Source organism: Podarcis raffonei, chromosome 5, assembly GCF_027172205.1.
Source record: "Podarcis raffonei isolate rPodRaf1 chromosome 5, rPodRaf1.pri, whole genome shotgun sequence".
Classification (NCBI taxonomy): domain Eukaryota; kingdom Metazoa; phylum Chordata; class Lepidosauria; order Squamata; family Lacertidae; genus Podarcis; species Podarcis raffonei.
Window position 1 is genome coordinate 85514513 of NC_070606.1, and position 288358 is coordinate 85802870.

Below are 288358 nucleotides of genomic sequence, written 5' to 3' on the forward strand. Positions count from 1 at the left end.
CCCCTTCCTGTCTAAGAGAAACTATCAACCTTGTCTAGCTTCCTTACTGGTATGTCTTCCATGACACACAAGTTTCATCTGAAAGAATGGATCACTTCCAAGAAGACAAAATACTGCTTAGTGCCCTGGGGCTGATTCATGGGTTGAGGAAGTATGCTGATCCCACCTGCTGAAGCCTTAGGGTTACAAGAGCTCAGTGGGGTTATTTCCCCACCTGTGCCCATACTAGCAGAATCTCTGTTTGAGCAGGGTAGGGTCTTGCCAAGCTAGAAGACAGCTTGATTGGTCTTCATGCATGGACTGCTCTGCTAGAGAACAGGCTCTGGCTGGCTGGCTGAAGTTACACCCCAAAACAAAAGAGAATGTGCAGTTTTCCTGAGGCTGATGATATAAATTCCTCTTCCAAGTCTGTTTATCTGTTTATTGGGAGTCATTCTGGACTCACAGCTGTCCATGGAGGCGCAGGTCAATTCTGTGTCCAGGGCAGCTGTTTATCAGCTCCATCTGGTACGCAGGCTGAGATCCTACCTGCCCGCAGACTGTCTCGCCAGAGTGGTGCATGCTCTGGTTATCTCTCGCTTGGACTACTGCAATGCGCTCTATGTGGGGCTACCTTTGAAGGTGACCCGGAAACTACAACTAATCCAGAATGCGGCAGCTAGACTGGTGGCTGGGAGCAGCTGCCGAGACCATATAACACCGGTCTTGAAAGACCTACACTGGCTCCCAGTATGTTTCCGAACACAATTCAAAGTGTTGGTGCTGACCTTTAAAGCCCTAAACACCCTTGGTCCAGTATACCTGAAGGAGCGTCTCCACCTCCATCGTTCCGCCCGGACACTGAGGTCCAGGGCTGAGGGCCTTCTGGTGGTTCCCTCGCTGCAAGAAGCCAAGTTACAGGGAACCAGGCAGAGGGCCTTCTCGGTAGTGGCACCCGTCCTCTGGAACGCCCTCCCACCAGATGTCAAAGAGAAAAATAACTACCAAACTTTTAGAAGACATCTGAAGGCAGCCCTGTTTAGGGAAGCTTTTAATGTTTAATTGGTTTGCTTATTTGTTTAGTCGTGTCCGACTCTTCGTAACCCCATGGACCAGAGCACGCCAGGCACTCCTGTCTTCCACTGCCTCCCGCAGTTTGGTCAGACTCATGTTTGTGGCTTCAAGAACACTGTCCAACCATCTCGTCCTCTGTCGTCCCCTTCTCCTTGTGCCCTCCATCTTTCCCAACATCAGGGTCTTTTCCAGGGAGTCTTCTCTTCTCATGAGGTGGCCAAAGTATTGGAGCCTCAGCTTCACGATCTGTCCTTCGAGTGAGCACTCAGGGCTGATTTCCTTAAGAATGGATGCCTTAAGACCATATTTTGCGCTCTCCTCTTTCACCCTCATTAAAAGGTTCTTTAATTCCTCTTCACTTTCTGCCATCAAGGTTGTATCATCTGCATATCTGAGGTTGTTGATATTTCTTCTGGTGATCTTAATTCCGGTTTGGGATTCATCCAGCCCAGCCTTTCGCATGATGAATTCTGCATATAAGTTAAATAAGCAGGGAGACAATATACAGCCTTGCCGTACTCCTTTCCCAATTTTGAACCAATCAGTTGTTCCATATCCAGTTCTAACTGTAGCTTCTTGTCCCACATAAAGATTTCTGAGGAGACAGATGAGGTGATCAGGCACTCCCATTTCTTTAAGAACTTGCCATAGTTTGCTGTGGTCGACACAGTCAAAGGCTTTTGCATAGTCAATGAAGCAGAAGTAGATGTCTTCCTTTACTGTTTAATAGGTTATTGTGTTTTAGTGTTTTGTTGGAAGCTGCCCAGAATGGCTGGGGAAACCCAGCCAGATGGGTGGGGTATAAATAAACAACAACAACAACAACAACAACAATTATTATTATTATTATTATTATTATTATTATTATTATTATTATCATCATCTATCTAGGCAGGTTGAAATTATTTTTTCCCCTCCCCATTTCACAGCCAGAAACAGTAAATATGTGTACAGTACTACGGTTACACAATTCCAGTTGCAGAATTTAGCATTTCTGGACGCAGAATTCGGGAGGAATTTATTGACGGTGAAGCGACAGAAGCGCCGTATTGATTCTACGCAGCCAGTGGAAAGTTAGACACGACTTGATCGACTGCGAAGGGGAAGCAAATGAGCCTGACTCCCCCACGTGGGGCTGTAAATTCAGCATTAGATAGTCCATCCCCGTTGACGGATTCTTCTTCTTTTTCTATCCCAGCAGAGCGCGCCTCCCACCCGCGACCCAAATTGTGGGCGGGGCTAAGAACTTGGAAAGGCGTGATTGGCTCGGCGGAGGCTTTAAATGATTTGGAGGGCTGCAAGCTGCGGGGAGGTGGAGCTTTAGCGGAGCCTGTTGCTTGCGCGGGGCTGGCGAGCAGCGACGCAGAAAGCTGGAGGGAAATTGCCCTCATCGGTTGCTTCCCCCGTACGCCGCCGGTGCAGCAGCGCTTTCCGATTTTTAAAAAATAATTTTATTTTTTGTTAAACCTCCTTAATCCCTCTTAATCCGAACGCGCAGCGACCGTCCCCTCTGAAGTTCCCCGATGCCAACTTTCCCGCAGCTCGCTGCTCTTCTGCAGCAGCGCCAGCCCGGGACGGGCAGCTGAAGACCTGCAGCCGGCGGCTTTCGACCTCGGAGCCCCGCCGAGATGACCCCGAGCGGAGCGTGGCTCGTGTGCATCCTTGGCAGCCTGGTGGTCTCGCCCAGCGCGCCGCTGCAACTTCAGCAGGGCATGTGAGTGGAGCGGACGGGTCTTTATTTTTCCTTAGAAGGGGGTTGCTCAGAGTCCTTTTGCATCTTGTTCTGTGCGGGGCGGGAAACGGAGCGGGGGCGGGTCGCTTTGATCCCCGCACAAAGGGTGGAATGTCTTGGGATTCCCATTTTGCACACACCCCCGTCTCTAAAGCTGCTATCCTAACCCCATTCACCTGGGCGTATGCGCCTCTCAATTCAGCTGCGCTTATTCCTGAATTTAGGCATGGTTAGGATTGCAGCCTCAGAAGACTCTTTATTTAATCACGGAATTGTAGAGTTGCAAGGGTCATCTAGTCCAACCCCCTGCAATGCTGGAATTTCAACATGTGACCCTCCCCCCATCCAATTTGAAAGCACACCCGTCCCTGCCTAGCATTGCGAATGTATTAGCAGTTTTATTGGGAGAGCATCTGTTGTGCATGCAGAGGTTCCCAGGTTCAAGCCCCAGTGTCTCCCGGTAGGGCTGCCTGAACCTGAAACCCGTGAGAGCTGCTGTTCACCCGTGTAGACAATATTGAGCTAGATGGAGGTCCGTCTCAGTACAAGGCAGGAGGTTCCTGCGTTCCTGTGAATGAGGAAGGTTAATAAAAGGGTGCTGTTGTTAAAGTGAAACCGTCCCTATAGGAATCTGCTTCCTGCCAAGTTTGCCCATCCATTCTATTCCCGATATTGACACGTCTGATGGGCAATGGCTGTCCAAAGTCGCAGGCAGAGTTCTTGGGCAGAGCCGCCCCAGACATTCAAAGCACATCCAGCTACACATTTAAAGCACACACATTACAAACTGTAGTTTTTTAATGGTGCTGGGAATTGCAGTTCTTCCAGGGGAAGCTACAGTTCCCAGGATTCTTTGGGGGAAGTCATGTACTTCAAACGTGCATTGGATGCGCTTTAAGTTTACGGTGTGGCAGGTGTCGGGAACTGAACCAGGGACTTCCTGAATGCAAGACAGGGAGGTAAGCATTGAGGGGAGGTGATTTTTCAGGATTTAATAGACTAATCATGTGCGAGTTTATCTGCTGCATTCTGCTTTAGTAAATTAAGGCATCCTTGCTCTTTGGGAGCAAGGGAAGTTTTACTCCCTTTAGTCAATAAGCATTTTTCAGACAAAGGATCAGATTCAAGTAAGTTGTTGTGCTAGCAGAAACTAGTGCAATGGGACTTGAGCCCCTTTCCTCCCCCTGCATGATTTCACTGCCTCCCCCTGCTCTCCATTATCTCCAGATCTGCTTGGGAGGGTCAGTAGAAACCCTGGAATAGCAGGTTTGTGTAGAGGAGAGACAGCAGATTGTCCGGCAAGCAGGAATGCTTGCACTGATGGAGCAGTCGCCTTAGCGTGACACTGAATTCCTCCCAAAGTACTTAAGGCGGTATCTCACTCCAGTTCTAAATGGCCTCACTTTGTGGACTCTTGTTGGCTTCTGTGGAATTCACAGCTGCTCTGTGCATTGACAAAATGTCTACATGCATCTTGCGTCTGTGCTGACAAGAGTGTGGCCACTTATCCTTTGGTCATGGCTGAGAAAAGCATACTGTATAAGCATTTCCGTGTGGAGGTGTGGTGGAAAACCCTGCTAAGTTGTGGCTTCTAGCTCTTTGCATGTGTAACAGATTCACATTGTGCACTCCTTCCATGTGATTTGTTTTTGGCGTTTGCTGTGAGCGCGCACCAAAAACAAAGTGAATTCTTTTGTTAGACCCTTTGGGAACAGCCGTAGCTCAGTGGTAGAGCATCTCTGCTTTTCATGCAGAAGGTCCCAGGTTCAGTCGTTGGAATCTCCAGGTAAAGCTGGAAATGCCTCCTACCTGAAACCTTGGAGAGCCACTGCTCTCCTAAGCTACATGGACCAATACTCCCTCTTTCTAAAAGGCAGATTCCTGCATTGGGTTTCTTGAGTGATGGTGTATGTAGGAAGGAAGCCAGGGGAGAGAGGTGCTGAGCTTGCATCAAACGTGTTTACAGTTGCAACATTGCAAGCAATCTGCTTTTGCTTGTTTTTGCTTTCAAGTGATATGTAGCAAATTTATTTTTATTTCAGACAAGGAGCCTTCTAAATGCTACTTTGGGCAGGATGCATACATGGCATCCCATCATGGTTTAGTTATCCAACAGTATGCCTTTATTGCTATCCTTATAGTCACAGAGTCTAAGGTTCTGTGCAGACACGTCTATCCAGATCGCCAAACCACGGTTTAGGGTTGCAGGGGTTTGCATCCCTTCACTCCTCCCCTTTTCTGCACGAATTTCTTCCTCCCCATAGCTTACTTTAATTGCAGCTTCCCAGTGACATTAATCATTGTTTTGAGGCAAACCCTCTTCAAACCATGGTCAGTGCCGATACCAACAAAACTGCTTGAAGAAAACCATAGGAAGGGAAGAGGTAACTCATCATCAGTGTGCACAAACCCATAGCATGTCGCTGATCTTCTGGCTTTGGAGACAGGACACATTTCATCTTCTGTAATAAAATGATCGAATTGCTCTTAATGATAATTTCAGTATGTGCTTCATATATGCAGTGGTGATTTGAATTGGTCGTTGTGACAAGAGGTTAGAATCAGGAGGGCTGTAATTATGCTGCATTAATTAACTGGAGTCAAAGAGTGTGGCATTGTGCCTGCTGTGTGAAGTGCCTTGCCTGTTCTTGTGTGTTACCTAATGCTTGAGTGACACTGTCTGGTCTATACTGCAGCCTACAATCGGGGTCAGCCCCATGGCAAAAAGTTTAATTGGATTTCTTTTCTTGACAGCTGCTTTGTGCAATAGCTGCAGACTTCAGGTCTCCGGAGGTTATTGAACAGAGAAACGATTAGGGAGATGTGTAACTTTGCGGTGAGGGCGGGGGGGGGGGAGAAGGGAAGAGGGAGCAGGCTGCTGTCTGTACCTCTTGCAACCATCTTTAGGCAGAAATATTCTGGGGAGCAGAAAGGGCAGGTTCACAGTTTCACACTGCTTTTGTTGATATTAGAAGTCATAGATTGTCACTGCATCTTTAGCACCCCATGATAGTGCTCCTATTTTGGGACTGTGTCATTTTTTAATTTCCTTTTCCCCTGTGATCAATGTCTACAGCTTTCCATTGGGAGATGTATATTGGTTTTTGGTATTATTATTATTATTATTATTTACATGAGATAGCATAGTCCTCACCTGTGAACCTTATCCACCTTTGAAAATAAATTTGGGTAGAGGTCTTCTACTAATAAATCAGGACTCGTAATTAGGTCACAGATGAACCTAACATGGCTCTCACCAGGGCCATGTCCCATCTTTAATGGTTTTTTCCTGGTAACTTTCATTTTCTTAAGAGTAGTGAAAGGAGGGACAACAGCAGAAACTAGGGAGCACAAAGGGAGGGAAAGTGTACAATGGTACCTTGGTTCTCAAATGCCTTTGTACTCAAACAGCTTGGAACCCAAACACTGCAAACCTGGAGGTAAGTGTTCCGGTTTGTGAACCTTTTTCAGAAGCTGAACGTGCTGCATTTTGAGTGCCATGCTTCTGTTCTGAGCTTCCGTTTTGAGTGTTATTGCTGAGGTCTGTCTGTTTTTGCTATTTTGCATTTTTGTTTTTGCGGCTCTTTTTTGTTTTGTTTTTGTGACTGTGTGGAACCCAGTTCAGCTACTGACTGATTGACTGTGTGACTGCAGTACATTGTTTATTGCTTTCATTTTATGGATCAATGGTCTCGTTTGATAGTAAAATTCATGTTATATTGCTGTTTTAGGGGTTGTTTTTAAAAGTCTGGAACGGATTAATTTATTTTGCATTACTTTCTATGGGGAAGTGTGCCTCGGTTTTGGAACGCTTTGGTTTTGGAACAGACTTCTGGAACGGATTAAGTTTGAGAACCAAGGGGGAGAGGAGAAAAATGGGCATAGTAAACAGTAAACAACTTAAAGTGGTTCCTGTGCACGGTGCTGGGGTCAAAGATGGGTCACAGCGGTGGAAAAGATGGGGGGGTTGTTTTAGAGCAGGCTTCCTCAACCTCGGCCCTCCAGATGTTTTTGGCCTACAACTCCCATGATCCCTAGCTAGCAGCACCAGTGGTCAGGGATGCTGGGAATTGTAGTCTCAAAACATCTGGAGGGCCAAGGTCGAGGAAGCCTGTTTTTAGGGTATTTATGTGAGGCGCTTAACAAAGATTGATGACTCATGTGGTTACTGTTGCTACCAGTTTCGTATTCTGATTATTGGGTGATAATTGGTGTTAGCATGCGCCTAACACATTGAAGTTCACTTCAGGGTTGTTTTCTTCTGAGATAACTAAAACCTTTTTGGAGAGTCCCACTCCTGAGTGAGAACATATGAAATTAGTGTGGTAACATATATTTATTTAGTTTTCACCTTTCTCCTAATACTAAAGGCCAGGGCTATCACTTCCTAGTGTGAGGGCAGGGAAACCTCTGGCCTGGGGGGCAAATGCAGCCCTCAAGCCTCTCTCTGTGTTGCCCATGGGACTCTCCCCAGCCACAGCCCCTCAACATGCCTGCTTTGTACCAGCCTTGAGTGGTTTTGCCTGGCTGCAGTGGGTCCTTGAACTCAGATAGGGTCTCATTCTTTGCCTGGGGAAGGGCAGAGAGGTTGTATTTGGCCTGCGGAGACACCAGCCTTTTGTTTTAAGGTCAAAATCTCCATTTGTTGCTCTTCCCACTTTTGCCTCTGGACCCACTGGAATGTGGCCCCTGGGTGCTTGCCCCAAAGGGTGAGAGGCCCTCAGGCTGTAAAATAGTTTCCCGGCCCTCTCCTAGTCATGTCCTCTGGGAGGCAAACCTGGATGTGATGTTTTTCTACGATAAAGATGCTGAGAGGTGACGGCTTTGTATTTTAACGATTTTAAAGATTTTATGACACAATCTGAGGTAAATAGTGGCAGTTGCTTCCCGCGTTACTTGCTACATTAACCTTATTGCAACTATCTAAAGAGGTGGCGTGCTTTGGAGCAAAAGTGGCCTGGAATATTAAGACGGTCACGCATTTATCAGGGTTGCTATTATGAAGGGCTAGGGCTAGGGTGCTTTGTAAGTCTCAGTAAAAGAAAAAGGGTAAAGGGACCCCTGACCATTGGATCCAGTCGCGGACGACTCTGCGGTTGCGGCGCTCATCTCGCTTTATTGGCCGAGGGAGCTGGCGTACAGCTTCTGGATCATGTGGCCAGCATGACTAAGCCGCTTCTGGAGAACCAGAGCAGCACACGGAAACTCTGTTTACCTTCCCTCCAGAGTGGTACCTATTTATCTACTTGTACTTTCTGGCGTGCTTTCGAACTGCTAGGTTGGCAGAAGCAGGGACCAAGCAACGGGAGCTCACCCTGTCGTGGGGATTCGAACTGCCAACCTTCTGATCGGCAAGCCCTAGGTTCTGTGGTTTAGACCACAGCGCCACCCGCATCCTGTTGTTTATATGCACACAGCCAAAGTCTCAGTAAGAAGGTGCAAATGGGAGCTTCAGTTCACCAACTGGAAGGCTGCAGGATAGCCACACCTGGCTTAAATGCTCCCCACTTCCCATTGCTACATTAAGTTTAGAAAAAGTGCATGTTGATTGCATTCACACAATTAATGTCAGGATTAATTTATTGCCATGCAAACAGTAATAGGCAACAGCCTAACTTCTAAGACACATGGAGGGGGCAACAATGTGCTAAAAAAATTATCTGTATACAGTTGTCCCGAACACCTTGCAAGTCAAACATTTTGGCTCCCAAACGTTGCAAACCCGGTAGTGAGTGTTCTGGTTTGTGAATGTTTTTTGGAACCCGAATGTCCGACGTGGCTTCCAATTGGCTGCAGAAGCTTCCTGCAGCCAATTGGAAAATGTACCTTGGTTTCCGAACATTTTAGAAGTCGAATGGACTTCCGGAACAAATTCCATTTGACTTCCAAGGTACGACTATGTATATATATAGAGAGAGAGAGAGCGCTCCAGTAGAAGAAAATAATATTTCTACCAAGGAAAAGGAGTATGTTCCCAGCAGAGATGCTATTGATCAGTTTTTAAAAAACTTTCAACTTTGAGCGAACACTTTCACATGGCGTTATCTACTCAGGAAACCCCAACATGCTACAGAATATCAGGGAATGTTTTAGGTACATATCTGAGAGACTGCCTCCCTTCCCGTACACAATAATATTCCAGGTATTAAGATCGGCAGAGGGAGCCCTCTCCTAGTTCTACCGCCCTCAGAATGAGGGGTTGCCTCCTAGGCCTTGTTATGACTCCCATGAGATGACTGCAGCCAACTAGCTACCAGGCTAAATTTACGTTGCTAGTGTTGGTGTATGAAGCCTGATGCAGTTTGGGATGGGGTCACCTAAGAGATCATTTCACCCCCTTATATATCCCATTGATCACTACACTCTGCAGGAGAGGGGCTTGCACAGATGCCATCCCCCTCGGGGGTCCATTCCATGTGATGTAGGCCATCTACCCTTTGCCTTAGCACCTGTTTAGGGAAGTTTTTAATGTTTGATTCTATTTTTAATTCTGTTGGGAGCTGCCCAGAGTGGCTGGGGAAACCCAGCCAGATGGGCAGGGTATAAATAATAAATTGTTGTTATTATTATTATTATTAGTATTATTTATTGAAGACCTTTCTCTTCCAACAAGCCTTTTAAGTGGAGATTTTTGAAAAATCCCAACGTTTGTCTACTTTGGTTTAGAAATAGTATTCATATAGGTTTCATTGTGGATGTTTTTATTCTTGAATTGCTTCAGGCTGTTTCGTGGGAAGTGATTCATAATGAAACAAATAAATCTAGAACATACAGCTTGTACACTGAAAGGGAAGGCAGATGATGGTGGGCAAGATGTTGTTAAAGGAGGCTTGCCCTCTCCTTCTGATTTCCTCATTGAAGAATCCCTGATGAACTTTGGAGGAACTCCAGGGTTTCCTGGAACACATTAGATAGATGATCCCGTCAACTGACGTCAGTGAGTGCATTCATTTGAGTTAGTCCAAGGCTCTCACAAATGCTGCATGTAAGATACTGGTTTTTGTATTTTCAAATAAAGAGTGCATCAGCTCTGTTCAGTAGCCTAATCTTCTCTCTGTTTCCTATATAAGCTTTGCTTAAGTATGGTAACCTTAGAGTGATTTATTTATTTTTCTGGTAGACTCCACTGTTCTGAAATCTAATTGCATCCCCTGTTCATTGTTTATATGCACACAGCCAAATTTATCGTGCATTAACTGCATAGAGCCATTGAAGGTAGGTGGTGGCATATATAACATTGAACTATGTGCTGGTTAAATACATTGATTGATCAGTGTTCAAGTGAAGATGCCCTGGCGCCAGGAAGACGCCAACTTCTTCACCATTTCGAGGTGCATGACTGGGGATTCTTGGATCTCGACTGTTTTCACAGAATAGCACCACATCCTATAGATTTCTATCCATTATATTTTATCTGTACAATTGGAATGAATTTTCAGGAACCAAAAAGTTGTATCAAAATATGACTTTCGAGCCGTCTGGCCCCAAAATGGCAACTAGACATTCAGCTTTCATAACTGTAACCCTGGTTTAAGGAGCCATTTGGCACCTAGATTATATCTCTGAATTTCGAACGCTATTGATGTAGTTTAGGTAGTATAGTTTCATGGCCAGAGTATATTTTGAGTGGAATCGGATAGCTGCGAATACCTAAGAGCTGTCCTGAGTCAGACAAAAGCTTATGTAGTCCTGCATCGTGTTACCCGCAGTGACCAACCAAATGCCTAGTGGCAACCTACAGGCAGGGCATGAGTCCTATAGTCCTTGGCTCCTTTGGCAGTATATAAATTCAATTTAATTAAAAAATTCAGTTCAACAGGAACCCTTTCCTGCTCTTCCTCAATGATTGATACAGAGGTATGGTGCCTCCAATGCTGGAGGTACTAGATCGCCATTATGCTCACTCTATGTGGGGCTGCCCTAGAGACTCACCCAGAAACTCCAGCGAGTGCAGAATGCTGCGGCAAAACTCCTTACGGGGTCCTTGCTGCGGGATCACATTCACCCCGTGCTATACCAGCTGTCCTGGCTCCCAGTGGAGTACAGGATCAGGTTCAAGATGCTGGTTTTAACCTTTAAAGCCTTATACAGCCTAGGACCTACGGGACCGCCTCTCCTGGTATGTCCCACGGAGGACCTTATGGTCTTCAAACAAAAACACCTTGGAGGTCTCGGGCCATAGAGAGGTTAGGCTGGCCTCGAACAGAGCCAGGCTTTTTCGGCCGTGGTCCCGATCTGGTGGAACGCTCTGTCACAAGAGACTAGGGCCCTGTGGGACTTGACATCTGTTCCACCAGGCCTTTGGCCAAGGCACAGTCTGACCCCCTCCTTCGGTAATCCTCACAGAACTCTAGCCCAATGGTTGCCATTAATTTGATTTTGAATTGATTTTAGAATGCATTTCAATTAATTGATTTTATGTAAACTGTATTACTTTTATTGTTGTTAGACGCTCTGAGCCCGGCTTTGCCTGGGGAGGGCAGTATATAAATAAAATATTATTATTATTATGCCTAGCAGCCATTTGTCTTATGTCAGGTCTGTTTCTAGGGCTTTGTTACCATGTGTAAGGAAGTACAGCAGTCAGTAAACCAGAAAGGGGAGACCTTTGGTCCTCTCAGACGGAGGACCAGCTGATGGGCCAGCACTGATGAGAGTTGTAATTCAATAATCATAGAATTGTAGAATTGGGAGGGATCACAATGGTCATCTAGTCCATGCCTCTGCAATGCAGGAATCTTTTCCCAACATGGGGCTCAAACCCAAGACCCTGAGATTAAGTCTCATGCTCTGCCGACTGAGCTATTGAGAGTCACAGGGTTTCCCCTGCAGTAAATTCACATCTGTCTTCTGCTTCTCCAGAATTGGAGAAGCAATTGTGGTTTTACAGAAGTGACAATTATGCAGCAAGCTTTTAAATGCATGCTTCTAAAACGTTTTCACCAGCGAGGTCGAAATTAATCTCCTTGGTATGTATAGACAAACCTAAAGCCTGCTACATCTCCAGTTGTTTCTTTTACTGGAGATTATAGCATGTGTTAATATATATACATAGTCACTGTGAGGGGTTTTTGTGTTTTGCTTGCTCTTGCCAGAGATAAGTCTCCGCAATCAATTGCGGGAAAATTGTACAGATGAGAACAGATCGGCCTGAAAGAACAATTGAGATTCCAGAAGCTTTCTGATTCCTAGGGACAGTTTGAGATTTAAGAAGCTGGTGAAAATGATGCTTCGATCGGGGAAGAGAACCTTTGGGCACAGACGAATATGCTCCCCCAGGTGCATCCCAGCCTAGGTTAACTCACTGTGTCCTTCTGCCAAGCACCAAGGATGATTTTACTGCACTTTATTGTTGGCCTGTTGTAAAATGATCATATGTACCCATCCAAGAAAGAGGAAAAGATAGATGACAATATGATGTACAGTACAGAGCATATTAGCACATGCCGATGCACAGTGGCGGTCAAAATCTAAAATTCGGTTGCATCAGACTTCGCTTCCACTTGCACAAGGAGCTTTCTGCAGTCTCCTCCCCTCTGTGGCCCCTGATATTGGCTTGGGGTGCTTGTGTCAGGAGAACCCCACAGAATAGCACGCAAGGGGAAGAGAGGTGGGGTCATTTAATCTAGGAAGCTGAAATCCCTGTACAAATGGAACGACTGGAAGAACGCAACACTGAATTCAGAGTGCCCTGAATTATTGCAAAACATCAGAAATCTAGCTTGTAGGAATTGCAGGTTACAGTGGTACCTCGGGTTACATATGCTTCAGGTTACATATGCTTTAGGTTACAGACTCTGCTAACCCAGAAATAGTACCTTGGGTTAAGAACTTTGCTTCAGGATGAGAACAAAAATTGTGGTCTGGTTGCGCGGTGGCAGCAGGAGGCCCCATTAGCTAAAGTGGTGCTTCAGGTTAAGAACGGACCTCCGGAACGAATTAAGTACTTAACCCGAGGTACCACTGTATTAACCTTGATTTGTGAAATTGTGCTCCCAAATTTTAGATCCATTTGCACATGTGCTTATGTCACATGATGGCTTGTCAGTTAATGACTTGAAGCAGAATGTGTGAACATCATCCATGGAAATGGATTGTTACTGTTACTTAACCTTGTTGGGGAAGGGTCCATAGCTCAGGGGTAGAGCAGAGGCTTTGCATTCAGAAGGTCCCTGGTTCAACCCTCAGCTCCTCCATGTAAGCAGGGAGTGTCTCCTGTCTGAAATACTGGACAGCTGCTGCCAGTCAGCCAAGAGCTAAATGTACCAATAATAATAATAATAATAATAATAATAATAATAATAATAATAATGGCCCTTGGCGCTGGACCTCAGCATCCGGACAGAATGATGGGGGTGGAGACGCTCCTTCAAAAGATGCTCCATGTTATAGACTGGTTATCTGCCAGTATGATCCTCAAACAATGTACAGTAACAACCGAGGCATTGGGAAAGTGTTCTGCCAGTGACCTTCGGCTGTTTCACACATGCAAGTCATCACAAATTGAGAACCAAAACACAGCCATGCCTCGAAATTCACACTGATTTATTTATTATGATGCAGTTCTCCAACCAACCAGTATCTACAAAAATGCATATATTAGGGACAAGTGTGCATAAGTATGATTATATTAGTGAGTACAACGTACAAAACTGTATTGGGGAAATCTTTTGCAAAAATGTGTACATCGGTCAAAACCATATACAAAAAAAATGCGTTTGTTAGGAGAAATTCACTCTAAAATGCTGGTGAATTTTTGTGAGGATTTTGCAGTGTTCCTGTTTGCAGCTTGCTGCAGAAATGTGGAGAACTGAATTTAAGCTTTAAAAATGAGGCAATGAGAGAACTGAAACTGACACATCCTTCTAAGCTCCTGGCGCTGTTGTTGTTTTATATTACATTTATATCCTGCCCTTCCTCTCAAAGGAGCCTAATAGTTAAACAATTGGGAGTCAGAAACCCTTTCTGATCTACTGCAAATCACCCAGAGATCTGCCATTAGATCCTGCCCTACCATTTCCTCCCCTTCTCTGTCCTTGATGGCTGGGAATCTCTATTCCCCTGCTTTTGGCGGGGGCAGGGATGTCATGTTAGAGCTGGGGGGAGAAGCAGAGGAACCACTTCATTGTATGAACTGAAGGAGAAAGGGAGAGAGAGAGAGAGAGCTATTAGCTGGTTGTAAAAAAATAAATATATATTTTGGGTTGCAGGGACTCTGTGAACTTTGTACAATAATGATGCGTTTTCTGCCAGCTTTGAAGAATCCGCTTACTTCCACTCACACAGTGCTTGCTTATTTTGTAATAGATATATTACAAAGACATCTTAAATATTCAGACCTGTGCTTCCTCATCCAAGAAAATAAAACCCTATAGCATTGCCCCTGGAACGTCTCACTGCTTGGGGGGGTGGGGTTGCTGTAATGTGGGAAATCAAGTGTATCTTGACTTCACAGAGATCAATAGTGTTCAGACAGCAGACGCTTCAGTTGACCTGATACAAGCTGGGACACCTTCCGTTTAGTGGGGGCGTGAAAAGACTCTTCTGCTGAATTTAGATGCTTACTATAGTGTGTTTAGCACCTACTGAGCAGCTGCCCACTAAACAGTTTGATCATTTTTCAGTTAATGCAAATTCATAGCACAATCTAAACTTCTCATCCTATACTGGTTATATTTGAGCAGGCATGTCACCCGAGGGCATTCATCTTCCTGCTTTTTAAATCCACTCGATTCATGTTTCTGGATTCTGGTTGGGGGAAATGGTGACTAGATGGCATATTGATGATTAGCCTCCAGTTTCCAGACTCCCTTCCTTTTTAGGGAACATGTTTCTGGATAGCTGGCCTAGTGTAGTGGTTAAAGGACTCAGTTTCTGGTTGACTGCTTCTTTGCCATCCTTATTAGGAGGACTTAGACGAGCCCCACCACATCAGCCCTGTCCTGTCCCCACCTGCCACCTGCCACTTGCAATACAAGGATAATCAAGTTTGTAATTCAGGTTAGGAAGGGCTACAGTGCTGCTGTATGGGAAGTGCAAACTTCCTAAAGCACTATATATAAGTACCTAGTACTTAGCAAACAGACCCTTCTTCTGAGAAGCCCTTTCATGGCTGGCATTGCAGAGGATTAGGTTCATTGTTGCCTGCATTGGAGCCCAGAATACATCAAACCATACTCTGTGTTTGCACTTTGTAAGAAACCTTTGGACAAAACTGTATCTTAGAAATGATTTCTCTCTCTCAATAGCACAACACACTTCCTTCTGCACAGCAGCCAAATCAGGCTCATTTGCCAGGTGGGAAACAGTGGGATTATATAAACTCAGAAGCTTCTACGCTGATCAAAAACCCCTTACAGCTCCAGAAATAAATTTTAAGTTGGGAGATAAACCATGTGGTTGGCTAGAGATACACCAGATTATGCATTTTCTAAACCAGCCAAATATAAGGACTCAAGCATTATGCAGTTGAATTAGTTTTGAGCAACTACTCAACCAACCCACTAGGAAAGGGAAACATCCCCCAACTAGTTAAAATCCTCACACAATTGGATAAAATTAAGACTGAAATGGGGGAAAGGTTTTGGAGACTAGAGGAACAAGTGTAGGAAGAAATTTGGAATCAGCTAACATTTGGATCCCTCCAAGAAACTCAAGAAAATGTTTTAAAGATAGCACAACGCTGGTACATGTGCCCAGCCAGGATATATAGAATTAATCATAATTTGTTGCTGGGAACTCAGTTTACCTGGCTCTCTGTGTGGTGGTTTTGCCCAAAACTTACTCCCTTTTGGGAAAAAGTTTTGCAAGCAATTATTCAAGTGATGGGACTATTGCTACAACCAGACCCAAAATTAGCCCTATTGCCTCATTTTACTTAAGAACATCACCAATAAAGACCCCAACCTCCATTAACTTCAGCTAGGTTAATGACTGCAAGGCATGGGAAAACTTTAAACACAAATCTTTTTGAAGCCTGGATTTCACAAGTATGGGACATCGTGCTTATGGACAAATTAACCATTTCACAAAAGGAATATTGATTGGAGTGGGGGGAGACTCACACCTTTTATAGGACATGATGTCCTTTTATTGACTTCGTTAAGACAATCGAACATGGTTTTCACCCTCCATTGACTCATGGAACCTTATGGAGAGACGCTTTTGGAGAGATTGCCTTTCCTGGAACGTCTAAAACTACAACTGTCAGACGCTATTTTTCTTTTCTGTACAACTACTAAGCTATGTTTTCCTTGTGTGGACATGTTACATTACTTGAAATTAAAAATCAATGAAGGAAGAAAGAAATGATTTTTCTCCTATTGCTTGTCAGGCTTTCAAGGAATCATAGAACCGTACAGTTGGACACCAAGGGCAATCTAGTCCCCATGCAATCCAGATGCATTCAAGACAGGTGGTCATCCAAACTTTGCTTACCAGGTTTCTTCAGAATACAGCTTGGAAATTACTGCTCTGCAGTATATAGTCTAAAGCAGGGATGGGGAACCAGGAGTCCCCAAGATGATGCTGGAATCTCTCATCAACCCCAGTCAGCATGAGCAATGGCAGGAATGATGGAAACATTAATCCAACATCTGATTCCCCACCCCTCATCTAAGTTTGAAGCAGGCCCCATTGGAAGGGACGACAGTTGTCCCAGTGGGAGCCCTTAAGTTCTTATTGACTGTGTTTGGGAGCCCATGAGAACATACCTCTCACGTACAGTTTGTGCAGTGCAATGGGTTCTGTTCCTCATTTTGTTGACACACACGTTAATGGAGCCCATTGGGACCTTCGGCATCTCCAGAGTGGAGAGATGCAGAAGCTCTATTCTGGACACTATAGAAATATGTGGAAGAGCTGAGGCGTTTGAACTTCCAACTCCCCTTGGATTCAATTTGCAGTTGAAGCTGCAAGAATAACAGAGAACTCCAAATTGTTGATGGTGTGTGTGTGGGGGGGGGAGTGCCTTCTCTCCAGCGAGACCGTTCAGCTTTCCTCCCTACTACCACTGTGGAAGGGGCATAGCACAAGAACAGAGCACATACTTTGCATGCAGAGAATCCCAGGTTCAGTTCCTGGTACTTAGCCTTTTGTGTGTGTGTTATTTTATCTAAAAGTATTTTGAAACAGCTTGAAAATCTCTGTGGTAAGTGTTCAGAGTGGTTCATATGTATGGTCTGTTGTTGTTGTTGTTGTTTAGTCGTGTCTGACTCTTCGTGACCCCATGGACCAGTGCACACCAGGCACTTCTGTCTTCCACTGCCTCCCGCAGTTTGGTCAAACTCATGCTGGTAGCTTCGAGAACACTGTCCGACCATCTCGTCCTCTGTCGTCCCCTTCTTGTGCCCTCCATCTTTCCCAACATCAGGGTCTTTTCCAGGGAGTCTTCTCTTCTCATGAGTTGCCAGAGTATTGGAGCCTCAGCTTCAGGATCTGTCCTTCCAGTGAGCACTCAGGGCTGATTTTCTTCAGAATGGATAGGTTTGATCTTCTTGCAGTCCATGGGACTCTCAAGAGTCTCCTCCAGCACCATAATTCAAAAGCATCAATTCTTCGGTGATCAGCCTTCTTTATGTTCCAGCTCTCACTTCCATACATCACGACTGGGAAAACCATAGCTTTTACTATACGGACCTTTGTTGGCAAGGTGATGTCTACATCCCTGTAAAATAAGAACATTATTATTCCCCATACTGCAGATGGAGAAACTTAAGGCTGATAAAGGGTGGCTTGCCTAAGGCCCCCTAATGAGATCATCACTGGGGTGACATTTGAACAGAGAACTTCCAGTGATAAGGGACTTCCGAGAGATACGTTTGAGCAGGAGCCACTCTGCAGTGTGTTGGGGAAAGTGAACTCAATAGACAAGGGATGGGAACCTGTGGCTCTCCAGATTATTATTATTATATTACTTTTATATTACCCTTTATCCATAGACCTCGGGGGGCGGGTGTCACAAGATAAAATTACAATTAAAAAATCACAAAATACATAATAAAAATAAGAACAAAAACAAACCAATAATTCCCCTCCCACAACACATTTAAAAGATGTTGCTGGGCTATGGCTCCCATAATCCTTGAGCATTGTCAGTGCTGCTTGGGGATGCTGAGAATTGAGGTCCAACAGTATTTGGGGGACTATAGGTTTTCCATCTCAGGTCTGTACAACCATCTGCTAATTATTCATAGCTGAGCAATTAAGCAGTTGAAGATCAAGTTATGTGTGAATCAGCCGGTGAAGAGGCTTGGTCTAAAATTACGTGCTGTTTACAACATAAAGTAGATAGGAAGGTGTTGGTGACTCATATCTGGGTAATCAAATTAAGAATTGGGAGCGTTTGACAGAGTTATCTGGCGTTGTGTGTCCACAGTGCATGCTCTTGATTTATTTTCTTCTCCCAAAATTGCAGGCCAAATGTCTGTTCCGAGCAAGAGTTGGCCATGGTGGGGCATCGCCAGCCATGTGTTCAAGCCTTTACCCGTTTGGTGAAGATGTGGAAGCAGGACTGTGCAGGACAGAGATGGTGCATGGCCTATGAGAGAAGGTAACGCACGGTCCTGTGTTTTTAAAGCATGGTTTGATCAGTGAAGCAGTTTTCATCATTGTAAGCAAGCGGGGCATACCCAGGATCACCTACCACACATTAGTTAAGTGTTAAGAGATGCTGGGGGATGCGGGTGGTGCTGTGGGTAAAACCTCAGCGCCTAGGACTTGCCGATCGTCAGGTCGGCGGTTCGAATCCCCGCGGCGGGGTGGGCTCCCGTTGCTCGGTCCCAGCGCCTGCCAACCTAGCAGTTCGAAAGCACCCTCGGGTGCAAGTAGATAAATAGGGACCGCTTACTAGCGGGAAGGTAAACGGCGTTTCCGTGTGCTGCGCTGGCTTGCCAGATGCAGCTTGTCACGCTGGCCACGTGACCCGGAAGTGTCTGCGGACAGCGCTGGCTCCCGGCCTCTTGAGTGAGATGGGCGCACAACCCTAGAGTCTGGCAAGACTGGCCCGAACGGGCAGGGGTACCTTTACCTTTACCTTTACCTTTAAGAGATGCTGAGTGCACATCTTTGCTTTACTCTGTTAGGAAAACATTTTTTAAGAAACAGAGAAAAGTTCCTGGAAGCTTTAAAGAGGGTTCCAGAATTTTTCTTTAGTGTGTAAGAGTGGCACTCTAGGCTTGATTGGTGTCAGCTGGAGGTGCAAATAAAGGGAGGTTGTTGCAGGCTGCAGTTTCCGCATGAGGAAAGTACACACACACACACACACACACACACACACACTGTCAGCACGCACGCTGATAACAAGTTTGGAAGTAAGACAATGTGTGCTGCTGATATTGTGAGTTTTGCTGTGTCAGGATTAATTACTGGGCTGAGATTATGCCATGCTGGAGAGAGAAAGAAGGAATGTAAATAGCTTGTATATAATAGTAACAGAAATGCTTGTGCAACCAGTCAAGCCATAAAGAAGCTCTTGATTGTGAATTTGAGGATGACTTCTGTTCTTGTCCCCTGCCTCCGGGGAAAAGTCTGCTACAAACAGTAAGAAGTGGTTTTACCAAGGTGCCACTACACAAGCAGAAAAGCGCAGCAGAAGCGCGGTGGCGGTAACCTCTAATATACTCACTAAATATTTTTTTGCCCCTTCCTGTTTCTGCAATATGTGGGTCCCATGGCAGATGCGTGGAGGATAAATCAGGTGAGTTCAATGTCAACAGCATTCCCCAAAGAAAGGAAGTTTGAAAACCACTGCTATGCAATAACTGATAATGTGTCTCAAAATAGAGATGCTGTTTTCTTCCTTGCGTGCTGGATGCAGACCATAGCTGTTGCCTGAACAAAGTAGGGCAATGTTTTGTCTTAGCGCTATCTTACACTGTGCTTTTACTATGATTATTTTTTAAAGGACAAGCTATTATACCATTTATAAGCAAGTGTACAGCATGGAACATCACACTGTCTTTAAGTGCTGCCCTGGCTGGAGCCAGAAGAAAGATGATGAAACTGGGTGCCTTCACTGTAAGTTGTGATTGTAGAATACCATGAGTTGCTTAACTCATTATTCTTTAAAGATGCTTCTTGATTGATTTTCTTTTTTTAAAAAAAAGCAGGAACACAAGAAGCTCCTTTATACTTGATGGGGTTACACTTCCTCTGAAGAAGTGGCTATGCAGTTTGGAGCTCCTACTGGATCCTTGGCTCTTGCTTGAGACTCAAGTGGTCTTCGTAGCATTGAGTGCCTTCCATCAGCTTCAGCTGATGGCCCAGTTATGCCCCTATCTGAACAAGGATAACCTAACTTCTGTTGCCCATGCTCTGGTAACCTCTAGGTTCTGCAACACGTTATACATGGGGCTGCCTCTGAAGATGGTTTGGAAAGTTCAGCGGGTGCAAAATTTGGTGGCCAGGCTGCTCACTGGGGCCAAGACAGTTTGAGCATATAACGCCAATTCTGGCCTGGCTCTGCGCTGGCTGTCAGTTAATTTCCGGGCCCAATTCAAAGTGTTGGTTTTGACCTATAAAGCCTTAAATGGCTCAGGACCTCCATACCTCAAGGACCACCTCTCCCCATATGAATTGACCCGAACCCTGCAATTATCGTCTCAAGGCCCTTCTTTGTGTGCCTCTTCCAGGAGAGGTCCGGAGACGAGCCATTTCTTTAGTGGCTTCTTGCTTACGGAATGCTCTCCCCAGAGAGACTCACCTGGCGCCTTTGTTTACTATCTTTTGGCACCAGGCAAAAACATTCCTCTTCTTTCAGGCCTTTGGATAATTAGCCAATTTATGGCCTTTTAAACTTGGTACGTGTGGGGTTATTTTCCTTTGTTTTTTGTTTTAACTATGTTATGTGTTTTTGTGTTTTTATACTGTAAACTGCCCTGTGATTCTAGGATGAAGGGTGGCATAGAAATTTAATAAACAAAATAAGTGAATAAATACTGAGTCTGACCATTGATCCATCTCGTTTGCTCCATGTAGCTTGGTAGTGTCTCTGCTGCTTGGCAGCAGGATTCCAGGGTTTTAGAGGGGACATTCGCAGCTCTGAAGATTGGCACCTTTATGCAAAGCATAAAGCACTGAGCTTTTGCATTTAATTAAAACAACAGCAGCGTAGGACAGTCCCAAGCATGAAATCTGCAACTCTGTTTGGATGCAGGTGTATTGTGCACACACATGTTAGGAAAACGCAGCTGCCAGTTGCTGAACATGCATTTATATTCCCCCCCCCATAATATTTTTTATTGGTTTTCATTTGCACACTCCACGTACACATATTGTATTACATTTCACATTTACACCTGCTCCCCAGAGCTGACTTCCCTCCTTCCCTCTTCTGGCCTTTTATATCGCATCTAACTTTTTTGCATTGTCTTCATCCGTTTTGTATATTATTGTTCTTCTTTCATATTTGTCCATAGTGTCTATAGTCAAATAAATTCACTTGTATATACAATTCTTATTGTCTGTCTATATTCATTTACAACTACCATTGGTTACATTAATCATTTGTACATTTTACTTTTTGTTATTTTCTTTATCCAGAAATTTTCTTTGTATTTCACATTATGAGGCTTATTTCAGTTCTACTGGTTTCACTATTTCACCTTATCCTTCCTATGTATGACATAAACTTTTCCCATTCTTTTTGAAATGTTTCATCGCCCTGTTGTCTGAACATGCATTTATAGTTTGTTGCCTTGTTATGTGCGCAAAAGCCCTCAGGGTTATTTTATTAATAATGCTTCCCTTCCCTTCCTGGAGGGAGGACTTGGGCACATTCGCTTTCAAGCAACAGTTGTAGTATTCACTGTATGAGAAGCTCATGCATGCTGCATATAACTGTTGCTGCCTTGTCTCTCCCCTTTTCCTCCAGCATTGTGCTCTGTGGGCACTTGCTTCAATGGTGGGAAATGCTCTGGTGGGATATGCCAGTGTCCAGCAGGATTTCAGGGATCCCGCTGCCAGTATGGTGAGTCAGAAGTTTCATATTTTTCTGGGGAAGTTCTAGCCATGTGGTGATCTAAGCTTTGTTACATCCGGTTTCTTTAATGTGGCATGGCAATTAAAGCCCACTGCGGAAGGATACGACTGCACGGCCTTAACACATTTTGAGTAGCATCTTATAGCATTAAGCTGCAAGTTGGAAAGTCAGAGAATTCTGCCAGAAACAGAAGCAGATTGTGATTTTTGTCTCATGTCTGGAACGACCCAGCAAATACAACCAGAATTGCTCACCACATACCGTATTTTTCGCTCTATAGGACACACCAGACCACAAGACACACCTAGTTTTTGGAGGAGGAAAACAAGAAAAAATATATTCTGAATCTCAGAAGCCAGAACAGCAAGAGGGATCGCTGCGCAGTGAAAGCAGCAATCCCTCTTGCTGTTCTGGCTTCTGTGATAGCTGCGCAGCCTGCATTCGCTCCATACATTTCCCCTTACTTTTTAGAAGGGAAAAAGTGAGTCTTATAGAGCAAAAAATACGGTACTTGTTTTCTAAAGCCCACAACTGATACGTAATTATTATTATTTAAATCTTTTTACATTGTTTTGATATTTCCTTTCCATGGGAGTAGATGGTGCGCAGATAACTGCATTGTTAGTTATGTTAAATTTGTAACTTAGGCAAATAAGCACTTAATTTATGTTAAATAGTGGATAAAGAGAGAAATGTAGCATTTCATGAAAACTGAGGCCAGAATGGAAATCGCTTTCACCTTGCATTCCTGACTGCGAGCTGAGATTGCTTATGATAAGCAACCTGGAAGTTGCCTGATATTGGCAAAGCTCTCTGTATCTTTATAATGGGCGGATTCAAGCATTCAGATTGGTGGTTGTGTGCCTAGCTGCCTCTTGAAGGTAACAATTCACACAGTTGGTATTCCTTTTAAAAACAAATTATTTATAATTTTCATTGTATGAAAAGCAAAAAACTCTTAAAAATCAAATTATTTCATATATCATATATTGACTCCCCTCCCTCTCTTTCTGCGGTTCCTTATGTTTATATTATTTTTACTGCATTTCCAAATTAAACCATCCAGTTGGTAATCCCAGGCAATATCTGCTGCGGTGTGATGATGTGATTTTGCAAAAGCCGTTCAGTGTGTTTGTGTACCACACTTGGCTCTGTCTTATTGGATTATGGATTACGAATATTGGGAGAAAGAAGGGAAGGGATGTGTCTAGTACAGGGGGCTGGGAATCTCGTGTCCTCCAGATGTTGGACACCAACTCTCATCATCCTTACCCATTGGCCATGCTGGCTTGAGCTAATGGGGTTTGGAGCCCAACAAACTCTGGTGGGGAGATCATTGGCTGTCTGAACTCGTCTGAAGTCTTGAACAGGAATCAAAACTTGAATACAGGTGCTGTGATGAGAGTGGGTTGAGGTCATGCGTATGTTGCTGTGGGCACACAAAACATGAGTGCTCATTCCAAGTAACTTTTCCACTAGTGCAGCTTAATGACATTGATGCACTTCTGGCATTGGTATGACTTTCATGTGACCCAGAAGCTAAACCATATCAGGTATAACAAGGAATAACTCTACCACTGCAACCAGAGTCTTTATAGATGCAATGCTTTGCGCAATGGAGAATGCAGATCATTGTGTTGTGGGCCCACCAATGGAATTGTGTTTCCGTTGACATCTGCACAGTGTCCATTTCAGCAGAAGCTCCAGAACTCCCTTTAGCTCTGATGGGGGGAATGTTGGAAGAATCTGAGCTGATGTTTCGAATCTCTAGTTGTTAATGCAGCGATTACCTTAATGTCTAAAACATAAAGGCATTCCCTTGAGCACGCAAGGCATATGGCATTCTAAGGTGGGAGAAACTGTGGAGCTGCAGCGATAAGGTTGGATTCTGGAATCAAAACGAGGATTTTTGCAGTGGTTATTTCCCGGGGAGTTGACTAGAGTGCTGACACGAAACCATTAAAAACAGTGCTGCTTAGTCTGCCATTTCAGGTTCTTTACAGCTTGAAGTTTTATCTCTGTGGTCTGTGCACATTCAACTGATTCCTGAGGGTCTGATTGGAATTCTGGCAGTCATCACTTCTAGCATGGGCTATGAGCTATTGAGAGGCTGCCAGTTCTGGATCTGCAAATGACACTATAGGCAAAATTCACTTTGAAATATTTGTAAAAGCTATTCATGGGTCCTGGAAATGAAGGCGGAGGCTTCTGCTGGAAGTACATGGCTCAGACGTTGCTACTAAGGTTGCAGACCATGGCAAAAAGCATACATCTTTTTAAATTCCAAAAAAAGTGACATTTTGATTGGCCTGATCATGTGGATTTTGGAATTGTGCTTATGAGGCAACTGCCTTTGCTTTTTCATATCAGAAAATTTCAGGGATGGGATCCTGAAATATCCACAATGGGTGCAAGGCCCCTCTTGTCCTCCACTGAATATTAAACATCTGTAGCTATTGAAACTTTTCGTCTCTGACATTGTCTTACTTTTGAGGACACATAGAAAGAAGGAATTGGTTAAACCTGGTTCTTTACTCCAAAGTATGTTGGAATGTATAGTTCTAAAATTTCCTATAACCTGAGTTGTTTCCCCCTTGATTGTTGGGCATTCAAGCCGGCTAATGAGGGGAAAAGGTGATGAGTAGTTTTGTTTTTGGTTTTTTTAAGTGAAGCCATTATTAATGCATTACATCGAACAGGGGCATAGAAAGCTTTTAACAGTTCACTGACATGACCGAGGACAGCCCAGGGATATCATAACAATCTGTAATAGGGAGCGATTCCCTTGCAATTTGCAAGGTAGTCTAATGACTCCCTTAGAGATGTTACAGCTTATTTTGTGAGTCTGCAATATGAGGTTATCTTGATGTCGAGGCGAAGGTTTGCAGAACAGTAAGAAGAAATGCAATTCCTGTGCATCTTTGTATTCCATCAGTTTTTCTGCATAGCATAAGATATTTCAAAACAAAATATTAAAATACTAGACATTCATTAACAAATTGAGCTGTGTGAAGTTCACATTTTAAAAAAGGGTGTCCCCCCGCCCCGCCCCCAAGTATTTGCCAGTTGTCTTGAAATAGACTTTTATGTGCATTGGTCTTATTTATTTATTTTTAAATAACCACCCAGCTCAAACATGTAAGGAAGACATTCTCATAAAGATTATTCATGTTTTTAATCAGGCAGCACTGAGCAAGCTGTGTTCTTTGAGGGTCAGAACTCTTCTCTTGAGACGTCTTGTGTCAAGGCTGGGATTTGAAATTACTGTTTATCCATTTTGGCTGAGGTGGTAAAGTCGAGGGAAGGAGGATTAAGTAGAGCTTGCTTCCCCTCAGCCAATGTTTTATTTATTTACTATTACGTTTATAACCCATCTTTCCTCCAAGGAGTACATGGTCTCCCCCCTCCTCGTTTTTTATCCTCAAAGCAAACCATTTGAGGCAGGTTAGACTGAGAGACTGTGATTGGCCAAATGGTACTTGATGTACAGGCAACCTTCCCTCCTTAACGCACATTCAATATTTGTGCGGCTGCGCATACACACTGTACCAAACCAGGAAGCAACCCAAAAAGTCACAGAAAGGGGCAGAACGGGGTGGGGAGGTGAGGAGTGTTTGCAGGCTTTTTCAATGGTGTTTCAAATATATGCGGATTTCACTTAAACACTCGGTATCTCGGAACGTGACTGCCACGTAAATGGGTTGCCTGTACTTCCTGGCTGAGAATAAATTTGAACCTTGGCCTCCTAGGCCCTATTCCATAGTCACTACATCTCACTGGCCCAATACATTTTTTTTGTCCCACCAGCTCACACCTACAAGGGTCAGTACTGAGCCCAGGATTAATACTGCCCTCAGCTACTGAAGATGGCTACTAGTCTTGATGGCTTTATGTCACCTCAAGCCAGGGACAGTATGCTTCTAAATACCAGCTGTTACAGATCACAAGTGTTATTGTGGCTGTTGTGCTGATGCCCTGTTTGTGGGCTTCCCAAAAGCCTCTGGCTGGTCGCTATGGAAACAGAATGCTTTACAAGGTAGGCCTTTGGTCTGATGCGGCAAGGCGCTCTTTATATTCTTACAGGGATGTTCTCTAGTGACCACAATGTGCATTCACAACCTAGAAAGGGTGAAGGATGATGGGTTGCAAGTTTCTATAATCCAGTAGCACTCTTTGCCAACCGGGTGCCCTCCAGCTGTTTTGGACTACAACGCCCATAAGCCCAAGCTAGCATCAAGAATGGCTGATGAACATTGTCATCCTAAACATCTGGAAGTTGTCAGTTTAGCGAAGGGTGTCTTATAGTGCACCTCCCCCCCCCCCCGGTAGGCACAGTGGACATCCACTTTAGGAATGAGAGGATAAATGTTCCAGAGAATACACTTACCTCAAAATAGCTATGATACCAAGTGATAGTACAGAACTGCAGGTAAGATGTCCATAAAAGTTAATTAGTGTCTTATGGCATCTCTTGAAGGCCAACTTATTTATTGTGTGGTGAACTCTTGTAGTCCAGAGCCAATTTCATTGTCTGCTTCATGTATCTAATGCTAGCAAGCTCTTTTCTGAAAAAGCATAAGCTTATATAAGCATTTAAAGTGCAACAAAATCCTCCTTATTGCAAAAGACTTTCATAGCTACTGTTCTAGAAAATGCAAGCCTGTGTGAAGAATTCTGTATGCATCTGGAGACATAAAAATGTTAAGACTCGCTGCTTATTTGCTTAGGTCAGAGGTTTTCAACCTTTTTGAGTACACGGCTCCCTTGACCAACTACATTCTTTCTGCAGCACCCCTGTGGGGCTCAGGAGCCCAGTTAGGTCACCCCTTCCCTGCAGAGCTGGCAGCCTCTCACCCTTTTTCGAACACCCTCCCTTGTGGAGTGTGCCCTCAGCCTCATCTTCTCTCCCCTCTCTTTGGGAGTCCTCTGCAGCTGCTGCCCCTGGTCTCTGAGCTGCCTCCCCATGCCCCAAAGAGAGGTGCCTCCTCACACTGCCCCACAGGGGCCTGAGACTTGTCTGTCCACTCCCAACAGTAAGGGCTGGCAGACTGGTTGGCTGGCTGGGCTCCTTCACCTGTTTGCTTACTCCGAGGCCACCTCCACTCCTGGCAACCAGCACCCCCTGGCCAGCCCCACCTGTGGCGCTTGTAGCCAGGGCTGCTGCAACAAACAGCCACACAAGTCTTTGGGTGGTAGAAACATGAGAGGGCATCAGAGGAGGAAGGGAAAGAACACTGGACAGAGGCCAGTGTTGCCCGCGGCACCTCTGACTATCATTCAAGGCACCCCAGGGTGCCATGGCACACTGGTTGAAAACCACTGGCTTAGGTGCTTAAGCCTGTTGTTGCAGTAAACTCTTCCCCTTACCCCATGGCTTCTGCTTGCAGTATCAGGGGTCAGGTCCAAAAATGGGGCAGAGTGGGGTTGGTCAAGGATGTGCTGGCCTGTTTGCTGAAGAGGGGAATGCCCGCTTGCGGTACCAAGCAGGAGTGAACCTAGGAAAAACTGAAAAACCCCCCCACCCTAGAGTTCTTCCCTGATTAGCAGGGGCTGCTGGCACTTTGGATACGATGGTGGCTCTGCTCATATGAGCAAGTCTGGGCCCCACTAGTATTATTCTGCCGACTTCCGAATGACATTATGCATAGGAGGCTTCAGTTTTCTATCAAAGCACAAAAGCTACTGCTCAGGGTCTGAGTTCTTAAATGGCCTGTTCCTGAAATTCAGCTAATAAGCATTCGTGGCAACTGCAGCAATAATTGGCTCATAATCAAAATCCACAGCAGGAGGCTCGAATATCCCTCACTGTCTTTCCTTTTTGGTAAAATTTCAGCTCATCTAAATTCTCTTGCAATGGGTGTCTGTACATTTTTAAAAATGGACAAATGGAGTAGGAGCCATATTTTCATCTAACCCTAGTGAAAGCGGTTGCTATTCATTTGCACAACAAAGATCATACCGTCTTCATGTCCCCTCTTTTCCTCCTAGTAACCTCAATATAGGTTTCACTTATCACACAAGGCGTTGACCTCTTTTCTGTTCAAAAGAGGCCTCTTATGAAGCTGGTGATTACTGGGAAGCAGCAGTGACAAAACAACTATATCTCATGTTCAAGAAGGTTTAGAGTGGCGTCAGGAACTGGGCAAGAAGGTAAACATTGCTGAAGTGTGACCTGCTGCTCTGGTCCCTGTGCACTGACCCCCATCCCCTCACCATCGCCCCGTGAGTATATCCTACACCAAACTCTCCTTCCCTATCCCCAGCTTGCCCCAATGTGTCCCACTCCCAGCTACATCCCTTGCCGGGATTCTCTTCTCCTCTTCCTCCTCACTGTCATCCTGCCAGTTCATGACACCACGACACTTTCTCAAAATTCCAAATATGCCTACTGGCCCCCAAAAGTTGGTGAAACCACCCCCCTTCCAGCATTCAGCCTAGACTACTGAGAGATCATTATTGGAATTAAATGAGTTGTCTCCCTCCCTTGCTTTTTGCATTTGAGCTCTACCACCAAGGATTAAGCCCTTTGCTTGTCAGGCCCCTCAACTTACTTTCCCTCCTGGCCTTACCAAATGTATTGAGCAGCAGAAATCCAATTAACACATCATGCCAATTCCTGCACCTCCATTGCTGTAAGAAGTTGTACCTGTTGCATTTCTCCGTTTTGTGCAGAGCACTCCCACAGAAAATGGCTTAGTTAATAGCAGATCATTTTCTGTTGAGAGAGAACTGTTCTTCCTCAATGAGACACTGTTGCTTTTAGCAGCCCCATGACAAGCAGAAATTCGAAGGTGCCATGTTTCACAGCATGTAGATGCAAGAATGCGAATAGCTGCGTTGACTGAATTTCTGTGTTAAAGAGCCAGAGCTTCTAGTGGTGGTGGAAATTCTGTTTTAAGCTAAAGGTTTGGAAGCAAACAACTGTAGCTGTGAGTTTCCAGCTGTCAAGGTCAGGATGGGAAGACTAGGCAGAATTAGAGGCAGGGAAACTGCAAGAGGGATTGGATCAAGAAATATTGGGATAGACATGTACAACAAGGCAGGCAAGCTGATGAGACTGGGAAGGAATCCAAAGCAAGTGGTGAGTCCATGTTTGTACTCTAGCACAGCAGATTACCTATGTACTGTACTCTTACACATAACCCACATGCACACACTGAGTTTTCTTGGTCTAAAGCAACCTTCATTAACCGCATGCCCTCTGGATAGTTTGGATCACAACTTCCACCTGGAGGGCACCAGGTTGGGGAAGGCTGTTCTAGGAAAAAGATACTGCATTTAGATTTTGATTTATGTGGAAATGGTTTTCCATTTGGTTGTGTATTTTTTTGATGTGGTTTATTTATTGTTTGCCTGTTGTCTTTGTCCATGGAGTTTTCTTGGCAAGGATACTGGAGTGGCTTGCCGGTTCCTCCTCCAGGTGGATCACGTTTGGTCAAAACTCTCCACTATGACCTGTTCATCTTGTGTGCCCTGCTCGGCGTAGTTCATAGCTTCTCTGAGTTCTTCAAGCCCCTTCGCCACGGCAAGGCAGTGATCCATGAAGGGGACAGATCGTGAAGCTGAGGCTCCAGTACTTTGGCCACCTCATGAGAAGAGAAGACTCCCTGGAGAAGACACTGATGCTGGGAAAGATGGAGGGCACAAGGAGAAGGGGGCGACAGAGGATGAGATGGCTGGATAGTGTTCTCGAAGCCACAAACATGAGTCTGACCAAACTGCGGGAGGTAGTGGAGGACAGAGGTGCCTGGCGTGCTCTGGTCCATGGGGTCACGAAGAGTCGGACACGACTAAACGACTAAACAACAACAACAACAACATTTATTGTTTATGACTTTTGTAATTATGTAAATCTTGTTATGCTGTAAGCCTCCTTGAGCATTGTTTTTTAACTGTGGAAAGGCGGCATACAAATAAAAAATGATGATGATGATGTAAACCTCTCCAGTTACCGGCACTTGGTTCAGCAGACAATGCAGTAGATGCAAACAGTACCAAAACCCCACAAAAGTCTTGCCGTTCTGAACAAAAATCACCAACTATTCTACTACCACTTATTTTCCTACTTCATAGAACGCCAATGTGATGGAAACCAAGTCACAGCTAAATAAATGGCACTTAAGACTCTCTTCCAAGAAGTGTAGTGATTGCCAGTCCTACCTTTAGAGGAGCAGATTTAGCAGATCAATTTCAGAAGGGGGCTTCTGGTTAACATGTGAAAATTTCTGAGTGGGGTTACAGAAGTTAAAACAGCAAGATGAAACAGTAACATAAGCATACAGGTATTACTGAAAGATTTAAAGAGCTGTGTGGGACATCAACATTGCTGGACCTTGGTCCTCCAGCAAAGGTGCCATGACAATGTCTGTACAGTGGTACCTCGGGTTAAGAACTTAATTTGTTCTGGAGGTCCGCTCTTAACCTGAAGCACCACTTTAGCTAATGGGGCCTCCTGCTGCTGCTGCACCGCCACTGCGCAATTTCTGTTCTCATCCTGAAGCAAAGTTCTTAACCCAAGGTACTATTTCTGGGTTAGCGGAGTCTGTAACCTGAAGCATCTGTAACCTGAAGCGTCTGTAACCCGAGGTACCACTGTAGTGTGTTTCCCATTGCACGGGGGAGGGGGGGAAGAAGGCTGGTCTGAATGTTAGTTCACCCTTATTTTAAATGCTGCGTCGAATGAAAACGTTATTGCCAGGTGCCAAATGACAGCAGTGTTGGCACGAGGCAAACGTCTCTAGTGAGGGCACCCCATTATTGGAGTGCTAAAAAAACACACCATTTCTCTTGCTTAAAAACCTATTTTACCTCTTGAGCGGTGGTAGGGAAAGTAGGGCACTGCCAATTGATCTCATAACAGTTGTGCAGGTTGTTAAGGCAGGAAATGTTCCCTCAAGTGGCTCCCAAGCCTTTTGTTTTTCCTGACTTAGGATGTTAAAATTCCGGTGCGCAATATTTTGCTCTAGAGTATTGCTAGCTGTAGGCCTGCCAGGTGTATATTTTGAAGTCTCTGTGATTCCTTCTTCTTTGTTCCACAGCAATTTGGTTAGAAGAGTGAATGTGGATATTTGGAGATGTCATTGCTACATATTCTAGTGTTGCTTCTTTGCTGTTTTAAAACCGGGTGGGTTCTCTGGAAAAGTACCACGTTCTGTCTGATCGTATTTTAGTTCACTTGGTTAAAAGTCCCACTGCATTTTAGAAATATAAGGAGCTGCATGAGGCCATCTAGATCAATATTCTATATATTGACCGGCATCAGCTCTTCAGGGTTTTAGATAGAGATCCATCACATCCCTACCTTGGGATACTGGAGCTGGAACCTAGGGCATACCACATGCAAAACAGATGTTCAGGCAGTGAGCTATGCCCTCCCTCAGGGAGGGACTGCAGCTTTAATATCTTTCTCTCTCTTCCTCCTCCATCCTACTCTTGCTGTTATTCTATTTGACCTTGGTAGGAACTAGGGGATATATGTTATCCTTAAAAATACCACTTCCCCAGCCCCTGTAATCATCCTGGCTGAATAGGATTTGTATTCAGGTTCAAGTCTACCTACTGCCCATTTCACAACTTGAGGGTCTGATTTTGCAACCCTGGCCTGCAAATATACGATGAAACAATAGGATGTATGAGTTGCTGATAGTAGCAGCTGCATTAGCTGAACATTTTGACTCCAGCTTTATTAAATGCACACGAATGAAATTGTTCAGGGTTGCTATGAATGCCTTGTGTACGTGTGCGTTTAGGAATTATGGGCATAATATGTATGTTCTTATGGCCTGATGTAAAATTTGCAGCAGAAGGACAGTTAAGGGAGCTGTCCTCTTCCACACATGCAGTATATACCCTCTGTGGATTTTAAGTGCTCCCTCACATCCGCTAAAAGAGGAGAAAGAAAGAAAACTCTCGACATTTTCCAATGAGAACTGTAAAGTGCAGATTGAAAAATCATTGCCTCGTTCCTGCCCAGATGTGACAAGATATTAATCCACACATCTTGACAAACTGCCCTTGAGTACCTGAACTTTAGAGCTATTAGCAGTGAGCGACAGATAGATAGGCATGAAAACAGCAAAGCGCCGAATGGATGTGACAACAGCAAATGCACTCAAGAATAACCAGCTTGAGAACAAATGCATCCTTAATACCTGCAGTGAAAGAGGCTGTTTACTTTTCTGACTGGGAGAGAAGTGGGGGCTAAGCAGGAATAAATGTGTTCTTCCTCAGCTGCTGGTGCTCACAATGAGTTGGTAAATGTACCAGAAGAAGAGCAGAAAAATAAGATGAATTTTGTTGTTACAATAGGTCTGTTGTGGCCAGCATTAGGATTGGGGGGTTGGGTGTAAAGGAAGACCTGTGCATGTCCTCTGCAGTAACTCTATTACAGAGATGGGAAACTAGTTGTTGTGGGCTTCCAGCTGCCATCATCCCCTGGCCACATGGCCAATGGTCAGGTATCAATATCAGAATCAGCAAAGGCATATTGATGATGTATGATCACATTGAAATAACATTGCCAGAGGTATACAAAGTGGCCCTCCTAGTGTTGATATACATCAATGCCTATCATCCCTAATCACTGAATATCCTGGCTGGGGGTTACAGTTCCCTACCAGTGTCCTACAGTCTGCACTGCACCCATCTCACCATGACTAGGTTGGACACCATGGAGGGTATCCATAGACTCATTTCTCCCCTCCATTTCACCTCCTTCCACAAATCCCTCCTCTTGTTTATCTAACAAGCTAATAATGCTTGTGTTCATCCTTTCCCTTGTTCTGTTTGTCTGAGAAGCTCTAGTTTGGAGCATCTATGGATGTGACAGAGAAGCATGGGGAGATGTTTGTGCTTCCACCTACAGTCGGGGGTATGGGAATTCTGCTGTTGTATGAGCTGGAGAAAGGCAGAGACACTTAAGCTTCCTGTTCCTCCTCTGGTTGCATCTCATTTGAAGGGGAACTAGGAAAATATCTGGTAGCACAGGAGGAGTAGCCAACACAATGTCTCCCAAATGTTTTGGACTACAACTCTAAGAATTCCTGGCCATTGGCCATGCTGGATGGGCCTGGTGGGAGTTTTCATGTTCTCTCTTGTAGCAACTGCAGAAATCAGGAAGACTTAACACTTGCTCTTGAGTGGAAGATAGTAGAGAAGACTGCAGTGGAACTTAAGTAGGAATGTGATACTTGGCTCCCATATTGGAAGCCACCATGACCATGGTCAGGGATGATAGTCTCTGTAGTCCATCAACTTCTAAGGGTCCAAAGGATCCCCATCCAGAGCTGCAGCAAAGGGGTCTGCCTGTATGTACGCTTCCCTAAAACAGAAATTTGCACAGAAGTCCCATCCCTAGTCATTCCACCTGTATGCAGAACCAAGTGCTCAGTAGCAACAGCCATTCTTATAACTGGGTTTATCACTTGTGTGCACAAGGCAGGAGGAATTAACCAGAATCGGCACCCTTTCTCCTCCTCCCCCCCCACTACAAACTTACCAATCAGTTTCCCGAGGCTTTGTGATTAATCATTGTGATTCCTATGCATAAGTAATGTTTTCTAAGTCACTCAAACACCTTTGCGGCTCTGCCTTATAGTTCCTCTAAGAGGGGCAGGAAAGTTAATTACGCTGTCTGTCGGAAAGCCAGGAAAGAGACCCACTGTCAGGCACTCGGTCTTCCTGCTCCCATCAATGAGTGAGCTCGCAGTAGGGGCAGCTGGATCTAATTAGGAGCCAGCAACCCTGTGGTTTCAGCAACAGCTGCTGGAGAATGGATAATGTTGGTAGCCTCCAAAGCAGCTTGCATTAGAGATCCTTTTTTTCCCTTAGAAAAACTCCAACCTTGTCATTTGGGGAGATGGCTCACTGAACAAGTATTAACAGTAGCAAAAATTTCCTAGGAGATGTGGCACATATTAGACTTTTGTTTCTGCTGCTGCTACTATTGCTGTTACAATGACTTCCAGCCCAATCATGACAGAGGTGCTAAACCTTTTAGGTTGGTCATGGCCAACATAGAGTGCTCAAAATGTTTTAGACTACATCCTCCACAATTTCTGGCCGCTGCCTGTGCTGGTTGGAGCTCCCGGGAGGTTGTAGTCAACAAAATTTGGAGTGCATCATGTTGGTTACCCATGTAGGCCCATAGGCCTTGAAGAAAAGAAGCAATAACCATGCCAAATAAGGTTTTTAAATGATTGGGAAACACTGGTGGTGCTTCCTGCAGATTCACTAACATTGCGCCATTGAGTCTCGCATCTGCACTATATGTTAAAGTAGTATAAGCTCCCTTGGAAGAGGAATTCATTGTTAAACCATTCTGGAAACTGTAGTTCCTTGAGGGGAATAGGGGTCTCCTAGCAGCTGTCAACACCCTTAACAAGTAACCAAACAGTTAAGCCCCTGTGTTGCAAACAATTATCAGTAATATCCAAGGCAACACGATGACCAAGTACAACAATATGATGTCAATATAAACTCTTTATATAACCTATACAGAACATTGAACAGTATGAAATATATGAAATATGCACTCTCTGCGAAACCAAATAAACATAAATCTTACAAATCTCTGAAATTCACAAAATTTCACTCTTGATGGATTCTCTTGAAAACATAGAACCAAATAAACATAAGTCTTATGAGTCTCTGAAAGTCTTCGTGGACTATGCAAGTCTCTGAAAGAAGCAATGGGTCAGATTCTTATCTGGTGAAAACAAGCCATAAATCTTTGTTTTATGACATTCAACGCTGCCGAAATGGTCCGTAAACAGACGTAGTGAACAGTGATTCTGGATATACCCACTGTTTCGTGAAATTCTTCTTCAGCACAGCAGAAGGATACAGAAATGCTTCATAAACCCATCTATATGGCTATCCTTATGAATGGAATTGTATAACACAATTGCTATGGAGCAGTGGTCGTAAACTACTACTAACACCCTTAACAAGGCTACAGTTCCCTGGATTGTTTTGAGGATGTTTTGAGTGTTTTAACTTGGTGTGATGCTGCTTTAAATCTATAGTTCATATGCTGCAGGAAATTGAAAGTCTGCAAAGCAGATGTATAGTGGACACACAACAGGGTATTGCAGCTTACAAGGACTTCCTGGGATATATCTCAATGTACTGAGTGCAGGATTGGGCCTCCAAATGGTGTTGTACTGTAGCTCTAATAATCCCTAACCCTCGGGCATGCAGGGTAGGGCTGGTGGGATTTGGGGTCCTACAATGTCTGGAGGGCCACAGGTCGGTGATTTAAGGACTTGTATCTGTCATTTGCAGATACATGTGTTTTCCCAGTAGTGATGTATGGAAGTGAGAGCCAAAGAATTGATGTTTTTGAATTATGGTGCTGGAGGAGACTCTTGAGAGTCCCATGGACTACAAGAAGAACAAACCTATCCATTCTTAAGGAAATCAGCCCTGAGTGCTCACTGGAAGGACAGATCGTGAAGCTGAGGCTCCAATACTTTGGCCACCTCATGAGAAGAGAAGACTCCCTGGAAAAGACCCTGATGTTGGGAAAGATGGAGGGCACAAGGAGAAGGGGACGACAGAGGACGAGATGGTTGGATAGTGTTCTCGAAGCTACCAGCATGAGTTTGACCAAACTGCGGGAGGCAGTGGAAGACAGGAGTGCCTGACATGCTCTGGTCCATGGGGTCACAAAGAGTCGGACACGACTAAACAACAACATCTGCCATTTGCTCCGTGTTTTACTAAGAAATCCACAGTACAAATGGAAGCCTTGGAATTACCCCAGTGCAGCCCCGGCAAATGCAATAGCTTCCTAAAGTGCAGAGTGTCCCTCACAATCTTTAGCTCCCCTAAAATGCACCATGATAACTAAGCAGAGTTGAAGATGCCAAATTCTGCCCTCTCCTGCTCCACAGTCACCTTGGAGAAAAGTGGCTGCTCTTTTCTTTCCACAGTTCTGAACCATTTTGATAGTGTTTTTCGGTCTTGATGTACTGGAATAATGGGGATGGTATTGGTGTTCGCCTTTTATAGAGAACTTATTTCTAACAGTTTCCCTTTTTGTAAATCTAATTGCTTTAGGTTCACCAGGAATTCACAGGCAATTGCTTTCTTGCTGTTGCCAATATTGCAAGCACTTTATATTCAGGGTTGCTGACCTGAATCTGTTTTCTCACACAGTAATTTTGTAGCCTTGCGGAGCTTAGAAAAGCTGACAGAGATGGGAGAGGCAATATCCATCAGTTAGATTGCCGACATTTTGCTTTGCATCCTTCACATTCTGGGAGGGGGAGGGTCAGGAGGGGGAAGTCCTATTGATATAAAAGCTGAGGTTAAAATAATTCCATGTATTCTGGTGATGGAGGACCCTCAAAAGTTTATTCAGTGCAGTCCTACCATAAAATGGATGGACAGCCTCATAGGGATTCTGGGGGCCAATGCTGTCAGAGGTGTGCTTGGTCCTTTACAATAGGAGCAAAACGGCCTGCCCCAGTCTAATTTCAAATACAGAACCGTCTTAGTTTATTTATCAATTAATGCAGAGTGAAAAGGTGCGATTTTGTTGTAGTTGTTAATTAATGCAGAGGAAAAGTGTTTGTTCTTGTGTGTCTATTCCACACCTTTACATTGCTAACGTACATACGTGGGGAATACTTCAAAGACGTATTTCCAACATTACTGAGAGGCCAAATGTAAGTATGAGATGTGTGAGCTCTAAGAGTTTTATATGATACTAAGTTTTGGAACCCTTTAAACACTATAAAACGTTCCTGTTCAATTCGGATGACCCTCCCCATGGCATCACAGCGCACGCCACACAAATGTATTGATCTTATTGGGGCAAAGGCTAGTGTCGCGTGCCTCAATATCTGCCTTAACTATTGGCTTTGCCTAAACTCAGATCCCCCGTCTAATATCCCTAGTGCTGCAAGATTGTCACAAGAGCGCCTGGACTCAAATTGTCTATCAAAAACTTCACTTTTGTGGTTTATCATCACAACATCTACTCACTTTGGGTTTTAGTAAAGCAAACAGTCTAATTTGTCAGCACCTAAATGATATCGAGCGTCAGAACAACTTGGCCACAATAAGAAAATTTTACCCCTGCTATGACTATTTACCTTCCCATTTCGACTCTCTGGCACCCTATCTGCATAACCTAGCAATTCTAAAATATGTGGAGATGACAGTACTGAATTGGTGACGCATGCCCTTCTGTCTTGCACTCTTTATAAAGGCTTGAGGAATGAGATTATCGCCCCTCTTTTATTGTCCATTCCGTGTTGCCCAACCACTGCCATAGTGTCCTTTCACTTGGCAGATCAAGATGAGCAGATGACAGCAAAGGTTGCAAGGTTTTTAGCTGGGACAATCAGAATAAGATCCACTATTTGACTATTGGTTCCAAATCCTAAAATGTTTTTCTATAATTGACTTTTTATTTCTATTCTTTGTATATTGTATTGTTGTTTTATTGCTATAGCCAATGGCTGACACAAATAAAAGATTAATTCATTCATGTCTGCCTCCCCCTTTTAAATTGACAGCCCAGGGTGTCAAATAATGCAAAGAAGGTAGAAAAGTGGAACGGAGCAGTTGCACAGTGTGGGATTTGCAGTTTTCTCTACGAAATTTTGCAGCCAAGGGGGAAGGGTGTGTGGAATGGTGGTGGTTTGTCGGTCAATGGTTGAAAAAAGATGCTTAGATGGCCAGGATTGCTGGAACAGAGGGGAAACTGTTTAAGCATGTGGGAGGGTAAGTACAATGTGGGAGAGTTCAGTTCAGGTGTAATCAACATGGTTCCCTCCAGATATTGTTGAACTACAGTGCCTGTCATTTCCCGCTAACAAGGACAGTAATCAGGGATGATGAGAGCAATATATGGATTGTATCACATTAGCTACATCTGGCTTGGATCTCATCCACTTGATACATCTAAAGCACATGGATCTCCCCCATCCCAAAATCAGGGAGTGATGTACCCCAGCATTCCTCTTGGTCTTATTTCCATTTAAATGGGGCTCACATGGTAGGAGTGTTTGGTAGGCTATTGCTCACAATGGCAACAACTCTCCTCCCCCTTTCCCCCCATCCATTCCCAAGACAAAATCCAGGTGAGTCTCTCTTTTTTTTATCTATCTGTCAAAGTGCTCCACTTTTAATCAATGGACGTCTCCAACAATTTCTGTCCTGACACCCCGTTCCGAGGTTTGGGACGATGGAAACTTATATTCCTTTACTCTCTCTCCTGCAGGCTTAAACAGTCAGATTCCCCCCCCCCTTTTCTCCCGCTTCCAAGGGGGTTTTGTTGGTTATAGATGCAGGAAGTTTCAATCTTTAAAATAACTTTCCAGGCTATTAGGTTGCAGGGTTTTTGTTTCAGTCTGTTTACAAAAAGCGGAAGGCAGACTTCCTGTTTACACCTTTCCGCTTCGGTGCCAAATTAGCACTTTTTTTCCTTATTCCCCGATCTTTAAACTTGACCTACTCACGGGTAGTTGTTTGATAGCCGAATTGTCACAGGAAAAAGGTCAGGGCTCTCCAGCAACAGCTGTGCGGCTTCACTCCACGGAAGAAGCAATTGACTCTCAGCACCGCGCCAAACACCCCGTTTCGCTCCGGAGCTCGTTACCGGGCTCCTTTGCAGATTGGGGGGGCGCTGAAGGTGCCCGCCGAGTCCCACAGTCACAGGCTTTACCCGCCTGTGGTTTCAGAAGGGTCCCCGCTTCGCCGTAGCGGCAAGACCCGATTTCCGCGAAGCTAAATCCCTCAGAACTAGAGGGAATCCGCCATTGCCGGTGGCGCCGCCTCCGGAAGAAACAAATTAACTTCAACGCTGCTTTCTGCATTTCTGCATTTTAAAGAAACAAAGTATTTGAAAATCGAAAGTAATTTTCCTTTGTTGGATACGTTTTCTAAAGATGGATACAAATGGAAATTATGTCCCCTAGAGGGAGCCTGTCAGTTGGTTGTTGCAGTTTACTTGGAGACTTCACAGCTGCGAGATTGAGATCGTGGGACCAGTCGTTCGACCTTGAATAGAAATGTGTTGGGAGAAAGTTTCGGTGTCTGCCCTGGGCAAAACAAATGCTTTGCTGGAGCAGTTGCATGAGAAAATGAACTTGATGAATGAAAAGTTGGACTTGATGACTGCTGTAGCTAGTGAATATGAATTAACAGGAAACAAGGATAAAGAAATTATACAGGGAACTGGTTTGATAGGGCAAGTCCAAGGGCAGATGAAGATGGAAGAGGTTGCGACTGCATCCCAAGTAAGACAAATACAAATGGTGAGACCTAAAGTCCTGCAGGAGCAAAAGCTGCTGCATTGGAAGATTGAACTTGGAGTGTGTTTGGAAGTGGCTGGAGTCAAGGAAGCTCTCAATTCTGGTGGGACTATGAAACAGGTTGACAATTACTTTTTGGATAACTACTTTTTGGATTACAATGACGATGACGGGGAGTGGGACTCAGGGGAATGGGCTAGTTTGATGAAGGAAAACGGAGATTATCACTGGTTGGAATTCCCCAGAGACCCACTCCTCAAGGAGAAAGGAAAGAAACTACGAAAGAAACCAACAAAGGATAAAGAAGAGCGTAAACACAAACAAGAACAAGAAAATCTGCAGAAGGGGCATAGAAGAGACTTAAGGGCCTCGGACATAAGATCACCAGATTGATGGACTGGATGTAATGGTCAGAAAGGACTGGCATAACCCGAGACCAGGAAGAAGGGATGTTGGATAAAAACTAGAGAAGAGGAAAAGTTTATAAAAAGAAAAACTTCTTTCTATTTTGGGAATTAGTGTAACACTAATGAAATATTAGGGATCATGCTGGAAAGGAACTAATTGGCTTTAGTAGAAAGGATTTAAGGAATTATGTAGAAATATGGTTTAAATTTTGAATTTTAAGGTTTTTTTAAGGTAAGACAAGGTTAAAGAAATTAAAGGTAAATTGAATAATAGATTATGTAAAAGATGGAAAGGATATGTTGAGTTAATTAAATAAGATAGACTGTTAAGATAAATTTTTAAACAAAAATTGAGAAATATGGGAAGAATTTGCTGAAATAACGAATTAAGCTAGAATACAAAAAGGGAGGTGTGAGGAGGTCCAAGAAACAAGCAAACGAAAAGATGCAATATGGGATTAGTATTTTTCTTTTTTGCTTTTTCTTTTTCCTTTTATCTTTCGTTGTCTTTTTCTGTTCTTTTTCTATACTTATGTATTTTTGAAACTTTGAATGAATATCACTTTAAAAAACAAAAAACAAGATCCAGGTGAGTCAATTCACTGGTTTCTTAGTTGCAGGAGTTCATCAGTCATGAATCCTTCCAGTCGTCATCGTTCCCCCCCCCCCCATTTATCTGCTTGTCAGGAGATATGATAATGTCAAGAGGCTGCCAGGGGAATGATTGACTGCCATGGTGAATGGATTGCCACCCTAAAGTAGCCGAAATGTAATGAGGGGTGATAATGAGAATGAGATGCTGAGGCTCCACCTACCAGTTTTGGGTTGATCACACTCTGCAGCATTTTCCATTTTCTCACTGAAATACATTGATTGTTGGCAACAAATGTAAAGGAGGGTGGATTTGAAGGTTTGTTCATCACATGATTATTCACCCCTCCCCCTTTTTAACTTAGCCCTATTGCTCCTTGCTTGGGTATAAGGCCACCTGCTATTTTCTAATCCCACCTTAGCCTAAAAATTTAGGAGAGGGTGACTGAAAATAGCTCTCCCCAGCTCTGCAATCTCATTAACTCCATGCACACCATATATTTCCCCCTAGATATCACATGTCTGCTCACACTTGGGTTGCATCCATACCATATATTCCCCTTTGAGAGTCATGGCTTCCCGACAAAGAATCCTGGGAGCTGCAGTTTATTAAGGGAGCTGAAAGTTGTTAGGAGACCCTTAACAGTCCCCATAATTCTTTGGGGGATAGGAAGCTATGACTCTTAGAGCCAAGTAATAGTGCTGGGTGTGTGTATGGCCTGATCGGATGCAGCTTCTGAAATGTGGAATAAATTATCTGTCTTGTGTTCTCCTGTCATGTTCAAATATGTCACGAAATTGTTAACCAAGTGGGGAACCAGTGGCTCTCCAAATGTTGCTAGAGAACAGTGCCCAGCATCTCTGACCAAGATCTTGGCTGGCTGGCTGGCTGGGGCTAATGCCCCGAATCCAACATCCGAAGGGCAAACGGCAGAGATCCCACCCACTTTGAGTTTTATAGTCAGGGTGACCACTACTTTGAATTATACTCAAAGGACTATTGTATAGTAAAATAGTTACCAGAACTTTGACAAACAAGGAATTGTGGTTTCATCATGCTCAATAGTGCAGTAACTAACGTTGGAGGCAACCCAAAGGAACGTCAAAGGTGAATTGCAGCATGAAACTGCTGGTTTGCAACTTATAAAAAATATATTTCCGTCTGAATAGTGAAAATGGTTTCCTGGTATAATACAGGTGTTGATTTAATCAGCAATGCTAAGATGATTGCGTTATCACGAGTGAAAGGGCACTGTGCAAACCTTTGAGCTCAAACTGAAATGCCATGCATTGTATCTTTTCACAATCTATTGCTGTTTACCTCCAACCTTAACATTCCCCCCTCCCCTTTCAACCCATGTATGTATATATACCTATAACAGGTGAGGATTGCATTCCCTGCATCTGATGAAGTTGGCTCTGCTTCATGAAGCTTAGGCCATAGGATAATGTTAGGGTTTTTAAGGTGCCACAGTACCTGTGTGTGTTTGCTGTGACAGACAAACCCAACCAGTCCTCTGGAAATGGTTGCAAAAGCAGATCTTAGGTGCTTAAAAAAATAACTAGCAATAATGAAGCATTACTAACCATGTCATCTAACTAAAATGTGAAGGGCTTGTGCGATTTGCACAATTTCTGTTTTCATTATGAGCTTTTCAGGAATTATCACCTCAGGTTTTAGGATTTGGGTGTTTGACGCACAGAGGATAAAGTTTCTTGTTTCAAAGTTGCTGCTACACCATTCTTCAAATGGGAAAATGGATGAGTGCTCATGGAACTCTGCCATTTGGAAGTATCTGGTCTCTTTAGAGTTTTGCTTAGTTTGTGAGATGTGGAGTTTACGAGCCCTGAAGTAAGAGTGTGTACGTACTGAGAATCCAAAGGAGGCAAGAGAGAGAGAGAGAGAAGTTAACGGAAGTGCAAATTAATTGACATTTTAACACCATTTTCCTTTGTGTGTCGTTTGTTACCTGATTTTCAGCAGGCAAATATAAAGTTAAGTGGCTGGTTTATCATCATGCTTGGATGTGTGTGCATTTGTGTTAATCCAATAAAGTTCCGATTCTGCAATAATTCTTTTGTGTTGTCATTGTTAGTCTGTCACAGCAAACACACACAGGCACACAAAAAGCATCTTGTGAAACCCCGAGAACCAAACAGCTTTATAAGCTATCAAATGCTTATGCTACACATTTGGTGCTGGGTGGATCAGTCTATTTCGATCTGTGACACTTTCAAATGTGTTTCTCATAAATCCATTCTGTCTCATTTTCACATTAATCCCCTAATATAAAAAACCTGTGCAAAACCTGCGTTTAAATAGTATTTAAGGATGCTGTTTTGAACATGTTTTCTCTTAAAATATGCTTTTCTAAACCTATTTTGTGTCAGAAAGTGCTTTTTAAAAGAGATTTTGATGTATTGTTTGAGCTCTGAGCTGCATTCCAAACACTTGGAGAAGTGCAAAATCTGAGAGCTGTGTTTCATTCCTTGCATTAGTCTGGGATTTGTGGATCCAGGTCAGCTCATGTCGGAATTCACAAAGATCAAATTCTTCAAGCATCCTTAGCTAAAATAAACTGGTTTGCTTTAAAGGAACTACAATGCTCCTTTTTATGTTTGGGCAAAATGTTAACAATTAGCTTTGGCAGAGTTTCTGCTGAGCTCCTTCCCATTCTTCTTCTCAGGCTGAGAATGGAGGGTACATAAAGAGAGCACAGCATACTGAATGATAGAATGAACATTATCTTCTGGCATTCACCTTCTTAATGCTGTGTTTCATAGACCAGAGCACCAGCTTAAAAAACAAACCCTGATGTATAGCCCTCCCACCTTTTGTCATGTACTGGGTGGATGCAGAGGAATGGTGGTAAGCACCAGCTGGGGAACCCCAAAGGGAAGAAAATTCAGAACCAGGGGATTGGTGGTGGGATGGCGATGAGTGGCTGGAGGGAGAAGGGGGAGCAGACTGGGAGGAGGTGTCGGAAGTCAAAGAGGGAACAGGGTTTAGTGAGCAGGAAGAGGCTGTGGCAGAGAGCAGTCTAGAAGCAGAGGCAGAAGAGAAGAGAGGCCAAGAGACAGAAATGTGTCAGGCTGGTGAAGAAGCCAAGTAGAGGTGGTAAGAGGGAGGAGCAAAGGCAGGCACAGTCTGCTTGGGAAGAACCCGGTGGAGGAGGAGGAGGCAACTGTGGGGCCTTCAGTCCCCACAACTGCCTCGTAGGGGCAAGATCTACCAGGATTTGTTGCTGAATTCACTAGGCCTGGCCTCCTGAGTCAACCTTGTTTCCTGGAATGAAGAATGAGTTGGGGACTATTCCTTCATGTGATGACAGACTGGCAGATTGAGCAGATGAAACCAATAGTGTGTCCAGCAGTCAAGAAGGCGGTTTCTTGAGACAGATGGATGCCAACAACAGTTTCATTTGTATCCTGACCTCCCTTCACAAAGGAACCCAGGAACTTAAAAAACAACAACGCCACTATTATAGCAATGGTGTCGTTTCCGCACAGGTGATCCACACGTTGCATTTCAGAGGAAACATTCAGCCTTGCAACAATCTCTTGCAGCCCTCATGGCTGTAAAACAAAAGCACACCTGTGACTGTTTATAGCCGGATGTGACTGTGTCACTGAAAGCAGGCAGTGACTAAGAATGAAAACAGTTTAATCTTTGAGCATCTATCGTCTGCCTTTCTGGTGGCTGAGGCTAGTAGAAGTCAGAGGTGATGTTGTGTGAACATAGCTTGTTGCCTCCTTTGCAATTTCCCCTCCTATCCACCCCTGACCTTAGTGACGGGTGAGCAGCAAACGACTGCTTCCCTCCTTTTCTGCGACTGATCCACTCACACTCCTGATGGTTGCTTGTCATCACCTGCATTTTGCAAACTAGGAGTGCTTTGTACATGATCATGATGACAATAAGCAAATGTCTGCAAGGCCTTGAACATTGCTCACTGGCAACTGTTGAACTGAGTCGCGCCTGCAGGTTTTCCTTATTAGCTGATGCCCTGCTAGTCTGCACGCTCCCTTAGGATTAATTTGCAAAACCCTGGTCAGATGCTAATGCATCACTGTTGTCTCACTTTGCGCTCCCTTTAAACTGCCGTTATCGAAATATCAACAGGAAAATGTCTACATATGTAACACTCAGTTCCCACTTATCAGCAGAAGAAAATATTTTCTCTGACATAGCTGTCTTATTGGCACACGTCTGATCATCTGTCATAGAGCAAACTTGCACTGTCCAGTTATTCAGTGCAAACATTTCTAGCTAGCATATGTCTGGGCTACTGTGTTTTCTTTGATTATTTCACCAGACAAAAGTATGGCACAACAACTGACAAGATGTTGCACAGGATAAAGAAGCTTTTGTTTTTCCTCTCCCTCTTTCATTATAATATATGGAAAGTAGAGCCATCCAATTAAATTTTATTCAGTAGGTTTAGGATGGACAACATGCTTATTATTTGTACATCACATAATTTATGGAATGTATGGAATTAGGCTCTAAGACATGGATCATCTTAAGGCTGCATTTATTCCATTTTTCCAGTGTTTACTTACCTGATGATTCCCACGTTTTATGTGATGTAAAAGCCACTTCTGGAAAACCAGCAGAAGTTTGGCTCTCATTTCCATGTTATTTGCTGCCAGCAATAAACAGTTTGCAACACCGTTAACCCAGAAAATTGCAAGAGTTCTGCTACGTAATTTTAGGTGGCATTCCAATAGTACAGTCTCTCCCCCCCCCCCACTTTAAACTTTAGCACAATGTGGTGGTGTTTCAGACAAAGGCAACATTAAATGGCGTGTAAAAGGAACATTGAAATCTGCAATAGTTTCCCTGATTTTAATGCTAGTGCTTCTAATGCAATAATCCCCACATTTGAATGCACCCTTAGATCCCGGGGGGCTGCGACTGTCGGTGGATCTTAGCTGTGGTCGCAATATGAAACCACCTGCTGCATGCCAAAGGTGGACAGACTTTTTCAGGTTGAGGGCCGCACTCCCTTCTGGTTTCCCCTTCTGAGGGCCACTTGTCAGGGAGGGTGAAAACAGAGGCAGATTTTGCAGAACAATGAGCACAACTATTACCTTTGTAGATTAGTGTCTGCGTACACTCACACAATCTGTGTTGTCTGTAGACGCAAGATAATGACATACAAGAGTCATTATCAGAGTTCAAGGACACGTTCCAGCTGGGGAGAGAGGGAATACTCAAGAAATGTGGGAAGCAAAGCTGGAGGAGGATGTGGTTGGGGGAGACAGAGTGGGCAGTATCCCAGCTAGCTTGTTCCAAAAACAACTGCAGGGCATAATTGCCATTCCAGGACCACATTTCCAATGCAGTACTGTGGCGTTGCGCCTTGTGAAATGGAGTTTGGCTTATTTGAGACCCTGAGTGAAAACAAAGCAGAACGAGGACCTCACTACATTGCACAACTCTGCATCTCATTCTTTGGTCTGGCGCCAGCGACAGGGAAGATACTTGCTAAGGTTTTCTTGAGAGTGAGGGTTTTCTCTTTAATTGGCAGCGATGCCACTGACATGCTGCTGAAACGCGGATGACAAGTCATCCATCCAAAAGACTGTGAAATGGCATGCTAAGTTCTACCCATCTGTCATGAGGTACTATCCTTTGCCTGTGTCAGATAGCAGTCTGGATGGAACATAATGACTGCAGAAGTCTTGCAATGGCTGGGTGCTGCGTAACACACAGGGTCTTACTATTCCTAACAGTTCTGAAGTTCAAATGGTAATTAACGGCGTTGGAAGTTTCCATACATCACCCTCTCCTCTTCTTGATGGATGTCTCGTTTTGTCTTTAATTTCCAAAAGGCAAAGTGTGAACCTTTTAGATTGCTACGTTAAAAAGAAAGAAAGCCCAAGGCACACACACCCCCAATCCTGGTCGTCTGTGTGTGTGTACCTGCAGAGATCAGGTTACAGAATAGCTCCCTATACAATTTGTGGAGGATAAGTCTACCAATGACTGCTAGTCCCCATTTACCTCCAGCAGCAGATCCAGTGTTTCTCTGAATTCCAGTTCCTGGGGATCACAAGAAGGAGAGCGCTGTTGCACCTGGCCTGGGAGGGCGGGGCCCTGACTGACTCCAGCTACAAAAGCTGAGCCTGCCAAACAGACTCCAGCAATAGACCACCCTGTTTATTTTTTTATTGTAAATGGACTCCTGGGCTGGGGTGTTTTGTTTTTTTTAAAGATATTTATTAGAGTTTTACAAAATGAAAAAAGAAAAAATACAAATAAAAAACAATTCCATCTTTCCATCACATTCTTTCATTTGCTTGATTCCCGAACCTCCTCAAACCTCCCTTTTTGTATTCCAATTTAATTTGTTAGTTCAGCAAATCCTTCCCCTCTTTACTTATCCTAATCTTTAATCTTAAAATAATGTAACATTAAATTTTGTCTATTAATAATCCAATATTTTCATACACCTTATAGCATTGTAGCTAAAAACCATATAACTTTTCACCCAACATCCTTCTAACATTCATTAATTTTACAATATTTCCGTAAGTAGTCTTTAAATTTCTTCCAATCTTCTTCCACCGACTCTTCTCCCTGGTCTTGGATTCTGCCGGTCATTTCTGCCAATTCCATGTAGTCCATCACCTTCATCTGCCATTCTTCCAGAGTGGGTAGATCTTGAGTCTTCCAATACTTTGCAATAAGTATTCTTGCTGCTGTCGTAGCATACATAAAGAAAGTTCTGTCCTTCTTTGGCACCAATTGGCCGACAATACCCAGAAGAAAGGCCTCTGGTTTCTTCAGGAAGGTATACTTAAATACCTTTTTTATTTCATTATAGGTCATTTCCCAGAAAGCCTTAATTCTTGGGCACGCTGGGCTGGGGTGTTTTGTTGCTCTGTGTGTGTGTGTGTGTGTGTTGCTATTGCTATTGCTGCTGGTAGTTTTTGTATCTTTATTTTGTATCTTTAGATTTATTTTTTGATGTTTTATTTATTGTTTATGACCAAGTGTGTTATGTTGCAGTTATGTAATTTTTTTCATGTTGTAAGCTGCCTTGAGCATGTTTTGAAATGTGGATGTGTGCATGCATACATCCTTGTAGGCCTCTTGTTGGCCACTGTGGGATCAGAGTGCTAGACTAGTTAGGGTCTAATTCAACAGGGCTCCTCCTATTTTTTTAATGTCCTTGCAAGCCAAGCAGAATATCCTGCACAATTCCCCATCTAAATGCCATGGAGTCATTTATCTCAAGCAAAGGTTTGCCACCCTTTACTTAAAAACGATTCAGCCTCTCCCAGGCTCTGTACAAGCTCCTGCTTCAACTCAGAGTAGCCTACATCCCAGGTGCATGAAAACCACAGATTTGTAGAGTTGGAAGGGACCACAGGGATCATCTAGTCCAACTCCCTGCAATGCAGGAATCTGTGGGACTTGCACTCATGACCCTAAGAGTCTCATGTACCACCAAGTGAGCTATCATGCCTGGATTGCCTTGTATGTGATGTTGGACCATTGGGGATGATGGCAGTTGGACTCCAATGTTGTTGTTGTTGTTTAGTCGTTTAGTCGTGTCCGACTCTTCGTGACCCCATGGACCAGAGCACGCTAGACACTCCTGTCTTCCACTGCCTCCTGCAGTTTGGTCAGACTCATGTTTGTAGCTTCGAGAACACTATCCAACCATCTCGTCCTCTGTCGTCCCCTTCTCCTTGTGCCCTCCATCTTTCCCAACATCAGGGTCTTTTCCAGGGAGTCTTCTCTTCTCATGAGGTGGCCAAAGTATTGGAGCCTCAGCTCCAGGATCTGTCCTTCCAGTGAGCACTTGGGGCTGATTACCTTAAGAATGGATAGGTTTGATCTTCTTGCAGTCCATGGGACTCTCAAGAGTCTCCTCCAGCACCTTAATTCAAAAGCAGCAATTCTTCGGTGATCAGCCTTCTTTATGGTTGGACTCCAATAGCATATGAGAATCCAGCGTTAAAGAACACTGGTCTGGATAACACCAGAAACTATGGTTTGTTGTTCTAGCAAAGAAAAGGCATCAGTTTTGCTCTTTTGAAGCAGGGAAAGAGTATCACCAAGCAAGTTTGGTCTCTTAAGAACATTAGCAGAGCCTGTTGCATTAGGGCAATGGTCCATGTAGTCCAGCTTACTGTTCTCACAGCAGGCAATCAGATGCCTGTGGTAAGTCTGAAAGTTGGACTTAGGCACAACAGCGCTATCCTCACCTGTGATTTCCAGCAACTGGTAGTCAGAGACGCGCTGTGTCTGGGAACTGTGTGCAATGGGGCACTTCCCTTTAGTAATGCTACTATTTTGGATGCTTCTTCCTCACTGTGCAGGGCTTGCCTTTAAGTGGTCTGGATAACATCCAGTAGTGCATCCCAGTTGACTTTTTGAACCCTTTGAGGCTTTCCTACCTCCAATTTGATACAGATTTTAATATCTGATAAGAGCACAAATACTGCCAGCACTGCTCAGTAAATAAATAGTTCCCGGAGGGGGAAGCGAGTGCTGCTTTTCGTACAGAAATTTTGGTCCAGTGGGGATAAAAGTAGTAGTCTTCTTGGAACTGAGTTGAAAATGCACACATGGATTTCATCCATTGCTTGTTCCCCTCAAGGCCTCTCTGGATTATATCTGCTTTATTAAATTGTAACTATTAAACAAAACAGAAGGCTGCTCTCTAGAGTCTTGGATCTTTTCATTAGAAAAGCAGGGAAGTCTATTAATGAGAGGCAAGGGCTTGGCAAGAACTTTCCTTCTGTTAGATGGCTTAGATATTTGATCTTGTAAGTCGCTTCCTGTACTGATTTCAGGATTTTGAACTTTAAAGAGACGAAAACGAGATTTTTCAGAAGGGGATTCAGTTCTCAGTGCTCATACACTTTGCTAGTAACTTCGTTCTTTCAAAGGTAGATTGATTTATAAAGACATATATTTCAAGCTAGGTAACATTCACACCACAGTTGTTTTATTCATATTATCTCAAGGCTGTAGAAGTGGCTCTTCATGGTGATTCCCCAGAACTAAAGATGAGCAGATCACTCTATTTTCTGTTTGTGTCAGTTTCATATGTGTTCATTAATAAGTCTGTTCTATCTCTTTCTGCATCAATCAGCAATTTTTTTTAAAATCTGCACAAAAAAATCACATGTAAATATGTCATACATATTTTATCTCATTGTGCACATTTCTAAACACATTTTATCTTAAAATGCATGTTTTAATGCAGTTTGGTGCTTTTTTTTAGTTGAGGACTGTATCACAAAATTCAGAGATGTGTGAAATCCAATGGATAATTATGTTTCTATCTGTATATTAGTCTGAATTTGCACTAGAATTGCAAACAAAATAAATTCAGCACTCCCTCTATAGAGTTCCCTTCTCCTCCAAGTCTGGCTAAGTTCTGAGGTTACAGCAGGCATCCCCAAACTCGGCCCACAAGATGTTTTGGGACTACAGTTCCCATAATCCTGACCACTGGTCCTGTTAGCTAGGGGTGATGGGAGTTGTAGTCCCAAAACATCTGGAGGGCTGAGTTTAGGATGCCTGGGTTACAGAAACACTGTGATGGGTACTTCCTGTGCTACTACACCACTGCAGTGCGAGAAGGCCTGTAGCTCATTGGTAGCACCTCTGCTTTGCCTGCAAAAGGTCACAGTTTCAATTCCAGGCATCTCCAGGTGCCTGTCTAACTTGACAGTGGCCCCTGAAAAGCCACTGTAGATGAGTGTAGACCTTCCTTTCCTTCTAATACAGGAATGGAGGATCCATATGAAGGTGGGAGGATTGCATGAAAGGAACCTCTCTTGTAATAGGGCTGGATTGGAGAGAAGAAGGAAGAAGTGCTCTTCCAGTATGATCTTCCCCAGAGCACCTGCATTTCTGCATTACTGGAGCAGCATGTGGAATAGTCATGGAGAAGATCTACCACAGGCATCCCCAACCTTCAGCCCGCCAGATGTTTTGGACTACAATTCCCATCATCCCTGACAACTGATCCTGTTAGTTAGGTATCATGGGAGTTGTAGGCCAAAACAACTGGAGGGCCACAGGTTGGGGATGCCTGATCTACCATATTCCTTCAATAATGTTAGATATGGTGCTAAATTGTACAAGGTTGAGAACTTTCCCAGAAGTAATGAAAGATACGTGATTTATGGAGGTGTTTGGTGAATAAGGATAAGCAGCTGGCTATTTTAAAATAATTTTTTTTCCTGCAGTGTGTAGTCTTGTGGAAATGTTCTTGGGCAGGGGTCCAGAAGTGTTGTTTTTCAGCCAGAAGGTCATATTCCTGTCTGTGGAACTTGCCATGGACCACATACCACTGATGGGTGCAGCCCGAGGCAAGAGCCACAAATGTAAATTTTACCTTTGTACACACTCACACAAACCTTCTCTATCACATATCCAGGCAACCAAGAAGCATTGTAGGAGCTGAAGGACACATTCCAGCCAGGCCAGAGCACTAAAGGAGGATGTGGAGCAGGGTCAGTGAGGGGGGTGGCCTGCGGAGAGAGCCCTGGGGGCCAGAGTAAGGTTTGGAGTAAGTATTTGGCTCCCAGCTCTGAAGTTCCTCACCCCTGTTCTAGGTTTGCGGGAACATTTATCTGAAGCGAAATCCAACATGGCTACCTATGCCCTGTGTAAGCTACATGCCCCAAAATAGATTCTAGAAACTTCTGCAAACTAAAGGGGTTGGATAGCAGTCAAGTGAATATGTTTCCAGAAGAAAGAGAGAGAGACAGGCAGGCAGGCAGGCAGGCAGATTCCAAGTCTCTCTTAATCATAGAATTATAGAATTGGAAGGGACTCCCAGGATCATCCAGCCCAACTTTCAATGCAGAAATCTCAGCTAAAGCATCCATGACAGATAGCCACCCAACCTCTGCTGAAAAACCTCCAGTGAAGGTGCAGTTAGATGTGCAATTGGTTAAAAGGTAGCTAAACTAGAACCAATTTTTAATTGTTTGGTAAGCATTTAAATGACAGACGGTGTCGAGGGGAACATGTAAACAAATTATACAAGGGTAGTGTGCACTCAGTTTCCATATTTCAAACAAACTGTCCAAACTCTATGAAAACACCTTCTCTTGGGCTGGGTCTGACCTCCTCTTCTTTGGGCAGGTAACATTACCAAACTAAGGCACATTTCATAAAGGAATTATTGCTGTGTGGTAGATAAGAACTGCTGACTTCTGTGGATAAATCCCCACTGCTGCCGGGTGTAAGCAAGGAGCAGAGCACGTTTTGTGTTCATCTGGCCTTTTAAATAATTTTTTAGTGCGGGGTGTCTTGACAGGGAATTTGTGCGGTTGATTTTAAAAAACAACAACAAACCGGCGAAGCCTTTTGGTGTAAAGGTTACAGAGATGGAATGCATTTCAAACAGTATTCGGGCCCAGAGGAAATTGGTTGTTTTGGGCATGAAGCCACAAACATAGTGTGAATTTGATGTCTCTGGAAGATATTAAGAGTGGGAAGAGGTTACTGCAGTTAAAGTATCAGAAAACTGATATGGTCTCTTATTGAAGATGGCCGTTACTGATGGTGTTTACAGTCTCTTGTTTTTGCAACAGCCCCCAGGATTTCAGACAGGGGACATTCTTACTTGGAGATTTCAGGGTTTGAACCTGGGATCTTTTGCATACAAAGCTGTTCCAGTGAGCTGTTGTGGCCCTTCTTTGCAGAATCTTGAATTATAAAGGGCCAGTTTGGCTACATGCTTGAACAATCCTGGGAACTGTGATAATTTCAAGCAAAAATGTTAACAGATTATTTTTAGCATATTGTAGGCGGCGGGAAGGTAAACGGCGTTTCTGTACACTCTGGCTTCCGTCACGGTGTCCCATTGTGCCAGAAGCAGTTTAGTCATGCTGCCCTCTTGACCCGGAAAAACTGTCTTCAGACGAACCTCGGCTCTTTTGGCCTGAAAGCGGAGATGAGTGCCGCACCCCATAGTCGAATTCGACTGGACTTAACCATCCAGGGGTCCTTTACCTTTACCTTCCTCAGAGTATGTCCTAATTAGATTCAGTCCTGCACTATTTATGTATCTCCAATTCACAAAAAAGGGGTCAATTTCTTGGGTGGGGGGAATAAATAACACATTTTTATTTTGGGAGAAAAGTAGTTGTACTGAAGTCAGGCAATTGATCACCTGAGCAGAGATTAAGGTACATAGGTGTGATTGATGCTCCCATTCCACTGAGCAATATATTAAGTGGGTTGCAAGAGAGGGGGAGTGTTACAGGCTTGCACCTTTCTACAGAAAGCCAGTGAATGAGATGCAGTAAGCAGAGAGAAGATTTAGCTGTGAAAATGAAGCCTTCCATCTTAGAAATGTGAAGCAACACATTTAAAGAGGACTAGGACAGCTAACCTGGTGAATAATGCTGCTACTAGGACTGTCACCTGATTAAAGAATATGAATTTAAATGAATCAAATTTCAATAAATAAATGTATATGTATAAAACAATAGTCCTTAATATTAACACACAAAAACAGATTCCTTGTGTTTAGGTCAGGTTTGGGGAACATGTGGCCTTCTAGATTTTGTTGGACTACAACTCCCATCATTCCTGACCATTGGTCATGTTCACTGATGGGAGTTGGAGTCCAGCAATAGTTGGAGGGCCACAAGTTTCCCAGCCCTCTTTGGTTAATGTGTGCAAGTGTCATCTGAGAAGGGACATCCCCTCCTGCATGAAAGAGCTGAAAGAATCTCTCCTCAAGACTATGCCGATCACAGTGTTTGTATATGAATTAAAAATAATTAAAACAACAATATTTTCAGTTGATTAAGCAAACATAGATTGGAGGCAGGGGGTTCACCTAAACAATACAGTCCTAATTATTTATAAATCTCTCCATGCTTCCATTGAATTCATGGCTTCTGTTGAATAATGTTGACTTCTAAATATGTTCACACCTTTCCTTTCGACTAAAAATTAGTTGTAAGTTGCTTTGGGTTGGCCTGGGCACGATAAAGTGACCGGCAAATTTAATAAATATTAACAGTAACAGTAAAGATGGTAACTCTCTGCTTGATCACAAATCGCTGGGAGTTCCGAAGTGTAGGTGCTGCCACACTACATGTTCAATTCCTTACAAGTGTGGAATTTCTTACATAATAGCCGTTCCACATTTGTAAGAACTCAGTTGTTTAGTGTGGTAGCACCTGCCCTTTGGAACTCCCTGCCACTTGAGGTCAAGCAAGCGCCTCCACTGTACACTGTTAAAAGCATTCTTGTTTAGACAAGCCAGATGCTTAGAAAGCGGAGGTCATTCTAATCAGTTTCAGTATTTTAACTTTGGTATGTTTTAAAGTAGAGATTTGATTTTTAATTTTATTTTAATGCCTTATCTTTTTGTAAACTGCTTTGAGGTTTCAGTTACAGATAGGTAGCCGTGTTGGTCTGCCATAGTCAAAACAACAAATTTTTTCCCTTCCAGTAGCACCTTAAAGACCAACTAAGTTAGTTCTTGGTATGAGCTTTCGTGTGCATGCACACTTCTTCAGAAGAAGTGTGCATGCACACGAAAGCTCATACCAAGAACTAACTTAGTTGTGCTTTGAGGTTTGTTTGTTTGTTTGTTTTTCAAACAAGTGGTATATTAATTTTATGAAATAAATAAAATGAATACTCCCCCATTTATGTACCTGCTACTCAAATATAAAAGAGATGCAGATGTTACAAAGAGTAGAAGGTTTGTACCAAAAAAAGGATGTCTATGCAGGATCCAGTTTCATAATGCTCATCCCCTGATAGCAAGCCCGTTCTAGATGACAAAATCAATCAATATCAAAGCTTTCATAATACTTACGATTCCTATTAACATTAAACAAACACTGCTCTCAAGGTGAAGCTGAGGCTATATCTGTCTCTTGCTCTTTTTGGGTAGTGTCAGGCTAATCCCCAAAGGCTGGTCTTCTGTCATTGATCTAATGTAAACAACTGGTTTGAAAGTGAATTCTGACACATAGCACCTGGGACTTCTCTACACTGCTAACTTAATCTGCACTTATACTAGTTCGGTTGTCATGCTTTCCCTAAAGAAGGCTGGGTAGTAGATGCTAGGAATTCTCTGGTAGTGATAGCTAAGATCTGGACAGGGTAGAGTTTTGACATGTGAAATTACTGCCATAGGTTTCTGGGTTAACAAGGTCGCAAACTGAAAATTTTCTGGAAGCAAATAATCTGGAAATGAGGGCTAAACTTCCACTTGATTCTTCTGGCTTTCCAGAAGGGACTTTTATATCATGTGAAAGATCACATTGTTGGCATCTATCTAACTTGCAACTGCTGCCTCCCATGTTGTTCTTGCTGTGTTAGCAGCACTAAAGTGACTTCTCTGGGCAGAGGTGGAGCTAGCTGCTCTGGCACCCAGAGCGGCGCACATGTTGTGCACCCGAGGACGTGGTGAGCTGCCCAGGCTGGTGTGGTGGCGACTATCCAACAGGGGTGGCATGGTGTGCGTCCCAGGGCGGCTGCATGGCGAGCAAGGGAGCACCGCCGCCTGTGGCGAGCATCCTAGGGGGCGGGGATGACACCTGGGGCGAATCGCTCCCACCCCCCTTTCTCTGCCACTGTCTCTGGGGAGCAAGCCTGGACAGTGTGTATGGAGGTCCTGGGCTGCCCAGATGATAAGACCCAGCCCCCTTCTTGGCCTCACTGATGTGGTCCAAAGGAAAGCCAGAGCAATAAGTTTGGCACCTGCTGGGGTGTAGGAGTTACTAGAAAGAGGCATACAAAACTCTGTCCAACTGTTTTGGGACTCCACTCCAGATTTGTGTAGGGCAGGGTGGTCTAACTTTTCTTCTGCCAACATAGTTCAATAATAATAATAATAATAATAATAATAATAATAATAATAATAATAATAATTTATTATTTATACCCCGCCCATCTGGCTGGGCCTCCCCAGCCACTCTGGGCGGCTTCCATAAAAACCAAAAATACAGTAAAATATCACACGTTAAAAACTTCGCTGAACAGGGCTGCCTTAAGATGTCTTCTGAATGTCAGGTAGTTGTTTATCGCTTTGACATCTGCTGGAAGGGCGTTCCACAGGGCGGGCGCCACTACCGAGAAGGCCCTCTGCCTGGTTCCCTGTAGCTTTGCTTCTTGCAATGAGGGAACCGCCAGAAGGCCCTCGGCGCTGGACCTCAGCGTCCGGGCAGAATGATGGGGGTGGAGACGCTCCTTCAGGTATACTGGACCGAGGCATTCAAAAGCATGCCAGCACGTGTAGAGAAATAGGTAATGCTGCGACAGGAAGGTAAATGGTGTTTCCATGCGCTCTGGCACTCATCAGGGTGTTCTGTTGCATGAGAAGCGGTTTAGTCATGCTGGCCACATGACCCGGAAAGCTGTGTGCAGAGAAACGCCAGCTCCCTCGGCCTGAAAATGGAGATGAGCGCTGCAACCCCATAGTCGATTTCGATGGGACTTAACTGGCCAAGGGTCCTATACCTTTACCTTTTCCTTTACCAAGTGAACTGCAAGAGTACTTCGACATGCAATTCACAGGCTTCTGGGAGCCACAGGTCAGAGCTGAGTGCAGGGTGGGGACTACCCCAGAAGGAGCGCAATGTGTTCCCCACCCATAACACCCCATATGCATGAAGATCACATCAAATGTGGTTAGAAATGTGGAAATTATCAGGTAAGGAAAGGTCGTGAAAACAGAATGAAGTGCTGTCTGAATGCAGCCTGGGAATAGCCGAATGTGTACCCTCGACCAAGGCTCCACACTCTTCACAATGCACAAGCGATCTGTGAAAGATGAGCGGCATTCTGCAGCAAATGAATTGTTGCAGGAGGAGTTTCCTGAAAGTAGAAACTCTGCTGATGTAGAACAACCTTTTAGAAAGCAACAGAAGCTCATCTGGCGCCAGATGCAGCTAGCATTATTTTGCATCTTTTTCACTGGGATTAAAAAAACAACAACAACAAAAACCACAGCAACAACTCTGTTTGCTTATTGTCACCTTGCATACACAATAAATCTCCGCTTCCCTCTACTGCATATGAGTTGACACCGGGGGATAACAAAAGTAAAAGAAGGAGATTGAACGACAAGCTGTTTATCTGATGCTTTTGTTGGTATGACAATGATTGTGGTCCCTGGTGACAGCTTTATCTTCCAAATGAAAATCATTTGAATTTTTGGGACTTTGCGGTGACTCCATTGAGGCTTGTGGAAGTGATGGCCTGTTTGGTTCCATTAGTAAATGTAGTGAAAGAGATACAATACTGTATGGTAGAAATGTTAAATATACCTTTGTAAAAATAGTTGTGAAACTACCTCTCTTTCCCTCTCTTTCCTTGTGTTTAATTACACACCTGGCAATCCCTGTTGTCCCCTCCACCTCCTCTCTTTCTCTCTCCACTTGCTCATTTTACCTTATTTATTTGGTAATGCTTGCAAACGCAGGTGCTACAAGTACTCGCTGCGGCACATAATGATACGGCTTCCACAAATTAAAGCGAATTATATCTTCTCTCCAAAGATAAGTGAGGAATGTGTGCGGTGCTGATCTGTGTTTATCTGCAGCGCTGTCTCTCTTCCTTTTCACTGCCGCATAGATAAGTGGGAAAGAGAAGAGGCGGAAATCATAGTGGCAACTTAATTTTGAAATACATTAGGTACATTGAAGCTCATTCTATCCACAGGTGCAATTTGGCTGTCACTGATGCTCAGGTCAGCCCTGCTGACTTCAGTGGGACTGACTGGGCGCCATACTAGACGTTATGCTTACTTGCACGACTATTCCTGAAAACAGCTGTGTGGTCAGTTCTCTTCCCCTCCCTCTGTGGCATCTAGTGCACAAATAGGGAACCTGTGCCCCCCCTCAATGTTGTTGGATTCCAACTCTCACTTGCCCTAGCCAGTGTGCTGTGGTCAAGCATGATGGGAATTGTAGTTCAGTGACATCAGGAGGGCTACAATTTTCCCACACTCTAGTAGAGCTTAAGGGATGCGGGTGGCGCTGTGGGTTAAACCACAGAGCCTAGGACTTGCTGATCAGAAGGTCACAGTTCAAATCCCCGCAATGGGGTGAGCTCCCATTGTTCGGTCCCTGCTCCTGCCAACCTAGCAGTTCGAAAGCATGTCAAAGTGCAAGTAGATAAATAGGTACCGCTCCGGCGGGAAGGTAAACGGCATTTCCGTGTGCTGCTCTGGTTCGCCAGAAGTGGCTTAGTCATGCTGGCCACATGACCCGGAAGCTGTCTGTGGACAAACGCTGGCTCCCTCGGCCTATAGAGCGAGATGAGCGCGCAACCCCAGAGTCGGTCACAACTGGACCTAATGGTCAAGGATCCCTTTACCTTTTAGTAGAGCTTAACTGTACTCTCGTGTTGCCAGATTCTGCACCTCCCACTTCCTCAATGATCTTGTATACATTATTGGCTGCTGTTGGCTGGGAGCACAGCATGCAGTGAAATTAGGTCATGAGTGAATTCAGCTAAGCATGATGGGTAGAACACAGTGCTGTGTTCTTCCAGTCGCCCCACCTGTGCATTTCAGCTTGCACAAATGGAACAATCTCCCCCTGTTCTGGGGGTTCTCCTGACCCCTTCCTTGAGCCGATTTTAGGGGTTCATGGGTGGAAGGGGAGAAGCTTCTAGCTTCACACGGCTTCTAGCAACAGGGCTGGTTATGCGATCCCCACCCTACAGAGGGGAAGTTGGACATGAAACAGTTGTCTGTTTTGCACAATGCCTTAGTGCGCAAATAACAAGATGGCAGCACAGGTGGGTGATTTGGCAGCTGTTTTGAAGATGTAGAAGAGTGGTGTGACCGTTTTGATTATGGAAACAGAAATCATAGAATTGTAGAACTTTAGAGTTGGAAGGGATCCCAAGGGACATTTCCCAACCCCCTGCAATGACAGATGGCCACCAAACCTCTGCTTAAAAATCTCCAAGGAATGAGAGTCCACAACCTCCTGAGGTGTCCGTTCCACTGTCAAACAGCTTACTGTCAAAAAGTTCTTCCTGTTGCTTAGCTGAAATATTTCTTTTTTCCCCCCAGGCCTTCCATTAAACAATGGCTTTTTAAACTGGGAGGGGGGTTGTTGTTGTTTGTTACTAAGGTGTGTATTTTTGTGTTTTTATATTGTAAACTGTCCTGTGATCCTCTGTATAGAAATTTAATAATAATAATAGTAACAACAACAACAATAATAATAATTTCATCAATACAAGATTAGTTCCATACCTACTGTATTCTTTCCCAGTCCAGTTTTGGCACCATTGGCTTACCATAGAGTGACCAAAGGTAGTTAACCCTTGGTCTATAGGCTGCATGTGGTCTCCCAATACTCCCCCCCGCCCCAGATTTACAAATTAAAAATTTGTAATTTTCTTTTTTAAAAAAAGTTGTAGGCTTTTTATAAGTCCTATGAGGCCCCTGCTGTGATGCCATCTTATCAAAGGCTCAACCAAACGTCATTAAAAAAGATTATTATGATATAATTCTGTGATGTCAAAAGGTTTGTTTTTGGATGTGTATGTTTGTATGTGTCCTAAAAAAAAAAAGAGTATGCCCACTTTGACATGTGGCCCTAGGAGGGTTGGGCCACAAAGGGTCTATCATTCTATTCCTGCTATAGACCATAATAATGTTACAAAGGGAACAGAGCTTCTGATCATGGAAGGCTTTTCAGCCATGTTCATAGACTACCTGTAACCTCTTTTATAAAGTTCTGCTTATGGAAAAAGTTATCAACAGCAAAAAAAGCAACAACAAAAAAGGTCATGGTAGTTTTGATTGATTTCCAATATTTTGCATCACTATTTAGCATTATGAATGATAATCATGATTGATGTTCAGCGATTGGAAGAATGGCCGACCCACGAAATGGTTCTCTCCCAGCAGCTGAAGCATATCAGTTAGCGGAAAGGATTATTGAGAGCTCTGGCTTCCAAGGCTAGCTCTATCTCTTGTCAGCACCTCTTATGGAAGGTGAGCCTTGAATGAAACTCTTGCTGCTCACATCTGGCATTTGCTAAGACATCTGTGTGATATCAGTAATACAAAAGGCTTATTGTTTTAAATAAAAGACTTTGGAAGACTGTTGAACCTCAGGCCTTTCGGGTTTCAGCAGGCATTTTAAGAAAGTTTTATGTTTGTATGATTAGCTAGCTGCCTTGTACCTGGTGTTGCTCAGGAAAGCCTAAATAAAATCAGTGCAGTTTCGAAATCAGTGGGTGAAATCAGTGTTTGAAAGGTTCATCCGCCATCTTGATTCAAATAGGTGTTTGGTTGTATCCAGATATAGATGAAAGCTGGTTGCTTGAACTGAGGAACCATCATGCTAAATTGGGTTAAAATTGGTGCAGTTCTGGAAGGTTCAGTCCACTGTCATCATTCTAAACACCATCCATTTGTATCTGAACATAACATGAACCTGCTCCTTGATCTCAGGAACTGTCATACAAAATTTGGTTACAATATTGGTTTCCAAATGCAGAGTGAACAAACAAATTTCCAAAATACATGGTAGATTTTAGCCTATCTTTTCCATTGCATACAATCATAGTATCATAGAGTATCACAGAGTTGGAAGGGACCCTGATCTTCTAGTCCAGTGTTTCTCAACCTGTGGGTCTCCAGATGTTGTTGGACTACAACTCCCATCATTCCTAGCCAGCATGACCAGTGGTCAGGGATGATGGGAGTTGTGGTCCAACAACATCTGGGGACCCACAGGTTGAGAACCGCTGCTAGTCTAACCCCCCTGCAATGCAGGAATATGCAGCTATATCCTATACGGGGATCGAAACTGCAACCTTGGTGTTATCAACACCGCACTCTACCCAACAGATCTATGCTTTTTAAATTTTGTATACACCGCTTAGAAATGTCAGTAATTAAGCATATAAATAGATTAAATGAATGAACAAATAAATAAATAGGCATCTCAGAGGGGTAACCAGTTCATACTGCATGAGCAATTGGGAAAACCACATATCTACTTTTTAGATGTCCCAAATGTACAAGGAAGCCTAAATACCTGAGGATAGCCTTTATCAAACTGGAACCCAACCTGACTGTCTAGCTAGGGCTGATAGCTGTTGTAGCCCAAAACATCTGGAGAGTCCCAGCTGGGCAAAAGCTGCACTTAGGTATTTGGGCTTTCCTGCACATCTGGGCCTTCAGCAATGGCTTCTGAAAACCTAAGCTGACATGTTTTCCCCACCTTTAGCTGGGACAAGAAAAGAAAAGAAAATCACTTTGTAGATCATCTTAGTAAAACTTTGGAAGTCATTGCTGACTATGATGCTTAAAGATTTATTTGGTTAGAAGAAATTCCAACTCAGTGCTTGCCTCATTAAAAGTGTAAATTGAATTTCCATTCTAGGTCAGTTTTTTTGCTTGGTGCTGAGGCTAACTTGTTTAAGTTAATTGACACAGTTTGTCAGGGAAATAATCACAGCAAATAAATTAAGAGGAATTGTCAAGAGGCAGTTATGAGATTAATTACGAGTCTAAAATGTGCCACAGTGTATGAGAAATCTGAATGCTAATATGGAATTTATACAGTGTATGTTTTAACGTAACCCTCCATTTATTTAAAGTGGGTGTCACGGTGGGAGAGGAGAAGGCAGAAGTCCTGTTCGACTTGTTAATGCTTATGAAAAGGTGGCTGATAGCCTACAGAAAGTCAAGCCACAATAAATACTTTAGTCTTCAGAGTGTCATGGAACTCTCCATTCTTGGAGGCAGTGAACTAGGCCAGTTCAAAGGAAAGCTAAGATTTCTGCTTTGAAAATGAGACCCACCGTGAATATGTCTATTTCACACAGTTTTGGTACTTGCAATAACTTGTCCTAGGAGCGTGAAATTGATTCACACATTATGGCAAAAACTTCTTCTTTTTTGCTGAAATTAAAGGAGCCATTGAAAAATTCCAGGAGTCATTTGAAGTCAATCTGCTTTGTGACTTGTGCAATGACCCAGATGACAGTTGCCTAGGTCTCACTTCTAGTTGCATGTGAGGATTGTGCTTTACTAAATGGGAATCCATGCACAGTTACATCGCTTCCCTTTTCTGTCCTTGGAATAGTCTTTTATTTATTTTTTACGTTAAAATTGCATACTAATGAAGGGCCAGCTGCTCACGTTTATTTGAGGATAAATGGTGATTTGAAGTAGCAAAAACAACAAGAAGAATCTACCTTTTCGGAACCTGCATATCCACTTTTGCAGATGTATAAACACCGCTGTTCAGCAATAAATCCAAGCTCATAAATACCCGAGCTCATAAATGAGAAGACTTCACACATTCCTATAGGATTCTCCTCCTAGGAAAAGCAAATGAGCAAAACTAAAATAAAAAATTCCAAGGATATCTGTGTCTTGCAGTAAAAAATGTGAAGCCTAGACTCAGAAAGCCTGTTAAGAAAGCAAAATTATTCGCCTGGTACTTTATGAATAATGTGTTCACCTTTTGGGTTACTATTTCATCCCCCTCCCCTGCTCCAATAAATCTTATTAAACAACGGAGCAGATAAGGCTGTCGCTGCTTTAATGATTGACTTCCAAGAACGTGCTGCTGCTGCTCATCAGGTTTTGCACTTAATTACTGTTCCTTAAAGCTAGACTCCAGTGTGCCCTAAAACCGGTTACCACATCATTGTAAAGATTAATTGAAGTAATTTTCTTGCTGAGAGGGAAAAAAGTAGCCCAGTTCCTGGATATCCCTGATATGCACAACTCTTTGTCCAGCACTGCTTGACCTCGGTCACTGTCCTATATAGTAGAGAAGAGCAGTGGACTGGGGATGCGGTGGAACTCTGCTGTGGAATTTATCTATTTTTCAGAGCAAGGCACAATGATGTCGTCTGCTAGACCGCAAGGGTAATTGGTGGGCCCTCCTTGCCCTGGCAAGTGAATGAGTTGATAATGAGAGAAATGGTGAAGCAGAGGCTGGGTACTTCTTTCTTTTTCTTTGATGGGGTTCCTGTGACATGCTAGCATTTTAAATGGCAATACTTCTTTTTTAAAAAAAAAGATTGTGTGCAATAATCGAAAGCTATAGCTTGCATTTCGGAGGCTGGAGATATTTTGTCGGAGCTCATTGTGTTTTGCAAACTGAACCTATGCAGCCATCCCTGAAGAGTCAATGGATCTTACCGTTAGGAAACAGTGCAAAAGATTGTTGCCATGCTGTGTACTGCTGCGTTTTGGTGTGTGTGACAGAGAGAGAGAAGAGACTGTCTCTATATCTTTAATGGATCCACAGAGCCTCCTGCAGTTTGGACTCCTTTTGGGAGCATGGCTATAAGGACTGTCATGATGAGCTCCTGTACCTACGCCACTGGAAGATAACAAATGGAGGTGTAGCAGGTTGAAAGGGCAGGTTGAGGTATGTGCACCTGATGCACATCATACTCCTGCCATCCTGAAGGTGGTGGTCCATATTGCCAGGAGGTAAAAAAAAATGGAATCCATCTTATGTGCAAAGAGAGAGCTTGCACAGTTGCCTCTGCTGTGAAAGGTAGGTTCATCCATACTTTTGTTTCTCCCTACAGCTTATTGCAACTGTCTCCTGCCATTCCTCCAAGGAGCTCATGGTGTAGTGTAAGGGGTGTTGTCCCTGTTATCCCTGCAAAATCCTACCCATCTGTAAGAAGAACCAATCTGTAGATGCAAACATCTGACTATCTTGTCAATGTCAATGTCACACCTGCAGTGTGGTATTTGTTGTGGTGCATCTTTGGGGACTGACGAGACTGTTGTGTAGATCCTTTCAATATTCTCTTGCACATAATGAGAGCTTGATGGGGGCTAGTGACTGGCTTCAGATTTCTCAAAATTGCATCTGAGCTGAGTGTGGAATTTCCAATCTCCCTGATCCAAATCTAGTATAACACACAGAAAATCTATTTGGAAATATTGCTGAGATCCCTGCATCATAGGGGTTTGGACTAGATGACCCTCGGGGTCCCTAACAACTCCACAGTTCTATAATTTTGTCTCCCTTTGTCCTCCTTCCTGCTACCGCTAATGTTCTTTTTACTAAAATTTGTCAGAAACCATTGAAATCATACCTTAAAGAGGATGTAGGATTTTCTCTGGGGGTGGATGAGATGTGGGGTGAATTTTCCCTCTCGTTTTGAACACTGTGTGTGTGTGTGTGTGTGTGTGTGTGTGTGTGTGTGTGTAACACGACAGTGTGGGAAGCAAAACACCATTACTGGTATAATGAATAAATGGCTCAAGGGAATATAAGTTCTCTTAGAAATGCACTATAATTCTTCCCAAAATAGCAATCCGTCCTAAAGAGAGGTAGATGAAGAAGAAGTAGCAGGAGCTGTAATGTATATGCTCATTAGGTTTGTCTTTTGGGTGCCAAAAAAAGTGCTGTCGCATGTATCTCCCTGAAAGGAAGGTGAATTGGAGAATCTCCTGGCATAATTCCACGCTGGTATAGTCAGCAAGCTTCTATTAATCACTCTGCCCTGTTTATTCCTCGAAGCCAATATCTCTGTGACTTCTGAAGTCCGAAGTAATGCAATGGATTTTAGCAAGTGGAATTCAGAAGCATCTCTGTGTGGAAGGAAAAGAGAGTAGGTGGTGAAAAACTTGAATTGTATCCCGCCATGTAGAGAACTGAAAACAGTAAGAGAACGTCTTTTATAAACGAAAAGAGAGCTAGTGCGGTGTAATGGTCAGAGGTGCTGGACTACAGTCAGGGAGACCTCAGTTCAAATCCCCAGTGAAGTATGAAGCTCACTGGGTAACTCAGACCGCTCGCTGCCTCTTGGCCTAGCCTTCCTCATAGGGTTCTTGGGAGGATAGAATGTGGGATATTTCTTGGGAGAAAGAGGACGTGCTCTTGGCTGTGGGGCTGTGGTTCAGTGTGGTGTAGTGGTTAGGAGCAGTAGACTCGTAATCTGGGGAACCAGGTTCGCTTCCCCGCTCCTCCACATGCAGCTGCTGGGTGACCTTGGGCCAGTCATACTTCTCTGAAGTCTCTCAGCCTCACTCACCTCACAGAGTGTTTGTTGTGGGGGTGGAAGGGAAAGGAGAATGTTAGCCACTTTGAGACTCCTTAGGGTAGTGATAAGGCGGGATATCAAATCCAAACTCCTCCTCTTCTTCAGTGGTAGAGCATTTTGCTTTGCATGCAAAAGGTCACAAGATCAAACCCCGGCATCTCCAGATAGGATTGAGAATGTCCTCTGCCAGAAACAGAGACAAGCGAGAGCTGTTGCCAGTCAGTGCAGACAATTGCTGAGCTAGATGGACCAATGGTCTGACTAAGTATAAGGCAGCTTCTATACGATACGATAATCTTTATTGTCATTGTCCCATACAGAACAACAAAATTGAAAAATCTACATAAAACATTCAAAACCCAACAAGCCTGCTATCCCAGCTATCCCAACCTGGTTAGCCCCCTAAAAACTCTGATACCCCATTTTTAAATACAATATACTCCCATAGAGACTCCTGACACTGCGTTTAAAACCAAAATCGCATTTGGGTAGAAACTGTTTCTCAGACGGCTAGTCCTAGTCTTTATAACCCTGTACCTTCTTCCAGAAGGCAGAAGCTGAAAGAGATCATTTCCAGGGTGTGCACTTGTTGTTGTTGTTTAGTCATTTAGTCATGTCCAACTCTTCGTGACCCCATGGACCAGAGCATGCCAGGCACTCCTCTCTTCCACTGCCTCCCGCAGTTTGGTAAAACTCATGCTGGTAGCTTCAAGAACACTATCCAACCATCTCGTCCTCTGTCGTCCCCTTCTCCTTGTGCCCTCCATCTTTCCCAACATCAGGGTCTTTTCCAGGGAGTCTTCTCATGAGGTGGCCAAAGTATTGGAGCCTCAGCTTCACGATCTGTCCTTCCAGTGAGCACTCAGGGCTGATTTCCTTCAGAATGGATAGGTTTGATCTTCTTGCAGTCCATGGGACTCTCAAGAGTCTCCTCCAGCACCATAATTCAAAAACATCAATTCTTCGGCGATCTGCCTTCTTTATGGTCCAGCTCTCACTTCCATACATCACTACTGGGAAAACCATAGCTTTTACTATATGGACCTTTGTTGGCAAGGTGATGTCTCTACTTTTTAGGGTGCACACTATCCTGCACCATCTCTGCAGCCTTCTTATTGCACCTGGAAGCATAAATTTGATCCAAGGTGGGAAGAGTTCTATGTTTCTAAAGTCAAGACAGAAGTGTATAAAATGGACAGTCTGAAATGATTAGTCCTTCATCTCTATCCTTTGTCACCTCGACGCTGTATCTATATAGAGAAGAACCTGATGGGCCTGGCCAATGTGGTATAGCATCCTGTTCTCACAGTGGCCAACTGGGTGCCCATTGGAAGCACACAAGCAGTAGATGCTCCATGGAAATGAAGGGAAATGGCTTCTAACTTTAAAGCACTATGATACTTCTTTAAGTAGCCATGCCCCCCCAAAGAATTCTGGGAGCTGTAGTTTGTTCAGGTGGCTGAGAGCTATTAGGAGACCCCTTTTCCAATTAATCCCCTTTCCCAGGGAACTCTGCAAACTGTAGCTCTGGAACAGGGGTCTCTTAACAACGCTCAGTACCCTCAACAAACTACAGCTCCCAGAATTCTCTGGGGGAAGCCATGACTGTTAAAAATGGTATCACAGTGCTCTTAAACATACAGCACAAACGTGGCCTGAAGTTTGCTTAGAAGTGGTTATTTTTCCTGCCACACTTCATCATCAGAAAGTTTCAATCCCTTCGTGGTGGCACAGTAATTGGGGTCATACCCGATAGCCCTTGGTGAGGCTAACTTCTGTTTGGCTCTGCTTGCCTAGCTAGGGACTGCAGAGCTTGATCCAAGAATACGAGAGTCGTTTTCAGTAGCCATCTGTTTCCCTCTAATGCGGTAATGGCCAAATTATAGCTGCCGTGGTGCGGAGATGCTTAAGCTCCGGAAAAACAAGCAGCAGCAAGCCTCTCGTGCTTCATTTAGGGTTGCCAGGTGGAAGGTAATTTAAGAGTCTCAGACTGCAAATAATGAGCAGCGCAGAAGACCCTCAAGACAGATAAACTTTAGAAATGGCCTCTCCTCCTCATGCGGTCTGTAGTGTGTAATGGTATGTGATTGGCTTGAGTGAACTCTGCTGTCAGTGCTGTCAAATTGCCAGATAATCTCAGCGAAAGGTGGGCCCGACATGCTTGGGTAGAATCTGTCCAGTGTTGCTCGCTGTTCCTGTATTTGACTTTGGAAAGTGTTGTGAGGAAGCATCAGAATTGCGCCCGTGGAAGACATTGGTGCGATGGTAGTCCCTGGCTGAGAAACCTGCACTCTCAGACACCAAGAGGCTTTAAATAGGAACAAAGGAATCTGTTTTATACAGAGTCAGGCCATTAGCCCATCTAGTAATGACTGAATATTGTCAGTATCTTGTCAGTAATGACAAGAATATTTCCCAGCCCTACGTGGAGGTGCCAGTAGACTGAACCTGGGACATTCCTCCACCGAGTTGTGGCCCTTCTAATAATAATAATAATAATAATAATAATAATAATAATAATAATAATAATAATAATTTTATTATTTGTATCCTGTCCATCTGACTGAATTGCCCCAGCCATTCAGGGCGGCTTCACAACATATAATTTTTTTAAAAAATTAAACATAAAAACTTCCCTATACAGGGCTGCCTTCAGATGTATAGTTACTTACTTCCTTGACATCTGAAGGGAGGGCGTTCCACAGCGTGGGCGCCACTACCAAGAAGGCCCTCTGCCTAGTTTCCTGTAACTTCACTTCTCTCAGTGATGGAACTGACAGAAAGCCCTCGGAGCTGGACCCCAGTGTCCGGGCTGGACAATGAGGGTGGTGATGATTCTTCAGGTATACAGAACTGAGGCCCTTTAGGACTTTAAAGGTCAGCACAAACACTTTGAATTGTGCTTAAAAACGAAGTGGGAGCCAGTGTAGATCCTTTAGGACTGGTGTTATACGGTCCTGACAAACCTAGACAGAAGCAACTTTGAACAATTAGCAGTTGCCAAAAAACAACACTGATGAACTAATAAGCACTTATCCTTTAAATACTACATTGTATTGGCTATTGGCTATTTTGAAACAGGTGCTGAAATGTATTGAATGGCTATTTCCTGCCCTGGGCTATAAATGGGTTCTTGTAAGAACTTGAGGCAGCAGGATGCATGGAGAATGGAAGAGAGCAGTGGAGTTCAATAGGAAATAAAACCGGACTGGACAGCAAGACCTAACTATAAACAATATTTTTTAAAAAATAACCTAGAAACTACTGCTGTGTTGTGCAGACACATCTCTTGTATCACAGAGGCACATCGCGAGAGTTGTGCAGGTGCCGCTTCCAAAAAGTCGTTCCCTGCTAATGTTTTGGGACGGCAAGGTCTAGTTACTCTAGTATGATTTTGACAGGACTGTTGAGCCGGGAACCCAGGAGCCACAAGGTGAAACCATAGTTGGGACCAGCCAATTGGCAGGATTGAGAAAAGTCAGGACGAAAAGGTTGTAGGAACATGCCAAGGCCCAGGAAGCCTTTGTTGCTGAAACAAGGCTCAACTCAAACAGGAAGACCCTTACAGTCCTTCATGGCCTGAGGATACTAAGCTGCTTAGGCAGTGGATGCTGCCTGTAATTCAGGGCAGCTATCCACAGTTCCAGAGGTTCCCAGTTCAAGCCTAGGCAGCGCCTGACAGGTTTAACTGGCTTTTTAAAATTATTATTTAAATTCGTAGGATGCTTTTCCGTATAAATATGCTCAGAGTGGCTCACAGTGGAGCAACAGAAATGTGGATCAACACATCATTATAATTACATTCAATTGTGGGTAAAAAAAAATTGTGTTGGAAGTGGATTGGGGACAAATCCCTACTTGGCTATGAAGCTCTGTTGATGACCTTGCACCAATCACGGTGCTAAACTATCTTACTGTGTAGTTGAAAAAAGTAAAAAAGGTTGGTTATTGGGGGAATGACAGACCTTGTTTAAACCAACCTGAGCTCCTTGGACGAAGGGTAGGATTTGAGTGATGTGGGTGGCGCTGTGGGTTAAACCACAGAGTCTAGGACTTGCCGATCAGAAGGTCGGCGGTTCGAAGCCCCGCGACGGGGTGAGCTCCCGTTGCTCGGTCCCTGCTCCTGCCAACCTAGCATTTCGAAAGCACGTCAAAGTGCAAGTAGATAAATAGGTACCACTCCGGCAGGAAGATAAACGGCGTTTCTGTGCGCTGCTCTGGTTCGCCAGAAGCGGCTTAGTCCTGCTGGCCACATGACCCGGAAGCTGTATGCCGGCTCCCTCGGCCAATAAAGCGAGATGAGCGCCACAACCCCAGAGTCGGCCACGACTGGACCTAATGTTCAGGGGTCCCCCTTTACCTTACATGTTGCCTCCTATAAAAAAAAGCCTGCAAAACTTAAGCCCTCTGCCGCATACGTTCTGCATGTCATAACAATGAGTCTTTTGCTAATAAATGATGTGGGCTACTTCCCTGTCCCTTTCACATAGCACCATTTTGCCCTGGCCAGGATGGCATCAGGTGGAGTCACACGGAAGCGTGAAATGTGTTTTTACTGAACTAGTCTTTCCAAGAACCAGCCCTCTGAGAAGGGATATTGCTTTTAGCTAGTGAATTTCTGTAGCAAAGAATCAGGATTGGGCACCGGCGATGGAGAATTTTAATTCATTGCAGTTACTTTTTTGCCTAGCTTTGTTATTGAGTTTGTGGAAGGTTAAATTAGGTTTTAGAGGGAGAATTTTAGATATGGAATGTGTTAAACTGAAGCATCTTTTCAACAAATAAATGACTTGAATTTGAATGCAAATGAAGTAAGACTTGCAAATCACGAAATATGAATATCCTCTCTTTTCATTTGGCAGCAATATCTATCTGAGCATTAATCCTCTCTGATCCTGAGAGACAGAATTGCATGGATGTTTACACATGAGAGCTCAGTGGTAGTGTAACACCCAATTTTCTCATGCTCACATCTCTCTCTCTCATATATATATATATATATATTGCTAAAGCATATAAAGATTTGCTGAATTTAGTCAAGTGATTTAAAGTTCAAATCCTCATTAAAAATCCAGAATCTTCCTGGGTCTCATTTCTTCGTTCCCCCCTCCCACCCCTTTAAACCATGTTTTCTCTTTGCCGCCCCATGTTTGATCAGTGTTCCCAAGCTATTTTGTCTAGGAGCTTTAAACTAGGGGTGCAGAACCTGCAGATCTCTAGGAGTTGTTGAAATCCAATCACTATTTTATTTATTTATTTATTTAACAAAATTTGCATGCGTAACTTTAAACCTTTAAACCTAATGAAGAGCTTGTCATGCCAGAAAGTAGAAAAATACTGTCTTATGACAAGGAAATGAAAAAGGCACTGCTTTAGATGCTGAGATTAGATATATGCGGGGAGTAAATAATCATTCATCACATACCTTAGTTCTTAGGAGTCCCTAACTGCATAACAGCCTAGGGGAAGAGATATAGGGGAGCAGTATACCTGATTTTGGAGCAAGCAGAGCGCAAAGTTTGGGATTCGAGATCTGAACCATCTGCAAGAGTTAAGCTCTCCCCTTCAGAATCCTGTGCCAGGAAGGCTGACAGAGTCTCTCACCCATTCATATGGTCTGTGGCCCAATTAAGAGTAGGGTTAATCCTTGAGATTTGTTGAGCAAAGAGGAGGTTCTGTTGGCTACTAACCATGATGGCTATGCTGTACCTCCACAGTTGGAGGAAGTGATGCTTCCTAATGCCAGTTGCTGGAAACAACAGGAGGGGAGAGTGCTAATGTTCTGCTCCCTGGTTTCCCATAGGCATCTGATGTCCCATGTGAGAACAGGATGCTGGACTAGATGGGCAATTGGCCTGATCCAGCAGACTGCTCTTATGTTGGAGCTGTGAGCTAACTAACCACTAAAACCTGAAGCTCATAAGTTCTCTGGAGAAGGAAAGGGTCTTCCTCAGTGAATAACATGGAATCATAGATTTGTCGAGTTGGAAGGAACTCTGTGGGTCATCTTGTCCAACGCCCTGCAATAGAGGAATCTCAACTAAAGCATCCTTGACAGATGGCCACCCAAACCTGCAAGGAAGAAGAGTCCACAACTTCCCAAGTGAAACTGTTCTTCTGCCGAACAGCTCTTACTGTCAGAAAGTTCTTCCTGATGTTTAGACAAAATCTCCTTTCTGGTAAATTGAAGCCATTGGTTCAAGTCCTACCCTCCAGAGCAGGAGAAAACAAGCTTCCCCATCTTCCATTTGACAGCCCTTAAGATATCTGAAGAGAGCTATTGTATCTCCTCTCAGGCTCCTCTTTTCCAAGCTAAACATATCCGGCTCCTTCAACCATTACTCATAAGGCTTGGTTTCCAGACATGACACTAAGTCCTTTGAATGGTTGTTTGTTCCTTCTAGTATTCTGTTGTGTTTTGTTTTTTTTGTGAGATTAGCTTCCTTTTATGGAGATGCCTCGGATCAAAGGTGGGACATTCTGTAGGCAAGGCTGATTCTCTACCACTGTTCTCCGGACTTCCTATTCACACCAAAGACTGTATCAAAACATATTTGAGCCAGGAAGCTTGTCATTTGTTCAGACATACTCCCAGCTGAAACAGGAAGTCTTTTATAGCCCTTCCTGTTGAGGAGGACCCAGTGGCCAGCCTGGGTGGTAGCTGGGGACAACTGAGAGGGTGAGAAGATGGAACTTTCCAGGAAGATGCTCCAGACTTCAGGTATGGTGGCTCAGTGCACGGGGAAGCTGCACATAAAGCAGAGGGGTACCAGTTCTTAGCTGCAGCAGCCCCTGACATTGGACCTCTGGCACCCCCTTCCTTGTATATCAGGCTTTTGTCTTCTTCTGCCACAGTGCCCTGTTCTAGACTGTCCTCCTTATATCTATTTGGTCTGATACATTCTTCTCCTCCTCCTCATTGTAACTCATTCCATCATCTTCAACATGCATCGATCTCCTGTCATGCACACCCTCATCCCAATCTTTCCTAGTGATGTGCCTTCAGGTTTCAGTTTCTCATTATTTCTGCATTGGTCACTCTATCCTCAGAGCCACTGCCAAACCTTCCTCACAAGTGCATTTCAAAGTCACAGACTCTCCAGTGTTTTTATCAGCAAGGAATAATGATAATAAATGATCAATTTTACCCTTTTTTACCCTGTTTCTCGCCAAAAAGAACATGTGGCTCTTCTTTTCTTTTCCACAAAAGGAATCTTTCTAGTGTAAGAACCTGGAAGCCATGGATGTGATAGAAATACAATTTGGTCTGGGTGCGAAAGGAAAATGAATTTACTTCTGACCAATCCGATGAAAAAGCTCCGTGTAAACTAGAATTTAGAAACATAACACCAGAGTCATTTATCTGACCAAGCTTGAGAGGCAATGTTGTGAAATGGATAATAGAATCATAGAATTGTAGAGCTGGAAGGGATCGAATTATAGAATCATAGAATTGTGAAGTTGGAACGGATCCTGAGGGTTATCTAGTTCAGCCCACTGCAAGGCAGGAATCTCAGCTAAAACCATAACAGATAGCCACCAAGCCTCTGCTTAAAAACCTCCAAGGGAGTCTGTTCCACTGTTGAACAGCTCTTACTGCCAGAAAGTTCTTCCTAATGTTTAGTTGGAATCTCCTTTCTTGTAATTTGAAGCCATTGGTTCGGGTCTACTAAGACCCCTAGATCCTTTTCACATGTACTACTAGCAAGCTAGGTGTTTCCCATCTAATATTTCTGCATCTGGTTCTTCCTGCCTAAGTGCAGAAACTGACATTTGTCCCTACTGAAATTTGTTTGGTTAGTTTTGGCCCAGTCCTCCAATCTGTTAAGGCCGTCTTGAATCCCAATTCTTTCTTCTTTGGCATTAGCTACCCCTCCCAATTTGGTGTCATCTGCAAATCTTATGATCATCCCCCTAATACCTTCATCCAAGTCATTTATAAAGACTTTTATGAAACAAACAAAATAAAGCAGTTGGTGTGATGAGTATGGTGCAGTCTTCTATTGAGATCACCTTTCCAAATCTGCATTCTTAGCCCCCTTTTTCTTTTTTCTCTTTTTGCTTAACACATTGAACATTGATCAATTAGAATTATAACATATCCACTCTGCAAAACCTACCTGAGCAGTGCCAGAAATACCTATCGGATAGTCCTCAAGAAGATTTCTACAAGGTATTCAGTCACCTTGGGGTGAAATTCTGGGTGAAAGGTTCTCGTAATCAAAAGTCTTGCATCAGTAACCAAGTGAAGAGCTGAAGGAGGCTTTGAGGGCACAGTTAGAGACACCTAAAGAAATGGTTCTGTGACTTCCAGATGGTCAGAAGTAACTAGGAATCTGATACGTTACATCCGTTCCCTTCTGAGATACTGTCCTTCAGGGCATCTGCAAGTCAGAAAATACCTCTTGGAATCTTGCTGTGAAAAGTTTTATAAAGCAATACAATGAAAGACTAACAACCACTTACCACACTTGCATATCCCACCACTCTTCTCCCCGCCCCTCCTACAATCCATTCCAGAGGTTGGCAGAATCCCCACAATAGATTTGGGCAGAGGATGTTGGGAAAGGAGGGGGAAAGAAAGTCCCATTACACCAACTGGATGACTTCATTGGATACAACCCAAGATGGCTTACATAGAGTTCCCAGTTACTTTCTTGGGAATCTTTAAGCCAGGTATGGGGAAAACTAGATAATGACTGATCGATAAGTAAAGTTGAAATTAGGTTTCATGTTGTGTTCTGCACTTTCTATTATCCAAGAATTTTTAACATTCTGGTTTAAAGCCTGCTCCTTTCAGGGCAAGGTTGTATGGCGGGTGGTGGGTGTTTGTAAATCTTTCAAGAACTGGAGGATTATAACAATTTTCCAGGTTTCTTTCTTTCTCATTGATTCTTGATTGACAACACCATGGAGAGTTTGAAAATAAAATCTCACTATTTACTTTATAGTTGAGCAGGCCATGAAGGATTCACAGGACCTTGTTTTCAATCTTGGAAGATGTGTGTTGTCACCGCTGTGGTTATCTGAGATGCTGCTTCTAATTTAAGCACATCACTGCAAATGCTTCAACCTGATCGTTGCTGATGTCATGCTGAGTCATTGTAGTTGGGTTCGTGGAGGTGCATTCAAATGAGAACTTCCATCATGGAATACTGTCAGTGCACGGTGACCCAATTGCTTCCCCATGGATGGAAGAAAAGAAACCAGTGTTTGTGTGAATCATTTCTAAGAAGGAACAAAAAGGAAGAAACAGGCTAAATGGTCGAGGGGAAAGATTCCAGTTAATAGAATGTCCTTGAGCTGTGCTTATGTATCAGATGAAAGGAGACGCATGGAACCAATTTTTAACTAATGCTTTTATCTCTGTGGACACCATTGCTCTTTTATATCGTGATAAATAATTAAAATTCAGATGTTAAAAGCAGCTGAAGATTTAGATGCTTCCTTAAAAGTAGTCAGTAGCTGCTCGAAATCTTGCTGTATGTTTTGCTGCTAGGTGTGATACTTCATTGATTTGATTGCATTTACCGAACACTTTTCTACTTAAAAAGCAGCATACAATGGTAAAAGCTGCAACTGTCAAGGATTTTATGAAAACAGTACAGCGTCCTAATCAACTCTCTTCCTGCTTGCGAGTTCTTGCTCATAATGACGGAATTCAGGGAAAGATCCTATGGCATGATCTCTCAGGATGGGCAGCTTAGGATGCAGCAGATCTTTGGCTGAGCTGGCCGATTCCCGGCTAGCTGAGCCTACACTGATGTAAGTCCCCTCCAAAAAGGGACATTTCAGGGGCGTGGTGGAGGTGGGACCAGAGTGGGAGGAATTAAGCTGGCTCACGTGATCTGGCAAATGGCAAAGAACACTATTTTAAAGGTATGCTTTCCTTCAGCCAGCTTAGGCAGTGCACCAGCAGCAGCCCCACTGCTGGTGGGGCTTGGATTTGGTGCAATTTTACACCAGCTTAATTTATGCCCATTTGCTTCACACCAGTTTATTGTGCATTAGGACTGCTCCCTTAGTGCTGTGGTAGCCAGTGTGGTTAGGGATAATGTGAATGCTCAGGGATCGATGTAGCCTAGCGACATCTGCAGAGCATCAGAGTGGATTTCCCTTACTAATGGACACTTCACAATAACAACATTTTAAGTCAAGATGTTCAGTACCTGCATAATAGCCTACAGGCGATGGTGTGCGCACTTGGGACTACATGTAATGGCTAGAATGGGACTTGGAAGCCCCCAATTCAAATACCCACTCAGTCATGAAGCTTCCTGTGTGGCCTTAGGCCAGCGGGGATTTGACAGACTAACCTAGCTCACAAGGCTGTTGTATAGATAACATGGGATGAGAGAACACTGTATGCCCCATTGATCTCCTTTGAAGAAAGGTGGGATATAAATGAAATACCAATTGCTACACATGGGAGTCACATGGAACGGAGGCACACATGCTTGTTGGTCAAATATTTGCTTTTCTTCCACACTTATTTTACTGGAGGTTGGGAAGGAGGAATGTCTAAGCCAAGCAACTCATAGGTAAAGGGGCCCCTGACGGTTAGGTCCAGTTGCGGACGACTCTGGGGTTGCGGCGCTCATCTCGCTTTACTGGCCGAGGGAGCCAGCGTACAGCTTCCGGGTCATGTGGCCAGCAGGACTAAGCCGCTTCTGGCGAACCAGAGCAGCGCATGGAAACGCCGTTTACCTTCCCGCCAGAGCGGTACCTATTTATCTACTTGCACTTCGACGTGCTTTCAAACTGCTAGGTGGGCAGGAGCTGGGACCGAGCAACGGGAGCTCACCCTGTTGCGGGGATTTGAACCGCCGACCTTCTGATCGGCAAGTCCTAGGCTCTGTGGTTTAACCCACAGCGCCACCCACGTCCCACAAGCAACTCATACGTGCATGCAAAAACTAGTATGCCTGGAATTCATGCAATGGGTGCATTTGACTACGTGATAGGAATACAATTCCAAGACCCAAGTTGGCCAATATCTGAGATGTCCCTGAATGTTCTTGTTTATCGTTGCAGCTGGTATGGGATGTTGGCGATTAATTTTATTCTGGGTATCCCTGCTGAGGCGTTTGACTGATGTGTGTGGACAAAAGAACCATAGATTACTCTTGAGCTTTCCCCTCACTTCCTGCCCCTTTGGACCCTCCTTCATTATTACTACAGAAAGATAAATCACAGGAAATGAATGGGTGGAGAGAAGGCGCTCTGCTACTTTTTAGTTTTATGGCCTGTGCCCAAGCAGTTCCTGATTTACGCTGACAACTTAACTCTTCCCTTCCAAGCTGGGATTTTTGCACGGCGGTTCTTCAATTTAGTTAGAGCAAAACAATCTTTTCATGTTCTTTGATATGGAAACCAAAGGTATGATAGATGTTGCTTCTTTTTTTATGATCAAAATTCCCCTGTGCATTTCTCAGGGAAATAAATTGCAGGAAGATGAAGTCTCTTGCTATGTGTCTCGTATTTATGACTGATTAAATATTATCTGTACAGAAGCAGCTTGTAGAAATACTGCATTCAGAGAGAGAAGCAATTATTTGCCCCCAAATCTCAGTTTTCTCTGTTACAAAACCTGCTTACTTAAGTTGTAGAAATGTTTGATTTAAAGAGCGAGGGCTTCCTTCAAAGGCATTACATCCCAAGATCATCCTCCATAAACACCAGTGTGAATCATCAATTTCTATACTTACAGTAGCATTGCTGTTTGGTCACAGAGAACAATCACAAACAAATGGATAAGCAACTGATATATATTTTTAATGGTTAGGCACCAATGGGTGCGAATATTCATTGGCTTAGCGTGTGTGTTTTAGTAGCCTTTGTGAATGCAGAACTCTTGACTGCTTCTGGACAATCTCCCCATGGGTCTGATGTCATCAAGGTGTTTGTTACAAGAACAGAGTAAATGCACCAAGTGTCCAAGGGAGGGAGGGAGGGAATTCTCTGCATTTCTCCTAGAAAAGAACTGTGACTTGCACAGCTTAGACATGGAAAAGCATTGCACTTTTCCCAGTAGCATTGCACCTAAGCATTTGAAGACCTGCATCCACAATTCAGTTATGACCTCTGACTCATTTGCATCATCTTGGGCAAACCACACACTCTGCGCGTTAAACTGGGTGTGATGACTGAAATATCGGGGGGGGGGGGTGTCTCTCGTGTCACTGGAAATTTGTAAAACAACAACAAACCAGTTGTCCATGCAGGGCAGTGCTTCAAGATGGGACTGTGTGTGTTGGCAGGGGGAGGTATGAAATTCCCTCATGGAGTTGCTGTTTGTCCCAAAAATGAAAATGTGCAGCTACCTGTACATTTCCCCTATGAAGCAGATAACATATTTAGATGTGGGTTTTGGGGGCAGGGGCAAAAGAGGTTTTAATTCACCCGGCCCAAAGCTACGCCACATAGCTACGGCACTGCTGTGGGAGGAAGGGAAAGAGTTAGCTCACACATCATGTTGCCATGTTCTCAATCCAAATTGCTCCTTCCTCCATGTGAATGGTTCCTCACCAAAGTTGTCCATCTCCCAGATCTAATCAAGTTTGTGAATGGCTACATCCAGACATGGGGTTTGTTGCTTTAGTTTTACTGGTTATGCTAACATTATGGAACTCCAGCTTTTCTGTCAACACATTGGCATGTCGTGCTAGCTTTTAAATGGTGCGAACTGTATGCTGGGATATCATCCCGAATGTTGTCACATGAAACGGTGGTGCAAAATTCCTATGATTTTCTGAGTTGACGGGGTTGCAAACAGATTTTGCGGAAATGACATGGAAATGAGTGCTAGGTTCCACTTGATTTCCAGAAGTGGCTTTTACATCATGTGAAAGACCGCAGGAAACATGAAAATTAGCAAGTAAAGAAACCCCAGGACTATGGAATAAAGTGCTATCAGAATGCAGCCAGTGTCAGGGCCAAAGATAGAGAGAGAGGTGATATGAGTGATTCTAGTCACAGATTACCTATGGTTTTTGTTTTATGTTTTGTTGATGTGGTGCTCTGGGAAAAAGTGTTTACTTCAGTCTTCCCAAACTGGTGCCCTCCAGTAATTGATGGGTTCTGAGAGAGACCCAGGGGCAGAACATTCATTTGAGCACACCCTCTCTTTCTTGTGTCTCCTACACCATGTGTCAATGTCATTTCCCCCCTCATCTGGGGATGGGGGAACTAGGCACACAGTCCTTTTTTCTATAAATGGCATCAGAAACAGTATGTTGTGTTGTGTTGTGTTGTGTTATGATTTTGTCTTAAAATTCAAGAAAACTACTCACAATGGAGCCCAAGAACGAAACAAAAGTCCAGTATGGAGTCTCATGGAGTAACAGATGGTTTCACCTGAAGAGGCCCCTTGTAAGTCACGGCATAGCAGATGCTACACATTGTAATTCATGCTCTGACAGCACACACGTGCGTTTTCATTACATGTGAGCATGTTCACGCTTTGTTGCTTAGAGTCAGATTTCGTGCCTTATAGAAACCACCAGGGGACGCGGGTGGCGCTGTGGGTTAAACCACAAAGCCTAGGACTTGCCAATCGGAAGGTTGGCGGTTCGAATCCCCGCGACGGGGTGAGCGCCCATTGCTCAGTCCTTGCTCCTGCCAACCTAGCAGTTTGAAAGCACGTCAAAGTGCAAGTAGATAAATAGGTACCGCTCCGGTGGGAAGGTAAACGGCGTTTCCGTGCGCTGCTCTGATTCGCCAGAAGCGGCTTAGTCATGCTGGCCACATGACCCGGAAGCTATACGCTGGCTCCATCGGCCAATAAAGCGAGATGAGCGCCGCAACCCCAGAGTTGGTCACAACTGGACCTAACGGTCAGGGGTCCCTTTACCTTTTAGAAGCCACCAGATAGGAACAGAAAACGGGGGATTCAGAAGCCCTGATGCAGCTCAGCTCCCAACAGAACTTTACATAGATTAGTTTTGGTTTTTTAAACCCACTAAATGAGGGGTGATGGTAAACTAGATGCACAAGCACAGTACAGCAGTCCCGGTTAAGAATATAATATTCGATATGATCCGGCATCGCCACCCTTATCGCAACATTGACAACTTCAAGGAAAGGAACCCCCTGTTCCAGAATAGTTCCCTACATCTTGAAAACATCAGGGAACATTCCCAGCTGCGGAGAATGCTCTTTCCGCTTTGTGGTTGGGCTCTAGCAGCAGAGAGGAGAGGGAGAATATTTCAAATTGTTCTCTCTGTACGTTCTGCCGATAGTGTCCAGTTGGAACTTCCTGCTCTCTTCTCTTTTCTGAGTGTGCTGGCCAATCAGAATCCAGCAGCAAGGGGAGCAGAGAACATGGAGGGCACCCTGGCAGGGCTAACAAATGATTGGACTGGGCTGCTGCTCCCTGAGTGCTGCTTGCAGCTGCAGCCATTGGTTAAGCATGATGTGGTGACAGAAGGACACCACCACCCTATAAGGGAGTTTGTTTTGTTTTGTGTGTGTGTTCCCCCCTTTAGTTTACAGAGCACAAGTTCGTGGTGGTGTAGTTCACAGCAAAGCCAATGATGATATGGCCCCCTCCTTGTGTCAGACCTGGGGGCAATTGTCCCCATTGCCCCTGGGCTGGCTTCAGATCCTGTTGGTTTCAGCCAATGGGAGAAGGGGAGGAAGAAGCACCCTGAAAGTGGGGACAGCAATGAAACAAATATCTAGACAGCTTTCTGGGTCTGGATGCATTTCCAAGATGAAATGGACAGCCGAATGCATGTTCACTTAGCAGTAAATCCCACTGTATTCAATAGGGCTTACTCCCAAGTAAGAATTGCAGTCTTAATGTACATGGAGGCTATCTTTAATAGATAAAGCTCATCACACAAACAAGCTTGTTGTTTTATCTGGAAGTAGTATTTACAATGTCACCAAGCAAGAAATGGATACCACATTGAATCCTGTGGTATAGGATATTCTGGGATGTAAATAAGCTTTTGGCTTTACGGGCTCAGTCAGAGAGATTTTTATCTACCTTCTTTCCAGCAAAGTAATTGCTATTTGAAATATGGTTTTCCCTTTGAAGATCAAACTTATTTAAGGATGCCTTCATTATGACTTATAAATCTTTGCTTACATCTTGATGAAGCTTTCAAGCAGGGTGCATTGTTATAAGAAGCATTATGGAAGGTAGGTAATTTTTATAGATTGCCCTATTTTTTTGTTTTGGAAAAAAATGATTTCAGTGGAAGATATTAAATTGCCACTGGTGGTATTTATATATCCAGATAAGGAACTGCAGCAAGGAGATCTATGAAAGCTTATATTGAGATCGGCCCCCAAGTAAGCAGGTTTTTGGGGGATTGTTCTCCAAACTTGCACAAGAAGGCACTTAAACTGACAACTACGATACCTGTAAACTTCTGAAAATAGTAATCAGGAATGTATTTATGTTTCTGGAATGAAACTAGCATATTTAGTAGAACAGCCTCTTGTTATTCACCCTTGTCCCTAAATCTTTGAGGTGGACTTAGCTATAAATAAAATGATGAAATTAGAGTTTTCTAAATGGTAGGGTGGGTTGCTGACAGAATGCCCACAAGTAGCCCCTTGGCTGCTATTGCACAATGGGGGAAATGAATTAAATTTATGTGTATTGGGGTAATATATTAATTGACGGGTCAATTATGCAGTGGATGGGCTGCCGTGAAAAATTTGCAGCGTTACTGACGGTATGGATTACACTCATTATAAATGCCTTTATGCAAAGTAATTACTTTGCAATAGCTGTTCTTCAAGATGGCATTCATCTCCCCACCCCCACCCCTTTCCTTCCCTCTTCTCAAGACTAGCACAAGAGCACATGAGCGTTTTCTAAGCTATGTTCAGTGTCAAGGAAGGAACATCTGAAGCCACAAATATTTATACAGTCTCTCAGCGTGGAAATCATAATTAAAACAGTCTTAATCCGTGTCGCTAGATAAGTACGAGAAGATTAAAAAAGCTAATTTAGTCGTACAGTGGGATTGATCTCATCAAAGGCCTGGTCACGTGAACTGCTGAGGGGCGCTCGTTCCTGCAATTTACATGAGTAAAAATTTGAGGAGCTCAGTAGAAACATTTTTCTTTTACTGCATCATTACTGTACATGATGCTTCCTAGAGTTGAAGGAACAAGCAAGAGACTTCGCTGTCCGAAGAATTTACAGTTTCATTGCGGTGGGAGTGATGACATGAGGGTCATGTTCCAAGGGGAACAAAGACAAGAAGACAGGGATAATTTGCAGAGGAGAGGCAGGGCTTTATACTACAGATGCCCTGATGACCCAGTGCTTTTGTACGTTATTAAGCTTTAATTTTTCGAAATAGAGCATTTGGTGCCTGGATAGCTCAGTTGGTTAGAGCATAGTACTGATGATAACACCAAGGTTGCAGGTTCAATCCCCGTATGGGACAGCTGCGTACTCCTCCATTGCAGGGGGTTAGACCAGAAGTTCTTCAGGGTCTCCTCTAACTCTACAGTTCTATGCCTCTATGAATAGTGCTTTTTTGCCACTTGAAAGCTACCCTGCGGAAATCAGGTGGGAAAGACCTTTGTGATAATCCATACTTGGTTTCCATATTGCTACACAAACCATAGTCTCATGGGGTTGCACTGCTGGAAAGTGGCACCCATATAAGGGGGAAGCTGGATTAGCTGGCCTAGAACAACTGTGACAGAAAAAACACAAATTAACCATTTTAACTTTTCCCTGCCTATGAAAAGGAGATGGGAAGCTTCAGCTTCCAACTTTCTTTTTTTGAAGTTTTATTGAAGTTCAGGATTTTTACATACATTATATTATCTCCTTCCAATTTTAAATTTCCCGTACAATTTCTTCCTTTCCCTCCCTTCCTCCCCCCCATGTCCATTGGAAGGGTTCAAACTATTATCCTCAGCCACAGGCGTCTTTAGTTTCCACCGAATGTCTTTTGTTCCAGTAGTTTTTATCCATTGAAGATAGGGGTTCCATCTGTTCCTTATCGTGGTGGACTTGACTTTCCATGTTGATTCCTGTGACATGACTGTGACAATGTCCGACTGAATAAGTTTAAACAAATAACTATTCCATACCTCTACTGTCCATTTTTCTCTATCTTTCCAACCTAAAGCTATCGTTGCCTTTCCTGCTAATATCATAGCTTTGAAGGTAAACTGGTCACCTTTCTCTAGACCAGTGTTCCCAAGTATACCCATTGTCATGAATTCAAAGTTTATTGAACTGCTTCCAACTTTTAACTAACCACGTTTTCCCAATAATAATGATGATGATGATGATGTATTATTTATACCCCACCCATCTGGCTGCGTTTCCCCAGCCACTCTGGGTGGCGTCCAACAAAACACTAACCTACAATAACCTATTAAACATTAAAAGCTTCCCTAAACAGGGCTGCCTTCAGATGTCTTCTAAAAGTTTGGTAGTTATTTTTCTCTTTGACATCTGGTGGGAGGGCATTCCACAGGGCAGGTGCCACTACCGAGAAGGCCCTCTGCCTGGTTCTCTGTAACTTGGCTTCTCGCAGTGAGGGAACCGCTAGAAGGCCCTCGGCGCTGGACCTCAATCATGGGGCACTGTGGTTTGTTTGAACACCTGAGCACTCTTCAGAAGACACCTATAACTGTTAAGTAACCATATGAGGGAGCAGTGGGCAGAGGCATGCTAGCTGCACCATACATAGTTGCTGTTCTCACTGCCCTCCATCTCATAGCAGAGCAGACAGAGGATTGGAAAAATTCACTGGCTGCTAACCATAATGTCTATGCTCTGCCTTCACAGCCGAAGGCCAGAGGCAGTATGATCCCCAATACCAGTTGCTAGGAACCACAGAAAGAAAGAGTGTCGTTGTGCTCAGGCCACACTTGTGAATTTCCCATAGGCATCTATCTAGGTGGCCATTATGAGAACAGAATACTGGACTAGCTGGGGCATTGCCTTATTTAGCAGGCTCTTGTTAATGTTCATATGTTTAGGGCTTGCCCCTTCTCTTCATTGCACCATTCTTGTAGGGAAATTTGCCCCTGTTAAGATTCTTCAGGCTATGTACATTCTGAGAACTCTTTTTGGCTCAGGTGCTGCCAGACCTTATTAGAATTTCAGTCTTGTGCTTTTAGGGGTCACCTCTTTGGTTTATAGCACTACAAACTGAACACCCTGTAAAGATGAGGTCTCTTCAGCTTAGCCAGGGAGGGGGGAAAAAAGAAGACATAAGCTCAGAAACGTTGTACAGAAATGCTAACTCTTCTACCTTGGGACAAGATTAATGAGGCTAGTCTGCCTGGCAATCCTGCAGTTTACATGGTAATAGAAAATAGACTTCCTTGAAGGAAGAAAATATATTGCCGAACGAGTGGGGAATGTTTATCAGCCTCTGTAAATTGCAGGAGAGACAACACAAAATGATGTCAGTGGCAAATTGTGCAGGAAATTTATTTATCTTATGTTATTCAGTTGCTTTCTATCCTGCTGTGGCCATGTCAGAAGTTGCTAGGGTTGTGCGCCCATAATCAGCAAGAAAACTTTTTAAAAATAAAAGTAGGATAAAAAATGGAAGTTAAAATCCCGTGGAGTGCAGCAAAATGCATATATATATTTTAAAAACTTGTCCAGTAATAACTTAGATCAGGACTACAGGTTTTCCTCTCTTGAAAATGGTATCTCCATGATGGGTTCTTTGCCACTCAGTAAAGTGTTTGGTGTTCCATGAAACTTGCTCCTCATTGTGAAGCAGCTGTGTGATGATTCTTCATGTGTTGAGATTTACCTGCCGTAAATCTTTCTGTATGTTGCAGCCAGGTAGTATTTGTCCATGAAGATTCCATTGTTCTACCTATGGTGAAGATAATGTATGTTCTGGCTCTTGATCCTGGTCACCCAAATTCTGATAAAATAAGGATCTACTCTACAACACTTAGGAAGGTGCTTGGGCAACTGAAGGTGCTTTTGCAACTGAAAACCATCAATGGAGAAAGTCTTTCAAGGTGACATGCATCATACAGGTGTGGCCCATGAATGGTGCAGGCAAGACAGCATTGCGGGTTAGAACCAGTACAGTGGTACCTCGGGTTAAGTACTTAATTCGTTCCGGAGGTCCGTTCTTAACATGAAACTGTTCTTAACCTGAAGCACCACTTTAGCTAATGGGGCCTCCTGCTGCTGCCGCACCGCCGGAGCACAATTTCTGTTCTTATCTTGAAGCAAAGTTCTTAACCTGAAGCACTATTTCTGGCTTAGTGGAGTGTGTAACCTGAAGCATCTGTAACCTGAAGCGTATGTAACCCGAGGTAACACTGTATTTTAAAATGCTGTGCAAAGGATTTTGACAGGTGGGTGGAGCATTGTGGCTGTCAATCATCTGATGTCATAATGCCACCATGTGATTGACAGGTGAGTTGTCCCATCCAACTGTCAAAGTTGGCCTGTGGAGGTGGGGCCAGATATGGATCCGGCCCACAGAGTCAAAAAGGTCCTTTACCCCTGCGCTATTTCCAAATGGTTCCTTTGTTAGGATAGTAAATTGAATTTGGGTTGTTTTCACTGTTCCTCTCCCCATCACACTGTTGCACACAATTTTTCAGCTCTTGTCATCCCCTCGCTTGTTTGGAAACCTCTATGGCTCCAGAAATCAAGGTTGGGTGAGACCTCGTGAAAAAACTGGAAGGCGACCCATACTTGGTTTCAGAAGCTGTGAGGATTTACTCATCTCTGGATAGAACATGCTTCAAAACTTGCACTGCCTGATGTCTCAACTCTCTTTGTAAGAAATTCTGTGCTGCAATAGTTGAGCTGAACTTTTTCTGTTTTAGATTCTTCTCTTTCCCACCCGCCCACATTGCTGGGTACTCTTTATCAGTGCGCATGGTTTGTACAGAAGCCTCCATTGAATTAGGAATATTTTTAAGATTAGGGAAATGGTGTTAAATGTTAATTAGCTAATGCACAATTCCAGGAAGCATCTGCTAACATGCTCTTATCAAAAATTAATGAGTGTCACATGAGCAAGTCAAACTAAAAATTAGCTGTCATGGCTAAGCATTTTGATTTTCACACTTTCCTTGTTTGGTAGGAGCAACATGCTATATTTGTTTTGTGTTAACGTTATGAGTACAAATGTAAGAAGAGCCTTGCCGGATCAAATCAAAGGTCTATCTAGTCTAGCATCCTGTTTTTCCACCCTGGCTCACCAGATGCCACTGGAAAGCCTGCAAGTGAAGAATGAAGGCAGCAGCCCTCTCTCCAAGTCACTACTCCGAAAAACTACCTTGTAGATTCATGTGGCCATCATGACCAATGCTTATTGATGGAATACCCAACAATTGGATCTCTGAAGTTGTCCAGTCCCCCTTTAAAGCCATCTGAGTTGTTGTGACCACCAACACATCTTCTGGTGAAATTCAGAAAGTAAGTCATTGTATGAAGGAGGACCATAACTCTGTAGTAGAACATCTGCTTTGCCTACGATGGACTCCAGATTCAATACCCAGCAATCTCTAAATAGGTGCTAAGAATGCTGAATTAAGCCAGGTTTACATTTTGAAATTATATTCATTGGCATTAAGCCCCACTGAAGAAACTGGGGCTTCCAAGTAAGCACGACTAACGTTGTGCTATTAGAGTAGCAAAGAGGAAAAGGAGATTCCAGCATTTCATACAGTAAATTGTGTGTATACTTTTAGGACTTTTAAAAAAGGGGGGGAATGCAAATTGGGCAGATCTTGAACTTCAAATGCAGTATAATTTCCAGAAGCCCTCTCTAAATGACATTGATTCATTGCAGTATAGTTCACTTGCTGAGAGCCTCCTCTATTCATCTGTCATTCCAATTATCTCTTGACCTCCCCAAAGTCTTTGACAAATGGGAAATAATATTCACTTGCTGCAATAATGACTTTGGTAAAAGTTCTATTTTTCTATGTTTTATAATTGTATGTGAGAGGAGGAGGTATCTCCTTTTGTGTGAGCATCTACTTTGAAACTTAATCAAGAGTTTACAGGTAATAGATAGGACTCTGTGAGCCAGAAAAGATAATAACTGAATATATATAGAGAGAAGAAAAAGGCTGAAAAACATGTTTTTGTGTTGCTTTCTATATGAACTAACTCACTGCTTGAACACCATGTTTGAAAGGTGGGTTTAAGTATTTTAATGTATACATCCACCAATTTTTGTGTTTAGCTGTTCGCCTTGGTAAATAGATTGCATTTTGCAAGTGCATATATGTTCTGGGTTGCGATTACATATCCCCCAATCTGAGACTTCCTCAGGAATGTAAGGATGGTACATACCATCACATGTCCACATGTCACATTATACTATGGTTTAGAGCCATTTGCACATGCTAGAATGAGCTGCAGCAAGTTTCAGGCTTGGGCATTCCCCCTCCCCTTCTTTGTGGCTGAGAGAGGAGTTTGGAAGCTTTGACTTGTGCTGCTGTCTAGCCACAGTTTGTTGTGTTGTCTAGAGCAGTGTTCCCCAACCTTGGGCTTCCAACTGTTTTTGGACTACAATTCCCATCATCCTTGACCACTGGTCTTGCTAGCGAGGGATGATGGGAGTTGTAGTCCAAAAACAGCTGGAGGCCCAAGGTTGGGGAACACTGGTCTAGAGCAACCAACTGTGGTTAACGTTAACCATTATTGGTTTAAAAGAAGCTGCAATCAAACCACAGTTTCTGAAGCTGGCTTGCTTAAACTAACCACAGTTAAGATTAAGTTCAGTTCCAGATCTAGATAACACAGCAAGCTAATCAAAAGTAAGAATTTGTGAGTTCCTCCTCTGGGATATGTGGGGAAGAGAAGAAGGGAAGGCATGTGAACCCAAGGCTCATTACAGCTCATTCCTGGTTCTGCATATTGGGCTAAACCATGGTAGAGTGTGACATCCCATCTGCACATTGGCTTCCTAAGTCGAAGATGTCAATATGTCCTCTGTTCATCTTGCTCCAGTTTGGGTTATGTGTGTATCAAAAGTCTGCTTTCTTTTCTCTGGGAGATATACCTTAATGATGTTAATACTCCCATGAGTCAATGAACAAATCAGTTGATGTGGCCCATCTATGGATATGCGAGGGGTACCTGAATGTCAAAGCAGAGAGGCATGAAAACAGATAAAGAAGGAAAATACTTCACATGCTGCCTACACTGGTAACTTGAAGATGTGATATTTTAGAAGAGGCAGTGAGATTCCACTAGATGGTTCAAGCTGAACACTGAAGGTTGAAGACAGTGGCCCTCTTCAGGTGTCCTGATTCTGGATAAAGAACAAACCAAGGCGAGAGTGCTGTGAGTACAAGCATGCTGACTCTGCCTCCACCCACAGTGTGGTACCTGTCTGAAGTGGGGGTGAATCCTGTACTTGTGGAGACTGTACATTTTAGAACCCTGAAAATCAGGGTTCTAAAACAAGTTCTGAGGCTCACTGCTTCACAGATTTGCCCTCCAGCTTGTAGAAAATGCTGAAAACAGCAAGGAGGAGCAGAGCTAGCCCATTGCCCCAGTTGCCCCCCTCCCCTCCCCTCCCCTCCCCTCCACTTGTCTTTTCTTTTCTGGGGTATCTGAATGCCTGAGGGAGGGCTAGTTTATTCTCAGGAAGGTGACATTTACCCATTTTTGCTCCATTTATTCACATTTAAATTGCTTAACTTTGGCTAGATCGTACCCCTTTCATGGTAAAGTAGCATTTAAGCACGTGCTTAAATTTCACATAGAAATCAATGGTACTTGTTTAAGCCTCGCTGTGGCTGAATCAAACTATTTATGTATTCTTCTTCAAGCAGAGCCGTGTTAGCCACTACAGCTTAAAACCTATGTAGCTAGAAATTTCTTCATGCTTTTGTATTCATTTCACTGAGAATTCTGCCACTGGGTTTATCAAGTTATTTGTTGGGAATGCTGACCTGTGCTTCCCTGAGTACGAAGGTTTGTGGCTGTTTTTGTAACTTGTGTGGGGTATCCAGGGAGTTTGCTGACTACAACATTTGCAACACTGGTAGATTTGCAGATGACACTCTGTTTTTTAAAAAATATTTTTTTTAATTAACAATTTCAACATAACAAATTATCAAAACAAATCATCTTCATTATTTCCCTCCCTTTCCCCCTCCCACCTCCCCAATAAACCCTCCCTCCCTCCCCCCCAAGACTCCCCTCAGCTCCTCTCTCTGATTTCTCAACTCATGTTGTTCTCTGCATATTGTAAAATTGAATACATCCTTATATTATCTATCTACTATATTAACCCTCAATAAATTTGTGTATGTTTATTCAAAACCTGCTAAGGAGTCCAGTCCATTTTGTTGTCTTTTTAAATAATTTGTAAAAGGTTCCCATTCTTTTTTAAAGTCACAGTTGTCCTTATCTCGCAATTTGTATGTCAATTTAGCCAGTTCTGCATAGTTCATAAATTTCTCTTGTTCTTTTGTTGGGGTTTCCTCATTCTTCCATCCTTGTGCTATCAAGACTCTTGCCACTGTTGTAGCATACATAAATAAGTTCTTTATTTTCCTTGGCAGGTCTTGTCCTACAATCCTTAACAAAACTGCTTTTGGTTTTTTTACAACATTTTTTAAACATTTTCTTCATTGATGAGATCCAGAATGGATGATTGGTAGCTTTAACTCAGGTCTCATAAGTAATTTGTATAGGTTAGGAGGCTGGCAAGCACCCTTTGATTTCGTTCTGGAAGATTTAAACTGAAATATTACGGCTCCAACCCAGCTGGCTTTAAAAGGCCAAATCTGTGGGGTTGCTTATGATGCTACCTGCAGAATCCCAGCAGGGAATCTGGAACCTTCTGCTGGAAAAATATCTGAAATATTTCATTCTGCAATATGAAGGTGTTGTCATCAGGTGTTACATGGTCAGATATCATGCCCAACATCATTACTGGGACTTCACTGTTGCTTAAAATGAAGTTATAAAAAAACTCAGTTATATAAAAACACTTGCTGTGTTGTTGCATGTAGCAAACTTCTTTAATTATATTTTAGATCATAGTATATAATTATAACAGCTAACAGACAATTCTATATATACTTATTTAATATAGATATTAAACAAATAGATATATAGTTATTTATAATACACTATTTTGAATAAATGAGTTCCAAATTTTATTATACTTGTCCATTCAAAGTCTACGTCTATAAGCAATCTACTCATAGGTGGCAAATGGCACTGAAAGAGCTATAAATGTTTTATACTCTACCGGAAATCCATCCAATCCTGGTGTTTTACCATTTGCCATTTTAAAAACTATTTACTTAATCTCTACCTCAGATAGTGGAGCTAATAAAAGTTGTGGGTTTTTTGTATCTGCTAAATGTGGTAAGGTGTTATTTTTTAAAGAAAGGCATCTATATCCTCATCTGATACATTTCTAGTTTGCTATATAATTCTGAATAGAATTTTTTAAATTGACCATTAATATCCCTTGAAGTTTTGTAAATTTCACCTGTTTCACCTCTAATAATTGGAATCATTGCCCTCTCTTTCTTTTGCTTTAAGTGATTAGCCAAAATCTTACCCGGTCTTTCACTATTCTCCCAACATCTCTGTCATAAACATGTTAGTACTAATTCTGTCTGCTGAGATACTATAGCTTTTGGTTCATATTTCTTTATTTCCCCTGTACAAAATAGTAGATGGACATCTAATCATCAGTGCCCATAAGTGTTTCAATTCATCTTTCAAATTATTTCCCCTTTTGTTTGCATGTAGCAAACTTAGGTGACAGTCATTATCTTAAGACGGACAGGAAAGCATGCAATATTATTGTTCCACTGTGCTTATACAGATGCTATGTATTGGTGAGGCTCCTGTGTCTAAGGGCTAAAAATAAATATTCCACATGACTAAAGCTTTGCTGTTGTCATCGCAGGATGGAGCATCAAAGAGAAATGGCACTTTGCTTTGGCGGAAAATGCAAATGGAGAGATGCAAAATTCCGTTTGTCAACGGGGGTAAATGAATTTGCTATGGCTGTACATGAGCAGTAGCTGGCTGAGGCACAGTCGGCTCGTGGAGTCAAATCCACACCAGACTGAGAAAGCTTTGGTATTACTCTTGGCTTCTCTTGGCCCCAGTGCAAATCATTTTTATCAGCTGAGCCAGACTTGGAAATTAAGCAGTCTTTCATTTCTGCTTGTGATCACCTTTGACATCTGACAAGCATGAAGACATGAGATTGCATACTATTATCGATGTAACTTGAAAACTATTGAGCTGCTTTCCTACACTTGTTCAGAACCAGAACACATGCGGTATATGTTATAGTGCACTGAACAGTATTTGTTGTAATAAGAAAAAATTAGCCCAGTATCTATACTGCATCAGTGTGACTCTGTTTCACCTTTTGCTTTGATTGGATAGATGTTTCGATAGATCTTTATATTATTTTTATAGTGAGCAGATAGACTTTAAGATTGTACACCTATTTTGCATTGAGTAATATTTTCAGTTTCCAGAAATTATAAAAGGCTGCCCAAAACTGCATCAAGGAATATTCGCTTAAAAGAATACTAGTCTATCCGGAGCAGTACGGCACAACCTTTATTGGAAGTGAAAATGCTTTATTAGCAAAGACAAGGCTGAATCTTATTTCAACTCACACAGTGCAGTGCCTGTGTCTTTTTGCACATACATTGTTTGGGGCAGTGAACAGGTGATTCCCCCCACCCCGTGGTAAACTCATCCTGTTGAAGTCACAGGAGCTTTCCATGGGGGAAGGAGGTGCTTGACAACTCTACCTGAGTGAGCTCCCCAAACCTAGTCCTAGCCTTCCAGTTCTGTGGGTGCTGGAGGCTTGCAGGAGAAGCAGATATCGCCCAGTCACAAATCCAAGTCAAGCGGCAAACATACAGGACCTTGGATAGCTCCAGGTGCCCCCATAAGGCAGCTACCAGAGATGTTGTCTCTGCAGGGAGGTGGAGCCAACTGAAGCCTGGCTAGATTGGAGTCCGATAGGGTTTGCCTTCCTGGAGAAGCTAGCTGGTTGGCTGGCTAAAAGCCCCTCACCTTATATTGCAGCATTAATAATAATAATAATATAATTAATTTATACCCCACCCATCTGGCTGGGTTTCCCCACTGTGACCTTTGGCTGGGAGGGCCCTAAACGAGTTTTCTACCCAAGGAAGTGGCCCAAACATTGTATAAGTCCTTCACCACATTCTGCTATCTGACTTGTGGATTGCATACCGCTGCTCCATTTCATAGCTCTTTTTTTTTTTAAGGTTTAAAAATACAATATCAAAGGCTAGGAATGTACCCAGAAGTCATTGGGGTAAGAAAAATCCTCCTTTGTGGCTGGTTGCACAAAAATGCAGCTGGCAGGTTTTCTTCAAAAGGGAACTTATCCCTTTTGGATACCTTGAAAATGACAAATTACTTTTCTTCCCCCTCCCAAATTTGTACCATCTGTCCTTCATGTGTGCACCCAAACAGGAGCATTTTGCTAAAACGTGCTTGATTTCAGTCGTGCCCCTTTGGCCACAGATTGACGAGGAAGCTTCCCTAACCTAATTAGGCTATTGAAATATCAGGGAATAATAGCTTCCCCTCGAGTCTGTCTCTTAAGTTTTAAATAGGGAAGATAATTAGATCCTCATCTATGTGTTGTTTTGTCCTTGAAGGGAAAGAGCTACTGCTTAAAACACACACACACACACACACACACACACACACACACACACACACACACACACACTTTGGATAAAATACACTCCTAATAGCTATGACATTCTACCTCCGCTAGTTCTTCTGAAACGTCGCATTAAATAAACTAATTAGGGCACATAATTCATTTCCAAAATGGTTAGATGATTTGCCTACCCCCAAAATGCTGCATGATTTACAACTCCATCCTAAGGATTGCGTTGTGGCATATTTCCCTCGCTTTCTAGTATGAAGGTGAGCTGTGGTTGCACTGCTGTTTTCTGTTGCAGTACCTGATCAATATAAATAAATAGACAGTATGCTCATCCCTAACTAATGTCAAACCATGGAAGAGATTTGTAATGAAGTGTACCCCTTTTTTTACCCATATTAGTGAAAGTGAAGTGATGGAAATAAAGTGATGCTCATAAGGACTGCTTTGGAATCCTTAAACCCGCCTGATTTTAGGATGCCTGTTGAAGGGGGCTTTGTCTCAAAAATCCAGGTCTCAGCTGTTGTGCTTTGGTTCCCCTCCAAACCAAACATATTAGACTCTGTAGATTCAGGACATCCTCTAAGCATCAGCTCTCACTTGAATTCAGTCAGCTGACCCCACCACTTTGAACATTGTCATGTGACCAAGCGTAGAAACCCACCAGGCCTGATAAAACCCTCACATTCAAGTTGGCTTCTCAGTCTGAGCCACTGATCTCCTCCAAGAGCCACCCAGTCTTCCTTGGTTCACCTATTGTTCCTCATTTGAAATCTCTTCAACCACATCAACCGCCTCTAGCCCTGTGAGTCCTTGTTGCTCATGACAGAACCAGGGCCCTCAGCTAGGGTGGCCATGTGTCCTTACCTTGCAAGGGACACTCCTCTAATTTGAACAGCTATCAGGGAACAGATCCTATATCTGAAGAGCTGTCTGGTTTAAAGATAAGGAACCCTAAGAAGAGAGACGCGCAGGGGTCTTCAAGTTGGTCAGGAACAGTTAGCACCAAACAGCGCACTGAGCAGGCACTGAAGTCTCCAGTCACCGCTTGCCACAATATGGTGATGTATTTTCATATTTCCACCTAAATTGCAACAATCATTTCCAAATCTGCATATACAGTGGTACCTCGGGTTACATACGCTTCAGGTTACAGACTCCACTAACCCAGAAATAGTACCTCGGGTTAAGAACTTTGCTTCAGGATGAGAACAGAAATTGTGCTCTGGTGGCACGGCAGCAGCAGGAGGTCCTGTTAGCTAAAGTGATGCTTCAGGTTAAGAACAGTTTCAGGTTAACAACGGACCTCCGGAACGAATTAAGTATTTAACCTGAGGTACCACTGTATACATATAAATTCAGCACATATGATTTTTTTAATGCAAATCAGTGCCCTTTATATTTTGTCCTCATTTTTGATGATGCATAAGTGGCTCCCCTACCCCAGATGTGGCCTGCCCCAAAGCTCAGACGGGGTCTCCTACTGAAGCAGGGTGGCCCAGCCTTCATAGATTGGGAGGACAGATTGCTCTTGTCAGTGGTATGAACTGATAGTCGGCCAAGGACATGGTTCAGTTTGCCATTCCCTAAATGGGGCCTTTGTGTTTGGTCTTATATTTGAAATTGGCTTACAGATTCAGGGAAAAAAAGGTATGGATATTTCCTACATGTGGTGCAATCCTGAGCATGTCTGCTCAGAAGTAAGTTCCATTTGGTTTAATTGGACTTCATAAGTGTGCAGTATTCATTGTAATGATAGTAACGTTATTCCCTAGATTTAGTAAAGCAACTTGACCTTTAACAGGACAGAAAGTAGTGTTTTTTGTGTGTGTTTGTTTGTTTGTAAAATGATTATCGGGGCAGAAATGTTAAGGAGTCTTGCTGGGAGTGGTGGGGGAAGGTGGCAGATGGCCAAATCTTATAATCTAGCCCTAGCTGTTTCTCCTCCTCTTCTTGCCATCTGTCACTTAATCAGGAAATTCAAGCAGCAAGCTCCAGGCTTCCCTCTTACTTAAGATACACTATGCAATCTCTTTCTGTAGGGCTAAGGGTTCCATCAGGCTACAGCCAAAATACCAGTTTTCAGACAAATAACACTTGGTGGTTTTGTTGTTGTTGTTGTTGTTTTGGTAATTCAAGGTTTAAAATACTGGTTTTAAATTTGTATTGTAAATTGCTTTAACCCACCTGGGACCTTAGGATGGTGTTCCATTGGCATTTTGTTGGAGGCAAGGATTAGACCACCACCCCTTCTTTCCATTCTAAACAGAGGAGATGCACAAATAGCTTTTCTCTGTGATTTGCATGGCATTTTCCTGCTTTAATTGGAGTGGCATTAACGGTGACATTCTTGGACCATTTTGTGGTCCTGCTTCTTCCCCAGCTGTTTCAGATGTGGCAGCCATTTTGTGTTCTGCCATAATTCCACGGCAGCCATTTTGACTAGTCATTGCATCGCTTTCTCAAAATTCCAGACATGCCCATTTGACGGTAAATGTGAAGCAAAATGTACCCAGTGGCTCTCTCCAAGAACCTGTTTCCTTGGAACATTATACCATGTCATTTTTGTTAGAAATATTTCAGCTGTTTTATAATTTCATTAATAATATAAAAGAAGTATGCATCCAACTGAGAAGAGTAATTGCATGCTGAGAAAGTCCTACTTAATACAGAAAAGGCTCACACAATGATGGTACTCAGCTCTGATTTTCCGTACCCTTAGCAAAAAATGATTTTTGTAGATGAGGGTTTTAGAAAACAGGTTGTGTCCATGTATTCTGAAGTAGAGGCATATATTCTTAATGAACATTATTCTCATTTATCTTTTTCATTTAAAATGAATGATATCTGCAAAGCTATTGGATGAGTGCGGATCTGGTCTTGGACTCCTTTTCCATTTTCACTGAGATCCAATATTTTAAAGTATTTTTAATGCTTTATATTATATACTGCTGTAAGTCAACCAGAGATGGTCTGATGTCTGTATACAAATAAATAAATATGAACCAACAGAGTGTCATTCAACTGTAAGGGAGCAAAAAAAATTCAGAAATGAGTTTTCCAAAACCTGGAACTAGTATTATATTAAATAATGCCATGGCAATGGGCTGGGGGAAGAGGGAGAATCAGGATAGCAGAACCCAGCATGTAATACTCTGATGTTGGTGGCACTGCTATATTATTCTTTCTAAATGCATTTAGTGTGCTATGATGATGCAGAAAGATCAATGTGAACTTTGTCATTGATTTTGTGAGGACAAAGCCTGCACTATCAGTAGATGCTGTTTAATATGCTGATAGATATAATTTCCAATTAAGTTTGTTTTCTTTTTGTTTGATTTGACTAAATCAGACTAGAAGCAGAAGATTAGCTGTGCTGCAAATCACCTTGCTTATGTCAATGGGACTGCTGGGTGAAAAATGCTTATCGGAACCCTTATCGACTTGGCTTCAGACACAGTTTTGGAGCCGAAGCTGTCCTGATTCCCCTTAGTGAATGGCCAGAAAGCTAAGGCCCTGTGACTCTGGTGATTCTCTTGGACTCTGAGCAGCATTTGATGCTATTCACCATGGTATCCTTCTGGGCTACTTCACTCTGAAGCCGTGTTCGAAATTAGCCAGGAGCCAGGCATGTTTTGCTACTGGAGCAGGTCCAATTGCGACTACGTGGAGATTTTTGGGCACCAGGTTGGCGACCACAGTTTAAAAACCTCTGTTTTACTCCATAGTTAATATCATTTCCAATTCCCCTGTGTGTGTTTCTCCTTCTTGCATTGGGACAAGCGAATTGCTGTAAGAGCAAGGTACAGTCAAGTGCCTGAGATCATAAAATCATAGAATTGTAGCGTTGGAAGGGATCCCAAGGGTCATTTAGCCCAACCCCCTGGTGAATAAACCTTCTTTTGAGGTGACTGCAACCTAGAGTCAAGGTGTCGTTGGGTGCCTAGCTTGTATACCTGAGTTTCTGTCAATGGTCTGAAGTGTTGTAGCCTACAGCTCTGCCCTGTGGAACTTGTCTGGTGGGATTCCACAAGATTCTATTTTTGCCCTCATGCTTTTTAACATCTTCGCGAAACCTCTGTGTGTGATCCTTTGGAGGTTTGAGGTGAAGTATAAAAAATGTAGCACAACACGCAGATTTTTCTCCTTTTCAACAGTGGAAAGTGAAGGAGTGATGAGTTGTTCTCTGGGGGAAGTGAAGGATAGTGGAAGCCTTTACAATGGCAGAAATCGCTTGCTAGTGCTTTGGGTGCTGAAATAAATGCATGACTACTGCTATAAGGTGGCAGTGCAGAAAGGGAAGGGTCTAGTTACACAGAGCATGCATGTGGCTGTTAACATCAACAGGAACTATTAGCCAGGTAGCCATGCACTTCCACAGGGCTTACTGAGCCTCTTCCTGCCTCCTCCACAACCTTGCAACATTCAACAGTAAGGGCATTTTTTCTCCTCACCTCTTTCAGCACCATTGTTGATGTACTAGTTGGGATGATAAAAAACCCTGAAACTCAAGTGTAGAGAAGATGGAGATGGGTGGTGCTGATTAGTTGAACTTAAAAGCTTCTAAGTGTCAAACCGTCTAAGTGTGCCTATTTTCCAGGGACAACCCCAGATTTATAGAAGCTTATCCATTTGATCCTGGATTGTCATGCTTTCCCTTAAGACATCCTTATTTTCATCAGAGAAATGTTGAAGGATATGGAATGTGACACCATTTATAATAGGCTTTAAAATAAACTAAACTAAAATAAGATAAGATAAAAGACCGGGAAGAGTAAAAATGTCTATGCTTGGTGCCAAAAGGAAAATAAGGTTGGTACCAGCTGGGCCTCTCTGGGGAAGGAATTCCACTAAACGTGGCAGCACCAACTGAGAAATCTCGGCATATGCTAAGATCTATTTTAAAAATGCCTTATTCTAAAATTCTTCCTTGCCTGTGATAATATTAAGGTTGATAGTAGCAAGGCTTTTTCAGTAGTCCCACTGTCCCAGGGATGCGGGTGGCACTGTGGGTTAAACCACAGAGCCTAGGGCTTGCCAATCAGAAGGTCGGCGGTTCGAATCCCCGCAACGGGGTGAGCTCCCGTTGCTCGGTCCCTGCTCCTGCCAACCTAGCAGTTCGAAAGCACATCAAAGTGCAAGTAGATAAATAGGTACCGCTCCGGCGGGAAGGTAAACGGCGTTTCCGTGCGCTGCTCTGGTTCGCCAGAAGCGTCTTAGTCATGCCAGCCACATGACCCGGAAGCTGTACACCGGCTCCCTTGGCCAATAAAGCGAGATGAGCGCTGCAACCCCAGAGTTGGTCACGACTGGACCTAATGGTCAGGGGTCCCTTTACCTTTGCCTTAGTGTCCCAGTAGGCTGATTTGACCTCCAGCTTCTGAAGATTAGCAAAAATTTTATTTTTTTTAAAATCAGCAGGCACTCAGGAGGTTAAGCGTATGCTATTTTAATGATTTCCCCCCCCAGTCTTGTTTCAGCTCTTTTGTTGGGTTTTGAGGTTTTATTGCATTGCAGTCTCAATTATTAAGATCTTATTGATCCGTATGATTGGTTTTTGCTGTTATCTCATAAGCTGCCTCAAGAGTCTATTTGGGCTACCTTGCAGGGTGTAAATGTAAATGTGTGAAGGTTTGTGCTTACAATCCTTGAAATTTATTGGAGTTTGGCCTTGATTTCACTGGGAAGTGGATTGCACTCAGGATTTTTTTTAAGAAATAGAGTCTTTTTAAACATACCAACAAAATTACAACTACTTCCCCCCCTCTGCTTATAATAATAGCATGTTGGTGAAGTGTCTGTAGATTTATGGGGCAATAAAACTGTGGCGATAATTTGGAGAGAAAAATTTGCAGGCTCTGTGTCAAGCAATACATGGGCAGGATTTGACAGGTGATTTTCTTCTGTAAAACTACTCCAAAGGAACCTGAGCACTTACCAGCTGCAATGATGAGATGCAATTCGGAAACTTTACTGTATTTCATAAACCAACAAAAGACACATTTCAAATTTTTGTGCTTATGGCACAGGTGCAAATAAAAACATTTTTTTGAGCACAGACTGGGAGGAGGAGGTTTCAGAAGCTGAAGAGGTAACAGGGTTTAGTGAACAGAAAGAGGCTGGGACAGGAACAGAAAGAGGTTGAGAGCAGGCCAGAATCAGAGGCAAGAGAGCAGGAGGCCAGGAGACAGGCTGCTGAAGAAGCCAGGGAATCTTCCCCTTCTGCTGTGACCAGCTCCCTTTTCCCTGGTCTCCCAGAACACAGGAAAATGAAGAGGGAGGAGCAAAGAGAGACAAGATGATGAAGCCTTAGGTTTCTGGGGAAGAAACCGGTGGAAGAGCCTTAGAGAGCAGTGGGAAGACAGGGACCTTCAGTCCTCGCAACTGCCTCTTTGAGGCAAGACCTACTGGGTAGAGTTGATCACTAGGTCTGCACTGTTTGGGTTTCTTTGAATAAATTCACTGACATTTGTAGGGATCAGATGGGATTACCATGAGGAATTATAAAATATACATCAAGCCATTGTGTCCACGATGAAAGCATTGTGTTGACTGGGTTTGATATATTGACAATAATTTCTGATTAAATCCCATAAGATTCTACATTCATGCCCTTTTCATGCCCTTTTGCCCTTGCTGCCCATTTCTCCTTGCCTGACAAATCACGTACACACTTAGACAGGCAGGCTAATCTTAGGGCCAGGAAACAGATCTCACATGAAGGTGATAGTGATTGTTGTCCTCCTGGCCATCCTTCTTATCATATGTATTGCTTGTTTATTACCTCCGGGGTTGCCAGATCCTCTCCTTTGTAGTTCTCAACTTATTTACCCCAGAAATATTTGTGCTTAATTCGTTTTAGTGGTTTAACTTTCTCCCCACGTGGGTTTGTGGAATTGCTCAGAAGAAATCTGATTGGTTCTTACGAACACTCTGTAAAAAGCTCTTTTGTGAATAAAATGGCCTGAGCTAGGGGCTGCTGCAATCGGACAAGCATAGAGAGACACGATTATACGCACCCTTCCCAGAGTCTTGCTGGTTCAAGCCTCTGTGTGTATTCTTATTAATCAGAGTTCAATCCTTCCTTTACTTTGCAAACGCAACAGACATTGGTGTTGTTTTTATTGCTGCCCTAATCCTGATTCCAGCGCTTGACCTATTACTGGAATTATTCTCAGGCACTCATTTTTCCATTTTCCTTTCCCCCCTTCTCTCAGGAGCAGTCCAGCAGTTGTCCAAGACACAGAGGTTGAGGGACTAGCTCAGACCAGAGTTCCCAAGCCTAGGTCCATCATGGGACCAACACACTTGCCTCTAATGGCTTTGCACTTCACAGAACTGATGTGGTGTGCCAGGCATGAGCTCATGGAAAGACAGTGGACAGCTGGGCTTCATTGACTGCCCATTTGAGGCTCTGCACATCTCAGCAAAGTGGCTGGAGCCTGAGAGGAAGCATAAAAGGCTCAGTTGAGAAGAACCTCTCATCAAACCAAGTTGTCTGCTCACTGTCCTCTGTCCAGGGTCCTGAAAGACCAGCTGCCAACATCCTTTGTCTCCAAGCATTGAGACCTTGACAAAAACCCTGCCTGTTCCCTGTCTGTCTTCTCCTTCTCCACCGTTTGCTGGATTTGTACCTTCTTAAGTTGCCTGTGAACTCTGTTTTGTCAGGACATGACACCCCCTCTGCACACAGGAGCTCCCTATTTATTTATTTATTTATTTATTTATTTATAGTTTTCCGTAAACCGCAGCTTCAGTTTATGTCCTAACTTATGAAACTGTGGTTTGTTTTAACTGTGCTTGGTTAACAAACCAGTATCTGAAACCATATTTTAATTCTGGTTCATTCAGACTAACCTTAGTTAAACCATAGTTTCCCAAGTTCAGATACAGTGGTGTCTCAGGTTACATACGCTTCAGGTTACAGATGCTTCAGGTTACAGACTCCGCTAACCCAGAAATAGTACCTCGGGTTAAGAACTTTGCTTCAGGATGAGAACAGAAATCGTGCCATTAGCTAAAGTGGTGCTTCAGGTTAAGAACATTTTCAGGTTAAGAACAGACCTCCAGAACGAATTAAGTACTTAACCCGAGGTACCATTGTATAGCAGGAAACTGAGGGTTATTCAAAACCAAAAGTGGAAGCTTTCATTTTCCCTCCTCTCACACATAGGAGGAAAAGAGTTTCAACTCAGAGGCTCATCTGCATAACATGAAACCATGATTCAGCATTTCATCTGAACTGGGTTATAGTATCTATTTAATTTGAAATATATTGGTGCATACAGTATATACTTTCTTTTTTGCAAAAAGAGGTTTTTATTATTTTTATTTATGGCTTTTGTATTCTTCCTCATAACCTAAATTATTCTGGGTGGCTTTCAATATGTACACAGTGTAAAGTTTTGTATTATCAATAACAATTAATTTTCACCATACCTTCTCCTAGGTCATGTTCTCTTCTGTATATTGTGATGGGGAATTGTTAACCTTTGAAAATGCACAGTGTGCTTCAGAGTGACACCACTCCACGCATGCAGGAAATATATAAGCCAATTTAAGTGTCTCAAATTTAAGTGTCAGAACCAGCATGTCTCTATTTCTGTAGAAAAAAAGAAACACGAGGAAAACAATGTGCTATTTGGAGACCATTTCTCACATCACGGTGAGCAATGCCTGTTGTCAAGACACAAGCCAGTAATGTGAGAAGCATCGTTCAGGCAGGAAGAGTTGAGAAGCAACTCCAAAGGTCTAAATATTTGATCAAAATGGCCTGTGCTTCTCTTAAGGACTATTTAAAGAAATATTACAAAATTAATGACAGTTAGAATGATGTTGGACTAAAGTAAATGGTTACTATTAGTAATGGTTAAGACAAGGAGAATAAGGATGATTAGCTTAAATTTATAGCAAAATAAGGGAAGATTTGCTGAACAATTGATTAGAATTTGGAATACAGAAACGGGAGGCATGAGGAAGTCGAAGAAGAAAGGTTTAAGAAATTAGGATATGAAATGGTACTTGTTTCTTGTTTTGTTTTTTGTCTTCTGTTTGTTTATGTATGTTTTGTTTGTATGAATATAAAAATTGTTTAATAAAAATATTATTAAAAAAAACACAAAATGGCCTGTGCTTCTCAAGGCAGGTTTTTACATCTCTTTGGAATCAGAGTACACACATGTAAGAAGCAGCTTCCATGAGGGTTGCTTTGTCTTGTGGGGGATGTCTCAGTTGTCTCAGTTCAACAACATTTTTCTGCATCCGTCTTACATTCCACTGAGATCATTATCTGGGGCCTTCTGAGTGCTCTCGATGCATGAAGTTCAGTAAGTTGAGATGGAGCCATTTTAGCAGTGGCACCTTGCCCTTGGACTTTGGACTTTCCAGGGAAAGTATTTCCAGGGAAACCTGCCTGATGCCCTCATTACTACCATTTGGGTGGCAGGCAAAAGCTGCTCTGTTTCCCCAGGCTTTTAATAACTGCCAGTCTTAATGGTTTTAACTTGGAGCAGCTTTTGATCTCTTACCTGAACAGACTGTCATTGTTTCATTCCACTGTATTAATCTATCTTATTTTATGACGTTCCATTTTTTGTTGTACCTTTACCGTATCTTAACACTTCGTTAGCTGCCTTGATTACATTGATGTTGCAGGGTGTAAAAATATGCAAATAAATAAATCTTCAGGTCCTTATCCTAGTAAGCATTTGCCTGCTTTTGGAACTGTTGTCTACCCTTCCAAGGTTTGCAATTGTCCTCAGCTTCCACGAGTAACTCAGAATGTTTAATTATCATATGACTGGCTTATTTACTGAAGTAAATCATTCATAATAATTTTGGGCCCTAGCCTTGTGCCAGATTTGTCGCTGGTTATTGGAACACCAGTAGGGTAGTTGATAGCCACTACCTGAAATTATTGTGGGCTTTGTTTATGGGCTATGCCACTGAGAATGTGAACACTTTAGCAGAGCTTATTCCACCCCAATAGTTTATTACAGGTCCAGTGAGCTATGACATTCACCAAAGTCAGCTTATTATGGTTCACAGAACACGTTAGCCCCATGAGTGTGGTCGCTGAAACAGAGACCAACTTAACATCTAGCAAAATTAAAAAGAAATTTCAGGGTGGCAAGATTTTAAGTCTGTGATCATATGATAATTTCTGCAAGCTTTCTCCTTGCCCCCATTCCGTGTGTGTGTGTGTGTGTGTGTGTGCTCTAAATCACCTTTTATTCCAAAAGGGTCTAATAAAGCTCTGCTCTTATTTTAGGGAGGGGTGTGTGTGTGTTAGAATTGCACTAAATGTAATTCAGTTAGCCACTCTGAGCCCGACTTTGGCAGGGGAGGGCAGGATATAAATAAAATTTTATTATTATTATTAATATTATTATACTTCGCTAAATGAAAAAGGGTTGCAGCGTTTGTAACTTTTTAGTTTAAAGGAAAGGCAAGCAAGAAGCGACAGATAGACACTTGTAAAATTATACATGGCATGCAGAAAGTGGATAGAGGACAGTTTTTCTCCCTCTCCCTTAACACTAGAACTCGTGGACATCCAATGAAGATTAATTTTGAAAGATTTAGGACATATGAAAGAAAGCCACTTCTTCACGCCACGCAGTTAAACTGTGGAACTTTCTCCCATAGCAGGCAGGGATGGCCACTAATCTAGACGGCCTTAACAGAAGATTAGACCAATTCGTGGAGGAGAGAGCTGTCAATGTCTTCTAGGCTTGATGGCTACACTCTACCTCCACAGTTGGAAGCAGCAATGTTTCCGAATAGCAGTTGCCGGAAACCACAGGACGGGAGAGTGCTCTCAGAGCCGTCTTTCCCATTGGTCTTAGTGGTTCGTTGTGCCAGGGCGTCGGCCTCTCGGGGCACCCTAGCGAGTGGGGGAGCTGTGTGGCTTTGCCGGCAGCCTCCCCTTTCCCTGCACACCTGCCAGCTGCGCCCCACCAACTACCATATTTTCTGCTCTATAAGACTCACTTTTTCCCTCCTAAAGAGTAAGGGGAAGACGTGCCCGAGGATTAAGGCATTCTGGGAAATGATCTATAATGAACTTAAAAAGGTATTTAAATATACCTTCCCTAAGAAACCAGAGGCCTTTCTCTTGGGTATTGTCGGCCAAGGGGTGTTAAAGACGGATATAACTTTCTTTATGTATGCTACAACAGCAGCTAGAATACTCATTGCAAAGTACTGGAAGACACAGGATTTACCCACACTGGAAGAATGGCAGATGAAGGTGATTGACTACATGGGCTTGGCAGAAATGACGAGCAGAATCCGAAACCAGGGAAGAGAAGCAGCGGAAGAAGAATGGAAAAAGTTCAAGGACTATCTAAAGAAATATTACAAAATTAATGAAAGTTAGAATGATGTTGGACTGGAAAGTAAATGGTTACTATTAGCAATGGTTAAGACAAGGAGAATAAGGAAGATTAGCTTAAATTTAAAGTAAAATAAGGGAAGATTTGCTGAGTAATTGATTAGAATCTGGAATACAGAAAAGGGAGGCATGAGGAAGTCGGGGAAGAAAGGTATAAGAAATTAAGATATGAAATGGTACTTGTTTTTTGTTTTGTTTCTGTTTTTGTTTGTTTATGTATTTGTTGTTTTTATGTTATGTTTGTGTGGTTATAAAAACTGTTTAATAAAAAATATTTACAAAAAAAAAAAGAGTAAGGGGAAATGTGTGTGCGTCTTATGGAGCGAATGCAGGCTGCGCAGCTATCACAGAAGCCAGAACAGCAAGAGGGATCGCTGCTTTCACTGCGCAGCGATCCCTCTTGCTGTTCTGGCTTCTGAGATTCAGAGTATTTTTTTTCTTGTTTTCCTCCTCCAAAAACTAGGTGCGTCTTGTGGTCTTGTGCGTCTTATAGAGCGAAAAATACGGTATATGGCTGGCAGGTGTACAGCTTCCTTCCCAAGCCTCCACAACAGGAGAGCGGTCTCCACAAAGACTTAGGATGGAAGCAGCTTCCCTCCCAAGCCTCTGCGTCTGCTTAAGATGGCCCTGCTCCTGGTTGTTGTCCTCTTCCTGCTTCCTGGCAAAAAGGCGGTGTGCAGCCTTCCTGGGCTGCCTTCTCGGGTGCCCCAACACCGGAGAGCATGTCCGCCAGCATGTTTTCCTGCTTGATTGCCTCCACCACACCGGGGATCAGGGCGGTGGGGGAGGCAGAGGACATTTTCCACCACCCCTCCCTTGTTTTGGAGTTGCCAGGGGGGTGAACTGGAGGGATATTTGCACCACGACGCTGGATATGCTTACGCTCTGCTTCCTGGTTTCCCACAGGCATCTGGTTGGCCATTGTGAAGGCTCTTCTTATGCTCCTGTGTTATCACACTGGTTTGACATTCCAACTTGTGAGCCAGACCCCCTCATCCTGACTTAGGTGGAGATATGCCAGTGTATATCTCCCTTCCTGACTGAGCCAGGACCCAGTTGGCTGAACTGAGTCTGGCAGATCTTAAGGCAGCATAAGCCCTGAAAGAGGGGAGTGGTAGGGGCAGGATTGAGGTGGGGGGGGCATTAGCGGGATCCTAATGTTGTTCATGCTTGGTGATGTGATCTGGCAACCCATAAAACACAGCTGTGCAGGAAAAATGGAAAGGATATCCAAAAACAACAGCAGTCCTTTTTCTTCTGCTACTGCTTGCCTTAACTAGTGGGGAGGTATTGGTTTGTTTTTGTTTTATTATGTATTATTTTTTTGTTGTGAACTGCCCTGGGATCTTCGGATGAAGGGCATTATGCAAATTTAATAAATAATAGTAACAATGGTTTCCCGGCTTGGGCCAGCTCAGTAGCTCAACACTCTTTAAAAGGTAAAGGTACCCCTGCTCGTACGGGCCAGTCATGTCCGACTCTAGGGTTGCGTGCTCATCTCGCTCAAGAGGCCGGGAGCCAGTGCTGTCCAAAGACACTTCTGGGTCATGTGGCCAGCGTGACGAAGCTGCAGCTGGCGAGCCAGCACCAGCGCCGCACACGGAAACGCCGTTTACCTTCCCGCTATAAAGCGGTACCTATTTATCTACTTGCACTTAGGGGTGCTTTCAAACTGCTAGGTGGGCAGGAGCTGGGACCGAACGGCGGGAGCTCACCCCGCCGCGGGGATTCGAACCGCCAACCTTGCAATCAGGAAGTCCTAGGCACTGAGGTTTTACCCACAGCGCCACCCGCGTCCCTCAACACTCTTTACACCACCTTAATTTAAGACGGTATATTCTACGTTGGCTTCCCGTGCTTAGGATTGATCCATTAGTGATTTAAATCGTGATTTAAGCCATTGATTTAAACTACCTGTATTTAAATTAATCCACCCTGGGCTGCAGCCGGCTACTGAACTATAGTCTAGGTAAGACCCAGGGGTGCTTGATAATTGTGTAAGAAGGTCATTAGAGTCAGGTCCCGGATCAATTCCCGTTTGAAAGGCTGCAGCCGGTGAGCGTCTCTGTCAATATTGTTTCTTTATCTGTACAAAATATTGTAGACATTGGAATGAGAAATCGTTAAGTTAAACACTTTTGCTTTGGTTTTCAAAGCTGCAGGGTTCTGATCTTTACCATCGAGTAGTTTTGAAAACTTTCTGCCTGGAAAATTTATTTCTGGGCGTTGCTCTTAGACACACAAGTCAATCCGTTTATTTTCTGAAACGTCTGCGGTGTCAGTAGAAATGGCTTGAATGTCTGAGCAACATTGAATATTTGTTAAGATCCAGCTTGGTAAACTTGTTACATGTCAAGGCATTTTTCAAGAGGAGAGATTGGTTGCGACCTTGAGCGACAATGGATATGCAGAATGGATTCTGGTGAGAGGCTTTCAGCAGCTGTAAGTCAGAACCCTGGCCTTTAACTGCAGAACACAGCCACAAAACATTACACTGCAGCCTGCAAAGAGGGGCCAGGGGCACTTTTTCATCAGTCCAATCTGAACGTTGGGATGGCACAACCAGTCGACAGCTGCTCCTCTGTGTTAGAATATGATCCTGTACCTGGAGGCACAGGGACACGGGTGGCGCTGTGGGTTAAACCGCAGAAACTAGGACTTGCTGATCAGAAGGTCGGTGGTTCGAATCCCCGTGATGGGGTGAGCTCCCGTTTCTCGGTCCCTGCTCCTGCCAACCTAGCAGTTTGAAAGCACGTCAAAGTGTAAGTAGATAAATAGGTACCGCGCCGGCGGGAAGGTAAATGGCGTTTCCGTACGCTGCTCTGGTTCACCAGAAGTGGCTTAGTCATGCTGGCCACATGACTCGGAAGCTGTACGCCCGCTCCCTCGGCTAATAAAGCAAGATGAGCACCGCAACCCCGGAGTCGGTCACGACTGGACCTAATGGTCAGTGGTCCCTTTACCTTTACCTTACCTGGAGGCACAACAGTAAGAAAGGTCTGCATGACCCACCCACTCAGATGCACCCCACCAACTGTAAATGACGGCCTGGCAGGTACTTAACATGCCTACCCATTCATGATAACTCCATGCAGACACGCCAAAACAGGAAGGTGATTCAGCTGCTGGTGGTCACCCTGCTTAATTAGTGATTTATGATTTGTTTTGGTTGGTGACAAGTTGTGCGGGTCTGCATGAGATGGAGGAAGTGAGAGTCTGTGTGATTATGGAGGTTTAGAGTGCTGGGCTAGGGCAGGGCAGACCTGGGTTCAAATCCCAACTCAGCTCGCTGGGTTACCTTGAGTCAGTCAGCCTAACCTACCTCACAGGGTTGTTCTGAGGATAAAAGAAGAAGAAGAGTTTGGATTTGATATCCCACTTTATCACTAATCGAAGGAGTCTCAAAGCGGCTAACATTCTCCTTTCCCTTCCTCCCCCACAACAAACACTCTGTGAGGTGAGTGGGGCTGAGAGACTTCAGAGAAGTGTGACTAGCCCAAGGTCACCCAGCAGCTGCATGTGGAGGAGCGGAGACACGAACTCGGTTCCCCAGATTACAAATCTACTGCTCTTAACCACTACACCACACTGGCTCTCCAGTGAGGGAGACCTTCTTTGGATTTTCTAGCTGCTCTGATAACACTTCTGGTGCAAGGCAAAATAAACATAGCTAACCCTAACCGTAAATGTTGTACATGCTGTTTTCTGTGTTCACCTTCATAAAAATGCTTCTCACCACAGATGTCAATGAATGTGCCATTGCCAATGGAGGATGTCAGGGCCAATGTTGCAATATGATTGGCAGCTACTACTGCAAATGTCCAGCTGGCCAGAAACTGAGAGAAGACCGGACATCTTGTGAAGGTAACAATCCATTGACTGTCTCTTGTTTAATCAGCAGTTTACTGAAGTGGAAAAATAGTGTTAGTTGTCTGGAAATCAAATGAAAGATATTCGTGCAAACTGTTGTTTTGAGAATGCTTATGTCTTGATTATGAAGCTGCAGTTGTAAAGGATATCTATTCAAAAAGAAAAATCTGAGTATAATTTGAATGGGTTCTTCCATGTTCCATTTTGACTCTGGAAGCCTGCTGGCAGGGATTTGTCTTATACACGTTGAACAGTGCCTAGTCAATTGTAGACACTTCTCAAATAAAATATAATGACAATGATTATCGCATTCTGGAGTTTCTGTTATCAGTGCCTCTACAGTAGCTTGACTGAGAAAATCAAATCAATAGCATGAGGCGAGATATAACAGCACAGATTGCGTAAAGATTTCTCCAAGCAAAAATTAGGGTTTGTTGATCAGAACACACAGAACAGGGATGGGGAACATGTTGCCCTCCAGATGTTGCTGGACTACAACTCCCATTATCCATACCCAGCATGGCTGATGGTAAGAGATAATGGCAGTTGTAGTCCAACATCACTGGGCGGGCCACAGGTTCCTCTTCCCTACAGAGAACAGATCATCATCACCATAATCATAAATCTGACATTTTAGAAATAACATATAAACTGCATACTGCAGGTGAGGTGATACCATTGTATCAGGAGGTCTTCAGTGTTGTTGAATACCTTCCCATGAAATACACCATCTCTGCTACCTTTCTTGTGCCAATTTAAACCACAGTGGACTATAACCCTCAGCCACTCCTTTTTTAAAGTGCGTAAATCTCCTCTCCCAAATTTAAGAACTCCTGAAAGTCTCTGAAACTGCCTCCACTTTCTCAGGACTTGCTTGGCCCTGTGAAAGTTTTTCAATCCAGTTTTATCTACAACCCAGCTTCATTTCTCTTTCTTCTCCTTGATGATGATGATAAGATTTTCAGACGAGGCTGTTATGGGGAGGGTTGACCTGATTAGGTTTTGTGTGTGTTTTCAGAAGCTAGCAAATCTTTCTCAATCAAATAGCCTGCTATATCTGAAATGAACTGGTTCTCGTTTGCAATCTTTATTTTGCCTGCAGCTACTCTTTTATTCAGACACTGAATTTGGGCTGAATTAGAGTCTGCAATTGACATAGTAGAAGGTAAGAATCCTGAGGCATTACTGTTCTTAGCAGATGCTCTCTGAGTTAGCCTTTGGCAACTCATATATTTTCCAAATGTAGATATTCCTTTTAATGTCAACCATATAAAGGACCTTTGGTCTAACATGCCTGTGAATCACCCTAGCAATCTTTTATATCAATATAGTTTAGAGGTGTGAAATGTCTTGTTTCAGGGCATATATACATAGAGTGTTCGCAATTTTAACATCTCCAGATATGGTTGAGGCTGCTGTATTAGTGATCAAATTTTATAACGATACTACATCGAGTTCCGAGAGCGATCACCCTTGTGACTTGCATCTCACTTTCACCTGAGGTTCTGTTGGCCAAGAAATATCTGCTACCCACCCATATTTCTGGCTTCAAGAAAGAAAAGAGTGGATCTGGCCCTAGTATTTGCCAGTTGCTGGACAAAGCATGAGTGACCTGATCCAATATGGGAAGGAGATACGGTCATTCTGTAAATTTCTCTGATTTTGAATTTTGAAACTTGAGCAATAATTATTTTTTTTTCTAATTAATTAAATATTTATTAGCATTTTCAAATAACACACAACAAACAAAAACAAAAAGTAAACAAAACAAAAAACACAAAAATACATAACATTCAAAACTAAACAAAAAAAATAGAAAAAACACATAAAGTTTCTAATACTTATTATTCTTAACCTTATTTCTCAGACTTCCTCACACCTCCCCTTCTTGTATTCCAATTTAAATTGTCAGTTCCGCAAGTCCTTAACTTATTTCTTTACCTTAGCTTAAACATTTGTTCTAACATACTATTGCTTTACTTTACTTCTTTTTTCCATTTCTTCAATTTATTTTTAACAGCCTTATTTTCAATTAATTTAAAAAGAAAAGAAACCAATTTTACCTTATTAAAATTACACATCAATACTTATACCTCATTGATTATTCTTAAACCTTTTTCCTAAAGTCGACCAAAATTTCCCTTCCACGATTTACCCAATTTCCTTACCACTAACAAAAAATATAAAAAGCAAATTATCCTTATGTACCCTTTGGATTCCCAACCTCCACCCACCCTTTTCCCGGTTCCAGTCCCCAAACAATATCCATCAGTCTTTATATTATTTATTTAGCCTGGAGATCTCACATCCGAGGCCCTTATATCTCTCTCAGTTCCTTTCTGCCGGTCTCTTTGATAGTCCTTGATGTTAAACCCCAAGTCTCGGAGGGGCTCCGGCCCAACAGAATCCATGTCGCTTCCAGCCAGTCCTCCATACTTAAAGGCAAAGCCTATGGGGTGCTCCAACTCTTGTTTCAAATTTCTTTCAAATCCAAATGTCCCCAACGCTCCAGCTTTCACCAACAAATTTGTAATCCTCAGGTCTTCAGATCTCCTCCAAAAGGGATCTCTCCATTTTCCAGACTCCCATTCAGACCAGGCTTTCCACATCCACTTTTTATTATCCTTTTTTATCATCATGTCAGGCCTCATATTGCAACTCTCCTTTGACTCCTGCAAATCTCCTGCTCCTCCTTCATTTTCTTCAAAAACAACATATTGCTCCATCGTATCTACACTTTCAGTTTCATTTATTTGTTCAGTTGAATGGGCTTCCTGTTTCAAGTCCTTATCAGGCTCAAAACTGTTGTTTACTGTCCAGTGTAGTAGTGATACCTTTGTAGACAAAGCATTGTACTCATCTTGCAAGTTTCCCAAGAGAACGAGTGCTCTGTCCAATTCTGCTTGGATTTTACATACTCCAGCCATTTTTGTGATGTAATGTCCCTATTACCCCTCTAGGGGGATTTTAGTTCCTTGTTGTTCCTTTCAGCTCAAAACCAAAAGTCCAGTTATTTTGTATCAGCCCTCCTTATTTTCAACAAGTTATACCAAGTAAACCAGCAAAAACAGCAGAAACAATGTTCTCTTTTTCCAGCTGACAACTAGCTGACTAGCAGCTCACTTGACAGCTGTCAAAATCTTCAATGCAACAGGCTTTCTCATAGGACGTTCCCGGGTCTCGGGGGGGGGGTGAAATTTCAGCTCCCAAAATTCTTTTTATCCTCCAGTAAGTCTTCTTATAGTATCAAAACCGTGAAGTCAGGATCTTTCATTAAAAAACAAAAAACAGATTCTCTCGACCTTAGCTGCCCAGTCCTTTGCTTTAGATTGTTTACAAAGAGGGGGGGTGAACTTCCTTTTTAGCCCCTTCCCGCTCGTTCCAAATCCAAAATTAAAAATTTTAAAAGTTCCAATCTCCGTATTACTCACGGGTTTATATTTTAGAGTCCAATCAGTCTTGGAAGAAGTTGGCGCTCTCTGTCAATGGCTTGCGGCTTCACTCCGTAGGCGAGGGAGTACTCTCAGCACCACGCCTCACCCTGCCTCCGTTCCGAAGCCTTTAAAAAGGCTCCGTCGCGGATTGGGGGGGCGCAAATGGTGCCCGCCGAGTCTCTGTGTTCACAGGCATCCGCGCCTGTGATTTTAGGGGTCCCCGCTTCGCCGCAGCGGCCAGACCCAGACGCTACGGAGCCGATTCCCTCCGGAGCTCGGAGGGAATCCGCCATTAAACAATGGCGCCAACCCGGAAGTCCTGAAACTTGAGCAATAATTTAGCCCATAAAGGCTGTGCTCTTACGGCATGGATGGTGAACCTGGGGCCCTCCAGATGTTTTCCTTATTTATTTGTCCATGAATCCATCCAATTTATATCCCACCCTGTCGTGGATGCTTTAGCTGAGATTCCTGCATTGCAACTCTAAGATTCTATGATTCTATAATTCCTCCCAAAGGAGCCCATGGTGGCAAATCCACCACCACCATCACCATTCTAAAAACAGTTCAAAACATTATAGAAGCTGGGATAGTTCAATTGGTAGAGCACGAGACTCTTAAATGCAGGGTTGTGGGTTCAAACCCCACGTTGGGCAAAAGATTCCTGCGCTGCAGAGGGTTGGGCTAGATGACCCTCGTGGTCCCTTCCAACTCTATCACTCTATAATCTAGAAACAAGGTGGGTTGTACTCCCAGCTCCCATCAGCCTCTGCCAGCATGGCCCAGTGGTCAGGGATGATGGGAGCTAGAGACCAACAACATCTCGAGGTCCACAGATTCCACATCCCTCTCCTAAAAATGACTGGCCTGGTTTTTATCCAAGCATAGTTAGGATAAGTAAGCTTATACCCTGTTCCACAATATGCCATTTGGAACTCTGGCAGCATATGCTTGGTCAGGGAAGAATAAAATATCCTTTAATCCCACCGGTGTGGTTTCAGGCCGTTCATGGGGGCCTTACATACATGGTGTATGTATCTCAGTTTGCTTTGATCTGCATTGTCTCCTGCATAAGTTTGCTGGTTGGGTGATTTTAAACTGTTTGCTTGCTTGTCTGGCCTCCATTGCCAAGAGGTTTCTTTCTAGTTAGTGGAGTTGCTCGTCATAGAAATCTTAGCCAACATAGTGCCCTCCCAGTGTTGGACTGCAGCTCTCCTCTTCCTTGTCCCTTGGCTCATGCTGACTGGGACTGATGTGAGCTGGGTCCAGCAACTTCCGGAGGGTATCATGTGACTTGTCCCTGATGCATAGCTTCTGGTCTCCTGGATAACAGCACTCCTGTTTGCGAAACACATTTTTTAAAATGGTTATCATGGATGTTTTCCATACAACTATTTCCCTTTAGTTGCACAAAACATCAAGCTTCGTCTTGAGTTAGGATTTCACTCAAAAATCCTCTTTTGCCTCCCAGTATTTTAACACGTTGGGTGTACTCCACTATAAATATTTGTTGCAATTAAATGTACCCCACACTTCTCCATCCCACTCAGAAAAGCTGATGAGTTAACTTCCCCAGAAAGCTACCAGCTGCTCTTGCAAGCCTTCTTTTTAATTGAGGTTTTCCATTCAGTTCTCGTGTGGTTTTCTTTTGATTGGCTTAGATAATTCACACATCCAGAAATAGGGAAAGTCAGCTAGAAGTCTTGTTAACTTTACATGCTGTTAGTGCGGTCGATGTTGGCTTGATGCTGTTACAATGCATGAGTGCCACTGTGATTCCTATCCATCATTATACTAATAAACACTTAAGGCTTTCTAGCTCACTAAACTGAGTCAATCCATAAGTCTTCCAGAAACCCATTATTTCTCTGAATGCAAAGATTTATCTGTCATGGCACTACTTATTGTTACACCAAGGATATGTCGAGAAGACAGATCAGTGGCAGTTAGTATCAGCCTAGGATGGCAGTTCGCTGCTTTTGAGGGTTAAAGCAGAGGAGCAGGATTTGGATCATCTAGAGATGAGGGTCAGATTCCCGCAAAAAATGTACAATCCCATCATATTGAGCTCTAGTGAAGCATGAGTGCCAGAGGATTGTGAGAATCCTCACAATTAGTTAACAAAGGGGACCTTCAACAGTATGTTCCAATATTTGCCCATTCCCCAGACAAGACAGGACATAACTCAGTAGAACATTTGCTTTGCATGCAGGAGATCCCACCTTCAGTCTCTCGCATTTCCAGGTAGGGCTTGGAGAGTTCACTGCCTAAGATCCTGGAGAGCTGCAGCCAGTCAGTATATAAACAGTGCTAAACATGGACCACCTATAAAAGCCATCTCCAACTCCTCGAAAGATCCCATCAATGGTGTCTCTGAAAATTTTTACACATCACTTGGGAAGACAGGCGAACTAATGCCAGTGTACTGGAAGAAGCAAAGATCACCAGTGTCGAAGCAATGATTCTTCAACATCGACTACGTTGAACTAGTCATGTTGTGCGGATGCCTGATTATTGTCTTCCAAAGCAACTACTCTATTCCAAACTTAAAAATGGCAAGCATAATGCTGGTGGTCAACAAAACAGGTTCAAAGGCAAATCTTAAAAAAAAAAAGGAGTATAAACACCGACAATTGGGAAACACTGGCCTGTGAGCGCTCCAATTTGAGAACAGCCTTTACCAAAGATGTCGTGGGCTTTGAAGACGCTTGAACTCAGGACGAAAGGGAGAGATTTGCTAAGAGGAAGGCACGCTTGACAAACCCTCACCATGATTCAACTCCTGCCTGGAAACCTATGTTCCCCCTGTGGAAGGATTTGTAGATCCAGAATTGGCCTCCCCAGCCACTTACAGATTCACTGTTAAAATCGTGTTCATGGAAGACAATCTTACTCGGCTACGAGTGATTGCCAAAGAAGAAATAGTGCTAAGCCAGTACAGGAGTACAGAAGCTATCTTTTTTATCTAGGGGTGAGGAAACTGAGGCCAGGGGAGCACATGTGGCATTCTAGATCTCTTTCTCTCTCTCTCTGGCCCTCAGGCCTCTCTGTAGGCCACACTCCTCACAGGCCTTGCTCTGTGCCTTCCTTGAGTGATACTGCCTGTCTGGGATGTAGCCTTGACCTGTAGCAATGCCTCTTGCTTGCTTGAGTGTAGAATTGGGAGGCCGGGTGTCTAGAAAAACCTTATGCTGCAAATGCAACATGTGGTATAAAAGTTTTCCCTCTGGCCGTGATGATTTTTGCTTCTGGCCTCACCTACCACTGGCATGAGGTCCTCCGAAAGTTGTTCACAAAGAAATGTGGCCCTTGAGCTGATTCCCAACCCCTGTTCTAATCAGGGACATTACTATTTTTTATTTCCATTCCTCAGCCCTGTAACTTTATTTACAAGGGTTTTTCACACAGCTGCTCTCTGTCTAAATACTGGTGCTATCCTATCATCCTTAAAGCTGCTATATACTATCAATGTATAGGATTGTAAGTGCTTTTTGGCAGCTTCCCCGTGGTCCTTCGGTTTTTTAAACATCAGCCTTTACTCTTACATTTGTTGAGGTTTTGACACTTCCATCAACTTGGGGAAGCCTGCTATGACAGTTTGAGAACCTTTTCTGTAATCTAGTTTAATTATAGCAGACAACTTTTAGATTATCTCACTGCACTGGAATGGGCAGTCCTCACAGCTGGAAGTAAATTCCAGATGTGATGTAAATTCCTGTTTAGTGAAGTAGCGCGCAGCTAAATAAAAACGCCGGAGGGGAGTGGATTGATTAGCTTTTCAAAGTGTAATTCTGCATCTGCTGTGTTATGACAGTTTTATCTCCCATATCTCACTTCTTAGTCACACAGAATGTAAAAACATTTATATGACAAACTTTGTAAAATTGGATTCAGGTTTTCTACCAAACAACGGCTTTTGTTAATTAAAGTGAGCATAAAGCTTCACTTTATCTATTATCATAGGCTTTACTGGGCAGTTATTTAGTACTAATTGCTTAGATTTGGAGACTTCTCTTATTATAATAGGTCACTTTCAAAATGATATAGGTGTACAGATAGAGCAGGAACATTGTCCCCTTTAGATGTTGTTGCACTACAACTCCCATCAGCCATACCCAGCATGTTCAATACTTCTGTACAGGCAAAGGGAGGGAAATGATTATCTGTGCAACCCTTGGCTAGATTTCATTCATTGCAATGGGTTAATGAGAAGGCCCCTAAAGCAGCTGGGTTCAAAGAAGGGTACACAAATCAATGAAGGATAGATCTGTCCCTGTCTATTAGCAAACTGACCAAGGTGCAAGAGAAACATAATGTCTAGGTTCTCCATCAGCCATTGTGACTAACAGAAGTTGGGAACAATGGCATGGGATGGATCACCCTGCAAGTTCTTTGTGACTTCTTGTGTCTGCTAACAATAAAGAACTGTTCCATTTCAGAGATATGAGAATAAGATTTCACCAGAAATCATAAACAGCATAGCATTTCTGCTCCTGCCTTATTTAATGTTGTGGTAAATCCAGCCACATGGAGTCACCATGAGTTTGAATGGAAGCATTAGTAGTTTATCGGGAAGGATTTTTTGCTCATTTGCAGGGGAAGCAAGTCTTATTTATCACCCACATAGCTTTTTTATTTTTTAGTGAATACAGTAGTGTGTTTTGCAGTTCTTGGGTGGGATTCCACTAATGTCCCACTAGCAGAAGACCATGCAAGGACTTCCACTAGCACAACAGGGCTTTCCCCACTTCTTCTCCCTCTGCATGCTCCACCTCCAAAATTGGGTCAGGGGGTTGTGAGAAACCCCAGAACAGTTTGGGGAGGAGGAGATGGGCGGCAAAGCTTGCACTGATGGAACAACTGCCATAGTGCTTGGTTGAATTCCTCGCCTTGTCATTGGCCAAGGTTCACTTGGAGCAGGGGTCAGCAACCTTTTTCAGCAGGGGGCCGGTCCACTGTCCCTCAGACCATATGGTGGGCTGGACTATATTTTGAAAAAAAATATGAACAAATTCCTATGCCCCACAAATAACCCAGAGATGCATTTTAAATAAAAGCACACATTCTACTCATGTAAAAACACCAGGCAAGCCCCACAGATAACCCAGAGATACATTTCAAATGAAAGGACACATTCTACTCATGTAAAAACACGCTGGCGATTGGGCCGGATCTGGCCCCCGGGCCTTAGGTTGCCTACCCCTGACTTGGAGCTTAGTCTCAGGTTTCCATTTTCCAGGCTAAACTTTATGTCTGCTAGAGAACACCACTCTTGTCCCCTGTGAAATGAAAGCTTTTATCACATGGGGACACGAAGAGTCGGACACGACTAAACGACTAAACAACAACAAATCACATTTGTGTACCGAGAGTGAATATAAGAAGAGTGCTGCAGGATCAGGCCCAAAGCCCATCATAATCAAGCATCTTGTTATCACAGTAGCAAGTCAGATGCCTGTGGGAGACCCAGACACTCACTCTCATTTCTTTCTTTCTCGATCCACATGATGGGTTTTCTCTACCATGTCATGACTTCTTACAGTACCCTTGAGAGAGCTCTGCACCAGATAGAAGAGAAAGACATTTTTGTGTGTTGTGAAGCCGCACAGGTTCTGCAAGCTTGTTGTTTCCTTCCCTCCGCCCCCCGGATTTTTCAAAATCTGTCACAGGTGACAGTCTTCTTCTTTCACCATTCCGTTTTAATCAACTAGTTTTACATGCATGCATCTCCATTATGAAATGACTGCAAGTGGCACCTTGTGGCGAAAAATGTACAGATTATATTTATAGCCCAGTCCTATTTACAGCTTCTTCAAAACGGAAGCAAGCCTTAAATTGGTGTGTGTAGGGTTGTACCCGTAGGACAACTTTCTTCACGAAGCTAATTTACACCACGGGGGAGGACCCTGTCATTTTCTTTGCGGGGTGAAATTAATAAAATTTAAAGAGTTCAAGGTACCAGTTTATCCCACATTCTGGTTTCTTGAGTGAGCAACGCAGGCTGAAAATAGATATGTCTCTTCACATTGATAAGCTTCAGAAATTAGTTAAAGAGTTCGTGACCCCTGTGTTAACTCCCTTCAGTGGACTGTCATTTCTAATTTATATCACCAAGTTTTCTTCCATCAAATCTCCTGAAGTCAGAGACGAGTGACAACCTGTGATCACTTGTTGATGAAAGCAGTCTTTTGTTTTACTGATTAGTGTAATACTTGTATCCTTGTAATTTGATCTGCAGACATTCTTAAGATTTTTTTTTAATCATCAAAGCATTTGGCAAGTATCCAATTTCTAAAACATGTAACATTTGAGACTATTTCATTCTCCGTAAAACTAAGCACTAAATCTCAACGAGTACTGAAAAATGTAATGGCCATGTGTCAAATAATCACATCTTGATTATTATTTTTTTGTCTTTAAACTGATACTTGCCATTCCTTTCCAAATTTCCAAGATTTTCAGTGGACGATGATGAGCTGAGCTGCAGCTACTGACAATTTTTCATGAATATTTTGGCTATGCTGAAAAATACTGTTTTCAATTCTTGTGGTGAAAATGTTCAGTTATTCATTTAAATGTTGCTCATTCTCACTAGCCCACGCTGAACTCATCACATAGCTAAATCTGATTGGCTATGTAGGACAGTAACATGATTCCATTCCCTGTGTTCAATGATGGGATAGGATCCGCTTGCATTGCTGAACCAGCAATGAGAAGATGATACAACCAGGGGAAATAATAGTGCCAAACAAGATTGGAATTACGTTAACATTTTATACAGTCTGTTTTGTTCTTGGGGGGGGGGGAGAGAGAGAGAATTCCACCAAATCTGCTTGTTTCTACTTGCAAATCAAAACTGGAAAATATGACACAACTCTACTTAAATGATTGTGTTGACCATATGTGCTAAGTACTATGATTAGCATTTTAGTCATACATTATTTACTTCTTGAAATGAGCATATTATAGATTTTCCAATGAAGGGCATGAGAGCCAATGTGGTTTCACTTACTGTGTTGGGATTTGACCCTGGAATTGTGAGTTCAAAAGGTCAGCCATGCATCAAATCACTGATATAGCCACTCATCTTCATGATCACTTGGCTTCAGTTTCCTGTCTGCAAAACTGGAACATACATAAACCCATTTAAAAAACCATGTCTTAATTACCTTGAAGTCTTACTGGATTGTGTCTGCAGAGTTCTGGAAGTCTTCAAGTGTCAAATAATTTCCTGCGAGCTTTATTTGATGACTGATCATCTAGGGCAGGCTTCCTCAACCTCGGCCCTCCAGATGTTTTTGGCCTACAACTCCCATGATCCCTAGCTAGCAGGACCAGTGGTCAGGGATGATGGGAATTGTAGTCTCAAAACATCTGGAGGGCCAAGGCTGAGGAAGCTTGATCTAGGGCAGGCATGGCCAAACTTGGCCATCCATATGTTTTGGGACTACAATGCCCATCTTCCCTGACCACTGGTCCTGTTAGCTAGGGTGATGGGAGTTGTAGTCCCAACACATCTGGAGAGCCAAGTTTGGCCATGCCTGATCTAGAGAATGGGCACCTGATCCATGAATGTCAATTTTAAAGTACCCATGAGGACTTAAGAATTGCCCAGCTCAATCTTGCCAGTGTCCCATCTAGTCCAGCATCTTGTTCCCACAGTAGCCAACCAGATGCCCATGGGAAACTGGCAAGCAGGACCCGAACACAACAGCACTCTCCCAACCTGCGGTTTCCAGCAACTAGCATCCAGAAGTATACTGTCTCCAACAGTGGAGGTAGAATTGGAGCCTTGTTGCAACTTTTGCTTCCTCTGGATAGTAAAGTTTGATCCTCTTCTCAGAGCTGTGCATTTAAAGCTTAATATGTGCAGCAATTTGGATTGAAGGTAGCTCTGGGAACAAGTAGCTACAAATTGCCTATTAATCAATAGAGGTTGAAAATCAGAAAAGGAGCTTTAACAGTAAGGGGGTCAAATCCTGGAATAGTTTTCAGCAAAGAGATGTGGAATCAAAGTATGCCAGGGCTGCTTTGCATGTTATAAGAACGACAGTAAAACAGACATGTGAGTGACCCCCTGAAGCTGCTCTTTCCTGCTTATTCTCATATACAGTGGTACCTCGGGTTACATACGCTTCAGGTTACAGAATCCGCTAACCCAGAAATAGTGCTTCAGGTTAAGAACTTTGCTTCAGGATGAGAACAGAAATCGTGCTCTGGCGGCGCGGCAGCAGCAGGAGGCCCCATTAGCTAAAGTGGTGCTTCAGGTTAAGAACAGTTTCAGGTTAAGAACGGAGCTCCGGAACGAATTAAGTACTTAACCAGAGGTACCACTATATAATGCAGTCCTGACATTCTTTGCTCCCACAACTCTTCAGCAAAGACTGTTTGAAGGTTTCACCATCTTAGTGTTCAAGCCACTTATTTGGTTATCAACTTCAATTAACTCGACTAAGTTCAATGAAGAGTCAGATTGCATTTATGGAGCATGTCTTGACTTCTGTCGTAATGCCCCTGTTGCGGTGCCCATGGCAATTTGGAAGAGATTGTTCTCCTATATTATCGTAAGCTTTGCTCTAGCGAGAGAGAGGTGCATGCATGAGGAACTTTTCATCCACATTGCAATGCAAATGATAATGAGCATTTCCAACACTTGTCTTGGGTTCTGTACTTCCTGATACAGCTATAACTGTGTTGGAAGTGCTGGATTGTTATATCCATTAAGGAAGACTTAGCACTTATGATGGGATCCTGGGGTGTGTGGGCAGAGTTGTATTCAAAGTAATTTCATACCAAAGGTTTCACTTTCACTTGGGGCCAGGCATACCGCTATGGTTGCATTAGGGAAGAGAGTACCTGCATCTAGGTCATATGAGTTATTAACATTGTGGGATTTTTGTATAAACAGTGAATTTGTACAAGTAGCCACAACTCAATTCACGACCGTCTGAATTTATCCAAAGTACACTGTACCTTGGAATTTAGAATGGCAATGGCAAACTGTTAAATTAAGAAGGTACCTTTTCAGCCTGTGAATAGATGTAAATAAATGCCATTAATGACTCACAATTAAAAGGGTTGAAACACATATTGATTAGCCCTGAATAATTAAAAGACTAAGGCTAAGATGAATAGTGCATTGTGAGGCAAGCTTATCTTCTGTCAGTGCATGGATTTCAAAGAAAGCCTCCATTCTGTTATTTTATTTTGTAAAAAAAAACCTTCTACCTCGCCTTTCAACCGTGTTCTCAAGGTGGCTTTTACGTATGCGATGGTAAAACAGTTGAACATTAAAACCTACAATTTAAAAGCAGGAAGGTCGTTCAACCAGTTTTTGTCAGTTTCTCTCTCATGTGGAGCTATGTTGTCCACTTAATTTACTCTGTTAACATGCTGGAGAAACCTTTCCTGCCCTTTGTCAACTCTGCTAAATCATAGTACTCATGAAACTGAACTGAATAACAGTCATTTGATGTAGCAATGTGAGATTGTAGTTCTGCATCGATTGCCCTCAAATCATGGCAAACTAAGGTAAATGCACCACAAGTCGAATTCCTCACAGTGTAGTCTTTCGTTCAGGAATGTAATCATTAGTCTTGAATTTTATGTTATAATTGTTCACTTGTCATTGGATGAGCCTATGGATAAATAGTTAAGCTAATCTGCCGAGCCTCAAGGAGATTAGACTGGCCTCGACCAGGGCCGAGGCCTTTTTGGCCGTGGCCCCGACCTGGTGGAACGCTCTGTCACAAGAAACCAGGGACCTGTGGGATTTGACATGAACCACAAAAATCATACATCCACTGTTTCGTTCAGAATTTTTTTCTTCTTACAACCCTCTAGAGATAGCCCCCCCCCCCTCCACTGAATTGGCATATGAAACCTTGGTGCAGGGGTCAGCAAATTTTTCAGCAGGGGGCAAGTTCACTGTCCCTCAGTCCTTGTTGGAGGCCTGACTATATTTTGAAGGGAAAAAATAAACAAATTACTATGCCCCACAAATAATCCAGAGGTGCATTTTAAATAAAAGGACACATTCCACTCACGTAAAAACACTTTGATTCCCTGACCATCTGTGGGCCGGATTTAGAAGGCGATTGGGCTGGATCCGGCCCCCAGGCCTTAGTTTGCCTACCCATGCCTTCGTGGTTTACCGTCACAGTTTTTGCAACTGTGTCCAGCTGGGATTGTTTGTCCTTCAGACTGAGCAAAGTGTTTATATATTTTTTCTTAATTAAATGAACAGCACTTCCTGTACTGGAAAGCTCCGATAGATTTCCATAACAATTATACCAGCCATTTTGTACACGTATGAATTGTTTTTGAATGTGAGTTATGGAGAATGTCAACATTTCCACTTTCCTAAGTGGCAATAATTTGTTTGTTTGAAAAAAAAAGGAAAGGAGAGTTGTTACCATTGACAAATGGATGTAATCAGCTGGGCTATTATCTCTGCAATTATAGGAATACACTTTGCAGTTGTCAAGAATAAATGGATATTCATTTTGAAAGAGGGGAAATGTGCTGGGAAGGGTTTGCATGGCTGCTATTCTCTACTACTTGACTTTGAATTAATACCATTGTATTCCTACTCCAGCCACTCATACTTTGAGAATCTCAACCATTTGGGATGTTGTTTCTAAAAAGACAGCCCAGCAGCTAATGTGCAATTCTGAATGTATAAATTAGAGTTTATTTTTCTCTGCCAATGTATTAATAAAAATCAGCATATTCTAAACTACAGATGAATCATCTGTACAGGCATGCAAGTTCTTGGTAGAGGCATCACAAGACAATATTAAATTCTGCATTGTGGTTATCACACAGTGTAGGATATGAATGAGAATGTGATTCAAACAACACCAACACTTTAAAAAAAAACTGTTCTCAGTGTCCAACCAGATGCCCATCGGAAGCCCGGAAGCTGGGCAGTAAACAGGGCAATAAACAAACAAACAAACAAACAAACAAAAACTGGTATAACCATTTAGCAGACCTCTTCTCCAGATCCCTGTTTTTATAGCCAGAAGCACATGTTTGGGGAACTCCAAGAGATCATATAATTCAGCCCCCAACCCATAACAATGAAGGTTGTAGTTTAAAATCAGGGCAAGCTACATACCATGCCATATAGCAGGTTTGTGGGTTATTGTAGTTTCAGTTGTCTTACTTTTGTGGCCTTCACATTCTAAATTTGCATCCACACATGTGCAAATTTGTGCCTATTGGTTCATGCCCATTTTTGTTAAGTACTTAGCAATGTCTCTGCACCTAGCCAAGAGAGTCTCCAACGGTAATCTGAGTATGTGCAGAGAAGTTCACATTGGCGAGATGGTCCTCAATCTTGGGAGCACCATTGAGTAGGATACGAGTGTGGTCACTGCTTCTGTTGATGTTGAGCATTGAGAATAAAGGTTGCTATTACCTGCCGAACCTACCGTATTTACAGGGGGCTCTGTTGGGTTCTTTTACTTCACCATAAGAACTGGCTTTCATGTCATGCAACCTGCATGCCAGAACAAGTGTCTCTTCATTCACACAGCCATGAACCAGAAGCTGATGCACACGGTATCTCCCTGATCCCTGAACGTGTGTCAAAGAAAGTGCTCCATTGCCATGCACCTGTGCAATGCACACATTATGTTTTTCTTCGATGTAGATAGTAATCTGCAAAGCAGATCTGTGAAGTAGGGCACGTTAGCTTGCATTACGAAGGTATTTGCATGAGCCTCCCTCTGTTGTGTGGCCTGCCTACTGTGCCATTGCATGGTAGGAAGGAAAGCTGCTGAACTGAGGAAAGCCCCTCACTGAGCTTGGCAAAAACACATCTGTCTAGCTGCTGTGGAAATGCAGAGGTTTTCAAAAGATCAGACATTTTCCTCTGCTTCCCTCCTCCGCACCCCCAGCATAGTCCCCCCCCCAAAAAAAAACTGTCACGTCTTGCTGAGAGCAAGATATTGAAGTCCCAGTTCACAAATAACTGTGGCACTTTCTTGAGTTTGTGTGTTTGTTTACTGCAAAAATCAGAGTATCGGCCAAAATCAAACTACTTACTGCAACACTTCAAAGGAGAGCTTGCTGCATTTGATGACATACTTGCTGTGCTGGAAAACTGAAGAGCGGTGACTTAATTTGAGGTTGAGGGGAAGGGATTCATCAATAATTTGGAATTAAGAGGAGTGAGCACAACATGGCAGGGAAGCTGAAGTGGTACCTGCAGTGTGGGGCTGGATGAAATTCAGGTTGCGAGTTCTTTACCTCTTTTTTAGAAGGTTCAGTCAGGAGCATCAAATGGCTGGACCATACTTTACACAGCAAGCATATTTCTCATGGCTAGACCATTGTTTCAAGGAGCAAGCAGTGTAAAGCAAAGACTTGCATTTGTAAAAACTTGCAATTTGAACTGCCCTGAGATCTTTTGATATATATATATATAAATCTAATTAAAATAATTAAATAAAAGAATGGCATGGAGATGTAAGCTATCCAGGGCCCGCTCCCTGGTGGGTGCTCTTCATATATCCCCACATGTTTGTAAGACAGCACCCAAATAGATAAATGCACAAGATTTCCACACACCCCTTTAAAAAATGAAATAAAAGGTGCAGGCGTGCTCATTCAGGATTGGGACTGTGGCACGGGTTAATCCATTCCTCTGCATCAGGTCCTGATGAAAATCTCAGCTCCCTAAAGCTGTTATTCACCCAAGGGGCAGGGTGGGGGGCAGGCAAGCTGCTATTTAGCTCAACAATAGTGTCTCCAAGAGAGTGAAGAGCAGCAACTATTAAATTTATTCAGGAATTTTTATGCCGCTTAATATGTGTAGTCTCTAAGCAGTTCACGTGAGATGTCAAAACCAAACAAAACTGATCACAAAATAAAACATGCTTATACATATAATAATACAAACTGATTGGTGCTGTTTAATCTCCTCTACACCTGTGTACCATGGTCTCAAAGGAGAAACATGGAATGAAACCACGTATTTCTCATAGCATCTTGTTGGGCCCAAAGACATCATGCGATGGCCACAGGCCTAGGAAAATATCTAGAGAGCCTGCTGCTTGCCATGCTGTGAATTCTGGGAAGGCTATGTCCATTTTGGTTCTCTTAATTTCTCATTTTTCCAATCTTAAATTTAGTTCTCCACATTTCTGCTGCAATTTGATCTTCCTTTCTTTTTAACCAGTTTCTTCGGGAGGTTGTGGACTCTCCTTCCTTGGGGGTTTTTAAACAGGGACTGGATGACCATCTGTCATGGATGCTTTAGCTGAGATTCCTGCATTGCAGGGAGTTGGACCATTCCAACTCTAAGATTCTATGAAAATTCATAAGCATTCTGGTGTGAATTTATCACAATAAATGCATTTTGCCACGAATGTAATGCATTTTTATGTGTTTCCATGTAAGATGTTGATTTTTATGCATACTTTCCCCTAGTATACACACTTTTGTAAACATTGGTTGGTTGGATAACTGTATTGCAAAATCTGGATAAGTGGTGAATTTCAAAGGATGACTTTGTTTCAATTCTCCTATTGTTTCATAAAGTGTGAATTTGATAGATTTGGCTTTCAACGTGAATTGAATGGAATTTCTCCCCTACTCTTAGTTTTTGGGTCAGGGGGATAATTGGCCCTACTAAGTAAAAACAAAAAACTGAACACCCTAAAGCCAAATAGCTCTTATCGCATCAGTGCTACCAATTTCTTGAGAAGTAGTTTACATCTGCTGCCAGATCAAGTGCAGATGATTGCACTGTGGCTTTTATTCAGTTGGATTTTTATTTACAGCTCTGATGTGCTGGAAAAGATCACTTTTCCAGTTAATGACATGCCATTTTTGTTTCTTTATTATCTAGCATGCGGAAGAGAGGTGGTGTTTATGAACAGCCATGTGAGAACATCACCATCCTCCACACTTCATGAATCATCCTACCTTTCTTTTAAAAAAATTAAACTCTCAGTTTGCCCAATGATAAGATGTTGCCTGATTTGGGGATACTTTCGTTGTTGTTGCCAAAGTGCTCTGAAACTCTTTAACTAGGTATGCTGGGATTTGTATCACAGTCAGACTTGCTGATCATACAGATGCTTTGCTTTTTACCATTTATTTGACAGCACTTGGTTTTGACTCATGAAACTGTAGGCCAGTGATTTTTCAAATTTCTCAAGCTCAGAGCCATTTGTCTCCTGAGGAAACCTTCTATGTCAACCATGGCCTAAATGTTGCAGATTATTCTGGGCTGTCTTCTGTGGCCTGCTCTGATTTTCTACAGGTCACTGACTAGACCTAGCTAGTGCCCTGCAGAAACTGACTGTAGCATAGAATGTGCCCAGTGCTCCTTTGCATTTGAGCATCACAGGGGAGAGTTTAGAGTGAACAGCAAGCTTTCTTCTGAATAGCTTGTCTATCAATGCCAGTCTTTCATCATGAACTCCCAGGGTCCTAAGAACACCAGTTTGGAAACTCACTCTTTCAGATATTATTATACACTTCCCATTCGCCTGAGCAGGGAGAAATTTCAGGACCAGTGCTTCCCCAGGTTTGGGAAGTGAGTCTGGACAGAAAGATTACTGGAAGTGTACTGCATCTTTGTAACAGTTGATTTTATTTACCAATATTCAGCATAGGTGGAAGCAAACAGCTTAACACGCTTACTAAACAAGTCAGCTGCCCAGATCTCATCAAATCTCCAGAGGAGAAGCAGTTTCTTTGTGTTTTCCATCTTATAGTCTCACAACTTGCTTTGGTTCTTTTGTACACACACACCCTGAGCTTTCCCCACCCTCCAGCTGGAAGGAAGCAATGTGCGTATTCCCATAAACATGATGGATTTCATCTTCCTACAACAAATTTGTATCAGAAAACCAGCCTGATCAGTTAGGCAGTTATCTCCCTAAAATAGAGGTAGCTAATATGGTATACTCCAAATATTGTTGGACCACAACTCATTTCAGCCCCAGCCTGCATGGCCACAGGTCTGTTGGAGGAAAGCAAAGACATTTCCATCTCCTGAACTTCTGTTTAATGCATGTGTTAGTTTAAACCACAAGAGGTCACTGCTTGTGTAGCAATTTAGCCAGCAATGGTTTGTAAGCCTCTATGCTTAAGTTAAATCCACCCCCTAAAAAGCTAATGCATTTTTGTTTACTCTTCTATCCAGAAAAGATGCCTGCTATTTCTCTCATTCTATAGTTGTAAATAGTTCCTGCATGAATAAAGCCTTTGAACTCCATAAGCTGTAAGTGATTACCATATTTCAATCTAATTCATCCAAGCAGTAATGTCTGCTAACATAGTTTAGCAACATTTGGAGCGAACCACATTATTGTAACAAATGGATGCCCATAACACAATTATTAAAAACAGAGGTTGTGCAATATATTAGCTACTTATCAGTTCTGTTTCTATTGCTCAGTGTCAATACTTTAGACTACTTTCCTTGCATCCAGGTTTATTCTCTCATCCTTGTTTAGATTAGTTTAAATTAGAACCTGTAGTGTTTCCAAATCTAACATATGGTTTATAAGCAGGATCCAGAGAAGGCAGTCTCTGTTGGTTTGTTAAGGCAAGCCACTATCAAATTTCTAATAAAGTAAATTTAAACTACTGGGTTCCATCTGCAAAGAAAAATGCACATATCCACCATTCATTTTCATTTTCTAACCCCGTTTTAAAATTATTCTTATGGTTTCAGTTATTAGGATTGTCAACTCATGAGTGAACTAACAATGATGGCAGTGTTCATTTGATATACAGTGGTACCTCGGGTTAAGTACTTAATTCGTTCTGGAGGTCCGTACTTAACCTGAAACTGTATTAGGGTGCTGCTCTGGATTAAGACACATATTAAGAATTTCTAAAGTTGGTTGCTCATTGGGGCTTATCTAACACAGTTTCACAATGGGAACCTCCCACCACACATCACCAAAAAGAAAATAGCAGGAAAATGGGCCGCTCCCTATAACATACAATTTTGGGGAATTGTGGCATAAAATTATAGAATTTCTTCTTTTCCTATGCTTTTACTTTTTTTCAAAATAGAAAAATACAGTAAATATAAACATATGAAACATGAATGCATATAGCAAAAAGAAAAAGTAACATTACAATATTCAATATATAGAAGACGGCGACTTCTTCTTATGTTGTTGTTGTTCCCTTTAATTGCATTATTGATTCCTACACTTGATGGGAAATAAAACCCAAAACTTTAAAGGCATTTGGTTACATTTTTGTTGTGTATAATTCAGATTTGGAGATTCCAAGCTTTTTAGTCCTTCAGGAGCAGGAAGTTTGAGCTGTCAGATCATCCAAAAGCTTTGCCAGGATAGTTTTCATTCATTTCAGTGCAGCTGGTGCCAAACCATTATAGTAAATTTATGGATGAAACATTGGGGAATGTAAACCTGCTATACCGTCAGTTGTGAACTCCAGATGTTGTTTGAATCCAGCTTCCATCAGATCCAGCCAACATGGCCAGTGGTGCTGGGAGCTACAGCCCAGCAACTTCTGGAGGGACCCAGGCTCTCTTTCTCTGTGCACAACAGAACACAAAATCCCTTCGGAATTTCCTAATTTTGTATATGGTGGAAAGATGTGGGGGAAGTGGCATGATAGAATAATGCTAAAATTTAGATGTAGGAACTTCACCCGCCTTTGTGTAATGTATGAGGAGTATGGGAATATGTTCTGTTTATTATTTACATCTCAAAACAACATCTGCTAATGCAGAAATGCTTCCAGATGGCTAGCTTGCACAAAAAAGTGAAACTTCTCATGTATAGCGCCATGCAACAGCACGTTTGAGTACGACGCTGACATGGAAGCGATGCAGAAAGGCCAATCTTCCGGTTTTAAAAATAACAGAAGCAGTTTCCAGCATCGGCTTCAGATGGGCAAGTTTTGCATGCAAGGTATTAGCAGTTAACTTTGTCGAAACCTTTAATTGAGGCCAGAAAAAGCCAAGGCTCTCCTTTCTTCAAAGTCTTCTTTCAAGCTGTTCCCCTACATTTTTTCCCCTTTCATTTTTACAAGGTTGGTTTTAAGTGCGTATCAGTGTTAAAAGAGAGCGAGAGATAATGGAAGAGAAATAAAAAGCAGAGATTGTTTTGAAAGCAAATAGGATAAGCAGATGTTTTCATTTAAAAGTTGATATAATGCTACCCTCTCCAGTAACCCCTGTCCTTTCTGGAAAATTGTGTGTGTGGAGGGGGGCAGTCAGAGCAACCCATCCCCTTTCCCAAAAGGCTAAGGGATCACATGATGATCTGAGATGTCTGGGAAGGATTTGATTAGAATTTGGCAAGTGATTCCTAGCACTGCATCTGAGAGCTGATCAGGTAAAAGTTGGGATGTAGTTTGCTATAGGCTTCCTTTGTGACTATGCCAAAAGACGCATACAGGCAACTCCCCATTTTTGCATGCTCTATTCGTGTGCAACTGCACACATGTGCAGTGCTGGGAACCCAGAAGTGGATCCCAGAAATGGGGAGGACCCTGGAGAGTCCTCCTGGATTGCGAGGAGACCCTCCCCAGAGCTCAAAGAGAACTTCCTCTTTGGGTTCTGGGGAGGGTCTCCTTGTGAGCAGGAAGCAAAGCAGGGCTTTGCTGAGGCCTCCCGCCTAATATCTTCTCGACCCATCAGCTGTGTGGGCCGTGCTGTCCTTCTGGCTTGTGTGGCTTTGTTGACCAGCCCAGCTGACATATGGCATGAGCAGCAGGGCTTGGTTGAACTGCTCATTAAGCCTCTGGCTCTCGAGGAGACCCTCCCCAGAGCCTGGAGGGGCAGTGGGGCTTCCTCAGCTGGTGCTCCATTTCTGTCCATGCAGTGACGCAATGCTGTGCACTTCATGTTTCTCTTCTGTTGACCTGTGGTACCAATGACACATCACTTGGGGGGTGGGGGTCATGGCTCTGTGGCTAGAGCACATGCTTTGCACATATGAATTCCCAGAATCAATCTCCAGGGAGTGGTGGATGAAACTGAGACTGCGTCTGAAAACCTGGAGAGTCATTGTCAGTTAGTATAGATGATACTGAGCTAGATAAACTAGTGGTTTGATGCCATGTGAGGCAACTTTCTGTGTGGAAGTGAGACTTTCCAGTGTCCCAGAACCATGTCAGAGGAGGAGAGGGGCTTATATTAGCCCAAGGCCTGTTCACATAAAGCTAAGCCACAGTTCAGCATCACATCTGCATGAAGCCAACTGTTCTCTGGAAACCTGAGGTTCCTTGGAAGCTTATCAAGAGTCCTTCAGTGAGAAGGTCCGTAATAGAACAAGCTTGCCTGACGGACAGCTTGCTTGACCTTTCCTTGGCACCAGACTCCACAAGATGTAGAAGACCCTTGATAGTGCTGCTCTTTCTTTTTCTTTCTTTCTTTCTTTCTTTCTTTCTTTCTTTCTTTCTTTCTTTCTTTCTTCTTTCACAGTTTCTTTCTTTCACAGTTTCTGACAGGTTGCTCAGATTACAAAGCGGGAGATGAATAGGAACATACACAGCAGCCAGAAGCCTGTTGTTGGTCCCTAGCTCAGCAGCCCTTACTTTAAAAGCTGTGTGTGATCCATTCCCTCTCATGGTGGTGGAAGAGGCATCATTACATCCTTGATCCTTCTCTCATGGTGACCAGGGGTTCACATAGCAAAGCACTGGTTGAAAGCCCCTGCCCTGTAATCCTTCTGCTAATACCAAGTAGAGATAAGAAGAGAGCTTGGGTGGAATTGGGGGGTGATGGGAAGGCAGACAGGTGAAATAATTGTTTTTATTAGGTTTTTTTTCGGAGGGAGGGGAAGTAATCTCACACCCCCATCCAGTTAATACTATTACTCTACATTTTTTGAATTCACCTAATATTCCCCTTAGGGACACGGGTGGCGCTGTGGGTAAAACCTCAGCGCCTAGGACTTGCCGATCGCATGGTCGGCGGTTCGAATCCCCGCAGCGGGGTGGGCTCCCGTCGTTCGGTCCCAGCGCCTGCTAACCTAGCAGTTCGAAAGCACCCCTGGGTGCAAGTAGATAAATAGGGACCGCTTACCAGCGGGAAGGTAAACGGCGTTCCGTGTGCTGCGCTGGCTTGCCAGATGCAGCTTTGTCACACTGGCCACGTGACCCGGAAGTGTCTCCAGACAGCGCTGGCTCCCGGCCTATAGAGTGAGATGAGCACACAACCCTAGAGTCTGGCAAGACTGGCCCGTACGGGCAGGGGTACCTTTACCTTTACCTTTAATATTCCCCTTCTGCCTCTCGCCTTGTTCAAATAAAGACCATTACAATATTGTGAAATTGGTTTGGAGACATTGGCTCTTTTGACTTGAGCAGCACCTATTTCTGAATCCTAGCTGAGCGATAAAGAGAGAGAGCTTCAGATAAAACTTTATGAGGGTGGGAAGCATAAAGAGGGCCTTTCTTCATCCTCGGGAGTCTGCGTCTCGGAAGCCTGTTGAATTTCAGTGACTCCTGGCCTAGGCTTTTCCTGCTCCTTCAAGTCAGCAGCAAAGCAAATCTCTTTTCGCATTTGCGGGGGATAGAAGATCACAAAAAGGCAGGCAGGAAGGTCTTGCCCCAGTGGAATTAAAAGTCATGGTGTCTGTTGAGCAGTAAAGTACGTGCTCTAAACAGATGGAAAGTTCCTAGAGGTTCAGGAGAACAGAATGGGTTTACCAAAGGACACAGCAGGGCGCGGGCCAAGATACAGGGGAAATAGCTAATTCAAAGACAGGCCAAAATTGTGCCTGGGAAGAAGGGGAGCAGTTGCACTTTGCCTGCGGCACATCTTTTGGTTTCTAAACTAATTACGGGGGAACAGGAGTCCAATTCCACCGTGATAGGAAGGTGAGGCTGGTCTCTTCATTCCCCTAGGTATTCTGGAATGGAGATTCCCTTTCTGAATCCCACATAGCTAGGAGCTGATGTGGCTTTCGTTTCCTACAGGGATGGCAGGGATCACCCCCAACTTGGGGAAGAGATAACCATTCCTGCGTGCTGTCTTCACAGTGAAAATAGGACTCCCCTGTTCATGTCTGCTACGTATTTAAGGGCATGTCTAGTTTGGCTCTGTTTAGCATGGCAAAGAGGAGACCTAGAGGAGGCATGGTAGCCATCTTCAAACATCTAAAGGGCAGTCGCATGAAAGATGGAGCAAGCTTGTTTTCTCCCATTCTGGAGGATAGGATGCAAATCAATGGATCCAAATTACAGGAAAGGGGATTCCGACTAAACATCAGCAAGAGCTATTTGACAGTGGAACAGGCTCCCATGAGAGGTGGTAGACTCTCCTTGCTTGGAGGTTTTTCAGCAGAGGTTGGACGGCCATATGTCTTGTATGATCTAGCTGAGATGCCTTCATTGCAGAGGATTGGACTAGGGGGGTGCTTTGCAATTCTGCAATTCTGTGATTCGATGCACAGGTGCTGAGAAGGCAGGCCAGGAGACTGAGGGACTGGGGAAGTAGAGGGCAGGAGAAAGGAAAATCAAATGTACACATTAATAACCTACCAGATCTTTAGCCTCAGAGCAGTAATCTAAATACGTATACAGTCATACCTCAGGTTGAAGTTGCTTCAGGTTGAGCATTTTCAGGTTGCGCTCTGCGGTGACCCGGAAGGAACAGAGCGTGTTACTTCTGGGTTTCGCTGCTCGCGCATGTGCAGACGCTCAAAATGACGTCATGCGCAGAAGCAGCAGATCGTGGCACGCACAGAATCGGGTTGCGTTCGCTTCAGGATGCAAACAGGGCTCCGGAATGGATCCCGTTCGCCTCCCGAGTTATCACTGTATATACTTGCTACATTCACAATAAACAATGCCCCCCCCCATTATGGGAACAGTGGCAAGATACAGGCTTGTATACTCTCCCCTCTCCTCACAGCCACAGGGGTTGAAATCAGCTGCTTTTGCTCGCCTTTAACATTATGTCTGGATCTTAAACTTTGCTTCATCTGAACTATGGCTTACTAGAGCAAGATAACTTCATAATCCATTGTTTGAAGCTAGCTTGCTTCAAACAAGCCACAGTTAAGATTAAGCACGGCTTGTCATGTTTGGATGACATAACAACCTGTAGTTAATCAAAAATAGAAGCAAAAGCTTTGTAGTCCTCCTAGCTGCACCAGAGGAATGACATGAGCCCGAGGCAACCATCACTGCATATTTGGCACATCACCTTGTGGTGCCGTTGAAGCCTATAATACCTCAACCACCTATTTTTTCTTTTCTAGATATTGATGAATGTGCAGTAAGGAGTGGAGGCTGTCAGCAGAGCTGTGTGAACACTCTGGGTTCCTACCACTGTGAATGCCATGCAGGGCACAAACTTCATGCTGACGGCCGTACCTGCATAAGTGAGTAACACCCAGGCTGTAGTTTTTAAGTGATGGAGGAAAGGAGAGGAGCCTTTCATAATTTGGTCTTTAGGGGGATGCAAATCCAGAGCTGCGTGTGGTCTTGGGGTATTTTCCCCAGCCAAAATTATGTAATACCAAGTTGTCAAGCTGTCAAAAAGGTTGCCAGTGTTGTTCGGTTGCTCTTAAAGCTGCTTTGGTGCAGCTGGCTCTACTATTCACAGCACGGTGTTTGTGGGTTTTAGGGTTGAGAAAGATGCCAGATTAAAGTCGCCCTCATGTGAAGCTCTATTTGTGGGATGTTGACTGCTGGGTTTTTGTTTTGTTTTTACGGAATGTGCCATTTTCATTCTATACTTGTTTTTATTCTCATTGCAAAGTTTATTGCGGACTCCTTTGTTCTTCGCAATGAGAGTGAATTAAGCAGTTTGACAATCCGCATCAAATGGCTCTAAAAGGATGCAAATGGTAGTGCCCTATTAATGAACAGTGGTGTTTTTAAAGCCATCTATTATGTTTGTTTCATTTTAAAATTGATGGCTCACCTTTCAGCCCATTAGAGTCCTCAGGATGGTTCACAAGGCAGCTCCCAAGGCAATGGAATTGTATTAAAACCATAAATATTAAAAACCAGAACAACCCATTACATCACAATGAAACAGCCAGAACTGAGATTAAAATGTTTCAGAACACAGTGTATAATCAAAGTAGCTGTAGAGAGTGGGGAAAACATTCAACCAACTATCTCAAAGGCCTTGCAGAGCAAAAGTATCTTAACTGTGCTTCTAAAAACCCAAAGAAAACAAGGTTGGTAGACCTCCTTGGTAAACCAGTTTGAATAATGTGGAACTGTATACATAACTCTAATGTGCAGTATGGGAAGCACTATAATGCACTTCCGGACCTGATGAACTGCACCCAAAAAAGAGCTTTGTGACAGAGCTGTTGGACAGTCTTCCTTGGGAGGTGGTGAACTTGGGAGGTTGGGTGGTCATCTGTCATGGATGTTTTAGCTGAGATTCCTGCATTGCAGAAGGTTCACATTGATAACCCTCAGGGTTCTTTCCAACTCTACGATTCTGTGATTATTGCAGACTTGGTTTTCATGGGACGGGGAGTGATAGGCATCTAACTTGCTGGCTGGATCCTGTTCCCTACCACTGCTCTAGTGTTCTCTCTCTCTCTCTCTCTCTCTCTCTCTCACACACACACACACACACACACGCACACACACACACACCAGTGGTGCCTTGGTTCTCAAACACCTTTGTACTCAGACAACTTGGAACCCAAACACTGCAAACCTGGAAGTAAGTGTTCCAGTTTGCGAACTTTTTTCAGAAGCTGAACGTGCTCCGTTTTGAGTGTTACGCTTCAATTTGAATGCCACACATCCGTTTTGAGTACCACACTTCCGTTTTGAGTGTTACGCTGAGGTCTGTCCATTTTTGCCATTTATTTTGCATTTTTGTTTTTGCAACTTTTGTTGTTGTTTTTGTGACTGTGTGGAACCCAGTTCAGCTACTGATTGATTGACTGTGTGACTGTAGTACATTGTTTATTGCTTTCATTTTAGGGAGCACTGGTCTCGTTGGATAGTAAAATTCATGTTATATTGCTGTTTTAGGGGTTGTTTTTAAAAGCCTGGAACGAATTAATCCATTTTGCATTACTTTCTATGGGAAAGCACACCTTGGTTTTGGAACGCTTTGGTTTTGGAATGGACTTCTGGAACGGATTAAGTTTGAGAACCAAGGTACCACTGTACGGCCAAATAGCCAGGCATTCACCACTTCTTCTTTTTGTTCAAGAAGCATTTCTAAATACTCTGCATTCTAAGTAAGGATTGACACACTTTGTGCGTCATGGGGATGTTGCTGACACTGACACTCCCACATCAAGTTCTCACCTCTGACACCCATGCTGCATTCTCACCCTTGACACCCATCTCATGATGTGCTGTCATCATACTGTGAGTTCCCCCGCTCCGGTTCCACATCGTTTGCTAGCCGGGGGCAGAACAACTTGCAAAGTGATGACATTGCATTATGAAGTGTGTCTCTACTCTTCACAGATGAGAACTTGGAGGGTGTTTTTGGCAGCCCTGTGACATTTATAACTTATAGTTCAACCCACATTCAGAATTCAGAGCCTTTAGAAATGCTTTGTGAGGGATTGAGTTGATAGCCAGATATCTGTGTCATCCTAAAGATACCAGTTAGTCTAACAAGACTTTTGTTAGTTTTATACTAAAAATAGATGTTGGAGCTCACTTTTTCTGTTCATCAAGGAGAAGAAGTTTGTTTAAAAAAAATAGAGTGAGGAAAAAAGTAAGAAAAAAAGTGAGTGAGAATGAAAAGGAAAAAAAGGGGGGGAAATGGTTACATTACCATACATTAATATATAGATGTGTATATTATTATTATCCCAATAGACATATAATTGTTTTAATCTCCTGAATTGGGCAACCTTAAAGTTTACATATACCTTTGCTTGGGTGGACAGTATTAGGATCAAAATATTTGAAAATTTCAACAACTCTTGAAACAATTATGTCAGTTAGTCAGATATGGAATATATTTGCTAATAAAAATAAATCTGATCAAGGAAAAGTTTTAAATGAATGTGCTGGTGCACCTTCTCTGAATGAATGAAAATTGAAGTATTGAGTACAAAATAAAAAAGTTTCCCCATCCTCATCAGCATGATTGGTACTTTTGCATGGGCCAATTTTAAAGTTTTATGAAGACCAATTGACCTCAGATGTCTATTCTCAGAGATGCAAGTGGAAAGTTCTAAATGATGCAAGGTTATCTGGAACCATTTCAACTGCGGTTCAGGCCTAATTCTGGGACAGAAACAGCCTGGCCTATCCTGACAGAAAATCTTTGAACCGAGGCAAGAAAAGTATGTCACTGTCAGTCTCGTCAGCAGTTTTCAATACCTTCAACGATGGCACTATTCTGGACTGTCTGGCCAGGATGGGACTTGGGCTCCATTCTTCTTGAAGAAGAGATTTCAAAAGGTGGGAAGTGTCTCCTTGGCCACTGGGCCTGGGGTTCCACAAGGTTCCACAAGCCCCCCCCCCCCCACTTTTCAACATCTAGGTAAAGTCTTTGGAAGCAATAGTTTTTGGGGATTTAGAGTGTAGTGTCCTCAGTATGCAGATGACACCCAACTCTATCTCTTTGAAGATGATAGCCATCTTCTAATATCTCAAAGGATGTCGTATGGAAGATGGAACAAGCTTGTTTTCTCCTGCTCTGGGTAAATTAAGCATTTTAATGTATTCCTCAGGCATTTGGTTATCTTTAACACTGTTCTATATTTCTTTGATATTCGGATTTGTTCACGTTTGGAAATGGTTTTAATGTTGTGAACTGGTTTGACATTTTCTTAACAGTAAGTGGCGCAGAAATATATTTTAATTAAAAAAAAAACATATTCCTTTTTTCTCTGTTAACGGTTTAGAATATTTTGAACAGTGGTGACAAAGATATTTTAAATAACAAAAAGAAAAAAGAAGCCAGCACGTAACATGTTGTTAAAAAGAGAATTAGCAGGGCCTGATATTTTTTTTTAATGGTCTTCTTTTCACCCTATATTCACATAGATTTGTAGTTTTCTTACAGTTGGTGGTGAAATGATAGCAGAGAATTGTTTTAATTGAGATACCAGAGCAATAGGGCATAAAGCGTCAAAAGCTGTGGCCAAGTTCTGTAGAAAGGATTAAAATTCTCTGTAAATCTGCATATCAGCACAAGAGAGATTGTTATTCCATTTCCCATTGATTCCTGGTTGAAATGTGAAAAACAGCTCGGTTAGGTATGAATGACATTACATCTGTTGAATCCATTCTTTTGTATTTCTTTGTTTTTGAGCTGAGGGCTAGATGAGCTTGGGGATCGAACACATGTCTTGTTTGCAATTTCTTAGAGTTGCCAGTGCATTGGCTTAGTTACAAGATAGCATTAAGCCTGCCGTTCTAGCCAAGGTGGGAGAGAATCCTTTAAGAAAAGCTTGTCCTTTTCTGCTTCCTTGTTGGGTTATATGCAAATAACATTAAACATTCTAGCAGAATCGTGAAGCTGTCTTTATAGATCTTGGAGACTAGGGGATGGAAGCAGGAAGTCATGCATCAGAAAGCAAAGCAAGGATATGAATACGTGAGAAATGTGTAGCTATAATTTTGAATAGGAAATCTGATGTTGTCCCAATAGGGGCAACGTTCACCTTAACAGAACTACTTCTGTTGTGTTATTTTTAATTCAGGCCCAAGGTTAATGAAGAGACTTAAATCAATAAGCTAATGGGGACATTGGTCTCTCAGTGCCTAAATTTATTGCAGTAGACTTAATGCCCCATTTAAAAGAATGTCACGGAACAATACAAAACCTGAAGCTACAATTCGCCTTCTCCCCCTTGACAACCAGCTCTTACCATGCTGCACAGGGTTCAGGGCAACATACACGGACAACACCTTGAATAGGTCGCTCATCCCTCCATAGAGGAATCCAGCAGCCATCCATCACCTCAGGGCTATGTGTCTACACACATACACACATGTTGGGGAAGGGCAGTGAACCAGTATGAACAATAACTGGCTTTATTTCATGGTTTCTGTTAAGCAGCCTTTCTTCTGGCATCCATCTTGGAACCACTCCCCAGAACACAAACCCTCAAGCATGTTCAATTCCACCTGTTTCTCAAGAAACACTTTTGGGTTGTTGGCTAGATGGCTATACAGTGGTACCTCGGGTTACATATGCTTCAGGTTACATACGCTTCAGGTTACAGACTCCACTAATCCAGAAATAGTACCTTGGGTTAAGAAATTTGCTTCAGGATGAGAACAGAAATTGTGCTCCGGTGGCGCGGCAGCAGCAGGAGGCCCCATTAGCTAAAGTGGTCCTTCAGGTTAAGAACAGTTTCAGGTTAAGAACGGACCTCTGGAATGAATTAAGTACTTAACCTGAGGTACCACTGTATATATATTTGCATACCATAGCTCACTGGTAGAGCATCTGCCATGCACCCAGAAGGTCCCAGCTTCAAGCTTTGGCATTTCAAGGTAACAGGGTGTCCTCAATCTGAAGCCCCAGAGAGCTTCAGTGTGCACAATACTGCACTGGATGGACCAATGTTTCTTGTTTTCCTTTCTTCTTTCCCAAGTTCTGTCCTACTTATATCCTAATGTTTTCACTCTAGCTGCAGCAGTGGAAGTGTTTTTGCTAACATAGTTAAAAGACCATCCTTTAGAAGGTCCCAGGATCAGTCCTCAGCATCTCCAGATAGGGCAGGGAATGTCCTCTGTCCGAATCCTTGGAAAGCTACTGAGCTATATGGACCAGTGGTCTGACTGACTGCAACACAGCTCCCTCTGTATCAGAGTGTTAGCAAGGCTTTTCTTTTCCTGCTCTGCAAGGATCATTTTTGGAGCAGATGTGTGAAGTTTGTTGATGGATAAAGCTTTGGCATAAAGGAGGTAAGGTATCCAAGGCAAAAAGCAAGTCTTCAGCTTATCACTAAGCTTTGGGAAATGAGATGCCTTTACCAAAGGGATCATATGGTGTTTAGCACAGTACTAGTGGCTGGAGGATGTGAGCTCATCCAGGGTCCTGCTTAAAGCCATAAGGTCTAGTATTGCAGGTGATGGGTCAAAATACACACATTGGGAAGGCAACCTGCTCTTCAGGATATATTGCTGTGTGAAAGGTTGCTCCATTTTTTGCCCTCACTTCAGATATTTGGGTGGAGAACTGCATCACGACATTCTGGCTTTTTTGTGTTCTCATTGTATTAGGTGTGAGCTCTTGTGCCGTCAATAACGGAGGCTGTGAACATGAGTGTGTGCAGATGAGTGAAGACCACTACCGGTGCCAGTGCCACACACGCTACCAGCTTAAGAGAGATGGGAAGCACTGTGAAAGTAAGTGTGAGCCCAGGGTGCAGGTAACCTGTTGGAAACACAATACGAGCCCAAAGGCTGTAGTTTGGGCTAACCTTTGGCCCTTCAGATATTGTGGGACTCCCTGACCATTGGCCATTCTGGTTGGGTTGATGCACGTTGCAGTCCAACAACATCTGGAGGACCCCAGGTTCCCCGCTTCTGTCCTAGTAGAATGCATGTTTACTTGCATTGATTAATGCAGTTTTGTTGTTGTTTAGTCGTTTAGTCGTGTCCGACTCTTCGTGACCCCATGGACCAGAGCACGCCAGGCACTCCTGTCTTCCACTGCCTCCTGCAGTTTGGTCAAACTCATGCTGGTAGCTTTGAAAACACTATCCAACCATCTCGTCCTCTGTTGTCCCCTTCTCCTTGTGCCCTCCATCTTTCCCAACATCAGGGTCTTTTCCAGGGAGTCTTCTCTTCTCATGAGGTGGCCAAAGTATTGGAGCCTCAGCTTCAGGATTTGCCCTTCCGGTGAGCACTTAGGGCTGATTTCCTTCAGAATGGAGAGGTTTGATCTTCTTGCAGTCTATGGGACTCTCAAGAGTCTTCCAGCACCATAATTCAAAAGCATCAATGCAGTTTAGGTGTCAGAAATAGTCATGTGGCTGGGCCCTGCTGCCAGGCTCTCTGGTTCAAGCCTGTTACATTTCACCTACACAATGACCTTGTACTATTGCAATAGGCAGCGACGCGGACTTATAAAAAATATTGGGGGGGCCCGGGAAAGCTCATGAATAATAAATAAGCTCATGAATATGCAAATAAAGTGGCGCCGCCTCCTCGTGAGCGAATAGGGGAGAGCGTGCTGCGCCTATTAATCAGCTCCAAAGGAAATTGGGTGGAGCTTTTGCTCGGGAGGGAGGGCAGGAGGCATGCAGCCCGCCCCCCCTGTGCATTTTGGGCTGGGGGAGGGGCGGCGATGGCGCTCTGCTGGAGGGGCGCCGGAGATTATTGGGGGGGCGGAGCCCCCCCAAACGAATTTTTGAGGGGGCTCGGGCCCCCTCAAGCCCCATGGAGTCGGCGCCTATGGCAATAGGGGAATGGTAGGATTATATCTAAGACTGGACTTCTTTAATAGCATTTGCAACTTTTTGTAATCTGCCTACCCTGTGGAAGTATGAGGATCTCGATAGAGAATGTAAGCATTTGTCCTGTCCTGACCTCAAACAAAAGCTTATGGGGCATTATGGGAGTTGTTCAGAGAGCAAGAGAGCACTGGGTGAGCGCTGACAGAAGCTGGAGGTTGACTTATAACTCCCCCAGACTGGATTACCACTCCTAAACTCCAATCCAAGGCTTCTCAAAGGGACCCCAATCTCCTCAGCTGGAGGCAAGTGCATCTGTGTCTCTTCAGTGCCTTCTCACCTGACCTGCTCTCGGCCATATTTCCTGCAATTCTGTAAAGGGAGAAACAGCAAGACTTGACTATGAACTGAATATCATGGAGGCCCATGGAGTGGTTAGAGGAGACAGTAGGGTAGTCAACTCATCAAGTAACATAGGGGGGAGAGGAAATAATAAGAGGGAGGTGTACGAGGAGGGACAGTGGGGAGAGGAATAGAGATCAAAGCAGGTTATTGGATTCTCCCTTTCTTAAAAAGAATTAGGAAGGAAATATGACCTTGGGTTGTCCTTCCTCCTGCCAAGTTTTATTAGCTCCCATTATCTGTCGAAGCTGCTGATGGCCTGAGCTTTATGCTTGCGTTTCCATTGATCTACTGGAGACTTTGTTTGCCAAGTTTTGCAGCCGAGCTCAGCTAAATCTCCCATTGCAAACTCACTGCATGTATGGTGCCATGTGCAATATGCCCATACTTACCATAAAATATATGTGGGGTTTTTTAAGAGAAAAAAATCAAGGCTTTGGTCCTGTGTTTCTTATGTCTCTCAGTTCTGCTTGTAGCAGGAGCTTTGCCTGCGAGAGGTGTACAAAAGACAGGGAAAAGACTGCCTCACTGCAGTGCTTACAAAGGAATGCAATGATCACGAAAGGATAAAATCAGAGAAGCCAAAGGCACCATTATCAAAGTGGGCAAAGGATGTTAGAAGTGATAAGAAGGGTTCTGGATGTACATATGAAACTGCCATATACTATTCAGACCTTCTAACAGCTGCCTACTCCTTTCTGCAGTTTTCTTAAGGTCCCAAACATTATATTGCCTACGTGTGCTGCTGCTTTGCTCCTGAGCTTAGTAGACTAGAGACAAAACAGCTCACCTAAAGATACATGGAGCTGCATATATACTAAAGTCGCATCATCTAGATCAAGGGTAGCCAGCATGTGACCCTCCAAATGTTGCTGGACTCCAACTCCCATCAGCCTCAGTCAACATGGCCAAAGTTCAAGGATTGTGGGAGTCGTAGACCAACAATATCTGAAAGTAGCCACCACATTGGTTACCCCAACCTGGTATTTGGGAATTGACTTGGGGCACATTTTCCAAAATATTGAACCACCACTGGAATCTTTAGGCCTAATTTACCGTGGATTTTCGTTGTTGTTCTGTTTTGGGTGTTTTCAAGAATCTCCTGGTCTCTTTCTGATTTGATGTGCAATATATTTGGAGTAGGAGCTTGCGCTCCTTTTGGAAGTGCATTTCCAAACAATTGTATTGACTCTCCGGTAGAACCGCTGCTGTAATCCCTCGCAGCAAGATCTCTGGTTGTTAAGGGCTGGTCACGGTTTGCCAGGCATGCTTGAGCAATTATATTTGTCGGACGGCAAAGGAAGCTATAGAGGAAAGTGCCATCAATTTGAACTGCTGGCACAGAGAACCGTTGGCAGGCAGAGATGCGCGTGGAAGTATCTGTGTCAGATCTCTGCTGAATATTGGGAAAAGCAAGTCAGCACTGTATGAAACAGAGAATATCATTAAAGCAGATCGCTCTCACCCCCCGCTTCCTCTCTCTCACCCCCCCCTTATTTCTTTCTTTTCAGTTGTTGCAAAACAGGTTGTGCATCTTGGCCAGTTTTGTAACTATTGAAAATAAGTTCAAGCTTCTCTGCCAGATGAACTTGTCAAATGGTTTGTGATGAACAGTCAGAAGGAAATTGGGAGATAAATCTCACTGCAATGTGAAAAGACTTGCAGCCTGCGCCAGATAGATCTTGACCTGTGTTCTGTGTATTGGTGGATATGTTTGTTTGTGTGTGTGTGTGTGTGTTCTCAAAGCGTCTTAGTTTGCTGGTTTGTAATTCAGACACCTAACATTCCTAGCTAGCACCTTTGATCTGCATTGCTTGGATTTCTTGGTGTTTGGTTTCAGAGATCGACCCCTGCGCGAGTGGAAATGGAGGCTGCTTGCAGATCTGCCGAAATGAGAGCGGACTTGCAGAGTGTGAATGCTATTCTGGATATCGCCTTTCTGCAGATGGGAAGTCCTGTGCAGGTAAAAAAAGCAAAGTGTGGGTTGCGGGGATGGTAACTAAAATTGAAGAGTCTAGTTATTGACCTCTTTTCTAACCAGGTATGCTAAACACAGGGATGCAGGTGGCGCTGTGGGTTAAACCACAGAGCCTAGGACTTGCTGATCAGAAGGTCGGCGGTGTGAATCCCCACGACGGGGTGAGCTCCCATTGCTCGGTCCCTGCTCCTGCCAACCTAGCAGTTCAAAAGCACGTCAAAGTGCAAGTAGATAAATAGGTACTGCTCCGGCGGGAAGGGAAACGGCGTTTCTGTGCGCTGCTCTGGTTCGCCAGAAGCGGCTTAGTCATGCTGGCCACATGACCCGGAAGCTGTACGCCAGCTCCCTCGGCCAATAAAGCGAGATGAGCGCCGCACCCCAGAGTCAGTCACGACTGGACCTAATGGTCAGGGGTCCCTTTACCCTTTTTATGCTAAACACATGTAAGCAAGAACATAGTTGGAGCCATTCTGCTGTGAAGAAGAGTTACAGTCTTGGAGTCAGACTTCTTGATTCGGAAGCACAGGGGTGGGGAGAGCCCCTCTGGCCCCCATTGCCTACTGCTGCTGGCAGATGTGTTCAGTTGTCTCCCGTTAGGAGACCTTGGAAGGGAGCTTCAGACTGAGGCACCCCCTATTGTTCTCTTCTCTGCCATTGCTGGTTCAGCTATTCACTTCTTCCCACCATTAGAGGAGAAGAGAACCTAGTAGTCTAAGGAAAGCCCTCTTGGAAATCAGTGCCCAACAACACGATGCCTGTGCATGTACCACTTGGAAACCATTTTGGCAAATAAATGGCAAATAAATAAATATAAATATAACAATTTGTTTTTTTTCGTTTTTTTTATAATATTTTTATTGAACAGTTTTTTATATAACAGAAACAAAACATACATAAACAAACATCAAACAATAATAAAACATAAAACAAGTACCATTTCATAACCCAATTTCTAAACCTTACTTCCACGACCTCCTCTTACTTGCCGTTTCTGTATTCCAGATTCTTACAGTTATTCAGCGAAATCTTGCCTTATTTTGTTGTAAATTTATACTAATCACCCTTATTCTCTTTGTCATGACCATTACTAATAGTAACCATTTATTTTAGTCCAACATCATTCTAACTGTCATTAATTTTATAGTATTTCTTTAAATAGTCCTTAAACTTTTTCCATTCTTCTTCCGCCGCTTCTCTTCCCTGGTCTCGGATTCTGCTCGTCCAAGCTCCATCACCTTCATCTGCCATTCTTCCAGTGTGGGTAGATCCTGTGTCTTCCAGTACTTTGCAATGAGTATTCTAGCTGCTGTTGTGGCATACATAAAAAAGGTTGTATCTTTCTTTAGCACCCCCTGGCCGACAATACCCAAGAGAAAGGCCTCTGGTTTCTTGGTGAAAGTATATTTAAATACCTTTTTCAGTTCATTATAGATCATTTCCCAGAATGCCTTAATCTTCGGGCACGTCCACCAGAGGTGAAAAAATGTACCTTCCTTTTCTTTACATTTCCAACATTTATTATCAGGCAAATGGTAGATTTTTGCAAGCTTGACTGGGGTTATGTACCACCTATAAATCATTTTCATTATATTTTCTCTTAAGGCGTTACACGCCGTAAACTTCAACCCGGTGGTCCACGACTTTTCCCAGTCAGCAAACATAATGTTATGACCAATGTCCTGAGCCCATTTAATCATAGTTGATTTAACCGTTTCATCTTGTGTGTTCCATTTCAGCAGCAGATTATACATTTTTGACAAATTCTTAGTACTGGATTCTAACAGTTCAGTCTCTAATTTTGATTTTTCCACCTGGAAGCCTATTTTTCTGTCTAGTTTAAACACTTCATTTATTTGATGATAATGTAACCAATCTCTCACCTTCCCTTTTAATTTTTCAAAACTCTGCAATCTCAGTTTGTCCCCTTCCTTTTCCAAAATTTCCCAATATCTTGGCCATTTCGACTCCATATTTAGCTTTTTAACTGCCTTAGCTTCCATTGGTGATAGCCATCTTGGAGTCTTATTTTCCAGCAAGTCCTTATATCTAACCCAGACATTCAATAGTGCTTTTCTGACAATATGGTTTTTGAAACTTTTATGCGCTTTAACCTTGTCATACCACAAATATGCATGCCACCCAAAAATATTGTTAAATCCCTCCAAATCCAGAATGTCTGTGTTTTCAAGAAGCAGCCATTCTTTTAGCCAGCAGAAAGCTGCTGCTTCATAGTACAATTTAAAGTCTGGCAGGGCAAACCCCCCTCTTTCCTTTGAATCCGTTAATATCTTAAATTTTATTCTGGGCTTCTTGCCCTGCCAGACAAATTTAGATATATCTTTCTGCCACTTCTTGAAACAGTCCATTTTGTCCATTATTTGTAGTGCTTGAAACAAAAACAACATTCTTGGCAATACATTCATTTTTATAACTGCAATTCGACCTAACAAGGAAAGCTTCAGGTTTGACCAAATCTCTAGATCTTTTTTCACTTCTGTCCAAGTTTTTTCATAATTGTCTTTAAATAAATTCACATTCTTAGCTGTCATATTCACACCCAGATATTTCACTTTTTTAACCACAGTCAACCCCGTCTCATTCTGAAACCTTTCTTTTTCTATCTGTGTTAAATTTTTCTCCAATACCTTAGTTTTTAACTTATTCAATTTAAATCCTGCCAATTGACCAAACTCTTGGATTATTTCCAAAACTCTTTTCGTGCTAGCTTCTGGCTCCAAATATAACAATTTGTTTACTGCAGTTGTATTCCACCTTTTTCTCCAAAAAGCTCAAGGTGGCTTACATGAGTCTCCCACCCTCAATTAATCCGCACAACAACCCTGAGAGGCAGTGGCTGGCCTAAGATCACCCAGTGATCTTCTTGGCTGATTTGGAATTTGAACCCTTGTCTCTCAGTCCCTGGTCCAGCAACCTCATCACTACACCAATCTGCATCTGCAGGGTAGCACATTGGCTATTCTATAACCATGTCTTAGTGACTGAGCATATGTGTTTGCTTCAGTTCCCTCTTCTACCACCACCACCATTTCAACCCACCCCAGCAAAAAATAAAAACAAAAATCCCTGTTGTTCTGTAGAACTATGGAGTGCCTTCGAATATTTTCAGAAGGTCCAGTCATGACTAACAACTGCCTCTTATTCACCTCTGCTGGTCTTCCTCTGCATACACAGCTCAAATAAGCTTTGTCCTCAATTCAAATTTGTCAACAAACAGATGCAGAGAGGCTGGGCAAATAGGTTGAGCATGCCTGCGCATTGTGGAACATGCCCTAGAATCTTCTACATCACTCCCTCATTTCAAAAGGGTTTCCTGAAGGTCGCTGATCTCCATTAAGGCTGACCTTTCACTCAACACTGTTCAACCTCAACACCGTTTTTGTTCTACAGATGTTGATGAGTGTGCAGAAGGGACGGCCAAGTGCACCCATCACTGTGTGAACACTTTGGGCTCCTTTGCCTGCGTTTGTAATCCTGGGTTTGAGCTAGGAGCTGACGGAAGGCAATGCTACCGTAAGTGGGAGTTTTGCGGCAGTGCTGTAAAGGCAAGTGTATCTTTCCAAAAGGATAAAATGAGATGATATTTGGGTGGCCGTTTTTATCTGTGGAGGCGTGCTCCCGTTTCTGATTCTTGTGGTATTCTAATTTTTTAAGAACCAATGTGATTAGAATTCCCAGTAGATGTAGCTCAGTGCTTGAATGCTGGATTTTGCAGAGGCCTTCATGCTGAGCCATGGTTTCTGCAATCATGAGTGCAAATTCAGAATTCTGAACTCTGTCGCCTGCATTTCAAGAGGCAAACAGTGCTGTTGACCAGTCTTCAATATATAGTGAATTAAAATGAGTTCAAACATTCCCGTAGTCACCCAAAGTACGTGTTCACTTCAGACTCCATGTTTTAAGGCTGATTTCCCCCCCACGTCCATCTCTCCTGATTTTGCATGCCATACGGCAGTTTTAAACAAAAGCATAATTACTTCATATATGTTAGCCCTCATTTTTCCTAACTGATTCATGACTGAAATGTGATATAAAAACAGTGGCTTGGCCTACTCAGTCCAAAGCTCCATACTTGACCATAAAAATTATGAGATCACATGGATGAAAGGTGGAGACAGGTGCAGAAAATATGGAGAAATAACGCTTAATCTAACAAATTAAATTTATATTCTGAACTAAAAAATTATGACTATTCAAGGAATAACATTGATGAGCCTCATAAAATAGCAATATGGTGCATGCATTATATAAAAAGATTTCAAGGGCCTGAAAGTGTTTAAACTACAGAATGTCTTCTTCAGCAGGAAACTATAGTTACACTGAGCAATTTGTATTTTTTTCCCCAGACACTACAAATGTAACCAGGCTCTTTGACCTTGGGTTTTATAATAGCCAGCATGTCTAGCTTTGTTTTTTAATAATTATATAATTTTCCACTGAACAAGACGTAGTGAGTTTAAAACGTGTTTGAGCCTTTGATATGCACTGGTATGTTATCAGGTTCATCCGTGTCATTTATTGTATATTGATAGATATTTTGGTTCAATGTGTGCATATTATTCCTGCATATTTCCCTCTTAACCTCTTTGTTCTTTTGGTTTGGTTTGTGGCCCAAGGATAGGAAAAGTCTGTATATACATTAAAAGAACTGTAGTTTACTCCTCACAGTGCTATAATTCCCAGCATCCTTAATCTACAGTACCCAGGGTTCTTTGTGAAGAGGTGCTTTAAATGTATTGTGTGTATGGAGCCGAAGCAACAAGTGCTGAAACTCTTGTCTTCCACTTAAAGATGCAGGACATCCTAGAAGCTAATATAGTTTGCTAATACTAACCCTCTGAGTGATGCAGATATTTATGTAGCCAAAATGGCACCAGCTGCAAGCAAGAGAGAGGTAGGAGCAGCCTTAGAGCAACTGCAAGTTTTGCTAAAGAAAATATTTCTTGGGCTAAGGGAGAAACCCCAAAATATTGCAGTGGAGACTGAGCAAGTTCACTGGGCATGGAATTGCTGAGATTGTTGTGGGAGGCAAATGGAGAACCAGTGGGGGAGGAATGCAATGGAGTATCCCTGAAGGGGCTGGCAGGAACTGCATTGTTTTCTTCTAGAGCCCACGTGCAGCAAACTTACTACAATTCTCATTTTTCTTTATTGATTGGCAATGATTGATTCTTTTCTGGAAAGGCATTGAAATGGAAATTGTCAACAGCTGTGAAGATGATAACGGAGGTTGCCTTCATCACTGTGAGCACTCCACCAATGGTCCACTCTGCTCTTGTAACCAAGGTTACCGCTTGGATTTAGATGGGAAGACATGCACAGGTGATGTATAAGGAAGTGCAGACAGCTCTTCAAAGGAGTCTGTCCCCTTGTTAGACTACAAACCTGCATACAGTGGAACCTCGGTTTTTGAACGTAATCCATTCCGGAAGACCATTTGACTTCCAAAAAGTCCGAAAACTATGGAACAAAATCCATTGAAAAAATGGAGAAAAGTGCTTTGGAAGCTGTTCAACTTCCAAGGCGCGTTCAAAAATGGAAGCAATTACTTTCAGGGTTTTGGCGTTCAGGTTCCGAATCGTTCGGCTTCCGAGACACTAGAAAACCAAGGTTCCACTATACCACTTTAACAACTCTTTCCCCCCACAATACCTATTATTGTGTGTGGGGATTTTGGGACCTGGGTTTACAGAACAGGATTACGTGGTTAAGGAGGGCAATGCCATGCACTCCAAACCATAGAAGTTTTTATTTTTATTTTTATTATTTAATTTGGCACAAAAACTGTCAAAAGAACAGTATTTATTTAACAAGGAATGGGAAGAATTGATAGCACTAATGAGCGCAGATACACACAGAGTCACGGAGATGATCGCCAAAGGAGGAGGGCTTCAAGAGAGGGGAAAGTGCAGAGTATTCCACACCTACAGTTAACAAAGCAGCAGGCTTACTTTTGAAAGCTTTCTTTTACGCTATAAGCACTTTATTTTACACTATAAGAAATGAAGCAGCTGCAACAGACTGTGTTTATATAATATTTGGAATATAGAGTAGTTAAGGTGTTTTATGTGGTAACAATGGAGGCAAGTTTTTTCACTGGTAGCACCAGTGTTGTGGAAAGCCCTCCCGATGAAACATGAGAATCCCCATCAGTTTGGGCATTCCATTGGTTCCAACACTAAGCGGAAACATCTGTTTAGGGAAGCATTCCCCTGAACTGAACTTGTGATTTCATTGTTTTAACTTGTTTGAGGTTTTTTTAAAAAAATCTCTTTTAATTGCCACACATTTTAATTGATAGTTTTATTGTATATTTCAATTAGGGATGTGTTAATTTTAGAGTGTATTTTAAATATTGATTAATATTTAATATTAAATATCGATATTAAATATTGATTGACTTTATAGTTGCAGATCACGTGTTTTGGCATATAAATACTCAACATTTGTTAGGATTGTTTTCTGAATCCTCTGGCCATTCTGGGAGAGAAAAGATTATAGCAAATGTAGATATAATTGTTGTTAGTTTATATCAGGAATGTGGAACCTGCAACTTCTATCCTTCTGGACTATTGAACCTGCTGTCTGGAGCTGATGAGATTTGGGGTCCAATTTAGAGTGCCACAGGTTAGCCAATTCTAGGCTATACAGTGCCGTGAATGCACATTTGCCACTTTGCAGAGTATAGGCCACTCCTGGTTTAGACATATTTGAATGACATGCGATCGTGCACACACACAGCACCAAACCCGGAAGTAGCCCCAAAATGTCATAAAGACATCATGAGAAGGGGAGGAATGAGGTGGGATGTACCAGGGTTACGCTTGCTCTGCTGACACGTGGACACCACTGGAACTGAACCCCCATGCAAAACGAGGATTGCCTGTATAGGAGGACAGATCTCTGCCCAAAGGAGATTACAATCTCCACCATCACAGGCTGTTCAAACAAAAAACAAACCATTATGCAAAGGGGACAAGAAGCGTTTCCCACTAACTGATGGCAGGTTTCAATGCACAAGTGAGTATTAAGAGAACCAGAAGCATAGATATGATCTGAAACATTGTCTTCCAGCTTCTTTGTGACGTTTGAAGGAAAAAACAATGGTATTGGTCCAGAAACCTGCATTAATCGATTTCATGCTGGCCTCCGGCCTCCGTGGATTGATTGCATGTTTTCCCTATTTCCTTGTTTCAACTAGATCCCCCAAGAATGTTAGCACCCTTTCCAAGGTTAATTGTCCAAAGAATTCATGCGTATTCATAGCAAAGGGGATTTCTATTCAGCAGTGCCTGTTCCTAGTAATATAATGCTAATACTCGGCTTCTACATGACAGTTTAAGGGTATTAAAGCTGCTTCACATGTGCTACTTTGGTGTGTCTTAAAACTGTCTTAATAAGAGAGATTGGTAGAGCCAATATAGTATTGGGAATAGGATTCTAAACTTGAACCCAGAATACTTGGGTCCAAATTCTTGCTTAGCCCATGTAGCTCACTCAGTGATCTCAAGATAGTCTTTCTTCCTTCGTCCCTGTCTTCCTCATCTCCCGTGGAGGAATTGTTGTGAAGATACAATGGGGAAGGAGAGTTTGGAATCAAGCCCCAAAATTAGGGCTCAAGCCAATGGATTCAAATTACAAGAAAGGGGTTTTTATTATATGATTGATATGATATGATATGATGTTTATTTTTCTATGAGGCATCTGAAGCAATTTGCGACAAACATATTTATAAAACAAATAATATAAAACAATATAATATAAAACAATATATAATAATAAAATTGATTGCATATATGAAAACCTATATAAATATATATCTATGTCTATACATATCTAGTTGGTTAGTTTCAAACAACAACACATAACATAAAATAAGTTCAAATCTCATACAGTTACAAACTGAGGTACAAATCTCCATTTAGAAAGAGGAATGTGCTAAAAGACAGTAGAGAAGGAATCTGATAATTAGGAGGATGGTGTCAGCTGTCCAATGGTGGATGAGCAGGGCTTGGAAGGCGGTGGACTCTCCATTTGTGAGAGGCTTTTAAACAGAAGTTGGATGGTCAGCTACCACAAATGTTGTAGCAGCAGGGTTCCTGTAATGCCACTGGGCTCGACTAGAGGACCTTTGAAGGTCCCTTCACCATATGCATGCCCTGAGCTTCTTTTGAGGAAGGGAGGGGAAATCTAATACAGCGAGACCTTTTTGTTTCATCCCATTTTGTGGATAAGGAGTTCCTGTAGCATAACCAGGGTTGTGGCAGAGGTAAAATTTAGATTGGGGATTTTAAAATCAAGGGTTTGTGTTGTTAGCCCCTGCAGTGTTTATTTTATTTTATTTATTTTTATACATTTCAAGTTTATACATTTCACTAATTTTACAACCATTTTTTACATTTCATAACTTGACTTCCTTCCCCCTCTTTCTGCAGTTCCTTAAATTTATTTTTAATATCTTTTGCATATCCAAATTAACTTAATTTGCTCATTTATTCCTTTTCTTTAAATATATACTCTTCTGAAATTGCAGGTTATTACAATGATCCTGCCAATGTCTTTATTGGTTTGCAATTTATCTGTAAATGTTCAATAAACCATTTCCATTTTTTAATTAAAAAATTGCTATCTTGATTCCTTATTCTTCCGGTAAATTTTGCCATTTCTGCATATTCCATAAGTTTTTGTATCCATTCTTCCTTTGCTGGGACTTCTGCTTCTTTCCATTTTGGGGCAAGTAACATTCTTCCCGTTGTAGTAGCATACATGAGTAAGTTTCTGTACAGTTTAGGTAGTTCTGTCCCTATAATTCCCAAAAGAAAAGTGTCTGGGTTTCCTCACCCCCCAAAGGTTATTTTAAACATCCTTTTCATTTCATTATATATCATTTCCCAGTAAGCTTTAACCTTACTACAAGACCAATTAGCCTCTGCAGTGTTGGATGAATACTGCTGAAATTGTAAGTCAGAACGTACCATGCAGGTGTTCACTAAACCAGGGCTGGGGGACCAGCGGCCATTCAGATGTTGTTGGACTGCAACTCCCATCACCTCAAGGATCAGTGGTCAAGGATGATGGGAGTTGTTGTGTCCAGCTGTCAGCAGTCCTCTTGCGACGATTTCTTTCTTGTTTAAACTACTTCTTGATAGCACAAGGATGGAAGAATGAGGAAATCCCAACGACAGAACAGTGGCAAGAAAAATGGATGAGTTATGCAGAGTTGGCTAAACTGACATATAAATTGTGGGACAAGGACAACTGTGGCTTTAAGGAAGAATGGGAGCTTTTTACAAATGATCTAAAAAGACAACAAAATGAACTGGACTCCTTGGCAGATTTTGAATAAGCATACACAAATTTATTGGTTGATAACATGTTAGATAGATAATGTAAGGATATGTAAAATTTTATAACGTGCAGAGAATAATATGTGCTGAGAAATCAGAGAGAGGAGCTGAGGGAAGTCGGTGGGGGAGGGGAGGGGAGGGAGGGATGGAAGGGGGAAAGGGGGGAAATAATGTATGCAATTATATGGTTTGATAATTTGCTATGTTGAAATTGCTAAAAAAAATAATTTTAAAAAATAAATGAACTACTTCTACGGCATTGTGAAGAATTTGTTCATCCTTCCGGTAGACCTGGACGAATGTGTGACTGGAGATGCCTGCTGCTCACAATTCTGCATCAACTACATCGGAGGCTACGAATGCAGCTGCAAGGCAGGCTTTCGGCTTCATCCGGACGGCTGTGAATGTGATGGTAATTTAAATTCGCCAGGCACTCAGCAAGACACTCAGGAGGCCTTTTGCAGAAATGCCGAGCAAACATTCCAGGGGGATCTGCTTTGCTGTTCATTGTGTTTGTCACCTCAGGTCTCGCAAGCAGTGCTGATGTGCGCCTGCTCCTGAGCAGAACCAGGAAACCGCTCATGTGATTGTGGGGAACCTGTGGCCTGCTCATTGTTGTTGGTCTCCAATTCCCATCAACCCCAGCCTGCACAGTTGCTGGCCAGGGATCATGGGTGTTGTAGTGCAGTAGCAGCTTCCCTACCCCCTGTGCCAGTAGCAAGCAGGCTACAGGTGCTTTTTGGGCGGATATAAAAGGTAAAGGTAAAGGGACCCCGACCATTAGGTCCAGTCGTGGCCGACTCTGGGGTTGCAGCGCTCATCTTGCTTTATTGGCCGAGGGAGCCGGCGTACAGCTTCCGGGTCATGTGGCCAGCATGACTAAGCCGCTTCTGGCGAACCAGAGCAGCGCACGGAAACGCCATTTACCCTTCTGCCGGAGCGGTACCTATTTATCTACTTGCACTTTGACGTGCTTTCGAACTGCTAGGTTGGCAGGAGCTGGGACAGAGCAACGGGAGCTCACCCCGTCATGGGGATTCGAACTGCCGAGTCCTAGACTCTGTGGTTTAACCCACAGCGCCACCTTGGGCGGATATAACCCTGCCTAATTCCCCAATTGCAGTTAGGAGACTAGGAATGGCTCCTAGGCTTCTCTTCCCTTTACTCTGATATGCAGGTGTTAGAGGTATTTGTTGGTTGCTCAAGAGCAATCAGACAATATGCTTCAATAGTCTGTTTTAATGGTTTCTTATTGGTGATAAAAACAGTTAGAATGCAGAGCGCCTCTATTCCGTGTCTTGCTCATTCACTGGCAGAATCTGAGAGTGGGCAGTCCTTAAACCTTCCCCAGCAGAGTAGTTTCTTGACGCCCAGTCTGCACCTCCCCTCTCTGCACGGAAGCCTACTGCGCAAGAAAGGCGTGGGTAACGGGGGACCTCTCTCCTCCCCACTTTGCTCAGGCAAGGTGTCCTGGCACCGCCTCACCTCCTCTGAGCCCTCCATCTCCTCTCCACTAGAGGCGTGGCTTCCTTCCTCTGCTGAGGAAGTTCTGCTTCCCACGATCTTTGGGGGCTCTCTGTAATCCATCCGGCTTTCCCCCTCTCGCCCCTGAGCCGATGGCAGTTCCCTGACAGCAGGTTTTCCCTCCTTTCATTTCCAGAGCTAACCACGGTGCAGCATCATCGCTGACCATACATCATTCAAAATTTGAAATGCTGATATGATACCATGGTTAGCTGCAAAAACTACTACCCATAGGTTGTTCCAAAAAAATGAATGTGGTGGTGGTGGTGGGGAAATAATGTGAGTGGGAGGAGGGGCAAGGAAAGGAAACAGAAGCCTATTATGTGCTCCCAGGCAAGGAAGGGCAGCGAAGGACATTTGATACGCTTGGCTTTGCTTCTAAGTTGCATGGTTTTGTTTAATGTTTATTCAATTGGATTTTAAATGGAAGTTGTTTCAAGTTATGCTTGCAAACTGCCTGGGCATTTCAGAAGGTGGGAAATGCAGATTTTATCTAGGTAATATCAATGGGTTGTATCCAGTGTTAATCAAACTCATATTAGACTCATTGAAGCTAATAGACAACAATTAACTTATGTCCATTAATTCAAACGGCTTTACTCTAATGTTGGATACAACTGAATGTACTAATAATCAAGGTAATCAGAATAGATAACAGTAATAGCCATTCTGAAGTTCTGAACAGGAGTTCAGCACAGTTTTCTCCTTGATCCAAATTGGGTTTTTGCATCCAAGGTTTACTTTCCTCATTTAATTTCCTAGATGTGGACGAGTGCCTATCCGACACTGATGGCTGCGACCAATATTGTATTAATTCTTTGGGTTCCTATGAATGTACATGTGAGGAAGGATACAGGCTCAGCAGTGTCAATGGACAGTCTTGCATCTGTAAGTTATTCCGTATCGTTAGGAGCTCTATTCGAAGGAAAACTCCAATTACCAGCCATGGTTTTTGGAAGTGATAATGGCATTACTTATTCAGAGTGAGGCGTCTTAATAGCACATAATCTTTTAAAAATTAGGTTTGTTTGAATTGTCTCATTTTCAGCAAATTAGATATTACTCAAATCCTCGTTATATTGAGAAGCTAAGCGTAATTCTAAAATTCCCAAAGTGGTTGTGTTGAATCTGTAATATAAAGCCAAAACATTTATCTTCTGTTTCAATCAGACTTTTAAATATATGTTTCAGTGTTACAGTGTCATCTATAGCCTGATGGTGATGGTGATGATGATGGTGTGTGTAGCTTTTATATACGTTTATAATTTAATGATTGTTTATTCTAAAGCTAAATATGTAATCCCTAGACACTGTTTTGTGTTCAGTTCAAATTCCACATCTGAGATGATTTATAAATCTTGTAGCTTTGCTATGGCTGGGCTTAAGGGACAGAAACACATACAAGTCACCCTGAATCCAATGGAATTTAAGGCTGATGGATAACAATTTGCTTGGGTAGGCATCTTTAATTCAAAAGACAAAGAAATTAAGATTGCTCTCTACAAGTGAGAAGCAGCTTGTCTAATCAGCCACCTTAAAATGGGGTGAGCAATGAAGTGCAAAAAAATCTCACATTGTTCTAAGGATGAGCAATTTGGAGGGCACGTTTAGCACATGAAAAATTCAACTCAAACTAAACAAAAATAAACAAGCACAACACCATGAACTACTGACTCTTTAAGACAAAGATGGGCAATTTGTGGCCTTCCAGGTGTTGCTGGACGACACCTCCCATCATCCATGATTAGTCATGGCTGAGGCTGATGGGAGTTGGAGTCTTAGAACATTGGGAGGGCCACAGGCTCCCCACCCCTGCTCTAAGGCCTCCAGGAAGGGCAAAATAATTAACCAGTAACACCTATTGCCTTCCAGTTCCAAATACAGAGAGAGTACCTCCGTGCTAGCAAGAGTTTCAGTTCAAGTGTAATATATGTACATATAGCTGTTAAGCCATACATCTGCACCTTATATGTAGTGATTTCCCCCCCTTGACTCTTGGAGGATGATACAGGCAGCTAAACTACCCCAGTGTGAGAGAGTCATCATTGCAGGGTAGTTTTGTCATCTGAATAGTCTGAAGAGCTTTCATTGATTATAATGTTTCTGTTTCCTATTAATAATAGTAGCATCTCCTGTTTACTGATGTAAACAACAAATTGGATCAAGCTTGTGGGACTTAATAAGATGAAAATGTAAGTTTTTGTATCTCTGATATCAGCATTAGATGATGATGAGCTGGAAATGGAGGAAGAAGAAGAACTGGAGATTTCCCGGATTCCTGGCTTCCGCTTCAGAAGACCACCTCAGCTCCTTCACTTCAGTACCTCCCTAGATTCTTTCTATGATGAGGAGGAAGAGGAGATTCGTGGAGAGCTCACTGTTGCACACCAAGTTGGTGAGAGAATGTTTCTAAAATCTTAATTTTTCGCAGAGAGCAAGCATGGAAGTAACATGTTCCCAGGGAATGAAAAAAATCAGCCCAGAAAGAAAGGAGAATTATTAAAATTTGGAGCTATTAGAACATAGTCACAATCACTCTGTTCTGCCTATGCTGCTGGAGGCAGAATACCTCTAAACGAGAGTCCTGAGAACCGCAAGCAGGATGAGTGTTGTTGCATCCAGGTCCTGCTTTTCGGCATCTCATAGGCCTCTGGTTGGCCATTGGCCTGATCCTGCATGCTGTCCTTATGCTCTTAGGGTGAGAGGTGAGGTGACACACCTTGTGATCCCAAGTTAGCCATATTGTCTATTTCCAATGGACCTGGAAGGAATGTGAGTTTTAAAAAACAGCAGTCCATATCACCATTGCTAAAAACTGGAAAACATCTGGGGCATGTATGGAGGAAGAGTAGTGTGGGAGATTGCATCATACTGTTCTGATGGAAACACTGACAACCCAGCTAAGATGTCAGGAAAAGAGCAGTGCTTTCAGTGAAGACTGGTTTTGCTTTATTGCATAGACAAACAGGAGTGATCCTTTGCTATTACAGTGATACCTTGGGTTAAGTACTTAATTCGTTCTGGAGGTCCGTTCTTAACCTGAAACTGTTCTTAACCTGAAGCACCACTTTAGCTGATGGGGCCTTCTGCTGCCGCTGCGCCGCCGGAGCACGATTTCTGTTCTTATCCTGAAGCAAAGTTCTTAACCTGAAGTACTATTTCTGGGTTAGCGGAGTGTGTAACCTGAAGCGTATGTAACCTGAAGCGTATGTATCCCAAGGTACCACTGTACTGCTGAATTCAAGGAATTCCTGCATTGCAGAGGGTTTGAATAGAATATGAGCCTTGGGGTCCCTTCCATCTCTACAATTCTATGATTCTGTGAATTCACATTTAACATTATGGCAAGGACTTATAACCCGAAAAGAAGAGGCTATTAGAACAGAGCCAATGTTTCATAATGCCATTTGTTGTGCAGTTTTCGAGTGGGAGGTATTTGTTTGTTCTGGATTGGCATGCTTCAAAAATGAAAAATAAATGTAGGAAAGCAGGGGAAACTTTTGCAGTGACACTTTTCTGCAGCTCTCTGTGTCTGTTTCCATCTCTTGAATGATATAGCCCCTGGCTGCAAGTGGTTGCTGGCAGTAAACATGTACAGAATAAACTGAAATAGCCAAGCCTGGCATGCGAGTTGACACTTGTGCTTTTTAATTTCAGTTTGTCTGCATAACATGTTTGGCAGTGACTGCAGCTTGAGTTGCTCTAACTGTATGAACAGAGGGAAGTGCAACAGTGACAACAGTAGTTGTGACTGCCCGCCTGGGTGGACTGGCATTATATGTAATGAAAGTGAGTATACCTCTTACTATTTAAATGCACTTTGAACACTAACAAGGGTGAGCCCAGCTCAAACAAGATTTTGGTAACTAAGGTGCAGGATATAAATTAAATAAATAAAACATCTACTTTTGTCCAATCACTTTGCTTAGATTTGAAGATCAGAGTATACCACCTTTCAGATGGATGGGTTAAAAATAATAATCAAACAATCTGGCTGTTTTTCAGCTGGCATTGGCTTGATGGGTCACAGATTGCACAGCTCTGCACATGTGAGCTAAGCAAATGACTTGAATAAGAATTTGCTCAAACCATATAAATGTTGAACAAAGGCGGGGTCCTGAATTTTGTCTACACTTCTGTCGAGGGCATTAGACAATGTGTTTATCCTATTTTACCCCCATTAAGGCTGAGAGATAGTGACTTGTTCAAGGCCACCCACAATGAGCTCAATGACTAGGTGAGAAATTGAACCCATGTTCCTCTAGTCCAGTTTAAAGACATACCGTTTTTCGCACCATTGGGCGCACCTGCCCATAGGGCGCACCTAGTTTTTTGGGGGGGAAATAAAGGAAAAAAAATTTATTTCCCCCCAGGCGCGGGGCTGGGGCGGGGGAAGTCCGAGCTTCCCCAGCCCCCAGAACAGGCTGCTCTCCGCAAGCCATGGGAGCCCTCCCGTGGCTTGCGCAGAGCTACCCAAAGCCCGGACACGACTGCTCAGCGCGCCCGGGCTTCAGGATGCAGGCAGCTCTCCGCAAGCCGTGGGAGCCTGGCGGGAACTCCCGCGGGCTCCCAAGGCTTGCGGATAGCTTCCTGAAGCCTGGAGAGCGAGAGGGGTCAGTGCGCACCGACCCCTCTCACTCTCCAGGCTTCAGCGAAAGCCTGCATTTGCCCCATAGGACGCACACACATTTCCCCTTCATTTTTTGAGGGGGGAAAGTGCGTCCTATAGGGCGAAAAATACGGTAATTGCTACACTAGTGGGTTCTGTCTGCTTGTCATTGGGTCATACTTTCCACATTGATATGATAGCCAGGTATTCCCTGTGAATTGCAGAGGTGCATTTCAGTGGGCATTATCTATTGATGTGAGCTGTGGGTGAGACCTTTGGGGGTCATCACACTGCCTTTCACCATGCTGGGTCTGCACGCATACCTGTCACAGAAGAGCAAATTTATTTAAGGGTTCCTGTGTGTGCCTTCATTTGTTTTGGTGTCAAGCCCCATGCATTTCAATCCCCTTCCTCAGATTTAAGACTACTGAGTGTCAGTTTGCAGTGGCAATAAGACACAGGTGAGATACTTTCTGTGATGCAGAAAGAACTTTTTGATACATTACCTGGCTATTAAACTGCCCCTGCATCTGCCTTGACAGCAGGCTGATGTGATCAAATTCTAAGGAACCGCAAAAGACGATCCAGGGACATGGTCTCACACATATTGTCCCTTAATCTCCTGTAGACTTCCTCTCCAAGCGAGAGGCAACCTAAAAAGGCCCATTAAGTGGCAATAATAGTACACCTTTCCATCTAGATCTACTCTCATCCATTGTAAGTGATCCATTTAGTAGACTCAAATTTGCAAGTGATGTGCAATCTGCTTCCCCTCCACGAGCAAAAAAACCAACACCCAATCATATCGGTCAAATCTTCAAAGAAAAGGATCAACTATGAGCAGCACCAGTTTGAAAAGCAACTTTTTGTCTGTCTTCTGCTTTCGCCACTTTGACAAAAGGTCACTCATTGTATTCCACAGACATGTGTGGAGATGGGGTTTCCTTGCAGTTTACTTCTTAGGGCTAGCTCTGCAATGGACAATCACTGCAAGGCTAAAGTAGTTCAAGTAAACATTTATCCCTTTGAGTTGCTTGTTTGCTGCCCCTACCTATATCTGTGTTCAGCACTAAAAATACATTTTATTTTATTAGTCTGAATGCTGCAACTGGTATGGCATGTAGTGCTCATCAATCTGCCCTATGTACCTCTGTGCCCTTTAATAGTGCCGGTCAGATTAGAGGAGGATTCTAAGACACTCAGGGCTTGTCCATACTTTCTCTTGTCCTGGGCCTAGGAAGCATGGATCTGAGCAGTTTTCCTCTTTCTAGGCATGTGTCTGAATGGTTTTCCCATTGCACCATTCCTTTCCCAGGGAAAATCCTCTCCTTAGCTTTAAATAGGAACAAACAGCAATCCGCAGAAAACTCAATTGCTGTTTGTGCCGATTGAGCACTAAAGGGTGGTTTTTCACTTGGGGAAAACAACAGGAAGTGTGGATAAGCCCTTAGAAACACCCACTGCCCAGAGGTGCCTTAATTTGTACCCTCCCAAGCCATCTTCCTCCAAAAAGGCTGCTGTCTCTATCTTGGGGGAGAGAAGCAGCCCACAAGAAACAGGTGTCCATAAGGTCGGTCTGAGGCATAGCCCTTAGTTTTTAGTCAGAACTTGTGAAATTCTATGGGGAAATAGGAACAGCCAAACCCTCACAAGAGAGCAGGTCAGGCTCCTTCTCTTTGCATCCCATGGCTACATCAACGGCACATTTTCCAGTCTATTTCAGTAGCAAACACGAAGCAGATGAATATTATCACCGCAGAAACTGGCAGGGCATAATATCCGGACTGTTTGTTTTAAGATGCCCTCTAATAGCTTTGCCTTATTTCGACATGATAGCTGAAGCATAATTGCTCTTGGTCCTTAATTCGGTTAGAAGACTGTGTTGCTCGTTCGCCTTGCAGCCTGCTCCATGGGGACCTATGGGAAAGATTGCAGCAGCCTCTGCAAGTGTCAGAACGGAGGTTCCTGCGATCTGGTAACAGGGTGGTGTCGTTGCCCACCAGGAATTAATGGAAAGTTTTGTGAAGATGGTAAGAATTTTATTGCTTTCCTCTACATCATTTCCAGCTGGGTGTCTTTATGATTGCCTGTGGAGTTGGCACTATCTTTTTTAATTGGCACCGAAAGTGCAGCGTAAAGGCTCAAATATGGCAGGGTGCAGTAAGCAGAACTGTCCATTATTTGATGGGGCAAACTTTGGGGAAATGGGGACCAGGATTTTAGGAGTCTCCACCCTGCAGATCTGTTTTGCATTGGATTCTAGACCCTGGGCTGATGTGAAATGAATCCAGAGTTTCCTTGCCCTTTCTATGGCATTTACCAGAAGCTCTTCCTGCCATTCCTTTTCCACTTTTTACAATTTACAGGGGCAAAGTGGCATGGCACATAGGGCTCCAGATGAGTGTAATGGGGGGGGACATAATGCTACATCAATTGTGTGTAAGGGTTCAGATCCTACAGCCAGTCAAGAGCATTCTTGACATCCCTCCCTGCCACTTGACTGGAGCATCTAATACCGGGGTCAGCAAACTTTTTCAGCAGGGGGCCGGTCCACTGTCCCTCAGACCTTGTGGGGGGCTGGACTATATATTTGGGGGGGGGGAATGAACGAATTCCTATGCCCCACAAATAACCCAGAGATGCATTTTAAATAAAAGGACACATTTTACTCATGTAAAAATATGCTGATTCCTGGACTGTCCGTGGGCTGGATTTAGAAGGTGATTGGGCCGGATCCAGCTCCCAGGCCTTAGTTTGCCTACCCATGATCTAATAGCACTGCCTGAACACTGCCATGCTGCCATGCATCTTACTGCATGCTAGGAACCAAATGCATGCAGGGAGTGTAAAGCAAGATTGCAGTTTACACACTCTTACTATTTATAGAGAGGTTAATAATAATAATAATAATAATAATAATAATAATAATAATAATAAATTTATTTGTACCCTACCCATCTGGCTGGGCTTCCCCAGCCACTCTGGGCGGCTTCCAACAAAGATTAAAAAAAATTTAAAATGTCACACATTAAAAACTTCCCATCTAAAAACATTTAGCTATCTGCCAAGTAGTTGTTTATCTCTTTGACATCTGATGGGAGGGCATTCTACAGGGCAGGTGCCATTATCAAGAAGGCCCTCTGCCTGGTTCCCTGTAACTTGGCTTCTCGCAGTGAGGGAACCGCCAGAAGGCCCTTGGTCCTGGACCTCAGTGTCTGGGCAGAACGATGGGGGTGGAGACGCTCCTTCAGATATACTGGACCAAGGTCGTTTAGGGTTTTAAAGGTCAGCACCAACACTTTGAATTGTGCTCGGAAACGTACTGGTAGATAGATAAATAGATGGGTAGATAGACAGAAAAATTGCTTGCTTGCTTTTTTTGCACATTGACTCCTCTATTTGTATTTGTATTGTGTTGTTCTTCCTTTTTCGGAATATCTATCAGGTTGCCCCAAAGGACGCTTTGGGAAACACTGCAACAAGAAATGTAATTGTGCTAACAATGGATATTGCCACAGATTGTATGGAGCCTGTTTATGTGACCCTGGGCTATATGGCCGCTTCTGCCATCTAAGTAAGTCAAGCCATACAGAATGCTATATAAAATGTTTTTAAGTCCTCAGCAATACAATACAGCTCTTGCAAAATGCCCTTCAGTCAAACAAGGATGCATAGATTTTATTTATTGGTTTATTTAAATCTGACTACCTTATTCCACAGCTCAAGGCACCTTTCAACCTGATTTTTGAAAACAGTTATAAGAACCATGGGTTGCAACCAACTAAGTTCTACATAGAGAAATCTTTCTTTCACCTTGAAAGGTGCATGCACCTTGATTTTTGGTTTTTTTAAAAATTGTTTTATTTTCAACACAAGTAATGCCGGAGTAGTAGGACAAAAACTGTGATTTTCAACACAACACACTAATAAATAGTGCGTAGCACCTTAAAGGAGCTTCTCCTTTACACAAGAGGAAATATTGCAGCATCTGTGATCACAACTGCTTCTCCAAAACTACTGGTTTTGATCCCATGCAAATATATGCAGATTTTATTTACTGAAGTTGATAGAATGAAACAGCTACAATTTTTTAAACCAAATGGCCATTAGTAATCAGAAACATTTCTCTTCCTTCCATTCAGTCATGCTTTCTTAAGCAGCTATTCTGTTCTGCGTCGGAAATTTATTGCTCCATGTTAGGCATGCCAACCTAGCAACAGTGTTAACAGCTCACTTTAATCTGACTGCAGCCTGTCCCAAATGGGTCTTTGGAGCTGGCTGCTCAGAGGAGTGCCGCTGTTTGAAGGAGAACACCCTGGTTTGTGATCCCAGAAACGGTACCTGTACCTGCAGACCAGGCTACGAAGGGAGCAAGTGTCAAAGAGGTATGCATTTGGCTATCTGTCTCAATTCCTTCCTCCGCAATATTATTTATTCATCTTGCAGCACATATTCCTTCCATGTGTTAATTACTTGACTTTACTGTTGTGATTCTAAGCCTTTCTTTCTTTTTTTACTGAAAAAAAATAGTTAAATAAGGCAAAATTTCTCTCGTTTGCAGTTGCACACCAGCAGTCCTTAAAAAATAGAAAGAATCCTGTTAATTAGCAGTTTGGTTAGCAGGGGCAGGAGAATTATCAGGGATGGGACTGAATCCATTCGCTGAATGGCAGAATTTTAACTTTTTTAAAAGCTGTGTAGCCCTAGCAGTTGGATCATAAAACAGAACCACGTCTGTAACCTCTGTTTTCACAGTCCATTTCTGGTCCATGTCACTTTCACATACATACATACATACATACATACATACATACATACATTCATACATACTCATGAGTTTGACTCACCCATTTTCTGCAATAACCTGTGGTTTTTGTGTGTGTTTTTAAAATCCCATTATGCACAATGTCAGAGGTTTAGACCCCAGCATCTCAAGGAAGGGATGGGAATGTTCCCTGCCTGAAACCCCAGGGTCTCCCTGGCAAACAGAGCTAGATGAACCAATGGTCTAATTCAGTATAAGGCAGCTTCCTGTTTCATACACGGATGTAGGTCCATTAAAATCAATGGGCTTACATTAGTCCATTGTTTTCAATGGGTCTGCTCTGAATATGACTTAGATGGGATGTCACCCTATGAAAACATGGTATTTGATAACATTCTCCTTCTTAAAATGTGTGTTTCTCAATAAATGTTTGTTCAAAATACGCATTTTAAATGGATGTTGATATTTCTTCTGAGCTGAGGATGGTATCATAATTTTGGCAAGTGCAAGAGCCTGTGGATAATTAAGTTCTGATCCATGCATTCATCCAGATTCGCTTCATACAGGAATCTGCAAAGATCTAATACCTCAAGCCTCCCTAACACATGCAGTTCCTCATCCAACGACAGCAGTTGTTTTTATGGTGCTTCCTGTGGGGGATTAGAAATTACACAATGGGCCCCACGTGATTAGCTAATTCTGGGATTCTCCTGTAGGCCAATCAGGTTGCGAATTCACTTCCACCTGGAGCTGGATTGGGTCGCTCCTGCGGACCAATCAGACTGCTGCATTCTGGATTCTATTGTTCTAGGACCAATCAGACTGCTGCATTTTGGATCCTATTCAACTCAGTACATAACAGAAATGTTTTGGGATTTTTTTGGTTAAGGTAATGAAAGTCCTGCTTATGATCCATCCACACTTGCAAGGAGTTACTGAATGTTGCCGTCATGAAATGATGGTGAGGGCCGTTCAGTCTTGCATGCTTTTTCTTCCAGAGTGCTTACCTGGATTTTACGGAGCTTCCTGTCAACAGAGGTGCAGCTGTCCTGGTGCATCCTTGTGTGACCACGAAACTGGGGGATGCAGACACCCTTGCCCTGCGGGCTTCTATGGAGAAAATTGCCTAAACCGTATGTACTTGGAGGCATGTTTTTGAAGAGAGAGAGAGAGAGAACTGAGTGGGGAACTTTTGCTTCTGACTTTTCTTTTTAATCAGGTGTGGGGAAACCACAAGCTCACAGAGTCTTCATCTCAGGGTCACGGGTTCGAGCCCCACATTGGGCAAAAGATTCCTTCATTGCAGGGGTTTGGACTAGATGACCCTAGTGGTCCCTTCCAACGCTGCAGTTCTATTTTCCCCCAATTTTTTTATTGATTTTCCAAATTTATAACATAAAAAATAAACAAAAAAACATAAATCCAAACTATAATAGTTCCACTTTTGTTAACGTTGTTAGATGACTTCCTCGAATCCCCCTGGCTGAGTTTCTATGTCTATCATTGTAACAGTTTTCCAAAACTAATTTCTCATAAAATTTACTTAGTCAATTAACATCTTTCTTTCTTTTCATTTTAACTTCAGATATATTATTCCGTAACATCGCATATTTAAGTCCTAAGCCAATCTGGTACTTGCAAGTATTTCTATTTAAGTTATCTTAGCATATTTAGCTAAATAGTCTTTAAATTTCATCCATTCCTCCTGGTACTCCTCCTCCTTCTGGTCGCGGACTCTTCCGGTCAGGTCGGCTAGCTCCCAAAAGTCCATCGTCTTCATCTGCCATTCCTCCACTGTTGGCACTTCTTATGTTTTCCAATTTTTAGCCAGCAAAATCCAACGCTGCAGTTCTATGCAATCAAAGTAGCCTCAGCGAGTCCAAGATTCTTCGTGCTTTGATAGGCCATTCTCTTATATCTCACACACCCTGCTAGATGAGCGACTCATCTTTGTATTCAGTTCTGCGGTGAGTGAGAAACGCTTTCCCCCTTCAGCTGGACTCGCCCTTCTGCTGTCAAGTGGCAAAGTGGAAGACGGGCACAATTGCTACTGTGCAGTTGAGTGGTGTGTGTCTCTCCCGGAGACTGCATCTCAAGTGATTTGCAAAGTAGTGGGGAGAAATAGATTAAAGGAAAACATGGGATCAAAAGCAAACTGATATAAAAGTCTCATTGCAGAATGGAAGCAAAACAACTGAAGAACCCTTATTGTGGCCAAAGCCCTATCTGCTCCAGCACCCTGGTCACGCAACAAATGGCCAACCAGATGCTGAGAACTGGACGTGCAAGCAGGTCATGGATATGCCATAACCCTTGTGGTTCCAAGGAACTGGTATTCAGAGGCATATTGCCTCTGACACTGAAATACTAGTACATAGTTATTCTGGCTAGTACCAGTAATAGCCAATTATAGCTTTATCCTCCATGCATTTGTCTTAAACCCCATAGAGTCCACAGGATCAGCATGGCTGTTGGACAGATGATATGCTTGTCTTTGGTGCTAGCTATGCATCAAGGTAGGGACGCGGGTGGCGCTGTGGGTTAAACCACAGAGCCTAGGGCTTGCCGATCAGAAGGTTGGCGGTTTGAATCCCCGCGACGGGGTGAGCTCCCATTGCTCAGTCCCTGCTCCTGCCAACCTAGCAGTTCGAAATCACGTCAAAGTGCAAGTAGATAAATAGGTACCGCTCTGGCGGAAAGGTAAACGCCGTTTCCGTGCACTGCTCTGGTTTGCCAGAAGCGGCTTAGTCATGCTGGCCACGTGACCCGGAAGCTGTACACCGGCTAATGGTCAGGGGTCCCTTTACCTTTACCTATGCGTCAAGGGATGCCAAGCTCGAAACAGGGCCATATACAAGAGGAGAAAGAGACTGATGTCAGAAACAACAAGGCCCCACCCAGGAATGGAAGTGGTCACTGCTGCTGGCTCCTTGAAAGGGATGGGACGAAATTCAGATGCGGGGTGGAATAAGAGCAGAACTGGGCCAGGACACTCATGGTTCCTAGATACAGCCCTGGATGGGAACCAGAACCCTTAAGCAGAATCCCGCCCCGCCCCCCCCCCCCCGAAATAGTAAAAATAGTATAAAACTATGTTTTTAAGATGCTGGAATTACGTTTTTGCACAGGTTTATTTTTATATACCATACGCAGTCTTGTCATAAATGTTCATCTATCTGTGTCATAAGTCAATAGCACTTACATTGAAAGCTGCATGTTTTGCTTGTTTCAGTTGCGACTGTGGATGCTTTCTAATACCTCCAATGGCCTTGTTACTATAGCCACAGTCTTTGTCTCTTTGCTTGTTTTTAACACTTTTTAGCTCGGATGTTTAGAGTGAATTGCAAACTATCACGTAATCTAAAGACCAGATGTCCAGAGGCTAAAACTGCTCCACTAAACTCAGAGTTAAGAGGAATGTTTGTCCGTCTTCCAAAATTTAACCCCTAAAGAGATTTGAAATTCTATTCATCTACATGGATTTAGATTTGGGGTGTGGGTTCCCCTTGGAAACTTAAGGCTGCAATCGTAGATATTGCATACTCCGTGTGAACAGTATATCTGCTGAGATACAGCAGCCATCTTTCCAAATGCATTTTTGTTTCAGTAAGTTTTTCCAGCTGGGTGTATATGTTAAGTCTCTGCCATGGGTGTTTATTTGTATAGCTTTTAAAAGCTATTTTTAGTTGTTCTGTGTATCATTTCTTTTAAAAATCTATTTTTACTTCATTGCTTGTTTGTAAACCACCCCAAGACTTGTGTCAAAAGTGATTCATTAATATAATAAGACTAACGAGTAATCTAACTCCATGGGACTTTCTTCCCAATAAACGTGTGTGTATGTGTGCGTACACACACACACACACGCACACACACACAGAGAGAGAGAGAGAGAGAGAGAGAGAGAGAGAGAGAGTTAGTAAATCACCTCCATAGAAAAGGCAGGCAAAGTGAATGTTTAATTGGTTGCTTAAAAATTAAAAAATTTTGAAACTATGTTTTGTTTTAGCAGCATGCACCACCTTGATGTGTTATGTTATAGTGGTATAGAAATAAATTAAGGAACTGTAGAAATCACATCACTTGGAAAATGGGGACTTCTCTTATACATGCACCATTCATTTTGTTCTTAACACTGTTTCTTGTAAGACTCTGTATCAAAGATACTCTAGGCCTATCACAGTATTTTTAAAAAATCCTTACTGATTCCTTACACTTTGTCTTTTTAGATTGCCCTGAGGGTTCCTGGGGTGTGAACTGCCACTCTGTCTGCGAACCCTGTGAGAATGGAGGGCTGTGTCACCCAGTAACTGGGACGTGTGAATGCCCATCAGGATACACTGGGAAATACTGCAATGCTTGTAAGTCTGCGATCCTCTGTGCTTGGTGGAGGGACAGGGCAACGGAGCACAAACTTCTGTGTTTTTAAAATAAAATAAAACCAAGGCTGCCCATGGAAATTTGTCAGGCTTTGCAGTGGAGTGTGGGGCTAGATGTTCTGGTGCAATCCTTGTGGAATGCCCTCCCACCAGATGTCAAAGAGAAAAACAACTACCAGACTTTTAGAAGACATCTGAAGGCAGCCCTGTTTAGGGAAGCTTTTAATGTTTAATAGACTATTGTATTTTAATATTTTGTTGGAAGCCGCCCAGAGTGGCTGGGGGAACCCAGCCAGATGGGCGAGGTATAAATTATTATTATTATTATTATTATTATTATTATTGCACCCACGCTGGGCTGGCGCAGTAATTGGATCTGGACTGGGCCCAATGCCATCACCTTACTGCAGCAAGACCAGCTCAAGATCCAGCAGATCTACGGCCGGCTCAGTTCAGCCCAGCCCTGTTTTATTTTATTTATTAAATTTCTATGCTGCCTTTCATCAGAGGATCACAGGGCAGTTTACAATATAAAACACAGAGCTTAAGAGCTTAAGTTTGAAACGAATGCTCAAAAGTTTAGAAAGCCAACGCTGACTCGCAGCTGCCTGTTAGGGTACCTTTAGCTGCAGCGCAGCGTAAAGATGCGCAGCAATAGGCAGGTGATTCTGCCCTGAGCTAAATGACTTTTCAGGACCTCTCTGCCCAGTGATCTGTAATGAGTGGATCATGACCACAGTTGCTCTCTTTCACATGGAACAGATGCCTTTGTCTGAGCTGATAGATCTAAGTGACAAGTGCTGCACGCTTATCTCTTTTCAGCTTGCCCCGCTGGTTACCATGGGAAAGAATGCTTGCTGCAATGCAGCTGTCATACTGATGCTCAGTGTAACCCCATCACTGGGGAATGCACATGCCCCCCAGGTTGGATCGGCCGTGACTGCAAGCAGCGTAAGTCAAAGCCTCCATTATCAGCACCTGCTCCTTCCTGCTGCTGCCAACGTAATCAAAATCCTAAAGAACGAGCTCGGCAGCTTCTTAGGCAATTAAACTTCCCTGCTACATGTATATATCTAATATATTCCCAGCTAATCTTCCTGCCTCTGTAATTGTGTATTTATGGGTTCATGTAGCCTGGCTGGCTATAATCCTTAATCATGTAAGTCTAAAATGTAGAGGGCGATGGCTGGTGAAGCGGAGAGGTTTGATCGGAGAACTTTATTCCATCACTGTTCGCCAGTTCCTCCAAGCACAAGGCACAGCATTCAGACTGACAGCTGGTGCTGTGTCCCCACCCCAATTTTCAATGCAGCTTAGTTCAGAGCTAATTCCCAATGTGAGGATGTGGGGCAGGGGGGAAGACGCTTGTCACAACACGTTGAGTGAATCCCGTTTTCTTGCAATAGAAAGACGGTCCCTGGGTTTGTGAATTTAAATATCGAGTGAAATTTGTTGCCTCTGGATTGCAAATGAAAGGCAGCAGGATGTATGGAGGGGGAACATTATAGATGTCAAAACTTACCTGCATTGCTGCCTCATGCTGTGCTTCCCCTTTATTTCCATGTCATCTTGTGGTGCCTTTTCATGGCCTGTTCATTTATCACATTTATCTTAACAACCCTGAGATACAAGCTGGCTCAGGATACAGCGACTTGCCCAAGGCTGCTTAACCAGTGAGCTTCATGACTAAGTGCTCTTTCACACATTAAGGAGCAGCAAATCCGAGTGCTCACTCAACAGGGCGCCGTAGCCAATCGGAGCTCTCTGTTGAGCATATGCATCATGCTCTCAAGCACCCATTTGTCACTGTTGAACTTGAAGGACACATTTATAAGACTATTGCCTACAAACGAAAAGTGCCACCAGGCCGCCAGCAGCAAATGGGAACTACATCTCCTGGTCCAAGTCCAACTACTGCACACTTTTTCTGCTTTGGAAGGTCACCATTGAAATGCTCATTGGTCATAAGCATAAAAAGCCATCACAAGGGGATTAGACCAATTATATCAAGGGTTAAACCACAGAGCCTAGGACTTGCCGATCAGAAGGACGGCAGTTCGAATCCCCGCGACGGGGTGAGCTCCCGTTGCTCAGTCCCTGCTCCTGCCAACCTAACAGTTCGAAAGCACGTCAAAGTGCAAGTAGATAAATAGGTACCACTCCGGCGCGAAGGTAAATGGCGTTTCCATGTGCTGCTCTGGTTCGCCAGAAGCGGCTTAGTCATGCTGGCCACATGACCCGTAAGCTGTATGCCGGCTCCCTCGGCCAATAAAGCGAGATGAGCGCCGCAACCCCAGAGTCGGCCACGACGGGACCTAATGGTCAGGGGTCCCTTTACCCTTTATCAAGGGCCATGAGCTGTAATGGCTATACACCTGTTCCAGGTTCAAAGGCAGTGTGCCATTGGACATCAGTTACTGGGGAGTAAGAATGAGAGAAGGCCGCTGTGGGAAACAGACTGCTGGGGAGTAAATGTACCATTGACTTATTATTCCATTCTTATAATACCTTGGCGTACAGAAAACGGTTGCGAAAGAACAACTCAAGGCAAAAAGCCCTTTCACTGGCAGCTGCAGTGGACAGAAGGAAATGTGGCCATCACAGATATCCTTCTAGAGGCCAGTTCATGGAGGAAAACCCTCGTAGAATCATAAAATTGTAACATTGGATGGAACACCAAAGGTCATCTAATCTAGCCCCCTGCAATGCGGGAATCTCAGCTAAAGCCTCCAACCTTTTTATTTTAGTCACAGTGTTCTGTGTGTGATGCTCAGTGCTATTTTTCTAGAAAAAGGGGTGCCACAAACACCTCCCTCACTCTCTTAGAATGGCAGTGGTGCCACCTGAGAGGTGCTGGAACTGAGTTCTGGCTGAAAAAAAGCCCTGGTGTTGCAACACAACTACATGAGGGGGGAAAATAGAATGGATTTTAATAGTGGGTGCATTTGGAACTAAGCACAGTCTGAATATTTGCAGGGCCTACTGACTTACTCCCACACAATGGACCCTTTCTCCTCTCTTTCTCAGAGAGGGCCGCAACAGTGATTTTAACAGATGTTCTTCCTTTAATCACCTTATAACAAAGAATGCTGGCAACGCACCCAGTGCAGACTTGTGCATGTTCATTCACTCGTCACTTCTTCTGTGTTCTTTGGGGCTTGCTCCTTAGTGAGGCAATTTTGGATACATAGGAACCCGGCTACAACTGCCTTCTGCCTTGATGTTTCTGACATGGGTCTTAACTTCACAGCAACCTGCAGCTTGAGGGCCAATTGCAGAAGCCCCCTGAAAGGGATCTGACATCTGGCAGGAGAGATATGTCCCTTCTCCAGCAGCCTACTGGGGGTTTGGGTTGGAAGGAGCAGGGTGGTTGGGAGAGAGGGGGAGATGGCAGAGAGAGGGGGGGAGAGAGAAAGATGGCAGAAAGATAAGTGGGGTAGCAGAAAGTGAGGGAGCAAAAGGAGGGAGGGAGGGAGGGAGGGAGGGAGGGAGGGAAGGAAGGAAGGAAGGAAGGAAGGAAGGAAGCCACTAGCTTCACCAGTCCCAGCCATATAGCCCCTCACAAGGGAATGCTTCAGAGAGAAAGGTTCCCAATCGCTGCTTTATAGACTCCCAAACCCAGGAATCCTTTGCTGTTGTTGCAGGCAGCCATGTAACATTCTGTATTATTTTTCAGCTTGCGGTTCTGGCTCCTGGGGACAGCTCTGCGGAAACTCCTGTGACTGCAGAAACAGTGATGGGAGCTGCAACCCGGTTACTGGCGTCTGCTTCTGCGAAGCAGGATACACTGGGAAGCGTTGTGAGCAGAGTAAGATGTTAAGCATGCCGAAGAGGGGAATTCTCAGAATAAAGGAGTGGGAACTGTTTTCCCCGTTGTGTGCTTATAGGAAAGGGTCCAGCTGGTAATTTATTTATTTTTTAGGATGTGGAGAAGTCCACTTGGGAGGACTCAGATTTCAACCTCTGTATAAGCATTTGCTTAAAATGTGTACTCCAAGAAGGAGTCTGTTTTCATAGTTGTTTGGAAGGAATAGCTAGCCTGACCATTAGACTTCATGTCTGGATGATCAAAATGCTTTATTATTTGCATCCTCGGTTCCCCAGTGTATTCTTGGGCAGTTAATGCCTGCATTTATCCATTTCTGTTCTTTTTATTTCTAGGCTGTATTTCAGGATAGGAACTTGGCATAGCCCTCATTAACCTTCCCTATCTGGGTACTATTCAAAGGGTGTTGGACTCCATATCCCATCAGCCCCAGCCCACATGGCTAATGGTCAGCGATGGTGGAAGTTGTAGTCCAAAACATCTGGCGGGAACTAGGTTAGGGAAGGCTGGCCCCTTTATTGCCTAGTATGGGCATTAAGATCAGCAACTGGAACCTGGTTAGTTCCGCCACAGCCTGATGATTATTGGCTTCTGGTAACACAGAGGTGGGCTTTTTCACTGTTGACGGCAATGTTGTGGAAGGCCCTCCGTGCTGAAATGCAAGGGGCTCCATCAGTATTGGCATTCCACCGTCTCTTGAAGACACTCCTGTTTAGACAAGTATTCCCTTCTACTTGGAACCTCCTTATTTATTTTTATTTTTTGAAATTGATAGTGTTTATTATACAAACCATTAGAAGTAAATTTACACAGCTATTAATTATAGAAAGTGGCATCAAGTCTTGGCACTGCCATACTGTGTAACACAGTTTAAGTTAGTAGAGTAAGGCATGATTCCATTTTAAGGTGTGCAGGGAAGGGGTTTATTGCATTCCATATTTTTCCTTCAGCTCTTCCACTTTTTAAATATATGCTTCCATTGCATCTTCTTTGGACATTCCTTTCAAGGAATTCCAGGCATCCCACTTGGCCTTGCCTTTGAAATCAAGCATCCCAGGATGGTCTGTATTTACATCTCCAACTGTGGCCTGCTTGTAATGGCTGTAGATATCCAGCATTTCTTGATCTGTTGGTTGGGTCTTCAGCTTCTTGACTTCTTCTGCAGCTTTTTCAAACTCTGCCTGGGCCATGTTGCAGAAGCGTGCAGCAACCTCCTCCCGATGCAACAAAAGGGTGAACTGCACCCGTTCTTGGAATCTCCTTACTCAACTGTTTTAGTGTTTTGCAATTATGCATGAATATTTTATAGCTGATTTTATACTTGTAAATGGTTAAGATGCTACACTGACATGATGTGATATGTAAAGTAATAAACAATCTCTATCCTTACATTTAGGAATGGAAAAACCTTTCTGTCTTTCTTAGGGAAGCCTCTCAGGAGGCGGAGATACCCACCCAATAGTGCATCTTCTACCGTATTGGCCCGAATACAAGCCGTACCTGCAAATAAGCCGCACCTTTAAAATTCAAGAGGAGGGAGACAATACCTGAATATAAGCCGCTCCCTTAAATTGGGTTACAGGCTGCAGTTGGTAGAATTGTAACTCTGAGCCAATTTAAGCCTTTGATCTTGCAAGCCCACAAAAGTTACCGTACAATCACTAAAATCGCAAACCACTATTCAATTGCTACAATTCCGCAGGCACTCAAGCCTGCAAATTGGCAATAAAACATTTTTTTTTGTTCCCTTTTACCATATGTCTGTTTCAGCAGCAACATCGTAGAAGCCAATTTTTGTAAGGTTGAGAATATAAGCCGCACTTTAACTTTTCACGGTCGGAATTTGGGGGGAAAGTGCGGCTTATATTCAGGCCAATACGGTATTTTGCCTGGGCTCTCTCTGAATTGCAGTAGCCACAAAGATGCACAGTTATTCTCCATGCTTATTTGAAAATCAATTTCTGTAAAAGCAAATTATTATTCCCCCCCCCCCTCCTCCATGCACAGGTAGCCATTTAAACTGATCAAAGAAAAGCCAAGATTGATATCTGTGCCTGATTTTTGCCAGAATGCTTGTCTCTTGTTCTCTGTACACAGGATGCCCCAAGGGAACCTTTGGCCTAAGTTGTAAACATAGCTGCCAATGCAAAAATGGAGCGATCTGTGACCACATGAGCGGAGCCTGTACTTGTACAGCTGGCTGGATGGGAACCTTTTGTGAAAAAGGTATTTCTCGCTCCCTTCTCTGTCCTCCCCGCTGTCTCCTTTCTTCCTTCCTTCCTTCCTTCCTTCCTTTCTTTCTTTCTTTCTTTCTTTCTTTCTTTCTATCAATGCGTTTCTCAACAGCGACGTTTTCTGCAGATTTTCAGTCTGTTGTAAAGATGTTATTGATTAGCTCAGCAGCCTAGGATAATTTACCAGCTCAGTGATGTACTTGGTAAGACAAAACAGGCCCATTCTCTTAATGGTGGTTAAGAGGTCAGGATCACATCCCGGGATTGCGTGCAGAGCTCCTCCTTCCCTCCAGTTTTTACCATGGCAGCAAAACCTAAGTTAGCAGCACCTTTATCGCCCCTTTTACCAGGATTGTTTAACTAGCTTCACACCCTGGTTAAGTGGAGATTTACCAGCAGTTTATATTAGCGCTGTCCTCCACAGCAGATAAAATAGGAGTGGGCAGAGGAGATCCTGCAGAAAAGGAACAGACAATTCCATGGGCAACACAGTAAAGAGTCTAATTTAGCAACCCCATGCATCTATTTTATCGTAAGAAAGCCCCACTGAGTTCAAGGGCCTTTACCCCCAATTCATTGTACACAGGATTGCAGCTTGAGCCTCTTTGGCACTGTGGGTTAAACCACAGAGCCTAGGGCTTGCCAATCAGAAGGTCGGGGGTTCGAATCCCCGCGATGGGGTGAGCTCCCGTTGCTCGGTCCCTGCTCCTGCCCACCTAGCAGTTCAAAAGCACGTCAAAGTGCAAGTAGATAAATAGGTACCGCTCCGGCGGGAAGGTAAACGGCGTTTCCGTGCGCTGCTCTGGTTCACCAGAAGTGGCTTAGTCATGCTGGCCACATGACTCGGAAGCTATACGCCGGCTCCCTTGGCCAATAAAGCAAGATAAGCGCCGCAACCCCAGAGTTGGTCACGACCAGACCTAATGGTCAGGGGTCCCTTTAACTTTACCTAACCTTTACAGAGTTACCCTTTAACAGTAGCTTCCACACTCATTCCCAAGAAGCTCAGCAGCAGTCAATGAAAAGATTGGCAGTGGCAGGCAAGCTTCTCTGAAAGACAGCTTGCCACAATTACCTGTCTTCCCTTGCAATGCACAACAGGGTTGGGGGGGCTGTTTTCAGCCCAAGGGCTCCGTTGACAGCTGGGATAGCTCTGTCGGTGGAGCACGAGACTCTTAATCTCAGGGGCGTGGGTTCAAACACCACGTTGGGCAAAAGAGTCCTGCATAGCAGGGGGTTGGACTAGATGACCCCTGTGGTCCCTTCCAACTCTCTGATTCTTTGTTTTATATTCGCTTCTGGAGGCCATATGCCAGGGGTGAAAAGGGCCAGAGTCAAAAGAGGGCGGAACAGCAGTACAGTAGGCTAATTTCTACACAGAATTGCACACCCCTCTGCACCTTCCACCCAGGATTCATGATCAGAATTCAAGGACACATTCCAGCCAGGCAAAAACACCCCAGCTGGGTGGGAAGTGGTGCTGATGAGAGGCATGGCCCAGGAAGAGTGTGGGGAAGCCTCTCCTCTGAACAGAGGAGAGGAGTTGTGAGCAGGAGCCGGTTCCCGTGTCGGCACAGGGGAGTCTTCGGCCCCCTGTGTCAGCTTACCTAGCTGCCGCACCGCGCCCATGGGACAGCCAATAGGGCTGGCTTGGGGGCGGGGTTTAGCCTCATACAAGCGGCCGCGGCAGCTCTGTGCCCTCATTGTGCACCCAGAAGACGACGGATCACCCACCCTCCCTTTAGGTCATACCTGTGCTTCTGACCTAGGGACGCAGGTGGCACTGTGGGTTAAACCACAGAGCCTAGGGCTTGTCGATCAGAAGGTCGGCGGTTCGAATCCCACAACAGGGTGAGCTCCTATTGCTCGGTCCCTGCTCCTGCCAACCTAGCAGTTCGAAAGCACATCACAGTGCAAGTAGATAAATGGGTACTGCTCCAGCAGGAAGGTAAATGGTGTTTCTGTGCACTGCTCTAGTTCGCCAGAAGCAGCTTAGTCATGCTGGCCACATGACCCGGAAGCTGTACGGCGGCTCCTTCGGCCAGTAAAGCAAGATGAGCACCGCAACCCCAGAGTCGGTCACGACTGGACCTAATGGTCAGGGGTCCCTTTACCTTTACCTATGCTTCTGACCTTGCTATGGACTTTGGTTGGTTGCCCAGGGGGCCTGGTAGGAATTTTTACGCATTGGGCAAATTAGCACCAGTCTCATGGTTTTTCGCCTACCTCGTAGCAATTCGTCACAACTTTTGGGTGTTGGCGGTTAGGCATTGGAATATGTGTCGTGTGTTAGAGGGGGGGTTATGGCCATCACCTACCCTCTCCTCGTTTGGGTATTCCGTTAAAGGAATCTGGCGGTTTTGGATCCTGTCCGATGCCCTGCTGGTGGCTAGGGCCATGGCACGACCCCCGGTGACATCAGAGGAAGCTTTCAGTTGTATTTTCATCAACAAGCTCCTCCCACTGGTTGTTAACCTTTGGATGACTCCCTGCTGCGCGGGGTGGAGTCATGTATAGATTGTTTGATCCAGTGCCTAACCCAATACCACTCACATGCTGTAACCAATAAAGTTGTGGCCTTCTTTAGCCCATTAACCTTAAATACATGCGTCCTTGTGTCTTATTTATCTCAAGCGGGTGGCGGGTCCTCGACTCACAAAGAGTCAAAAGAACACGGTAATAGAGAGCTGGAGAGCCCTTAGGTTTTCCAGCCCAGATGTAAAGCCACATGGTTATGTCCTGCATCACAGTTCATACAGGGTTGTAGTGAGGTCTAGCAAATGGCGTTGGGAATGGACACATCTATTAATGGTCTGTTGTTGCTTTTTCTGCATGTTTCACCCGGCGTCTGATTTCTGCATTGATCCACAGTTGTTCTTGTTTTTAAAAAAACATTGCCTCAATGTACATATTTGAATACGTGTTTTTTTCCCCTCTTTAATATACTAAAGCTGCCAAGAACTGGTGCTACAGCATTTGGAGAAGGGCAAAATCTGCTGGAGAGCAAAGTTATGATCCTCAGTAGGGGTCTGAGTATTGTGCATCGTAGCAAAAAAAAAATATTTTTAAAAATGCAGAGATGAAATTATTTGGAGCTTCCCTACCTGGCATCTTATGTGAACAGACTGTGAACTCTTAGGACCCCTGGCAGAATGTTCTGCAACTCAGTGGGACTCCGCAGAATACGCATAATAGGTCCTCAGTGGGGACGCTTGGGGAAGTACTGTAATTCTTTGCAAATTCTGATACAAAATTGACCCTATCTGTAGTTCCGCAGACTAATATGCAGAACCAGGCGTTGATATAACATTGCAGTGCAATTCTTGGCTTTAAAAAGAAGTACCAAAATCATGTCAAAATGTGTATTTTAGGATATAACACACATGGAATTGCATGTGTCAGAGACTCGGGAGCAGAAGAGCAAGGGAGAGAGCAAATAGAGAGCGGAGGAGAGGAATCAGAGGGGAGCGTAGGGGAATATGACAGTGGCCCGAGAGATTCCATGAGCTTCTCCAGCGAATCAGAAGATTCCCAGGAGGGGGCGCCTATGGTAAGGGCGAGGGGAGTCCCAGGGGGGACGCTCCATAAACAAGGAACCAGAGGGGACTCCCAAGGGAGTAGCGGAGGATCAGGACCAGTTCCCCCACCAGAGCACAGTGGGGGGGAAGAGTCACATGAGTCAGGACCAGCTTCTCCTCCAGCGGGGAGAGAAGATGAGTCAGGGGTAACCACGCCCCCATCGGGGAGTGGGGAAACGGAGGGAAGGCCAGGTCCAGCTAGCCTCCCCGAAAGAGGGAGCAGTGACACAAGTGTAACGGTCAGAAGGAAAGTGGGAGGCTGCGCGCGCGCGCCAAGTTCAAATGTGGAGGAGCGCGGGACAGCAGAAAACCCGGATTGGGAGCCAGGTCCTAAAGCCCGAAGGAGGGGGGGAGAAGAGTCGGGGGACTCAGCGTCAGAAGAATCTAGGAGGGCTGAAACTCCGACTAGCAGGAGGACCCAGAGAAAGAAGGAACAGAGGAAGAGGTGGAGTAAGGCTAGAATCTTAAGCTGGTGTCAGGGGGGAGGAGATTCAGATGGGACTTCTACGGTCTGAGGCATAGACGTAGCGTTGCGCGCTGCGCGCCTGCAAATGAAACTGAACTTCAATAAAGACCTTTTTACTTGAGGAAGAAGCAGCGTTGGTCTTGTGTGAGCTGGGACCTTGGGCAGCGCTGACAGCATGCTTTGCAAGAAAACACACTCCATAAGTGCAGATTTAAACACGAATTCTTTGCAGATAGATGTGGAAGCAGGATAGAGTATGTGCAAAGCATTTTAGAGAGTTCTAACTCCCACACTAAATCTATTGTTCTTGTGATGTTACTTTGTAAGGCAAGTACATAAGGAGAAATCAAATGCCTGTGTTTTAGTATCTGAGCAAATTGTAATTTTTGTGTGTGTACCTGTGGTGCCCTCTAGTGGAAACGAGGCCAATTTGCACCTTTGACGAAAAATACTCAGGCAGCTCTTTGTTTCCCCTAGGATACAAAATAAATAAATCTTAACACCAGCAGTATCACAATAAACTTTATTCAGCTGAAGTAAAAAAAACGAAAAAGCAGTGAGCTAGCCTGCCTGTTCCTTATGGCCAGAGTTTTAAAAGACGGAGGAGAAAAATAAGTTGCTGGTAGGAATGAGGAAGAAATTTGTTTCATATCACATGCAAAGATGAGCTTACCTACTTTGGGATTTACAGATGCGGGGAGCAATTTCAGAAGGGATCGAACGGTTGGCACCCTCCTGTTTCAGCAGTCATATTCCTTTTTGGGGAACAAAATGAAGGAGAAGCCATAGGGTGCCACCGCCTGTTTGTGGTGTAATGCTTAGAGCAGCCTTTCTCAACCTGTGGGTCCCCAGATGTTGTTGGACTACAACTCCCATCACCCCTAGTTAGCAAGGCCAGAGCTCAGGGATGATGGGAGTTGTAGTCCAACAACATCTGGGACCCACAGGTCGAGAACCACTGGCTTAGAGTGTCAGACTAGGACTTGGAAGGCCTGGTTCAAATCCCCACTTAGCCATGTTGTTGTTGTTGTTTAGTTGTGTCTGACTCTTTGTGACCCCATGGACCAGAGCACGCCAGGCACTCCTGTCTTCCACTGCCTCCCGCAGTTTGGTCAGACTCATGTTAGTAGCTTCGAAGACACTGTCCAATCATCTCGTCCTCTGTCGTCCCCTTCTCCTTGTGCCCTCCATCTTTCCCAACATCAGGGTATTTTCCAGGGAGTCTTCTCTTCTCATGAGGTGGCCAAAGTATTGGAGCCTCAGCTTCACGATCTGTCCTTCCAGTGAGCACTCAGGGCTAATTTCCTTAAGAATTGATAGGTTTGATCTTCTTGCAGTCCATGGGACTCTCAAGTCTCCTCCAGCACCATAATTCAAAAGCATCAATTCTTCAGCGATCAGCCTTCTTTATGGTCCAGCTCTCACTTCCATTCATCACTAGTGCCAGAATAGGATAGGTAAACACTACTAGGGGTTGGGGAACATGCTCACTGGTCTTCCTGCTAACATTCCTGGAGGCACCATCTGCAAGCTCGCCATTCCCATTCCATTCCAAGTGTCTCAATTTTCCAGGAACATTCCCAGAATTACAAAAGCCATCCCGGCTCCTGATCTGATCCCAGAATGTCCCCATTTTTCCTGCCAGGGCTGCCGCCTGCCAAGCTCAAGAAGGAGGGTGAGCCGGCGTTTGTCCCAAATGGCAGCGGCAGTCAAGGAGCATCCCGTTGCCTCTCCATGGCCTTGGAGGGGAGAGGTGGCTATCCCTGAAGCCTTTGGAGCGCAGCAGGAACTCGCGCTGCACTCCGAAGGCTTCAGGTTCCTTTCGCTGAAGCCAGGAGAGCAAGACTCTCCTGGCTTCAGCAGAGAGGGAGAGTGCACAGCGCCCCTTCAGCCAAGCGGTAGGAGAAATGTAAGGGGCTCCATTTCTCCTGCCACTTCGCTGAAGGGGCGCTGAGCAGAGAGGGGGAGAATTTTTTTTTCTTGTTCTCCCCCTCTAAAACAAGGTGCGTCCTATGGTCAGGTGCGTCCTATGGAGCGAAAAATGCGGTATATCCTGCCTTTCTCCCAAGTACTTAACTGTGATCTCCCACAACACATGGGGTGAATAGAAAAAGAGAGCCTAACTCCCCCTCCCCCTCATGTTTGGAGCAAGTAAGAAGATTTACCATATGGGAGCCTGTTAAGGTTGCCATGATTTCAACCAGCCACCGCAGCTATGCCATAAACAGGAGCTTTGATGTGTCAATGTTTGCAGGTTCTCTCCATGCAATTAAAAAATCACCTGTTGATTTGTGGATATTAAGTTGCAGTTAAAGACACAGGAGCAGACCATGCTTACTTGTTTTCTTTATTATTTATTTAATATGGTTTTATTGATTTACAATATACAACAATTAAAGAAAAAGATACAAAAGCAAACATTCAACTCTCCCCACTCCAGGACGGATCAATTTAGTTAAGTCTGCCAAAGTCCAGTGTGTGATTTCAGTAGTTGCCATTCTTGAGGGCAATCAGTAAAGGATTTTATAAAAGGATGCCGTATTTCAACAAAATCATCTACACCATTTGTATTATTCAGTACATGTAATCTCTCGGTTAATTTTTCTGATACAGCAATAGACCATATATTCTGTTTCCAATGAGAGATACACAGATCATAGGATCACAGAACTGTAGAATTGGAAGGTACCCCCAAAGCATCCATGACAGATGGCCCATCTAAACCTCTGCTTAAAAACCTCCAAAGAAGGAGGCTCTGAGGAAGATATTCCAATACTTTTCAATTCTGTGCCATTCGTAGGTGTGCTGCTACTAAAAGAAAAGTAATTAGTTCTTCATAGCAAAGGTCAGATTTCCCTTCTTTAAAAATAGCTAACAATCCCAAACCTGGGGTACATTTCACATGTCATGGATTCTACTCAGTATTGATCCAGAGCAGATTCCAGCATATGATTCCCAAAAAATAGACCAGAGGCAGTTAATATTTCATCCAGCAGAGCTTTACTGTTACTGAAGGCAAATGAGCATAATGGTCACAAATCCAATACATTCAGGATTGGCACTGTCCATAAGAAATCCAGTTGCAGCAGACTTAACTTAAACCTACAATAACTTATAGTAAGTCTAAACCTTAACACTAAGCATACTATGTACAGACCATCACACCAGAAGGAAAAGAGATAAAGTGAAACCCAGGCTCCTTCTGGCCTTACTTTTATAGTCAGCATGACCTTGACAGAAGAGATAACAGAACCAGTTTAAGCCAGCTGTACTCAGCTTCTCTGAAGGTATAACCCAAACATCACGAACCTTCTGCTTGCTTCTTTCATACAGAGAAGCTTCCAGAACCCTCTTGAATTAATTAAATAGGAAAGATCTCTACACATCAGATCAATACTTTCTGTACTAAGAAATGCAAACTGACACATTTCACATGTATTATAGCTTATTTCTGTAAATACCCTCTCCCAGAAGAGCTTTATATGTTCACGCATCCACCACATGTGAAATGTTGTACCTATACTATTGTGCCCTCTGCTGGAGTTTTACTTGTTTTCTTTATGGATGATCTGTTGGAAACCCTAGAGCTTAACATGCTTAATTGATGAGTAATTCACTGGCATGGTCACAACACACTATCACCTGGACTTCCTTTGAAACATTGTGGATTGGGTTGGAGTGCTGATCTCATTTGTGACCCATCAAGTGAAATGTCTGACTAGTGTATTGTGTTCAGCATGGTGGGCCATGACTGAATCAGTATCTGACTAGACGTTCCGTGCTATTCTTTCAGCAGCATAATTTTCTGGCTAGCATCAAATATGTTATTTATACATTTTCATGCTGAGGGAGGCCAGTTTTACAGTCCAAGCACCGCTTTGCCTCCGGTGCAAGAGACAGACTCTTGGATCAGCTCTTAACTAAAACGTAAATGTGTGCATTCCCCTGTTACTTCCTAAAAGCTCTGTTTCGGGGAAGGCGAATATTGCTTGCCAGATAGATAGATGTATACACAAATGAGTATCACCCTCATCATTTTCCATCTTCAGCTTGTCCAGATGGCTTTTTTGGGCTGGACTGTCATCAGGTGTGCAACTGCAAGAATGGAGCTGTCTGCAATCACATCAATGGAACCTGCCAGTGCCTCCCTGGCTGGATCAGGCCCAGCTGTGAGCAAGGTTTGTATACTAATGAGAAAGTATCTCTCTAAATCTTACCAAACTCATCCGTGTGTGCATACCAGATCTGTGTGCAGATGCAGATCTGTGCGTGCAGCGTGATTTATGCAGAATGATTGTTTGCATGCAAGCACCATGATTATACATAATATTTTTCATGATTTTGGGGGGCATTCCCCTCCAAGAGCTCACCCGTGGAACCCCAAATCTTCATTTTTGTGCTCCTCTCAAGTTTAATAAGCAGGCTGCAAGCTGCTGGGAAGACTATGAGCAAGTTAATTTTGATGTGTATGTGCTATTGCTTATGCATGCATAAAACACTTGACAACAGCTGTAGAGTATATTTCTTCCTTTTTTACATAAATAAAAAATAGCAAGGGTTGATTCATAAGGTTATGATGATTCAATTATTGTATGATGGTCTAGCTATTTGAAATTATTACCACATGTTGGCTGCAACAGTTGTCTCCTACATTTTGCTAATCCCCACATCCACAGGTTATCCAAATCTACTTCTATGGCAATAGAGGGGGGAGGGGTCAATTGAACAGCAGATATTCCCTTGGCGCATTGGCTTTGAAATCACAGTATGCTGGGATCTGAATGGAAATGGGTTGTGGGAAGGAATCTTGGATACAAGAAACTCTTTAGCGGATAGATCAGTTTCATAATCCAGTTCCACATGGATCCAACAGTGTGATGATTGTGCAAATCAATCTCTTCCATGGAAGATCTTTGTCTGAATTTATCGTTTGATGTAGACAGAATGTAACAATAACACTTGTCTTCTGCAATAATTTGTTATGCTTATTCTGTTGATGCATTCTCTTGATGGACAAGTTTAGCTATGGCCTTTCCTATACAAAAAACAACAATTAAGCATTTGCCATACATAAACAATGGAGAACAGCTGGATCCTCCAGGGTAAACATTGCTTGCAACTGAGGCACAATGCCCACCGAATTGGTGTTGTGAATAGGCTTGGTGTGTTTGGTTGCTGCTGTGTGCAAAAACATCTCTGCCAGAACTTGCTTCTATCATTACAGAATATTCAACAAAGCCATTATGCCTCTGAGAAATAAGTACCGGTAGATCAAGGGAAAGATTAAGGCTATATCACTTACTGCCCCATCCTGTAGTAAGAGCATGAGTTCTTGCAGGCCCAAACCAATGCACCTGATATATTCATAATGGGTTTTGCAGCTAAAAGGCACCAGCACTGTGCCCTGCTAGCAAAAGCTCTGTACCCCTCCACAGCAACACCTACCGAGAAAAGGGTATAATAAACTGGTCGTGCTGTGCTCCATTGGTGCCAGGCAAAACAAGTTTACATCCATTTTTTTATAGAAGATAATTCACAGTAATAGATAGATTATATATAGACATGCAACCAAACGTGTCCCATATCAGTCTCTACAGCCACAGCAGGTGGCGTGACCTTCCGACAATCTGACTGCACCCCCAAAGGCACAATCTTCCACTTGTCTCCCGAGACAGACGGATGCCTGCAACAATACAGAGATAGACATATATGATTACAGGTCCGTGATAGAAGAGCACGTGTTTTGCATGCAGAAGGTCCTGAATGCAGCTTTGGCAGGATCTCTAGTGAAAAGGAACAGGTAGCAAGGGATGTGAAAGACCTCTGAGATCCAAGAGAGCCACTTCCAGTCAGAGTAGACAGTATTGAGCTAGATGGACAAATGTTATAAGACAGTTTCTGGCATTTCTGTTTGCATTGAGTTTGTAATTAGCATTCTGAGTCCAAAGGGAGGTATATGCACCAGGACTTTATTTTTATTTTTAATCCTCCTCCTAACTTATTCCTGAAGGTGGGGTAATGGACTGCTGGCAGAAGGAAACATCACTGCCTTCCCTCCCCTTGAACATCTATGTGTTGTTGTTTAGTCGTTCAGTCGTGTCTGACTCTTCGTCACCCCATGGACCAGAGCATGCCAGGCACTCCTGTCTTCCACTGCCTCCTATAGTTTGGTTAAACTCATGCTGGTAGCTTCGGGAACACTATCCAGCCATCTCGTCCTCTGTCATCCCCTTCTCCTTGTACCCTCCATCTTTCCCAACATCAGGGTCTTTTCCAGGGTCTTCTCTTCTTATGAGGTGGCCAAGGTCTTGGAGTCTCAGCTTCAGGATCTGTCCTTCCAGTGAGCACTCAGGGCTGATTTCCTTAAGAATGGATAGGTTTGATCTTCTTGCAGTCCATGGGACTCTCAAGAGTCTCCTCCAGCACCATAATTCAAAAGCATCAATTCTTCAGCGGAACATCTATGTAGCCCAACCTTTATAATGGGTAGAAAACTGGATCTGGCTGGTAGGCCAGATCCTTAACTCCACACACAGCCGTGGGCCAAGTATGATGCCACCTTTCAATCACTTGATGTCGCAAAGACATCAGGTGACACTTGGTCTATCTGCTTGTTTGGTTGCAAGTTGCTTTGGGTTGCTCTGGGCAATAGAAAGTGACTGAAAAGATTCAGTGAATGAATGAATGAATGAATGTTTGCCTGTATGTTTCTCAAGTTTAGTACTTTCCCAAGTGCTGACTATCAACTGATCAGTGGTGCCTGCAAAGCCCCTTCCATCCAAACCCTGCCTTTTCCTGACCCACATCTGACATCATATATGACATCAGGTCTTAGCATCATATAATTGGAGGGTTGGAAAGGGACCACAAGGGTCATCGAGTCCAACACCTTGCAATGCAGGAATCTTTTCAGTCATGTAGGGAAGTTGCCAGAGCCCAACTACTTGGAATCAGTGCCGCCATCTTGGTTCCTCCCTGGTGCAAGGCCCACTTAAGACATCATTGATGAGCATTAAGGCATTATTGATGCCACCCTGGGCTCCTTCAAGCAGAAGGATGGGAATATAAATTCAATAAATAAATAAATAAATATTGCCCCTGACTTCTCCAAGCTGTGCACAAATAAATGTGTTACATAAGCTGTAATATGATGGCTCAGGAGACCTGCTAGCTCTTTAAGTCAGTGAACCTCTTGCCCCAAATTGGCCATCTCTACACCACTTGCCCCAAGAAAGAGTAACAGCACCTTCCCTAGGCAAAGGTGTCCAAGGGCTCCCAAAAAACTGAAGCCAGCTTTGTAGAGCACATATTCTCTTTCTCTGTATTCTCCATGTAACAGAAGCCATTATGTGGCCTTGTTTCCGAGTCCCCAGCAGGTAACAACTTAAGAACGTTGTCAGGTTTGCTTCCTTGGTGGTGAGGGCCGGAACCTCGCTTTTAAAAACCGTTCGACTTGAAAGCTCACCACAGCACAGCACATTCTGCAGTTGCTCAGTGGACACTTTACTCTCATCATTTGTTAGCAGAGCTACTCAAGAGGAAGGTTCTTCACCTCTGTAGCTGCCCTCTAGGTTTCGTGAAATATGGGCCTATTGTGTTACCTCGTACAAGAGCCCAGGCTGTTACCAAATCAGAACGGTGATAACTTTTCTTCAGTCACAGACCATTTGCTGTGACTTTCCAAACATTTGTGAAGTTAGCAATCAATCAGCTTAGTCTTTGACTGATGTTTCTGGACGATTTATTTCATTTTCTTTTTTTTAAAAGGCCCTGCAAGCTTTGTTTCTACATATTAAGTTTAATTAAGAAACAAAACCCTTCATCTTAAGCCATGCCTGTCTCCTTCATCTTCCCACCAAAGTGTACTGTACTCATATCCAAAACCCACTATTTGTCCTTGTGTGATGGGACCATTAAAGCTTTCTGCACCACCTTTGATTTATTTTGTGCACTAGTTAAGGTGCCACAGTCTTTGCAACTTCGTTTGCCTCCGAGTTAAAGGGATAAGGTCAAACAACAATGCAAAGAAGGTAGCCCCCTTTGCCTCTTAGCTAAACAATGAATCATCGCTTTGATTTAAAGACTGGCCAGTAATGCCTTGTAATACACGGGTGACACTGCTGGTTTCTTCCAAAGGTTGCTATTAAAGCGGTCGGGTGATGGCTCGCTTCCAGGTCCTCTGGCAACGCACGACAACATCGTATTTATATGCAGGCCTCGCGGTGCCGGGTGATGGAGAGATCTTCTCCTAAGAGAGAGAAGTAAAAGGTTTGGAGGGGAGCGCAAGACTGGCGCATAATTGAGACAGAAATTGATTTGCTCTAAGACTTAATGCTATTAAAAGCCGCTGGCTTAGGGAGGCTGCGCGGCGTGAATGAAAAAGCTTTTCAAAATTATTGATAAGGGAGGATGCAACCCATCTGCTGAGAACTTGCCAACAAGCGGGAATAAAATAAACGAGCCCCTTTTGCTCGGTTAGCAGGCAGAGGGCACCAGCACCTGCAGGGCGAGTCTGAAGCACTGAGGCAAACGGCTGCAACATTGATGAGCTTCACTCGTAGCCAGGGCTTACTTGGACTGAAGAATTCAGAAGGGGCGAAAATGGCTGATTCAGCTTTCGGGACAATAGAAGCCACTAATGCTTGTATCTGAGGCCGGGTTAGATGTTTTAAGAACATATATCCTCCTCTCCTTTTCCCCGTAGCATTTCTTCAACACGTAGCATGATATGACCATGCTCTGGGGTTGTACTCTGTTCCCTGCAGTCTCATGTCCTTGGACAGCAGCTTGCTGAGGATGGGATGCTGTGATGTCACATTTTGCGTTACTAGGTGCTACCAGAGGAGGGGGAGCAGGATAGAGGCGGCTGCTGTATTCAACATCACCTGCATCACCCTTCTAACATTGGTTCTGCTCTGTCTTAAATATCCACACCTGGCCTTTGCTTCAACACTAATGTTATTGTTGTTTAGTTGTTTAGTCGTGTCCGACTCTTCGTGACCCCCTGGACCAGAGCACGCCAGGCACTCCTGTCTTCCACTGCCTCCCGCAGTTTGGTCAAACTCATGCTGGTAGCTTCGAGAATACTGTCCAACCATCTCGTCCTCTGTCGTCCCCTTCTCCTTGTGCCCTCCATCTTTCCCAACATCAGGGTCTTTTCCAGGGAGTCTTCTCTTCTCATGAGGTGGCCAAAGTATTGGAGCCTCAGCTTCAGGATCTGTCCTTCCAGTGAGCACTCAGGGCTGATTTCCTTCAGAATGGATAGATTTGATCTTCTTGCAGTCCATGGGACTCTCAAGAGTCTCCTCCAGCACCATAATTCAAAAGCATCAATTCTTCGGCGATCAGCCTTCTTTATGGTCCAGCTCTCACTTCCATACATTAGTACTGGGAAAGCCATGGCTTTAACTATACGGACCTTTGTTGGCAAGGTGATGTCTCTGCTTTTTAAGATGCTGTCTAGGTTTGTCATCGCTTTTCTCCCAAGAAGCAAGCGTCTTTTAATTTCGTGACTGCTGTCACCATCTGCAGTGATCATGGAGCCCAAGAAAGTAAAATCTCTCACTGCCTCCATTTCTTCCCTTTCTATTTGCCAGGCGGTGATGGGCCCAGTGGCCATGATCTTCATTTTTTTGATGTTGAGCTTCAGACCATATTTTGCGCTCTCCTCTTTCACCCTCATTAAAAGGTTCTTTAATTCCTCCTCACTTTCTGCTATCAAGGTTGTGTCATCTGCATATCTGAGGTTGTTGATATTTCTTCCAGCAATCTTAATTAAAACACCATAATTATTACATAAAACAAATAAATGAAATACTGCATAAATAGAAGTGTGTTGCATTCAATACAAAATGTTACCGAAATACCACTTGAATACAGCACAATGATGCTTTGAATGAAACGATGGAGGAAAAGCCCTTTGCAATGACATCATTTATTTCTAAACGGCCATTAACTGGAAAAGGGGCATATGTGTGTTTTAATCAGGTTTTTTTTTAAATTAGCACTAAAACACTTTCCCCGGAGTATGTGTGCACGTGTGAAATGTCTGTTGTAGTGTTTTGTGCCTACTAAGCATGCCCAATATTTATTGCGCTATTTTGGGTCTTGATTTTTAACAACTTTTTGTACTTCTGCAAACTTATGAGTTACATACCTCTTCCAGCTAGGTGCCCTTGGTTACTGTGCTGTTGGCACCCTGAGAGTGAATTCATCATTACTTAGAGTGACAATGATGTTCCGCAGTTGAGGACCAGCATTTCAATAGGTTCCAGAGCTGAACTCTGGCCAGCAGCCTTGGATCAAAGTGAGTCAGTGATGGCTCAGTGCAACACAATGAAGATAGGCTTCCTTGCACATCCCTTTGGCAGAACCAGCTGTTCTTGTCTAGTACTCTAGAGGGCACCCAAAGGCATTTGTTCAGCTGTCTAAAGTACCAGAAGTTCTGCATCTGTCATGGCAGGTCTTGCTGGGTTGGGACATGGCCAGCAGGAAGTTCACCTGCCAGCATGCCCAGAGGATGTGGAAGAGAAAGAACAGATGGCTCAAGCCAGCATCCTACATCCCATGCTGCAGAGCAGGGACATAAGCCAGAAAAATATAGAAAGGAAAACCTTAAATAGAAGTCAGGAACGCTCAGGATCTCTACCCCAGTCATAGATTTGTGACCTCAGACAATAGCCGTGTCTGTCTTTTTTTCTCTAATAGCCCCAAGCCATTGACCCAAGGAGAAAAATACGAGGTCAATGAAAGCAGGAGGAATCCTCCCCATTTTCTGACCCATTCACATGGGTGTCATCAGTTGTTTACATACAGTGATTGCTTATTGTCCTACCATGGGAGGGGATGCAGGTGGCTCTGTTGTCTAAACCTCTGAGCCTCTTGGGCTTGCCAACTGGAAGGTTGGCAGTTTGAATCGCTGCGACGGAGTGAGCTCCCGTTGCTCTGTCCCAGCTCCTACCAACTTAGCAGTTCGAAAGCACACCAGTGCAAGTAGATAAATAGATCCTGCTGTCGCAGGAAGGTAAACAGCATTTCCGTGCGCTCTGGTTTCCATCATGGTGTTCTGTTGAGCCAGAAGTGGTTGAGTCCTGCTAGTCACATGACCTGGAAAGCTGTCTGCGGACAAACACCAGCTCCCTCAGCCTGAAAGCGAGATGAGCACCGCAACCCTATGGTTGCCTTTGACTAGACTTAATCACTTAACCGTCCAGGGGTCCTTTTTACCTACTATGGGGTACATGCAACAACACAGTAGTTTAATACACATTGTGTATTGTGTAAGGCAGCTTTATATTTGCTCACAGTGCCCAATCACGTAGTGATGCAAATTTGTATCATGCTCCCATTATCTACATTTTTGAAATGGTTGCAGATGCGTGTATGGTACTATCAGGCTTACAGCAGAAATGGCTGCTACCTTTACCTTGTGGCAGCTGGCAACACATGTTAAGTTTAAACATGAGCACCAGGTGCTATATATCTGCATACGTAGAGCCACACAGAGTCATGTATGAGGGAGAAAATGTAGGATTGCAATGTTGTATCAGACCAAAGGTCCACTAAACCCAGCTCTCTTTCCATGCATTAGGCCACAGGTCTGACTCTGGATAAAACAGCTCTCTGCATTCTGCCAGACTTTTTCTTCCTGCTCTGAGCAGTGGTGATAAAAAAGAAGAGACAAAAGAATACTGAACTGCTAGTGGTACCTCCATGCCCACCTTTCAAACAAAGATGGCAAAATCTGCAATGGGAAATCAGAATAAAGCATGCAAATTATGCAGTTTCACACGAAATGTTCCTTTGGACACTTGGTGCAAACGTGTGCATGGTTTGTTTTTTGAGAGGAGTTGGTGCTGTATTTGCATATACCATACCAGAAAACTGATACCAGATATCTGATACCATATCAGCCTCATTTGGTATTACAGCGATTCTGCCAGCAGCAATAAAGAAAAAGCCGGGCTTTGCAGAAGAGTTTCCAAACAAACAGCCCGTCAGACTGGCTGTGGCAGTTTGTTTTATACCCAGACATTCTGTTGGAAGAAGACAGCTGATCTATCACGCAAATGATTCCAATTGTTACTTTCTAAGAAAAGAAAAGAAATCACCATTCAAATTGTGTTATGATGATACATATTTGCGGGTCTCTTTGTCAGTCGCAATGAATATACAAACACATGTGCGTGACTTGAAAGTATCGCCCATCCCAAATCAGTTTCCTCTCTTTATTTTCCTTGAATTGAGTTCCAAATGAATTTGATGTGTCCTTTGATGTCTCGTGATTGGACTTTATGGTTCATTTTCTCTCTTTCCCTCTCTCCAGCTTGTCACATTAACACTTACGGACAAAGCTGCCGTCAGCGTTGCAATTGTAAGAACGCAGCACTCTGTGACCACATCACTGGGGCGTGCATATGCACAGCTGGATGGAGAGGACCGGTCTGTCAGGAAGGTACATTGTGGGTTTAAATTTGGGCATAGTTTGGCCAAACAGTAGATCAAGGTGGCAATAAAACAAAGGTCTGGTCTTCATATGCAGTAGAATGAGATGGAAAGGTAAAAAAGGCAAAGGACCCCTCGACGGGTAAGTCCAGTCACAGGCGACTATGGGCTCCGGTGCTCATCTCGTTTTCAGGCCGAGGGAGCTGGCGTTTGTCCAAAGACAGCTTTCCGGGTCATGTGGCCAGCATGACTAAACCGCTTCTGGTGCAACGGAACATTGTGACAGAAGCCAGAGCGCACGGAAATGCTGTTTACCTTCCTGCCACAGCAGGATCTATTTATCTACTTGCACTGGTGTGCTTTTGAACTGCCAGGTTGGCAGGAACTGGGACAGAGCAACAGGAGCTCACCCCATTGTACGGATTCGAACCGCCCACCTTCCAATCAGCAAGCCCAAGAGGCTCCGTGGTTTAGACCACAGCACCACCCACGACCCCAATGAGATGGTAGAGACTTAAGGTAGTAATATAGCCTGTACCACTTGTGACAGCAGGAAGGGATGCCATTTTTTAATGCATAAAAACACCGCCTGCAGGTAGGAGATTCACATGTCAGTGAGCAGTCTGACTAGGACCCTTTTTCATTAGATCAGAAGTCACCAACCTTTCTGGGCTAGTGGGAACATCTGGAATTTTGAGAAAGTGTTACGAGCACAAATTGGCCATCATAGGGGTGTGGCATAATGCAAAATGTCTGCCACATCCAAAAGAGCAGGAAAAGAGGCTGGACAAAATGGTAGAGGCCTGCCCCTTGCCATCATTGTCCCTGTTAATGGGAGAAAAGACAGGAGCATCAGCCCAACGAAACTAAATTATATTAGTTTAACCCAAATATCTTTTGATATGGTCATGTTGCAACTTTTTACACTGAACATTTCCCCACCCCTCATATGCCCACATTTCATTGGATGCTAGGATTGCATCCCCACCTTCCCACCCCCACCTTCCCACCCCTCCATACATCATACCTACATCACAGAAGGGGTGTAACCCAAGACCACCCCCACAAACATCATACCTACATCACAGAAAAGGCGGTCTACAACAGAAATCTGAGTGTGTTGTTTATCTCCTGTCTGGCAGGTTACCTATTAATGATCACTTGACTGGATACCCTGGGGAGCCTGGCCAGTTTTTTGTAATGACAAATACTTGGTTCCTGAGCCAGGTCACAGGCTCACCCTATTCATACACAGACATACCCTTAAGACAGGATTTGTGAACGAAAAGACAATGGGGAGGCTTTTCCATTTTCCTTCGACCTTGCAGAGAAATATTTGAGGTCCATTTGGGAGGGACAAAATGGTTTCAGGACTTTTTCTGTGGGGTTTCAGACATGTGGTTTATATATGCAGTTATGAACATTTATCATATATATATATATATATATATATATATATATATGACCTTAAATTTTTTATTTCACTGCTTTTCATGCCTCCATAACAAGAAATTCCTGAGGAATAATAGTGAGCAAAGGCAGCTCCCTTCTCTGGTCTCCCTTAATGGCACTCTTGAACCCATGAGGTACGAAAAGCGTCCTTTGCAACAGTCGAATGCAGAACATGCCTCATCCTCATTTTTTAAAATGACTCCTATGCACACTTTTAGTGATGGTCCTTTCATGTTAAGCTAAAAATATATTCTTGTCCACAGCCTGCCCTCCGGGTCTGTATGGTAAGGACTGCCTGCAGCATTGCATCTGTCAAAACCAGGCTACTTGTGATCCCGCGACTGGAGAGTGCCTATGCCCCAAAGGATGGACCGGAATAGCCTGTGAACTGGGTAAATTTGAGAAAATATTGTCAATATTGCTTCCATATTCATTTCAGTTCATATACAGTGGTACCCCGCAAGATGAACGCCTCGGAAGACGAAAAACTCACTAGACGAAGGAGTTTTTCGTTTTCTTAGCCGCTTCGCAAGACGCATTTCCCTATGGGCTTGCTTCGCAAAACGAAGCTTGCCCCGCAAGCTCCGGGGATAGCGGGGAAGCGCAGCGCGTCTTCCCCGCTGTCCCCGGACCCCTTTTGAACCAAGGGGCGGCAACGGGGAGAAGCGATTCTCCCCGCTGCCCCTTCCCTTGCTTTAAAACAGGTCCGGGGACAGAGGGGAAGGCGCTCGCGCCTTCCCCTCTGTCCCCGGAGATTGTGGGGCAGGCAACGGGGAGAAGCAATCTTCTCCCCGCTGCCCCTTGCTTTAAACAGGTCCGGGGACAGAGGGGAAGGCGCGCGGCGCTTCCCCTCTGTCCCCGGACGGTCTCCATAGGAACGCATTGATTGATTTTCAATGCATTCCTATGGGAAACCGTGCTTCGCAAGACGAAAAACTCGCAAGAAGAAAAAACTTGCGGAACGAATTAATTTCGTCTTGCGAGGCACCACTGTAATGGCTCGTCCCCAAAGGGCTTGGGTACACTAGCAATAAACCTACATTGGCTAAACTCGATCTAAGCAGAGCTGAAGGTCAGCTGCCAAGACTGAGTTCTTTTCAGGCTGGACAGTTTCATTCATAAACTAGTGAAAGTCTGTTCTCTTTCACTGCAGAGTGTGAAGCAGGGAAGTATGGAGAAAGGTGTCAGCAGAGCTGCAGCTGTAGCAATGGTGGAATTTGTGATCATCGTTCTGGGAAATGCACTTGTCGTCCAGGCTGGATTGGGGACCATTGTGATACTCGTAAGGATCGCAGTTCTTTTAACTTTATAAAAGGCCCCTGTGATAATCAAAAATATTTGTGTTGCCATTTGTGATTATGTGCCATTTCTGCACTCACTACATCTTGCAGTTATGTGCCCTTTCCCACATAACTTTTGGTCCTGCATCAAGCCTTAAGATAGGAGCTCTAAAGCTGCAGTAATGATATCCGTTACACTGGAGCATTTGCACTGGTGTTTAATGGGACTTCGGTAAAAAGGCCTAAATCAGGCATAGGCAAACTCGACCCTCCAGATGTTTTGGGACTACAGCTCCCATCATCCCTGGCCAATGGTCCTGTTAGCTAGGGATGATGGGAGTTGTAGTCCCAAAACATCTGGAGGGCCAAGTTTGCCTATGCCTGGCCTAAATGAATGGTTTCAGGATTTCCGTCTTAGGGTGGAATCTATTGGAGCGCCCTCTGGTGGTGGGCAACAACAGTGGCTGGAGTGGAAGGTAAGGAGGACGACGACTTGGTCTGATGCCATTGCACGAAAGCAGAGAAACTGGCTCAGGATCCAGTGGTTCCTGGGCCAGCTCGGTTTTGCTCACGCTCTGCCTTGGAGTGCCCCATCTGGGGGCTTTCTGTGGGTTCTTGCCAGTGGAGATACTCCCAATGGACCTACAGCCCACCATAAGCCAGTTTTGGATTGCTCTGTTAGTGTATTATGTTGCTGACTGAATCAAATGCAAAAGCTCGATCTGCGTTCTCTGATTCTTTGCCGTCCTTTCAGGTATGGGGACTCCTGTCTTCCTTTTCCCCCTTTCAAGGTATGGCTTCTTTCTCCTCCTTCTAAACCTATCATCTCAATGGCTTCCTTTACATACACACCCGCTCTCTTTCCCTTCAGGTGAAAACTGAAGTCAAGGACCCCGTTGTCTGTTATGCTTGACGGTAGACAGTGGGACCCTTGACTTTGGTTTCTACCTCTGTCTTATATCTTGAATAGCTCACAAATAGGCCAAATGCTTTACAGAAACTAGGGGTGGATAGATCACTCAGTTTCTGGTCAGTGCCACTTTCACATTTCACTTTCACACTGAGGTCCAGCTCTGAGGGCCTTCTGGTGGTTCCCTCCCTGCAAGAAGTGAGGTTACAGGGAACCAGGCAGAGGGCCTTCTCGGTAGTGGCGCCCGCCCTGTGGAATGCCCTCCCATCAGATGTCAAGGAAATAAACAACTATCTGACTTTTAGAAGACATCTGAAGGCAGCCCTGTTTAGGGAAGTTTTTAATGTTTGATGTTTTATCACTTTATTAATATTATTATTAATATTAGTATTCTGTTGGATATCCACCCAGAGTGGCTGGGCAAACCCAACCAGATGGGCGGGCTATAAATAACTTCTTCTTCTTCTTATTATTATTATTATTATTATTATTCACATGTGTTCATCCAAAAGTCTGTTCCATCTCATTTATGTGTGATTTTATTTTATTTTTAAACTACACAAAATTTGTATATAAATGGTCACAGATGACACTGTGGAATTCTCCTAAGTCCAGCTTGTTTCGTATATTAGCAAACTGATGTGTCTACATTCATAAGGATGTAGCCCTACTGAGAGTAGACCCTTTGAAATTAAGCCAGGTCCATTAATTTCAGGGGGTCTACTCTGAATAGGACTCACATGAGAAACTTTTGAGACCCCTGAGTTATGAAAAATACCCAGAGAGGATGTGCAGCATGTGTAGGCCTCAACTGTGTGGTTGGACACTCATAATATAGATAAAACATTCTAGAATTTTGCTTTACAGGGTTTAACTCTGTGCCACACCTTTCAGATTACAAATCCTGACCTTCAGCGTGACACTCATAATTTTGAGATGTCCCTGTTGATAAATATTGACTATTTCCTGAGGTGGTGGTGGTTGCTCTCAAATGATTCAACCCCCTGCCCTCTGGGACAGAACGCATTCATTTTGTTTGTGTTTCACAATTTATCCTCAGCTTGTCCAAATGGTTCCTTTGGGGAGAGGTGTGAAGGGCTGTGTGACTGTGAGCACAGCTCCTCCTGCAACCCCCAGACTGGAGTGTGTCACTGTGAAAAAGGCTGGAGAGGAGAACAGTGTGACAAGCGTAAGTTCCCATTAAGCCCTCTTTTGCTCTGTGACATCTCAGATCCCACTGACCTGAAGTTGTCCATAAAGGTAAAGGGACCCCTGACCATTAGGTCCAGTCGTGGCCGACTCTGGGGTTGCGGTGCTCATCTCACTTTATTGGCCGAGGGAGCCGACGTACAGCTTCTGGGTCATGTGGCCTGCATGACTAAGCCGCTTCTGGCAAACCAGAGCAGCGCACGGAAACGCCGTTTACCTTCCCTCCGGAGCGGTACCTATTTATCTACTTGCACTTTGACGTGCTTTTGAACTGCTAGGTTGGCAGGAGCAGGGACCGAGCAACGGGAGGTCACCCCATCGCGGGGATTCGAACCGCCGACCTTCTGATCGGCAAGTCCTAGGCTCTGTGGTTTAACCCACAGGGCAACCCGCGTCCCTGAAGTTGTCCATAGTTTTCCAATAAATGAAGGCTGAGGAGCCTAGTCAAACCATGCTCATTTGGGCTATTGTTTCTCTCTCTCTCTCTCTCTCTCTCTCTCTCTGCCCACAGTGGTTTCTTGGCTTGTGCATGGCTCAGTCGACTTGTTTATCCTGAGCACAAGCTGCTGGATAACACTGCAGACAACAATAGGGGTTAAACAATGGCATGTGGAGGGGAGAATTCTAGGGAACAGCAAGAGGGCCATTTGGAGCCGTAGGGAGAGGGTGGGTCACAGTACTTAGAAGTATATTCAGACTTCTAGCAGAGATGGCTTTGCTTTTATTTTCTCCAGTTTGCCTGCCTGGCTACTATGGCAGCAATTGCACTGAGCGCTGCAAATGCCCTCCAGGTGTCCCTTGCAACCACGTGAGCGGGGAGTGCGGCTGCCCTCCAGGTTTTGTGGGCAGTGGCTGCGAAAGAAGTAAGTCCCCTAATGTGTGTGTGTGTGTATATGTGTGTGTGTTTTCATGAAAGAATAAGGTAATTCATTCAGTCATTCATTCATCACCGGAATCTGTATACTGCTTAAAGCTCTCTAGGCAGTTAACATAAAATAAAACTTACATTAAAACTCTGGAGAGAAGTCAGAGTTAAAAACAAGCTGACATGAGAAGAGGTTATAAATATGCATCAAGAAAGTGAAATGTTAAAAACACATATCAGTTTTACGTATCTGGGTAGGCTTGCCTAGACAAACAAGCTTTTAGCAGGCACTGAAAACAACACAGTAAAGGCACCTGCCTCGTGTCAATGGGCAGGGAGTTCCACAGTGAAAGAAGTGAAGAATGAACTGTATGTGGTTCATTTAATTAATTTAAAGCAAGGTGGTTCATTTAATTAATTTTAAAATCTATACCTCAGATGTATCCCTTATTTATAAATTTTGAGGAACTTCTGGCATAAAGCAGCCTACAATAAAAACCAATCCCTACCTGACAATAAGATATGCAAATACAAAATACAGCACAAGAAAACAATGAACAGGCATGGAAAGTGGAGCACAGAAATAGAGTATCTAGCATAATGATATAACTGTAGAGTTGGAAGGGACCACCAGAGCCATCTAGTCCCACCCCCTGCAATGCAGGAATCTTTTGCGCAATGTGGGGCTCGAACCCTGAGATGAAGAGTCTCATGTTCTACCAAGTGAGTTATTACAGCGCATAAAACAGTCGGAAGGCACACCAACAAGAACCTCAGAGTGGCTAATTTGAAAAGGCTTGGGAGAGAGCTGCAAAGGAGAAAGAGGGGTAGCCCATAAACCCAGGACACAGATCAGGAAACTATGGATTCCCATTACGTTCAAACTGGACCTTACTGAGGTTTTGACTCATTGAACCCAAAGGGTGCTTTGCATGTGCAGTTCTTGCTTTGAAGGTCTCTAGTGTTTGGTACACAATTTCCTCCAATGCCCTAGCAGGTGCAGAAATGGAGCATTGATTTCTCCCACCCCACTTGAGGCCGGTTCATACATGCCCATTCATCATTTGCCGACTGATCCTTGAAGTGATGGCTCTCATATGTGAATGGGCCATCACAGATAGCACTTTCACATCACTTCAAAAATGCTATGCAATTAGTTTCAATGTTAACTTTAACCAATTCATGTTAATGGATTGGTTTAACACCAATTGGTTTAACTGCCTGGGATAACTCAGCTGGTACGACATGAGAGTCTTAATCTCAGGGCTGCAGGTTCAAACCCCACATTGGGCAAAAAGATTCCTATATTGCAGGGGTTGGAGTAGATGACCGTCGTGGTCCCTTCCAACTCTACAATTCTATCGTTCTATGTGAGTTGTCATGTGACATGATCAAGTGTCCTTGCATGTGTGAACCAGCCCCTAAGTAACTTGGATGTTTTCCCATGACATGTCACTGGAAACACACAATTTAAACATACACTTGTATTTGTGGTGGAGAATAGCTCACGTAGCATAAACCGCAGACTTTTAGCATGAGCTCCCCGCCAGGGCAGAGAGAGAGAACCAGGAAAGAAACAGCACAAGCATTTGAAACTGACTTGAAGCTTTAAGGCATCTGTGGGCGAGAGAGTCACCACGCATATTTGGGAGACTCTCCTGAGTTTTATTATTTTAGTCGATTTTCCTTGACATCAACCTATGACTTTCTCTAAGTGACAAGAAAATTGCAACTGGCCCATGACAGTTGGGCACAAATTGACTGAGCAAAACAAAATCAAACCACAAAGTAATCCCCAAGCAAACGTAATAAACCCAAAGTCCCAGAGGGCAGCATTCTTCTGCAGGCAGCGGTCTTATTGAATAAATTCTACCCGGCTCTTTGTTTGAGCACTGTGTTTACCAAGACAAATGTAATTCATCGGTTTACATTTCCTCTTCCCTCAGCTTGTCTGCCAGGCACATATGGGGAGAACTGTAACCAAGTGTGTCAGTGCTCTGGAAAGAATGAAGAGTGCCATCATGTCACCGGCAAGTGTGGCTGCCTGCCAGGTTACTACGGAATCCGCTGTGACCTTCGTAAGTGTCACTCTCGCTTCATCAACATTCGCCTTTGCTTGATCGTTAGGATCAGATTTGAATAGGGACTTGGCCCTTGGTTCTCTTAACAATGGTGAGACTCTTCCTAGGTAATGCAGAGATATGTTTTTATACTTATATTCACGTGATTATATTTTAAAATATCTGTTCTAGTTTTTCTGGCATGCAAGTAATAATCATAATCATAATCATAATCATAATTTATTATTTATACCCCGCCCATCTGGCTGGGTTTCCCCAGCCACTCTGAGCGGCTTCCAACAGAACACTAAAATACAATAACCTATTAAACATTAAAAGCTTCCCTAAACAGGGCTGCCTTCAGATGTCTTCTAAAAGTCTGGTAGTTGTTTTCCTCTTTGACCTCTGGTGGGAGGGTGTTCCACAGGGTGGGTGCCACTACCGAGAAGGCCCTCTGCCTGGTTCCCTGTAACTTGGCTTCTTGCAGTGAGGGAACCGCCAGAAGGCCCTCGGCGCTGGACCTCAGTGTCCGGGCAGAACGATGGGGGTGGAGACGCTCCTTCAGGTATACTGGACCGAGGCCGTTTAGGGCTTAAGTAGGTGATGTGTTAGAAGTTAAACACCATTTTGAACCATTTGGGCCATTGTATTTGCAACCTCAAACCAGCATAAGCCAGTGGGGTTGTTGTTTTTATTTTGATTATATATTTTGTGGTTTTATATTCTGATTTTGTTCTGTGAATCGCCCTGAGACCTCTAGGTATAGGGCGGCATATGAATTCAATAGATGATGATGATGATGATGATGATGATGATGATGATATTATTATTGGGAAGGCTAGACTTGGACCTCGGAGCATTGGGTACTAATTGTTGGTCAGTCATGAACTCACACGGACCATGTTGCCCAGCCTCAGTTCTTCATCTGTAAAATGGGAATTACCAGGCCCAAATCTCACGCTTGTTTTGATGTGGCACAGCCATTGCAAAATGATTTCACTTAATTCCATGCGGTGAGTGGTTCTTGTTTGTGCGTGTGGGTTTACTCCTCTCCACGTTGACAGCTGATACCAATAAACTCAGATACTTTGCTCCAAAGTGTGCATTTCCAAGGCGCAGTGCAGAAGGAAATTTGTATCCACAACTGCTGTCTTGGTCTACATGTCTGGTGTCATGCATAACTGTATTTTGTACTTTGCTTTAAAACGGCTGTGGAAATGCTTTTTAAAAAATCTGTGCAACCAGGGTTGATAACATTTACAAATTGGTACTGCGTCTAAATTTACAAATCACACAGGGTTATAGATTTAAGAGATAGAGGCTGCAAGTTGGCAAACCCAGGTTTAGTATATATTTATGTGCATATTTATACTCTATCTGTCGTTTTTCACTTTAAAATGTTCTAAACCACATTAAGCGTATGGGACAGGGTGGGATATAAATTTAAATAAAAGGACTGATTTATAGGTGGGAAGAATTTATTGCAAAGCACATTCTGCTGGGTAAAGAACTCTTTCCCAATTATCCGTTAACAATTTTATTAGTGCTAAAAGCATTAATTGGTGGGTTGGTATGATGAATCAATCAGCATATTTATCACAGACTTTAAATGGCTGTAATTGATTATCTCTTCTGTAAAAGGGTGTTCAGTACAGTTGGCAGCGTAGAAAACAAGCTGGGTGCATCTTCTTGATTTAGGAAATATGCTTGGCATAATTTTCCTTATCAAGTGACATTGATATTAATTGATATTTATTTCTGATAGTGAATATGAGAGTTGCTACGGCAAAGCAAAATTAGATACTACATACACTTCAGAGATAATGTCCCTGGGAATTTTGGGGGAAGTCAAAATATTTTTAGTAAAATTAAAAGTTTGCAGGGATAAGTATTTCACACATCTCTAAAAGCTGTTTCACATATCTCCCATTGCCTCTGACTCGCACACACTACCCCCAAAAAGTTTCCCAAAAGCTCAAAGCATTCAACTGAGCGTGGATGGTGGTTATAAAAAAGACATGCTGCAAGCAACAATAAATCAAAAGCAATCTGTTAAAGTCAGCCTTTACACTGCACAACCTTCATAGGAACAATCAAATTAATACAAATTGCTGTCCTGAGTCAAGGAATGCAGAGCAACCTGAAGGACATACCACCAGTTGGCCAAGACTTTCTTCATAATAACTTTTTTTTAAAATCAGCAAAGCCATGTGTCTAAGAGTGACTTCAATGAAATGATTTGTGGAGTGGAACAAAGATGATGAATTATAAGAAACACGAACTGATCTGGCTAAAAAGGAGGATTCATTATCTTTTTATTTGCAGCTTTAAATTAGCATTTTCTTCTTGCTGTTCGCATCCTCTTCTAAGAATAAAACACCTTCCCTTTAGTTCATAGCCTGGGGTTGTTTTTTTGGCAGGCTGTGCACATAAGTTGGGAGTTATTCTGGTGTGCCCCATTCTTTCTGCACTGATCTTACAGGAAGACAGGGCATTTTAGCCCAGGGCTAAAGACATTAGGTGAGTTCACACATGCATGCACATTGCTTGCTTTGTGCCTTTGCAGCTACTGAATGTGTGAACAACCACCAGTGTAAAGCAGTGATCTGGTGTGGGATGATCTGAACGTTCTCCCTGTGGTGTTTGAGCTGCCATTGGCCATTCACACATGCAAGTCAACCCTTGATGCCCCACTCAGCAATTGATGGGCATGCAACTGTGAACTGGCTGAGCATACATCCAGGGCTGCCTCTGTTTTTCCACGGTAGACAGAAATTTGACTTTTCTTTTACAAAAGGGTGGAAGGCTTACCTGCACCCATTTGCAGCAAACAATGGAAACCATGGCTGGAGGAGTGGTGGTAAATGTGTCCTCCCTCACACTACTGCTACAGCAAGGATTGTTGGACTCCAACTCCCATCAGTCCTGGATGATGGAAGTTGTAGTCCAGCAATATCTGGAGGGCTACTGGTTCCCTACTCATGCCCTACAACATCCTGTGAAGTTGCACAGATATTTCCGGATCAAGTCCTGTGGATTAGTTCTATGAAGCTTTCAGTCCAATAAAAGGGCATACAGTGTGAAATACATTGTATAGTAATTGCAGATGGATTGCCTCCTGCACAGCATTACAAGTATTTACATTCTGTTTATTTCATTGGGACTTAACAGGCACATACATTTCTCCTTGTCAGTTGTTCATATTTACAAGAGCAGAAACTAATTTAATGATTTACTACTTTTCAGTAAATCATAATAATAATTAACTGTTGGAAGATGCTTCATTTGACCCTGGCTAGCTTTATTGCAAAGCCTTACTGCTTATGAAAAGGATATTTGCACTGTTCTTGGACACCATCTGTTTATCTTACTGATGCTCTTGTGGAAGGCTCACACCACTGGAATGACGGTTTCACAGCAACAGCAGCTTGGCAAATGGTGACGAGAGGGGTAGGAGAGGAGATAAGACATCTGCAAGGAAGCATAACTGGAAGATCCTCTGAGAACATGGTAGCCCCATGTGTCCCACATTGACATCTGTACCAAACACAGCCAAACTTGCTCCTTCCTACGGATGACTCAGTGCATTGGGCAAGCTAAATGAGAGAATGGAGGAAATGAAAGAAATAGGATTCTCCGCTCCCAAATCATATCTTTGCTCTGCATGAGCATACCTGAACCTGTGTATCTATGGACTCTACTACTGAAAACACATCTCAGTAGCAGAATACATCGTTTTCATCTTTAGTCTTGGATAGCCGGTCTAGGAAACACTCATGCCTGAGATCATGAAGAGCAAATTACTAGACAGGACCAAGCTAGATGCCTCTCAAGAATGGGCACTTCCAAACAGTCTGTTTACTGAGCATTCATCTTCATTTTTTTTGCAGTAAGGTTTTTGATGGCCTTGGCTATTTAATGAGCATTCATTCTGATTTGTCTATGTGGAGGTTAGATGATGTTATCAAATCAACTATTATTCCATGTTTTCCAGTCACTTATCACCCAAAGCTAGAAATTTGGGAGAAGTGGGTTTGTTGCAGGAGATCTCCCAGTTAACTGTAACTACACAACCTGAATTTGCTGGCATGCCATCGAACCTTACCTGAAATGAGCAACAATCTGTTCACATGCTTCTTTGTATAATATTTAGGTTGGCCCTCTCAGCTGAGGATATTAGGGTCGGTCAGAGATAGCCAAGGTGGTACCCGCTAGAAGTTGTTGAGATGCATTTCCCACCATCCCTGACCATCGGCCATGCTGGCAGGGACTGATGACAACGGTGGTCCAAAAACATCTGGAGGGGACCTTGGGTTAGATGTACCAACAGTCTGTTTTAGTGTAAGGCGGCTTCATGCACCACAGAACATTGGCGCTTGGTTGGAGATTAATGCTGAAAAGGGGACCCCTGTGGTCAAACCATCAGCCTGGTTTGGCCAAGGTTGTGGGTTCAATCCCCTGCATATTCCTGCATTCCTGCCAACAAAGGTCCGTATAGTTAAAGCTATGGTTTTTCCAGTAGTGATGTATGGAAGTGAGAGCTGGACCATAAAGAAGGCTGATCGCCGAAGAATTGATGCTTTTGAATTATGGTGCTGGAGGAGACTCTTGAGAGTCCCATGGACTGCAAGAAGATCAAATGTATCCATTCTTAAGGAAATCAGCCCTGAGTGCTCACTGGAAGGACAGATCCTGAAGCTGAGGCTCCAATACTTTGGCCACCTCGTGAGAAGAGAAGACTCCCTGATGTTGGGAAAGATGGAGGGCACAAGGAGAAGGGGACGGCAGAGGACAAGATGGTTGGACAGTGTTCTCGAAGCTACCAACATGAGTTTGACCAAACTGCAAGAGGCAGTGGAAGACAGAAGTGCCTGGCGTGCTCTGGTCCATGGGGTCACGAAGGGTCGGACACGACTAAACGACTAAACAACAACAAATTCCTGCATTGCAGGGGTTGAACTAGGGGTCCCTTCCAGTTCTACATTTCTATGATTCTACTATCTCCAGGGCAGGAACATTTAGTATGCTTTCAAAAAAAATAAAAAATTAGTTTGGGAGTGTACAAAGCCTCTCCCAAAGAACTTGAGCTGGACTGAGTCCAACCAGCATGTGGTTGGATATGGCTGGAAACCTTTCCTGGCAACAATTGCTATACTTATAGTACTATGAGAGGGAGAGAGAAAAAGCAGCACAAGAAATTATCCATAAAAGGTGTAGCTGGCTGGTAAGCAGAGGCTTTTAGCCGCCAAGAGCAACTGGGCTTTCATGTTCTCGAATTTTGGAGTGAAGAATTGAAATAGTGTCTTGGCAGGGACCAAAGGAAGCAGATAGCCTAGCAATAAGAATCGTTTTATTCACCCATAAATCAGTGCAAGGGCATATATGTCTGATGCACGATAGCAACACACCCCAACATCTAAATTTGCTCTAGTGAGCAGTAAATGTCATGGCATCACTCAGCTGTATCCAGATGAAAGGCACACCGAAACAAGGTGTTTGACTGGGAACAAGCATTGGTTAAGGGTGGAGCTACACATTAAAGAAACCAGGAACGGATGCTGAAAAAGCCAGACTCCCGTTCCCCCAAGCCCAGTGATGCCAGGACCTGGTTGGAAAAGGAGGCACCATAATGATACCAGGTCACTGATCAGTTGAACAAAGTGTTAGGATGGGGGGTAACTTGGCTGATTTCAGTGGTAGCTCCGTGATCTTCTTAATTCCTTCTTAAGGGGAATTAATGTCTAAAGAGCTGTCACAAGGAAGATGGAGCAAGCTTGTTTTCTCCCACTCTCTAGGCTAGGACCCAAACCAATGGATTCAAGTTACAAGAAAGGAGATTCTGACTAAACATCAAGAAGATCTTTCTGACAGTAAGAGCTGCGGAGGGGACTTCCACAACAGGTGGTGGACTCTCCTTCCTAGGTGGTTTTTAAGCAGAGATTTGTGACCATGGGTCCATGCGGCCTTCAGTCCTGTCCCCCAAATGAACACGTTGGGCAGGGTGCTAGGAGGGCCACAAAAAACTGTGATACTCAGATGCTGCTTCTGTATCTATCTATATTTACCACACCTACTTTGACAGGCCATTCCCAGAGGGTTGACTATGGGTGAGTGTGGCAATCAACCATTTCTGCTCCAGATGCACCAATGTGTGATTTTTTCCTTAAAGCAAATAGTAGTTTGAGATTCACCTTAGGACCACAGCAGAGGAGAAAAGGGTAAAATTGCCTATCAGTTCCATGAATAATCACCCTTCTCAGCTGATGCTGTTTGCTTTTTATTACTATTATTATCATTTTTAATCCAAGCATGTTGCAAATATGCATTTGCTGTCACATGTGCTAATTTGGCTCATCAGTTTTTCAGTAGATCTCAGGTGATCTTTCAGTTTTGACAGCCGAACTGCGCTATGGGTCTTCAGAACATCTGGCTTCCAGAAGGAAGCTGTTACTGGGAACATCAAACAGTGTGTGGAGGGTGGTGGGAGAAAAAGACAGAATTGGGAGTATGCTTATCCATGGGGGCGCAAGAGGGCACCACCACCCCAGATGAACCAAAAAAACCCCCAATTTCCAGCTTTAACTTTTCAAAAACACTAGGTCTCTAACATCTGTATAACCTGAGCAAAACGTGAAGCAGGCAATGTCCTATTCTTGACTGCAGCAATGGTGGTGTTTCAAATGTGTGTGTTTTGTGGGGGGTTGGTTGGGGTTGGTTTTGTTCTTGCAGTGTGTGTGTGTGTGTGTGTGTGTGTGTGTGTGTTGGTAAGGGAAGCCCCCACTACTTGCTACTGCTGTGAAAGGATTTAAGAACTGATGGTCATGGCAGGACTAATCCAGGCCAGAAGGAAGAAATCAGGAAATGACTTAGAGGGTTGGCTGCCATTCCTGCAGTTCCCAGAAAAAAAAACATAACACAGATACACAGGAAACTGTTAAATTAGAAAATGTCTTTATTAGATAACTGGCAGTTGGAAGCTGAAACCCTCTTTTTATGGGTGCTTAGCATACGAAAACGGCAGGGCTGTGTGTGAACTGGCCGCGCCGTCTTCAGACAGCCCATTTTGGGAAAGTGGGAACAGACAAGGGCGCTGTATTAAATGATAATTGAGTTAAATGTTGGCCACAGACGTGTGTGATCCATTGCTCGCAGTTGAACTGAAATAAATAGCAAGTTAGGAGGGTAAGTTTACTGGTAAGAGGAAGGATTATATGAATTGCCCTAACCATTTCCAGTCATGGAACAAAACGGTGTCAGTGTGAACTGGAAAACAATTCCATGAGCTTTGCCAAGTAAGAGTTGTGGGGACAAGGGAGTGGGGGGGGGGAGAGATTCAGACTCAGGTGTCTGATGCAGAGTAAATAGCAAACTATTTAAACAAAAGCCAACTAGTGACCAGAAGGGAAGTGTGGTGGGCGAAAGAGACATTCATCGCAAGACAAGCCAAATGAGGTCATTATATGAAGGGTGTGTTCTATCCGCTTGGTAGATATTAAAAAAGGATGCTGGAGTGATTCAGTTTTCTCTGCCAGGAACCAAGATTTCAAATATAGACACCAAAAGCAGCAGAATTCAAGTCTCTCTCTCCGTCTCCCTGTGTGTGTGTCTTTAAATTTCCGAAAGAGAGAGGAAAACTGATCTACTCAGATTGTTTGATCGGGTGTTGACTGTATATTTGCAGCAAAAGAGATTTCTCAGGCATTGCAGTGACTCAAGGTTACTTTTTGAATTCACGTCGCCTTGGTCTCCAACCAACTGGGAAACTAAACTCATTGCCGGGAGGGGGGGGGGAGAGAAACTTTTGTTTTCCAAGCATTCAAAAGGGAAAAAGCATGCTAATAAACATCCCTGCTTAAACTATGACACATTCAAGCTATAGGTGGTACCTATTGAAGGATGCAAGAGTAGCTATGCAGTGGTCCTTTCAGAGTGGTGAGCCTGGTAGGTTCAATATTGCCTGCTGCAATGATGATATGGATCCACACCATATCATTTTAAGCATTTCTCCCCCACCCCCCAAGAATCCCTGCACCCTCAACAAACCAGAGTTTCCAGGATTCTTTAGGAGAAACCGTGTGCTTTAGATGTGAGGTGTGGATTTGACCAGAGATGGAGGCTGCATGGCCCTGTTGGGCTAAAAAGCTGGTGCTGGTCTTTTAGGTAGGAGTGCCACCTTGGTTCTTGTGGTTGACTCAGTGTTGGGGTTCTCCTGGCTCAGAAGCCAAGAGGCTGGTGGCATAAAAATCCCATAAGAAGTTATGGAGGAAAACCATTTGGTCCGAACTTGGGTGATCCCCAGTCGTATATAAAGCTCTCACTGTAGTCTCTTCCCCTCAGCTGAAGCCTAGAAGTGAGCTTAGTTGAGGAGAAAGTATTGGGTGAGTGAAGGAATTGCAAGAAGATAAGCATGAGGAAAAGTAGTCTACTGTCACCCATTTGGCCCCTTTGTTCTAAAATCAGGACCCACCCAGTTTTTTTTTAATGTGATTGGAGTAAGCCAGGGCTGCAAAGATCACACCAAAGGCTGCATGCACTGCATACATTTAAACCACATGACTTCCCTGGGAACTGTAGCTTCTGCATTTCCCAGAATTCTTGTGAGGAGAGGCTACTTGCTTGAAATGCATTGTGTCTACACAGCCCAGGTTTCTGCACTGAACGGCTTTTCTCAGAGATGCTTTCTCCTGACTTCAACAGGATGCCCCAAAGGAACATACGGCCCACATTGCCGGAAAGCATGTCAGTGTCTGAACGGAGGGCACTGTGACACTGTGACAGGAGCCTGTGACTGCCTGCCTGGTTTCATCGGAGCGGACTGTGGGAAAAGTAAGTGCCTCTCTAGGCCAGCGTCTTGTTTCCCACAGTAGCCAATCAAATGTTTGCGGGCAGCCCATGCACTGGGCATGAGGAAGTGAGCTCCATATATCACAATGACTACAGTTGCTGGCACACATTTAAACATGGAGCAATCCCAGCCACTGGTGAGGAAGCAGTGGGGCTTATTTAACACAAAATGTCTAACGAAGCTAAATATTTTCTAGCAAACAGGCTGTGTACATGCCATGCTTTTAAAGCACATTCAAGGCACATTCTGCCCACCCAAAAGTATCCTTGGAACTGTAGCCTGCCCTCCCCAGAGCTACAATTCCCAGCACCCTTAACAAACTGCAGTTTCCGGGAAATGGGGGGGGGTGTTATTCTCTGAATGTGTTTTAAATCTGTGTTGGGCACACAGCCTTAGTAGAGTAAAAAGAGCAGCCTTCTCCTAAGAAAAGGAACTTGCAGATTTAACTTTTTGCAATGAGCTGGCAAACCAGGCTGCTTTTTTCTTCCTTTTAGCTTGTCCAGAGCATCACTATGGGAAGGACTGTGCCTTATTCTGCTCCTGTGGTAAAGGACGTTGTGACTCGGTGACGGGCAAGTGCTACTGTCCACCTGGCCGAATTGGACCCAGCTGCCTTCAATGTATGAGATGATCAGCTTTTAAACAGCCAGAACAAATGTGAAATACTAATAAATGTCTGTACTCCCTCAAGACTAGTCATGAGTTTCCAATCTTGGAGGCTAATGCATGCAAAAGTTTTAATACCACTGTCATGCTATTGCCGTCTACCTGTTTCTGTCTCTTGTCTGTTGTCTCACCCATCCCCAGCTCTTGCTCAATGGTGTTTCCGTAAAGAAATGGTTCTTTTAAAATGTATTTTGATCCATTTAATTTTTTTTTAGCAAAGTTCTTTCTCTGTCTTATAAAGATCATATGGAAAGAGCAAGGGTAAAATCATCCCTGTGAGAACGAATGGGCTTTAAAAATCCTTTCATTCATTCCTGCCTTAACATTCAGTTTCCTTTGAGGAAAAATATTCATAGGGAAGGGCTGTAGCTCACTGCTTTGCATGCAGAAGGTCTCTGGTTCCATCCTTGACATCTCAAGGCTGCAAATGATTCCTGCCTGAAACCCTAGAGCACTACCGCTAATCAGTACAAATACTGACATAGCTAGATGGTCCATCACTCAGATTTGTAGAAGACAGCTTCACATTCAGACTGCACTGGGGAATCTGACTATCACACCATCAACAATCCATGGTTTCATCCTTGATGGGGTTAATGGGAGTTGGGACTCTCAATGATACCTGAAAGACCAGAAGTCTCCTTCTCCTGTATAGTGGGAAGCTGTCCAGGGAATGGAGTTTGTCTCCCTTAGCTATGGCATTCATTTTTGTGTTGCACTAAATTATTGTTTCTTCTTTAAAAAAAAACACTTTGTTAATTTACTATAGTGTGTCCCCAGGGAAGATATGGCCCCCACTGTCACCTAAAATGTTTGTGTAAGAATGGTGGCATCTGTGATCCCGTGAATGGGACCTGCATTTGTGGACTTGGCTGGACGGGACGCTACTGTGAGAAAGGTAGTATTTCTTTTCTCCTTCGTTGCGCTGTTTACAGACGAGCATTTTACCTACATATTTGCATGGGATTTATGGTGCAATTCTCACCCAGACAACCTAATTATAAATGACCAAATTACACTATGCTTAGTTTATTGGTTTGTAGAGTAGTGGTCACTGGTGTGAACTCATGGATATAACTGCTGAGAACATTTCATGGGAAGATACAAAACTACCCCAAAACCTCACGATAAAAGAGATGTGGTTTGTTACTAATGCTTTTGAAACCCTCCAAATAGTTGAAACAGTTTTACTTGCAATGTTCTCAGCTATGTAAAATCATGTTTAATCTGGAAGAAGTAGCAGGGTTTGAGTTTGCAATATTTCTCAGATCTTCCTGTTGCCTTGTGATTGTTTAGCAGGGGAGCATTGTTTAGATTAGTAAGGTTTTCTGGACATTCCCCCCCCCCCCCCCGCAGAATGTGCTCTTGGAAAATATGGCTCTGACTGTCAGCTAGATTGCGCTTGTCAGAATAACGGAACCTGCAACCGGTTTACTGGCTGCTGTCAGTGCACAGAAGGTTATTACGGACATTCCTGCAACTACAGTAAGTAATCGGCCAAGGAAGCGAAGCCAAGAGGCTAGCTTGGCAATAACAATGCATGCCTATGCAAGAATAACCACAGACATAATTTTAATATCTTGTTGCATCTCCTTAAAACTAATTGTCAAAATGTTCTGCTGCTAAGTGAAGAAAATATTTAGTGATGTATGTAGGCATCTGTGAAGTAGTACATAGTTTAAATTATTGGAAGGGCCATATCTCGGCTTTGCATGCAGAAGGTGCAAGGTTCCATCCCCAGAATCTCAAAGTAGGGCTGCAAAGACACCCACCCCCCATTTGAAACCCTATGAAGCCACTGCCACTCAGTGTAGACAATACTGAGTTAGATGGACGAATGGGTTTGACTTTGTATAAGTCAGGTTCCTATGAAGGTCCACTTGGCTACCATACCAGCCTATTCTCTTATTGAAATGTTCAAATCTTCACACGGTGCATAGTTAAACTATAGATCATAAATTCGTGGAGGATAAGGCCATCAATGGCTGCTAGCCATGATAGCTGTATTCTGTCTCCACAGTTGGAGGCACTAACTAATGCTTCTGAATACAACAGGGGGTGCTGTTGTGCTCAAATCCTGCTTGTAGATTTACTACAGGCATGTTGTTCACCACTGAGAGAACAGGATGCTGGACTATGTGGGCCATTGCCCTGATCTGGCAGGCTCTTCATATTTTATGATGATGATGATGGTTATAAATAGTATTTTATTTTAATATTTATACCCTGCCCATCTGACTGGGTTGCCCCAGCCACTCTGGGTGGCTTCAAAAAAATATAAAAGCGTAATAAAGCATCAAACATTAAAAACATCCCTATACAGGGCTGCCTTCAGATGTCTTCTTCCAGCATTCCAACATTACTATTAGTGTGGGACAAAATCCTGTGAAAATGGTGCATCTTCTGAAATATCATTATCATTTCACTTCTCAGCCTGCCCATCTGGATTTTATGGTCTCAACTGCCGGTATCCCTGCAACTGTAAAAATGGAGCCACATGTCTCCCAGCGACTGGGCTGTGTGTGTGCGCCACAGGTTTCCAAGGGGTACACTGTGAAAAAGGTAAATTTCCTATTTAAGGCAGCCCAAGTGCTGGAGCATCTTGGGGCCTGTTTAACTATGCTAAAGATGCTTTAGATTCAAACACTGGCATGTTTGTCTTTCCTACAACGGCAATATATATATATTGCATATGCTAATGCTCTGCTTTTTCAGGTTGTCCAGCTGGAATGTTTGGAGACAAATGCAAACATCATTGTGAGTGTGCAGGATCAACTCGGTGTGACCCAGTTACTGGAAAGTGCTTTTGCCCACCTGGCACAACTGGGGACAGGTGTGATGTTGGTAAGATCCTGGAACAAAACTGATACATTTTCTTTTCCCTGTTGCTGGTATGAAGCAGAGCAACGTGATAATCCTGAAGTGGTAGAATAGACTGTACCACCTAAGGCTGCAGATTCGAGGAGGCTGCCATTTTTTACTGCTCCACACATTTAAATAAACAAATAAGGAACATGCTGAAATTAAATGATCTTATACAGCAGACACATGTAACAGTGTCCTGACTGAATTGCCCTTTCCCCTTCCTGATGGGGAGGTACTGCTTAACCCTTTTCACGCTGGCCATTTTTTAAATTCAAAATGGCACCCACAAGCTGCTTTTTGCAACCCTGTAACTTCACTTCTCTCAGTGAGGGGATCAGCAGAAGGCCCTCAGAACTGGACAATAATAAGGGTGGTAAAAGTAAAGGTAAAGGACCTCTGACAGTTAAGTCCCGTCGCAAACAACTCTGGGGTTGCGGCTCTCATCTTACTTTACTGGCCAAGGTAGCCGATGTTTGTCCGCAGACAGTTTTTCCGGGTCATGTGGCCAGCATGACTAAGCCACTTCTGGCAAAACCAGAGTAGCGCACGGAAGCATTGTTTACTTTCCCGCCGGAGTGGTACCTATTTATCTAATTGCACTTTGACGTGCTTTCGAACTGCTAGGTTGGCAGGAGCAGGGACCGAGCAACGGGAGCTCACCCTGTCGCAGGGATTCGAGCTGCCAACCTTCCAATCAGCAAGCCCTAGGCTCTGTGGTTTAGACCACAGCTCCACCTGCGTCCCTAATAAGGGTGGTAGTAGGCCCAAACAGGACAGTGGGGGTTATACTGTGAGAGGCTTTGGGTCCACCAGATGCATAGCCTCCTTCCCCTAGCACCCTCTCAAAAAGGGGTGTGGGTGCACTAGCCCTGAAACTGGTACAGTTTTTTTCCTTGCCACTGCAGTATATGTGAAAAGGATCTAAGGGTCTTGGTGGACCACAAGCTTAAGATGAGTCGACAGTGTGATGCAGCAGCAAAAAAAACCCCTAATGCTATTCTAGGTTGCATCAACAGAAGTATAGTGTCCAGATCAAAGGAAGTAATAGTACCACTCTATTCTGCCTTAGTCAGACCACACTTACAATACTGTGTCCAATTCTGGGCATCACAATTTAAGAAGGATGTTGACAAGCTGGAATGTGTGCAGAGGAGGGCAACCAAGATGATCAAGGGTCTGGGAACTAAGCCTTATGAGGGGCGCTTGAAGGAGCCGGGTATGTTTAGCCTGGAAAAGAGGAGACTGAGAGGAGATATGATAGCCATCTTCAAATATCTTAAGGGCTGTCACATGGAAGAGGGAGCATACTTGTTTTGTCCTGCTCTGGAGGGTAGGACTCAAACCAATGGCTTCAAGTTGCAAGAAAGGAGATTCCGACTAAACATTCAGAAAAAAAACTTTCCAACAGGAAGAGCTGTTCAGCATCGGAACAGACTCCCAGGAGAGGTGGCGGACTCTCCTTCCTTGGAGGTTTTTAAGCAGAGGTTGGGTGGCCATCTGCCATGGATGCTTTAGCTGAGATTCCTGCATTGCAGGGGGTTGGACTAGATGGCCCTTGGGGTCCCTTCCCACTGTGATTTTATGGAACCAACACACACTTCCCTGGCTTATGTGAGCCAAGCAGGTCTTAGAAAGTGGCCATTCCTTTGCCACAGACTCTTCCATCCACCCTCAACTCAAGCGGTTACTCTCATCTTGGCTTTTTGGATTAATCAGAGAGAATATCTGTGAACTTTGCAATCATGATTTATTCTCAAGCAGATTTTCTTTTCCTGAGAGTAGCTATAGTCAGGGAAAATCGTAAGGAAGCTGCAGAGGTCCCATCATTACAAGCCTTAAGGCTTATTTAATGTTTACACTGGGTGTAAACCCAGATGGTCTCCACTCGAAGCAACAATACACTGTTGAAATGTGGTCCCGACTATAAAGGGATGGAAAACAGCCTGTTGCTTACAAGTTCAAGATCCACAACCCAGAAGGGAAATGGCATGGTATGCTTTCAAATACAGCCAGTGTGAATGAAGTGCCCCAGGATGTTGGAAACGCGGAATTTGCTCCAACCCAAGAGCCTAAAAGAAAGGAAATGACTCTCTTCCTAGCTTGCCCCATTCCCTGCTCAAGATTCCAATCTTTCAGTTCTTGTGGTTTGAATAGGGACCACACAGTACAATGAGTAAGGCTACTTGAATGCAGAGAGCTTTTCCAGCTAGATAGTGTTTTTGTTTAGACAACTGGGGAACACAAGGGGGAAGCTCAGCACAAAAAATAAGAGTGAAGTTTTGTACTCCTTGGGGAAAAAACAGAAAAAAGGAAAGAAAAGTAGAAGTCACTTTTATTTTCTTCGAAACAGTCTGTGCAACCCCCAAAGCTTAAAAAGCTGTTATGGGTTTGGTTTTATTTGCATTTTTATTTTCAATTAGGCCGAGTTCATCTGTGATATAACCATGAGCAGCTGTGACTGTGCAGCAGCTATAAAGATAAAAGGCCTGATTTTAATTTGAACTCTGGTAAAGCACCCATTAAACAACCATAATGTTAATTAAAAAAAAAAAAGCAAGAGAATATATAGGAGGTTTTTTATTAGGTTGCTTTTTTCTGCTAAATTAACATTGCAGACTTTCAAACAGATGTCTTAAATACACATTGTTATGAACATGAAAATGTGGTTATTACTTAAATTAAAATCAGGCCCAGAGGTGTTTGCAAGAGCCTGTCTCACAACGTTCCCTTAATTGAAAGAACTGAAGTGTCTGAATAGGACTAAAGAATTCTCCCGGTGGGGGGAAGCGATCCTAACTGCCCAGCAAATTGCTTTTGGTTATGTAATAGCTCAGATGGTGTAAAGAAAAGGTCTATTGTCTTTTATCACAGTCCAGGTGAGAGAAAGTATCTATGGGAATATGTACTAGTAGAATGATGGAGGTTTTCATTAATGAGCACCCTGCAGCAGACATGGTCAGTTCAGTCCATGTAAGTCTTCTTAGGTTTATTCATAAGCTTGCTTTATCTCGTTTCCACATCTGCAATGTTTTTTGTTAAAAATTAATATCTAAATATGCCTCAACAAACGGGTCTCATTATGTGCATTTTTAGACCAATCTTACTACAGAATGCATATTTTTAAACATTGTGTGGGTACATTGAGTGAGCTGAGGTCTGCAGAATTTGAAGAAGTGGAACTACTGAAGGGTCGTTTCTGATCCGCACATCAGTCTGAGAGGTGCAGATAAATTCTGTTTGCATCAGAATTCACAGAAATTGAATTCATCAGGCACCCGCCCACCCACCCACCTTAAATTTAATCAGTAATGAGAATTTCGGAGACCCAACTCTTTCACATAACCAAGCATGGAAGCTATTAAAAAAGCAACACCTACCCATTCACCTGCCCTTCAGTCCCACATGAACCTGTTTTTGTACTGAGGTCATAATTGGAAGTCCTTCTCTGGGTGCCCCCCCCAAGTTCTGAAGACAGAGTAGGGCCTTCTTGTCTGTGCTCATTTGCAAAAGGCTGTTCCTAAAAAAGGCTCACAAGGCACACATCTTAATTATACCGGACAATTACGCTTTCATGCTCTCAGACCTGCCACCAGATTGCTATTAGTCTTCTGCATGACTAATGCATGTTTATTTTTGTTTCTGCCACTTTTATATGTTTAGTGTGATTTTTTTAAAAAAATGTTTTATTGTTTTAAGCTGTTTAGGGTTGCTATTTTTGGGGGGGTGTCTTTATTCTTTTAGTTCTTTTCCCTATTCTGAGGGCAATATTGACAAAAGGGAGGATATACTTGTTTAATTAAATATATGTTGCTTGTGCTCCAATCCAGTGAAGGCTCTCATTAGCAGAGGGTGGAGGGGGGAAAGTGATTTTTGACAATTCCGCCTTCCCCCAACGCTTCATTCCTCCTGAAAGTTCAACTCTCTGGAACAGTTTAGGCATGGGATACTGCCAAGCAAAAGAGGAATAAGTGAGAATTGCCTCTCTCCTTTCCGCTAGTGACATCCTCCACTGGATTGGAGTCATTGCCATCTTCTTTAAAAAATAAAAAATGGAAGAGTAAATTTCTTCATATTTATGAATATCTTCTCTCCTAAGAATCCTCTCACCTTCACTGAAGCATTGCAAAGTGGGAATATTTTTAGATTAAATCAACTGATTGGCTGCAAACCATTCATATTACAGATTAAATGCTAATAAATTGTTGATTAAGAGTAAGAGAAGAATCCAACGTTTCCTTATTTCCTAGCATGCCTTCTTTATTTTCTTATTCACTCCCGCTCTGTTTTAAAGCATTTCTGGTGGGGTGAGTGGCAGTGGTGATGGAGAGGGGATAGTAAAAACTAAAAATTAAAACTCTCTGACATAAACATTTGCTGTCTCTTGCAGAATGTGGGCCAGGCAAATATGGCCCCAACTGCTCTCAGCGGTGCCAATGTGCCAATAAATCCCAATGCGATGTGCGAAATGGCAAATGCACTTGTCTCTACAAATGGATGGGACCATCTTGCAAAGAAGGTAACTGTAGAGAGCCTGCAAGAAATAGTCTGGGCGGAGTAAGATACAACACGCTGCAGTGTAGTTCACTGCCCATATTGCAGGTTGGGGGCTATGCTCTGCAAACAACCAGTGGCAGCCATGCAGTCTTAGTCCACTGCTAATACTGCAGGTTAGAGGTTGTAGCAATGGTCAATCTACTTATATTGTCCCCTCAGTTCTTCTTCCAGGCCAAATCCAGCGCTCAACTGCATGCATATGTTTTGCATATAAAGAAGAATCCCCATTGAAGCACCAACTCCTGTGTTTGATGCCAACATTTTGTTTTTAGCTCCCTCAGTCATAGGGTGAAATAAAACCAATGATATCCTGCAACATTTTTATTTTATTTATTGCATCTCTATACTTATAAATATACAGTGGACCCTCTGGATACAAATTTAATTTGTTCCAGGGGTCCGTGCACACCCAGAAAAATCCATAGCCAGAGGTGCTGCTTCTGCGCATGCATGTGGCGTGATAGAGCGTGCCTGTGGCGAAACCCGGAAAAATACTTCCGGGTTTGCCGCTTTCGCAACTCGAAGTTTACGTTACTCGACAGTAACATAAGCCAAGGGTCTACTGTACATTGAGCATACAGAGTGTGCATTGTTGCACACCACCTTGATATTTTTTGACAGTATAGAAATGCTGTTATAAATACATGCATGCATATATCTCCACTGACATAAGATGTGGGTGATGACCACTGTAGTGGAGGTTTAGAATCAAAGTTTTCCGGTGGGCTACCTTCCCAGGTTGATGAGACCTGTCCGCCCCTCACTTTCTTCTACAGTATGTGCAGAAACTGCCATCTTGACTGTTGGATCTGCTATTGGTCTTGTCTGCTCAATCTATTGGAGCCTATCTGGCATGCAGGGAAGTCCCTAACTCACCAAGGGTTTGGGACGCATCAGCTACCCCCACCTGCTTTAACCGGCCAGTCCAAGCCTTCTCCTAACATTGGATACACCGCTTTATTTATTAGATAGAGTATAAACTATAATCTTTGTTAAATCTCATCAAAGATGCCTTATGCGACCTTCTAAGTGTGTTTATCTGTAAATCCCTAGGTGGCCCTCCGAACCTTCTGTCTCATGAAGAACACACTCAAGAGAAAGGGAATACTTTTTCAAGACTGCCACAACAGGAACACTTGGACTAATGAATGAACTGTTTTATATGCACAGACGGTATTTAACTTTGGAAATGAGAGCTGCTATTCATTTCTGCTTGAACTGGACTGGAAAATTCACACTTCTTTGTGCAGGTCTACAGTATTCATTAAGTAGCTGGGTCCCTCTTAAAACTTTTAAACTCTGTTCTGTTTATTTATTCTTGACCTCCTCCTGCTTCCTCCTGATTAATCCACTCTTGGTATCCTTTCCAAGTGTCAGTCCTGTGTTTTTATGCCCACAAAATGCAGAAATCTTCTCATCCCTGTCATCACCAACTAAGATAAATCATTACTTGAACATAAATATTCCAAACCCTTGTTTATTAAAAAAAAATTCCACCAAGAGGAATCTTTATAGGCTTTTAATACTTTTTTTTTAAAAAAGAAATAATAATAATGCTGTTACTCAGTAATCTGCCTTTATCAAGCCTTATTATTCAAGCTGTGCTTAAGGAAGGAACATATTTTCAGAGCAAATAGTAGCCATTGTTTCAACGGCAGCAAATATTTGGCAGAAGAAAAGTATTTTCCCCCCAGTCCAGCCAGGGAGATCTGCATGCAGAAGCAGACACACACACACACACACACACACACACACACACAACCAATATGAATATGAGTGCCTATCCAGCTCATTAAACTTGGGAGGTGACGCTTTTGATACAGATAAGACTGCAAGGGAAGAGGCAGATCATGACCTTAGGAGTTATAAATGGGAATAAGTGTGAGGGATGAAACTTCTGATTTTTTAAAAGGACATATATACAAATTAGTCTGTGTTAAATCTTTGAATTGTGGCATGAATATGAAATGATAAACTTGTCGTAGTTGCTGAAGTAAGTCCAAGACCCAGCACAGGGAGCCATATACAGTGGTACCTCGGGTTACATACGCTTCAGGTTACAGACTCCGCTAACCCAGAAATAGTACCTCGGGTTAAGAACTTTGCTTCAGGATGAGAACAGAAATCGTGCTCTGGTGGCGCAGCAGCAGGAGGAGGCCCCATTAGCTAAAGTAGTGTTTCAGGTTAAGAACAGTTTCAGGTTAAGAACAGACCTCCAGAACGAATTAAGTACTTAACCCTGAGGTACCATTGTACTGAGGCAGGCTATTGGTCCATCTAACTCAGTGTTGTCTACACTGACTGGCAGCAGCTCTCCAGCAATTTTGAGGCAGGGCCCGCGCCCAGCCCAACCTGGAGATGTCAGGGGTTGAACCTGGCACTTTCTGCATGCAAGGCTATCACTGAGCTATGGCTCTTCTCCAGTTAAGAATAATAGATTTATGACTCAGCTTGAAAAAGCTGCTCAACACTAATTAACCATTGAATACCTAGAAATCTGCACTTCATCAATGAGGTGCAAATTAACCACTCCTATTTGCCTAGTTATGCATTGGGGATACAGATGCTATCGCTTTATATCAACAGAGATAAAGCTCTAGAGCAGAGATGGGGAGCCGGTGGTCCTCCAAGTGTTGTGGGACTCCCTTCAGCCCCAGCCAGCCTGGCCAATGAAAGATGGAAGTTGCAATCCAGTAGCATCGGAAAGACCATGGGTTCCCCATCCCTGCTCTAGAGAAATTAGAGGTTCCCCCCCCCCCCGTTGCAAGTTCTCTCACCATTCAGAAATTCCAGATAGAAACCACATCCACAAAGTGCTTCTGAAACCACTGTGCCTTGCAGAACTAGAAAGAAAAAAATATTGGTAGTAAATGTTGGTTTTTGATTTTATTTTTCATAACAGAATACAGTCATACTTCGGGATGAATATGCTTCAGCTTAAATATTTTCGGGTTGCGCTCTGCAGCGACCGGGAAGTAACGGAGCGTGATACTTCTGGGTTTCGCCGCTCGCGCATGCGCAGACGCTCAAAATGACGTCACACACATGCGCGGAAGCGGCGAAGCGCCAGACGCACAGTTGCGCCTTACGTTCGCTTCAGGACGCAAATGGGGCTCCGGAATGGATCCTGTTCGCATCCAGAGGTAACACTGTACAGTTTTTCAGGACCAACGTTTCACAAGGTAATTTGCACAACAACAAAAATCTAAAAGGTGGTGCGGGGGGGGGGAATCTGGACATGATGGAGAAGCCCCAAAGTCTGCCTTTTTTTACTAGCCAAAACAGAGTGCGGGTGTCATGTGGACTTAATTAGACTAGACTGGACTTGATGCAAAACTGGTTTCAGGTTGGGCCAAGAGGGATGCTAGGACAAAGAAACAACAATTGCTGTTATCCCGTTTTTTATTTAAAACTTACAAGGCCAGCAGTTGCTTCTATCCGTCTCTAGCACAAAGCATAGCACAGGGGGTCCCTTCTGAGGCAGACAGGAGGAATAACGAGAAATTTGGTAGTACAACAAACAAGCAATTAATTACAACTAACAAACTCCCTATAGAGATGCCCAACTGAAAGCCCAATTCTCACATTCTTTACGGAGGTGTGAAAAGTCACTACCAAGTAACTTTACCATGTTCATTTATGTCTGAGCAAATCTCAGGGGTGCAAGCCGGTATCTTTTGCCACAACAGAGTGAACCACGACAACCAAATCTCCATTCTGCTGTCATAAAATACCAGTTTGCACCACATGGGGGCACATTCTGACAGCACAGCCACACATCGTTGACATGGTAAAATCACTTTGTGGATAAACCCGTAAGTAATTGGGCGTATCAGGTTAAATTGGATAAAAGATTCAGTGGTACCGCCCAAATCCCACAAAATGCCCCCGTCTGGTTTCATAGATTCCAAGCTGAAAGAGCTTCTGGGGTTTGACTTGTGAGTTCAGAAAGACCGGCCCATCTTTTAACTGTTACATTGCTCACTCCTTCAGCCTTAACAGACTGTAAGTTCCTCTGACCAGCTTTTCTGCCCTGTCCATGACACTTTTCCGTTTAGTTTGGCACCTGGTGCATACTTAGTGCTCAGCTACTCACAGCAGATTGTGAGCTTCCATTCAACTGCCCTAACCCAAAGGAAGTCACATTTAAGTCCCATTGGAATGGGTGGGACAAATAAGTTGCACCACTTTAGCATGATAAACTTTGCCTGGATTGGGGTTCAATGTTATTTTCTCCTACTCTTTGACAAGGCGGAGATAAAGGGGAGAATGAGGTGACTTTCACTGAAGTTATCTACCAGGTAATATTTACTTAATGAACTTTAACAGCTCTGGGTATGTGTTAATTCTCCTGTGAAGAGAATTCTATGCATGCCCATAAAACATTTTGAATCTGTTCAACACTGTGTAAGATTGGTCATTATTTTTCCACACGAGGCAGAACACAGACTCACAGTCTCTCCCTGTGAGGGGTGAGGCAGCAGGGAGGTTGGTGTGGTGCAGATGCACTGGCAGAGCCAGCTAAGCACTCCTGCTGGTGAATTTGCACCACATCAACCTTCCCTTTGCCTCTCCCTTCTAGAAACCCTCTTCCTCCTAGCAACCCACAGCAACCCCACCTTCCAGGAAGCTAGCAGAGCAGCTCCTTCTGGTCCTTGCTCCTCATTACTGAATGCTATAAGGGGGTGACAATGGGCTGTGCACGGAGGTGGCATAGCTACCATCTGTTTTCCATATTAAATGTCACAGGAAGAGAAGGAGAAATGGATGTGGGATTCTTCCTCAAGATAGAAAAATGATAATCAGGGTCGTGTGTAGCTTTGCCCAACCAAAGGTCTGATTTGTTGTTTCAAGCCTGTTGAGAAATGGCAAAAGCCATTCCTTTAATAAATTAAAAATAAATAAATAAACCATGGCTTTAAGTAAGTCCACATCCCTTTTCACTTGTTACTCTTGTCAAGGAAGAGAAAGTGAGGCATTGTTGCTGGTTCTGGTTCCAACCCTTCACCATCCATGGATTGAATACAGATGCCTGAAGTGAACAGCTGTAGCTGTTCCTCCATAAGTTCTCCACACATTTGCAACCTCTGCAGCTAGCCCTGCTCCCATTATCTCTGAATGCCCTCCACATGAGTAATGCAAGAAAAATACTAAGCTATTGATTTTACCAGTGGCCATTCACTGGTTTACATACTCTGAAATAGATGCACAGAGGACAAGATATGCATTCTGGTTTGCAGTCAATCGCCCTGAACATATATATCTTGAACACCCTGACCAAAAACAAACTTTGATCAGTCATAATTCCTAAGACATGTCTATTGTTACACTTCTCTACCAACTTTTTGAATTTGGGATTGTAAATATGTACTGTAAATGTGATCATTTTATTTTTCCAGTTTCGGGGTAGGCTATAAATGAGGAATAAGTATTGGGGTGAACAGCAAACTATTTTTTTATTAAATGTGGTGGTTTTTTTAAAAAAAAGTTGACCTGGAAATGACTTTTTATGTCAGTTTATTCATGGGCTTTCTCCCTGTTAGTCAAAATACCAAAGGAGGAGATTGGCTGCAGAATCCTGTGCATGTTTACTTGGAAGTAAATATCATTGAGTTCAATGGGGCTTTCTCTGAAGGAAGTGTGCATAGGCTTGTGCTGCATATGAGTTAAAATATTGGCTACTATATTACATTGACATGTAGAATCTGCCCAGGTAGCTATTATGCATATTTTGTTTGCATGGGGGATATATAATGTATATTTTATATTTCATAAATGTGCCATAAATGTTAACAGACTTGTTTATACTCTGTTTTATACGACTACTCCATGAATTTTCTTCTAAAATGGTCTTAGCATAGTGCCAGCAATGAAAACAGTAAAATATATTATAAATGTGCCTGGATACAATCATTTTGCTTACTGATTAGTTTTGAAAGCTTCTCGAAATCAGTGAATGCTATGATGCTCTTGTAAAATACATACCATGCTGGAGTACTGGAACATTACATTTTGCTTCAGAAATGCTAAACCAGAGGTACAAATTCGTCCTGAGCAGAGCTACCAAGAGGGTCCCTTCAGCAGTTTTGAATTTTGTACCAAATTGTGTGGGTGGTATTCAACTAACACTTACTCAGGGCAGACCTATTGAAATTAATGAGCATGACTAAATTAAGTCTATTAATTTCAGTGAGTCTACTTGAGTAAAAGTTGTTTGAATACCACCCAGTAAGTGTGTATGTATTTGTGTTCACAAGAACATTGTTTTTTTCTCTCCCAGAAAGCACATACCTTTCCCCCCTTATTATTCCAAGCATCTCTTTAGCAAGGTTTGACATCCTTTCTCTCATTTTAACACTTCACTCGGGTTTCAGTTCTCACTGGAAATTACACTTTCCATTGTGCTGTCATAGTACTGTAATATATTGCAAGACAAGGGAAGGGAGAACTGGACAGTCTGTGTTTGCTTCAGATACAGTTCTTTAAAAGTCAGTTTGCAGCACATTGTGCTCCACCCGTCTTTGCAAATTTTTACTCTGATGTGGGGGAGATAGGAGAAATTTGACTTGGTTCACATTTTAAAGCAAACCTACCTAATTAGAACTTCCTGAAACAATACACAAACGGAAATGCAGCTATCCTTTGAAATTTGCACTTCTCTGAATTTGCCGACGCAGTTCTCCAACCAAATATTGTGTACAAAAATGCATCTATTAGATGCAAGTGTGCATAAAACTTCATATAAACTAACATGCCAAAATGTATTGCATATGGGGAAATGGCTTACAGAAATGTATTATTCATTATGGTATACAAAAATGTGTGTCTTATGAGAAACTTGTACTAAAACGCTGACAAATTTTCCTGAGAGCTTAAAAAAAGAATTGTTGACCATTTTTCACGACGACTGGGGTTTTTTTAAAAAATGCAAATTGATGTTGAAATGCGAGCAACTGAACTTAAGATTGGAAAACTAAAATTGAGAGATCCCTCCCTCCCTACAGTTTGACACCTCAAAATGTTGCTTTGAGGCTGCTTACCGTGAAATCTGGCTGTCTTATAATTCTCTGTGCTTCCATGTAGATTTCACTGCTGCATCTGGAGGCTTTAGAATTTTAAAGATAGAAAGGAACAGTTTAATGCAGCCAAACATAATTACAAACAACGGAGCAGCGCACCGAGAAAACAAGTGCCAGCTCATTCATATGAGAAGTTTCATCCCATTCTTAAGAGATGACATGCTTGTGAGTATGTAAAAACAATTAAAACATTTAGGGAATTACTTTCCCAGGCTAATGTGCAGCCATCAGTTTGTTTGTTTGTTTTTAAAATCATATTCTACTCATTCACAGGAGTGTTCATTGTCAACTTATTGTGTACATGAGAAATCATGTACATTTTGAAACCAGCTGCATTTCTCCAGATATAGGCTGGTATCCAATGCCCTAGTTCCATTTGTGCAAGGATTTACCGCTACGATACAGACCTCCCCCCTCCTTCCCCAGACCACACCCAGGGCCCTCTCCAAATCTGCTCTGGAGGTTTGCCCGGGGTGGGGGGAGAGAAGACCCAGAACACATTGGAGGGGGGTGCAGGGGAAGGAAATTTCCCATTGTGCAAAGGATAAACCCTTGTGCTAGTGGAATAAGAGATTTAGGGGTACTTTAGATACAAGCTTTAGACTGATGGAAATTAATACAGTGTGGAACATTTTGACCGTGATGCAGCCTGTTTGCCATATACGGCTTTTTTATAATTCGCATCAAGAGCATCCTAACACTTCAGACAGACAAACTCTTTCTCTTTGGTTCTTTGGCAATGTTATCACCAGTAGGGAGAGTTCACATTTTAAAATGGAGTGGCTGTTGCAGCCAGCTGGTGGGGCTGCTCTGGATTTGGAGGAAATGGTGAGTGCAATCCCCTTCTGCTTTGAGGCCATGGAGAGTGTCTCAACCGTGTGCCCTTCCTTACAGAAAACATATTCAGTCCAGCATTTGGAAAGGAGTATGGAGACACCCAGACCTGGACACCCGGAACAGTTGGCACCCTTGCTTTAAATCCAGTAGATTTTTACTTGCCTTTCAGCTCATGGGAACAGAGCCGCATGTTTTAGGTTAGACTTCAGTAATCATAATGTTAACCTCATAGGAAAACAATCAGAATTTTAAATATTCCCTGCTCCGCCCTGCCAGAAATTATTAGTCCATTTTTATCCTTTTTATGTTGAGGAACCCGAGCTATTAAACTTTGCCCAGCTTTCCTGCCAAGCATATTATTTTGATTGGCTGCAGGTTTCTGTTTGCCTAAGTAATAACCAACACAGCATTGGAAGCTGCCAGCAGGACAAACATGGAAATTATACCTTCTTATTCCTTCCCTAAAAGCCAAAGAGACATTTCAGAAGCATCAGTGGTTATAACGTTGCTACTTTATCCCACAGGAGAGGAAGGGGAAACCCACTATCCTGGGCAAATTCCATAAGGGTGCTTCTCTATACAGGAAATCAAAATGCTGGTGAACAGGAGGACTGAAAGCTGGCCTCCCCATATTTAAAGCGGCAAGGATGCCATTGTTGCCAGCCACTTCCCTCCTCGTCAGAATGTCTTATCTCAACTATGGTTGACTGCGCATTAAGATTATATTTATGTGGGAGCTCTGCTGCAGTGTATTAAGTGATGCTGGGAGGCATCTGTGTTTCATTGCATGTTTATTAAGGCATGCACACCAGCTCACTCCTGGCCTCCGGAGCCAAGTGGGGCTGCACCTTGCCCCTGCCCGCCTGTGTAGGAAGGAGCCTGGCTGGCCAAAGCAGCCCTTCCTTGACGGGCAAATCCTCCCTGACCAGGCGCCAGGCGGCCATTAAGTGAGGGGGCCGGGGACACAGCGGCAAGGCAAGGCCGGGCTTGGGGGTCCAGAGGCCCCCGGCAGCAGGCAGAGAGGGATGGAGATTCCTGGGGGGGGGCACCTGGCTCATGCCCCCTAAAAATTGTGCCCCCAGGGCTATGGCCCTTCTGCCCCACTCCTACTACGCCCCGGCTGCAGCCCGCTCACTAAACACTTACAAACTCTCAGTGACAGCCATGAGAGTGTTCACTAATGCAGTGTTTTCTGTTGTACCTATATATCATGCTGAAAATAAATATGTTCATGGATCTTCTGTGTCTTTCTTCTTTATCATTCATTTGGCACTGAAGCAAGTATTCAGAAATGTAACCGTGGTTCAACCAGTAGAGATCTGGCCTCAACACAGGTTGTAAGATGTGCACTCTGACTTCCCCACTCTCTGCATAAGCAGAATGTGTGTGAAGGGTAAGCATTCTCAAGTCCCAGTTGTCCAAGGGTCAAATATTTAATAAATACGTACTCAAAACCATCTCTCTCTCTCTCTCTCTCTCTCTCTCTCTCTCTCTCTCTCTCTCTCTCTCTCTCATTTATTCAGAATGGTAAGATGCAAAAGTACTTAACATTGCCTGGATATGCCCTCAAATCTTTAGCAAAACACAGCCAAGGGATAATTTGGCAAACAAACTTTTTGAAGCTTAGGAAATGCAGGCTGTCTGCAATCCCAAATGCACAGGCTGAATCCTTTCTAGTCCTTTCTACAGTCATTGCTATTATAGCTTGTTGCTTTGTATGCAGAAGGCACCAGATTCAATCCTTGTATCTCCAGTGAAGAGGATTAAGTAAGATGCGGTGAAAATACCTACGCCTGTGATCCTGGAAAGCTATTCCGTCAAAGTGAGCAATATTACCAGGTATGTGGCAACTATGCATAGCATATATGATTAATTTCTATTTCACCTTTCTGCAGTAATAGTCAAGGCAGCAAATAATTTTTCCTGTAAACTGCTTAGAGTTTTATTACAACCAAGAGGTATATAAATGGTCTTGAATAAAATAAAAATAAAAACAAGTAATGCAGCAGGCGAGAGCTACTTTAGCATAGCTAGGAGACTGAGCTATGAAGCAGAATGTTTTAATTCTACCATAAATTATGTAGATGGTCTTAGCTTTTGTCCCACCTATCTGCAATATGGGTAGAATACTTTGGTGGCATCTTACTGTCTCAAACAATAGAGTGCGACTCAGGTGGCAGTGAAGTCAAATTGCTGCGTTAGCAGCACCAAAGTAACCTTCCTGGGCTACAAGCCTGGGCAGTGTGTACAGAGGTCCTGGGCTGCCCAGATTTTGGCCTTGCTGATGGAAAGGAAAGCAAAGCAATACGTTTGGCATCAGCTTGGCTGCAGCAGTTGCTGGAAAGAGGTGTTCCAGGTGCCATCCAACTGTCTTAGGGTCTCCACTCCGGATTTGTGTAGCGTTTACTCCTTAGCCTTTTCTTCTCCCAAAGATATCCTGCAAGGCAGCGAAGGTTTAGGATCACAGTCTTCCTTCTGCTAGATGGGCTACCTTCCCAGGTTGATGAACCATCTGCCCCTCATTACCCACTACAGCACATATAGAAACCACCTTATTGACCATTGGAACCACTACTGGTCTTGTCTGCTCAATCTGCCAGAGCCTGTCTTTGCATGCAGGTGACGTCTCTAACTCAATGAGGGTTTGAGACCATCGGCTGCCCTCAACTGGTTTAAGCCAGCCAGTCGAAGCCATTCTTGGTGTGTGGACATGCTTCAAGGAGCCACAGATGAGAGCTGAGCGCAGGGTGGGGATCAAAGGTGGACAAATTAGCCCAGAAGGAGCATGACACTACTTTTCCAAGGTTGTAAAGATTATTGAGTGTGTGTGAGAGACGACCTTTGAACACTAATGTGCTATATCAATCACTTGATACACAAGATGATGATGATTGAAAGAACTCTGTTACATCAGCATTTCAATAGTAGTCAAGATGTATTAAATCTGTCTTCGCTGTCTTTAGTGCAGAATGAAGCTCATGTTTGTATCATAATTCTCAGAAAACTCCAGCTTTTGGCAGCGTTGTATTTTTCCCCTGCCTATGTCCAGTCCTTATAATGAGAAGACATCTCATCATCCACCCATGATACTGTGCCAAAGTCAACCTCTACCATCAACCTCTCATTTTCCCAAACACTAAAATACTTTTATACCCACACCCCAAAATGAAAAACTGTCCAGGAAAATAGTGAGCAATTTAGAAAGTATATCTTCTAAGCTCCACAAACTTTTGCCACCAATTCACTCCCCACCCCATTCAAGTTTGGTAGTAAAAGTGGATGATGCAGCTTGATTGCAATATGTTTTATGTATGAGCAGATACTTTGCCAGCAACCAGTAATGTATGTGCCCTTGCTATCTGACAGCAGCAGAATTTAGCTGCATTTGCACTCCAACTGGAGATTTATCTCTTCGAAATCCATTGACACTGATATAATCTTCATTACTTTAAGAGACTCTAAAACGATTAGTAAGATTACCCTGGGATGAGTTGTGCATCTATCTATGGTGCCCCACGGTTATAAAATCCATCTTCAGCAAGCCATCCTGCTACTAATAGAAGAAGATTTAGAGGCTATCGCCATTTGGCTGTGTCCACAGCAGAATCTCCCAGAATCCACTAGCCACCTTGCAAGCTAGGAAAAAATGAGGTGAAGCAATCTGGCAAGAACCTCGCCAGTCATGTGACTTTGGTAACCCAAGGGAAGACGGACAAGCAGAATCTAAATGCCTATGTATGGCCATCATTTGGTGAGTGTGGGAATATTGTGTGGTTATTTATCATAAAAGAAGCTCTTGCCACAAAGTGTTCTTTCAGCTAAGAAGAATTTAAGCAACTTTTAATCACTGCATAATCAATGGCTGCTAAACTCGATGGCTATATTCTGCCTCCACTGTCGAAGTCAGTATGTTTCTGAATGCTAGCTGCTGTTGTGCTCAGCTCCTGTTTGCAAAGCTTCCCACAAGCATCTAGGTAGCCATTGATGCTGAACTCCATATGCACTGCACTTTTCATTGCCACATGTCATTTCTGAGAAACATACAGATCACACTTACTAAACATGCATTTCCCATGTGAACAAACACAAAAGAGGGTGGTGTTAAATGGTTTTCTTTTTTTATTCCATTGCAAAGAGTAAAAGGTACCACACAGGAGACAATAAGCATCTTTTGGGGGGAGGAGGGGAGCAGAAATGCCATTATCATCTCCTTTTTTGCAAGAACCACCTGTTAACAATCAGGGACTTATAAATGGTTTGTGACTATTTTCCATATATGTTATTGCCATACCAGCCCTCCTCTTTCCACTACAAAAGGACGGAAATTTTGATCAACCTAAAGCATACATCCGACTGAAAAATCATGAAGTGTTTAGAACACCATACTGGGTCTCTCTGATTAGTTCCTGTAACAAAGAGAGCTTGGAACCATACCTGACAGACATGAGATGACTTCCAGAGTGCTTCCCAAGACTGCATATGTGGGCAAGCACACAGGCTGGCCATGCATATGGCATGATGCCTGACAGACTTCTAAACTGTAATACTCCAGATTGCAGCTTTCACTTCATGGGACTCATCTGGCAGCGATTCATGTGCATGGCCCATTTGCATGACATATGCTCATGTGTATCTAAGAAGCAAAACAACTGCAAGCCTTCATCTCATCTCCATTACATCAGGCTGCAACTGGGGTCAGTTGAGCCTGGATTGATGATCTTTACCATTCTGGAGTATTTGGCAAATTGCCTTTCCCTTTGCCTGTGTTCGTACTATTGGCATTGCCACAGAAGAAGAAACACCACTACAGCATGCAGTACACCATTTCTTGAAGTCTTTGCCATTGTGAAAAGAAGGGCTGACCCAAATTTGCCTTAAAAATCCCCCTTTGAGGATTTGCTGAACGTTCCCCAAATATGTAAACAAATAGAAATCAAAGTTAAAATACAACTAAACCAAGTAACAAATAACCATTCAAAACAACTGAAAGAGCAAAGTATGCATAGCTGGGAGAAGAGAAGACTAAGGTTAGACATAACAGCGCTCTTCAAATATCTGAAGGAACATCTCCTGGGTGGAAACTGAAGGGAATCATCTAAAGATTCAGAGAACCTTCCTCATGGCAAGTGTTGTTCAACACTGGAACAGACTGATCTGAGAGATGGTGGGCTCTCACGTGCTGAAGAGCCTGGGCGATGTCGGGGATGATATAGTCACAGCATCCTGCTTTGCAGATCCTGCGCTGAGCAAAGGGTTAGACTAGATGATCACCAAGTTCCCTTCTAAATTGTAATGATCTTATGACAGGAAACCTCCCCAAACTGCAAATAAGCAAACATGGCCAGCAAGCCAAAAACACTGAAGTTTCCCAAGGCAAGTAAATAAAGATGTAGATTTGAATTTTCCCTTAAACCTTTATAATGACAAATGGGGAAAATTACAAAATTCATATATTTGCAGACTGCTATTGTGTCTACCCTTTATCTCCCTTTAGACGTCATGATGCCAGATCAGGGAAAATGTTTCCATACAGATGAATTTTGCAAGGAACTTTTAATGTGTCACCACCATCCTCTGAAAGCACATTTAGGGAATAGTCAGTCAGATATAGGGCACAGGAATGCTGGACTCTATCCAACACTGGTCCTACTCAGACCTATTGAAATTAATGAACATGACTAAGGTCAATAGGTCTGCTCAAATAAAACTGAGTTGGATAAAACCCTGCATCTCATTTAATGCAGATGTTCTGTGCTGGTACCGGAGAAAATCTCTGGACCTATGGCACTGTGTTAGTTACACAACTGTTCTGTCGGGGTTTTTATTTTTTACAAAATTATATCATCTACTACAAAAGTAAGAAGCATATAGCTCAATAATGCCTCGCTAATTATTGATACAGTGTGATATAAAGAAAATCCACGTCATCTGGCACCAGAAAAGTAGTATTAATACTGATTATGAGGTTTTTGAAAAGGCTAAGGGATTGCTGTGTGTTTTTCTTTATTTAATGAGGTTTCACAAGCTGCAGGCCCTCCATGGGAGTGGGCAGTGCTAACACCTCAGCTGGCATCAGCACAAGTCTCAGCCAGCTATGATCCATGCTGGACTTGGTGGGTGAGTCAGTGGGGCTAGAGATGGCAAGGGGGACAGGGGAGGTTTGGAGAGCTTTTGTGGTTTGCTTAAAAAAACAAACCACATCTATTCCCTAAACTCCATAGCTCAGGGGTGTGCTCCTGGAGGCCAAATGCAGCCCTTAAGGCCCCTGTGTTTAGCCCTAGTTCTTGGCCCCTCTGCAAGCAACATGCCTCACCAGCTCAAGTGCTTTTGCCAGTGTCATAGGAGCATGCCGGTCAGTAATCACGTAGCTCAAAGATGGAGTTAACTCTTTATAAGCAAAACCACAATCTCCACAACTTGATTAAGTGTTAGGCCCAATGTTATTTTTCTAGAAAAAGATGTGCCAGAACTCACCATGAACACCTCCTTTGCTGTCTTAGAAGGGCAATGGCACCAAACTGAGAAGTGACTGAGCTGGGTCCCAGTGAGCTCTGGCTGAAAAAAAATCCCTAATGAGCAGAGCAGCTCATTCCCGGTGGTCTTCCTCCAAGTAATCAGAGACATTACATGCAGCTAACCTCTCCTCTGCCCTTTTCATGTCTCTTCTGGTTCTGAGACAAAGGGGGAGAGGTGCTTGATGCAGCAGGAGGGAGACATCCTTGCTTCTTCACCAACCTGACTCATCTCTGCCTCTTGACCTCCCTCCTCCTACCCTCTTGCTTCAGCTTCTGTCTCTGATTATTGCCTTCTGTCTGTCACAGACTCTCCCAGCTCACGAAGTCCTGTTACCTCGTCAGTTTCCACACCTCTTCCCAGTCTTCTCCTTCTTCTTCATCGTTGTCCCACCACCACTTCCTGGGCTCTGAGCCTTCTTCCCTCAGTGGTTCCCCACCAGGTTCCTCCCACTATTCCTCTGCATCCAACCAGTCCATGACAGCTAGGCTGGAATGTGTCCCTGAACAGTGATCACTGGATGGAGAGGTGTGGGTGGGTGCGGAAACCAATGGCTCTGGTATGACTGGAATGTAGCCTACTGTACAAAGGCAGGGGTCACATCCATTGCCACACCATCTTTGTCTTTGGCCTCTTTGTCTTTGGCTACACCCAATATTGGAATTTGGCCCCCATAAGGTAGCCTATAACAGAATGTGGCCCTGCCCCTGCCACAGGCCCTTCATCGAAGCTGCAACAAGTCACTGGCTCCCCACAGCAGAGATGGCTGGTGCCCGATGGGGAAGCCCTGGAAGGTGCTAGTCAATGTTAAAACTGCTTTAACCCGAGTCTCTCTCTGCCCCCTTGAGAAATGACATACTTTCACAGGATGCTTTTGTATTGTGTCCCCAGACTCATCAAAATATTAGGCCAGCAGAATAAAGAGTTAGCAATTTCAAGCTGAATTTTGCCGATTTGGGGGCTGAAAGATACCTGAGGAAACTGGTTCATCTTCTTTCTTATGACCAGTTTCCTTTCAGGCTCTGATTTTAACCATAAACTTCTCAGTTGGTAGGCTACATACCTTCCCAGTTGATAACTTCCTGTATAAAGTTGCACTTCGTAAAACTTAAGTTATGCAGGGGAGACAGTTACCAGCTGCCCACCTCAATCCTGAGGTTTCTGCCTGTGCTTTTGAAAATCAGAATCATGTAGGATATGAGGCCAACAAAGCACAATGCCTTCACAAAGCAGCAACACGCCTTTTCTTCTTCTATCTAGCCAACTATGAGCATAAGCAAATGTTCTTGCCTCACCACAAGCTATAGCAAAAACTCACTCTTTCCAACATTCTTGTGGTCTGTTTAGACTTGCAGGCAACATTTCTCATTGTTGATTAGCAATGATGATATTGTTCTTGCTATGTGCATGTTGTTTTATTAATCCTGACTGTCGGGGTTTTAGTAAAAAGTTTGGAAATTTCTTACTTTCTTTCAAAAGAGCTCCCCTGATCAAACTTGGATTTGCTAAAGGCTGCTCATGTTTTCTTCACAGCGATGGAAACAAGTCACGAAGATAATCACAGTAAGGCTATGCCATGGTTTCGATTTTCCTCTTGGCATAATGTGGATGCATGCTTTCCCAGTATTACGTTTACCTGTATTCAACACTAATACAGATTTCAAACTATACTTTATCATCTTGACACTGTAATAAAAATCCTCATTTGCAATAAGAAAATTCCTTATTTGCAAAATTTAAAGAAGGGGGGGAACCTAGATTTTGGAGAGGGTGGGGGAAGGTTGGTATAGTGATGGGTACAAGTATTAGTGGTAGCGGGTTGTATAGACCTCAGCGGAAGAGATCATAACCACAAAGTTCACCTCTTACCTTGTTTCACTAGATATGCCAAGATCTCCAAAACAGTATGAGCGACAGAATGGTGCATGAGCTTCAATGACCCTAGGTAAAGGGACCCCTGACCATTAGGTCCAGTTGCGAACAACTCTGGGGTTGCGGCACTCATCTCGCTTTACTGGCTGAGGGAGCCGGTGTACAGCTTCCGGGTCATGTGGCCAGCATGACTAAGCCGCTTCTGGCGAACCAGAGCAGCGCATGGAAACGCCGTTTGCCTTCCCGCCAGAGCAGTACCTATTTATCTAATTGCACTTTGACGTTGGCAGGAGCTGGGACCGAACAACGGGAGCTCACCCTGTCGTGGGGAATCAAACTGCTGACCTTCTGATCGGCAAGCCCTAGGCTCTGTGGTTTAGACTACAGCGCCACCCGTGTCCCTTCAAGGACCCTAAGTAAACAGTAATTACATACTGTATATACACACAACAACAGCAGCAACAACCATAGTGCATAAGAAGCAATGTATTTGTCCATCAAGCCCAGTATCATCTAGTCAGACTGGGAGGGACAATCCAGGGTCTCACCACCTGCTACCTAATAATTTTAACTGGAAATGAGAGGGACTTGATATTCTTCTTGCAAAGCATGTTCTCTGCCACTGAGCTATAGCTGGTCACCAGTCATGACCTTGAACAATTTAGGATCATCAATAATCTTGGCCACCTCACTGCTCACCCCTAACCTTAGATCATTTATGAACAAATTTAAAAGCAGAGGTCTTAATTCTAGTCCTTAGGGACTCCACTTTCTACATCTATCTATTCAGAGAATTGCCAGTTTCTTCCTACTTTTTTATTCTGGTGGTTTTAAACAACATCCAAGCATTTAGGGGAGATTTGACCCTCTTGACTTTGCCTTCCAACTTCCTTTTTAGCAATCCCCTCATTTTGAGGAAGTACAGAGTGATGCCACCTCCAGTACACCTTCCCTGTCTTTCCGTGTTTCCTATAGGGACACAGGTGGCGCTGTGGTCTAAACCATTAAGCCTCAAGGGCTTGCCAATCAGAAGGCTGCCGGTTTGAATCCCTGCAATAGGATGAGCTCCTGCTGCTCTGTCCCAGCTCCTACAACCTAGCAGTTTGAAAGCATGTCAGTGCAAGTAGATAAATAGGTACCACTGCGGCGGGAAGGTAAACGGTGTTTCCGTGCGCTCTGATTTCTGTCATGGTGTTCTGTTGCACCAGAAGTGGTTTAGTCATGCTGGCCACATGACCCAGAAAGGTGTCTGTGGACAAACGCCAGCTCACTCGGCCTGAAAGTGAATTGAGCGCTGCAACCCCATAGTCGCCTTTCACTGGACTTAACCGTCCAGAGGTCCTTTACTTTTTTTTACCTACAGAGTTTGCATCCAGGCCAAAAGGGGGGTCTTGTCAGCCCAGGATCTCCATGCACACTGTCCAGGCTTGTGTGCCAGGGAGGTCATTTTGGTGCTGCTAACGCAAGGGTTTGATTTCACTCCTGGAGGCGAACTCCATTGTCTCTTGAGACAAACGGATGCCAGCAACTAATTTTAGTATCTGCAAATATATCTGCAAATATTTATTTTTATTTGACTAATAAAATACAAGCTGGTCCTCCTATATTATTTATTCATTCACTGTATTTTATTTTGTAGGCATCAGAAACTTCCTTCATACACTACTGGGTGCAGGGTGAGAGCAATCACAAGATGATCACTACGCTGGATAATATATAAACAGAGGCCTGGTCAGGCAAAGAATTGGTGTTTCTCCAGAAAGTGACACTGTGGGTAAATAAAGCCAGGCAGTATTTATTCACTGAAAGGGTGCTAAATTGACTTCCTCCCACACTGTACCCACTGAAAGTGGCAGCACTTTGATCAAAGACAAGCCATCAGCACCAAACTCCAGAGGGAGACCAAGCAGCAGGTCAAAGCAGGGGAAGCATGAAAAATTGGAGATTGCCACGAGTGAGATTCAAGAGAACATCCGTACTGCCTTTCTTGTACTTGGCATTATAATACCGCATAGCTTTCTTTCTGTTGTTCCTGGAACCACTCAGGCATATAATGAATGGAGTCCTAGTGACTGGAAACGTTTGTCTTAAGCTGATGTTTCCATAACCTGCTTTCCTATTTGAACTTCGTAATGGATTTTTCAAGTGTTGACAGACTAGTTGCAGTGTCTCTGTGCTTCCTGGACTACTGTCCTCCCCTTTCCAACAATCCACCTGAATGTATCTGGCCATTGTGCAGGATTTTCATTGAATAATATAGACGTATGCACCCATCAGGAAGGGCTCCAGCGCTGGGCATGCAACGTGACGTTTCATGTGGACATGTTTGTGATATGACCGATTCCCATAACCCTTCCCTGCAGATTGTTAATACGTAAAAGAATAACAGCATACAACATATTTGGGTTTAGGCTCATATGCCTGCTTCACAGATGTGAAAAGGGGCAGAACTGCTGGATTTCCTAAAGTGATGGCTTAGCCTTCCCCAATGTGTGTGTGTGGGGGGAGGATTCCTGTTGAAAAAGGAAGGCAAATAAGACCTCGGGGTCTCCTTCACCGGAACTACACCATTGCTCCCTTCCCCACCAATTGGCCTGTGGAAAGGAGCCTGATGAATCACGAGAGCCCGTGTGGTGTAATGGTTAGAGTGCCAGACTAGGGCCTGGGAGACCCGGGTTCTAATACCAACTTGGCCATGAAGCACACACGCCTTGGGCCAGTCACTGCCTAACCTACTTCACAGGGTTGTTGTGGAGATTAAATGAGCAGGGGAGAACCATGCACACAACCATGCGTTTCTTGGATGAAAAGGTGGGATATAAATCAATTGGAAAATCATTATGTTGATTGAGGTTTTTATAAATCATCTTTGATACTTGGATCCTGAAAGGTGATGTGTAAATCACTGTAATACGTAGTTAATTAAATACACTTTTAAAATGACTCGTAGATTCTACAGTAGACGTGAATTTGAACCCAAATCTTCTAACACCGTGTCAAATTCTATGCACTAGGTTGCTGGGTCCCCTCTTATATTGCCATGGGTGTTAAGTGTGCAAATTAACTGCAGGTTAGTAAGGGAGTAAGCCCCACTGCACCTAGTGGAACCAAGTTGACATGGTTACATGGCTGTAACTGGATATTCTCTCCTACTGTGCATGTGGCAGGTTTCATTTCAATAAAAACGCCTCATTTAACCGTTTCTTATGGTATGAGACAATACCCAATATTTTATCCAACAACAGAGTTTGCCATTTGAATGAAATTCCTCTGAGATAAAACAGAATGTTTCAGTACTAAAGGTGCCTGGGGGATTAATCACTGCTTCTACCTGTTCTCACACCCTCAGTGTCAGCTTTAACCATGGGACCCATAAAACCAGAAATCTCACTGCTAAACATTGCAGCCAGAACATAATTGGACATATGCTTATTTACTTGTACTGTATATTGTAATCAAAACTTTCTTTTTTAAAATACGACTTGGTATTGTGACTAAGTGTTAGTACTGGACCAAGCTATTTTCCGAACTTATTTTATGTGGAAAGAATGCATTTGAGCAGTGTTTTTCTAGCGATAATACGAAGAAAGAAAATGCGTAAATAAAGAGACAGATATCACTGATTTATAGGCTGTATAAGTTGAATTAATAAAATAATAATAATAATAGGCTACCAGACAAGCAATAGTCACAGCCTGTAGACCCATTATTTATATACTGAAATTGTATTGAAGATTCTCCTGTATGTTCATGGCATTTTATTACATTATAAATATCTAGCTAGCATGGACATTCCTTGTTCCTAGCTAGTTGGCCAAAAGTAAAGATCTTCCAGAGATTAAGTACATGAATAATTTTCTTCCAAAAGGAAGATATTCCAGCGTTAGAATGTAGCCACCGAAAATGACATCGTGTAGATGCTCCAGCCATTCATATCTGACCTGTGGAAGATGCAATTAGGAGTAACCACAGAAATTACAAAGGCACAAGAGGTCTGCAGATCAATGTACTGGATCAATTGTTGGAAAACTTAGTGACTGGCCCTATGTGGCGATACATAACCAAAACAGTTTATCAGATTGGACAATAGAGTTCTAGCAGAAGCATCCATTGCCTAGCAGATGTAGGGTCCAGTCACACAGTTGGGGATACTGTATACATGGTAGTTTCCTGCATTTCCTGGGGATGTATCCACAATGACAGCATATATTATGTATGTTCATGGTCCAGTGAAACTGCATGGAGGAAAGTAGCATCTGATCCTGATCTATCCCAGCATGACTGCACAGTACATTTTTGGCTCCCTCACTCTCACAAATTGCTACCAGGAAGCAGCAGTTTAACCAAGGCACATCAGGTCAGGCATTCCTTATTTCACACTGGCTGTGTCCCTGGCTGCTAAGGACACTCCATGTAAAGGAAGTGACAGCAAACCTCTGAACCCACCCTCAGTAACCACATGCAACTCTTTCCACTTGACCACCACCTTCTCAAGAACTTCACACATTGCAAAATAAGGGGCGGGTCTGCTGTAGTAAAAGCCAGAGCCAATTTCAGCTCCGTTGAAGTTATCAAAGACATGTGGGCATCACATTATCCAACTGACCAGAGAGACTGAAGCCAGATCAAAAACAATAATTTGAGACTTGTGAAATGAGTTTACCTATTTCTCAAGCAAATGTCCAATTTTATAGAACATATTTTCATTAAAAAATAAGAAAAGGAAAGGGGAAAAGCATGCCATAGCTAATAACTTTTGAAAAACTGTAGGGACTGGCACTTTCATGCACTTGGCAAGTTTAAAAGCCAGTTTTTATTTAGTCCACTTTAAGTGTTGGAGGGTCTGTGAGTCCCAACTGTTTCACATCAGAGAAGGAAAACAACTTGAGCCCAGCCAAGACCACATTGGGGACTGCCAGCCTCTTTATGTGCCAAACATAAAAGCAACAAGTCCAGATGCTTTGATCCTCACATTTTTGGATTTAGTCCAGATTTTGGAGAAGAAAAAACAGCCATGCAAACCCTCACCCGCTCCTTATGTTAGGACAACATACATTATAACTGGAAATCAATCAATAGCGCTGTGACCTTCAAACGCAGTAAACGTTTGGAGTTGCTTTCTGAGCATGTAATCTAAATTGGGAATTGGAAGTTGGACAGAATCCTAATGCAAAAGAAAAACAGCGTATAGAGCTTCCATTTTTACATAAATCTGAAATCTCAAGGAAGAAACAGATGATACTTAAACTTTTTTTTTTTTTTTAAGGAACTGAAATTGGCTTATGGATCATATTCCAGGAAGACAGGCTGAGGAATCAATGCTGCAATCCTAAGATCCAATCTTTTACTACATTGCATTGCACTTGTGTCAGTGAAGGCTTGCCACTATAGTGCATGTGTAAAGGATGGGAGGCAAAACTAAGGGGAGAGTAAGCAAAACAACATCTACCCATTAAATAAGAGGTAGGAGCAAGAGAGACAAAGAAGAAGGTTCAAAACTCAAGATGGTAATGGAAATTGGCATAAGAAGGAGAGGGAAAGATTGGTTGGGATCACGCAAGAGAGAAAGCAGTTGGCACAGACAGCCTGGAGGGAATGCAGTCTCACATGGTCTGTGGATTGCAGGAGGGATGTTGTGTGTGCTGGTATTTATTTGCCAAAACCAAGGCTGCAGACCCCTAGTAGGTCTAGTATAAAGATGTAACAGGAGGTAACAGAACAGGTTTTGAATTTCATCTCCTGCCCTGAGCTGGGCCAATTTTACACATAAAACATTTATTGTTATGACACACAGCTGCCAGTCCATTCTAGTGGCATCAGTAGTGGGCAAAAGTATTGTTGTGTTATATTTGTTTAATTGTTTTCTGCAGGTATATTGGCAGGTATACTGGTGCAGGCCATGTTCCTGTGTAACTTTTTGCACCCACAGGGTGGCGAGAATCAGGTGGGAGCAAGTACATAACAGACTACTGGGACAACGGTCTGTTATGGGAGGAACCATAGCTTAGGGGTTGAGGTCTCACATTCAATGCCTGGCATCTCCAGCTGTCAAAAAAAAAGAATCAAATTGCTGTTGATGAGAAATAGCCTCTGCCTGAATCCATGCCCACTGCCAATTAGAGTAGACAACACTGGGCTAAATGAACAAAGACCTGATAAAAGGCAGCTCCCCATACTTGACGTTCCAAAAAGCAGTCAAACAACAAAGAACGCCTATTATCTTTATGCTCTGTCCATATGTTTCTACAAGCATCTGGCTGGCTGCTGTTGAAACAGGATGATGGACAACACAGTCATTAGTCTGAGGCAACAAGGCAGTCTAACTTTTGCTGGAAGCTAGTCAACAGCTTCCCATTCCCAGTCTGGCTCTGCAATGCACAGACGGGAAGTGGCGCACAGAAATTCAGGAACATTTTCCCATGTGATATTCCTATACAACGTGTAAACATCTGTAGGTTGTGTGGACAAGTGGGTAGGAATAGATGAATCTGTCAATTTCAGTTTCCCCTTCCCCCCCCATCATAGTTTCAAGTCAGCCTATTTTTGCATCAGTATGCAATTAAAAAACCACAACACTGTACATGAAAATTCACACTCCTTTTCATGCACATTTTCCCTAATATATACAATTTTTGTATGCAATTTTACCAAATATACACATTGTGCAAGCAATGTCCCCCAACTTAATGCATTTCTATGTTTTCTCACTAATATAAATATTTTGGAGTGCATATGAATTTGTATTTATTTTGGGGTTGAAGAACCATCACAAAACTTGGAAAAATGTGAAATTTGAAGGGAAGCTGCATGTTGGTTTATGTATTGGTTTTGGAGGCACAAATTAGGCAGGTGTGTAGAAATGCAAACTAAACACATTTCTCATCCATACCTACTAGTGAGAAGGGTCCATATGGGCTGGAGCTCCTCGCACATATCCACTGTGGAGATTAAGGTAAAGGTAAAGGGACCCCAGACCATTAGGTCCAGTCGTGACCGACTCTAGGGTTGCGGCACTCATCTCGCTTTATTGGCCGAGGGAGCTGGTGAACAGCTTCCGGGTCATGTGACCAGCATGACTAAGCCGCTTCTGGCGAACCAGAGCAGCGCACAGAAACGCTGTTTACCTTCCCGCCAGAGTGGTACCTATTTATCTACTTGCACTTTGATGTGCTTTCAAACTGCTAGGTTGGCAGAAGCAGGGACCGAGCAACAGGAGTTCACCCCGTCGCTGGGATTTGAACCGCCGACCTTCTGATCGGCAAGCCCTAGGCTCTGTGGTTTAACCAACAGCAATTAGAAATTTTAAAATGATGCATTCAGTTACCTGAATCAGAAATGTATTGGTATGCCTCAAATCCATCACATGATTTCAGCTGCAGAAGATATGGGTGTGTAGATGTGACTCTGCTCACCTGACCACGTTGATGCTCCTTACCGGAAGATAGAGAGGTGTGGTACAGACACAATGGCAGATCCAATCTAGTGCTCCTAACCTCTGCTACATTTGCACTGAACTAACCTGTCCCCTGCCTTGTCCCGCTACCTCTTGGTAAGCAACAGCAATGCAACCAACCAACCAGAGGTCAGGTGGGCAGTGACACCCCATAATGATGTCCACCTACTGAATTATTTCCTTAAGAGGATCCTTCGGGAATGATCATCCATCATAACAATGGTTCATAACCAGTACCACTGGCAGATACAAATCACCTACCTGGATTAAAAACAAACTAGACAGTGGAATGACATAACTGGACTGGGCATCTTTCTGCCCCTAAGACACCAATTTCATGCATTGTTTGTACAGTATCAAGTGTTGCAAAACAGAAAGTAAAGAGACACAAAGATACCTGAAGTTCTGTGTGTCTTAAGCAGTCCAGTTTTGCCCTATGATTCAGCTGGTTTTATTTATTAATAGTTGTATTTATGGTGTCTGGCTGTTTCAGTCTCCATCACCTAGAGCAGGGGTTGGCAAGGTTTACTTTGCCTGGGCCGGTTCACTCCAGCGGAGAGCCCTCCGTGGGACGGATTGCGCCCGCCCGCAATTTCAGGTGCCTGCACAGATGCAATTTTCGGCGCCACAGAAGCGAGTCCCCACGCCATGCTGGTTTAGTGCAGCGCGTGGGGACTCGTCAAGCAGGCGACTCGGTTCAGTGGCAGCTCATGGGCCGGTTAAATGACTCCCGTGGGCCGCTTGTGGCCCTTGGACCTTAGGTTGCCGACCCCTGACCTAGAGCAAGGGTAGGGAACCTGTGGCCCTCCAGATGATGGGAGTTTCTGTCAAACAACCTCTGGAGGCCACAGCTTCCCCACTCCCTAGAGGCTTCTTCATAAAGAAATTTAATTTTCCATACCCATAAGGATTTCTCCAAGAGTTATACTATTATACATGTTAGTCGGACACAGAGGATGAACAAGTGTTTGATTTATTTTAAAATGGAACAATATTATGGTGAGTTGTGCTCTCCTTTTATTCAGACTTCCTTGAACTTTGGCTGGCTTGGTCACTAACAACAGCTAATTACTGTGAAATCCATGCAGCTGATCTTCTAAGCTACTCCAATTATTAGCTCATACTACTGTGACCACACCCAGGTCTTCCTTCTCCAGGAACAGATGCAGTTGGCTCACTAGCTAAACTGCAAAAGCACTCCTGATGACAATCACTACAACTATCATCGAGATTGCTATTATATATTGCATATAGATTTAGCCTCTGGATCTACAGGAGCAAGGGATAGTCCAAATAGAACTCCAGAACTGTGAACCCCTGTCCAAAATAAGCTGTACCCTGTTGTAGGCTCAAGGGTCCTACTCACCAAGAATACTTGGGCTTCTTCAGAAGGAAGAGTGGGATAAATAAAAATAAAATGAATAAATACTTGTCTTGCTTTGATTACATTTTAGTTTCTTGGCCCACATTGTGTGGTCCTCTGTGAGTCCATTCCTTCAACTTCATATTGATCTCACTGCTCCATTATCAATTACATCTCACAGAATCATAAAATTGTAGAGTTGGAAGGGACCCTAAGGATGATCTAGTACAGGCTTCCTCAACCTCGGCCCTCCAGATGTTTTGACACTACAGTTCCCAGCATCCCTGACTACTGGTCCTGCTAGCTAGGGATCATGGGCCAAAAACATCTGGAGGGCCAAGATTGAGGAAGCCTGATCTAGTACAACCTCCTGCCATGCAGGAATATGCAGCTGCCCCATACTGGGATCAAACCTGCAACCTTGGGCATTATCAGCACCACACTCTAACCAACTGAGCTATGCACTTTTGATGCTACATCTGCTGCATCAAACAATATCTGCATCAGTGCAGTGCAAGACCTCCAGATCCTCACCTTATTGAAACTTTACCTTTGAGCTGACAGAGACATGGAAAACTGCCTTATACGAGGCAGTCTTCCACATCACCTGCCATAGACTGAATCTTCAAAGTGCAAAGGGTCCCCATCCCCCCACAAGCAGTAAGCACTGTTCCGGTTGGACAAAATAGATGGACATTCTCTACAATAAATTCCTCTCCAGACTTCCAGCAAACCTGCACTTCATCGGACGTCTGCTTGTTATATTTGGAAAGCTCTTCCACATATTTTATAGAGACAGGAGTAATATCTAGGGTTGCCGCCAGACATATTTATTCCAGCAAGTGGCAACATATGCCTTTAGCTGCTTCGGAGGCACAAAACCAATAGCAGGAATTGATTCCATCACAGCATGCTAGGAAACACTTCACCTGTTGAATTTCCACAACTCGTGCAATTGTAAAAAAAAGCAGTTTGAGCCGACCAGGGCATGGTAAGAAACAGTAGCAAACAATCCTAGCTGGAGACCAGCTGGTCTGGGTAGGTGTCAGTTCATAACAATAAACCCCTCCCATAACAGAATACATATGGCAAGGCAAGCTTAAGAAACACATCCAAATATCCATTGGCAACACAGTGGGCAGTAACAGTCGGGGAGCAGCCAAAATCCTTCTCACTGTAAATATGTAACAGCCACTGTAGTCAGAGCCAGAATGTTCCTGCTTTTATACTACCAGCCCCAAGTTCTTGTCCCAGGATTTATCCTTCTACCTTTGTGCTATTTCATTTGACTACAGCATCCATATAAAGTTCAAAACTGGAGTGGGGGTCACTGGAGATTCCAAGCTTCACAAAGCAATTAAAAGGATTCTGCACTGAGATTTGCTTACTGTGTTTGTAAAACACAACATGATTTAATTGCACTGTCACTAAATACCAATCTAGACAATATCTTGCTAGTTTGAAATCCTTAGGCTGCCTTTTACATTTTAATGGCTACAAACAGCCATTGGCACAAAGTGAATTGAGCTCACACAAACTTACCTTGCAACAGGCCTACAAAAATTACAGAACAGTAGCACCAAAGCTGTACTGATCTTGCAATGGACAGCTTTTTGGTTAGATTAAACGAGTGTCCTGCATGAGCTATTTAGAGCTGCAAAATATTTAGGTCATTTCATAGTCATAGAGTGTCAAGGGTCATCTAGTCCAACCCCCTGCAATGCAGGAATCACAGCTATAGAATCCCTAACAGATGGGTGAGGGGATCATACTTCCAACTATATGTGCACCAAAGTATATTATTATTTAACTGAAATAGTTTTGTTTGACTAATTGATTGAAGTTAATTTTGCATATACAGTGGTACCTCGGGTTACATATGCTTCAGGTTACATACGCTTCAGGTTACAGACTCCGCTAACCCAGAAATAGTGCTTCAGGTTAAGAACTTTGCTTCAGGATGAGAACAGAAATCGTGCTCCAGCGGCGCGGCGGCAGCGGGCAGCCCCATTAGCTAAAGCGGTGCTTCAGGGTAAGAACAGTTTCAGGTTAAGTACGGACCTCCGGAACGAATTAAGTACTTAACCCGAGGTACCACTGTAGATAAAAGCAACCGCCGTGAAATGAGAAACATGTTTTTAGACAAACATGTGTATATGATGTAGCAGGCCCAATAATTTTAGTACATGAATTCCTTCCTGTACTTGCATTAAATATAACAACAACAACAAATGTGAGGTTACTTAGGGCATCTTCTTAGTTCTTTTTTAAAAAAACTGCTGATAAATCTAAATGATTAAATCACTGAACCCTAAAATAGGCCATAATACTACAATTGCCAATTATTTTGCTGATCTTTTTCTGTTGCTAAATGCTACATTTTAAGGTGGAATAGAGAATTTGTCTATTACCTTTGCCTTGAATGGAGAAAAGTAGAGACAGGCCTTCGTATATTCTGCGGTACAGAAAAATAAATGGCTACTCTGTATTAGGCTAACATAAACCAGGTGCTGGCCCCAGGGGCTGCCTTCCTGTAATAGATTTCTTTCCACCAAAGCTCTTCAAGGAGGGCGTGGGGGAGTAGATTTCGGATACTAGATTGGGCCAGAGGGTGGAACCTCCTGTTAAACAAGAGTGTTTGTAGTTGTGGTTACAAGCAGCAAGATCCCAGAGAACAAGATGGTGTTGCGAGTCGCACCACCTTTGCTAGGAACTTTCAGCCTGCATCATGATCACAAATCATTTCCTATGACAGGAGGTTATGTGTTAAAGATGTTCATCTCGAAGCACTTGCAAAAGGTAGAGCCTAGGCTATCAAAATAACAGGATCAGGATAAAAAAACAAAACCCATATCTGTAAGTGATTCATTCATTCCCTTTTCAGCTGTATGGCTTCCCTGGCTCCTTGGACTTCTAAAAGGAGAAGCTGTTGTTTATATTAAGGATGCTTCTTATGTTTAGAGAAAGGGAAACATTTGCAAATGATGCTGAATAACTGCTAGTATCTCCAACAATTTGACAGAAAGGCTCTTGGCATGAGCATTTGGTATGCGTTGTTTGTTTTAACTTATTTTGTCCATTTTTTAAAAGCATGATGGTGGTTTTGATCAACTCTTGCTGGTGGAATTCCATTAGTACATCTGCTTTAAAAAAAAAAGATAAGCAGACAGTGTGCTAGATGAGCCTAAATCGGGATTGGTGTTGGGTATATTTTTAGCCTTTTATCCTTATGCCTAATTGAGGATGACATGCAATCATGAGGTTTCATTTCAGAATGCCGTCTCTTTCCTCTCTCTTATTAAGTGGTGGAGCTGACTTTGGCTGCTGTCCACAGACCACTTACATCAGAGTACTTGGACATTGTAGTCGAGTCCTAGCGATTTAAGCAGAAGTAAACCAGTGTGAGTAGTTTGTTGGCTGTGTATCATCAGCAGTTTGGTGAATATATGAATTTTTAGGACATGTCCACACACAAGGTTTCTACTGAGGTTCTGATATCATGAGTCAATAATCCAGGTAGCATCTGATTTAGTAAGGCATATGGCAGGCGTGAGGAAATGTTTTTCTTAGTTTCCTGGGAGTAAATTCTTGGGGATGCGAACTAGTGGTGTAAAGCCAAAACTGAAGCAATATCATTACTCTTTGCTAATTTATTTTATTTATTAAGTCTGTATACTGTACAAACTTGTAAGTATATTGTAAAAATGCAATACAAAAACACAAACCAATATGCCCCCCACCAAACACATTTAAAAGGGGTATAAGATGTTAATCAGCCAAAGGCTTGGTTGAAAAAGAGAGTATTTGCCTGGCACCTACCTGGGGAGAGCATTCCACAAAGTGGAGCCACTGCAGAAAAGGCCGGTTCTTGTATGGCCACCCTCCGGACCTCTCGTGGAGGCAGTACATTAAGGATTGTCTCAGATGATGATATCAGGGTCCAGGTAGGCTCATATGGAGAGAGGAGGTCCTGAGCCATTTAAGGCTTTATAAGTCAAAAACAGCACTTTGAATTGGGCCTGGAAACTACTTGCCAGTGGGCCAGGATCTATACAATATGCTGAAACTCTCTTGCCCTCATGAACAACCTGGCTACTGAATTCACATTCAGAAGGCACAAATGATCAGATGTACAAAATCATATGCTTCAATGGTTTTTCTATTGATTATTGTGGACTGAATTCCCAAACTACAAAGAAAAGAAAGGAGAGTAGGGGCCTTGCAGTTTCCCATTAACAGTTAGCACCTCAACAGCAGACTGAGCAGGTCGGTCTCCCCCAATACAATGAGACGTACTACATTTCTACTTAAAACACAGCAACTGTTTCTAAACTGTTATTTATAAATATGAATTAGCAAATGCAAATTTACACAGATATGTGCCGTCTTCCGTCCTTTTTGGGGGCGGGGCACCAGTTAATCAGTTCCTCTTTTTTTAAAAAAAATACATATGGACAGCCTACTTAATACCTAACACCAGGCCTCACCATTCCCCATCTTTTCATATGCAACCTAGAGCATCTAATTCTATTTTTATTTATTATTTTTTAGTCCCACTTTTCTTACCCAAAACAACGTCTCACACACAATCGTATAAAGCAAGCAAAATGGCACTCTAGGCCAACAACCACCACCCAATAGCAGCATTAGACTACAAGGCACAGGACCAAATGCAACATTTCTTACCTGATATCTACAAGTTGGTAACGCCAGGCTTTTGCTAGTTTTTTCCTAGAGAGAGAGTTCTACAGAATTAGAATAAACACCAGTCTGCTTTCCTCCACACAAAAACAGAACCATCTCAGGGCAGAGCACCAGTTTGTGGACTAGTTCCCACTAAAGAGGTATAATAACCCTGAATGTGGGCTACACCATTTCAGAATGCTGGTAGGGACTCCAAGCTCCTGCCTGATTTATTTATTTTTAATTAATCCCTGCACATAGAAATCTAGATTGAAGGTAGAAAGCTTTCTGTCCGGACTCACCTTTAGTTTTCTGCGGGGAGGGAATGCTTCTGTGGTGAGGAGCAGTCCTTGGGTGAACTACCCCTTGCAATTCAAAGTGGTGCAACCCAAACAAACAGTCTTTTTCTTCTCTCTCTCTCCCCTTCCCCCCACTTCAATAAAAGGCCTCAGGTTGTGTGAAGGTCAGTAATTAGGCCTCTTCAATGCTTCCTGGCCTGGCTTGGGGATAGATAGCCTCAAATCCTTCAAGTTTCAGCCATTTCAACCTGCCTGGCCTGGGGAGAGCTAGTTGCAGGACTAGGCCTCAAATCCTTCAAGTTTCAGCCACTTCAACCTTCCTTGTCTGTCTGAGGAGAGATAGTTGGAGAACTAGGCCTCAAATCTTTCAAGTTTCGGCCACTTCAACCTTCCTGGCCTGGCCTGGGGAGAGCTCTTTGGAGGACTAGGCCTCAAATCCTTCAACTGTTGTGGCCGCTTCACCCCCTTCCTTGCCTGGAAGGACTGTTGGGAGGAGCAGGCCTCAAATCCTTCAACTGCTCCATGTCTTTACTTCAAGGAATTTGAGCTGCTGGCTGAGTCCTCTTCAGTCAGTTTCCTGTGAGTAAGGAGGCTGCTGCTCCTGGATCCTCTCAACTGCTCATTGCCACCATAACACCTGCCATGAACTCCCCACCTGAGTTAGGACAGAATATGCGGTAAGAGAAACTCGCCACCTGTCTACTGACTGAGCCATGTTTTAAACAATACGTTGACCCCCAGTTTCAGCTGAGCACTGTTTCATTTGCTTGTGGTTTCTATTGCTTGAGGAAAATCCCTAGCGGTTTCACCCTGAAATGCAAAATATGCGCAGGCTTTGGCTGGAAAGTGGAAGGAAAAGCTTTGTTTGAAGTTTCTTTTTTTTTTCATCAGATGTGGTCCAAAGAGAAGAAAGCCCAATGGGGAGGCATTTACCCTCAGCCCACCAATTAGTCGTGGGACGGGATGCCGGGGAAATGCTAATCTATAAGGAAAGCTCTCGTGGTTTAATTGATTTAATCAGTAGACTTAAAGCTTGCAGCCCTGCTTCGTACTAATTTTGCAAAATAGCCTAATTATGTTATTGGGTTTCTTTAACCGACTTAACTTTGCTGGATAACCAAACCACAAGGGCTCAAAAAGCAAAAAAAGTGGGGGGTGGGGAGTCTGCTAGGTTCCATAATAGGAGATGGCGTCTCCTTGCAGCAGGTGGTGAGAGAGACTGCACCCTAGTGGTCATGAGAGTTGTTGTAAATGATGATGAAGAAAACGAAGGATAGGGTTGCCATATTTCAGACAGTTCAAATCTGGAGACAAAAGTTGTTGAGCTTTTTCTGCAAAATATCAGTTTAAAAAATGAAGTTTTTTCTGGAATTGGCCAAAATTGGCACTTCCAAGATGGGTTGCCATATGTAACTGGATTTTCCCGGACATTTTGGTGATTTTGGACACTGTTCCTGACGACCGAATCCCGAAATTCCAGATGTATGGCAACCCTAGTTGACCCAATAGGGTTCTGAACAAATGCTTGGCAGTAAATAAGGCTGAGTGTGTGTGTGTGGTGTTACGTACACTAACTGAATACAGTACAGTTACAGAAAGGTAGCCGTGTTGGTCTGCCATAGTCAAAGCAAAAAAAATTTTTTTCTTCCAGTAGCACCTTAAAGACCAACTAAGTTAGTTCTTGGTATGAGCTTTCGTGTGCATGCACACTTCTTCAGATACACACTGTACCTGAATACAGTACAGTTTTCACAGTTATTGATAAGAGTCACCACCTTTTTCTCTCAACCTTTTTTCTGGCATGGAGAGCAGATGTGGAGTGGCAGAGGTGGTAATTTATTGGCTGAATCTGTATGTTCTCTTAATGTTTTAGGTACATGAGCAGGGCCAGTAATAAGAGCAATTCTAGTTTCTTACACTTACCAAGGCAGTGTGGGAAAGAGCCCAGTCATAAAACATGGATATGCCTAAAATTAAGCAGAATTAATTAGAAGAATTCTGGTGAGTACCACTTCAGAATGCATGTGTGGGGTATGTCCATCATATTTTTGAATGTTACTGTATTTTTATAAAAAGTTTAACATAGTCTTCTCCCTAATACACTTGCCTACTGTGTGAAGGGAGATTTTTATAGAAGCACTAAAAAAATGGCGCACACCTCTCTGCAACATCATTCTTTCCATTGAGTAGAAGGCAACCAGATCTGACTTTTGAGAATGTTGAAGAATATCTATGAATAGGTGAAGAAAGCAAGGTGGGATTGCAGTCAAGCGCACTGGGAAGGAGATTGCACTCCTGCAATCTGAAGTAGTACACTCCAGGATTAATTTACTACATAATTTTATGTAGAATAGATTTTTCACCTATCTCCTATGTTGTCTTGGAGTTGTGGAACCAGCTTCTTAGCCAGCTTTTTCACTAAACTATTAGAATCAGGAGCACCCACCCAGTACTTTAAAAAAAAAGAAACTGGCATAAGTGAATAGAGTTATACCTCGGGTTGAAGTAGCTTCGGGTTGAGCATTTTCAAGTTACGCTCCGCAGCGTCCCAGAAGTAACGGAACACGTTACTTCCGGGTTTCACTGTTCGTGCATGCGCAGACGCTCAAAATGACGTCACGCGCATGTGCGGAAGAGGCGAATTGTAACGCGCAAGCGCGGGTTGCGTTCACTTCAGGATGCGAACAGGGCTCCAGAACGGATCCCGTTCGCATCCAGAGGTACCACTGTAAACATGACCCTCCTTCTACTGCAGGGGTTGCTAACCTTTTGTGGCCAGTAGAATTTCAAGAAAGTGTGAGAGGCACCAGTTACAAAATAGCCGTAACATCTGAATTGGGAATGGCTGAGAGGACCCTGGACTGGTGTCTGGATGCAGTGGTACACTGGATGAGGCCTAATAAGCTGTGTTTGAATCCTGAATGCTTTTAAAATTGACGCCGCCCGTTTCTCATGATACAGAAACTCAGGGCTGCCCAGTAAAATGAATTGACAGCAGGTTCCAAAGTGATAGAATAGAGTGATCCTTCACACAATACATAATTCTGGAATTGGTTACCACAGAATGTGTCGATAGCCACTAGCTTACCTGGCTTTTAAACAGGATTAAACAAATTCATGGGGGCTACGTCTATTCACAATTATTCCCTATGGCAGCTAAATCAAACCTCCATGTCTAGATACAATATACTCCTGAATACTAGATGTTGAGAACAAACTATTAACACCATAATGAACTGCTTCTAGTTACTCAGAGAGGCATTTGGCTGGCCAGCCGGCTGGTGGCTGCGGTGCTGCTACTGCTCAAAAGAGAATGCTGGGTTGTATTGAGCTTTGGTCTGACATGGTAGAACATGTTCTAATAATAATTTGGAGATACTGTTAAGAGACATTATGTGCTAGTTTCTGAGCCAGTTGTGTGAGTTGCACATCTATTTATCAGTAGTCTTTAATGTGCACAACTGTAAATGGACCCAAAAAGGTGCTGGTAGACTCACTCACAAACTTCTGGACTTTAATCAGCCACAAGCCCTGCCAGGATTCAGAGTAATTTCCTAACTATGAATCAACCTGATGACAATGAATCACACACTGGAAAAGAATGCCAAATAAAACAAGCCATCACATATAGCTTGTATAGAGCAGCCTATGGAAAAGCTTTTGATCCACTCCACCAAAACAGCAACAGTGATGAAAGTAGAGAAAAGCAGGAACAGAAGAATCCCAAACCACATCTGTGAGTGTTGTGTAGTGATATTTAAGCCTGACAAAGATTAAAGAAAGCAAGATGGTCCTTCCAAGAAGACATCATGTGACTTGGAAAAATACTCATTTGAGTATTTCATAGAATACTCTGAGCAGAAAATATACAGTGCTGATAAAAAGGGCATCCTGCTTTAATGGGAAATGTCTTGCCTTAAATCAGATTCAAGCTAAAAACACAACCACTTGCTGATAAATTCCAATAGTCACCTGAAATTCTGGTGTTCCCATTATACAAGTATACTTCATTTATAACAAGGCAGTGAAGGAGTGACAGTTTGTAGGTGATGCAGTTGCTATATTGTGCAATCATTGCCCTAAAATGGACTAAAACCCTGCCTGCTGCCAGAAGCGGATTTAGGGGAGTACAACTGGTTTTCCCACCATGGGTGCCAAGCTGAAAGGGCACCACAGGGGGCACTGCAACAATGACAAACAGTGGAAGGTGAGAGGCAGTGGGGAACTGAATTTTGGTGTCGCACAGGGTGCCTCTAAAATTTGAAAGCCCAAAGTCCATCACTACTGCTGCTGCCTAGTCCCTTGGTTGTGGATTATGGTAGCAGCAGTTTGAACTCATACACCATTTTCATTTTTCCACAAAGCCCTAAAGTGCCCAACTTAGCATTGCTCTGGAGCACTGTGAGAAAGTTAAAAGTGGCAGTCAGCTTCCCAGACCCAGCCACTGCTTCCTGGAAAACTCATAACTGAGGGATCAAGTAGGCAGGTAGGCTGGCAAGTAGGCAGCCATCCCAGGGCACTTTTCTAGAAAGGGGTCTATACTCTAGAAGCAGCCTTACACTAAATATTACTGTATGTTTTATGAAATGCATGGGCTTTGTTTTGAAATTACTGAAACGATTCACATAGAAATAAATAGTCTGTATCTCTCATTGTGACATGTGAATTAAAATGACATGTAACTAATCCTAATTCTGACCTTTAAAGCCATAACAACCTGGATTCTTAGATGTGGAAGAGACTAAGTTTAGTGGTGGAACCTTCTTTGCATGCAGAAGGTTCCAGGTTTAATCCCTAGCATCACCAGGTCAGGCTGGGAGAGACCCCTGCTTGAAAACCTGCAGAGCCACTGCCTCTCTGTAGACAATAATGAGCTAGATGGACCAATGGTCTTACTTGGTATATGACAGCTTCCCATTTTCCTAGATCTTGGCTGCCTACTTTTTAGTCAAGTGAGATCATAGAGAGTATCCCGCAAGGCCTCTTTAGTGGTGGCACACAACTTTAGTTTTCTTCCTGCAAGCCTCATGATTTTATTTATTCATTAAGACATCTCTAGTCTGCCTTTCACATCATTCACAGGGCAGTGAACACAGCTTTCAATTACGGCATCAGCATGAACATGACCACATATAAAATGCAGCTAAAACCCAAATCAGAATTAAAATCAGTAACCAGCCTACTAGAAATTAAACATCCGCAAAAGCGTAGGAGGGTGATAAGTATGGTTTTAATAAGTGCCAAAAAGCCATTAATATTGCTGCTTTTCTAAGCTTACCAGTAATTCTTTCAGTACTTATATACTTAAAAGGTATGGAATACTACATGAATTTGCAGCAGATCCCCAGCAGATAATGCAACTTTCGCAACCATTTCCAGCCAAGAAGAGGACTTATGGGGCCTCCTGTGTAGAAGTGAGTCTCCCTTGCCACTCATCCCTTAACATCTCCCTCAACCTAATACATTCTTTCTTTGGGGACATTAGGGGCAAATAGTAGAGAGAAGTGACACTAAGCAACAGGGATTTTTGAATGTATCTGTCAAATGCTTGAAAAACCCCTCAAGGTTTTCCACTGCTCAGCAGGAACACTAGAAAAAGACCAATTGCTTTTTGGGGCATAGCCATATTTCTTTCTGTTCTTTGCTCATATGCTGCCCTCATTGAGAGGTTTCTTTAAATTTTATTTCACCACTTCCATCACCTTTTTGTTTTGTTTTTTTAAAAAGTTTGAATGGGGAAAAGTTATTGAGTGGATGTGAGCATTGTACATCACAGTACACATCCCCAATCCTATTGTGCACATCCATAACTAATAATAATAATAATAATTTATTATTTATACCCTGCCCATCTGGCTGGGTTTCCCCAGCCTCTCTGGGCGGGGAACACACACACACACAAATTCTAGCTCTGCTGATGCTCAACGCACTCAGCATTCAATGAGCATTCTCAGTCGTCATCAGGCTGTCTTGTCTTAGTTTCAGTTTTTAATATACAAACGTAATATTTTTCTGGGGAATTTCCCTATGCCAAAACCCCTCCCTTGTCCGTGAGTAGCCTACTGATAGGCGTGAGACCTTCAAGTTAATACATATATATAAAATTTCAGAATGTTTGAAATACTGCTGTGTCTAGTTGGTGGCTGGCCTGTTTGTTCCATGTCTTTCTTCCAGGAATGAACATCCACCTCCAACACACATACACTTACCTCTTGAGGCGAAATATGTGTAGTTCTTCTGAGTGACCACAAGAGAGCAATAGGAAACAAAAACTGAGGTTGCACAGCTCAAATTCCCTTTGAGTATTGTGCTTAATCCTCTTGAGAAGAAAAAGTAAAACATGGGACAAGCTGGCAAGAAAGGACATCCTCCTTTAAACAGGGATGCTTTGCCTTAAATCACATTCAGGCAATGAAAACAACCCCTTACTGATAAAATCCTACAGTCAGTTGGGATTCTGGTTTTCCCATTACACAAGTATCTTTATTTCTCTGTTTATTTTTAGTAATTATTTTCCGATGGAAGAGACGGAGAAAGATGGAGAGAGTGATTAATTATACAAATAATGGTTGGCTCTGTGTGTTAACAGGCATAAAATATTGCCCTACGGAGCAAAAATAAGGAACTTTGTTCAAGACCTTTGACTTAATGTCAAAGGCTGTTTAATGAGGGTTTGTGGAGGAAGGGGATGCTGCATTGCCGCAGTTTCATTCCCAAGGGGAAGTGCACGCCATGTGAACTGGGGCAGTCATGGAAATTCCAAGCCTCCTTGGGTTTTTTTCTTCTTCACAAATATTCTCTACCCATTCCTTGGCAAACCACAGAAATGGCCATATGCTACTACTCTTCATCACTTCTGGATAAATTGTCATTAACTTTTGCTATGCTATTTTAAGCCTAAATTTAGTTAGAATGGACATGATTCTGTTAAAAGAAAAAACAGATTTTGTAAGAAGCTTAGGGGGTTAGAAATGGAAAATTAGGAGTTCAGCATGAAAAAGGGAAACGTTCCATATATGCCATCATGAGCTACTGCTGCTTCTCTTGCTCGCTTGCTGGCTGGCTTTCATGAATCATTTCCTATGAAGCCTCTTCAAGCAATTTTACAATACAATAAAACACATCAAACAATTGCAAATGTAAAGACTATTAGATGTATAAAAACAATTTCAAATACAGTATAGATACAGACGGAGATAAAAAAAAACTCCACTTAAAAGCTTGCTGCGCTGAACAAGGGAAAGTAGTCAACAGGCACCAAAAAGACAATAGAGATGGAGCCTGTTTGACATGTATGTAATGGGAGGTGCCACCAAAGGGTAGGTGCCCGAAAGGCCCAATGCTGGCATCATAAAGAACAGGTAAAATCATAGGTGCAAGATATGCTCTCCTGCAGGCTACAGTGATTGGTTGAGTGTACAAGAGATGAGACTATCTTTTAGGTATCACCCCAAGCTGTATAGCACTTTGTACATCAGTACCAACACCTTAGTTTGGTATCCAATTGGCAGCCATGCATAACATGATGGTGATAGACTACCCCAGTGAACAGTTGACGCTCTATATTTTGTAGTTCCTGCAGCATCTAGATTTGCCCCAGGATCAGCCCTACATTGAGAACATTGCAGCAATCCAATCTGAAGGTTACCAGCACATAGACAACAGTGCTTAGAAGTCTTTGGTGAAGAAACTTGTTGAAAGCCTTTTGAAAATCCAAGTATGCTATGTTAACTGGATCACCTCTGTTCTATGTGCTTGCTGACATTCTGCAAAAACTAGTACTGTATGTTTGTGAGACAGGACTTGCCCCTGTAGAAGCTATGCTGGCTATGTTTCCGCAGGGCTTGTTCTTCTGTATGCTTGGTTATTTTATCTTTAAAAATAAATTCCATTAGTTTTCCCAGGACACACGTTAACCCAAGGGGCCTGTAATTTCCAGGATCCTTTATCTCTCTTTTTAAAAAAATGTGTTACATTGACTGTTTTCCAAATCCTCAGGTACAGAGGCTGGTCTATACAAGCTACATATTTTTATGAGAAAATAAGCAATTTTACATTTGAGAACTCTTGGGTGGGTGTCATCTGGTGATTTGCCAGTTTTTATTTTGTCTGTTAGGCCTAGAACTTCTCTCATCACCACTATCTGCCTCAGTTCCTCAGATTCTCTTCCTGCAAAAGTTAGTTCAGCATTCCAAAACTGAGGTGCCACCATTAGGGAGACCTTTTCCTGGTCACTCCCTCATCACTTCAAAGAAGGGTCTTTGAAGATGATCTCAGCAAATGAGCAGGTTCATATGGAAGCAGGTGGTCCTTTAGATACTTGAGTCTAAAGCCGTATATGGTCATTTGATTTTATTTGCTATCATAAGCTGTTGTCAGATATTTACTGGAGTAAAAAATTTTCTTAGTTTTTGAGTTTTGTTTTTGTGTTTTCTCAGCCAGCCAATGGACCTGACTAAGTAAGTGTTTAGAGATATCTAGGGCAGGGGGAGTCATTCATATGTAAGTTCATTGGTTCAGCCAGGTCTTCCCCCTTGGAAAACACTGCCAAGCAGTGTTAAAAATACAGAAACCAACTCATAAAAGACAGGTCACATACTGAAAATACACATTCAAAGGCAGACGTTTGCTTATGTGGTCCGCGGCTTTCATACTTCTAGTGATCATGTAAAAACCAAAAACAGGCCAGATGTGAGGAGGGTGATGGAAAAGTACACATGGCAAGCAAGATTAAGATAAATTTATTGTCATTGTCCATATATACACAGTATACACAACAACGAAAATCAAACACCCACCCAAAGACCGGGTTCACATACACATTTGCACGTATCTCCAACATTCTCATCCTATTCAGACATAATCTATAAAACATAACATAATCCAGAATATAACATAACCTATTTAAAGGCATAACATAACCTAAAACCTATCTCATTCCTTCCTACTTCCTGCTTGCTATTTCTTGCAACTGGCCCTAAGATCATTATTTAGTGCAATCAGAGCTCTTGGATAGAAACTATTCAGAAGGCGTGTGGTTCGTGTTTTCATTGTCCTATATCTTCTGCCCGAAGGCAACAGTTCAAAGAAGTTGTGAGCAGGATGGGTGGGATCTCTCAGGATATTGTGTGACTTCTTCAAAGTGCGAGACGTGAAGATCTCATCCAGGGTTGGTAGTTGGAGCCCAATAACATTCTGGGCAATTTTAATTATTCTCTGTAAAGCTTTTTTATCCGTTTCAGAGCTGCTCCCATACCACGATAATACACTATAGGTTAAGACACTCTCAATGGTACTGTGATAATAGGACAGAAGTAGGTGCTGAGATAGATTCAGTCCCCTGAGCATTCTCAGGAAATACAACCTCCCCTGCACCTTCCTCACAACCATATTAATATTTGCAGTCCATGAGAGGTCCTCAGAGATATAAATGCAAGAATCGCAAAGAAAGATACCCAAGCACTTAGCTTAAAGTGAGCTGGTTTTTAGATTTTATTTTTTTTAAAAATTAAAGTGAGCTGGAGTCCCCCCCCATCTGATCCATCAAGGCTCTTCTTATTGAACTTGGCTATATTGCTGGCATTACTCATATTTAGCAATAGTAAAAGGAACTGGTTACTTACAAACATTATAATGCAAGGCAGAAACCAGTGGAAAACATTATCAGATAACTATGTGCTGCAGATAAACAGGAGAGGGCAATGTCCTTTGTAACTTCCTTGGGAGCACCGAGGGGTATATGTTGATGGTTTGTTTTTATTGTTTTTTGCCTGCCCCTCATAAACTGGCAGTACCAAAGAGACGCTAAGTCCCTTACAGTTCAGCAGCTTGTAGCTCTGTTTGTAACAAAACTTTTTTTAAAAAAAAATTATTTACAATTATTGTCTGAATAAACTCTACTTTTAATATGCCAGACATGATTATTCTTTAGTAAACCAAATTATACATAATGCGTTTTATGTTCCTAAAGTAGCAAAGTTAGTTTTAATATATTAAGAGTACTTTTTTTGAAGTGCTGATTTATTTATTTTTTGCATTTTTTCCAAACATTTCCAATTTTTTCTGGCAAACTCTGGGCAGAAAAGTCCCCCTCCCTAATGGCTTCAAGATTTCTATATATATACAAGTATATATCCATTCTTGAGCCCTTCTACCCTTTGGGGGGGGGAGTTAGTTATGTACGTTTGTAATAACTGAAAAATTCAACAAAATGGAAGCTGAATTTTTCAGAATGCTAAATTCTGCACCTGAAAGCCAGGTTCTTTGCTTGTGTAGTGCGATCATGGACTTGCTAAATATGCAGAGCTCTGGCTGTACAATCCAGGCAGGTGAACCTGCCCTAGGATTTGGCTGGAGCTAAAGTGGTCTTCTTCAAACAAACAATATAGAAAATTTGTTTTCATGAAATGTTTTCTCACATATAAAGCCCAAAGAGTCAGCTTAGAAGTGATTTCATCTCCAAAAAATGCTGTCACTGGTTATCAGATAAAAGACTGTACAATGAATATTCAAATAGTTGGCTTTATTTGCCTAGACACAGCCTAGAATGGTGGGGAGGCCTTGAATTAGAAGTCTTGTCCCCTATTCCCATTGACTTTCAGTGAGAGGTGAGCATCAAAAACCCCCTTGCATATACACTTTGTGTATGGAAACCTTAGGAACTGGGTCTCAAGGCCTCTCAATTCCAAGACTTTCCAATGCAATAAAAGTCATTTTAGAAACAATAAACAAATTAAACACCCTTATGGCCCCCCGGGTGCTTTTGTTTTAGGCGCCCCACTGCTGAGACACTCTGGCTCCAGGAATGTGAGCAGTTTCCTATTATTTGACTTGAAGATGAAACAAAAGTCCCCAACATTTGCTTGGCCAAAATCAAGAGGCGATTTCAAGTACCAAAAGCGAATTGTACACAGCTTTAATACTACAAGGTCTGATGTTCCTAATAACAAAATATATACTGGGTGGGGTGCTGCTTTTTCAAAGAACAAAGAAAGTAGTTTTTGGTGAAGCAGCTCTATGTCATATATGATCATGTTATTGGCTTTTGCAGACATAGAGTTCAGATATTCTCACAGAGCCTTTGGATGAGATGAAATAATTCTGAACGACTCAGTCTATTCTGATTCAATTGTAACAATAATCCATCCGCTATATTGTTCACCTTTGCAACTTTTTCCTGCAGAACGGGAAGGGAATTCCAGGAATACACATCTGTGGGATTTCCTGCGTTGATACTCTGTTGAAAGGCTGGATGGTATTATGGGGGAGGGAAGGGAATTCTCCTGCCTTTCAGCCTCCTGGTGAGCATTCTCACAGGGTAGGAATCTATCCCATCCCAATCCAGAATCTGAATATTTAGTTAAAGAAGGCTAATTTTGAGCCAGACTCCTGTTATCAGCCACTCTGAAAGGTCTCCCATTAGTTATAGGAAATAAAACTTTGTTCAGGCCAGAGACATGACTGTCACTGTTAGTCACACTTTCTGAATCCTAGGTTCCACTTTGGTTGAGCTGGATATAAAGACCTTTCCAAGAAAGTGAAATCATCTCAGTAGTAAATCTTGAACATCCATTTTGACAATAAATAGCATAAACGCCCCAGCTACTGGTGCATAGTGATCTACTCCCTCTGTATACAGAGGGTCCTTGTAGTCACTGATGATCCTCCATGAATTCTTGTATAATCCCAAATGCCTTTTTCGGTTCTGAAGCTCTCAAAGAACAGGGTGGATGAGATGAATAGGGTCCTTCCTGGACTGGTGCTGAACAGAGCCTATAGCTTTAAAGTAAGTGAATATGAGGAGGGAGTGGAATTGGAAAGGCCTGAGCTACACAGGACCAGGGAGCATGTTCAAAGTTACAAAGCGGGATAGACATAAATTCCTTTGAATCCACTTGCATTGGTCTCGGTGGATTTCATTCCAGTTTGGCTCTAAAATTTTATTCAAATTACTGTTTGAGCAGGACCAGCAATTGTGCCTGTACCTTTTTATTATACAAGCCAAAGGGCAGGAAAAAACTATATTTTTTAATGTGCAAAGTATATGTAAATGTATTCAGCTGGCAGAGCTCAAATGTTACGATCTACACCAGATGCCAAAAATAAGGTGCTTTGAAGGTCTTTGAAAGAGTCAAGTGATTGGGGAGGAGGTGGGCTTAATTCCTAAGTGAAATATTTTATACTTTGGAGTTCCTGCATAATGGGGTCTCTATTTCTTTAAACAAGCTTCAGTTCATTACAGAGCTCTAACGAGGGCAACGTCCCAATGCCCTAGAGAGAGAACAAAGTTGATCGCCTGACAGTTGAGTCAAAATTCCCCCCAAAAATTATTAGTCCATTCCACGTGTTTGATCATCTTTAAGTGTTTTCAGAAGTTGGAATTTTCCTCTTCTGATGTTCTTCTGAACTCAGTACATTGTGTTTATATCGACTGTAAACAGATCTTTGGCAAATCTATAAAATTAATGCTTCGGCACAGCCAAACAAAAATAATCACTGCAACTGGGATTGTAGGCGGAACAGAGATAGGATTGCAAGCTCCAGGCATAAGCCATATTTGGGAGATGGCAGCTGACAGTCAGGCTTGCTAAAGACACTTTCTGGATCTGCTTTAAAAAGTGCATATTAACGGCTGTAAAAATAAACACCAAGATTAAGAGCCTGTAGCAAAAAGGAGTATTTCATTTCATTTTGCCACTCATGACACATTTATTTTACTCACCATAGTTGATTCTGTAACACAATTCAACGTTTCGTTTTGGAGCTAATGATTTTTTCAGCATCTTTTGCTTACACTATTATATAATACAGTTTTAAGGCTGTGTTTGCTTTTAAAACAATGGTGACTTAGAAAAAAGTATTTCAATGTGTTGTTTAATCTTCAGGGCTGCTTTTGTGTATTCTGAAAGCGGGGTTAAGATATTGGATATTTAGGCACAATTAAAGTGTGCCCTGCTTGCAGTAGCCTTACTTTCTTCAGATGTTGTTTAAAGTCCTAACCTAAGTATTTGCAGAAATGGAGTCTAAAAATAGGGATCCCATATATACAGGAGATGATGGCTATGGTTACTGACAATGTTTTCTATTAGATTTTTATTATTTAAAAAAATCCCACAAAATGCATATTTGCCTACTTGGATTCTACAAGGCAGATTAACAATAAATAATACGTGTTTAACAGTCACTTAACTGCAGGGTTTCCCAAATAAATCACAGTAGGGAAAATTGAGCTGCTTTGCCACTCTGCCAGTGCCACTAACTGGCATCAGCGTTTGCTGCAAGAGGCACGGAGAGAAGGCATCAGGATAAAACAAGGCAGCAGTCCTCAGGATATCCTAGAGAGGTAGAGCAATGCATAATAGATTTGAAGGGGCAACCTCTATTGCTGAATTTGGTGGTGTCATCTGATTATTGAAGTCTTGTTGACACATGCAGTAGAATAAAGTGGGAGTTATGTGTTGGTAGAATGGTTGAGTCTACAGTCAGATAATTGCATTTTTTTAAAAAGTTCCTTTAAATGAACTGGGGCAGAAACTTTTTTCATTGATATCCTTTTCCAAAACCACAAAAACATCATCCTACAGTTTTGTTTTTTAAAGAAGAAAACATAAACATTCTGTCCCCCACCCATTTACAGTTTAAAGTCATACAGTTAATTCCAGCACTTCAGGTTTCTACCACCTAATTCTGCTGGAATATAGCCCACCTCTCAGTAATGATGTAAGGAAGATTCTAGGGTTGTGAAAATCTGGATCAGTGGTCCGCCTCTGAGCTCACACATCTCTCTGAAGAGCAAGTTCTTGAGAGAGCTTGCAGCAGAGGGAGGAAGGTTAAGAGATCCAGGGCTGCCATCTGCTCTCCATTTGAAGATGACTGAGGAGTCTCAGTCTCTGCTTTTCCAGGCTTAAACACCCCCAACTCCCTTAACAGTTTCTCATAAGGCTTGGTTTCCAGACCCTTGATCATCTTGGTCACCCTCCTCTGCACACATTCAAACTTGTCAATATCCTTCTTAAATTGTGGTGCCCAGAACTGGACACAGAATTTGTAACTAACAACTGGTACTTAAGTTTCTTTCTTTCTTCCTTGGTTCCAATCCATTTTCCTTTTGTGTCATATCTTGCTTCAACTGAAAGCATAATGAGCAGGGGCTGTCTTTCTTTTATTGATCTGGGCTGGGAGAGGAGCAGAGTAAAAATACTCTACTACTATTTTCGCCACTATTCTTACCATTACTATTATTGTTATTGAATTAATGATGATGATGATGATGATGATGATAGAAAGTCTTCAGCTGCTTACCAATTTAGTGAGCAAGGAATAAATGCTGTACAATGGAGATTTGGATTACCATTAATTATAAGATGAGGAAAAGATGGCTAAGTCAAATGATCCAATTGCTACAAGACAGTATGGGTTTGGGAAGATACTATAATTATCTCTATTGCTGTGCAAAAGCATCCCTCAGAATCCTTGTTTTTAACTGTGCATTTTAACTCCTTCTTAAATTCATGTGCTCTAGTTCCTATGTGAACTACAGGATTTTAAAGAAAATCAAATTGCATAAAGATATATTTGTCTCAACATTTGCCTGAAACTCCGAATAGTGCAGTGTCATGTTTTTTGGAGAAGCAAAAAGCTGAAGAGCTGTGAACATTTCTCAGGGCAGGCAAACAGATACTTGATTCCCATAATGATTTTAAATGATACTTTTGTGTCAACTTTTTCCCAACCCAATACCTCATTTCCCTTTATATGTACCAGCAGTTGAGATGCATAGATTTTAAGGGTATACCGATTGTTGACTAACAATATGCAGTTTATTTAAAAAATCAAAACAGAGAAACAATTTGTTTGTGCTGAGATATATTTAGAGAGCATTCTTATTGTTCAGGGTCTTATGGAACATTTTGGAACAATAATCAGAAGCGTGCCATTGGGGTATTGTTAGCTGAGCACTTTTCTATTGAATTTTCAAGATGTTGTAAAATGAGATTATGTGAGTAGCACCTCTGGACACTTTTTCCCATCATTGTGTTGGTATCAATCGCTGACTTCCACTGTTTCTCCTGGTATTAAATAGAAATGTTGTTTCCCACTGCTCTGATTGGATTATTTATAATGCATGACATAACTGATAACCCTTAGGAGACTAGGCATTGTAGGCCTCTCTGAGAAATCTGGACAACAGGGCTCTTTGGCCCGAGAGGCACAGTTTGAGAGGATTTATTGAAATAAATCTTTCTGCTCAAAAGTCATGATGAAGCAGGCTGAAATGTCCTTATTTATGAAGCTCCGTTTGTGTGGTAGGCAGGAAAATGAGGGGCAGCACTTTTTCATATCCTTTTTTTTTCTTTTTTGGTGGGGAAATTGATAGATGATTCTTTCTCAGCCAACAAGACTTGTTTGGCTTTCTTCCTAATCTCCTCCCTTTTGGCAAAGCTGGATTAAAGTTGGATCTCACGTTCTGTGAAGACCTTAGATATTTTCCTCTGATAGACGGTAGGTGAAAAATGTTATTGCCTGAAAGTAATAGTGATGTGAGGAGGCCAGATTCTGATCTGACATGTGCAGAACACAAACAATAGGTACATTTCAGCTTAATTCAGTGTTATCTGAAATGCCAGAGTCTAGGGTATGTGAAGGCCAATGGCGGGTGTTTCTTTGTGCTGACTCTAGGAGGCGTGAGACAGGATGAACTTTCCTGTTCTTGACCTAACTGGTACAGCATACTGTATATTTAAAAAAAGAAGCCCTGTTGGCATTTTGCTATTTGATACACATTCACTTACCCCTCTGCCATCCCCTGGCTTGGCCTGATCTTGCATAGAGTCCAATATATTTCTGTCTCTTTCTTTTTAATCCTAGGGCATTAATGTGTCTGGCAGGATGAATGTAACCTCTTTACAAAAAATTATGCATGCACCATATTGGGAAAGGCAGAGTGCATGCAAGATTTTCAAAAAACCTAAACCTAATAGGCTTTGGGAAGTATTTAAAACCCATTCTATCTATGCCTGCTTCTTTAGGTTGGGTTTAAGCCAGTGATCAAGAAGCTAAATTGAGGAGTTCCTGGTTTGAATCTCACCCTAGCCACATATTCTAGCCTTGGGCTCTTCTCTCAGCCTCTACTGTATCTGCAGAATCCATCCCTTTCCCCATTGTAGGGTGTCCTATAATGATAGAGGCAAATGGAAAGGTCATATTGGATAGGAAAGAGCCCCTGCAATGCCAATAGAACTCTCTTACCCTAGCTCCAAGATTTGAAGGAGTTATATTTGTTGCATGTGTTCAAGTTAGAGTTTGTGCGTGCCCACGGGTCTGTGTGTGTCTGTCAGAGACTGTGTATAAATGCATGCATGGGTAAGGGTTGTGAATATGTTTGAGGAAGGTGGAAGATGTAACTCAGCATTTGCCTAATTCTTCCTTTCACTGGCTATTCTGCTGATAGAGTTAACTTTAGGTCACTTTTAACATTGGGATGGTGCTTATTAAGGAAAACCTGTTCTTTTATCTCCCATCAACTATTGGGCTACACAAGTCTTTAAAGAGAGAGGGTTCTCTCTTCACTGGGCAAAACAGAATGGGGCAGCCCATTATACTATTGTTGTCTCATATTCAGTTGGATATCTGCAATGACTCCTACATCACAAGTACATAAAAACTGTCTTCAGAGATCAGACCAAGGTCCATCTCTGGTCTAGCATTCTCTTTCCAGCAGCCAACAAATTGCCTCTTAGCATGAAGGTTGCTTGAGGAATTTGTTCTTTGAAAAATACAATATAGGATTGGAACCTAGTTATGCTCCAGATTTCACACTTCTCCAAATGTTGCCTTGCAACATTTTTGGCTGCAAATTCTTGGCTCCAAAAATGGAGCAAAATACATTTTAAAATGCTTATTTTAAAATTAATACATTTGGAAATGTGTGTTTTCAGGAGAAAATATGTTCAAAAATGTATTTAAATTACATTTTGTGTGGATGATGGTGATTATAATGCAGAAATGGAATAAAATAGACCTATGAATGAACAATTGTGAAAGTGACATAGATTGGGAATAGACTGAATTTTCCTCTTGTTTTCCAAACACTAACTAACCAATGGTCATCACCACATCCTGAACCTACCAACAACTTTATTAGAGGATCCTGCAAGAACAAGAAACATTTCTCTTTCTACCCCAATCATAATTGTATAAAGCTCTATCGTTGTCATTTCCACCACCACCACCCTGCCCACTTAGTAATCTTCTTTAAACTTCAAAGTGCTCCTTAAGATTCGGCTGCTTGGGAATGGTACTGCCTACAAAGGATAACGACCGGTACTTGCTACAGTCTAACACAGGGATCAGCAAACTTTTTCAGCAGGGGGCCGGTCCACTGTCCCTCAGACCTTGGGGGGAGCTGGACTATATTTGGGGGGGGGGGATGAACGAATTCCTATGCCCCACAAATAACCCAGAGATCCATTTTAAATAAAAGCACACATTCTACTCATGTAAAAACACCAGGCAGGCCCCGCAAATAACCCAGAGATGCATTTTAAATAAAAGGACACATTCTACTCATGTAAAAATACGTTGATTCCCAGTCTGTTTGTGGGCCGGATTTAGAAGGCAATTGGGCTGGATCCGGCCCCTGGGCCTTGGTTTGCCTACCCATGGTCTAACAGGTTTGCTCCCTGCCCCCTCCTGTTATTTGGAGGAGTATCTTCTGATCAGACCTCCTGTAATGAGTCTCTGTAATGGAAGAAACCAGTCCCCTGTCGTTCTCCCCTCCCAGCTCTGGCAAAGCAAAACATGCGCCAAGAGATTTCAGAAGCTGGAAGGTTGCCCATGTCCTTCCCTAGAACAAAGACAGGCACTTCATCTCTCACATGCAAAGCTTTACAAGGGGCACAGTTTTGCAAATGGCTGCATTATGCTGCTACATACCGCCCAACAATTAGCGTACCTCTCTGTGAGTTCAAATTGGGCCTGACATGTGCCTGTTTGAAGAGGTTCCCCAGGAATTAAAGAGCTACTTCCATCAGTTGACTTGGCTGGCCATAAGAAACTTGACACGCTGTTGAGAATTTTCTGCACTTAACCATGAAATATATCTGCCACAGGTATCAAGTGGGCTTTTGTGTGGGGTTTTTTGGTGCTGTAATCAGATTACAAATTGAACATTTCCATATGTGCATGCTGGCAGGTCTATCGCCAGCTATCTAATCTTTAGCTGCCCTCAAGTGCTAGTTTTGGGGAGGGGGGAATGACATGGAGTAACAGAGATATTAATACAGTTTCTGCTTGTGTGAACATATGTTAATGAACTGAGAGCTGGGGCTCAAAAGAAACAGCTGTTAAGAATTTTTCAGCATTCTTAGAAAATCAGTGTCATAATTACTGATAATTTAGCAGAATGGCCATTCCCAGCCGTTCCCTCTGTTTCAGGAGCATGGGGATGGAGATGCATTTCACTGAATTCATTTGCATTAAAAGCAGCCTGGAAAGTCTAAGGAATTTTTGCCATGTCAGTCACACAGAATTTGATGTGAAATAAACAAAAGGCTGTTTCTACTCAAGAAGCAGAATGTTTTATCATGCAAAACATCCACTACAATTTTAAAACCTTGATACCTTAACCTGGCAATCTGCTTTCTCCAGTGTGGTCCACTGCAATCACCTTCAGTCTTTTCAGACTCTGGAACCACTGTTTTATCACATCCATATTTTATGGTTTTCTTTTAAAATTGTATATGCTGTTCTTCAATGTAAATATTTCCAGGACAGGGGGAGGGAAACAACAATAGCCAAAACAAATACATAAGCATAAAGCTATACAGCAATATGACACCGGGGAGGATGCAACGTAAGACAGACTCAGCAATATTAACAAGCCTGGGAAAATACAACACTCTTTACCTGGCATCAGAAAGACAACACAGGTGCCAGAGAATCCTCCCTGGAGACAACTTCCACAAATCTCAAATGGCAGAGGCACCTAGCAGATGACCTCAGTGCTCAGGCAGGTCCATGTTCCAGTACCCAAATTCTAAACCATTTACATCTTACAAAATGAGCATAAACACTTTGAACTGTGCCCAGGTTTCAAGACTGATTATATATTTTCCTATCTCCTAGTCACAATTAGTAGCCTAATATGCAGTTTTCCACAGTTTTCCAAGGCCGACTTATTACAATCTAATTTATAGATTATCAGAACATGGATAGCTGTGGCCAGGTTAGCCCTGTCCAGGAGGGATCACAACTGATCTACCAGTCCTCAATTATTTAAAAATGCTATGTACCACAAATGCCACATGGGTTTTAGTGACAAAGTTGGCTTAGGGTAGTCCCATATTGAGAATCTAATCCTTCAGGTGAAGGGCAGTCCTTTACGAAACAGGTTGAACATCACCTCCCTGGGGAGACCTACCAATGTTCCTTCATTTTAGCGGGATTGATCTTCAGTTTATTGACCTTCATCTAATCTGTTGCTGATCCCAAACACCAATTCAGCACTCGCACTACCTCATCTGAATTACATATAAAAGAGAAATCTAGTTGGGTGTTATAAGCATGCTGGTGTTACCTTACTCCACATAAGAGTAGGCTAGGGACACCGTTTATGGATGCAGAGGTTTCTATGCATGCATCCGTATTTGGAAGATGAACTGTGTGCATTTTTTTAAAAAGTTACAGTCTTAGCTGTTAGTTGTTTGGAAGTTGGAGAAGATTCAGTTCAATGTCCCCACCAAGCAGCTGCTCAGCTGAATTTTGGCTTTTAAAAACAGATGCTATGTGCAGGGAGCACATGCTCCATTTGATTGGGGTGTCTGAATTGTATAATTATTGTGTACTACAGCTGTTCTTTCAATATTGTACTTTTGGAGAGGGGATCATAATCTGGAACTCTATCTAATTAATATTAATAGAAAAGAAAGCAATGGCACACACATAGAGTTACGGTAAATGTTAGTCCAGTAGTACAAGCCACTTTCCAAATTTAAGTTGTGGGGAAGAAGCAGGTTGTTTTGATCTCTGGGAGGAGTATAAACGAGAATCCAACAGTTGCAGGGAGGAGGTCAGACTGGCAAAGCTCAGAATGAGCTGAGGCTTGCAAGAGAGGCTAAAAATAATAATGTTTCTTCAGCTATGTTCAGAGCAAAAGGAATAACAAGCAGGTAGTGGGTCTGCTGTGTGGCAAAGACAAAGAAATGCTATTGGGTGACAAAGAGAAGGCAGAACTGCTCAACATCTCCTTGGCTCTATCTTCACTCAAAAGGAAATTGATTGTTTGTTTGTTTGATTGATTAAATGAATGAATGAATTTATATACTGCCCTATACCCAGGGCTGTTCACAGAATAATGCAGTGCCCAACCTGGTGATAACAGAATAAACAATGTCAGGAGGGAGCCAAGGGTCTGGAAATTGAGCCTTATGAGGGATGGTTGAAGGAATTGAGTATGTTTAGCCTGGTAAAAAGGAGACTGAGCCATCTTCAAATATCTAAAGGGCTGTTCACATGGAGGCTGGAGCAAGCTTGTTTTCTCCTGCTCTGGAGGATAGGGCCAGAACCAATGGTTTCTGAGAGTGCCATTTCTTTGTGAAGGAAATACTTTGTTGTCTAGGAACTGCCTGTGTGCGACAAAACTCAGATTTCCAGGTGCTCAACCCTTTAAACAATGTTTCAAAGCACCCTTTAAAACATCAAATACAGTGGACGCTCAGGTTGTGAACGTGATCTGTGTGGGATGCACGTTCACAACCCGCAGTGGCACGTCTGCGCACATGCGGGTTGTGATTTGGCGCTTCTGCGCATGACCGAAGCACGATTTAGCGCTTCTGCGCATGTGTGACCTCCGAAACCCGGAAGTAACACGTTCTGGTACTTCTGGGTTTCGGAGCGTCCGTAACCTGAAAAAACACAACCTGAAGCGTCTGTAACCCAAGGTATAACTGTACATTAAAGCCATTGATTACATGTCATGTCAATTTCAAGAGTCTGGCATGGTCTCATGTTGATGTACTGAATGGTAATATGCAAGTCTTTATTTTGGATTTTTATTTTGCTCCACTTACTTGATGCCACATGAAAGTCCCTTAATAACATTTACAGTACATTAGAAGTAACTTGAAGGCACACTATGTCTTTGTAACTGACAGGTAGAAGAGAGTAGAAGTTAAGGATTCCTTTGTTTGCTGAGCATGTACCCCCCTCCTTCCTAGTTGCATGACACCATTAAGGGTTCATATTTATTTATTTTTAATGTGATGGAAAGTTTTATTCCAAATGCAAAACTGCAACTAAATCAGAGACACTTGCAAGGTTTTTTCTGTGAGCAGTTCGCCTGTGATAACAAACCCTCAGGTCACTTTGGTCTTGGATATATGTGATCATTAATCAAAGGGTGAGGAGAATGTGAGAGCACAGAAAAGAATAGGAAACAATTAGAAGTGTTTGACTCATCACTGTTTCATTCACTGCTGCAATTGTGCAAATAAATGGACATTATGTAGGAAAGGCAGACATAGGTCAAGTGCAAAATAAATTAATAACCCAAAAAAGTGACTTGTCAATTACTATCTGGCTAAAATACTCTGGGATTCCCTGCCCATGAAAATATATTGTATGAGGCAGGATAACAACATTGGATCACTAAATTCCAAAGCAACTTCTGATACAATTGGTGTAAGGAACAAGTCCAGTTCATGCACTTGTACTTTGACACTCAGTAATGATAATGATGATGATAACCCACAAACAATTGTAAAGCCAGGAACACCATGTGCCCTTTTCCCACTGCAGTCACTCACACCTGGCTACTTCTCAAGGTTGGAGTATCTTCCAGAGTAGAGTCTGCTACAAAGTGAGGCAATACAGCCAGAATTGGAAATAAGATACACAATGAACACATCAGACTGCTTTCCAATTATGCAAGGGCTCTGTGGATGCTGACGTAGAGATCTTATGAATTTTTTGGCAGTAGGTCCAGCACAAATGAAATTCTTTGCTATACATAATTCACTTATTGAATTCATTACTACAATATGTGGTGTTGGCCACTCACTAAGTTAGTTTTGTAAAATGATAAACTCACAGAGGATAGGTCAATCAATGGCTGTTCACTATTTAAATATTCATATGCAAAGCCTTATACTTCTGATGACAACATAACTGGGCATCCGAAAGGAGATGGTTATCGCCCTCAAATCTTGTTGGAAGCCAAATGCTGAGTAGATAGTTCCTTGGTGTGCTTGAGGAAGAAAATACAATTGTTTACTCTGTGTGTTGCAGGGGGGTTGCTATTAACTTCCACAAAAAGAGTACATTAACAATACCCTCATATGTTCTGTTTGTAGTGGTGGCTGGTCCATTGGGGCTGGTAGTAAGTAAGGCAGGAGGCCAAGAGTAGGTGAAGCCAGAACCAGTGACAGGCAGAGCCAAATAATTTTGCCACTCTCAGTCTCAGCATTGAGTTCTACAAAGGCAATACTGAGACTAAGAAGCAGAATGCCTTCATCCCCTGTATAGGTTGTAAAAAAATGTAAGCAGGTGGGACCTAGCTGAGGGCAGGCTGAAGTTGGAGCAGCAGTGTCCCATTTACCCTAAGGGATCTGCCTTCACTGTTTGTTTGGTAATCTGCTTTCACTTATACAGTCCTAGATTAGATGGGGACTTTTTGCCAGGTAACCAAAACCTGAAATAAAAAAATCGAGATATATAAACAATTTACAGAATAAACCAGTTTCCCCCAGCAGTTGTCCCAGGTACCATAAGATTTTGTAGAGCTCCCTCTCTGTGGGTAAAAGAGGTGTGGGTAAAAGAGGTCTGGCCTAAGCAGCATAGGAGACATTCCAGGGTTAGACCATTCCCCAACAGGCCGTAGAATGGTGGTCCTCTCTCTCTCTCTCTCTCTCTCTCTCTCTCTCTCTCTCTCTCTCAACTAACACCACTGACAAGGGGAAGTGTTGCCACCTCCCAAGCTTCTGCCAATCTGCCATGCCAGTGTGGGCCTGGGAAGGCTGTACATGTTTGACTGCCCTTGATTCTCTCTTCCCCAACCTACTGTGATTGCTAAGCATCTTATGTCTAGCATTTGTGATTGTTGAGAAAACAGAGCAATCATATTGATAGCTCTAGACTTGAATGTTTTGAGGGCCAACAGGGATGTGGGTTTGCTTTTGTCCTTTTGCAAAAGCAGAGTTTGTGTGCAGTTAGCATTATTGCTAGTAGGGGAAATTTCATACAAATTCTGTTGAAATCCATTCTATAGCCAACAAAACAAAAGGCCAGTGAAAATGATGTCTTCATTTTGTAATCCTTTATTTTTTTTAAATTTGATCCTCCCATAGTAATGTACTGAAATGCATAACAGTTACATTGTACAAAGCATTTAAAGAAAGTACCTCAACTTGCTGGTTATTTCAAAATGAGATAATAAACAAAAAGGAAAATAAAATCTGGTCCCTCACCAAAAGGGCGAAATTCTTGGCCCCCTCCCGCCCCTGCCCCCAAAATAACTGAATACAATTCATTATTTATTTATTGGGGGTTTTCTTTTTTAAACATAAGTTTGGAACACTTCATTTTACAAATAGGATTAACATGAACGTAACATCACACAAGCTCGCAGACAACCGGCATAAAATATTGGGTACAGTTTTCTTTTTCTTTTTTTAATCAGAAGAATCATGCTTTCATGAAGAAAAAATTAGAATGCTTTATACATTTGAATCATTTTTGCTGTATTACAAAAAAATCTCTAAATCACCTCTATTCATTATTTAGTTTCAGTAAAAGGAAAAAAAACGATAGTAAAAGAGGAATGTAAGAAATCTTTTTTAAACACTGTTTGCACGAACATATATGCAGATCAGTTCGCCTCCTTTTTTTAAGTCCATGGGTGCCCAGAAAAATGATGTGGGGTGGGGTTGGAGAGAACTGGAACAGTGCTATTAATTTCATATGAACAGTGCTACATTTAGCAAGAGTGCTTTTTTCTTAATCCACAAACAATTGTTTGCCAACAAATAAATTACATGTACACGCAATACCAATAAAGAAAGAAATCAAGAGCAACAAATGAACACCAACAAAATAAAACAAACAAAACAATGACATGATTGTCTAAAATTAAAATGTCATTACATTGATCAGGGAAACATTGAACTATAGTGGTATGTTTGATGACTGTGGTCTTTTGCATGTAGTTATGCTGAAAGACTCACCTCCTTTAATTGCTGAACTCTCCCAAGGTTTTTTTCTTCTTTTTTTTACAATATACACAGACGTCTTACATTATTGTCTCATGTGGTTCTTTATTTTTACAATGCAGTTCAGAAGGCAAAAGTTAAGGAGGGGGCAAAATATTCCTTGTCATTAGATTCTAGATTAATGGTTGATGTACATTCGAGGGAACTGCTTTGTCTTCCTTAAATGGTTTCAAACGCATAAAGCATATATGAAGAGGATTTGTACAGAAAAGCAACTGTTCCTAATCCTGCCTACAATTACCATTCTACACGAGGGGGGGGGGGGACTCAAAAAGGAAAAAACAATTCTGTTTTAGTTTAAAGGAGTGCTAACGTGTGTGTAACAATACACGTCTTAACCCATAAGTCCCTCCCCAAGCAGGTGGAGTGGAAGACACATATTCCCCAACAAGGTCTATTTGATCCATGTATTTTGAAAGTCGCATTGATCCTCAAAATGTCAGCAGCTGCCTTCGCTGTGCAAAACAAAAGATTGAGAATAAATAGTTTTCTTTCTTTCTTTCAAATCATTCAGTTTAAGGTCACCTGACTTTAAATGTGACCCATCAGATTTCTAAGGCATTCTGCTCTGCAGTCTTTTAAATAGTCTTCTAGCAAAGAGCCATGTTGCTAGTTTGGACTTGGTCCCAATCCTGTTACATTTGACGGTGTCATACATGACTAATGGACTGGATGGCACTGGATTCTGCAGCAACTCTTGCCATACTGTGCCACACATTGGATGAATTGTGGGGTGCAGAGTGGAGAGAGTCCTTGTCGGAGAGTGAAAGCATCATAGCAATGGCCTACAGTTGAAGAAGAAGAAGGAAGAAGTCAAAATAAGATATTCAGTAATATCATTTAGAGTCATAGTTCTATCGTGGAAGAACCTATTCTTTCAGTGGGAATCAGCAGTATGGCTCCCACCTGGGAACCATCTTGGAATTCACCCTGTACCACAAAGTCCTCTCACTAGGTTTCTGAAGGCTCATGACAGAAAAAATGGAAACTGTGCTAGGCCTGTGTTGTTAAACCCTTTGGATCTGTGAATGTACTTTACTTTATGGGCCCCCAATGTGGCAGAGGGAAGAGCCAAAGAACTTCATATACCGTATTTACTCAAATCTAATGCTCACCTTTTTTGGCCAAATTGCGTTGTGAAAATTAAGGTGCACATTAGATTTGATGACACATTAGACTCGAGTAAATACGGTAGTATGGAAACAAAGAAAAGGCAGCCGGGGGGCATAGTCAGAAAGGCAGCCGCAACAGTTTTTAGATAGACAAGGGTATTTTGCCTTCTCTGTTCCTCCCCTGCAGCAAAAACTGGTGTGTTTCCAGCTAGGCCCTCAGTTGAGCAAAACTGCAGTTATTTTGCCACTAGTGGCCAAACTGGCAACACTTCATGCCCCACAGGTGGAGAAATGCTGCACTAATGGGGTCAGTTACCTTGGTATAAGAGTGTTGTACAGAACAATTCAGTGATTTCAAAACCTAATTACATGACTATGGTCTTTACTTCATGGAAGTAAGAGGATCCCCATGGATTTCACTGTGTTGTGGCATGTTCCGAATCTTCTCAAACAAGTTTAAATGAACTAATTTGTTAACCTTCTCTGCAAAGTAGAAAACCGACGAGGATTGGCAGTATTCATGGGCCTACTGGGGACATTAAAATTTCTACTAGCATGTGTAAGCATACTTGACTCCTTTCCAGAAAAGTATAGTTTCAGGTTACAACTAGACAGCCTAGTCATCTCAGTTGTACCAACCAGTAAATACGAATAATAGGGCCAGTACAGACAAAACATTGGAACTCTCTCTTGTCTATGAATACGGGAACGGAACGGACCACAGGATTGCGCTCCCTCTTTCTCTTAGTACTCAATTCTTCAGTGCATATTTCCTCAATCTATCTTAACAAATGTCAGGAATTACATTGGCACCAACATTAACTATGGTTTGCACTAATCTTTATTTTCTTTAAAAGTCCTTAATTTACAGGTGTCACAACACAAGGTCAAATCTTCTTAGCCAGGTTTGGAAACCTGGATTTGGAAAGAGTTTCAAAGCACAAACATCATTGTCAAGGTTGGTGGTTGAACCGCTGTCATTAGCCTGGATATATTTGTACTAGAGAAGAAAGGGAAAAAGAGAAGATGCATATGATCCAATGGTGTCCCTCCTGATCTCTTAACTGCAGTTAAGCAGTGTCTGTCCACCATTTTCTCAGCACCAGCTCAGTTGGATGTGGTGCTGATGCAGCACAAAAGGTCAAACAAATTGAGGTGGCCTTTTGAGGGTATCTCCAGATGGGTTTCTTACTGTTGGTATATGCAGCAAGAAGTGTTTTATGTTTTCAGTGCACATTTGTACGGGACTCTCTGCTCCTCTGCTACCCTCAGGATTACTGACTCAGCACTGGCGTTCTTTGACTCCTCCCAATCTATTGTTTCAATCCCCATCATCACTTTTCCCACCCTTCCCAACCAGATTACAATTTATCCTGAAAGCACAATAAAATAGATTTACCTGGGATTTGGACTTGCGACACAATGGCTGCTTTAAGTCTTCTGGCAGATGGGAGGTGCTAAACGCTGCCAGTTCAGCTTCACTGAACTGGCTTTCTTCTACTTTCCTCACTTTGAGGCTATCAGTGAAGTGCCTTATATGGTCCAACGCAGAAAGTCCAGTTTTATTAAACTCATCTTCCTTATACCTATGAAACGTCCAAAGATTGGCATACTGATTGGTTTTGAAAAGCAAATTATCAGTGATTTTAAAAAAATAGTAATTGAAATATTTTGTCTGGTCTTTCCTTTAACAGACTTTGGGCAGAATTGAGGGCATAATAGGCATGGTTCTTTTTAAAAATTAAATTCTTAACCATATGATTAGGTTCTACTGATTTAAATGAAACTGTAAAGTGTGGCTAACTTTATCTGGATCACACCCCTTAGAAAGCTGCTCGGTTGCACAATAGTTTTTCTATTCCAAACCTTGTCCACAAATAATTATTAAGAGGCATATTTAGGTCAACCTGCAAATACAGAACCTGGATTAAGTCCTAGAAATTGGGAATTCTGCTGTATTTTCTACCATCTACTTTGATCTTGCTCCTACCTGCCAGGAGAAGTCTTGCAATTCATTTCCAAAGCATTTGCTTCTTCATAGTCACCCTCTTCACATATGTTGCTTACAGCTGGTTCTTTAACTGACCCCCCTGTTATCTCACTTTCTTCATCTTCTTCATCCATCATTACTTCATCTTCTGCTTCTTCATCTTCCAACAAGTCTGAGTTCTGGCTTGTCACCAGAGTCTTTTCATCCTTAAAGTGACTTCCATTAATTCTTTAAAAAAATACATATCAAATGAAAACAAAATTACCTGTTAGCAGTTGCAGAAACAGGACCTTGCTTTCTAAACTTTGTTTTGCATTAACTATCCCATAGGTGGTAATTGCCATAATTAAAATCAATAACCACTCTGTCCACTTTATTAAGTGGCCAATAATCCTTTGAAATTCAATTCACAGTCTGACAGAATAGTGAAGATAGCTTTTCTCACTATTACATCTGAGTTTTAGATTACTACATTTCATTATTCTTGAAAGTAGAATTCCCAGCATAGTTACTATTGACCAAAAGGAAAAATTATTCATGTTCTCAACTGTCTCTCACTGCCCTATTAACCACGGGGTAATAAGCATAACAACGACCAGTAGCACACAATCTGCTTCACAGCATAGTTGGAAAGTAATGGCTAACCACTTCACAGGCTTGTTGTGAGGACAAAATAGAATAACAGTCATGGGGCAAGGGTGCAATACATATTTCATAAATAAAAATAAATATATATACAACAGGTTAAACCCATTTACATAAAGGCCTTCTACCTAGATCTTGGGCTTGCAGTGTGTATTGTGTTGGGGAGGTGCAGAGCATTATGAACACGTCGGCTTCAAAGTGAAATCAATAGGCCTAGATACATTTAATTCCATAAAAGATTGTGACCTTTGTCATGGAGAAGCAGTCATGTGAATAACTGAAACTGTTTAGTACTGCACACCAAAAAATTATTCCATTGATTTTATGAAGCATTCTATATAATTTAAATGGAGATAAGTTTTGATTGGTTTGTCTTGTTATCATAACATTTTAAACTCAAACATGTAACAAAATGTTCTAGTTCACCGGAAGCTCTCAGTCCTTCTCAACCCATTCCCTAGAGAAAAATTACCCCTTTCTAAATACAAAGGAATTTCACTTTTCATCTGATTGCTTTTAGATTTTCCAATAAATTGTCTGTTAGGCTATATAAAATGAAACCACACCAGACATTATCCCATAATTGCCTAAATCATGTAGGGTTACCCACAAACAATAATCTTTTGGATCATTTAACAAGCTTGTGTCTACATTGGTCAACATGTCTATATTCCTTCATTTATACTTCAAGAAGAAAAAGAAATAGAATTTAACCAATTATCATTAAGGGTTATAGGATCCATTAAACATGAGGAAATTATCTTGGAATAACCATAAAGAAACCCATAATTTTGCAATGATCTTGAAAAAAGTGACCATCATCTCACTTGTGGGTATCTTTGGCATCTTTTATCAGGATGCCCTGGCAGAACTTCTTGGACAGTCTTAAGAAACTATGAGCTATAAACCAGGGGTTGCCAGATTTTTAAACCATGCCAGAAGAAGACAGTTTGAAGTGAAAAAGGACTTGGATTTAAACCAAAGTAATGAAAGCCACATGATTAAAAAAACCAGATTTGCTAATTATGCTTTTCATATGCAGTAATTTGCCAAGTATGAAATATCTATCAAAATTTTGAAAGGAATCACTGGATGACCCATCAACCTTTTTTCCCTTATAGACTTCCTATCAGAGGACATGTTGAGACCAGATGTGGGGGGGGGGGAACTAACCCATGACAATCAAGCAGGAAAAAAATTTGAATGTGTATGTAATGTATTATCAGCTGCCTTCATGAATATATGCCTACTAGTTTTGACCCAGCATAAAAATGAGCGAGAAATTTTAAAAATAGAAAGTCATAAGCCATATGCACTTTCTGCCCTTGAACATGGAAAGCAAATTAATGTGTGAGAGAAGGCAGTAAATAAATTTGACCCAGAACATAATCACACACCATGTTACACATCTGTGGAAAGCTTATGCTTATCCCCAATTCAAGTGCTGTTTCAAATCCAAAATATGCACTTGACATATGCACTTGAACCATATATTGATTTATAGTCTGTTGATGCATTAGAGTGGCTAGGACAACCCAGAGAGATGGGTGGGGTATAAATAAAAAAAATAGTAGTAGTATAGTAGTAGTAGTAGTAGTAGGGGTTTTACTTAATACACACAGTTCACTTTCTTTACTGAAATGTGTAGTGGACAAAATGGGCAGTAATATAGTTTTACATTCGTGTTGAACAATTATATTGATTTTCATTAGGAATGTATCCTTGCTAGCTGTTATTCCCAGAATATGGGGCAGTTTATGCCTCACCCTGGTAGTGCCCCACATTATGGATCCACTTGTATGATTTTGAAGCAGTGAGTATTATATGAAATACACACAGTTTTTTCCAGCAGTGTTCCTAGTGATGTCATCATAAGAATCATGGCCTGCTTTAGCATTGCATAGGTTGTTATAATAAATCAACCTATAAGTTGATGGTTGGAAATGGTTCAAGCTTGCCTTTTCAGAGAATTTGTGGATGGTAAATCAGGCATTGTGGTGTAGCTGGCCCCCTCTGCATCTGTAACAAATGTCTCACTATCCCACATTAAATACAGAGCAGCTTCTAGCTCTGAATCAGGTGTTTGGTTATATGCAAAAAGCTAAAACTGGTCAAATCCCTGAAGGGAAAGTGATGTCCAATAAGATTACATGGGCATCCAAATACTGCCAGGGGGTTAACAATTTTCTTCCCAATTCCTCACCATTTGGAGGAAATTTCTCTTTCCTAGCTCAAAGCATGTATTGCTGATATTGCTGAACTGGGAATGATTGAAACTTGCTAATGCGTGAGACATTTCTTGTGGAAGCACTGGATTTGTATTTTGTATGTAATCCAGTTTGACCTGCTTACTTTGGCCACATTAACATCAGCACATTTAACTTTGCTAATTGCCAAGAGATCCAAACTATGTTTTCAAAAAGATTTTGTGAAGATATTGCTAAGGATAGTGTAGAAAACACAACAAACACCTTAATTGTAGTAGTTTTGCCTGTTAGAAATGGTCAAAATTAAGTTAGCTTTGGGATTGCACGATTATGATAGCTGTGCAAATTTTTATGTCTTGTATGTAATGGAGACAATCAAGAGAAAGTTCTGCGTAATCGGACTACAATGATATCAAGAAAACTCCATGACTGTGATTCAGTCCCACAGGCTTTAAAGGGAGTATGTCACCTTGATTTTGCCCAATTCCCTTTGGAAATAAGCTGGAAAAGTAACACTTCAGCAGTAAGGAAAAAACAGTTAATGAAGTCTGAAACACAGAGAAGTTGCACCTTACCTTTCTTCTGAATTGTTGTGGTTGCTATTCCCAATGAAATTACGAATTTCAGTAAAGTATGAGTCTTCTTTGTCATCTAGGATAGCACCTGTGCTTTCAAGTTCAGAATGAGGTGAAGACGTAGCAGTACCTTCACAGAAAAGTAAATATTTGGTTTTTTATCCTATCAGAATTATGTTAATTTTTATTAATTTATTAACTACTTTCTTCACAAGTGTCTCAAGGAAACATACAATAAAAAAATAGTGCCAAAGTTCCCAAATGTCATCATTGTACATCTTATCAAATCAAGAAAAGAAATGCTTGATGAGACACACTCAACTATAATAGAAATGGTTCAGCTGGAAGTGAGCAAAACAAATGAAGAACTGGATGTGCACAGTCCTATGGACCCATCCCATCCTATAGGTGTCCTCAGGAAAGGATGTCCAAAGAAAGTTTCTCAAAACAAGAAGTGGGACTGGGCTGCCAGATTTGCTTGCAGCACAGAAAACAAGCGTGGAGAGAAATAGCATAGTTTACACAGCTGGCTGCTACAATGATCAAAGAAACTAAGCATTCTGATTCTGGGCTCAATTAAATAACATTGAAAAATTGAACTGTGTTAGGTGAGGAAGTAGCTTGTGCCTCACTGGTCAATTGTAGGGTTGCCATATTTTAAGAAGTAAAAATCCGGACAAAAGTTGTTGAGCTTTTTGTGGGAAATCAACAAAAAAAGGCAAAGAGTGATGCATTCCCCCAACCCCAGACACTAATTTCGCCGTTTGAATCCATACATATGGCAACCCTAGTCAGTTGCCAAGCCCTCTTAGGGAGACCCACCTCACATACTGAAAAGTACAGTATGATGCATAGATTCCACTGATGTTTATAGAACACAGTATTTATTTCAGAGTGCAGGCATCTGAAAATTTTTCTCATTTTAGTCTTAAAAAATAGATGACCATTTTCATCTAATCCATTAATCCAGTGGAGATAAACTAGTATATGTTGCTAGTTGTACATAACTTTCTCTATCAAAACTGATATATTAGGCTGATGCTACCCAGGTCTTAAACCATACCAACTTCCTGGATCAAAATTTGGATCTGATTTATGACAAGTATTTAAGATTTTAGTCACAAGTACATAAAAACCTAAGGATAATGTTCAAGCCCATTGTATTCTTCTGACATAGGAAGATCCCTGTAATAGTTGTGGGATGAAAAGCATGATCTGCAGTGTCACAAGAATGCCACACCTGTACAACAGACCTGTATGATCTCATGAATTCCCCTTAAATGATTTATTTTAATGCAGAAAGCATGATTGGTACATACCAGACATGTTGCCATTCTCGTGTTTTTTGAGATGTCTGTCTAAGTTGGTTTGTTGGCCAAAGCACCGGTCACATAAGTGACATTTGAAGGGCTTCTCCTTATTATGGATGTTACGAACATGTCTCTGCAGGTTGGACGATATACTAAAAGACCTGTCACAGTATTTGCATCTGAAAACAAATATCAAAGAAGAAAGTAGTATGTGAAATATAATTCAAATGAAACTAGAGAGCAACCATCTCAATTAAGCTCCACCGCAGTTTTGCTAAATCCAGTAATATCTCCCCTATCCCATATATTTTATTTGGTTTTTCAATAAAATAGCAAACATTGCAGGTCTCCTATCCAGTTACTTCAAGAACTACAGAGTAAGGTGAAAGAGCAGAGGGAAATCTGAACAACAAATCATAGAATCATAGGGAAACAGTAGCATTGGAAGGTGCCCCAAGAGTCATGTAGTCCAACAACCTGCAATGCAGGAATGTAGCTAGAATATCTTACAAACAGAAAATATCACAAAATGCTGCTTGAAAGACTGTATTTTCAATATTTTTATGCCTTTTATTTGGATCTAACTTTCCAGTAAAGCAATGGTTTCTATGCTTCAAGCCATCCCCCTTGTTCCCTATTCAGAAAGGGCACAGTAATCTCATTACAAATTTATCCGAATAAGTGGTATAGATTTTGCTCTGAAAATCCAAGTTTGGTTTCTGGTATTGGGAAAGATTCCATATTATTAATACTGTAAAACAGAAGGGATTTGTGGCCAGTGTGAATTTTTGGGAGCTTTGGGATAATGATAAGGGAGGACAGGATGCACAACTGACTTGTTGCACTTTTTGTTTCTTATGCTTCCCTATCTTGTCTGAAATTGGTCTTGTGCATCTTTCCCACACAAAGCTTGCATATGTCTCCACTAAGGAAGACATGCAGGATTGATTTTGAACAAGGCAGAGAAATCTAGGGAGCAGGAAACACAAGTCAACTGCACATCCTGCCTCCTATCTCTCTCTCCCCCCCTTCCCCACACAATGTACTCACACATACATTTTGGCACATGCAAATTAATGTTAAGGTATAGTCACAGGAAATATCTCAGTATTTCAGAGTTAACAGGACATAATTTATGATAGCCTGTTAAAGTATTGCAGTAAAGCATATATGGTGTGAAAAGCAGAGAAGCGCCAGCCTATTGTTTCATGCTGTTGCCAATACCGTACAATTAAGCACTTTGAGAAGAGGGAAAACATGAAACAAATTACTTCTAAGGCTCAAATAAGGTAGAAAGACCACTTCCCTCCCTGTTAAAAATTACACTGTGTGATAAAATCTTTTATTGAGGAATTAGCTTGCTCAATTGCTAATCCTGGAGGAAATTCAGTTATCTTCCCAAATGCAGAAATAAACAATCCAAATCTTTAATACTGTGCCAACGCAAGTAGTTTAGTCTATCGCTCTGGTACCAGAGGCATCAATTTTCATACTCTGTAGTGATTTGAAGTCCCTGAAGTCTTTACTGTATTGCCCTTTCAGCCATTACTAAGACATACTATAACTATTCCAAATTCTCTTCCTGGCAGCTGGCCAACAGTCTTCATCACCATCGTCGTCTCCCCACTGACCCCCACAATCGTCTATTTCTCCTGAACTTCAAAACATGTCTGTTACATTGTGTGCTAAGTCAATTATTCAGGGAAGAAATTATGCATTACATTGCTAATTGTTTCTGGCTGTTATTCAGTGGAAGAGCATAACATGTTTCAAGATACCTCTTAAAACAAGAATTAAATTACATGCAACCTACTTCCCAAGTAAATTCAGGACTGAGTGAAAAATCTATCCCAAACAATGAGCTTTTTCTCCTTTCTTTGCAAGGCGTAAAATGTACCGATTTCTGCTTGTTTTGTTAGAACATGAGCCGAGTTTCTTCAATTGATTTCATTAAGTGAAAGTTCCATTTTGTACAATTAAAATTCTTTTCTCATTTCACTATGTGAATTGCTCTCATGGGCCAGATTTCCTAAAGGCTCTCCCAGTTATGGCCCACAGAGATCAATGAAAGTTACCAGTGAGGAAGTGGGTTAAAAGCACCAAGGACATGGAGATTAGTATGTATGCTTGTGAAGAGAATAATAGGACAGAAAATGCTTGTGGGAATTAAATGTACATCTTAAATAAATGAAATAAAACAACACTTTTGCAGGGTGAATGAACAAATACTGAAATCAAATTTGATACAAAGTAAGAAAATCATGTTTTTAGAACTCCATTTTTTATTAAAGTGATTGTTAATTTTTTACCAGAATTGGTAGGCCCACCAAAGCTCAGTTAAAATTGTTTCCATTCAGGCATTCCTAAAAGAGACTGCTGCTGTTCATGCCACAACAGTTTGGCCTTGATGTAGATGGAATCTATGTAGCTGGAATCAGTCAGGGCGCTACCCTCCCCAGGCCAGGTGGGAAAAGGCCTGCAAGGCAGGAAGCTGATCTTCCAGGATTCCCAGCCATTTGAACTGACCCAGATCCTGTGATCATCATCTGAGGCCCTTCTTAGTGTGCTTCCTCTGTGAGAGGTCCAGAAGGTGGCAACACAAGAAGGGGCCTTTTCTGAGGTGGCTCCCCACTTGTGGAATGCTCTTCCCAGGGAGGCTAAAGATATGTAAACAAAGGTGCCAGGCGAAAACATTCCTCTTCTCCCAGGCCTTTGGCTGATAAAACAATCTATGGTATTTTAAACTGTTTGGGGGTGTTACTGTTTTTGTTTGTTACTACAGTATGTATTCTTGTGTTTTTATATTGTAAATCACCCTGTGATCTTTGGATGAAGGGTGGTATAGAAATAAATAAATAAATAAATGGGGGGGGAGGAGGAGGAGGAGGAGGAGAAGAAGAAGAAGAAGAAGAAGAAGACGACGACATATTTAAGGACAGCTGTAAAGGGAGAACTTAATATTTTCCTTCTTGCTATGGTCCAGATTAAAATGTCTTCTCAGAGGTGTCTGCTCGCATCAGGTGAAAATCCCCTACCAAGACTGCTATGATTCTGATTAATATTAACCTCCCATCCCACCCATCCCATTGGATGTGATTTGCATTTTTAAAAAAATATGCATGTTGGTTTAAAGACACATAATGTCACACATAACACATACAAAGATGTGTATAATGTCACACCTAGTGTGGCCCTCTCCCCGCTCCAGGTGAGTTGCGCATCTGCAACTCCAAAACCAGAAGGACCAGCATGTGTCATTTTACATTATCAGGAATGCTTCATTCATCCACTTTTGAAGGCATCTGCAGGAATCAAAACTATGTATGCTCAGCACTATGGTTATTAACTCTCAAGTTCCTGGGTGTCTTTTGCCTCCGAAGGGTTTTGTGAGCATCCCATTGGGGTTGTGTTGAAGCACTTGGACCAGGTTTCCCCACACATTTATTAGAAAGTATTGTCAACTGTGTTTTACATAGCACATTCTAAAACCTCATTTCATTTTTAATAGTGAAAATTCTTTGGAGGTCAAAGGCTCCAGTATGGAGCACTAACAGCCAATAAGAGTCTGTGGCTACTCCCCAGAAGCATTCATCTTGTACCTGTAAGGCTGTTCTCCAGTGTGTGTTCTCAGGTGACGGGTAAGATTTGCAGATCTTGGAAATATCTTGCCGCAGTATCTGGTATTAGAAAATGGTATATAAAGATAGCTTTAATGTTTTGCTTTAAGATACATAAAGAAATAAAATGCATAGTCCTAACTGTTAGGATATTTCCGTTCCACCTTAAAAGGGAGCAGGATGTTTTGTATAACAGCCTGCGTAAGTTCCTGTCTCACAGGATGTTTATGTTGTAAGTTCCTTTCGATTTAGGCTGTTTTGCCTGAGCAGTCGGCAACATCCTCCCCCTTTCCGTGTAACCTGTAGTACCTGTGGTTCAACCCAATTGCAACCTTTGTGCGTAAACCTTCAGTTGTTCTCTGTTAACAACCTTAGACAACAGATCAGCAGGAATTTCATTTCCTGGCATGTAGGACACCTGAATGAGTCCTTTCTGAATACACTCTCTTGCACGATGTAGCTTAATCTGCAAGTACTTGGTTCTTTGCTTGCAACTCTCCGAGTTCAGCAAAGCCAAACAAGATCTATTGTCTTGATACACTTGTATAGGACATTTCACAGAAACCCCAATGTCCTTAAACAGTTGCATCAACCATTCACAATCCATGAGTGAAAATGACAGAGCATTGAGTTCTGCTTCACAGGAACTTAGGCTAACTGTTGTCTGCTTTTTGCACAACCAGTCAAACAGGCAGTGGTTGTACATGTAGCATACTCCAGAAGTGCTTGTACCATCCGTGGTGTCACTTCCAAAACTTGCATCTGCAAAGATTTCAAGACCTCCAGTCTTCTGACTGGTGAACCTCAGCCTGTAGTGCATAGTCCCTTTCAAATACCGGGCTATGCGCTTCAGAGCTTTCCAATCCTGAACAGTAGGATTGTTAGCATGTCTGCTAAGCAAGTTAGTGCTTACAGCAATGTCAGGTCTCGAACATCTAGCAATGAAATTCAACTTGCCTAGAATGCACCTGTACAGCGTTGTGTCAGAAAACGCTTCAGCAGTACTGTCTACCTGGTAACCTGTGACCATCGGTGTGTCTGCTGGGTTTGCATCAACCAAATTTAACCTGGTTAATACATCAGCAATTTTCTGTGTTTGGTGTACCAGAAAATTACCTGCTTGGTCCCTCTCCACCTGCAGAGAAAGATAGTTGGATACCTCACCAAGATCCTTCATGTCAAAGTGCTCCTTCAGCTGAGCTAGGGTGCTTTGGTAGAAAGCCTGATTCTCCCAAAACATCAGAAGATCATCAACAAAACATAAACAATACAGTTTGTTTTGCCCCTCCTCCTTGACAAACACACATGGATCAGCTTTGCCCTGGTGAAAACCTAGAGAAAGCAATGTTTCAGTGAGTTTTGTGTTCCAACACCTGGCACTCTGTTTGAGACCATACAAGGATTTTCGCAGTTTACAGACCATTCCCTTCTGTATCTGCATCCCGTCAGGTGGAAGCATGTACAGCTGCTCCCCCAGAATCCCGTACAAAAAAGCTGTATTAATGTCATGATGGGAAACATGCATTTTCTCCTCCGCAGCGATCTTGAGCATCAGCCGAATGCTCTCATATTTGACCGTGGGTGAGTAGGTCTCGTGGTAATCCTGCCCTGGTACCTGTGAAAAACCTCTGGCAACCAATCTGGCTTTGTGTCTGACAACCTTGCCATTCTGGTCTGTCTTGGCCTTGAAGACCCATTTGCTGCCAACCAGTCTCATTCCTGGGACTACCGGTACCAGTTCCCAAGTCTGGTTCCTGTTTAAGGAATCAACTTCAGCCTTCATGGCATTAAGCCAAGGCTCAGCATCTTTAGAGGTTAACTCCTGGACCTCTTTGAAGCTTGAAGGTTCCCACACCTTCTCTGAGCTACCAAGAACAGCAGTTGCCATCTTAGCAAACTCATCAGCAAATCTCTTTGGAGGTTTGCCTTTGGTCGCCCTTTCAGACCTGCGAACCAGACGCAAGTCTTCTGGACTCATCTCCTCCTTCTTAGGAGAATAGTGACCAATGGTGAACAGTGGTTCTTCCAGTTCATTGTCAGACTCATCAGATGGTCTGACTGAGGCCTTTGCGCTCTTGTAGTCTGCTGTGTCATCACTGTCACTGACAGCAGCAGCAGCGCCGCCCACTGAACTGGAATCCGAACTCTGATCATCATCATCATCATCCTCATCCTCAGTTTCCTCAGCTTTCTCAGCATGATCTGCTTTCTTCACATCACCTTCATCCTCCTCTGGGTAACTCTGGAAAATTCCCACATTTTCCCCCCACTTAGGATTGTACTCAACACTCCTTGTGAACTTTATGGATTTTGAGTTAGTCATCCATACCCTGTATGCACCTTTTTCGTACCCCATGAACAAACCATGTGCCCCACGCTTCCCAAGCTTGTTGCTTTGTGGGGTGTGTACCCACATGTCAGAACCAAAGATTTTCAAGTGTTTGGTGTTAGGTTTCCTCCCATACATCTTCTCATAGGGAGTGCAGCCAATAGGTGATGACAGTCTCCTGTTAAAAGAATAAACAAAATTCGCCAGAGCCTCCCCCCAAAACTTCTCAGGGAGATTGGCATCATGCAACAAGGTTTTTATTCCTTGCAGCAACGTTTGATTTGCTCTCTCCACAAGCCCATTCATCCATGGCGATCTAGGCGTTGACAAGTCATGCTGGATTCCCTTCTCAGTCAGGAAAGCTTCAAACTGCTGAGAAGTGAACTCCCCGCCTCGATCAGTAAACAGACAACCAATACGTTTACCATGAGCATTCTCCAACCAAGCACAGAATGCCTTGAACTTAGGAAATGCTTGCGATTTCTGCTCGAGCATAAACACATGAATGTACCTGGAAAAAGAATCAATTAGAACCATGAAGTACCTTGCTCCTCCCAAAGAGGGCGCTAGAGGGCCAACCAGGTCTGCGTGAACTAGCTGGTAGGGTTTGGAAGCCTGCCTGCTAGACTCCTTGCCTTTTGGAGCAACCTTCACCTTGTTCTCTGCACAAGATACACATTTCATGTGAAATTTGCAAGGTTTGATGTCCAAACCTTCAACCAACCCAGGCATCTTGGCTAGCGCTTGCCAAGAGAGGTGACAAAACCTTCGATGTGCATCATGAATGCAACCTGCATGAAGAACCTTGTTAGTTTGTGCAACACAACAAGTATCAGCATTAGACATAGCAACACCATTGTCATCATAAGTTAGACAGAACAAACCATCCATCAACTTTGCATGCCACATGTCCTCTTTGCCTTTTCTGATGACACAGATAGTCTTCTTGAAGGATACCTCAAAACCACGCCCAGTCAGCTGTGGTACGCTTATCAAATTGTCCACAGCTCCTGGAACAAAAAGAACATTACTAATCGTAGTATGCAGACTTTCAAGTTTCACAGTCCCAACTCCTGTAGCTTGCAAAGTCCTTCCATCAGCCAGCTGGACCTCTCCATCTTGAGGTGTGAAGGAGATGAACAGATGGCGGTCTTTGGTGAGATGGCGCGTGGCCGCAGAGTCAACAATAAACCTGGCCTTCCCCTTCGAAGCAGATTTGCTGGCAAACAAAACCTTGTTTTCCACCAGCGTGGGCTTTTGCAGCTTGCCTTTACCCTTTGGTGAAGCTGTGCCAGCAAACATAGCCGTGTTTTCCACTGGCGAGGGCTTTTGCAACTTGCCCCCCTGCTCCTGGCCATCAGACGTGCCTTTAGCCTTTGGTGGAGCTGTGCCAGCAAACATAGCCTTGTTTTTCCCTGGCTTTCCACTCCCCTTCTGCTTCGGGCCATCTGCAGGCTTTTTCCTTTGTTTATTTCCAGTCTTTCGACAAAACTTCTGAGTATGACCTTGGTTCCCACAGTTCCAGCACTTCACAGCTGCCAACGCTTTGGCTCCCCCTGGAGGCTGGAATGCTGTCCCACATTGCTCCCCCTGAAGCGCACAAGCCGATTCAGCTGCATTTCTCCTGTCGTATTCATTTTGCAAAGTCGCCAAGACCTTTGTAGCAGTGAGGTCTTGCGCAGGGAGGGTCGCCAGCTGACTTGACACGGCATGATAGCTTTCATCCAGGGAGTCCAGGATGAGAATTGCAAACAGTGACTCAGGCATATTGAAACCTCTCTGAGTCAATTCCTGTCGGAGATGCTGCAAATGTAAAACGTGGGCTCTAAGGTCTTCCCCTGGCTCCAAACGCTTCCTGTGCAGCTTTCTGAAATAAAGCAACACAGACCCAGCCTCTTGTCGGAGATGACAGGCTCTAAGCCCGTCCCACATCTCACGGGCACTGGCCTTGCCAGCCAGGGTGATTAACTCTTCAGGAGCTACTGAGAGCAAAATTATCCCCATGGCTCTCGAGTCCTGTGCCCTCCATTCATCTGTCACAGGGGCTGGGGGGTCCTCAGAAATAGTATTCCACACACCAAGCCTTCTCATCTGGCCCTCACAGTACCTTGCCCAGGTCTGATAGTTGTGGCCATTTAGTCTTTGCCGGACATCAAAAGAGGCTGCCGCGGCAACAGAAAAGCCGCTGCTTTCGCTTTTCCCACACATACCTCAGCAGTCTGTCGCAGTCTTACTCTCCTGCAAGTGCCGTGAATCTGGGCCCGAAACCTGTTGTTGGGATACTGCCAGGGAGATAAAGTCCATCTTGGCCCCCAAGCTCGGTGCCGGACGATCCATCGACCTCCCGTAGTCAGGCAATATCAGCAATTCAGCGACACTAAGCCTCAGGCTTAGTGCACACTATATCAGCAGAATTCACACAGCAGGAAGTTGCACAAGCAGAGAGCAGAACATGCATATTTACAGTTTATTAGGCATTGGTCAGAACAAAGAAATCATGACCGTCTCCTCCGACTGCTCAGGCAAAACAGCCTAAATCGAAAGGAACTTACAACATAAACATCCTGTGAGACAGGAACTTACGCAGGCTGTTATACAAAACATCCTGCTCCCTTTTAAGGTGGAACGGAAATATCCTAACACTAACTTCAAACCAATACTGGATGGAACTGCTTCTTTGGTGTACAGTGGTATGCTAGTTATGAACTTAATTCGTTCCGGAGGTTCGTTCTTAACCTGAAACTATTCTTAGAGGTGCGCTTTCACTAATGGGGCCTCTTGCTGCCGCTGCGCCACCAGCGCACGATTTCCTTTCTCATCCTGGGGCAAAGTTCTCAACTCGAGGTAACTCTTACAGGTTAGCGGAGTCTGTAACCTGAAGCGCTTGTAACCTGAGGCATTTGTAACTCAAGATACCACTGTATTTAAATATTTCTGAAAGTAGCTTCAATAAATATATTGAATCAAAACCTTATGGATTAAGGTGGTGATGTCTGAATTTTCCAGTGCAACCCTCAGCAATCTATGAGAGCAGACTTTCATTTGAATGTTCATCCCGACATACTACACTTATTAACTTTGTCACTTCCCCAGCTAAATGCTTATGGGGGACGGGAACTCTTTTATCCAAGGTTTAGAATCTTGGCTTGATGGAAAGAGGTTTTAAATTGTTCAGCATATTCAATGTGTCAGTAAACGTGGCATCATTCCATCTGTGAAAGATCAGATCAGACACAATTCAAGAGACCTAATCCATCAAGGTATGCTCTATAATAGTGTGACTTGAAAGTAGCTGACATGTTTTCAGAAAGATCAGATAAACTGATATGACAGTTATCAAACACATAAACTAACATTCTGAAAATGAGATAGGGGCATAAATACCAAGCTAAAAAACAAATAGAAAACTGAAATGGCAGCATCAGGTTATTCTGCCAAATCAGGAACATTTCCCTGAAAATATGCATCCAAAATATAAATCCTAAATGACATTTCTAGATGATCATAGATCAATTTGAACATCACTTGTTGACCAAGTAAAGCCATTATGAGATTATTTCATCCTGTCAAATTCAGATGGTGTATTCCTGCCCACTGTCCATTTTGACTAGGGCTGGACTCGGAATCTGACAACATCTGGAGTGCCAGAGTTGCCCATTCCTGCTCTACATGAAGATAGCTTATATTTGCTGCAACTAGAGGGGGTGGGAATGGAAAACAAACAGATCCTTGTGTAGTAAATACTAGCTGTGTGGCACATGAAGGAGACAAGGTAAAACCACATTGTGAGGACTTGACCATGAAAAAGAATAGTACAGTGCCAGCCCAATATATTTTGCTGCATGAACTGGAGCCCAGATGTTGCCCCTTCTCCACAAGGACCAACACGTAAAGAGTCTAGCTGCAACATTCAAACAAAAATTCCTACCCTCATCTACACCCCTACTGCAGCCCTGTGCCATCTGATGCCGGCTAGTTCACTGTGCTGCATGGTTGGACCAGCTCTGGAATACTACGTGAATTAGCTTATGAAATACCTTTATCTTCATTTATATGCTACCAAACAGCTACAGCATTGGGGTTTTCAAACAAAGCCGAAGATGGCTCATGTTGGATAGTTCAGTCAGTGGAGCATGAGACTCTTAATCTGAGGGTCAGGGGTTCCAGCCCATGTTGGGCAAAAGATTCCTGCATTGCAGCAGGTTGGACTAGATAGCCCTCGTGGTCTGTTCCAACTCTACAACTCTATGGCTTATTCTATTATTATATAAAATACCTGTAGAGTGCCAGTTGCATCATCCATCAAGCAAGCACTGTGAATGCACAACCAGCATTAATAAATGCAGAGCTTGTGCAAACGGCTTGGGCCCTTATTTGGGATCTAATGATCTAATCTAATGATACCAGCCAGAGTAGAAGACAACAGAGCTTGTCAAAAGCAACATTGTTCAGATAAATGCAAACTTGTGATACAGTGGTTTTGTCTAAATCAGCAGACTCCATGTCTATTCCATGACGTTTACATGGGATTGCTGTTGCCTCTGGAGTACACAGATGGCGATCATAAGGGAATAATTCCAAACTTTTCTGACTGGAGCTACCATGAAGGTAGGCTTGGCTCAGTATCAATTCCCTTACAACTGTCTAAAATTCCATACAGAAACCTAGTCCCACGCAAATAAAGAAAGTGGTAAAATTGACTATGCCAGATCAGAAATAGCTTTTAGTCTAGTCAATTTCATTCTTTGGAGGGTGGGGAGAGAATAAGAAAATATCTGGCATGTTGGGGCATTGTTGAGAGAGGTACACGTGCACAGACACCCCTTTAAAAGTGACAGGAGTGCATAATCATTTATCCTTCAACCTACTAAAATAAATTAACAACAAGACTCAATATTATTTCAGACATGGGCGAGTATAAACTGTGTTACTGGTCAAGGGCATTATCCAGAACATTCACTATTTAAATTGTAACAAATTTTCCAATTCACATTTGCACCATAATGATCTGTGAAATTCATTAAATTCTGAGGTCAACAGAAAAGCTCTCTCTGAGTCTAACAACTGGTCTGCCACTTAGGACCTGAAAGGCTACAGATGTCTATAAGATGGATCCAAACTCTGAGACAAAACTTCCATTGATTTCTTTAGGACAACGTTGATTTGAGCCAAATATTTGCAGTGACGACTCAGTTTTTTTAACACATCTAATCATTCACAGATCTTGTGGAATTTCCCTTCTGGCATTATCAAAGGAAAGACCAAGTGAAAAACAGTCTTGCAGTTCATGATCAGAAAAAAATTACGAGGGAAAAGATTGTGTATTAATATAAAGGTGATGAGGAAATTTTGGAACAAGGCAGCGTATGTAATGTTTTGGCTTCATTTATCAAGTGCAAGGTAATGCAGGACAAATTTCTCCTGTAATTGCAAACAAACACAGAATCAAACACTATGACCATGTCTTGCCGAATAAAGAACCTTTTAAAATGCCAGTGACCCACCATAATCCCTATTCATCATCCAATCTTGAGTAATTTCTAAAATAAACAGCAGTGGCTTGCAAGAGAAGAGAGATATTAAGAGAGGCTGTTGTGGGTAATTAGCTTGGAGAGTTTACCTGCAGGTATAGCGCTCTTTGCCTTTTCGTAGAAGGTTCTCTGGCAGGGTGCTGGGAGGGGCTCTGAAGTTGAACATGGAAGGGACAGATTGCATGATGTCACCGGCTTCTGGTTTCAGGGCACTAAAACTCTCTAGCTTTTCAGCCATGTTTTCTATAGCTGACATCTGCAAGGAGGAGGGGAAAATCATTGTGAGGACATTCTTGTACTCCAAAGAGAATTAGCACAATCTGGTCAACAAAGAGCTCCATTTTAAAAAGTGTACTGTTGAAAACTCTGCTTTTTTTTTAACTAGAAGAAACAATAAAAGTTGTTGCTATTTCAATGACACAATATTTATTCCACATTGTTACTATACGCTAATAAGGAAATATTACCAACATAATTTGGTCTCAAGCCAGTTTAACTGATACTACATTTCTGAGATACTGCAGCTTTGTTAGAGGTAACACAACCTTCTTACTGATTTACAGTATAATTCACATAAGAAAAAAGCAGTTACACATAAATCAGTTTATGTTTCTAGCCTGTCATCCAATTTTCTTGAGGCCATCTTGCTGCATGAAAATTAGCGCTGAGCCTCCACCTTGGACTAATTCAAGGCTTTACTGTTGTTACTCTATGTGTGTAGATATGTTTGTATAATGCCACAAAAGATAATATTTTCCTATTTAATAGTCTGTAATCATAATAAATCCATCCATCCTCTACAGGCACCCTCCCACCTACATGCATCTGGGTTGCAAATAAATAAATAAATAAGCAAGCAAGCCAGCCTTCCCTTGCTCGCTGCTGCTGCTGCCCGGAAGGTGCCTGAGTGAGGGAAGGTTTGCCTTCGATCAACCATTGGCAACCATATGGCAGGGAGAAGGTGAGAGGCATCTTCTCCCTGCCATATGTCTGCACCCCCATCCCGTCACCAGTTCTGCTTGGCACCCTTCTTGGCCCTCACCCTCTGTCACAGCGCACACTAGCTCCCCACAGGCAGGCAGGCAGGCAGGCTTGGGACAGGCCAGACAGCAGTCCTGAGTAATTTCCAGGATGCCTCTCTGTGTGTGTTAAGGAGCTACGCCAGAGGTCGGCAACCTAAAGCCCATGGGCCACAAGCGGCCCATGGACCCCCGCCACCCGCTCAGTCGGCTCCCGAGCGCCGCGCAGAGCAGGGATCGCCTTCCACGACGCTGACTGGCTTCCCATTGGCTGCAAGAAGCTCCTATAGCCAATGGGAAGCTGCACACGCCTCCTCCGCACCAGAAGGAGCGCCGTAAATAGTGTTTGTGCATGCTTGTGTGCGCGCACTCCGGCCCACCGTGGCATCTGCGGGACCGTGAACCAGCCCAAGCCACAAAATTTTTGCTGACCCCTGAGCTACGCAATGGTACACATATATGGTTCTGGATAAAGAGCTATGTAGAGTAAATAAGGTATATCCACCCTGTTATGCTGCCTGCTTCTTTTTACTCCATTAGAACAAAATTCACCAAGATGTCAATCACATTTAGTTAGGTCAGTGTTCCAGAGACAGAGGAATGACATAACTTTTTAATCACCTCCAAAGCAATGCTTTTCAGTGGTGTTAGTTCACACATTCAGCTGCCAATTATCATGTGTACAGTAATCAGGAGTAGAGTAATCAAGTGATGAACCTGTATACCTGAACCAGTCCTTATGGTAAAATACAAATAATCTCTAGTGCTGCACCCTGATAAGCGTTTTATGTGTGGCTGAAAGATCACACCTAATGAAGCTATTCCAGATTTTTTTTTAATACATAAATACGTAAATAAAAACAGTATGAATTCAGACATAAGAATGTGAAATAGTTGCAGAAGCATTAGTAGTAGCCAAAGTGTCAACTCGGTGCTACATGCTTCACAAAAGCATAAGTAACCAAGGCTCCTATCCTAACTGCACTTACTTTGGAGTAAATTCCACTGAACACAGTCCAACTTACGCAATAGCACTGCGTGCCCCTAAGAATAAGATAGCAGTGGAGATACAGGCATTTGCAATGAGTAGAAGAGATGCATGCCTAGAAGGTGAAGCAAAGGTTCTTCAGCAAATGCTTATGCCTGCAGCCTCTGCTTGATGGAAAAGTAACACTACAGGATGCCGTTGCAAATAATGAAGTGTTCAAATTACTCTGTATCTTCAAGATTAATGTATAATAGCCTTAATAATTTTCTCACTTCAACACTGAACTGACAACTAATAATATTACTCAGATTGAAAGAAGTTCGTAGGATCACCCCCTTTGTCCTGAAAGATTACAGAATTGCCCTAGGGTAAGCCTACTCCCCCTCCCCCCATCCTAATTATGACCATTTTGCAGAAAACCCAATATAGTAAATAAGGTTTAGTTCATGAGCTCGGGAATCTGTGAACTGATTTTCTTCTCGCTTACATTGCATTTACACAAAAGTGGCTCCATCAGGCTCAGTGTTACTCATCATTCAGAGAAATATATATGGAAGAAGACTTATTTGGCTTACATTTTTCATACTAAGATACAATATAAATATAGTAATTTGGTTTGCACTTTCTCTTTTTAGTCCAAAATAAATGTCTGCTCATTTCCTTGAAATGACTATTCATATTCTGCTTAG

The 288358-nt window shown here is 43.0% G+C and overlaps 3 protein-coding genes and 1 long non-coding RNA gene across 31 annotated transcripts in view; 2 read left to right on the forward strand and 2 right to left on the reverse strand.

Moving 5' to 3' along the window:
- Positions 1–2408: 2408 nt before the first annotated feature.
- LOC128414741 (multiple epidermal growth factor-like domains protein 6) lies at positions 2409–213730 on the forward strand. 12 transcript variants are annotated; one of them, XM_053390456.1, is made up of 37 exons: positions 2409–2767; positions 18201–18335; positions 19689–19801; positions 21657–21752; positions 105824–105946; positions 130608–130730; positions 136534–136659; positions 139951–140073; positions 143497–143619; positions 145291–145428; positions 149743–149865; positions 151740–151865; positions 153196–153372; positions 154635–154766; positions 157488–157616; positions 159032–159160; positions 159837–159971; positions 161350–161484; positions 164581–164712; positions 165553–165681; positions 168407–168538; positions 170654–170782; positions 178884–179012; positions 187160–187288; positions 188994–189122; positions 189884–190012; positions 191981–192109; positions 192864–192992; positions 194941–195072; positions 203752–203880; positions 204394–204519; positions 205335–205463; positions 205922–206050; positions 206999–207127; positions 207281–207409; positions 211818–211946; positions 213038–213730. In XM_053390456.1, exons 1-37 carry the CDS (start codon positions 2682–2684, stop codon positions 213127–213129), a joined length of 4692 nt encoding a protein of 1563 aa, XP_053246431.1. In that variant the 5' UTR covers positions 2409–2681; the 3' UTR covers positions 213130–213730. The 12 variants fall into 12 exon arrangements, 11 of the variants coding, with proteins under 11 accessions (XP_053246431.1, XP_053246436.1, XP_053246438.1 ...); XM_053390461.1 differs by lacking the exon at positions 205922–206050; XM_053390463.1 differs by lacking the exon at positions 192864–192992.
- On the reverse strand, positions 169325–169796 carry LOC128414744 (acyl-CoA-binding protein-like). The gene has a single exon (XM_053390470.1). It carries the CDS (start codon positions 169744–169746, stop codon positions 169519–169521), a length of 228 nt encoding a protein of 75 aa, XP_053246445.1. The 5' UTR covers positions 169747–169796; the 3' UTR covers positions 169325–169518.
- A 28340-nt stretch (positions 213731–242070) lies between the features above and the next one.
- Positions 242071–246735, forward strand: LOC128414745 (uncharacterized). The gene is made up of 2 exons (XR_008330722.1): positions 242071–242760; positions 245045–246735. It is a non-coding gene; the product is annotated as an uncharacterized LOC128414745 (long non-coding RNA).
- An 18644-nt stretch (positions 246736–265379) lies between these two features.
- Positions 265380–288358, reverse strand: part of MECOM (MDS1 and EVI1 complex locus) — a 467205-nt gene continuing 444226 nt past the window's right edge. For all 17 annotated transcript variants that reach the window (XM_053390482.1, XM_053390479.1, XM_053390473.1 and 14 more), the window contains 7 exons: positions 285752–285918; positions 277785–277862; positions 274195–274364; positions 272876–273005; positions 269449–269676; positions 268858–269044; positions 265380–267131 (listed from right to left, as the gene is read on the reverse strand). In XM_053390482.1, coding sequence (XP_053246457.1) covers positions 266997–267131; positions 268858–269044; positions 269449–269676; positions 272876–273005; positions 274195–274364; positions 277785–277862; positions 285752–285918 — 1095 coding nt within the window. In that variant the 3' untranslated portion in view covers positions 265380–266996. The remainder of the gene's footprint in view (positions 267132–268857; positions 269045–269448; positions 269677–272875; positions 273006–274194; positions 274365–277784; positions 277863–285751; positions 285919–288358) is intronic.

What these genes read in the sequence shown, in the direction of transcription:
- LOC128414741 (XM_053390456.1), top strand. Translation starts at nt 2,682, where the DNA reads ATGACCCCGAGCGGAGCGTGGCTCGTGTGCATCCTTGGCAGCCTGGTG. An exon ending in CACTGTTGCACACCAAGTTG is followed by an intron (nt 153,373 to 154,634) that starts GTGAGAGAATGT and finishes TTTTAATTTCAG; the next exon opens with TTTGTCTGCATAACATGTTT. An exon ending in GGGAACCTTTTGTGAAAAAG is followed by an intron (nt 170,783 to 178,883) that starts GTATTTCTCGCT and finishes TTCCATCTTCAG; the next exon opens with CTTGTCCAGATGGCTTTTTT.
- LOC128414744 (XM_053390470.1), bottom strand. Translation starts at nt 169,746, where the DNA reads ATGGCCCAGGCAGAGTTTGAAAAAGCTGCAGAAGAAGTCAAGAAGCTG.